At 41.2% G+C, this 260,096-nt stretch overlaps 24 protein-coding genes across 37 annotated transcripts in view; 11 read left to right on the plus strand and 13 right to left on the minus strand.

The window, feature by feature from the left end:
- The first annotated feature begins 13,180 nt into the window (after positions 1–13,180).
- On the plus strand, positions 13,181–28,768 carry LOC111230118 (protein kinase C gamma type-like). Its single transcript, XM_022756706.1, has 17 exons — positions 13,181–13,202; positions 14,262–14,508; positions 17,809–17,840; positions 17,954–18,036; positions 18,969–19,080; positions 19,474–19,602; positions 19,709–19,865; positions 20,307–20,508; positions 21,088–21,285; positions 23,255–23,428; positions 23,733–23,824; positions 24,320–24,382; positions 24,560–24,698; positions 26,531–26,611; positions 26,804–26,911; positions 27,275–27,415; positions 28,266–28,768. The coding sequence occupies exons 2-17, from the start codon at positions 14,267–14,269 to the stop codon at positions 28,425–28,427; spliced, it is 2,115 nt and encodes a 704-aa protein (XP_022612427.1). The 5' UTR covers positions 13,181–13,202; positions 14,262–14,266; the 3' UTR covers positions 28,428–28,768.
- A 3,897-nt stretch (positions 28,769–32,665) lies between these two features.
- LOC111230120 (voltage-dependent calcium channel gamma-7 subunit-like) lies at positions 32,666–46,096 on the plus strand. The gene is made up of 6 exons (XM_022756707.1): positions 32,666–32,839; positions 36,975–37,170; positions 37,568–37,654; positions 38,849–38,989; positions 41,561–41,706; positions 42,438–46,096. The coding sequence occupies exons 2-6, from the start codon at positions 36,975–36,977 to the stop codon at positions 42,891–42,893; spliced, it is 1,026 nt and encodes a 341-aa protein (XP_022612428.1). The 5' UTR covers positions 32,666–32,839; the 3' UTR covers positions 42,894–46,096.
- Positions 46,097–48,442: 2,346 nt separating this feature from the next.
- LOC111230128 (voltage-dependent calcium channel gamma-4 subunit-like) lies at positions 48,443–66,514 on the plus strand. Its single transcript, XM_022756725.1, has 6 exons — positions 48,443–48,728; positions 57,429–57,731; positions 58,593–58,817; positions 62,877–62,960; positions 64,179–64,319; positions 64,635–66,514. Exons 3-6 carry the CDS (start codon positions 58,595–58,597, stop codon positions 65,429–65,431), a joined length of 1,245 nt encoding a protein of 414 aa, XP_022612446.1. The 5' UTR covers positions 48,443–48,728; positions 57,429–57,731; positions 58,593–58,594; the 3' UTR covers positions 65,432–66,514.
- Positions 66,515–69,367: 2,853 nt separating this feature from the next.
- Positions 69,368–88,173, minus strand: LOC111230163 (voltage-dependent calcium channel gamma-6 subunit-like). Of its 3 annotated transcripts, XM_022756771.1 has the most exons (5): positions 87,784–88,173; positions 87,583–87,615; positions 85,060–85,134; positions 71,884–72,021; positions 69,368–71,665 (listed from the first exon to the last, which is right to left on the minus strand). In XM_022756771.1, the coding sequence occupies exons 1-5, from the start codon at positions 88,145–88,147 to the stop codon at positions 71,445–71,447; spliced, it is 831 nt and encodes a 276-aa protein (XP_022612492.1). In that variant the 5' UTR covers positions 88,148–88,173; the 3' UTR covers positions 69,368–71,444. The 3 variants fall into 3 exon arrangements, with proteins under 3 accessions (XP_022612492.1, XP_022612493.1, XP_022612494.1); XM_022756772.1 differs by lacking the exon at positions 87,583–87,615; XM_022756773.1 differs by lacking the exons at positions 85,060–85,134; positions 87,583–87,615.
- Positions 88,174–96,233: 8,060 nt separating this feature from the next.
- Positions 96,234–104,097, minus strand: LOC111230140 (splicing factor U2AF 65 kDa subunit). Of its 2 annotated transcripts, none has more exons than XM_022756742.1 (12): positions 103,517–104,097; positions 102,474–102,615; positions 100,212–100,247; positions 99,776–99,879; positions 99,469–99,620; positions 99,179–99,295; positions 98,930–99,068; positions 98,710–98,789; positions 98,369–98,491; positions 97,759–97,845; positions 96,527–96,775; positions 96,234–96,388 (listed from the first exon to the last, which is right to left on the minus strand). In XM_022756742.1, exons 1-12 carry the CDS (start codon positions 103,563–103,565, stop codon positions 96,254–96,256), a joined length of 1,413 nt encoding a protein of 470 aa, XP_022612463.1. In that variant the 5' UTR covers positions 103,566–104,097; the 3' UTR covers positions 96,234–96,253. The 2 variants fall into 2 exon arrangements, with proteins under 2 accessions (XP_022612463.1, XP_022612462.1); XM_022756741.1 differs by having other exon boundaries at positions 98,912–99,068.
- Positions 104,098–104,814: 717 nt separating this feature from the next.
- Positions 104,815–109,326, minus strand: LOC111230185 (coiled-coil domain-containing protein 106-like). 2 transcript variants are annotated; one of them, XM_022756808.1, is made up of 8 exons: positions 109,240–109,326; positions 108,671–108,740; positions 108,480–108,578; positions 108,167–108,388; positions 107,969–108,025; positions 107,536–107,817; positions 107,244–107,411; positions 104,815–107,148 (listed from the first exon to the last, which is right to left on the minus strand). In XM_022756808.1, exons 2-8 carry the CDS (start codon positions 108,738–108,740, stop codon positions 106,832–106,834), a joined length of 1,215 nt encoding a protein of 404 aa, XP_022612529.1. In that variant the 5' UTR covers positions 109,240–109,326; the 3' UTR covers positions 104,815–106,831. The 2 variants fall into 2 exon arrangements, with proteins under 2 accessions (XP_022612529.1, XP_022612530.1); XM_022756809.1 differs by lacking the exon at positions 108,671–108,740 and having other exon boundaries at positions 109,240–109,306.
- A 1,653-nt stretch (positions 109,327–110,979) lies between these two features.
- LOC111230181 (C-Jun-amino-terminal kinase-interacting protein 4-like) lies at positions 110,980–122,071 on the minus strand. Its single transcript, XM_022756803.1, has 28 exons — positions 121,985–122,071; positions 120,246–120,629; positions 119,907–120,101; positions 119,628–119,748; positions 119,297–119,367; positions 119,105–119,169; positions 118,470–118,542; positions 118,178–118,347; positions 117,719–117,981; positions 117,144–117,201; positions 116,782–116,934; positions 116,613–116,655; positions 116,335–116,462; positions 116,131–116,184; positions 115,307–115,447; positions 115,049–115,181; positions 114,723–114,809; positions 114,583–114,630; positions 114,287–114,428; positions 114,076–114,118; positions 113,854–113,934; positions 113,642–113,709; positions 113,371–113,519; positions 113,108–113,279; positions 112,711–112,824; positions 112,512–112,610; positions 112,311–112,400; positions 110,980–112,170 (listed from the first exon to the last, which is right to left on the minus strand). The coding sequence occupies exons 2-28, from the start codon at positions 120,342–120,344 to the stop codon at positions 112,052–112,054; spliced, it is 2,979 nt and encodes a 992-aa protein (XP_022612524.1). The 5' UTR covers positions 120,345–120,629; positions 121,985–122,071; the 3' UTR covers positions 110,980–112,051.
- Positions 122,072–128,455: 6,384 nt separating this feature from the next.
- Positions 128,456–132,307, plus strand: LOC111230143 (visinin-like). Its single transcript, XM_022756746.1, has 4 exons — positions 128,456–128,484; positions 128,607–129,129; positions 131,168–131,279; positions 131,741–132,307. Exons 2-4 carry the CDS (start codon positions 128,749–128,751, stop codon positions 131,827–131,829), a joined length of 582 nt encoding a protein of 193 aa, XP_022612467.1. The 5' UTR covers positions 128,456–128,484; positions 128,607–128,748; the 3' UTR covers positions 131,830–132,307.
- A 1,180-nt stretch (positions 132,308–133,487) lies between these two features.
- LOC111230142 (germ cell-specific gene 1-like protein) lies at positions 133,488–137,593 on the minus strand. The gene is made up of 6 exons (XM_022756745.1): positions 137,398–137,593; positions 134,900–135,082; positions 134,671–134,718; positions 134,359–134,511; positions 134,078–134,189; positions 133,488–133,979 (listed from the first exon to the last, which is right to left on the minus strand). Exons 1-6 carry the CDS (start codon positions 137,591–137,593, stop codon positions 133,607–133,609), a joined length of 1,065 nt encoding a protein of 354 aa, XP_022612466.1. The 3' UTR covers positions 133,488–133,606.
- Positions 137,594–140,642: 3,049 nt separating this feature from the next.
- Positions 140,643–143,970, minus strand: atg12 (autophagy related 12). Its single transcript, XM_022756733.1, has 4 exons — positions 143,858–143,970; positions 142,075–142,211; positions 141,893–141,955; positions 140,643–140,855 (listed from the first exon to the last, which is right to left on the minus strand). The coding sequence occupies exons 1-4, from the start codon at positions 143,949–143,951 to the stop codon at positions 140,796–140,798; spliced, it is 354 nt and encodes a 117-aa protein (XP_022612454.1). The 5' UTR covers positions 143,952–143,970; the 3' UTR covers positions 140,643–140,795.
- Positions 143,807–146,710, plus strand: isoc2 (isochorismatase domain containing 2). Of its 2 annotated transcripts, none has more exons than XM_022756732.1 (7): positions 143,807–143,825; positions 144,310–144,390; positions 145,027–145,151; positions 145,277–145,489; positions 145,821–145,891; positions 146,010–146,127; positions 146,549–146,710. In XM_022756732.1, coding segments are annotated over exons 2-7 (594 nt in total). In that variant the 5' UTR covers positions 143,807–143,825; positions 144,310–144,389; the 3' UTR covers positions 146,615–146,710. The 2 variants fall into 2 exon arrangements, with proteins under 2 accessions (XP_022612453.1, XP_022612452.1); XM_022756731.1 differs by lacking the exon at positions 143,807–143,825 and adding an exon at positions 144,030–144,121.
- Positions 146,711–146,994: 284 nt separating this feature from the next.
- On the plus strand, positions 146,995–152,750 carry LOC111230124 (forkhead box protein J2-like). Of its 3 annotated transcripts, none has more exons than XM_022756716.1 (11): positions 146,995–147,223; positions 147,537–147,881; positions 148,058–148,132; positions 148,255–148,347; positions 148,932–149,096; positions 149,203–149,665; positions 149,757–149,906; positions 150,016–150,117; positions 151,156–151,299; positions 151,399–151,497; positions 152,272–152,750. In XM_022756716.1, the coding sequence occupies exons 2-11, from the start codon at positions 147,561–147,563 to the stop codon at positions 152,382–152,384; spliced, it is 1,725 nt and encodes a 574-aa protein (XP_022612437.1). In that variant the 5' UTR covers positions 146,995–147,223; positions 147,537–147,560; the 3' UTR covers positions 152,385–152,750. The 3 variants fall into 3 exon arrangements, with proteins under 3 accessions (XP_022612437.1, XP_022612438.1, XP_022612436.1); XM_022756717.1 differs by having other exon boundaries at positions 151,156–151,260; XM_022756715.1 differs by having other exon boundaries at positions 151,156–151,497.
- A 17-nt stretch (positions 152,751–152,767) lies between these two features.
- On the minus strand, positions 152,768–168,351 carry LOC111230123 (epsin-1-like). Of its 3 annotated transcripts, XM_022756713.1 has the most exons (15): positions 168,295–168,351; positions 167,214–167,305; positions 166,969–167,107; positions 163,766–163,927; positions 163,359–163,460; positions 162,825–162,983; positions 161,948–162,076; positions 161,536–161,656; positions 161,183–161,340; positions 160,972–161,043; positions 159,587–159,670; positions 157,424–157,727; positions 156,602–156,766; positions 156,143–156,385; positions 152,768–154,819 (listed from the first exon to the last, which is right to left on the minus strand). In XM_022756713.1, exons 5-15 carry the CDS (start codon positions 163,425–163,427, stop codon positions 154,353–154,355), a joined length of 1,971 nt encoding a protein of 656 aa, XP_022612434.1. In that variant the 5' UTR covers positions 163,428–163,460; positions 163,766–163,927; positions 166,969–167,107; positions 167,214–167,305; positions 168,295–168,351; the 3' UTR covers positions 152,768–154,352. The 3 variants fall into 3 exon arrangements, with proteins under 3 accessions (XP_022612434.1, XP_022612433.1, XP_022612435.1); XM_022756712.1 differs by lacking the exon at positions 166,969–167,107; XM_022756714.1 differs by lacking the exons at positions 160,972–161,043; positions 166,969–167,107 and having other exon boundaries at positions 152,769–154,819; positions 168,295–168,349.
- A 2,710-nt stretch (positions 168,352–171,061) lies between these two features.
- Positions 171,062–176,535, plus strand: LOC111230164 (serine/threonine-protein kinase SBK2-like). The gene is made up of 4 exons (XM_022756774.1): positions 171,062–171,401; positions 173,555–173,702; positions 174,244–174,446; positions 175,452–176,535. The coding sequence occupies exons 1-4, from the start codon at positions 171,396–171,398 to the stop codon at positions 176,217–176,219; spliced, it is 1,125 nt and encodes a 374-aa protein (XP_022612495.1). The 5' UTR covers positions 171,062–171,395; the 3' UTR covers positions 176,220–176,535.
- A 5,236-nt stretch (positions 176,536–181,771) lies between these two features.
- On the plus strand, positions 181,772–184,811 carry LOC111230182 (microfibrillar-associated protein 2-like). The gene is made up of 7 exons (XM_022756804.1): positions 181,772–181,854; positions 182,886–182,960; positions 183,072–183,104; positions 183,242–183,277; positions 183,441–183,528; positions 184,119–184,192; positions 184,285–184,811. The coding sequence occupies exons 2-7, from the start codon at positions 182,918–182,920 to the stop codon at positions 184,395–184,397; spliced, it is 387 nt and encodes a 128-aa protein (XP_022612525.1). The 5' UTR covers positions 181,772–181,854; positions 182,886–182,917; the 3' UTR covers positions 184,398–184,811.
- A 63-nt stretch (positions 184,812–184,874) lies between these two features.
- LOC111230183 (adaptin ear-binding coat-associated protein 1-like) lies at positions 184,875–190,741 on the minus strand. Its single transcript, XM_022756806.1, has 7 exons — positions 190,617–190,741; positions 189,391–189,491; positions 188,866–188,970; positions 188,536–188,617; positions 188,311–188,419; positions 187,826–187,973; positions 184,875–186,598 (listed from the first exon to the last, which is right to left on the minus strand). The coding sequence occupies exons 1-7, from the start codon at positions 190,715–190,717 to the stop codon at positions 186,486–186,488; spliced, it is 759 nt and encodes a 252-aa protein (XP_022612527.1). The 5' UTR covers positions 190,718–190,741; the 3' UTR covers positions 184,875–186,485.
- A 670-nt stretch (positions 190,742–191,411) lies between these two features.
- On the minus strand, positions 191,412–193,357 carry aicda (activation induced cytidine deaminase). The gene is made up of 5 exons (XM_022756801.1): positions 193,272–193,357; positions 192,408–192,573; positions 191,991–192,273; positions 191,717–191,832; positions 191,412–191,601 (listed from the first exon to the last, which is right to left on the minus strand). The coding sequence occupies exons 1-5, from the start codon at positions 193,289–193,291 to the stop codon at positions 191,551–191,553; spliced, it is 636 nt and encodes a 211-aa protein (XP_022612522.1). The 5' UTR covers positions 193,292–193,357; the 3' UTR covers positions 191,412–191,550.
- Positions 193,358–196,488: 3,131 nt separating this feature from the next.
- On the minus strand, positions 196,489–198,661 carry nat14 (N-acetyltransferase 14 (putative)). 2 transcript variants are annotated; one of them, XM_022756784.1, is made up of 4 exons: positions 198,488–198,661; positions 197,828–197,997; positions 197,394–197,699; positions 196,489–197,300 (listed from the first exon to the last, which is right to left on the minus strand). In XM_022756784.1, exons 2-4 carry the CDS (start codon positions 197,906–197,908, stop codon positions 196,854–196,856), a joined length of 834 nt encoding a protein of 277 aa, XP_022612505.1. In that variant the 5' UTR covers positions 197,909–197,997; positions 198,488–198,661; the 3' UTR covers positions 196,489–196,853. The 2 variants fall into 2 exon arrangements, with proteins under 2 accessions (XP_022612505.1, XP_022612506.1); XM_022756785.1 differs by lacking the exon at positions 198,488–198,661 and adding an exon at positions 198,331–198,451.
- znf628 (zinc finger protein 628) lies at positions 197,937–206,674 on the minus strand. Its single transcript, XM_022756547.1, has 10 exons — positions 206,562–206,674; positions 205,549–206,124; positions 204,623–204,695; positions 203,605–204,543; positions 203,221–203,391; positions 202,786–203,119; positions 202,257–202,411; positions 201,403–201,645; positions 199,517–201,269; positions 197,937–197,980 (listed from the first exon to the last, which is right to left on the minus strand). Exons 2-10 carry the CDS (start codon positions 205,932–205,934, stop codon positions 197,937–197,939), a joined length of 4,098 nt encoding a protein of 1,365 aa, XP_022612268.1. The 5' UTR covers positions 205,935–206,124; positions 206,562–206,674.
- A 1,407-nt stretch (positions 206,675–208,081) lies between these two features.
- LOC111230103 lies at positions 208,082–213,675 on the minus strand. Its single transcript, XM_022756686.1, has 5 exons — positions 213,288–213,675; positions 212,330–212,487; positions 209,282–209,377; positions 209,001–209,162; positions 208,082–208,836 (listed from the first exon to the last, which is right to left on the minus strand). Exons 1-5 carry the CDS (start codon positions 213,292–213,294, stop codon positions 208,657–208,659), a joined length of 603 nt encoding a protein of 200 aa, XP_022612407.1. The 5' UTR covers positions 213,295–213,675; the 3' UTR covers positions 208,082–208,656.
- A 12,355-nt stretch (positions 213,676–226,030) lies between these two features.
- On the minus strand, positions 226,031–235,108 carry LOC111230040 (ras-interacting protein 1-like). Its single transcript, XM_022756584.1, has 16 exons — positions 234,854–235,108; positions 233,995–234,116; positions 233,227–233,678; positions 232,804–233,064; positions 232,474–232,715; positions 232,224–232,388; positions 231,429–231,633; positions 231,021–231,319; positions 230,731–230,892; positions 229,551–229,591; positions 229,093–229,247; positions 228,827–228,939; positions 227,440–227,734; positions 226,893–227,056; positions 226,664–226,805; positions 226,031–226,563 (listed from the first exon to the last, which is right to left on the minus strand). Exons 2-16 carry the CDS (start codon positions 234,114–234,116, stop codon positions 226,385–226,387), a joined length of 2,997 nt encoding a protein of 998 aa, XP_022612305.1. The 5' UTR covers positions 234,854–235,108; the 3' UTR covers positions 226,031–226,384.
- A 2,623-nt stretch (positions 235,109–237,731) lies between these two features.
- Positions 237,732–239,912, plus strand: LOC111230110 (cytochrome c oxidase subunit 6B1-like). Its single transcript, XM_022756694.1, has 4 exons — positions 237,732–237,800; positions 238,284–238,423; positions 239,112–239,212; positions 239,585–239,912. The coding sequence occupies exons 2-4, from the start codon at positions 238,318–238,320 to the stop codon at positions 239,636–239,638; spliced, it is 261 nt and encodes an 86-aa protein (XP_022612415.1). The 5' UTR covers positions 237,732–237,800; positions 238,284–238,317; the 3' UTR covers positions 239,639–239,912.
- Positions 239,913–246,430: 6,518 nt separating this feature from the next.
- On the plus strand, positions 246,431–257,224 carry LOC111230062 (solute carrier family 2, facilitated glucose transporter member 1-like). 4 transcript variants are annotated; one of them, XM_022756626.1, is made up of 11 exons: positions 246,957–247,014; positions 247,209–247,363; positions 250,916–251,020; positions 251,389–251,549; positions 251,934–252,174; positions 252,330–252,492; positions 252,757–252,944; positions 254,016–254,120; positions 254,214–254,315; positions 254,418–254,621; positions 254,724–257,224. In XM_022756626.1, exons 2-11 carry the CDS (start codon positions 247,340–247,342, stop codon positions 254,982–254,984), a joined length of 1,554 nt encoding a protein of 517 aa, XP_022612347.1. In that variant the 5' UTR covers positions 246,957–247,014; positions 247,209–247,339; the 3' UTR covers positions 254,985–257,224. The 4 variants fall into 4 exon arrangements, with proteins under 4 accessions (XP_022612345.1, XP_022612347.1, XP_022612344.1 ...); XM_022756624.1 differs by lacking the exon at positions 246,957–247,014 and adding an exon at positions 246,431–246,543 and having other exon boundaries at positions 254,214–254,621; XM_022756623.1 differs by having other exon boundaries at positions 254,214–254,621.
- Positions 257,225–259,136: 1,912 nt separating this feature from the next.
- Positions 259,137–260,096, plus strand: part of LOC111230113 (ephrin type-B receptor 5-like) — a 41,101-nt gene continuing 40,141 nt past the window's right edge. The window contains exon 1 of the mRNA XM_022756696.1: positions 259,137–259,205. Coding sequence (XP_022612417.1) covers positions 259,148–259,205 — 58 coding nt within the window. The 5' untranslated portion in view covers positions 259,137–259,147. The remainder of the gene's footprint in view (positions 259,206–260,096) is intronic.

The following is a 260,096-nucleotide window of genomic DNA, read 5'->3' on the forward strand; positions in this document are numbered from 1 at the left end:
CATGTCACCTCTGGTCCGACCAGAACTCGAACACAGTTGAGTATCAAAGTATTTGAACAACAAACTGAACTTTAAAAAGAGAAATAACAATAAGAACAAAAAAGACATGTAGCAGATTTTCTTTTATGTCTGTCTTTTCTTTTCTTTCTTACTCAGACCTTTCTCCCCATCCCCTCTTTTTTATTCTATCAATATATTTCTCTCACTGTGTTAGTGTTTTAATAAGGAGGAAGCTGGATGTGGCTAGTGTTGGAAGTGGGAATGATTCAACAGCAGTGCCAAATTTCCACTCAAGAGCTTTTAAGCAAGATTGGTTTTCAAGTAATTTGTTTTCATAGATAAAGCCCCATCTTTTCTTTCTACATGTGAGCTACGCATAAATCACCATCATGTAAGTGGATCAAGGGGATGATTGGTGCAATATCTGTAATTGGCACTAGATGGCTGCATAATATTCAAATAAGCTTTGGAGACAATTGTGCAAGAGGCTGCGGGTGACTTTAATAATTGTAGCTATATGATACAGAGGAAGGGGTGTGAAGCTATGAACTATTACTTCTATGAAAGTGGCCAGTCAGGATTTATTCAGAGGAAGTAGGGGGAATTGAATAGCTCTCTTAGGATATTATTGTATTACGCTACTATATTGTACCTTGGCAGAGTTTGTAGATGATGGATTATATGAAGCACAATTCCTCATTGTATTTCTCAGACATATGTGCCACAGTTGTAACTGCACAATCTACAGGTAACATATTTTTGCTGATATGTGAAAAACAGTTGATGTTAACTCATGTTACTGTCGTGGACAATAAAAATTCACCGTAACCAAGGTTAAAGTCTCAAAGTGCCACAGACACTTGTGCTGAGGAAATGATACTTTGACGATTTCCTTTCGGCAAAAAAGACTGAACAATATACTGTGAATGTTTCCGATTTGAGGTGCACATTCAATAGCTGAGACTTCACTGAATGCAGTCAGTAATAACTCCTGTTATCACGATTATCAGATGACTGTTTGACTTTGAGCAATATTCCCACCTTCAATGTGATGCAATGGCACATCTGTTTGCATCTGAGACATTGTAATTGTTGTTCCTCTATTTCATCATTTGTTTCAGCCAGAGTCAGATGTTCCACATGTTCAATGCTTTTCTTATAGGTGAATAGATTTCATCTAATTTGGTCCGATGTGATTGTAATAAATAAGTTAAAGGTCCTCTGCACCTGGCTCCGGCTGACCAATATGAATACAAAATGCTATGTGTTCAAGAGAGAGTAGTGAACTGTAGCATTGTACCGTCTGTGAGCTGTGCCAAAAGCCATCTACTGTGTGAACTGTGCCAATGTTGCCAACATTGCAATGCATACACCTTCCATTTTCATAAGGTCAACATACACACCTCATCTCTCACACTAAGACCAGCCACAGCCCAGCTCTTCTTCTATTGTAGTTGAATGTAGCTTTGACATGATGTAGCAAAAGACCTACACCTACTTTTAGACTTTGTAGCTTTTTGGATGCTGTTGATAATGGCTAGAAGGAGGGGGGGAGGGGGGGGGGTTGACCTGCAATGTGAGGGACTGTGCGTTGTGTTTGTGCATGTCGTCACAGATCGAAGGGTTAGTCGACCTTCTCAATTCCCCTTTTAACTCCTTTGCCTTTCAATGAGGGCAGACTGTACCTTTTATCTGCACATGGATTGCTTTTTTTCTAGGTCTGTGTGGGGCAATTTTTAAAACGATCTGTCTTTGTTTTTAGAGAAATGCTTTTTGCCGTTACCCATCCTTTGGAAAACTCCAGAATCATTGCATGTTTAGCTGAATGAAATCTCAAAGATTTGTGGTGGTGGTGGGTGGGTGGGGTGGGGGGTTGGGTGGGTTGTGTAGTTCAATTGTAGCAAATGCTTAGGACCCAGGGCAGCCACCTTTCAGTGAGGTAGTAAGCTTGCTCTACTCTGCACCCCAACAGTGGAAACCACGGCAACAGTTCGACTGCTTCCTGTGTAGTAGAACACAGTCATTTTCAACCAATCAACAGGGCTTAAACCTGGTATGTCATTGAGCATTATTAATTTCTATTGAGGCGCTAATACTTAAGTCTGTGACTGCATGAACAGAAGTGACTCTTAAAAACCCTCTGGCTTATTTTGTTTTATTTATTTTACTTTATGCTGAGAAAAAAGAATATATTAAAATATACTATGTTTTTGAGAATGTACCATGTTATACTGTGATTTAACTGAGATATTTTATTGTATTCAATTATCATTTGAATTCTATCATTTATCTATAAAGAAATATATATGTACAAATAAATATATACATATATATACATACAGGTATATATATATTAGTTAAGTTTGGTATATTTGGAGGAAGTGTTAGATGAAATAGTTTTAAATGTTTTAGCTTTGTAGCGATTCTAGACACTGAAATCATTTTTGAATTTCGATTCCTCCTATATGACTGTGAAGACATTAGTGCCTGTGACAAAAAAGACAAGTAAAAGTCTAAACTCTCTATTCATCTATATCTACTATAGCTATCAGTCTGTCACTCCTCTCGTACTACCTAACATTACTTTTTATCTCGCTGCTCTTACACATCAGTATGTTTCTCTCACACAGTCTGCTGTCTCTTTTGCTTTCTCCTGCTCTCCTCTGCACTTCTTTCTCTTGTGTTTTTGTTTTCATTTGCAAGCGATAAACATTCTCCACCTCTCCTCTTTTAAAGTTTTATCATATGGTGATCACATCACTTTGTTAATTAACCCGTCCATTGACCTTTGCATTTTTTCCTTTGATCACTCTCTTTTTAAATCAGCTCATTCTTCTTTCTGTCTTCACTTCACTTAGCAAAAAACAGAGACCAGTAGATACTGTGTTCTTGCTCCTTTTGACTGATTGTTGATAATGATGATCAATTAATTGATTGATGAAATAATTAATGAACAATGTTACTATTACTGATGTGACTGAAGTGTGTATCTGACGACCACGCCACTGTAGCAAGTCTGGGCTGTACCACACCACCAGCGAGCAAATGAGGCCACAGTTGCTATGGTGTTGCCATGGCATTTTCATGGCGTTGCCATGGTGTCCTCTGCACCGCCACCACCTGGTGCCTGCTGGGTAATATAGCATAATGTCCTTCACTTTCCCCAAAGCACTGGTCAAAGATCTGCTATGCGCCCGTCTGCTCAGTCCTGACCTTAATCAATGGGAGGTGAAATATTTAAAAGCTGAGGGGCAGCATGGTGGTGACGTGTCTGCTGTCTATGCTGATCTAGACTGGACTGGTTTGGCTTGAAGTGACTATGATAAAGTGTTGCTATCGTGTCGATCACCTAATCTTTAAATCATCAGTTTGCGCTGCCCTGCATGTAATCCCAAAAGCTCCATATCACTGATAGCCCGAAACCAGCCAGAACAGTTGTGTGCTTCTCTCTCTATACTGCACATTTCCAACACTGTAATGTGTGTGTTTCATGCTGAGAGGGGACATGCAATGTCTGTGTATTGCATGTGTACTAATCATGTGTAAGTCCACTGCAGCATGATTCTGTAGTGCTCTCCTTCGCTCTCCCTCCGTTTTTCCCTCTCCTGCTATTTCTGAAAAACACATAGACACATTTTGCTGTGCATGCATATTTAACACACAATGCGTACATCACTCAGCCAATGATCCTCATCTTCCTCTAGCCCTCACTAAGCTGCAATCTAAAGCATCGCCTCAAGTAGTCTGATTATCCCACACAGGCACACGTGTGGCTTCACAACACTCACACAATGTACAAGTCACACACACACACACACACACTGTAGATAGTACTCTCATTGCTGGAAAATTCAGAGTCTTTTGTGTAAAACTTGGTTCAGAGATTTTGTTACCAGAGGAAGTGAAGTACATTCACAATGACTGTTCTGCTTGTTTTGAGCTATCTGTCTCGTGAGTTTGCTGTATAGCCCTGCACTCTGCTTTGCACTGTCTTGCCTGTTCTGATCCATCAGTTCCTGTTTAGAGTAGTCAGGTTCAATTTGTTTTACTTTACTGAGATGCTCCTCTTTTGATTTACCTCGTTCTCCTAATCTGCTTTGATTCATCAGATTTACTGTTTGGTCAAATTTTATGCATTCAGCAGTCCAGTCCAGCCTAGTGCAGTGTGCGCCAGGCTAGTCTAGTACCTGAGTTTGTAAGAGATCCTGGTGCAGCCTCAAGCTCAAATCCCTCTCTCTATTGGCCCGTGACCTGGGAAGCGATACGTGTGGTGCTCCAGAATTCAAACAGGGTCCTCATTGGCTGAAACAGCCATGAATTATATCAAGGAAATACAGGAGTGCCACACGTTGTACTCACCAGCTCTAGGGTCTGCATGTTGCACCATGAAAAGCTTATCCAACCACAGTGACAGGGCACATATACCCACAGAAACCAGTGTGTGTGTTTTCAGCGTTGTACACGGCCCAGTTCTGCTCTAGTAACCTCGCTAACACTACAGGCCTACTTACGGGTTGCTAAGGCGGGTTGCTAGTAGGGTGATGTCGCTCCTAGCCCAGACTGGTCTGGTCTATGCCCTAATTTAAATGTGTTAGTTTATTTGACATTGTCTGTCTGGGGTGGGGCTGGAGGGTCAGTGCTGCACTTACTTCCTGAGAATTGCTTCATAAAATATGATTCTCTTTAATTAATGCCAGTGGTGCTGTGTTTCCTTCCAATTCTTTTGTCACGAATGCGATTATAAATAAGGGGCTTTGAGATTGTGTTTGTGCAACGTTGTCATGTGTATGTGTGTGTGTGTGTGTGTGTGTGTGTGTCAGCGTGTGTGTGTGTTTTCTCTTGTGACAGTATTTTCCATACAAGCTATTACCCAGTCAGAACTCCTTCAAAGTAAATTTATGGAGAGCTCAAAGAGTAATTCCTTTGGCATTCTGACAGGCCGTTCTCTGCCAAAATGTGCGTGTTTGTGTGTGTGTGTGCACGCGCATGCTTGTTTGCACATATTTCTCCGAGGTTTCTCGGTTCTTGTCAGACTTTTTGCTTTGATCTGGCCAGAGCTGACCTAACATAATCCACTTCTTTCACCCTCAAAGACCAACACACCTAACACTCTGCATCAACTCTCGACTTCAGCCAACAGCAGCCAAGTCCGAGTGACCTGAGCAGCTCCATTTCTACTACAGTAAACACATGTGTTTTTGCTGATCACAACAGAATTTTAAACAGACCTGACCCTGATGCGGCTCTCTGGGAAGTCATCCATAGACCTGTGTGGAATGATATTGTATTGATAGCCCGCTGTTTTTTTTTTTTTGTTTGTTTTTTTGTTTTGTTTTTGTTTTGATTGTTTTGGGGTTTATTATCCTTCATGGTTTGGAAGTCATTATATTGGGAATAGATGGAGTCAAATAGAGACTCAAACAGAGAAAGATTTATGAAACTGAATTCGAGATAGTTTTAACTTTCATCATCCTTTGTGGAAAATCTTTTATCTGGTTCTCAAAGCTCCTTTAAATTTATTTGCAAATACAAAAATTGTGCTCGACCAAGCATGAAAAAAACATCTAAACAGTACCTGACACATGATATTCCGCGAGAGTGTTGATGGGGATATTAAATATGTTTTGTTCTGCTCCCTGTGCGCCTGCGATCTGCTAATTAGCCATGCTTTGTCAGTGTGATGGGCTAATGGCTAATTGCATTGTGAGGCCTCTGTGTGTACATGCAGTAATGACTTAACGCTCTAATAAGATTGAGTTACAGGCAGTTGGATCATGGTGTCCCCAAACACTGATCTGAGGTCAGTGTTATGCTTTTCGCTCTAATGGCTATGATGGGAGAGTTGAGGATATAAACTGATCCTTGATCTCCCATGTGGGATTTCTATCACTCGCATTGTGTCCTGTCATTTATCTTAGAGCTGGCTGCAGTCAGATGCCAGCAGTGATGCAGTTTCATGGACATCAAATACAGGAATACAAATTTTATTTGATTAAATATACATTACATAGTGTATGCTGCTCAACTATGCTTTTATCTTGAAATTGTAAAATACATACGGTCTGGACTGGTCTGTTGATGAATATCTGAACCCAACATAGTTATCTATCTCTGAACTCCTGCCTTTCCCCACTGGCTTCATCATCTTTCCTCCATCTCCCCTCTCCTCCCTCCTTCCGTCCAGTCACTTCTGCTCCAACTCCATGGACACACACAGGCATCCACACACATGCATTACAATGACACACACACACACTCATGAACGGTGTGTGGGAATTGAAGGAGTGCGTCCCTGCTGAGGTGCAGCAGATTGATCCTGTACTGATCTGCCACCAGCTCCCTGGGGATTTGTAACACATGTCTGCGGTGCAGGGTCTTAACACTTTCTCTCACTCTCTTTCCGTCTTTGTCTCTCTCCCGTTCTGTCTCTCTCTAGTGACACTAATGTCGTCTCTTGCTATGCAGTGCAATGGCCTCATGCTCCCGCAACATCTCATCCTTCATCTGTCTCAGTATTCTGCCAATAACAGGTTCTCTTCGTCTTTCTGTTTTGATTTTCTTTCAAATCTATTTCCTCTGACTGACTCTGTCATTTCATTTATGCTCTGCCTTTCTCTATATCTGGTTATCCCTTCCTTAAAATCATTCTGTCCTCCAGTGGATTTCTCTTTCTACTGCATTTACTGATAATTTTACTGTTGTTTCTTCCACTGACACTGTTACGTTTCTTACACACGATACATGAATGTTTGTACAAATATCTAAGTATCAATATATTTTTATACATCTACATGTATATCTCTGCAGACACTATACTCACACATATATAGTACATGTGGAAAGAGAGTGCTCTTTCTTTTTCATCATATGTGCAGCACCGCAGGGTTCTACAACTCGTCGGCTTGATCTCTGAAGTTGAGAAAAAAAAACGCCCGAGCATCCTTTCATCTTATGCTTTCTTTTTTCCCCCCAGCTACACAGCCGATCTCTCCTGTTTCCTCCATTTTCACATGAGCCACACATGGGCCACGACCAGGGACAAATGAGCTAACTGACCCACAGCTGATACCACACTGTGCGCTGGTGTGTTTATGTGTATGTGAGACAGAGACGTACGGGAGAATATGTGCACCAACGTGTGCCTTCTGTCACATTTGCATTTATGTCTGTGTGTTCGTATGTCAGCTTGTATGTGGACTTTTTCGTCATTCCAACAATGAATGCACATTCGTCCCCTTATTTTGATTCAGCAGGATCTGTGTGGATGTTTAAACCTAAGCTATTAGACACTGAAGCAGCTATTGTATTATCTGTTGTTCTAAAACTGGTCCATACCATATCTCGCCCCGGTGATACCCAAGAGGAAACAGGAAGTTTACATGATGACAGTGACACACACTTAAATACTGCTTGTCAGTTAAACTCCAGATCAAATATTTTTTTGATTATCCCAAACAAAAACAAAAAAATACTAATGATTATTTTCATTATCGATGAATCCAATGATTATTTTCTCAATTACAAGTAATCTTAAAAGTGCTTCTTTATTTTGGTGAGCAATCTCAAACTCATGGATATTTGCAATAATATAAATCAGTGGAAAGAAGCAAATCCTCTCATTTCAGAGGCAGGATCCAGATATTTTTTGGCATTTTTGGATGGAAAATGATATAAATAATTACTTGTTTGTATTGAAAGCATCAACCAATCATTTCAGCTCTACTGTAGATATCTGTTGTGTTTATTTGCATGTCATATTTGTATTGACCTTTTGTCAGAATATAAACGGGAAATAATTGATAACTTTCTCTGCTAACAGTCCTTAAGATAGCATCAGCACGAGCATGGATTGCTGTATGCTATAGTCTGAGCAACATTACCACCACATCTAGGACACAATAATTATTCATACTACATTCTTGTTTGCCTTTGTGTGTGTGTGTGTGTGTGTGTGTGTGTGTGTGTGTGTGTGTGTGTGTGTGTGTGTGTGTGTGTGTGTGTGTGTGTGTTATGTGGTGTGTGAGAGAGAGAGAGAGAGAGTGAGAGTGCATGTGTGTGTGCATGTGTAAAGCCACCACCTGCCCAAAGGGAATTCATCCTAGAAAACCGGGATAAAGATTAAGATATCCTCAGACTTTACCTTGTTCTCCCCTTGCCTCATTATCCAATCACCCCTCTTACCCTGAATCTCCTGCCCTCCTGCTTTCATCTGTCCCCTTGAGCACATTTTGTTCACAACCTTCTCTTCCTCCCTGCAGCAGTAAGAAAGGTTTTGCAGCCCACAGCCGAGGCTTTGAGTTCTTGTTAGTATTTTGCACATACTGTGAATAGTAATATGCTTGGGCTCGCATGCCTGTTTTGCTCATGTTAGTAGATGATCTATCGGCTTGGCAACGCTCCCAAACCCATTATACTGAGCGCCACAAACTCAACCTCCACCCAGTGAAGACATCATCTGCCAAACACATGTTTTAAATTTATTAAATAAAAAATATGAAAGGATAGATAACACTAAATTCTGTTGTTATTTGATTAGGAAAATATATGAAAGAAGGAAGTATGGATGCAGTACTTGTCTTTTTTTAAAATAATTCTAATCAACATTTTTATGTTAATAAAAATATTGCAAAAAAATTACATGACTCCATACTGTAGGTGAAAGGAGTTGAATGTACAGAGAACTAGAAGGGCACTCAGAGAGCACAGACCTCTGCCAAGGCCAATGTCAAACAGCATCCACCAGACTTCAGAGAAAAAAAATTTAATTCATAGTGAATGATCTGGATCTGCCCCAAAATTTAATGGGTTCTTCTCTGGCCCGTGTCCCATCCCTGCACCAACTTTGGTGCAAATCGGTTCAGTACTTGTTTGTGTAATCCTGCTGACAAACAAACAAACAAACAGACGAGGGTGAAAACATAACCTCCTTGGCAGAGGTCACTATCACCTGACTCTCCCTCAGATCACTGGAGTGCTTTAGTGTCTCTGCCCTAAAAACTTGTAAAGTTAACAACTAACTGGTGAACATAGTGGAGCATTTAGATGATAACAGAAAACATTTCCATATTATAATATTGGACTTAAATTCATTAGGTGACCAGAAACATGGCTCCAAATAAATGCCAATTGTCCTCTGTTTATGTTGGATGTCTAAATAAGCATCTATTTGCTCAAACAAGTTCATCATAGTTAGAGATAAAAGGTGATAATATGTTAGTGTTGTGTTCACAGCTCGTTTACGCTGCACATAGACTGAAAACATTTTCTGAGTCATATCCTTTCACGTAATATTGCCAGGTTGTACAAGGAACAGGATGTACAATTCTTATTTCTTCCACATACTGTACAGTATATAAATAAATACAGTTTGAAACCATAGTGAGAGTGTACCAGAGCAACATACTGGATGACAGTGGTAATAAAGAAAAGACATCATATCCAGTTAGTAAGTTATATGACATCTAGTCTTCCGATTCTCAGGCCTCAGCCCCCCCCCCCCCGAGATGTTTGTGGTGCAAGCCATCCGCAAGCCAAAATCCATGACTTAATCCTATAAATGTGATTTAATTTACACAATGGTCTCTCGTCTGTCTGCATGGCTTTCCGTTTTAGCTCTATTTGTTGTTGCAATGAGACGCAGGTCAGCAGTAAAATAAATATGGAGAGCAGATTTATTTGCTTCAGCACTGAGAGTTTGTAGGCCATGTTGACGGGCCCTAATCGCCTGCCAAATGTCTCATCTGACTGGCGTGGAGGTTTGTTGCACTCTTCCAAAAACACAGCGGACCACTCTTCATTAAAAAAGCAAATAGAAGCATACCCCAACAGAAATCCAATGCAAGCAAACAGAGCCAACTGGTTCTGAAGAGACAAATTTAACAGGCAGATATGATTACCTCAGACACCACTTCTCCCCTGATTCCACAAACAACAGTTAGGCAAGTCAATTTACCTTAATTTCATTGGAAGAAAAAGCCAGCCAGCCAGCCAGCCGACCAACCAGCCAGCCAGCCAGGTTGAAGCCGGTGCTTGATGCAAGTGAGCACTCGTTAGACGATAATGGATGCGTGTAATTGGTGAAGTGCTGATTGCTCCCCCAAAAAAGATTCCATCAGAGGAGAATTTTCTGTTTCATTAAGCCATGGTCAGAAATAATAAGATAGCCATCTGTAGACTGAGAGAGGAAGAGAAGGGGGGCTGGTGTATGGAAAGTGCTCATGATCTCAAATGGTAGCAACAGCTCCCAGTGCTGTTATATAATAATGATTTTTGTAAAGATGGCAATAAGTGAGAGACAGGTTGTGGTTTTGGGGATGTCCTCTTCATTGATCAATCCTCATTTTTCTCTTGTCAAATGTCATCTGTACATTAAGTTTTATCTTCACCTCTGTTCGTGTTTTATGGCATTTTCCCTCAGTTGTTAATCATCCAAACCGTATCGGTGTGTTTTTCATACCGCTGTGTGTGTGTGTGTGTGTGTGTGTGTGTGTGTGTGTGTGTGTGTGTGTGTGTGCGTGTGTGTGTGTGTGTGTGTGTGTGTGTGTGTGTGTGTACACGTCTTCTTGGTTTATAGCCTTAATGTATCACTGGCTGGCTGCACACCAGCCCACTTTTATGGCCCGGGATCAAACACTGTAAAGCATGCTCCGATAGGCATGCAAACGCACTCTGATACAGACGCGTTAGAGCCACAAGTGCTTACTCATCACACTGCATGGAGGGCAAGCATTGTGAGCCATTTATGTGCTTTGGTTTTCAATGCACTGATTACTGTGGAGTGCATGTCTACAGCTCGTATTTTTTAACACCTCCCTCCCTCTCTCTCTCTTTCTGTTTCTTTCACTATGCGAGGGCATCTTCTTCATTTATTTGTGACAACAGAACAAGAACATGACTCATCTGAGATAAGACCGATGAAGAGCGAGTCTTATGGGCCATAAAATGAAGACATTAATGGCAGTTCTATAGAGAAAGGTCTAGCGATGGTTGGTGGGAGAGAAAGCCCCCTATCATTTCCAATCAGCTGCTGGTTCTGCATGACTAATGCTGAAATGACATATATCATTGTCAGATAGGGCTTGTTCACACAGCTTTTTTTTTTTTTCTTAAATGAAGACACACACACACACGCACACACAATGATGACAGCTTCAGTCAAACACACACACACACACACTTATGCACGCTAGCTCACTCTTATCTTGCAGGCTGACACCATTTTGCTCTCTAACAATCTTGCTAATTATAATTGTTAATTAATTCTCTGCCAGTGTCCTCATCAGGAGACTAATAACCTACATTTCCATTAATTAGACCTTCAACCCTTCGCTCCCTCTCTCAGTCTCTCCGTCCCACTCCAATCCACCCCTTCGTCCCCTGCCTGCTTGCATCTCTGCTCCTGCCTGATGCGCTCTCTCCCAGGGTTGTCCAGAGACTACATGCACACATGGAGTGTGATTAATTGTGCGTGTGTGTGTGTGTATGAACACTTGTATTAGTCACATTGCGAGGACAAACATTTGTTAACGCATTCACTTAATAAGGATTACATTTGGGAACAAAAAGATGGATTAAAGGAATAATTTGACATTTTGGGGAAATTCTTGCCGAGAGTGAGATGAGATTGACGACAGTGTCATGTCTGTACGCTCAATATGAAGCTGGAGCCAGAATCTTGTTAGCTTAATTTAGCATAAAGCCTGTAAACAAGGAGAAACAGCTACTCTTGCTAACTGAAGGCAAAAAAATCCACCTGCCAGCATCTCTAAAGATCACTAATTAACACATTACAGTAGCCCAGGTGTGTTAATCTGTGGGGGTAGGGGGGCTTCTAGGTGGATCTGTTACCTTTGGACTGAGCCAGGCTAGCTGTCACACCCTGTGTCCAGTCGTAATGCTAAGCTTGGCTAACCAGCTGCTAGCACTAGCTACATATTCACTGTACAGACATAAGAGTGGTGTCAATTTTTGGTTTGCAGTTCAGTGCAGAGTGTAAGTCAATGCAATGTCCTCCTGGGTGACAAAACAAGTGTGTATATATATATGTATATGTATATATATATATGTATATGTATATGTGTGTGTCTGTGTGTGTGTGTCTGTGTCTGTGTGTGTGTGTGTGTGTGTGTGTGTGACGGTATGTGGGCAATAAATGGACAAACAGCCCCTCTCTCTTCAAAACTATACTCTTCCCATCAGACTGAGATGACCTGGTTTCAGTGCACAGTGGAGCAATGTTATCATACCACCACTGGCTCTGATCTCTGAGCAAATGTTAAACGCAGTGAACATCCTGTAACTGCTCTGTTGCAAAATAGATTAACGGGGGTTGTTTATTCCCCGGGCCTGTTGATCCTTCAGTCATCTTGATCTGCTGCAGACTCCGTGACTTTTAACAGTTTGTTTCCACTTGTAGCTGTGCTTAACTAGCCATCTCTTGGAGCCTCCGCCACTGAAGGTCTCTGCTCTTTTCTTCCAGACTGGACCCTCTCTCTCCTCTCCCTTTCCTCACTCTGTCTGGCACGAGAGGAAGTGAGAGACAGTTGGCTCTTGCTTGTCTGTACTGTATTGGTGGTGGCAAAATGGCAGCTTCTGTCTCATCCGTCCTCCTTCCTGTACCTCCCTCACCCTCTCCTCTGAGAGAAGTAACCCAGATTTCAAAATGAATCGCCGCCTATTCCCCTCAATCTTTTTCCTCTCTCTCTCTCTCTCTCTCTCTCTCTCTCTCTCTCTCTCTCTCTCTCTCTCTCTCTCTCTCTCTCCTTCTCTTGTCCTCTTCTTAGTAAAAACAGAATCAATCAATCTTGGAAAGAGAATACCATCTCTCTATCTCGTCCTCCTCCTCACCCTGCCTCTGGGTTAACGGATACATACCACCTCACTCTTCTATCTTTGGTTCCTAGAAAGCTTGAGTCTCTCGAAACGCTTGTTGCTTTCTCTTCTTATTTTACTTGATTTTTCTTTATTTTTTATTTTTTTTATTTTGGCTGATTCTTGTCCACTTCCCACAGCACAGCCTCTCTGGGTTTTTCTGTCTTTTCTATCTATCTTCCCCCCCCCCTTTTTTTTGAGGTTACAAGCTACAGGTGTGACACCTTAGCCTTTCCTTTGAAGTGAGCCAGACGAAGAGACGAAAGGGGGAGAGGAAGAGAAGAAAGCTGTCCTTCAGTCGAGCCTTTCCTCCAAAATCACCACAAATTCAGGTATTGTGTCTTTTTCTGTCTTCGCTGTGGAGGTCTCCGCACATTTTTAGAATGTATTTTTCTTCTTGTCATTATTTTGCTAATTTCTAAGCACTGTGCCATTTTCTCCAACATTCTTCTCTTTCACCCTTTTGATTGATTTGCTCCTGCTTCTTTGCTGAGACACCATCATTTCATCACATTTTTTTTTCTGGCATGGGTTTTTGCTTTGGGCTTATTTATTTATTCATTAAATCTCTGTTGGTGTTTCATTTATCATTTAGTGGTGTGCAACTCTTGCACCGGAATCTTAGCAGCTAATATTTGTCGTTTTGCACTTTTCTCCAGCACATTGTGTTCCCTGTAGACGTATACATTTTATTCTGGTCCAAACTTTTCTTCAGAAATGGGACTAATTGCTAATAAGGGCAGGCAGGAAGTCGGGAGAGGATACGGGCTCTAATATTGGAGCAGGTGGTGGGGGCATTGTTGACATGGCAAAAGGAGGTCCAGTTGACATGACGACGAGGGGCTGGGGAGTTGGGGTGGGTGGTGGGGGGTTAGTCATAGCTGCCAGGGAGATAGCGATATAGGGGGTGCAGAGAGAGGGAGATGTCGGTAGAATGGACAGGCGGTATGTGGGACACAGTGAGTTGCACTAATCGTTCAGCGACTCAGAGTCTCTTAGGAGAGTTTTGCCTCCGTATGTGAATTAACCTCCCTGTCTCCTTCATTACACCTCTCTTTCCTCTTTCACTCTCATACCTGCTCGCTCCATCCTCCTCTGTACTTCCGGGCCGTTCTTCTGTTCTCGATCTTTCTCTCCATCACGTCACTCCTTCACTGCTCCCTACCCTACATCCCATGTGCCATTAATACAACTCCTGTCTCTGCCGTGACCCATTACACTTTCCATCCCTCCTCCCCCTGCTCCTCCTCCCTGTCCTTGCTATATCTCCTCCTCCCTCTCCCATGTTCAAGGTCTTTTGCCTGCACAACTCTGTACCTCCTTACTGACACTCATCATCCATTCCCTTCCTCTCTACCTCCCTCCTCCCCTCTTTCGACCATATCCTCCAGGCATCATGTCTACCCCGGTCTCCCCTACCCCATCTCTCTCCCCGTTGACACTGGCCTCCCCTACATCAGCAACCTCCCCCGGTGCCTCCCCTTTGCCCTCGCCCCTCTCCCCTCCACCCAGGGTGCCCGTGTTCCAGAGGAAGGGAGCGCTCAAACACAAGAGGATTGTCGAGGTCAAAGATCATCAGTTCACGGCCCGCTTCTTCAAACAGCCCACCTTCTGCAGCCACTGCACCGACTTCATCTGGTAACACACACACACACACACACACACACACACACACACACATACACACACACACGTTTACACAGAAACCACCCCGGCAGTTCATAAGCCGCCTCCTCAGGCATCCCACTACTCCATCTGACTCTGACTTTCTCTGCACTTCTTTCTCTCTTTCACCAGATCCAGCTGCCTGCTGGAGAAACAGCCCACACTCTGTAGCCACCACACTGACCTGATCTGTTCACATAACCTCACCTCCACACTCACTGCAGCCCACACAATACAGGAATCACTTTAGGAGCTCCATGGCTCGCACACATGCAGACACACACTAGCAAGAATTTAATTAGGAGATACTGAGATACTGTTCACACAGAGTTAGAGCACATGCAAACACACACACACACACACACACACACACAGGCAGCCATGGTGGAGTAATTATTCAGACCTTAAAGGGGAACTCCTCCAATTTAGCATGTCACTTACAGGGGACAGATTAGATTAAAGCAAAGAATGGTCAAACTCAATGTAGCGGAGGCTGAGATATTCTGACGTTAAGTCTCTAGTATTGTCTACCAACAGCCACTTCTTTCAAACCCCAAGCCAAGTGTTTATAATGCAGACTCTCTGTTAAAAATCTTAAGTCATTGAGGTAATTTTTCTCAGACTTGGGTGAACTCCTCCAGAGCAACAAAATACATCACAGAACTGTTTTTACAGGTTGAGCAGAAGCTTTTCCTCGTAAACAGGAAACTGAACTTCATGTGTAAAATCTGTTTTGCAGTGTTACATTTTTAATGCCTGTGCCAGTGAAAGACATGTATCTCCCAATGAACTGATAGAGTTGCAATGATTAGTCTATTAATTGAGTGAAAAAAAAGAACTATTTTCATAATTGATTGTTGAAGTAATTTTTTATGCAAAAATCCCAAACATTTGGGGTTGTGTTTACATTATAGTAAATTTGGTTGGCCAAAACAAGACATCTGCTAATGTCATCTAGTGATGGGCACTTTTGACTGTTTTCTCCTACCTCTTAACCTGCGTAAACCATTTTAAGAATCCATTGGATTACATAAAAAATGCAGTGTCATTAAGCCGAAGACAGCAGTGTTTTCATAGCTCATGAAAAGTTGATGTTTTGGAGATGCATTGTTTTTTACAGGACAGCATTAATATGTTTTCTTTGCAAATCCTAATCTGATTCACAGGTGAATTTCCACTAAAACATGACGGGAGGGAGTGTAAACCTTAGCTAAAACCGAAAAAATTAAAAATACTGTAATCATGTAAGATACTACTGTCTCAAAAATATACTGAGGTCCAGTAGTTGAGTGATTCATTTTCTTATTTCCTACCTCTGGCATGCAGGCACATCAATGGTTGTTTAGAAACGTGTCTTCCATACAGACAACCATGCAGTTAGCTTGTTCAGCGCAGTGGAGCCATGGCAGTGTATGTGAGTCAGTGTGTGTGTGTGTGTGTGTGTGTGTGTGTGTGTGTGTGTGTGTGTGTGTGTGTGTGTGTGTGTGTGTGTGTGTGTGTGTGTGTGTTTGGACATATGGTGAGGGTGTAGGTCGGATGCAGGGCGGTGCATGTGCCAGCAGCCTCTGGGTAGCTTTCAGGACATTTCTCCAACTGGCTGCTGTCTTGGCCGCAGTTGCAGCACTTAGTTCAGGGTGAAAACTCTTTTCCTTCACACAGGATGTCTGAGCAGCAGCTCTCAGCCTGGGTGTCAAAGACCCTGCAGGGATCGGTAGATTAATTAAAGACTATGAAACGACTGTTCTAATTTTGAAATATAAATATCTTGTTTATTAAGTCAGGATCTAAAAGATAACAGGTTGTACCTTGTATGGTTCCTTCAGTATCAACTGAGTGAAATAGTTTAGGCAAATTGCCTCGTGTCACAGTTTTATTTTATGTGTGGTTGGACATAATGACCTGCTGCGTTAAAGGGTAATTAGTTCAAAACTCACTGAATAAGATTATACAGTGATGCAATTCAAACAGATCTGAGGACAGATCCAACAGGCCTCTTTCACAGCAGACATGTCCTATAACAACAGTAATGACGGCTCCGTTATACTCAAGTGTCCCACTAAGTCATGACAGTGTGACAGTGAGCCGGCACAGACAACACCAGGGCCCTGAAACTGAAGCAGCGAAGTGTAACTCAGCCATCATTCATTTTATAATTTGCACCTATGATGTTCCCACTGTGACATGTCAACATGTCCTCAGTTAAAAAGGCCTATCACAAAAGCAAGGTCCAGCTTTTCTTTTTTTTATACACATGTATTATTTCATATGCAATTTATGATTTGTAATTTGTCACTAAAATAGATCATCCAGAATGTTCTTGGGGTTTTCTGGTCATTTTTACAGCCATATTCTGATGTTTTTTTATGGCGACCCCTTTGTATAATTACATGTATCAGAGAGGTTTTTCAAAGCATCATTAAATTTAAAATGCAGTTATCCGCTTCACTGAATTCCCTGTGATATCCGGCCAGCAAGCAACACTGTCAGTTCTCTCCAAACCCATACCTGGCTCTCTAATGCTCTCTGCTGGTCAAAAACCAGAACTGACCTCCTACGCTCAGTGCTGCAGACAGAGACTTGAATGCTGATCAGGGATCAGATTATCCTCGCCAACCTCATCTTTAATTATTACTCAGCCAGATGGTAAACTGATTGTAGATCAGTGATTATGGTCAGTTTCCTATGAACCCCTGGGCCTCTCCAGTATGATTGTGGAGGAGCTCTCGACAGTGTCTTGTTCATCTGCCTTTCTAAACCTCCTAATCAAAACTTGATTCACAGCAAGCAAGCCGCTGAGTGGACTCTTTAGTCAATCAATGACTTTAATTATTCAATTAAAGCTCTAAGGAGACACTGGAAACTAGCCAACACCGCAGTTCTAGAAACAGGAGAATTGTGTTTATGGGTATGTGTGTGTGTGTGTGTGTGTGTATCTGTGACAATAATTGAAACTGCTCTACTTGACCTAGTCAGCAGCGTGGCTTAGAAAGGAAAGACACTCAGAGTTCGCACATAATGACTTTGTTTATCAAGGTGGCAGTCGCTAACACAGCCAGTGGTGTTTTGATGAGATAGAGTTTGTTCTCAACTTGTGCCTGCATGTCTGTTGGTCTTAATACAGCATGGAATAATGCAAGAGCACTATCTCTGTCTTGGCAGCATTATCTGTCCTCTCCTGGCTGTGAAACAGTCTCAGAAGCAAAAATATTTCACCTCAAAGTGCAGTAGAGAAGATTGTTTTTGTGTCTTAATACATGTGCCTTTCTCACTCAGGGGCATCGGCAAACAGGGATTCCAATGTCAAGGTAGAGATAAACCTGGTGTTGTTGTCTTTTTTTTCTGTATTTAATCTTCTCAGATTAGTTTTTCAGTGTGACAGATTCATTCTTCAGGATGCTTTTCTTTATGTTTTCTTTAGTGTGCAGTTTTGTGGTCCACAAAAGATGTCACGAGTTTGTGACCTTCACTTGTCCTGGTTCTGTGGCGGCCCCCAGACCAGATGTGAGCAGATTTTTTCAGCATATATGTCACAGAGCTTTCACTTTTACTTTCTTGTTTTCCATTTTAGTCAAGATTTACACCGCCATCATCATATTTAGCCATCCGCTTGTCACCAGTGACACGTGTGCGTGACTCATCTGTCGATCCATACATCCTTCACATCACGCAGCCTTGTCCCATCTGTGACGTCAGTACTCATGTCATGTCATCCTACAAGGCCTCAGAGATGCAGGGAGTTGGAGATAGAGAGTGGGGGAGATGCAGGTGGAGGGTGGGAGGGACTGATAAGAGGGGGAATTAGAGGGGGGAGAGAGCAGCAGACTGCTCAGTCTTCTTCTGTGTGGCATTTTGAGGATTTCAGGGAGATTTGTCTTTTCTTCACGTTTTTTTTCTTTCCTGCCAGCCAAATAAACTGCCTCAGAAATGAGGTCAAGGGGAACATGTGTGTGACTGTTTGTGCATGTGTGTGTGCATGTGTGTGTGCATGTGTGTGTTTGAGTGAAAAAGGATGAGAGAGTGAAAGGAACACACACAGAGGGAAAGAGGAGAAACAGGGTGACGGTGTTTTTAAATAGCGCCTCAGAGCGACAAGGGAGGGAAAACAGTTTGGGATAGGATGGTGCACTGAGAGTGGTGGTTGGAGGGGGAGGGGGGGNGGGGGGGGGTCTGATGAGCAGAAGAGAGATAAAAATGATTCATCCCTCTCTACACAGCATATACACAGTCAAACACACTCACACACACGCAGCCTTGCCGAGATGCACTCTCATTTATATGTCCTCTCCCAGTGGAGAAATCTAATTGGCTTGTCCATGAATACCCCACTCAACATCTCTCCACTAATCATACTCTGTATGGGTGTGTGTAAGTGTGTGTGTGTGTGTGTGTGTGTGTGTGGTTTCTCAGTGCAGATTGTTTCTGTTGTATTTCAGGACCTGAAGAGTCGACACACATTTAAGGTCCACACTTACTCCAGTCCGACCTTCTGCGACCACTGTGGCTCGCTGCTGTATGGCCTCATACACCAGGGCATGAAATGTGCCTGTGAGTTTCACCACATATAAAAGTGTAACATGTAAATCTTGGTAAATCTTGTTAGCATCGGACAGAGCTAGGCTAATAGCTATACTAACTGCTGGCTGTATAGTAATTACTGAAGGAACATGACAGTGGTGTCAATCTTCTTATCAAACCCTGGACAAGGAAGAAATGTTGAACTGTTCCTTTAAGATTAGGATTAGTTTCGGGGTTAGGTATGTAGTGGGTTAATTGTCCTGGGAGTCAAAGCGTGTGTACAGATTTTTTTTTTTTTTTTTTTTTACAGCACAAATTTTTGAATTTGCTCTTTTTACTTTACATTTAAAGTTTGAGTTCTAATTTCTGTTTTTGGCATATATGCATGTGTTTGTTGCTTTTCGTGTGTTGTCGTTCGGTGAGGTTGTGACATGAACGTCCATCGACGGTGTGAGACCAGTGTTCCCAGTCTCTGCGGCCAGGACCACACAGAAAAGAGAGGAAGAATCCACCTGACTGTCAGAGGAGAGAAGGAGGACGTCTACGTCACAGGTGGGAGGACCTGCTGGATTCAAGAAAGTTTCAAACAAAAAGAAGGATTACACTTACAAATGAAGCGTCTGTGTTTACACTTCCTATTACCCCACTTTCTCTCCAGTGGGGGAGGCTCGTAACCTGATGCCCATGGATCCTAACGGCCTGTCAGACCCGTACGTTAAACTGAAATTGATTCCAGACCCGAAGAGCCACAGCAAACAGAAGACCAAGACCATCCGCTCCACACTGAATCCCATCTGGAACGAGAGTTTCACCTTGTGAGTCAATGTGATTTTTGATCCAAGGTGGAAAATTTGGGCAAATCTGAGCAAAGGGGTCTGGAAAAAAAATGTGCTTTAGGTAAAAGGAAATGTCCCAGAAACTGAGATTGCTGGATCCAAAATTACCCCAAAGGATGAAGATCAGAGGATGAAATATAAGAGCAGAGTGCAGATTATAAGGCTGATGACACCTGGATTTATGCAGTTTATTGTACATCAAGTTTTCTCTTCTTTATTACCTTTCTGTTTACATTTTCCTGATATTCAGTAGAATTAAAATATTTTTAAAAAGCCTTTAAAATCTGGAAAATGTCATAAAGAAGAACACACTCTACAAGGCAAACAGTCATTTTCTGTTTGTGGCACTGTGTATTGTTGTGTGCCCACACTGAGCAAACCCTCCCCATTGATCTTTAGTTTTTATGTTTGTCTCTCCAGCTCAGTGCGTGGTCACCAGTGGGACAGACGTCTGTCTGTGGAGGTATGGGACTGGGACCGCACGTCCAGGAACGATTTCATGGGCGCGCTATCATTCGGAGTGAGCGAGATCTTCAGGCGTCCGATCTGTGGCTGGTTCAAACTGCTGGCCCAGGATGAGGGAGAGTACTACAACATCCCCGTGCCAGACCCAGACCTTCAGGTAGGAAGCAATACGCTCCACTTCAGACATCAGTTGATCCTCATGGGGAACAAAGAGCAACAGTGGGGGATATTTATACCTGTATTCTCCAGAGACTGGAGTAGCCCTTCATTTTTTATCATGCTAATGATCATTTACCTGAAGGCCTTGGCATTGCCTTTATCAGCTTATAATTACTTTCATCTAATAAACAACAGCTGCCACTGCTCTCACTGGGTCAGGATCTTGAACTGTCCCTCTGCTTACAATTCTGTCTGAGAAAAAACCTTGGAGGATTTATGCCCAGTGTTGTAGGTCAATAATTAGATAATAAATTATATTGAATTACTCCTTTCTCCTTTACACCGTGTCTCCACCAGGGTGCAGGATTGTTCTGCCTGACTGTATTCCCAATCTAGGGGTAGAAAGGAGTTTGGTTTGTCTGATGTTTATGTTTCCTGTGTGTGTGTGTGTGTGTGTGTGTGTGTGTGTGTGTGTGTGTGTGTGTGTGTGTGAGTGTGAGTGCGTGTGTGTGTGTGCGCGAGCTCTGGACGGCATGCCAACCATTCAATTTTCTACCCTCCCACTATCATTCTCTAGGAGCCTCAGCCAGACGATGCAACACCCTCTCTGCCTCCAGCAATACCTGCGCCACTGTCTGAACCGTTTCCTGCTGTTCTCTCCCCGACCCCTGTCCCACCCTGTCCACCGGTCCACACCCCAGGCCCCAGCAAAGTCAAAGTGGGCATCCTCGACTTCAACTTCCTCATGGTGCTTGGCAAAGGCAGCTTTGGCAAGGTAAAACCAGCTGAGACGAAATGTCATCTTTTCTACACACAATCGGCACCTCTGATCCAACAGCTGTAAGTGATATCAAAGAGGCCATTCATACCGAAAACAACAAAGATTATTCCTGGCTTTAAATCATTTCTTCTATCGATGGACTTGACCTTCAAGTGGCATTTCATACAGCAGCTCCTGGGCAAAGCAAAGCAGAAAAAAAAAAATCTCCTCTCTTAGTAACATGCTCATTGTCTCTACTCCTACTGCCAAATGATTCATTTAACCCTTAGCTTCTTTTGTGCCGTCAGCAGTCGTGAGCTCGGGCTGGCTGCCTTCCTACATGCCACACAGACAGACAGTCCTCCTGGAGGTGTTCATTTCAAGGGAGCCTCTGCTCTCCATTTTCTCTTTAATTCCCCAGTAGATGAGCCATAATGAAGAGAGTGGAGTTTTGAGTCCTTCTTCCTCCTCTGAAATCCCCCTGTGCTGTTTCATAACTGTCAGAGGAGAGTCTACAGAGGACAGGAGAAATAGACTCGACTTACGTAAGATGTGAGAAAAAAAAAAAAAAAGCGACCCAAGAAAGGAGAGACAGACCCCGGGGCTGCTGGGTGAGGGAAAGTGAGAAAGAGACAGAGAGATAGAGTGTTACTGTGATGCAGAAAGTGACAAAATGACCAAAAGGAAACAGGATATCGAGAGGGGGAAAAGAGAAGAAGCGCATGTGACTGTATTAGTGAGGTTTGTGATATTCTGGATGGAGGATGATGAGTCCCATTTTTATGTGAGTCGGTGCTCACAACAACAGAGAGGAGCAGAGCAGACGTGATCACAGAGGATGGCAGAGTTTCTCTCAGTGACTGGCAGTTCATCAATAGCCCTGCACACACACACACACACACACACACACACACACACACACACTGCTTCTTCACAAACACCTTCATGTAGACCACATTGATTTCTGAAAAAAGAAACCGTGTAGTTTTCTGTACTATTCACCACTATTTGAAAGTAAAATGAGATCTTAAATCCCCACCAGCCAGTGACCATTACGGCAAAGACCTGCAGGTTGGCCAGACAATATAAAACAACGTTGTTGTCAGCACTTTCCAGTGCTCTTGACCACATCTTCTCCACTAAAACGTGGGTCATGAGGCTCTCATTGTGGAAAATTATAGCATCATTAGCTCTCAGAGCAACCCCAGCCAGAAGCCAATTTCACAGGAGTGTGAAAATTGCAGATGAATGTGTTTTTAATGTCTGATTAAAAAACACGTGAGCTGCTTCGCTTTTTCACTTATGACATAAACATGTCGTGAAATTTTCAGGCACAGAGCAGCTTTAATTAAACATAACATTCAGTTATCTCACCGCGTTGGCGTAAATGTGCACAATACTGAACTTGCTGAAGCATCTGTCAATTATAATGTGATAACTTTTCTCTTTTTTTTTCTCAGGCACTATTTTAGCTAGTTAGTTAGGAACTTCACTGTCTGTGGAAAATGATCACACACTTAACTTCATGCACAAAATAGCGAAAGTATTGCAAGTGTGCTTTAAAAGCAGATTGTTTTATTAAACGGCACCTTGTAATTCAAAACACAATGACCTGCAGAACACTCAGACCTGGCAGCGTTACAGGACAGTACATGTATAAAGCTTGAATGAGGGAAGATGCATTCAAGAGTTTTGAACACTGTTGAGTTTGAATACATTTTGTGTGAATGCAATTAAAGAAAAAAACAAAAACAAAAAAAAAAACACAGCAGGCCCAATTTGATGCTCACTGCAGCTGTGTAAACCTTAAGAGGAATTTTGGAAAAAATCAATTTTGCTTTTCTTGGTGCCAGACAGTTGGTGCAGTGTCTATAAATAAAAATTTTGTTTATTTATGGATGGCGGCAGTTGAAAGACATACAGTAGCCCCCTTTAAAATTCTTATCGCAGTCGCTTCGTCTCTCCTCTCTGTGTTGCTGCACAGGTGCTGCTGGCGGAGGAGCGAGGCAGCGAGCGTCTGTTCGCGGTGAAAGTGCTGAAGAAAGACGTTCTCTTCCAGGACGAGGACACGGAGAGCGCCCTGGTGGAGAGGAGGGTCCTGGGGCTCTCCTCTCGCCCGCACTTCCTCACATCGCTCTACTGCGCCTTCCAGACTGAGGTGTGTGCACATCTGTGTGTGTGTGTCTGTGTGTAGAAGGTGTGCAGGGTCAGTCTCAAATGAACCACACACAACTTTCATTAAATTGTCCATAAACTCGCCTGACATTCTGTCTGCACAGTCCTCCCAGGAGTTGTTTCAGTCCAGGTTGGCTGTGAATTTCGATTAATAAATGAAATAATTAGCTTGCTTTCTTTAACAAGGTCCTTGGTCCTGGAGGAGGGGTTTTAACAGATTGCTTTTTAATTTGGACAAGAGGTCATTATGTATAGAGAGTGTGTATATATGTGTGTGTGTGTTGCAGGACCGTCTGTATTATGTGATGGAATACGTCAACGGAGGAGACCTGATGTTTCACATTCAGATAGTTGGCAAGTTCAAAGAGCCTCACGCAGCGTATGTAGTTAAAAAGCTCCTTTCTTTTACCTTTAATCACAGTCCTCATCTACAGCGTCTCATTTCCTGTCTTTTTTTCTTCTCTGTTCCTTCACATACATACTCATCTCTTAGCTTTGTTCATTACACCTGGTGACTCCTAAAAACTCATCAACTCAAGTACCACCCCCCCTCCACCGCCGAGTTTCTCCTCCCACTAATCTGATCTTTTCATCTACATTTTCCCTCCCCCTGGCTGTTCATCTTATCAATAATCTTTGATCAATCATCTAAAACTAATTTTTACCCTGTTGCTCATTTCCAGCTCTCTTTCTTCATCTCTCTGCCTTTCATCTATTTGGTTGCTCTCCCTTTCATCACCCTCTCAAGCTCCATTCGCTCTCTCCTCTCTCCTCTCTTCTTGTCATCAACCTCTTTTGAATTAGCTGAAAACCCTAAAGCAACCAGTAGTGAGTCCCCCCTCCCCTCCACCCCCCACCCCTCCTCTCCCACCAGGTTTTATGCAGCAGAAATAGCGGTCGGCCTCTTCTTCCTCCACAGCAAAGGCATCATCTACAGGTAAAGCAGTGGGCTGCTCCTCTAGCATGGCCTGGTTTGGTGCTGTCACTGGCACTCTGCAGTGCAGCACGCAGACATGACACAGATTCATCATGTCTTTTGTAGATAATGACTGGTATAAAGATGTTATCTATCAAGATGATTCATACCAGTGTGATCTATCTACTTCTCTCCCAGGGATCTAAAGCTGGATAATGTGCTGCTTGACAGTGAGGGCCACATAAAAATAGCCGACTTCGGGATGTGCAGGGAGGGCATGTTCGAGGGCGACACCACTCGCACCTTCTGTGGCACCCCCGACTACATCGCCCCTGAGGTACACTGCCCCCCCCCCCACAATCTCACCTGAAACTTCCCTCATTTGTTCCTTAGATCCCTCATTTCCTCTTGTTTCACCCCTCGTTGTTTGCTTGACCTGTTTTTCGCAGCGTTGTGAGACGGCAAGTTGCTTCGCCGCAGCTCCTCTCATCTCCACCGTCCTCTCTGACCTTGTCAGCATTTTTGAATAATTAACTTCTCATGATTCAATTAGCAGCAGTGTGTGCTCGTGCTATCAGAGCATTGCACGGTAATCGTGGTTGTCCTTCAGAGACCTTGTATTACCAGTTTTGCCTTTCTCTTACTGCAACTGACAAATGTAACTTAACACTTTTTGTCAAGTCTGTGATTAAATAATATTCAGGTACCCTCGGGTGCACTGAAAGAGTTTTTGTTTGCTGTAATCATTCCTCCTGTTCATGCATGCCATTAAGAGATCCTTCTCTAAAATGCTTCCAGTGTAGTGGGAACATGATGAGGACAAAACCCCCAGTCCCAAAGTTTATTTGACACTAATATGAGGCTTCAACAGTCAGTTCGTCACCTCAAGTGGGTATCAATCAAAGTTACGACCCATTTTGTACAAAATCCCCTCTTTGTGTTTCCCCTGGCTTTGTGTCTGTGCTGAGCTGTGGAGGAGGGATGGAAAAAGAGGGAACTTTGTATTAACAGGACTGTAACTTTGGATGATACCCACTTGATTTGTTGAACTCAGACCGCTGATACCTCTTTGAAAGTTTGCAATGTATTTTTACACAGACAGAGGACTGTGGATGGAGTCTGCCATTACATACATTGGAAGCATATATGTAATGTGTAATGTGTATGGAAAATATCTCTTAATGGCCAGTACGATCGTTCTGTAGCAATCAAAACCTGTTTCAGTGTTCATATGGACACCTAGCTATTGTTTTGAGACAGAATTGAAAATGTAATGTTTACATCGTCCTCTGTGAGCGAGGCAAACCCCTGAAAACTAAGTTAAGTGTCTGAAAAGGATGTAATCGATGTCAGTGCAAGTATCTGCTCTTATGAAATGCTGAAAACATTCGAGGTGGTTTTGCATGACACCCTTTTGATATGTAAAATTTCAATTTCCTGTATAATGTTTACCTTACAAATTTTCTGAAATATGTTTGTGAGTATGTTTCTGTGTGAAGCGATCATAAACAAATTAATTCAGAGAAAGTGTGAAGGAGATTGTTGGGTTTGTTGACTTGTAGTAGACAGATGCAGTAGAGAGAGAAAGAGCGGATGTGACTGTTGTGCACGTCTTTGATATTGTAAACCTTGCTATGGGACCCCTGGGTATTGACTCTCTTATGTAAACACCCATTGATTCTCCTGCATCTGCCATTTTGGAAGAGATACAATATATTTCCCCAGGGGCAGGGGATTGTTCCCTCATAATTACCCCCCCTCCCTGCACACACGCACGCATACACACACACACACACACGTGCACCTACACACACACACACACACACACACATGTGCACCGACACACACACACACACACACACACGCGCGCACCCACACACACACACACACACACACACACACAGACAAGCAGGCTAACACAAACACAAATCCAAAGTCATGTGTTGATTATTTCTGAGCTTATTCATACGTTTACCCTCCCTAATGCCATACTTTCTCTTTTCCTTTCTCTCTCTCTCTCAGCGTTTCACTCCGGCTGTGCACCGTCGCAGCAGCCGACTGTTACAACTCTGCTTTCTCCCACTCTCCCTGTCTTCTTTTTACTTCCTTATCTCTGCGCTGCCATTCTTCTCCTTTTATCGCCTCTTCTTTTCTCTCCGTCCTTTGCAGATTGTGGCATATCAGCCTTATAATAAAGCAGTGGACTGGTGGTCTTACGGAGTACTGCTGTATGAAATGCTGGCAGGACAGGTAACACTCAGCTTAATCCTAACAATAGAGCCGTGTGCGCAGATACTTAAGCCTCCAGTGCTTGTCCTTTGTAATCACTTCAAAAGACGTTCAAGAGAACTTTAATTTCAATATATTTGCTTTCAGTTTGCCCACAGATCCTCATGGCTACTCTTCTTTTTTTTAACTTCTCTCTCTTTTTTTTCCTTCTAGCCACCATTTGATGGTATTGATGAGGAGGAGCTGTTTCAGTCCATCATGGAGCAGTGTGTCTCATACCCAAAAAGTCTCTCCCGTGAAGCTGTCGCTATCTGCAAGGGAGTGAGTCACTTTTCATTTTCTCTTTACTCATATAACCTTTAGCACGCAGACGGTGAATATAAATACATATCTAAGTCAGAAAAATTACGTGAAATTACATCATATTACATCTATAAAAATACCTTCAAACATACAGAAAAACTTCAGTTCAACATTTTAGAAAATTTGCACATTTCCTTTCTTGTTAAGAGTTATATGAGAAGACTCTAATATCTGTCTGTCGAGATAAACGTGTATTTAAATAACAAAAATTACACAATATTACATTTAAAACACTTTTGAAAAAAATAGAAAAAAAAATACAGCAAAGCTTTATCCCCTGACTATAGTCATGTTTCCCTCCCTTTCCTCACTCTTATGCAGCTCCTGACGAAGCACCCGGCCAAGCGTCTGGGTGGAGGAGAGGAAGCAGAGAGAGAGATCAGGGAGCATCCGTTCTTCCGCTGGATTGACTGGGATCGTCTGGAGAGACTGGAGATCCAGGCGCCCTTCAAACCCAGAACTGTCAGTTTCCTTCTTTCTTTCTTTCTTTCTTTCTTTCTTTCTTTCTTTCTGCTCTCCTCTCTCCTCCTCCTCTCTTACTTTCTTTCTTTCTCCGTCTCTCTGAGGACATTTTTAGGGAATTGAAGCTGTCACTTTCTTCCATCTGTCTCCTCTCTCTCTCTCTCCGACTCCCACGCTTTCCCTCACTTCCCTGCGCGTTTCCTCTCTCAGCCATCCACTTTGTGTGGGCCATTTCATCCCCTCTTCTCCTCCTTGTCCCTCCCTCCCTATCTCTCCCCCATTCCCCTCCGATTTCTCTCTTCCATCACCTCTGCTGGTTCCTAGAGATGGGCAACAGCAGACAGTCCAGTCATAACAGACAGGACCCTCTGACCTTGGGGTCCTGCCTCCCCCTCCCATATGCAAATGTGTGTCATCATTAGCCTGCCACACACCAGTTTGTGGGCCTGCTGGCCAATGGTGTGGGGTGCCTTGAGTGAGCTGGGTATGCTCAGGGGTTAGAGGCCAGGCCCATTAGCTAAATGAGATTCATATCATCCAGCAGAACGGCTGTCATACGCTGTTAAGGAGGAGGAGAAGAGACGTGAGCAGCTTTCCTCCTACATTAGGTGTGGTAGAGCTCCTTCGAGAGAAAGTGAGGCTGTGGGTGAGAAATAGAGATGCGGAGGTGGATTCTTTTTATAATTTAACTTTTCTTATTTTGTGTCTCTTTTTCAGGAGGAAAAGCTTCATGTGGATACATTCACGTGTGCATATGCATCCTTATCTTAATCTCGTGTGTACATGCTTCTTTCTCCTTCTTCTTCTTCTTCTTCTTCTTCTTCTTCTTCTTCTTCTTCTTCTTCTTCAGGGTGGAAAAAAAGGGGAAAACTTTGACAAGTTCTTCACAGCAGCTCCGTCAGCACTCACTCCCTCTGACCCGGAGATACTAGCAGCCATGAACCAGGAAGACTTTGAGGGCTTCTCCTTCCTCAACCCAGACTTTGCCCCCTCGCCTCTCACTGCTGTTTGAAAATAGCTCCCACCACCCCTCCAAGTGCACCCAAACTGCCCTGTTATCCCCTTACAAGTAGTTTTATTACAGAGAATTTGAACATCTGACACCTCTCATTACCAAATTCTGACGTTTACATGAAAATGCCAAGACACCTTTATACCCATGCAATCTCTTCGATGTATGTATTTCATCTTGATAGTCACAGAATATGTTGCAACAATGCAAACAATACCGATATCCTAGATTGCCATCTTAGAGTTTTTTGTAAGACCTCCCTTAACTTGATATAAGAATACTGTAGTATGATTACTTCATCTGTATGCATGCAGTGTTTTTAGAATGAATTACGTTCAGACACTAGTATAGATTATCCAAGAATGATATATAACGTTACACCCAATTTATTTAAACCATTTTTGATTGCTTTGATTAGAATCATCTTGTGTTGTGAGAAACCAAACAATTACATTTTTCCAGTCAGGTCTTTTCTCATTCAGCTCTGGTAAAGAAATCCAGGTAGTAGGCAAAAAACAAGTCTGTCACTTTTGAATCCCTTTGCAGTTCATGACTAAAGAAGTTTCCTAGGTACACACACATTACAGTAACTCAGCATCAGAAGCACTGTAATCCTAAATATCTATCTCATTGTGTGTCTGACTGTTGACACTTTGACTATGATGCAAACTGAGTGGTAGCCATTTTTAATCTTTTGGCATCCTGTGGAAGCGCTCAGTCAGGTTCCTCTGGCCTGGCAGGACCTCCCAGTTTAACGTCACACCAGTGACCTCGGAGGACCCGCTGAGACGCTGCAACAGTGCAGCGGGCACAATGTGACAGTTAATGTAGGCTGCAGCGCTGCCCCCACTCCTCCCACCCCCCAGCTCAGGCCCACTCTGCCTGACTCTTTTATCACCAGGAGGAGGTCCTCACATTGCCGCCACAGTTTGGCTCACATCATTTTTTATTTACAAATTGATGTGTTTTTTTCTATTATTCCTGCGCAAACTGTGGAATTAGGCCTTGCAAATTACAGTATATGCACTCTTATTGACAGCTGACATTTGCACTGAATTATCTGTTTGCAGTTTTAGAAAATATGCCTTTTAGTAAAGTTTTCTGCAGCTAAAACAAGAGCCTTGTTAGTTTGCACAGGTATAGATACTATATTATTTTAGTGGTGTATACCATAAAGCGTTTTGCTGTGTAATGACGTATTCACAGCATTGATTAGGACGTAATTAAAAGCGAGGCTCACTGGGACTGTTCAATACATGGAAAAATAATAGCAGCACTGTCATTAAACACTATCTGAGCAGGGCAGGTGGCTGCAAACACACAGTTTAATAATCCCATTTCAGAGCTCTTATCTCACAAACCAGCTGCTCATTTCACACAGAAATCTGTTTGAGTTCCCTTAATGCATTTCTATTATTATTATTATTATTATTATTATTACTGTTTTTTTTTTTGACTACATTCTGTGTCAGCATAATGATAACTACAATCATTTCTCATCTGGAGGAGCAAAATCTTACAGTTTTGTTTTCAGTGCAGATGTTTGTGCCCCTGTAATTGTGGCCAAATGTAAAAGGTCAGAGCAGTCAATCTCTCAGTTTATCTTAAGGTCAAATGTCACAACACACAATACTTCAATACGGTATATACGTTAGATAATACAATCAGTTATAGATAATGCAGTAGATAATTTATGTATTTGTTAGTTGAGTCAATTTCTGTTTTCATGTGCTGGAAAAACGACATTGAAATAAAGTCAGTAAAAAAGTCATTAAACAAGAACAAGTGTTTCATTCTGTGATGTTTGTGTGAAGCTGCTGAGAAACAAACAGGCTCAGCCTCTCGCTTTGTCTTCTCCACACGCCTCTCTGTCACGCTCACTCCCTTCTCCCTCGCCTTTCACACATACTCACACTCAAAAGTGCAACCTCAAGCATGTGCACACGCTCGCATGCTTTTACACACACGCACAGAAGATGCTGACCCCTCTATTTACTGTGGTACTCTAGTTGTCGAACCAGCAAAACCACCTCTCGGGCATCCCTCCTCCTCCGAAGCAGCTTCTCCTCCTCCTCCTCCAACCCCCCCCCCCCCATCTGCCCCCCCCCCCCCCCCCCAGCATCATGATGGGACTAATATCCCCGTAGAGATCTGAGTTATAACAAGTTGACCTTCACATTAAAATCTCATCAGCTTCCCATCTCCCTCTCTACCTCCCTCTCTTCCTCTTTATCTGCCCTTCATCTCTCTTCTTCTCTGCTTGACTTTTCTGCCAGTGCTGCACTGTAAATGCTTTACTGTGTTGTTTAATGTCATTCTCTATAAATTATGGTGGCAGAATTTATTGTCGTTGCTATTATCTCCTTGAAGTACTTCCCGCTGGGTGTCTGTTGATACAAGTATCTCGTTTTGTCGTGTCTTGTCTTCTCTCGGCCTCTACATCAATATTATGATCTGTTTTACACTTTATATTCTCAACTAATGGCGTACGAGGCAGTGAAAGTGTGAGAGGGATGGAGACCCAGCTAAACCAAGTTTGCACCATTATGTAATCTGAGAAACAAACTAATGTAAAAGTGTATTTTTTCTGTCAAACATCCCACTTTTGGAGAGAAAATGTGTCCTGATGTCCTTTGTGTGTCTATAATTCATGTCGAGATGTGTGACTCTTATATGCTGACTTTCATACTGATGAGGAAATGAATGTAGATATCTTTTATAGTGGCAGATGAGGTTCTTTAGTAGCCTGTGATGTGTTTCTAACCTACAATATAGCAATGAATAGAATCAAATTGATGCATTTCACACTTAAATGTGGCATCTTTAAAAAATAAAAATAAAACATTTCACACTTAGAGATAAAGAGATAAGAGATAAATCCTACTTTTGTCTTTTTGTACACCTGACATTTAAAAACTCCTCACAACAACCTTTACTCCAACCTTGACAGTATCTGCCTTTGTGTAACTGAACCTCCAGCGCTCACTTGTGTGTGTGCAGTCCATCACTCACTGTCACTGTGACATGATATCATCCCTCTTCTTCACTGCTGCCTCCTCTTCTTCTATCTCCATCCCTCCTCTATCTCGCCTTAATCTCTCATTCTCACCCCCCACCCTCTCTCTCTCTCTCTCTCTCTCTCTCTCTCTCTCTCTCTCTCACTCTCACGCTCATGCCCTGAGGTCAGAGTGTGCTGTAGACTATTGATATCGTTACTAAAAATATAGGATTCCTCCACCAGCCGGCTAAAAATAGAGCAAGGGACATGGACCACAGGAGACTAAGGAGGTGGGGGCAAGAAGGAGAAGAAGAGAGAGATGAAGAGAGACAGGAAAAGAGGGAGAGAGAGGCTATAAGCTGTGCTACTTTGCTGCTGTTCACCTGTATTCAATGTGGGGTTAAATGAAAGTGTTTGACCATGACTTGAATGAACTACAGCTACTTAGTGTTTTCCACTTCCACCTGATACTCACTTCTGTAAACCTGTGTAATTTGGACTAAAGTTTGCAGCCTGCATCCCCCCTCTCCACTCCAAATCCAACTCCCTGCCCCTTCTCCCCATAACTCTCTGCCTCTCGAACTGACTTTTTCTAATTGAATTTTACTTTATGGGCAGGATGAGCGCTGCCAAAGCAGGTTGTAGGCATTAGGTTTATAAAACAAGAGACATAACTTATAAATGTAAGAAATCAAACGTTTTGTGTAGCTCTTTTTGTACTGGATAATGCAGTTGTAATAGTTTTAATAAAGACTGATGAGCTGCGATCATAAGGCAGAACAAATGGTAAAAGAATTTAATGTTCACAAGAAATAAAAGTGACTTAGGCCTATTAATAAAACCAATAACATAGATAAAGAAAGACAGGACTCTATACACACCATGCAACAAATACTACAGTATTCAACACTATACAACTAGAATACTGCAAAGTATACTTTAATGAAAGAAAAACATTATTTAAAAAGGATTTGTGTGATAGGAAGAGATGTAGTAGTTTGACCCCCCCTCTCTTTCTCTCTCTCTCTCACTCTCTCTCTCTCCCCCTCCCTCCCTCCCTCCCTCTCTCTCCCTCTCTCTCCCTCTCTCCCTCTCTCTCTCCCTCTCTCCAACACTTCTCCCTCCTGCTCTCGCTACAGTATGTCTCTCTTGTAGCCAAAGTAGCTCGCTGAACCGATCCACCGCAGTGCCTGGGACAGATTGAGTGAAAGAGAGAGTGAGGGATTTAGAGGATGGGTAAGGGGGCTTAAGGGTAAACACACAGAAGAGAGAGAGAGGACGAGAGAGGTGGGGGGAAAGAGAGAGAGAAAGAGAGAGAGAGGGGGGAAAAGAGAGAGAAAGACTAAAATCCACCAAGCCTCCCTGGTGTGAGGTTTCTTGGCTACTGACGTGTGCGCACGACTCTCGTGGCAGGGTGAGTATTTTTCCTTTTGAATAACACTTCTCTCTGTGTGTGTATGTGTGTGTTTTCTGGCAGTAATTGTGATGACGACGCCTTTTCAGCCTGACTTAGTCATTTTAGATGTATATACATATACGTGTGTGTGTGTGTGTGTGATGACAGCTTTGAGAAGAGCAGCATTCCTAACGTGTCCTCATGTCGTGTTCGCGTCTCATCTTCAGCTGAGACCACAGATTAAAAAAAATCAGTCAAATGTTGCCTGAAATCAAACCGTTAAACAGCTTTTATTGTTATTATTTGTTCTTAATTTCATCCCAATTGTACGTCTGAGTCGCTCACATGTTCCCTGCTCTGTTTATCATCTCCAAACTCCGCGTGTGAGTGTGTGTGAGGGGGGTGGGGAGTGGGGGGGTTGGTGGGGGTGCAAACAATCCTATGCGCACATCACTGCTTCATTCAGACCTCCGCCAGGATGCTGATGCTGTTTTACATACATGTGATGAACAGGAAACTGTGCATGTTGTAACTATCCGCTCGGCTCCGTGAAAACGCTGCGAGTTTTGTGAGTGTGTGCAGGCAGCGCAGAAATCATGAGCAAACCAAACCCACCCACTGAGTCACGATATCAGCCGTTTAGTCGTTATGAAGTCATTTATTTATTTTCTGCTGAGTGAATCCATCGTCCCTTTCAAGCAGCAGTCCCTTTTTTTTTTTTTTTGATACGCTGCACAATCAAGGCTGGTTAGTTTTAGCCCAGGTGTAGGCGCGTTCCCGTTCGTGCATGCGCGTCCATGTTGGGTACTCCCTCCATTTTTTGGGCCAAGGTCTTTCTGTTCCCGCCTTAAAGACTGTGCAAACATAGTTTTCATCCCCCCCTCTCTGCTTCCTTCACATCTCCATATCCTCTCCTCTCCTCCGTCACTCCCTCTTTCTCTGGGTGTCTCTCTTTCCTGACAGGCTGAGAGGTGATGTCAGTCTGTAGATTGTGACAGATTAGAGAGAATTAAACCTTTTGTCCCCCTCATGGCTCCTATCTAACCAATTCAATTGGCTCATTACTTTCTGGGTGAGGGAACTGTGGAGCCAATCTCACAGCGCTAAAATGGGATTGTTATCACAAATCTAACAGGGAAACTGATTTTTTTTTTTCACTCAATCTCAATCCCAAGTCTACAATGGCTATTTCTCCAAAAGCTGCAGCAGTTCTGTAGAGGATTTTTTTAGGGGGGGGGTGGGGTGGGGGGGTGATGTGAGTAGAAAGGAGGCGAATTTGTTCCCCTCACGTTGGTCCAAATCCACGATAAACCAGCTGATGTGTTTGGTCTGTGGGGTGGTTGTTGTGTTTGCTGTTTGACTGGCAGTCTGTGAGAGAGATGAGGGAGCTGTCCGCGGTGCTGAACAAGTCTGGAGGAGCCACTCAGGCACATCCACTCATTTCTGCAGTGTTGCAACTCCAATTGATTCACATTCGCTCCTGACCACTTTGGCACATCCTCCAACTGCTGGAAGGTGTGATTGTTCATCCCTGAGTCCCACTCCTCTCTGCTCCCTGCTCTTTACCCCCCCACCCCTCTGTGCCTTCACTTATGTGTCATTTCAGTGAGTTGTTTTTGATTTAACAGCGACTCTACTTCAGACTCTCTCATTCACACTGGCTCAAACTCTTCCCCACCGCTTCTTGAGCCAACCTCTGGTCTCACCCCTGTCTTCTCTTCTTGTCCTCCAGTCCCTGTGTCAGCAACAGTAATGGCCACTTCTGGGGCTGCTGCACGATTCACAACCGCTGATTAAAGAAGACAAAAGATGGAAAATTAATGGAACTGGTGTGACACATATAAAAATCAATGCAATCTTCAGAGAACAAATAGCAACTTACCATACATATGTGACCTTTGCATGACTCGTGAGTGACTCTTCTGCAACCCCTGTCTCGCACCTTGTCAGTGTCTAACACTTCTTGTCCAATAATAGTCACTTCTTAGAATCGGGTGTTATTGTGAACAGATGTACTTTCTCTTCTTAGAAATAGACTTTTCCAGTTTTCATTCCATACCTGACGACACACACATGTCACCTACACAAGAAACATACATGTGATGATAGCATGAAAAGGTCAAAATGGATTACATCAGTTACATAGGTACTAAAGTGCTTTAGCTCTGTCATTTCAGTTCTCTGATTTTACAGCTTTCATTTGCTCTGTTTGTCCATCTGTCCATCTGCTTCGCCGTGCTTCATCTGCTTCTTTCAGCCTTAACAAGCGCAAACTTGTCATATCTCTGAGGATTTCTTGTACGCATACCCTTTACCACCAGCCAGCTCTGTTCTTACACATCATTCTTGTGCCGTGCTCACAAAAGAAGCTCTATTCATCCCCGCAGCTGCATAGAAACTCGACTTACTTCTATAGCGGTCACGTCTCGCGCAGTGGCTGTCCAGATAAGATGAGGCCAGGCTTAATCTTTAAGAGTTTATTCCCCGCTAGAATTAATGTTTCTATTATAACCCGGCTCTTCAAAGACTCAAAGGTTTGTCATACAAAGAAAGAACAGAAGAAGAGTAAAGTGGTTCTCATGTTTTAGTCATTCATTTGGCATTTTCTGTTGTTAAAGCTTTCTTAAGTGCCTGATAAATGGTTGGTGTTAAATTAATTGGTAACCCTATAAATGATGTATTTTATCTTTATGCAAAGATGGTACAGAAGGTCAGGGTCTATCAGGTTCCGTGTTAGTGAATTATGTGCTTTTGAATATTTGACCTGTGAATCTGGTCAGCTGCAGCACTGTGAAGCTTTTATGAATGACAAGTCAAATAGGCAGGCCACAAGTATGCAAATGAGCAGCTCAGCACAACAGCGATATGCAGTGGCAAAGCTCAAACACACATCTTTTCAAACCTTGATGCAGCTGCGGTACATCAGCAGAAGAACATGTCTGATTTGACTCGTGTCAGCTTCTGTGTGAACAGGAGGATGAAGCTGCAGCTGTTAGGTGATCACCCAAACTGGACAACTTAGAGGTGAAAAACATTTCCTGCTGCAACAAATATCAGTGCCTCTTGTCTCCAGTTCAGGTTGTAGACAGTGCAGTGTGTGTATCTGTTGCTAAGCAGGTTCATTCATTGCTTCATGGCCATAACTGGGTTCTTCCAGCCAGTTATTACTGTGTCACATTTCATATGTGGTGACTTTAATGAACTTTAATGACCAGCACAGTCTATGAGATACAATGTGAAAGTCACAGCATGTATGTAACAACAACAAAGTCTGCAGCTAGCGAGAGTTAACATGTGAAACACAGAGTAAAACACTTGGTTAGCCCTCATACTCAGACTCCAACATCTGAAAATATACAAAGTGAAAGCGAAACCAACTTCTCACAATGGAAGATATGAGGTGAAATGACAGGTCAGCTCCATTACAGTAATGATCCTCCTTTAGTGACACATAATGTGCTATATAACGCAACAAAATGAGGGTGATTACAGTAAACAGCAACCCGGCTCTGTGTTTCCCATATGCATTTACTCTCCATTACTTGTCAAGCTGATGATACTGAACAGAGGTCCAAATTAAGCAGAGCCTATAGTAGCTGAACAATCACACACACACATGCACACACACACATGCACACACAAACACGTGCACAGAAACTCACAAATTCATACAGACAGCGTGCTCAAAGGATCTGCAGTGAAGTCTTTCCCAGTCAACCGGAACTAAGTCACAGAAAGACCATGTGTGAGTCACACAGGACCTCTACCCCCCTCCCTGATCTTTGTGTGTATGTGTATGTTTTTTTTTTTTTTTACTATCTATCTTTCAGTTTTTCAAGTCTTTGCCTAACTTCAGTGGTTTACCGTGAAGTCATCATCTGTTGCAGTGGCTCCTCTCTGACCTTTAACAGGATTGGTTGCCAGTGGATGTGTCACTAACTCATCTTTAGCAATAACAAGGCAAGACAGGAAAATAGCCAGTAGCTGTTTGCATGAGTGCACATCACATGTCTCTCTCTCAGTGTGTCCCTGCTCCTAATGACCTCCCATCCATGACCCCTTCCGATTTTACCTACATTTTTGACTCTTCAGTTTTTGACGTGCATTTCCTCTCCTCCTCTAACACCCCTCGCTCCCTCGCTCTGCCCCCCAGATGAGTTCGTGCAGCAGCCGTGCGTTGACCATCCTGTCCACAGTGTTCGGAGCCTGCGGGCTGCTGCTGGTGGGGGTGGCCGTGTCCACAGACTACTGGCTGATCATGGTGGAGGGCATCATCCTGCAGCAGAACCAGAGCATGGAGGTGAAGATGGCGCTGCATTCAGGCCTCTGGAGAGTATGCTTCGTGGCTGGTAGGACGATACAACGGCATGTTTGAATCTTCAAAAATTAAAGGATGACTATAGAAGATAGATACGTGTGCACATTCTGAGACACAAACACACAAAGCAGTCCAAACAGCGCTGCTATGTGTGTGTGCATATGTACACATCGTTACAGGAGCAAAACACCCAGAGAGAGGTAGACAGAGTGAGAGAGCAGGAAGGGGAGAAAAGAGGGCGAGCGAGCTTCTGGCCTCTGAAATCATAGCTGTCACAAAACATGATCGTTACCTGTGAGCAGGACTGCAGAGACCCACATGCTTTATTCTGGTTTTGTTTTGTTTCTTCACGCATCACTGACTTTGATCCTAAAAGCAAACCCTAATATTTTTATTTATTTATTCATTTTCTGTGTGTTTCCTCACAGGATCAGAAAATGGGAGATGTGTTGCATCAGAGTACTTCACCGAACCCGACATAGAGATCACCACTGAAAACACTGCAAACATCCTAAGTGAGTAAAACATACAACAACATACTCAGTGATATCACACATCTTCTGCTGTAGCTGTGAGTAACCGCAGAGTCCCCCTGCTGATTGATCGTGGGTACTAACATTGGATCATAATTTCAGAGGAAAGGTGATTCATTAATCAACAGAAAATTAACCTGCAGCTCTTTTGATAATTGATCAATTGTCTCCAGTCATTTTTCTTTTTAAAGAAACCGTGCCAGCATTCCTGGTTGCAGTTTCTTCAGTGGGAGAATTTGCTGCTGTTCTCTGTTTCATATTATCGTAAACTGAATGTATTTGGGTTTTGGACAGTTGCTTGGACAAAACAAGATATTTGAAGACGTCACCTTAAATTCTGGGAAAACCGAAAGGACATTTGACGGCACACATCACAGTTTTTCTGATGTTTCTCAGAATAAACAATTAATTAATTAATTGTGAAAATTATTGACACAATAATAAATTGTGAAACTAATCATTAGCTGCTGCGCTAATATTACTTTTTCCTCCCAAAAGTAATTGGATGAACTGCTTTAAGAAAGTGAGTTAGAAAAGCCAGGAGATTCTTATAGACAAAATACTGTCTTGAAGTTATTGGCCTGGGTAAACAAGAGTTCAATTTAAATGGCAAATAAAAAATGAATTAGATTGTGTGTAAGTAATAATAATTTGAACAAGAGATTTTATCATTACTTTTTCAAACAGTAAATAATATGCAGGGTTGCAAGGTTGTAGGTTATATTTCACTTTATAGCTTCAGGCACTACTGAATATCCTTTGCTACAGAACTGAAATAGAGAAAAAATAATAAGGAATAAAGGAAAAGCTGGAATTCTTTAATGTTTCTCTGTAATTCAGCTGGCACAGCTACTTTTCAATGTTTTTCTTTGTAGCCTCTTCGTAACATTTTACATCATCACTCTGTTTCCAGTGGCTACAAAGCATTTGGAGTCTTCGCTCTAAATGAATCCCGTTGAGATTTGGTCGAACACTGAGAAATAAAGACTATTGTAAGAAAGAAAATGTAGTTTCCCATCCCCTATTTCAGAGGTGCATCACTGCATGACTGTGGATACCTTATATAAAGGTTTTATGGTTATTAATGTCCTGACACATTATCATTCACCCTCCCGGCAGTTAAAGGACACGTCCCATCAGCTTTGTTTAACACTGTGACCTCTCTGTTCCCCACAGAGATGGTGCGTACAGCCACACCCTTTCCGATGGTGTCGCTGCTCTTTGTCTTCACGGCCTTCGTCATCAGTAACATCGGACACATCCGGCCTCAGCGCACCATCCTGGCCTTTGTGTCCGGCATCTTCTTTATCCTCTCAGGTGGGACCCCATTACTCATGTCTGGCTGTCACCACTCCCTCACTCTGTGATTGATTACCACTGCCTGGTGTGTCCTGTGTCACACATGGAGACACTCCATCATGGCTCTATTTTTAGTGTATGATGCAGGTGTGTGGACTGTCATCAGGAAAGGTGATGAGATTAGTCTTCATGACTCCTGCAAGGTGAGTTTTCTGCTCCTCTGACTTTGCCTCACTCTGGAATAAAATTGACGTCACTGGTACGAACAGGCTTTCCTCAGATTTCCATGAAATATAATGGAAAAAATGTGGAAAAAAACATGAAATTTTCCTTCAGCAGTTTTTCAGCAGGAATTTCTGCATTAGTGTAGTTAACCCTCTTGAACAGCAGGTGGCTGTAATGCTCCCATTTCTTGTGCTCAGTGTGCGGAGTAAAGACTGTCAGGAGCCAAATTGGAGCTCATGTTCTCTGAAGGCTGTTTCACTCGACACGTTTGAGAAGGAAGCAGAGCCGCAGAGCTCAGAGGAGCATCAAACACAGTCTGATACGACAGCTCCCACTCTGCATAGCAGGGACTTGCTGATAAAGGGTGTTGCAGAATAATAGGTGTTATGTAATGGGGGTTATGTAATGTTTATAGCCTGTGCTGGAAGTGTCGCAGTCTTTTACTTTATGAGGTATTTTGATAATAGGATGATAATAAAGGGGCAAGTGTATCAAATTGCTTCTCAGCAGTTGGATATTCTGCTGCACTAAGCCTCTCTCTTGAAACACTGCTCACCCACTCCCCTCCTCCCTCTGCCTCCCCCCTCTCTTGTTCATGCAGCCTCTCAGATTTCTTTGCTTTTTCCGTTCCCCCCCCTCTCAGTCACTCTCCTTCCTCTCACTTCCTACTCACTCCTTCATTCAGAGTATATTCTTTCAGTGTTCTGAGTCACTGTGGACCACTGTGGTGGTTTTTTGTGGACTATAGAGTGATATGAGCCCATTCTGCTGGCATCACTGACACAGTGGTCTGATAAATATTGTAGTTTGGGTCGGCTGTGTTCTGGTTAATATTACACAATTCAGAGCAGCAGCAGAAAGACACAGTAGGAGCCACAGCTGTTGAAGCTCAGACAGAGTTTCTCTCTTCTCTTCCTCTGGCAAACACACCACAGACATCTTGCAAAAGCATTTGTACTTGCAGACACTTCATTTATTTCCAAATTTTTCTCCCTTTTGTCTCACACTTTCTCTTCTTTCATTTGCTCTCAGTGTACTCGTGCAAGTGTGTTTCCCTCAGTTTTGAGCTGTTACTTATTTAGATAAAGATGTACTTCCACCACAGGATTGACAGCAGCATGGTTTCTGCATTTCCCATGCTTTTCAATTTTAAATCGACAACACAACCTCTTAAACCGACCATTCATGTAAAGGACATAACCGCTTGACAGCCCTGTGGTACATTTGAATATTGCAGCGAAAGCTAAAAATACTCATATTCGCTGCTTACAGCATGCAGCTTTCTTTGAATATTGATTCTTCAATGTTGGCCATATGTTGTATCTCATGCATTTAACATTTCTGAGGCAGCGTATAGAGCATGTCAATGTTCCTGGAAGAAGAGGGGGGTTTAATGTTGTATGTGTTGCTTCTGGGTGAAAAGCCTATTCTGGTGGAAGCTGCATGTAGCTTCTTACTAAATGGTCTTTAAAACTGCGTCAAGCCACTTCCACATTTGTACTTCCTTTTAATCCTCTTTAATCTCTTTTTAAACATATCTTTATTGCTAAAGAAAAAAATTATAAATGTACAAATTCACAAATACAATGAGACAGTTAACTTAAAGGCACAAAATATCGTTTAGTTATGTTTAAATGGATATCCAAATTTCATTTGTTTTACCTTGGAATACCCTGCAATACAACATCTGCTTAAAACTTATTTATGGAAATGCTCAGACATTCAAAGCGCTTAGTTAAGGTAAAGATGGTGGTGTGGTGTTGGGGTTAAATTCTGAAGAAGCTGAAAGTGATTTAAACATGAGACACGGTGTGTTTACTTTTCTACATTTAACTGAAACCACAATCTTTCCTTAACCAAAGTGATTTGTCTCCTAAACTTAACCACTCGTTAACCTATGATTAAAAAGGCAGAGCTTCCTACACTTGAACATAATCCAGGTGGAAATTGTTTCCCTCAAAATGTATTTTGGTGAAGTGAAGGGCAGCAACACACTTATACAAAGTATTTATTTATTTATTTTAATAAAATAACTGCTCTCTTCTATAAAACAAGTCTTCCCTTTAACCTATTTTCATTAATAACCTATACATTGTTTTTCATTTGTGGAAGTAATCCATCGTTATCTCTATCTGTCATTATCATACATACGTAAACGCTGTCTCTCTTCTCCTTCTCCAGTCTCTTTATTAATGTTAGCATTTTGGAGGCTAATTGCTTGGTGTGATCACTCCACATCATATCTCTCCCTCTCTGTCTCTTAAACCCTCACCACACTGGTGCAGCTGTCTGGATTGCCATATAATGACCTCCTTGCTCTCCCTTGTATCTGACTCTCTGTCATTGTTAATGTGCTGTGTGCAGGCCTCAGTCTGGTGGTGGGACTTGTGCTCTACATCTCCAGCATTAATGACGAGGTGATGAACCGGCCCAGGGAGCCCGAGCAGTTCTTCAACTACTACTACGGCTGGTCCTTCGCCTTCGCTGCCTCTTCCTTCTTACTCAAAGAGGTCAGTCTGTGCTCTGTGCATGTGTGTGTGTGTGTGTGTGTGTGTTAGAGAGAAAAATATGGGAAAGAAAAAAGACATAGTGTGTGGTTATGTGGCTGTTTTCACACACATACTACACACCGGGAATGGAGTACTGCTGCTGAGTGTGCAGCCAGGTAAGATGATTAGTATTCTGGAGATAATGTGAGGTATCGGTGGTTATGATGCAAAGCTGCAGGGTTAGTGTGCGTCTGTGTGTGTCCTCATGTGTGCATCCATGCATGATGCAGTTTCATGTGAATCCTCTGCTCATCTTCCCCTCCCTCCCTTCCTCCCTCCCCACTTCTCCTTCTGCTTCTTTCCCGTCATCAGCTGCATTGCTCTTAATGTGGTGCAGTGGACAGTTCAGCATGAACTAACGTCCTCCCCTCCTCTGCACTCCTCCCATCTTTCCTCCACACTGTTGTTTTCCTCTTCTGCCTTTAAATCTATTTTAGCTTAAACAACTCATTCCACCTTGAATCCTTTGCAGATGAAAGTACGCACACCTTTCTACTTTGTACATCCCTTTTCACTTCGCTGTTATCAGTCACTTTTAATCTAATTTCCCCAGACAACACTTGTAACAGTTATTTTGAAGTTTTATTTTGTCTCTGAAATCAGTTTATTTATGTAACTAAAAGCCTCTCTCCCTGCCGCATCTTATCTCCCCTCATCTCTCACTGCCATCTTTTTTCACTCACTCTTCTCAGGGGGCCGGGGTGATGTCAGTCTATCTGTTTATGAAGCGTTACGCCGAGGAGGAGATGTACCGCCCTCACCCTGCTCTCTACCACCCCCGCCTGTCCGAGAGCAGTGACTACAGCGGCCAGTTCCTTCACCCAGAATCCTCCTGGCCCCCGCCGAAGCGAGGCCGAAGCACCTCCGAGGCCTCCAGTGACATCTCCATCCAGCTCAACCAGGCGCCGCCAGCGCCGACCAAGAGCAACCTCCAAGCAGGCATCCAGGGAAGCCCACCCTCTGGTTCCTCCTCTGCAGGGAGCTACCAAATGCCCCCTCAGTCCGCTGGCTACCCCTCCACACACACCCTGCCCAGGTCGCACTCTTCACATCCTCAAGGCCAGGCTCTTCCCATGGCCATGCCTCCATCACCTGTTCCTCCCCCTCACTATCACACACACATGCAAATGAGCGCCTCCCCCTGTTAGGAAGAGGGAGCATCGGGGAGGGAAGGAGGGACAGACTCCTCATAATCATGTAAAATGTACATTTAGATGTGGATGAGAGTTAATGCTGATGGAGGAGGGAAAGAAAATATAGCTTTGGAGCAGTATGAAGCAAGAACAAAAGAAGTTTGGGAGATTATAAAGGAATATTTTACATCACTGCTGTGATTTTACAGAAACGGTGATGGACAGTGAGAAACAGAAAAAGACAAATATGGGGGAAGAAATCAAGGAGTTCAGTTTGTCATGAAGGAAAAAGGGACAAAAGTGTTTCCTAAAAAGACTTTAGAGGTTAGGCTGAGTGACAGAGGAAATACAGGGGAGAGAGAGTGAGGCAGGGAGAGAGAGAGAGAGCAGGAGCTGCGGTATAATACGAAGACACTGCAGTGCTGCGGGAAATTTGTATGCACTTGGAAATGTACAATGCAAAACACTGATCACAAAGACTGAGGATACACATAGTTTTATACATACATAATTCATGAAGTACATGGATGATGTACCTTTTTACTAAAAGGTAAATGTGGTTAAATATTCTTGTCTTCTCTGAATTTCTTACATCATCAATCCAGTTTCATGGCTCACAATGTCAAAGTAAGATTATAATATTATGAATTAAAATGTATTAGTTAATGATAAGAGTAATTCTGAAATGAGAGCGCTTTGTGTGAATGTTGTTTAACATTCGTGAAACAAAATGCAGAGAGAAGTGGATGATGTTCTGAAATATCATGAGGAGAAATCAACTTTATGTTTTACATATTTCTTTAAGAAACAAATTTCTAACTTCTTGTACATAAAATTGCACATGAGGACTTCGATATAGCTGTTGTAGTTTATGAATGAAACTTTGGCACAAGTCACATCAAGACGATATCTGACTCATTCTGCTTTGGATGAAGACGCTGCAACGGGCACACTACAACCAACAACACACCCCCTGGGTGCAGTGCATGCTGGTTTGAAGGAGGAACCACACGACACTGATACAGAGGTCTGATGCCCTCTACTGGCCACTGTTTTGCACCGACCCTGGACCAGCCCTGGGTCTAGTTCACTACTTTTTCACGCACCCTTCCCTCCTCACTGACCTGCACTGTGTGTCAATAGATGGTGCAGCACAGAGGGGACGGACTGAAGCTGTGGTCTGTCCAGAGGTGGAGTTGCAGTGAATGTCAGGAGCGACAATATATTTTGAGCTGTACATGGATCTTTAAATGCTTTACAGAGTTATTAGAAGTATTTTTTAAAGCTCAAATGCTGTTTATATATCTGGAAATCTCACATGATGAAAGTATTAATTACATTTGCACTTAAGGCTCAACGAATACCACTGTTTGTGAAATGCAGGTCCTCTAGTTTTGAAATTATATATCATTATCAGAGGCCACGACTTTATTCCAACATATTTGGCGGCCACTTGTGAGAGTGCATCATGCCATATACTTTTTATAGGGTATGAAAAAAATATGTTTTGAAAATGTGATCTGAACCATCTTGTGTTTAGGGCTGCAAGTGTTGATTGTTTCCATCAAGGGCTAATTATTTTTCGTGATTTATTGCTCTCTTTTTGTCATTTATAAGCAGGATATAAACATTTCATGAATAGTTCATAACACACCATAATGTAGTTATAAGCAGAAGTGTTTATTCCTATATTTGTCAACAACTATAACTCTTCCTGTCGGCATCCAACATTTATTAAATGTTGTTATGCTGCTTTTAAATAAGGGGGAAACCTCTAAAAACCCAAAAGTCTTCAGTTTAACATCATATATGATAAATAAAAGCGTGGAATCTTCACATCTGAGAAACTGGAACCAGGGGCTGTTTGGCATTTTGCTCGAAAACTGAGAGTGAAATTTGTTTTTCCATTCGTGTTCTCATATATCGTTGCAGCTCTGAATGTGTGACTTGAAGAGGTTTCTCCATGTACAAACTTTCTGTGTCGTAGCATTTCCTTCAGGCATCGCAGTGTAGCAGGTTGTATCATAGGGAACTGCAGGAGGTTCTGAGCCAATGTTATAAATGCATTTTAGCCAGAGACGGCTATATTGTGGTGTTGTTTAGAAAGTAATGTATAATTTCAGATGCTCTTGTAATGTAGTGTCCCGGTTAAGCTGCTCAAATACTGTGCAGTGTGTCAAAGGTGCGGAATAATAATTATCAAGAAAAGAAGGACCTGCGTGTCAAAAAACAGTGGTATTTTAATTTAGAATATTTATATTGTGTTTGCTTGTTTTTAAAGGCACAACATGCATAGGGATATGTTGATAAGATGTATCTCTGTAATGAGAATCAAACCACCGTGTCATTGTGTAATGGCTGGTTTTCATTATCACTGTGATGCTGGAGAGAGGGAAACACAGTGATGTTCTACAGATGACGTGTGGTGTGGAAATTGTAAAGACTTACAGGGGAACATGTGAAGTAAGATCACTGAGATATCATCTTTTTTTTTTCTTTTTGGCAGGGCTTTGTTCATCATGCATGCGGTTTTTCAACACCGCCCTGCTTTTTGTTTATGCAGCTGCAAAAAATTCATATTGAGGTGAAGCCCAGTGTGACTGCAGCCTTCTGCTGTGGGTTCAGCTGTTACAGTTAGGGGGTTAAGTGCCTTGCTCAAGGGCACCTCAGCAGTAGCTGTTGAAGAAGATCAAAGTATTTCCCTGTCCAGATTTTACCTGCCATTAGGCATTCTGCTTAAAAGTCCACCTCTAACCTTTAGACTACTGCCGACCCCGTCGTGACCTTTGTGACTGTGGACAGCTGTGAAGCATTTCTGTTCTGTTCTTTTATCCTTTTACATATAACTTTGCTTTGTAATAATGGAACCATTCGATAATCATTTGGTGCCTCTTAAACTGCAGCCGTTCTTTTCTTTTTCATCTCTGTACCTCTTTGTTTTTCCCTCTCTACCCGCAGCCTTTTTCTTTGCCGCTACATGATTATATAAAAGGGTGTAGCTGTGCTTGCTTCTGCAGAAAGCCTAGTCTTCTTGCACATGTCCATCTTTGTTAAGAAAAAAAAGGGATAAAACAAATGCTTTTCAATGCTTCAATGGAACCAATGCTGTATAATCTGGAGTTACATAATTCAATAGAAATTGTAATAAGATCACTGTTCTTGAAAGTGTTGACGTCTGTCACTCACTTTCCTCTGATATACATGAATTAAACTTTTAACATGGATTAATTTCATGGATGTTTCAAATATGCTCGATACATTTTTTATTTAAATTTTCCATAAAAATGTTTGTATAACAAGGTAAGAACTGAAAAATAAGCCCTAATTTTGAGCCCACCGTGCACTTACATTAATATAATATATAAAGAGTATTTTCTGGCTAGTCTCTGTGATGGAGGGAATCATTGTAAGTGAGTGCACACTACACTGCAGTGAACCACTGGGTGTTAACCAGGCTCCCTCCTCAGTCACGGCAAGCCACCACAGCCTGAGGGCAACCATTGATCAGAGTGTTTTATGGGTGTGTGCGCTTGTGCGGGGCTGCGTTTGTTGGCATATGTGTTTATGTATGTGTGAAGGTTAAAAATTGTTTATCATGAGCAGCCTGAAACTAAAACACAGCATTAGAACAAATTGTAATATTAAGTATCCTCACTTAAGGAAAGTGAAAAATCTTTAACTCAAACTTATTTCTTTCTCAAAAACAGGGACGTCTATGTTGAATGAATATCTCTTTCGAAGTATTACGCAGGATGAAGGAATTTATTTTGGTCAAGGTCAAAAACAGAATAGAAAAAAGGAGAGAGCCATGAAGGTGAACTAATAATACATACGGAGCAACAGCCTGTCTCAGTTTCTGACCAACTGGAACAGAAAGTAAATTAATGTCATATTAAACATTTTAAAACTATAATTATTATCGGTAATTTTACAGTGTGTGTGTGTGTGTGTGTGTGTGTGTGTATTTGTGTGTGAGATAGAGAGTGAGACTGAGAGGTGTTACATTAGGAAGTCAAACATCAAACATCCACAAGTCAATAAAACTAAAAAGCATGAGCACTCTGCTGTCTGACTTCCAGGACTGTGAGCTGTGTGCACGTGTGCGTGTGCGTGTGTGTGAGCGTCTCTCCTGATGAATGAAGCCTGACTGCTGGTGTAAACAATTGAGATTAAATTGTGACTTGTGGTTGTTGTGCGGCCACTTTTCTGTGCTTTTCACTGAGAGTGTGTGTGTGTGTGTATGTGTGTGTGTGCAGGCCAGTGTGTGAATTTGTGTCTGTCTCTTTCTTTTGTTTGTCTGTGTATTTGCGTGTTAGTGTGTGTTTGACTTTATGCGTGTGTGTGCGTGTGTGTGTGTGTGGTAGTGTGGGTTGAGTGGATCTCTCTTTTCACCATCACCATTACTGCATGAAAGACCTGTCACTCTGTATTAGCTCTCTCCAGCTCTTCCTCTCCCCTTCCTGTGTATGTGTTTGTATGTATGTATGTGTGTGTGTGTGTTTGTGTGTGTGTGAGAGAGAGAGAGAGGAAGGGGTGAACTGGACAGCAAAGCCATTTTAAAGCTATTGAAGGTCATTGTCTGCTCAGTTTTGTGCATCCTAACTGCTGTGTGACCAGCAGCTCAGCCACTGGCTGTATTTTTATAGATCTGTGGATGACATTATCTAGTCCATATCATAAACAGAGAGATCCATCATCATCAAAGTCACGTGACAAAATAATTATGGCAATGATGGTCAATTATCACAATTACTATACAGCTCCTGCTGAATTTCTGTCTATATTAATACACAGATATTGACCTGTAGATATTTGACTTCAGTTTTTAACATCTCTCTCTCTCTCTCTCTCTCTCTCTCTCCCTCTCTCTCTCTCTCTCTCTCTCTGCAGGGCTGCGCTCGTGCTGCATTTCCCAGAACTACCAGCGCGGCCCTCATCATCATCATCACCACAGAGGAAAAGTGTCCCACTGGCGCTCCATCGAGTCGCTCTCCAGCAAAAAATATCGACATCAATAGCACAGACACCACACACACACACACACACACACACACACACACACACACACACACACACACACACACACACACACACACACACACATATATAACCTGGTCATGGCTAATAGGCTACTTACAAACACACAGCCCCGCGCGCCCTGCACACGCTCCAATAAGCACATCCAGACCAGTTTCCTCAATATGAGAGAGAAGAGAGGGGGAGGGGTGAGGTGGGGGGTGAGGGGGTGGGGGTGTGAAACCTTCGCCGTGGTCTTGTAGCGCACCATACTGTAGTAGGAAATCGTCTTGTGTCGATTCAGACATTATCCGTCATCATTCACATCACTGAGGACTTTTGGTGGGATGCGACAAGTTGCTTGCGTCGGGCTCAGTGTGGGAGAAATAGATAGCGGAGCAGACAGGCAGGCAGGCGAGCGCTCGTCCAAACGGAGGGGAGGGGAGGGGAGAGGGGGAGAGGGGGAAGGAGAGGAGGTGGGGGGGGGGGGCGCATTCTCCCCGAGTAGGCTACACACAAGCAGCGGCCACATCCACTGTAGACAAATCCGTGTTCAGTGACGTGTTTTGTATCAGCCTTTTTTTTTTTAAATGCACGTTCAACCCTTTTCCAACACTGGCTGATTTAAATTTTATCAGGAATTGAACCTTCAGTCCCTTGCGAGCTTCTTGTTTTTCATCAATCCCACTCACCCCCTTCTATTTATTTATTTTTTGCCTCGATAGACCCGTTATTCAGCCCATCCACCGTCCACCCCCTCTCTTCTTTTTCCCTCCATCTCCTTCTCTTTGGGAGTGCGACGCGCTGCGAATCTCAGAAATAAAAAGCCTGCAGGTAAGACCTCCACACGCTTCTTTTAATGATTATAATTACACCGTGTCACTGTTGTTTTCACTTTGCAGCCTAATGGATCACAGTTCATCCGGTGAAATTTACACGCCACATTGATTTGTTTCACGTTGCCTGCAACTTAGCCCACTACTACGGAATTCAGGGAAAAAATAATTATAATAATTCTCAGACTTGTGCCACATCTCTGATTAAATACAGAATCATCATTTTCCCACCTATTTGCGCGGGCCTATAATTAGCGACGGCAACGTCTATTATGCAAATGAAACCCTTATAATAGCTCGTTTGAAGCTCTGCTTGCATCCGCACCGCAGGTGTTGGGACTAAAATATCTGTTGTGTGTGCTGAGATGTTACTTTATCCCACAATCAGGAGTTATGTGTGTGAATGTGGATATGTGTCCTAATGTGTGATTAATGTCCCAGTCCACTGAGTTTTCTCTGAACCGGCCGCTTGATGCTAGGCGTCCATTTTCCACCGTGTAGCCTATGCAGGCAGGGTGATATGTGTAGCTTACTCTGTTAATGAATGCACCGCAGTCCGCATCACTATACTTGAGCTTTGCACGCTCTCAGCCCCGTAGCTCTGCGCTTGTATGTGTCTGATCACTGGTCTGCACAGCATCTGCTGCTGGACTCCTCACAGTGCAGGGCCAGCATCTTAGCTTCACGTTGGACCCGGGCCACATCATGTTATCTGATGCGTTATGAGATTCATTTTCTATTCAGCCCACCGTCTCCTCTCACTGGCCGACCTGCGCTCTGTGTTCTGACAGATCCAGAGGCAAAGGGCGCCAAACATCTGGCAGCCCCATCAATCATTCACTTTTCATCACAGCTCAGATCACATCTGGGCTTGAAGGTGGAATGAAATGTCTTGAATTGTAAATGCTATAGGAGTGTTCACTGCAGCACTCAGGAGTTACTGTGTACTGTCAAAAAACAAGGTAGTGAGTTATACCTGTCATCAGTGGGGCTGCAGACCATGACAGGTACAACTCTGAATCTTTTCTCAGAGATGAATTATCTCTGTTGTGGTCATTTGCAGTCTTGGTGACTATAGCACACGTATTTCCCCACTGAGCTGAGCTTTTGATTCAGGTGCTGCATCTCTTTATTACAGGAGAACAGTCTTTCCTTTTCAGTCAGCATAAATGGCCATGAGCACCTGCCCCTTTATGGTTTTGATGCAGATCCACTCGGCTCTCACTTGGTGTGGGCAGTGTCACAGGCTTACCGTTGAACCTCTGAATATTTAGATAATCTCACTAATGTGTGAAGTGCCCGTGTCAGAACATGGGCGCTGACTGCCAGCTTAATAGTAATTTTTGCACATTCTACTATGATTGAATGCAATTAGTAAACAGCTGATTGTGGATGACAAACTTAATTAATTGCCACTCCATGCAACTCTGTAGATGCACAGTTTGCACAATAACTAAAGTGTTATGACTTTTCATGACTGCATAAATGAAAAGTTTAATGCTACACATTCTTGTACTTTAAAGGACATGTGCAGCTATGTTATGTGCACTGACAAATCAAATATTTTCCAAACAGTGATGAAAAAGTTTAATTCCTGGAGTCACAGTGCTGCCATTAACTGCTCACCTCTCAGTGAATCTTTCACTGAGGTGTGGTTGCCCCCCCCCCCCCCCGCCATCTGTTGGTCACACCCCCTCAGCCCCTCCGCCTCCCACGTACTAAACATCGTCCTTACTATGTGTGTGATGTGTGTGTGTGGCTTTGATGATCGTTTCCTGTGGATGTTGGAATACTTTCAAAACTCAGCCGGCTCTCAGATCTGCTGTTTACGCTGTAAGGTGACTCATTGCAGTCAATACTGGTGCGTAGCCCACACAGGCTCTAGTTGTGTTTAAGCGCTGGCCAAATCATAATCATCTAATGCACGCGCGGTCCAGAACAATTGGAAAGAATCTATGTAACTTGTTAATGTTTCCACTTGTTTTGGCTCACTGTTTCGCTCTCCTTTCATACTGTATTTTGGTTTGGTGGTCAGGTCTCCTCTCACTCTCTGCAATGATCATCACATCTGTCATGTAGCTATTGTTCAATGCTTTTGCTGCAATTTTCTTGATGGTACCAGATATCTCAAGATAATCTCAGGGTCCCATAACAAATGTAATCATCAAAATACCTCTGTTCAATCACATTACTGTGTAACTTATGACCTATGCACCAAAACAAACTCCTGCTTATTTATTTACTTGGTGATAAAGTCTGAACCTGCAATTTTACCTAATTGAATTCAAATTAAACACAGGCTTGCTGCATTTGCAGATTCAGTACACTACATTGTTTATAATTCTAGTGAGCAGAGGCTTTTATCCACAGATTTCTAACTGACTCTTGTCTCAATGGCTGTGACCCGTGCAGCAATTAACCCCCAGCTTTGGTGTTTTAAGTGCTTTGTGCAAGTTAGCGCACCCTCTGTGATCAGGGCTGTAAGAGTCTGTGACTGAACCGTATCGTTACAGTGATGTATTGTACACTGGCCTGCCTGTGTGCAGAGGCATGCAGCGTAAACATAAAGCAGACACAGCGTTAGCATGTCTGACAGGCAAGCACACTTACTGGACTGGAGATACACAACATGAGACCTGTGATCACTAAATACAACAGAGTGTAGGTGTGTGTGAGTCTCAGTTATGTAAAATATTGAAGTTCATCAGACCAAACTTCATCAAGATTTTTACCATTTCCAGGATTTAGGTCAAATAGATTTATGTGGCTGAGATTGCTCATATCTAAGTTGCAATCTTCTAGTTAAGGTGTCGCTCTGTAATATTATGCTAATGGTTAAATAAATGAGTGACACGTCTGTTAACCGGTCTGCTTGTTATGAGAAGAATAGTTTATTGATGGAAAACTGAAGATTGATTTCACAAAAAATCACAAGACTTTGCACATTTATTATTTATCATCCACTCTATTTGCTTATGAAAACCATGAGATGTGATTGAAGGCTCTTGAAAAAGCTAGCAAGTCGACCATGAGTGGAAAGATTCTATAGACCTATTTGAAAACATGGTTATGAGTATCACTTTCTTGGTGAGAGATGGATGAGAAGATAGATATCATTGTCAGACATGTACAGAAAATACAAAGCTGGTTAGGTTAGCTTAGCATAAAGACTGGAAATGGGGAAAGTGTAAGCCTGGGTCTGTCCAAAGGTAGAAAAATCTTAGTATTTATATATTTTATTTAGCCTGTACAAAATCAACAGTGTAAAAATGACAATTTGTGGTTTTACATGGAGTTAGGTGCTAGAACTACTTTTCTTGGCTGGCGTTAGTGACTCCCTGGGGTTACTTTTGGTGATGACAGGACTCCCATGAAGTTACCATGCCCAGCCAAGGAATACAAAGCCAGAGCCAACTGGCAGTTGATGTAGCTTAGCATAAAGACTGAGTGGTAGCAATTTTCTCATCTTTTCTCAGCAGGGAAGCAAATAATTGCATAAAGACAAAATTAAGATTTCCTGGTAAACTGTTGTTTCAATGGTTAAAAATTAACTTCCAAAGCTCAACAATTTTGATAATCGATTAATAATTTAAGTTGTTTTTCATCAAAAGCACCAAATATTCTCCTGATTGACTTTCTCATTTGAGAAGATTTGCTGCTTTTCTGTTCTATGTGATAGTAAATTGAAAAGGGTCTTTAGGATTTTAAATTTTGGTCTTAAGACGTCAACCTATGAAACTGTAACAGGCATTTTTCACTGTATATTTACGTTCTATAGACCAAACGATTAATTGACTAATCAAGAAATAATGCAAATTGTCAGTTGCAGTCCTTATTGAACTGTTGGAATTTGCAGTGGGCATGTTTTTTCAACCTTCAATTAATTTTCTGACATATTGTAGATTAAACTATTAATTAATAATGATGATCATTATTAGTGTCAGCCCTACAGTCTGTATTAAGGGTTACTGTCTTTTTTCCCCTATGTGAATTTCTTCCTCCTCTGCTGCACTTACTGTAAATGGCAGGAGAATGAATTAACAACATCTTTCTTTCTGTACAAAAAACATTAATTTCAGGGGCCATGTTGTATTAGGGCTGCTGCCGGAGAGTACATTCCCAGTGAATATGGGTGTTTTTATGCATGTGCATGGTTGCACGTGCGCATGTGTTTAAGCATATGTTCATGAGTTCATGAGCGTCAGGTCATCCAGAGACACTTTATTTTTGGAGCCTCTTAGACCAAGGTGTTACTGTCACTGCCTCCTCAGGCTGTTCTGCTCAGACAGGCAGAGACTTGGTCACATGCAGTCTGAGGATCTTGGTGGACTCTTCACATGAGCTTAATGGCAGTTTTGCTCTGCTTTGAAGTGCCTTTTAAAGATGACCTATTTTATGATTTTATTGTCATCATTTTGACAGTTGTGGGGGTTTGAGGCTGCATATGTGCTTGCATGCCAAAGGTTTGTTTGCGTGTTGATCTTTTTCTGTGCACCTGTGTGTGTGTGTGTTTGTGCCGGCATGTGAGTGTGTACAAATGTAAATGTGTCTGTGCCTGCCAGCTGCGGGATCTCAGCAATAAGCTCAGGTGTGTGGCTTTTTTCTCATGATTAAGGAGAGAAATCATCTCGGTCACTGCTCTGAATATTTAGGCATGTTTTCTTAATGTTCACTGCTGGCATCAAGCACTCAGAATAGAATACGCTGCTTGTATTTTTAGAGCTGTCATCACAAGTAGGCCTAGTGCGTTTTTTTTCTCTTGGTCAAGCAATCAGCATTAGCTTATGTCATTTCCACTAACTGCAATCCTGATTTTGGTCATTTGTAAACGAGACATATCTCCTCTCCTGGAAATGCAATGCTCAATGTAGTGTGACTTTGTTGTGTATCTACACTGAAAACATTCCCACATGCCCACACAGGACCATTGCCTTTCACATGTGTGGAAAAATTTATTACAAATGTCATCATTTATTCAACAAGCAGTTTGGTAGTTGATTTATGCAATGAATAGCTAATGGAGCAGCTGCTACAAAATTCAAATCTCCTGTGTGATTTATGACTGCATTATTGGAGCCACAACTCAATGGGTGTGCTTATATTTTATACAAGCAAGGTTTTCTGTCATGCTGGGGATGAGTCACGCAGGTAGATCTGATTACAACTGAAGTTTTCTGACAAGTGAGAGCCTGGTCCTGTAATGGTTCCTGCAGCAGCTAGCTCCCAACGTTATGCTCTTGGCCTTTGTTACTGCAGTACATCCTGCTGCAGCTAATTGGCCCAGAGTCCTCTGAGTGTTGCAAACATACTATAAGGGTAAATTCTCTCTTGGAAGCTTGGCATTATGGGAAAAGGAATCATATAGCCTACTTATATGTTTAATCCAGCTATGATCTAAATCTGAAATTACCCAGAATGTCTCACCACTCTAGGCAAATCTATTGTTATTAGGGATTATATGGAAATTACAGGGGTGGTGAAGAAGTCTGAACCTTTATTTTAAAAAAAAAAAGCAAGGCCATTCCCAGGGTTGTTGAAGAAACACTCTGCAGATTTAGCATTGCACTCTTACAACATTGTTGGACTCATGATGAACATTTAAAAAAAAGAATGAAAATCGATGAAGCACAACCAGAGATAACGTCATTTTTATTCCACACATTCTTCGTTATTGTTAAAATCTGGTACCAACAGTACCTACAACTCTCCTGTTAGAGATTGTGCTGTGTTATGCTAGTAGCGGCTAATGTAGCCTTGAGCTAGCCTTATGCAGAGATGAGGAGTGGGCTACAGAGGTTTGGTGAGCTCACTTGGATTTTCAAAATTATAGTCTTCAGATGCAGCTGACACTTACTGAGCTGCGGCAGACCAGACTGTTCTCGTTTGTGGTTCCCCGATGGTGGAACAAGCTACCAAATGCTATCAGACCAGAATCTCTTGAAGACTCACCTCTTCCAAGAGCACCTCCTCTCCTAACACCTCCAACACCCAAACATGCCTAATGAGCACTTACTGTGCACTGCTTTACCTGATCTCTTTTCACTTATTGAATAGATGTAGTACTTAGTACTTACATCAAGGTCTCCTACTGCACTGAAGCTTTAGTGTTGTACTTTCTTTTCTCACATATGCAGAAGTGCTCCTCAAGACCTGTAAACAGGTGTAAATGTGTAAATTAATAATAAATGTAATGCAAACTCTCTCTTGCACTCCAACAGTTAAAAGTGAAATTACAATACCATCGCTATTTCTCCACCTCACTAATAATTTTCATACAGTCCCCTAGTCTAACCAGTTTATTTAAACTCTCACACTTTCTGTCTTTTTCTTGCCCTCTTGTTCTTTCACGCTCTCTTGGTCCCGTTCCTCCTTGTTCCCTCTTTCTTAATTATTGGTGGAAAATAGAAATTACAGATAATTAAATGACAATTATGATCTCCTACACAGGGGAGTTTCTGCTACGGGGAATAACTTAGTAGGTTACTCTTAAGGTCATTCATTAAATACTGGAGTCAAAGACCGCACACACACACACACACACACACACACACACACACACACACACACACACACACACACACACTAGATACTGCATTTTTAGGCCTTGGAGATAGTGTAATCCCCTTCTGGACAAGTATTTTCCTCAGGGAGAGGCAGTATGTTGATAGGGTTGGAAGGTCATACAACACACACAAATATATACACACACACACAAAAACACACATGCATAATCACATTCACTTGTTTACTTGCACATATGAACCCACAATGTATAAATAAGCTGCACTGTGGTGGTGTCATTTGACAGTTTACATAATAAGGAGCCTGAACGCAGAGATACGAGGCTAACTGTCTAACTGAGGGGAGCTGAGGGGAACATTACTGGGATTCAATAAGATTGGACTAGACCCATCCTCAGATGCACTGGAGAGGAAATGCACACACACACACACACACACACGCACATAAAAACACACACACACACCACACACCGTCTCTCCTTCCATCTCTCCTTCTGTCTCTGAGGCAGCTCTGTTTTGGGTCTCACAATGCAAACAGGATGTAACCTATTTTGATCACGGTGCCATATTGCATCATAAAATATTAACAGACTTGACTGCACTGCATTATGTCTGCTAAATAATGTTTGCTGAATAATGGGTGTTGCTTCATCTGCACATTTTTTTTAATTTATCAAGAAAAGACACTGTGTATTCATGTGTGTTTTTAAGTGCACGTGTATGTGTGTGTGTCTGGGAGCATCTGTGTCGCAGTGGTCACACACAAATCTATTGATAGAGCATTAGCGCACTGGTCTGTCTGTCTGTCTGTCTGGGGTTTCAGAGTCAACACTCATACTAGTGACTTGAAATATTCCCCCTCATTTCTGCCTCTTTCTCTCCATTCTCTCTTCTCTGTCCTCTCTCTGCTTTGCTCTCTCCATTTCTTTCTCCCTCTATCTCTTGCCTGCCCCTCTCCTTTTCCCCCCTCGCTCTATGCTGATCCAGACTTTGGAATTCAATGTTGCTATGGTAACAATGTCGGGTTGGTCCTCTCTGCCTCCCCCTCTTGCTCCTCTTATTCAGACTAGATGCAGTACAACTCGCTCTGGAGTCATTCAGTCTTCAGCCAGTAACACTGTCACTACTGTAATTACTATCTGTTTTAACACAGTAACAATGTGGTTCTACAAAATGAAAGTAAAGCATCTGTAGTATTGAATGTACAGCTGAGAGAATAACTCATTGAACCGATTGAAAGAAAATGAATTGGTAAAGTCTGTTCGGTGAAGCCTACGTGATTGAAGTCATTTTCAAGCAACAACAATTAGAGTCTACAGTTTTGCTAGCAGCTCTGTGTAGCTATAGTTAGACACGGTGGTGCTTTGAGCTAAATGCTAATGTCAGCATGCCAATATGCTTACAGTGACAATGCTAACATGCTGATATTAAGCAGGCAAAATGTTCACAATCTAATTTAGCACGTTAGCATTTGTTAATTACTACCAAACGCAATGTGCAGCTGGAGCATTTGGCTGTAAATCAAGTATTCGACAGATCATAATTTTTAACTTTTGATGGTGCGAGAGAAAAAGCCACAGGAGATCACCAAAGTGATTAGCCTTCAATTCTTCCTGAGGGGAACATGACTGTGTGTACCAAATTTCACGGCAATCTAGCCAATAGTTATTGAGATGTCTAAGTCCGACATTGTCATCCCTGGAGCCATGTCACTAGCATGTCTAAAAATGCCAAAAAATATCTCAGTAACAGCATCTCAGTTATGAGTATTTGCTGCTTTCTTTCATTTTATGGGATATTAAATTGAATATCTTCAGGTTATGAACTTTTGCTTGGACAAAATGAGAACTTTTAATATCGTCTTAGGTGTCAGAGAAGTGTAAAAGGCAATATTCATTATTTTTAGACCAAACAGTTTGTTGATTAATTGTGAATTGTGAATGAATTCCTTCAACCTTTATTTAAACAGGATGGTTCAATGAGAGGAGGTCACTCTCTTCTGTGTGTGAACAGAGTGCAGTAAAAGAAAAGGCAAAAAGCCAGCGTTTAGACAAGCATGAAAATTTACAAAACTGCAAATAAAGAGTAAGGTTATTTGCATCTGGCCTGATAATACTTCTGTAAATAAACTAATAAAATGTAATATATCCCTGTCTTTTGCTCTCTCTTATGTGCAGCAGCAGAGCAGTGACCATGGGTTCTCTGGTTCAAGCTTTCTGCTAACAGCAGACGGACGGAGAGCGGGACAACCGTTCAAGCCACAACCTCCACTGACACCACCTTTCCAGTGAGGAAGAAAAAGAGAGGGAGAGAGAAAAAGAGAAAGAGGCAAAAGAGAGATAACAAGTGCAAGAAGGAGAGAGGGGAGCGGGTGAGAACAGTCGATGGATGCTGTCCGGATTGAGGGGACAGCACGTTCTTCACTGACGAGGAAAAGAAAGATTTCAAAATTGAGTCGAAGGATAGAAACTCGCCGTCAGGTAAAGTCTCACTTTATCACACTTTGCACCTTCAGATGTTGCTTTACCCTGTTAAAAACTCTGACAGTATCAGTTCATTCAGTGTGAAAGGGAAACTTTGAGGTTTAACACAAGTAGTAAATATCTACTGTAGCAATTTTAGACAAGTGAGGTAAATTTATAGCAACTTAGACATACATGGGTCAGGGTGACGAGCTGTCAGTGAACTGTGTGATGTGATTTGTGTGAGAGTGTACATTCATGTTTGTATGTAAAAGGTGCACCCACATTGCCTTCCCAATAAAGACTTTAACAGGTACAAGCTGATCCCATGTTACAGCTGCTTTGTATGTATATGTATATGTGTGTGTGTGTGTGTGTGTGTGTGTGTGTGTGTGTGTGTGTGTGTGTATTCATCTCTAGCCCTTATGATTCTGAGGGGGAGAGCGGTGTCAGGGTCATGAATATGGAACAGACCGAGATTGGGAGGGTGTGATCTGTTGTGTTTCACATCAATTCTGTCTTGTTAAGCGAAGTCAGCAGAGTCATCCAACTCTCCTCCAAGGACACATCACAGACCCACTTATGCACCTCCCACATCCGCCTCCTTCTTTCTCTCGTCTTTTCTCTTCAACTCCCTCACCTCTTCCTGCCCCTCATCATCTCACCTGCGTGTTGGCTTTCTTTTTTCTTTTTTTTAAATAAACTGCACTTTGTGTATGAATGCAAACACACTCCTGCTTGGTTATCCCAATCTTTCTCATTCTCTGTTTCCACAGTTAACACCTGTTTATTCTCACTCTTTCTCTTATGCACTCCTAAACATTCACCCTTTTCCTCCTCTCCCTTCTGTCCTTCTGCCTCTATCTTTTCTCTCTGAAGGCATGGTGTGTGAGAAGGGGATCCAGATCCTTCTCACCACCGTGGGGGCATTCGCTGCCTTCGGCCTGATGACGGTGGCAATAGGGACGGACTACTGGCTGTACTCCCGCGCCCTCATCTGCAACAGCACAGCCAACATCACCCAGGATGATCCCCACAACAAGGACAAGAAGGACCCTGGGGCGCTCACCCACTCTGGACTGTGGAGGATATGCTGCCTGGAAGGTAGAAAAGAGGCTGTGGGAAACATCTTGGGTCTGTTGTTGGGATTTGGACTATTGGGGATGCACGTTGGAACAAGTTTGCTTTGGTTGATGTTGCTAATTTCAGTTTAGTGTGTGAAGTAAAGTTTGGCATAGGGCAATAAGGCTCTGTCAACATTCTAGCCATTTCGCCCTTAAAGTAGATCCAAATGTTGTCAGACTAGATCTTCTTGCCTTCAGGACAGAGAGTAGAGATTGAAGTTAAGAGGGAGAAACTGGATATTGGATAAGTGTTCTTTCAAATCGTATTCATCTTATTTCAGGCAACAGAGAATAGAGTTGTGGAGTGGGAGGGCATTTCACATGAAATTACACAACTCACAGTTGGAGCATTTCCATGCCCCAGATGGGCTCCAAAGGCCCACATCAGTGAGAAACATCATTCACATCATCACAGTCGGACTGGGAAAGAAATTCAGCCTTGGACTTATCTGCTGAGACCGGCCTCACGAATGACACTGACGGAGCTGGTAAAAACTTTATGGATGTTTTGACAGTCCACCAGCCTACCAGGGATTTGAGCCGGTAGTCCCCACGACCGGTTCTGCCTGTGCTCTGGTCTTATCTCTTTCTTTGTCTGAGGCGTGCACAAGAACTAACATGCACACGTACAGACCAGATACCAAAACAAAGAACAGAGAAACTCAGATTACAACACATACACAGGGGGTGTAACTTCGTTCCCTGCTCAGGATGCCATTACTCCACTATACCTTTGCATAGAAAATGAATGTTTACTGCTTGAAGTTTCTATGATAAGTAAAACTGAGGAAATCAAGAAATTTTTGGAATGGGAAATCAGAGTGGTGAAAAATACTTACAGAGCCAACAGCTCCTCCCACTTCTCAACTAGATGGACTGTATTTCCCTTGGAGAGTAATTCAGACTGAGCTGTGAGGGTTTGGATGTGTGTGATTTGAAGTGATGCTCAGAGGAGGACGAGAGCAGCTGGACCCTTTATCTACTGCTATGTAGACAGCAGATGTATTTATTAAATCACTGTATACAGATCATTGAAACATGAAGGCGTTCATTACAGTGCAATATATAATATAAAGGTTTCTGTACTTAGACTTTGTTATCATTACAAACGCTTGTCTTTCTGAATCTGCTGTGAAAAGTATTCGACCAGTTAATCGGGTTGGTGGAGATAGTGATGAATCTAACTTAACGTATCGGCTCCAACTGAACTGAAGTCATTGCTGTAAAAACCTTGTATCTCGTTTTTCATTGTTTGCTCAGCCAAGCAGGATCAGTGTAAATAGTTAGAACACAAATGCTGAAGTTCAGTAGTGTCAGTCTTTCACTTGACTTTAGGAAACTGCAGCACTGCTGTAAAACCAGTAATCATTATTTGCATCAACATATGCACATTCCTTTTGGTATCTGTTAGACCGTACCATAGTGGCAAAAAAAAAAACAGTTTTGCATAATTGCAGTAAAATTAGATAATACTGGAGCGTAACGTTCACTCAAAATAATCATTAATCATTGTCTTCGGTTCAGGCTGCAGTAATTTCATTAAAGTGCTGAAACTAAAGGCCCACATTAACCCATCAACTTCTCATTCCAAGTGGCAGAAGATACAGAAACTGGCAGTGGCCATCTCTCGATCTTCAGTTTTGTCACTGCAACACAAGCTGCTAATTCATTATACATTACACTGACTGGCTGACACTCAACGGTAAAGGCTGGGCTGGAGTGAAGCAGCTACAGCCAAAGGGGTGGTGTGAGTTAGCGAGCTGAGCCTTTGCTCACATAGAAACTGAGGTAGAGGGTCTTCTGTCTCCAGGAAAAACTCCTGGCTCTCCTTATACAGCATCCGCGGCCCATCCTGTGCTTGGTCATTGTACAAAGCTAATTTGTCCTCATCTCTAAGCTTCCTGATAGCAAAGCAGCCAATTAGAGATAAGCTCTAGCCCTTGCAGCTCTTCTGCAGTGCACCCCCACCCACTCCCTCCATTGCCTCACTCTTTCAGTTTCTCCACTTGCTATCCCTCTGTATCACTCCCCCAAACATTTCATTTCATCTTTCACTGGTTTCTCCTCTTCTTCCCCTCCTCGTCGTTTTCTTTCTTTCTCTTTCAGTCTTTTCTCTCACATTGTGGTGCAGTAAAGCAGACAGTGTCTTGGCATGGCTTAGAGGTCAAGTATCCTTGATGTCTGTGGAGTGTTCAGCCAAGATAGATGCTCAGTAGTCGTGCAGTGATGCAGTGAGGTGTAGCTGGAGTGGAAATGCAGGACATGCTAGCTCTAAAAGATTTATGCCCGCGGGTGGGTGGCACATTATGCTGTGGATAGAGATGTGTCCTGTTGTCCTCTCCAGAGCATCTGCAGGTTTATTGAAGGTGGGGTTACCCTGACTTTCATGCCAATAATTATTTTTATTTTATTTTTAGGATTTTTGTTCATGTAGCACAGAAATTTGTGAGATGATGTTAGAGCTTTCATTCAAGTCATTCAGGGAATAAGGAATCAGTCCTCCAGTGTACTGTACTCACCTGCTGTTCTTAAGCACAATTTTGAGGTGCTTGCAATTTGCTTGAGTTTTTCCATTTTATGCTCCTTGACCACATTTTAGAGCAAAATATTATATTTTCTACTCCACTGTATTTATCTAACAGTTAAATTAGTATTTTCCATATAAAATATTGACGGACTTTATAGAACATTTTTATATATTAAACCAGTGTTTTCCAGTCTTTTTGGCTTTGGTGTTTGGTGGGGGCCCATTGCTGTTTGACCAAAGAGTGATTTAACTGTTAAACTTCTTGGATAATATCATCTAATTGTTGTGTAATTGTCTGAGGTTCAAAGACGTAAAACGGTCCAATTTTTCACAAAAAACACAAATATTAGAAAAATATTTTAAAAAATGAATTTAAATTTGCATAGATAAACTTTGTTTTGTTTTCTTTCCAACTCCAATAAACATCTCAAGAACCTTAGATTTATACTGTGACCCTTTGGGGGGGCATGACCCCTAGGTTAAATTACCTGATTGTATATAAAGTAAAATGCACTTTATGCATTGGTGCATCACACTAACAATCTAACAATGTCAGATATAATTATATATCAGTCACAGGGGCCAGAAAGAAATACCAAAGAAATATGGTATTTTTTTCTGCAGAACTAATACTTTTACTTGATAATTTAGCTGATAGTACATCTGGTCTTTCATTTGAGTAGGATTAGGAATGCAGAACCTTTACTTATACAGCAGAGTGTTTTTACATTGTTGCATTGGTAATTTTACTTAAATACCTCTTTCACCACTGGGGTCCTGCATTTAACATATGCTTTTAGAAACTTGAAGAAATCTGTCAAAAATGCTAACTTACACTAATGTTTTTAAACAAGTTCCTTGAAGCAGCATTCACTTCGGGGCACGTTTCACCTGAAACAGTCTGAAGTACGTTGAGCTCTGTCTGAGGCTGCTAACACTGATCTGTGTGGCTCAACTGATGTCCCGCACCTTTGTACCTCCATCTGTTTCTTTACAGACCAACCTGTGGAAATATAAGAGCTGTGAGAAAGAGACCAGCTCATCCCACATCTGTCAGTTTCTCCCTCCGTCTGTGTCTCTTCATTCCATCACTCCATCTTTCTCACAATCCATCCATCAGCAACAGTGGTGTGCTGTCATCATCGTGCGTGCATCCCTCCGTTCGTCTGTCTGTCTACATGCAAGACCCCAGCGGGTACTTATCTGTCTGCCTGTGTGTCTGCATACTTGTATGTATTTACATGTGTGTATGTGATGTTACTAACTTCCATTTCCTAGAAGAACCATTAACTCGTGTGATGTTCTTTATCAGTATGTTGAAGTTTATCATCAGGCACATACTGTACGCTTGGAGTAAAAGAAGGATTTTCTAGCACAGATATGACTGTGTTGAGGTGTCAATCAGTTTGTCTCTCAGGAGGATATTTGCTGTTCTCTTTTCTTAAGGCTGCAGTTATGAGTTCTTGTCTTTTGTTGTGTCTGGTCACCGCTGTTTCTCCTCTTATATCCCAGGAGTGAAGAGAGGAGTGTGTTCTCAGATCAACCACTTCCCAGAGGATGCAGACTTTGACCATGATGGGGCAGAGTACGTCCTACGTAAGTCGATAGCAGCATTACAAGGCGTGGATGATGAGAGAGAGGGGAGCTTTGCTAAGAAGCAGAGAAATGAAGAGAAAATAAGCCTAAACCTGCTCTCCATAACCTGTTAAGCTTGGTGTTTTTATTGCTCATTCCTCAGACGATAATCTCAGCAAGAAATAAACATGTGAGCGTGTGCACAGAAAGTGATGGGAGATGGGGGTGCCCTAGTTCACACTCAGTGCCCTGCAGTGGTATCTTTCTGCTCCATGATATGCTACACGTGTGCCCGTGCATACATAAGGAAAAGCTTGTGTTCTGTTTACAATGTTGCAGAGACATTTTGCTGGCATTTAGGTGGCATTTTCTCTCCCGTGGCCTAGTTGTCCTAGATGAGAGAGGAGTGTTAATGTGTGTTTGTGTGTGTGTGTGTTCACTTGTGCATGTGTGTGCATGGTTGGCAGACTTCCTGAAAGCACTGAAGGCCACATGGGAAGGGTTTGATTCAATCGTGTGCCTAGAACTAAGTAATTAATTTCCTCACCAAGTATTATGTGAATGGAGCAGCTTTAACTATTTTTATTCTCTTTGTGGCTATTATTCAGACTCTTGCCTCCTTGCCTAGGTTCAAAACCTGGGTTAGATAGTATAAGTTAGCTGTTTTGTGATTGTTGTGCAGTTTAATACTACAGTTAACATTCCTTGAGCAGCTGTGTTTTCAAAAATACAACAGAGAAACAACTGGTGTATGTTTTTTTAAAGTGTAGCCAAACCAATTTTAATAGAGAAGACAGTCAAAAATATTTGCAACCACAATCTGATGCTGCAGCGGCCACAGTAGTTTCCAGACAGCAGCAGCGGTAATAGCAGTTGTTGAAGAAAAAGATTGTTGTCTTGTTTGTCGGTGCATTTTTGATAAATATATTTTGTTTCCTGTGACTGCCTCACAATAAAAGCCACCCTATTTTGCAAGTTGAATCCTCCAGCAGTAGGAATCAGTAGTAGTCTGCATTAGAAGTAACTCACAGCTCTGACAGGGTGAGCGAGTGAAGGAGAGAGAACAGTGACAAGATAAAATGAGAAACAATAACACTGCATTACTTCCAAGAATAATTGACTTATAACTCTAAGACAAGTCAGATATTGTCACAGAGTTCCCATGACATTTTACACACATTTATACTCCTTTTTCTTTCTAGTTTTTGCTGTTTACCGTTTACTCTGTCCTCTGTTTAGGGGTAGTCAGGGCTTCCAACATCTTCCCGATCCTCAGTGCCATCCTGCTGCTGATGGGAGGGGTGTGCATTGCTGCTAGTCGTTTCTATAAGAGCAAAAGGAACATCATCCTTGGGGCAGGAATCCTCTTTGTGGCTGCAGGTATGTGCATCTTGTGTATAAATACATGTGCTTGCTTGTGTGCAGGTTTGTCTGCATGTGTGAGTGGTGGTCTGGAGAACATCATGTGCCATAACAGTTTTTATGCTTTGTTTTGGAGTGTCCAGTTATGTTTAGACTGTTCTGTCAATTTAATAGAGGTTTTTACATTCGCCATCCCGTCCATATCGTGCCAGTTGTCTTTACGGAGAATGTCACAAATCATTCTGTCAAACAAATGTTTCATTAGCACTGTAAGCTGGTCTTTCTGGTTCTGTTTAGCTCCTTTGTAAATACCATTTTTCTTTGCTCTCCCAGGTCTGAGTAACATAATTGGTGTGATCGTGTACATCTCGGCCGCACTGGGGGACATCTCTCCTAAGAAGGACGAGGATAAGAAGTGGCAGTACTCCTACGGTTGGTCCTTTTACTTTGGAGGCCTGTCGTTCATCATGGCCGAGATGGTTGGGGTGCTGGCCGTCAACATCTACATCGAGAAGAACAAGGAGCTGCGCTGTCGCTCGCGCACCGACATTTTCAAGAGCACCACACACGCCATGCTCCGCCTGCCCAGCTACCGTTTCCGCCGCAGATCCCGCTCCTCATCCCGTTCCACTGACCCCTCCCGCTCCCGAGACCCCTCACCTGTAGGGGGAGGTGGGGGCAAGAACTTTGGCCTGCCCCCTTCTGCGCTGCTTTCCCAGGGCCCCATCTCAGTGTCCACTTTACCTAACCCCCACTCTCGCTCCCACACGGCCCTGGCTGGAGGCGACATCTCCCTCTACACCTTGTCCCGTGACCCCAAACTGGGGGGTTTGCCGCCCATGTATGGAACGGTGGACAGGGCCACGCTCTACCAGCTCCACAACTGCTTCCCAAAGGATGGGGGTGGAGGGGGAGTGATGATGAGCGGTACACTTCCGTCGCTTAAGTCCCACAATCCTTCAAATTCTTCCAACTCAAATGCGCCGATGCCCAACTCTGTGGGCTCCGGCCCTCCACCCTTCACCTCATCCACAGTAGACAGGGAGCGAGGGATGGGGACTCTGGACAGGCTGAAGGGAGACAGGGAGAGCAACTCTAACACCCTCAATAGGAAGACAACACCTGTGTAGAAAGAGGGTATGATAGGGGGAGGCGAGGAGTAAGGGAGAGAAGAGAGAGGATGGGTAGTGGTGAAAGAGGACAGATAGAGAGGAGCACTGTGTTTGTGTGGCTCAACAGGAAATAGACAGACAGACAAACGAAACGGTATATCTCTCCCTCCATGTTCACTGTTATTTAGTCTACTCAATCTCACTGAGAACAAAAAGAAGAAGAGTAATAACAGAGTGATAATAACAACAACAATGAACTTTCACAATAAAACTATTTTGATATTTTAATGTGCTAGAAATGATTTATTTTGTTAATGATCAAACGCAATTAACCTTGGGCTATTATGAAAATGTTTCACATATTTTTTTGTGCAATATTACTGCTAATTTAACCAGATCATTATTAATGTAAAATTGTTGTTGTGATTATTCTTAGCGTTATTACAGGCTAGCTATATTTGCAAACACTATAGTTTGGAATGAAATCTTAATTTTCGTGTTTTGTTTTTTGTTTTTTTTTTCACTTTAATTTCAGATCTTGACAACTTTTACTGTGAATTTCTTCCATGCACAGCCACTGTGACTGTCAGTGAGCTGTGTGTAACTGTGTCAAGCATGAGTGTGCACAATATGTGGGAGAATGAGAGCCTGTATTATTTTTTTTAACCCTCATATTATATAATTTTCATTTATAACATGAAGTCAGATGTGAATACTGTAAATTGTCTTCCAATATTGATACAGAAAGAAATGCAACAATAATGTGAGTGACTGAGATGACTGACCAACTTCATTGTTATTATGAGTCTGAGTTTTCTATGGGCCTCTGTTAGTCTTATTTCCATTCTAATCAGTGTTAACAGTAGTACTTGTAGCTATAGTCGTGTTGAAGATGTTTGTTCTTGGGCATTAACAGAAACCTCTGGCTGGAGGAAGCAGAAAAAAGAGACATAGAATAATACATTTGTACAGAATCAGGTAAAGATTGCTGCCTGAGCAGAAAAACAAAAAACCTAATCATTTTTTTCTATGAAGAGTCCCAAAGTGACACATGCAACTCATCATTTTCAGTGGCAAAAAATACAATATGTATATGTGGGTTGAGAGGGTTCAAAAAAAAAAAAAAAAAAAACACTATAGAGAAAACCTTTTGAAAAGATACCTGTATATTGTAATTTACGCATACATATATTTGTAAAGTCTATAGATACGTTTTCGGGACCACTGTTCAGACTGGGTATGCATTCTGGGCAGGGCGGGGTTGGCTCAAGTGTTTCGTTCCTGGTGCCCTCCCTGGACTCTTGCTGGGTGGTTTCATCCGCCCATCTTACGGCACCCCTCTTGGCCGCTCCCTTGCCCTTATTTGGTCACATGAGCAGTGTTTCCCCATACTTTGTCACATGACCAATAACAGATTCACCGCACAGACGATCCCTTAACCTCCCCAAAGATTCTTTTCACTGTGCTTCCCCTGTGACTGCTGACTGCTGAGTCTGAACTCTGACCTGTTCTGTTTATATTGATGAGAATGTAAAGACATGTAATCCCACTACCCACCCCACCCAACACCCCCTTTCCCAACTCTCACTTCTAAACTGTCCCGGGTGACTGCAGATCTGGGTTGAAACCATGAACACACCTGCTACATGACATAATGAAGAAACAAAAACAACAACCAGACGCTTCCAGATTCTATACGTTTTCATTTCTTTGATTTCATTTCAGAAAAAGAAAAATGTGATAAAACTGCACACAGATAGCATTTATGTGGGCAATATGAATAGTATGTAGTTGAGAATAGATATATCTAGACAAATGATTATGGTTTATCTAAATGTGTGATAAACTTAAACACTGTACTGCACGAAATTTATAAAAAAAAAACAATAACAGACATATTCACAGACTGCTGTCTTTTGTTTCTTTTTTGCTTTTTTGGTATGAAGTACAGCCTGAGCCTATAGCTGTGTTTTGAGTATCCCTCAAGATTATCTGTTGACAGACTACAACAGCTGTGGTAGAAGTATTTAGATCCTTTACTAAGTCAATGTAGCAATGACACACTTACAAATACTCCAGTACAAGTAGAAATCCTGCACTGAAAAAGTTAAACCAAAGTCTTCCTTCATTCAAAAATGGGTTTTGCTTATTACCTCCTTCACTTGGATGTTTGAGCTTCACTGTGCAGGATGATGTATGGTCAGAGTTTGACACTACAAGGCTATTTTCATATTCATCTGCTGAAGGGGGGAAATGTTCTCTTTGCTCAGTTTTAGAGTTAAATCTCAGTTTAACATGTGCACATACGCACAAGATGATAGTAATTAGTGTAAATAGCTGCCAAATAAGTGTCAAATAAGTACAATATTTGCCACAGAAATGTAGTGGAGTGGAAGTATAAAGTAGGCTGTATTGAAAATACTCAAATGTCATGAACTTCAAAATAGTATGGAAGTACAGTACCTGAGTAAATGTACTTAGTTACTCTCCACCACTGAGCTATAAAACACACACACACACTGGTGAGCAAACATTTCTCTAAGTAATTACTCAAGTTCAAGGTCCCTTGGCTAATCTTTGGCATGCTGTGATCCTAAACAGACTTCAACCTTCTCTGTCACACCTGAGGCTCATAAAACTTGCTAATATATGGATAGTGGCAGATGGGTGGTGTTTGCCAAACAGGATAATGAGAAAAGCAACTGAAAGTTAATTCAGTGTGCTTTTCTGTGACCACTGCCCTTCCTGAGTACAGTTTGTTTTTTTCTCTGATGGGCCCATCTGGTACCTCATGCATGATTTTGCATGAACAATTATAAAGTACAGTCATGCTTTGGTCACTTCATCCCACTGGGCAGGTTTTGCTTGACCTTAGAGGGATCATCACTGGCAGGACGAGTGGGGAATGTGGGAATCTTTCCAGAGAGGATCGAACGGAAAGAGTACCCTCAGAGACAAGAGATGATACAGATGCATAAGGGCAACAGGAAGGCGGTGTCACATCCTTGACAAGGAGCCTGAGATTCCTAGCAGTGCTCCTGGACCTTGAAGATTAGTTATCTGGAGTGCCCTTCCCTGCTATTATCATACCTTCTGCAATCTAGTTACATTCACAGTGATGCAGCGATGAGAGGTTCAAGGAGGAACGATGAGAGGCTGCCAAAGCAAACTCATGTCATTCACTACCCAGGCACCATTCCTTATCACAGCTATGGGTTATACATCTTAAAATATATCGTCATTAATATTTTTGGCAACATATCAATCATAACAACTTCGGTTTTTCTGTTTTGTGAGCTTCAACTTTCAATCTACAGGTCCTCTGTCAAGAATTCTTGGAAGCCCATTTCCATTTACAAACATGCAACTAGTGTCTGCACACCACTTGTCACACAGTCTCAGTAGAACTATTAACAGCTATATATACAACCAGGATAGTGTGTCATGTGGATTCAGTTTCTGCCCACTGGGAGTTAGCAGCCTGTTTGTGTGTGTAAAGGTGATCATGTGAGTGAATGTGACTGTCCGGATGCCTCTCAACTCTCCAGTGGGCCGGCTGTGAGGACAGTGATTGGGACATTTCTGATTTGATCAATTGTCTGTGTGTGGGACTGAGGGGCGGAGGAGTAGTGACCCTGGCTTCCCCTGGAGACAACAGGGAAAGTGGCACTCTGAGGTCAAGGGTGGAGAAGGGGGAGGGGGGGGGCACAGAGGTATGAGGATAGGCCAGCGGGGGGTCCATCGTTGAAATTCAAGGGTAAGGTTTCCTAACCTCTGCGGTGAAATGCATTGCGATGAGCTGTGGCCTAATTATAGAGGAGGGGGAGAGGGGAGGGGCAGGTTTGGCAGAGAGGTTAGGAGTCACACTGTGAAGGGGTGAAAATGGGTGAAAGTTTGAGGACAGACAGGGTGTGTCACGCCAACAAACAAAAGGGAGGCAATAATTGTATGTCAAATCCCTTTAATGAAAAGCAGAACTAATGCCACGTACTGTAGATACATATGATTAGAAATGTGCACATACAATTTCCTGGTAGATAGAAAAGGTGAGCATCCTATGACACTAATAAAGTGTATTTACTGCATACATATTCCAAATAAAGTGACTGACACAAAACAACAAACAGTGACCATTCACAAAATATAAACACATTCATTTTATGTACAGAGTTGAGTTTAAAAAGTGAGTCCATAGAATTCTCTGATATACAAAAGGGTATTTTAATCATCTCCTCTCACAGTTGATTTCATTCATCTTACATTGATATAATGAAGCAGCATTCACCCAATAGTTGTAAAACACAGACAAGTAATAAATAATGACAACTAAAGTCTCCTGTTTATCAAGTATGAAGTGTAAAAAAAGATGCGTCATAGGACTTACTGCTAGAATATTAATGACTTACTGACTTCATAAGGCAACATGTTGTAGATATGATAAACAACTTCAGGACATCCTTCATACTAATTGTTAACATGATCAAAAACATAGTATTTGTCACTGCACTGATAGTGATACATTCTGATGGTGCTTTAGGAATTTCAAACTATGGAAGACCATTTCTGCCAGAAGAAAAAAATGATTAAAATTTATTTGTGATAAAAATAAAACATATTCAGAAAGTAAGTATTATGAGATAGTAATTCAAAAATTTTGACTTACTGACTGACTGTTTTGACTTACAAATGTTTGACTTACCAACTCATAATTTTGTAAAACGACATGTTTGCATTCAGGTTACAGCCCTCTAGCAGCCGTAAGTTAGCTGAGATTGTTATAGCACAACAAAGGCAAGAGATCAGAGTGGATGGATGGGTCAACAAAATGTCAGACTTTATCACAGGAGGCCTCTGTCTGTCCCATTTCCAAGCAACAGTGGACATGTTTTTTTTTGTTTGTTTGATTTTGTGTGACCAAATTATTGTCTGTTTACCTTTTTCCGTATTTACATTAATTATGGAGGAGACATTACATATGAAAATCAAGTAATTGAAGTATTGTGTTGACATTGCAGAACACATCCTACATCTGTTCACTAAGGTAATCACATGTACATTATAAATGTATGGAAATTTACATTTGCATAGTGACATGGAATGAAATAAAAAAATTAATGGTATGAATAGGCTATAGAAAAAGAATGTATACCTATCAGAACCCAAGATGAGCACATTGGTGCGCTATGCCTCAGTCAAAATATAATCAATCGTAATTTATTATAAATAATTTTCCACCCTCCATTTTAACCTCCTATGATCCCCTATTATAACTTAACCCACCACTTATCCCTGCCCTCCCCTCTGTCGGGTCACATACAGAGTAATAGATAAAATTGTATGAGCCTATATGAATATAAGTTCACAGTTTTTTTTAACCAAGACTATGATCATCGCTTGTATTTCTTCTTGTAGCCATGGTGATGAAGGTCATTTTAGCCCAAACCCCAATGTACCACTCACCTTAACAAGGTACATATTTTAACCCAAACCATGATCTTTCCCTAAACCTAACAAAGTCAGTCTGGTGCCTAAACATCCTGTTGATAGATCCAAAAATGCTGCTATGTGTCATTATAGAGGACATGGGCAAACATTGTTGTTTTATTTCAAGAACTTGCCACTAACTTTCTATGTTTTGTTCTTTTCTAGTTTTCTTGGCAGAAATGGGCTTTCATATTAAAGAGACTACAAAAAGTTTTATAATATAAAATGTATTCACTCTACTTTTGCAAGCAGAAAAGATTTTGTGTGATTTATGTGTGCTTGTACGGCTATGGGTAGGCCAGAAGCCTTCATCTATTTTCTACAAAAAAAAAAAACACCCAAACAAATTTTAGCCTAACTCTGGAGGGATTCCTTGTGTGCTGACTTTTCTTCATATGTTTAATTAAGACCTTTTCTGACCTCTCTTGACAAATTAAATGCCAAGAGCAAGCTCAAGGTTGTAGCCCTCAGGAAATGAGCTTTTGTAGATTACTTGCCCTCAAGCAATTTATCAAAAACACTTTCTGTATATTTCAGCGTTCAAGTGCTAGGTGGCGCTATTCTTGTGTGGCAAGCATTTCTGCCAAGGGCTGAAAGGAAGAGAGAGGATGACGAAGAGGAAACCTCCAATAATAAGAGTGGCTCCCGCTGAGCCTACACAGGCCACTGACCAAGACAGCTCGTGGTGTAATGGTATGGCGTGGTTACTGGACAGCAAGGCCAACACAGATTGGTGGAATATCAGGATAGAGAGAAGGACCAATACACCTAAACAGAGGGAAAAAAGAATAGAAAGTGTGAAAGAGATTTAACAAAATAAAACCACATCAGATCAGATCAGATCATTTAATACAATGCGCCCTCTAAGCTGTGAAAGACATATCTATATAAAGACCAAATGATCATCATCTTGCCACATATTAATCTGTTAGTCATGCTTCACTGCAAAAAGCTATCCCTGATTCCACTCTAGGGTGAAGTCCCACCTGATAGGATGAAACAGAAGGAGGCTGGCTTGAGAAAGAACTGCACTCCTTTGCTCAGGGACATGGCGATACAGATGGAGCCCATGACCATCATCGTCAGACTCAAAAGGGCCATGATAGCTGCTGCTAGATTCAAATCTGCGAAAGAGAACAGAGAGACATGGATAGATGAGAGGGCATAGAGCATAGAAGTGTATACAAGATTTTCTGAAAATAGGTGAAGTTAAAGTTGGTATATAAACTTTATGCCGCAAGAAATCTGCAGCAAAGACGGTAGCGCTATTGTGAAACGCTGTGGGAAAACTGGTCATTTAACAGAATCAAGCATTGCAACACTTGCACCACCTCACAAAGTTTGATTCTACTGGGCTTATACTTGATTGCGCTTGATACTTGAAACAAAAAAATACAAAAATGGAGTGAAATGTGCCACTTCCTGTGCTGGCTCTGTTTAAAACAGATTTTATTGGCAATGTATACCTGAACAGGTGCAACCCAAAAAGCAGACCGACATTTCACAACAGCCGGTGCCGGTTTTTGACACACCACCATACATAATAGATAAAAGCTTTAGGGATAACACTTGTTGGTGAAAAGGAAAAAAAGCCAAAAAAGAAGCTGATAAACAACAACAAAAGCAATAGGCTATAAAAAGACCATTTTATTTGTGGCTTTGTTTTTGGCTCTTAGAACGGCACGTTGGTTGTCATTTGGTCAGCCACTTGAGTCCAGACTATAAAATAAGGTGGATTTACATGATGTTTTGTACAGACATTCATACTCCCCAGGGGATGATTTGACGATCCTCTGACTTTTCATTTAGCGCACCACTATGACGTCTGCATTTGTGATTTTGAGTGAAATGCAAGGACGTAGGTTTGCATATGGATGGTAGGGACATGTCCCTACCAAAATTTTGGGAGGACAGAATTGTCCCGCCAAATATTTGAGTGAACTCGTTGCACTATGTTTGGAGTGAAGTCAAATTAGATCATTCCAATGTGCCCTCCAAGAGGCTACGTCTCCAAGACAACGGATCTAGGCATGCTAGCATTTGATTGACTAAAAGGGAGGGGGCTATCTGAATGCTCATGTCATGTGAGAATATCACAGTGGTACCTTACGTCACCAGAAAAATGTCAACTGATGTTATTTAACCATGTTAGCTACGGTTAAATAGCAAGCTAACCCTGGCTTCTGTCTTCTGTAGGCTAGGAGTCAGGTTGTGAACAGGAATAAACATAAAATGGTGGATATATCAAAGTATGAGTTTAATCTCTATTGAAAAATCCCATGAAAATATAACCATGAATACTAAGACTTTTTTTATACCATACTATACTGTGTCATTTTTATTACTTTTCATGCCTTACTATGCTATGACATTTTTATAGATACATAGATAGATAGATACATACTTTATTTATCCCCTAGCGGAAATTAATGTGTCCATTACCTCATTGTTAATAAAAGTAATAATAATTATAATAACAATAATAAAAACAGTGAACAATAATAATTAGATAAGTCAACTTCCTTTGGCTGAGGTGTTGTATAGCCTGATGGCAGTGGGAACAAAGGATCTCCTGAACCTCTCTGTTCTGCAGTGCAGTGAGATGAGACGTTTGCTGCACTTGTAGCTGCTTCTCTGTCCTACCAGAATGTTGTGGAGAGGATGGTTGGTATTGTCCAAGATGGCCTCCATCTTACATTGCATGCGTCTCTCCACAACAGTCCTTAGTGAGTCCAGACTCCTGCCAAGCACAGACCCAGGCTTTTTGACCAGCTTATCCAGTCTCCTTGCATTCATGTCTGACATGCTGTTGAGCTTCCTGAGGAAAAAGAGCCGACTCTGCCCCTTCCGGTAGATGGCGTCCGTGTTCAGGGACCAGTCCAGTTTACTGTCCAGGTGCACACCTAGGTATTTGTCTTTAAGAATGGGGGGTTGGATGGTGTTAAATGCACTTGAGAAATCAAAGAACATAATCCTCATGGGCCCGGTGGAGCATGTAAAGGACGGCATCATCCNCTACCAGAATGTTGTGGAGAGGATGGTTGGTATTGTCCAAGATGGCCTCCATCTTACATTGCATGCGTCTCTCCACAACAGTCCTTAGTGAGTCCAGACTCCTGCCAAGCACAGACCCAGGCTTTTTGACCAGCTTATCCAGTCTCCTTGCATTCATGTCTGACATGCTGTTGAGCTTCCTGAGGAAAAAGAGCCGACTCTGCCCCTTCCCGTAGATGGCGTCCGTGTTCAGGGACCAGTCCAGTTTACTGTCCAGGTGCACACCTAGGTATTTGTCTTTAAGAATGGGGGGTTGGATGGTGTTAAATGCACTTGAGAAATCAAAGAACATAATCCTCATGGGCCCGGTGGAGCATGTAAAGGACGGCATCATCCACTCCAATATGTTCTTTGTAGGCAAACTGTAGGGGGTCTCGTGCATGTTCAACTTGTGGCTTAAGAAGGTGGAGAAGCAGCTGCTCCAGGGTCTTCATGATATGTGATGTGAGGGCCACCAGTCTGTAGTCATTTATTTCATCCGGTTGTCCTACTTTAGGTACCAGAACAAGACATGCTGTTTTCCACAGGAAAGTTAAAGATCCTCTGGAGAGGCTCAGCCAGCTGGGCTGCACAGTCCTTTAACAGCCTTGGACATACACCATCCGGGCCTGTTGCCTTTCCAGGGCGTAGCCTTTTGAGCTCCGCCCTCACCTCCTCTGCTTTAAAGGACAGGAGACTTGACCCCAGTGTGGAGGGAGTTGCAGCTGCAGTGTCAGGTTGTGGAGGAGATGCCATAGGAGAAGCTGCAGTTGAAGCAGTGGGAGAGAGAACAGGTGAGGCTGTGTCAGACCTGTTGTAGAACAGGTTGAACTCATTGGCTTTGTCCATATCACCTGATGTTGCCTGGCTGTTCTTCTCTTTATAGCCAGTGATGGTCCTCATCCCCTTCCACACCTCTCTGTTGTGGTGCTGCAGCTTCCTCTCCACTTTCTTTTAGTCTTCCTTCGCCTGCTTTAATCTCCTCTTCAGCTCATGTTGTAGCTTCTCCCTGTCTCCATTGCTGAAGGCCTCCTTTTTCTGGTTGAGGAGGATCTTGATGTTACTGGTGATCCAGGGTTTGTTGTTTGGAAAGCAGTGTGCAGTCCTTGCTGGTATTACAGTATCCATACAGAAGTTAATATATTCTGTGGTACTTTCAACCATTCCATCAAGGTCAGGGTCCTTGCTTTTATCATTTTCCTGTGACTCTAACAGTACATTCCGGGCTGTGCACTCAAAACAGTGTTTTAGACACTCACTGGCCTCCGGGGTCCAGTTCCTGAATGAGCGGGTGGTTGCAGCCTGCCTCAGTAAGCAGGGCTTATAAGAAAAGCTGAAGAAAAAACAGATTATGATCTGATCTGCCAAGTGGTGAAACTGTGTAGGCCTCCTTGACATTTGCATACAACAGATCCAGTATGACATTGTACGTTACTATTGTTACGATACTATACTAGGACTTTTTATGCCTGACTATACTAAGACTTCTTACGCCTTACTATACTATGACTTCTTATGTCTTAATATACTTAACATTCTTAGGACTTTTCATGCCTTACTATACTATGACGTTTTATGCCGTAGTATAATATGGCGTTTTTATGAGGTACTATATTATGACGTTTTTATGACTTTTTATGACTTATGAAATTGTTACGTTTTTATGACTTTTTATGACTTATTATACTATGATATTATATGGCATTTTATTACATAATAAACTATGAATTTTTTATGACTGTTTATGAATTTGTATAATATGCCTTAATATACTATGAAGTTCTTATGACTTTTCATACCTTACTATACTATAAATTTTATGACATTTTATTACTCATTATACTATGATGTTTTCATGACTTTTGATGACTTATTTTACTACTTCATTTTTGTGACTTTTTGTGACTAATTATGCCAAACTATAGTACACAATGATGTTTTTTTATGACTTTTTATGCCTTACTTTACTATGACATTTTTATGACTTTTTATGCCTTATTATACTATGACTTTTTATGCCTTACTATACAATGACATTTTTATGACTTTTTATGCCTTAAAATACTATGATGTTTTATGACTTTTTATACCTTACTATACTATGACATTTTTACAATTTTTTTATGCCTTACTATACTATGACTTTTTATGCTTTCATATACTGACATTCTTATGACTTTTCATGCCTTACTATAGTATGATATTTTTATGACTCTTTGTGCCTTACTATACTATAACAATTAATGCGTTACTATACTATGATGTTTTTATTATTTCTTATGCCTGACTATACTATGACTTTTAATGCCTTAATTTACTATGACGTTTTCATGACTTTTTATGCCTTACTATTCTATGTCATTTTTATGACTTTTTGGACCTTACAATACTATAATGTTTTTAGAATTTTTTATGCCTTAAAATTCTATAATGTTTTTATGATTTTTTATGACTATGACGTTTTATCCCATACTTGGAATGCAATGACATTTTTATGATTTGTATACCTTATTATACTGACATTTTTATTACGTTTCATGCCTTACTATACTATGACCTTTTCATGACTTTTAATGCCTTAATATACTATGATGATGCATGCGTTACTATACTATGACGTTTTTTATGCATTACTATACTATGACATTTTTATGACTTTTTATGCCTTACTATACTATCACTTTTTCTGGCTTAGTATACTATAGCGTTTTTATAACTTTTTAGACCTTACAATACTATGATCTTTGTATGGCTTTTTATGACCAAATATGATGTATTATGCCATACTATAGTGTACTATGATGCCTTTATGACTTTTTATGCCTTAGTATACTATGGCGTTTTTATGACTTTTTATGCCTTACTATACTATGACGTTCTTATGACTTTTCATACCTTACTATACTATGACGTTTTATGCCCTATTATACTATTACATTTTTATGACTTGTTATGTATTACTATACTATGACTTTTCATGCCTTACTATACTATGACATTTCTGTGACTTGTTGTGTATTACTATACTATGACTTTTCATGCCTTACTATACAATGACATTTCTATGATGTTTTATGCCTTAAAATACTATGACTTTTTATGCATTAATATACTATGATGTTTTTTGATGTTTTTATACCTTATTGTACTATGTCGTATTTTCACTCTTTTTGCCATACTATACTATGTTGTTTTTTCACTTTTTTTGCCATACTATACTATGTATTTTTTTCACTATTTAGCCCTTAATATACCATGACACCTTTATACCGTACTACAACGTTACATTTTTTAGTGAGTTTATGCCTTATTGTACTATGTCGTTTTTTCACTTTTTTTGCCATACTATACTATGGCGTTTTTTCATTTTTTTTGCCATACTATGCTATGTTTTTTTAACACTATTTTGCCCTTAATATACCATGACGCCTTTATATCGTACTACAACATTACATTTTTTAGTGATTTTATGCCTTATTGTACTATGTCGTTTTTTCACTTTTTTTGCCATACTATACTATGTCGTTTTTTTCAGTATTTAGGCCTCACTATACTATGATATCTTTATACCTTATTATACTATGACATTTTTTGATGCTTTTATGCCTTTTTGTACTATGTCGTTTTTTCACTTTTTTTGCCATACTATACTATGTCGTTTTTTCACTTTTTTGCCATACTATACTATGTATTTTTTTCACTATTTAGCCCTTAATATACCATGACGCCTTTATACCGTACTACAACATTACATTTTTTAGTGATTTTATGCCTTATTGTACTATGGCGTTTTTTCACTTTTTTTGCCATACTATACTATGTCGTTTTTTTCAGTATTTAGGCCTCACTATACTATGATATCTTTATACCTTATTATACTATGACAGTTTTTGATGCTTTTATGCCTTTTTGTACTGTATCGTTTTTTCACTTTTTTTGCCATACTATACTATAGCGTTTTTTCACTTTTTTGCCATACTATACTATGTTGTTTTTTAAAAACTTTTTAGGCCTTAATATTATTATGATTTCTCTATACCTTACTATCCTCTGATGTTTTTGATGTTTTTATGTCTTATTGTACTATCTTATTTTTTCACTTTTTTTGCCATACTATACTATGTCGTTTTTTCACTTTTTTTGCCTTACTATACTATGTCATTTTTTAAAACTTTTTAGGCCTTAATATGTTATGATTTCTTTAAACCTTACTATCCTATGACGTTTTTTGATGTTTTTATTTCTTAGTGTACTATGTCGTTTTTTCACTTTTTTTGCCATACTATACTATGTCATTTTTTCATTTTTTTTGCCTTACTATACTATGTCGTTTTTTCACTTTTTTTGCCATACTATACTATGTCATTTTTTCACTTTTTTTTCCTTACTATACTATGTCGTTTTTTCACTCTTTTTGCCATACTATACTATGTATTTTTTTTCACTATTTAGCCCTTAATGTACCATGACGCCTTTACACCTTACTACAACATTACATTTTATAGTGATTTTATGCTTTATTGTACAATGTGATTTTTTCAGTTTTTTTGCCATACTATACTATGTTGTTTTTTCACTTTTTTTGCCATACTATACTATGGCGTTTTTTCACTTTTTTTGCCATACTATACTATGGCGTTTTTTCACTTTTTTTGCCATACTATACTATGGCGTTTTTTCACTTTTTTTGCCATACTATACTATGGCGTTTTTTCACTTTTTGCCATACTATACTATGTATTTTTTTTCACTATTTAGCCCTTAATATACAATGACGCCTTGACACCTTACTACAACATTAGATTTTATAGTGATTTTATGCTTTATTGTACTATGTGATTTTTTCAGTTTTTTTGCCATACTATACTATGGCGTTTTTTCACTTTTTTTGCCATACTATACTATGTCGTTTTTTCTTCAGTATTTAGGCCTCGCTATACTATGATATCTTTATACCTTATTATACTATGACATTTTTTGATGCTTTTATGCCTTTTTGTACTGTATCGTTTTTTCACTTTTTTTGCCATACTATACTATGTCGTTTTTTCACTTTTTTGCCATACTATACTATGTATTTTTTTCACTATTTAGCACTTAATATACCATGACGCCTTAATACCGTACTACAACATTACATTTTTTAGTGATTTTATGCCTTATTGTACTATGGCGTTTTTTCACTTTTTTGCCATACTATACTATGTTGTTTTTTAAAAACTTTTTTGCCATACTATATTATGATTTCTTTATACCTTACTATACTATGACGTTTTTTGATGTTTTTAGGCCTTATTGTACTATGTCGTTTTTCCATTTTTTTGCCATACTATACTATGTCGTTTTTTCACTTTTTTTGCCTTACTATACTATGTTGTTTTTTAAAACTTTTTAGGCCTTAATATATTATGATTTCTTTATACCTTACTATCCTATGATGTTTTTTGATGTTTTTATGCCTTATTGTACTATGTCGTTTTTTCACTTTTTTTGCCATACTATACTATGTTGTTTTTTTCACTTTTTTTGCCATACTATACTACGATGTATTTTATGCCTTACTATACTATGTCGTTTTTTTCACTTTTTAGGCCTTACTATACTATGATGTATTTTATGCCTTACTATACTATGTCGTTTTTTTTTTAATATTTAGACCTTAATATACTATGACGTCTTTATACCTTACTACAACATTAAATTTTTTTCATGTTTTTATGCTTTATTGTACTGTGGTTTTTTCACTTTTTTGCCATAATATATTATGATTTCTTTATACCTTACTATCCTATGACGTCTTTTGATGTTTTTATGCCTTATTATAAATTGTCATTTTTTACCTTTTTTTGCCATACTATACTATGTCGTTTTTTCACTTTTTTTTGCCATACTATCCTATGTCGTTTTTTCACTTTTTTTTGCCATACTATCCTATGTCGTTTTTTCACTTTTTTTTGCCATACTATCCTATGTCGTTTTTTCACTTTTTTTTGCCATACTATCCTATGTCGTTTTTTCACTTTTTTTTGCCATACTATCCTATGTCGTTTTTTCACTTTTTTTTGCCATACTATCCTATGTCGTTTTTTCACTTTTTTTTGCCATACTATCCTATGTCGTTTTTTCACTTTTTTTTGCCATACTATCCTATGTCGTTTTTTCACTTTTTTTTGCCATACTATCCTATGTCGTTTTTTCACTTTTTTTTGCCATACTATACTATGTCGTTTTTTCACTTTTTTTTGACATACTATATTATGTATTTTTTTTTTAACTATTTAGCCCTTAATATACCATGACGCCTTTATACATTACTACGACATTACATTTTTTAGTGATTTTATGCCTTATTGTACTATGTTGTTTTTTCAATTTTTTTTGCCATACTATACTATGTCGTTTTTTTCACTGTTTAGCCCTTAATATACCATGATGCCTTTATACCGTACTACAACATTACATTTTTTAGTAATTTCATGCCTTATTGTACTATGTTGTTTTTTCACTTTTTTTGCGTTACTGTACTATGTATTTTTTCACTATTTAGCCCTTACGATACCATGACTCCTTTATACCTTACTACAACATTACATTTTTTTGTGATTTTATGCTTTATCGTGCTATGTCGTTTTTTCACTTTTTTTGCCATACTATACTATGGTGTTTTTTCACTTTTTGCCATACTATACTATGTTGTTTTTTAAAAACTTTTTAGGCCTTAATATATTATGATTTCTCTATACCTTACTATCCTATGATGTTTTTTGATGTTTTTATGTCTTATTCTACTATCTTATTTTTTCACTTTTTTTTTGCCATACTATACTATGTCGTTTTTTCACTTTTTTTGCCTTACTATACTATGTCTTTTTTTTAAAACTTTTTAGGCCTTAATATATCATGATTTCTTTATACCTTACTATACCATGACTCCTTTATACCTTAGTACAACATTACATTTTTTAGTAATTTTATGCCTTATTGTACTATGTTGTTCTTTCCCTTTTTTTGTGTTGCTATACTATGTAATTTTTCACTATTTAGCCCTTGATATACCATGATGCCTTTATACCGTACTACAACATTACATTTTTTAGTAATTTTATGCCTTATTGTACTATGTTGTTCTTTCCCTTTTTTTGTGTTGCTATACTATGTAATTTTTCACTATTTAGCCCTTGATATACCATGATGCCTTTATACCGTACTACAACATTACATTTTTTAGTAATTTTATGCCTTATTGTACTATGTTGTTCTTTCCCTTTTTTTGTGTTGCTATACTATGTAATTTTTCACTATTTAGCCCTTGATATACCATGATGCCTTTATACCGTACTACAACATTACATTTTTTAGTAATTTTATGCCTTATTGTACTATGTTGTTCTTTCCCTTTTTTTGTGTTGCTATACTATGTAATTTTTCACTATTTAGCCCTTGATATACCATGATGCCTTTATACCGTACTACAACATTACATTTTTTAGTAATTTTATGCCTTATTGTACTATGTTGTTCTTTCCCTTTTTTTGTGTTGCTATACTATGTAATTTTTCACTATTTAGCCCTTGATATACCATGATGCCTTTATACCGTACTACAACATTACATTTTTTAGTAATTTTATGCCTTATTGTACTATGTTGTTCTTTCCCTTTTTTTGTGTTGCTATACTATGTAATTTTTCACTATTTAGCCCTTGATATACCATGATGCCTTTATACCGTACTACAACATTACATTTTTTAGTAATTTTATGCCTTATTGTACTATGTTGTTCTTTCCCTTTTTTTGTGTTGCTATACTATGTAATTTTTCACTATTTAGCCCTTGATATACCATGATGCCTTTATACCGTACTACAACATTACATTTTTTAGTAATTTTATGCCTTATTGTACTATGTTGTTCTTTCCCTTTTTTTGTGTTGCTATACTATGTAATTTTTCACTATTTAGCCCTTGATATACCATGATGCCTTTATACCGTACTACAACATTACATTTTTTAGTAATTTTATGCCTTATTGTACTATGTTGTTCTTTCCCTTTTTTTGTGTTACTATACTATGTATTTTTTCACTATTTAGCCCTTACTATACCATGACTCCTTTATACCTTACTACAACATTATATTTTTTTGTGATTTTATGCTTTATTGTACTATGTCGTTTTTTCACTTTTTTTGCCATACTATACTGTGTTGTTTTTTCACTTTTTGCCATACTATACTATGTTGTTTTTTAAAAACTTTTTAGGCCTTAATATATTATGATTTCTCTATACCTTACTATCCTATGACGTTTTTTGATGTTTTTATGTCTTATTGTACTATCTTATTTTTTCACTTTTTTTGCCATACTATACTATGTCGTTTTTTCACTTTTTTTGCCTTACTATACTATGTCGTTTTTTAAAACTTTTTAGGCCATAATATGTCATGATTTCTTTAAACCTTACTATCCTATGATGTTTTTTAGTGATTTTATGCCTTATTGTACTATGTCGTTTTTTTACTTTTTTTGCCATACTATACTATGGCGTTTTTTCCCTTTTTTGCCATACTATAATATGTATTTTTTTTCTCTATTTAGCCCTTAATATACCATGACGCCTTTATACCTTACTAAAACATTACATTTTTTAGTGATTTTATGCCTTATTGTACTATGTCATTTTTTCACTTTTTTTTGCCATACTATACTATGTCGTTTTTTCACTTTTTTTGCCATACTATACTATGTATTTTTTTTCACTATTTAGCCCTTAATATACCATGACGCCTTTATACCTTACTAAAACATTACATTTTTTAGTGATTTTATGCCTTATTGTACTATGTCATTTTTTCACTTTTTTTTGCCATACTATACTATGTCGTTTTTTCACTTTTTTTGCCATACTATACTATGTCGTTTTTTAAAACTTTTTAGGCCATAATATATTATGATTTCTCTATACCTTACTATCCTATGACGTTTTTTGAGGTTTTTATGTCTTATTGTACTATCTTATTTTTTCACATCTTTTGCCATACTATACTATGTCGTTTTTTCACTTTTTTTGCCTTACTATACTATGTCGATTTTTAAAACTTTTTAGGCTTTAAAATGTTATGATTTCTTTATACCTTACTATCCTATGACGTTTTTTGATGTTTTTATGCCTTATTGTACGATGTCATTTTTTCACTTTTTTTGCCACACTATACTATGTCGTTTTTTCACTTTTTTTGCCATAGTATACTATGTCGTTTTTTCACTTTTTTTGCCATAATATCGTATGTATTTTTTTTCACTATTTAGCCCTTAATATACCATGATGCCTTCATACCGTACTACAACATTACATTTTTTAGTGATTTTATGCCTTATTGTACTATGTCGTTTTTTCACTTTTTTTTGCCATACTATACTATAGCGTTTTTACACTTTTTTGCCATACTATACTATGTTGTTTTTTAAAAACTTTTTAGGCCTTAATATATTGTGATTTCTTTATACCTTACTATCCTATGACGATTTTTGATGTTTTTATTTCTTATTGTACGATGTCATTTTTTCACTTTTTTTGCCATAGTATACCATGTCGTTTTTTCACTTTTTTTGCCTTACTATACTATGTAATTTTTTAAAACTTTTTAGGCCTTAATATATTATGATTTCTTTATAACTTACTATCCTATGACGTTTTTTGATGTTTTTATTTCTTATTGTACTATGTCGTTTTTTCACTTTTTTTGCCATACTATACTATGTTGTTTTTTAAAAAATTTTTAGGCTTGAATATATTATGATTTTTCTATACCTTACTATCCTGTGACGTTTTTTGATGTTTTTATGTCTTATTGTACTATCTTATTTTTTCACTTTTTTGCCATACTATACTATATCGTTTTTTCACTTTTTTTGCCATACTATACTATGTTGTTTTGTTTTTTTTTACTTTTTATGCCTTACTTTATTATGATTTCTTTATACCTTACTATACTATGATGGTATTTAGTGATATTATGCCTTATTGTACTTGTATTTCACGATTTAGCCCTTAATTATTACTAATTATACAATGACGTTTTTATGACATCATGAGTTTTTATGTCTTTTTATGATTTACTATGACGTTTTATTCCATACTATACTATGATGTTTTCATGACTCTTTTTTTCCTACTATACTATGACGTTCTCATGACTTTTAATGCTTTACTATAGCATGACGTTTTTTTATGTTTTGTCTCATTATAGAAGGTTTTTTATGCCTTACCACAGTATAAAATTTTAAGTCTCATAATACTATGATGTTTTTATGCCTTAGTATACTATGACTTATGACACATATATGACATGTCCCTATATCAAGAGTGATGTTACCATATACAGTATGTCACCTATAAGAGGATATATTATTATGACATATATACATCCTATGGATACATGAAGATATAAGTTCATAATATATATGAAATATTCATAGTAAAATGCAGCTTCATTAAACCCATTTAGTATCAGCATGTTAACAATGTAAGTTTGAGCATGTTATCATGTTAATGTTGAATCATTTCCTTCAACTGCTAGCATGACTATAGACCAACTACAGCAGCCATTGTTTTAAGTTTATGCTTGTATGATTTATGGTCATTTTGGAGCCTCCAAAATAAAAATAAATCAAGACACTTAAATCTTCATGAAGGTGAGATTTATTGCTTTTATTATTCCTGCTATTGCATGAGCCTGTTAGTTAGTTTTAGCTGGGTCTACCTAATAAACTGGTCACTGAGTGTGTATCAAATGTCAGCTGGTCCTTGAATGTATCAATAAGAAAGTTTTCAAAAGAGATAGAGATTACTTTATGTTCACTGTGTTGTAAGTATAAAGTCTTCAAACTGTGCTGAAACCAGTGGCTCCCTGGATGGTAAGGTAAACACATTAATCAGTCTGATAGCTTATGGGTTTGCTCTGGAAAATGGGTGGCAGCAGAAGTTAATGGGCTAAAACATGCAAAAATCACCAGTATGGTCCTGTGAGCACAGTACTGAACATCTTTATATTGATAGTAGCTGCTGTTTAACTGTTAGTGTGTATCTGTGTGTATATCAAAAATTGCAGAGGAAGATGTAATGTCTCACTCTTGTTAGTTGTCTTCTTGAATATGACTGCATTCTCCCCAGAGGTGAAGAATTTAAAGTAGGTGCAGTTGGATTCTGTAGGAAAAAAGAAAAGATCAAACAAAGAGATCAGACCCCCCCCCCCCCCCCCACACACACACACACACACACACACACACACACTCCTATGTATGACTGCTGGTCTTCTGTGATGTGCATCCTATGCATCCATGCACTGTCCTTCCAGGCATCATTCCTATTTATATCCAAGTGTCGAGCATTAGCTGGAATATCCAGAGACACACACCGCTACACACACACCGCTACACACACACACACACACACACACACACACACACACACACACACACTGCCCAGCACTGCACATATGGTGCCGCCAGAGAGGGTGAGAGACAGCAAAACACTAAGGGTGGATGGCAGAGGGGGGAGAAGGAGTGGTAGACAGAGAGAAGGGGCAGATGGAGGACAGAAATGGAGAGGCGCAGTGAGTGAGGGCAAGAGGATGTGTAGGGTAAGCCAAAGATGGAGGGGGATGCAAGAAATATGCAAAGAAGCTCAGAGGGTGAGATAGCGGGGAAAAGGAGGAGGGAGTTGGGGGGGCAGATGGAGGGGTGGTGAGTGAAGGGAAAGAGAGAGGGGAGCCACAGATGGAGAAGGAGGTGAAGGGAGCAGGAGATGTCAAGAGGGGGAGGAAGCACAGAGGGGTTGGTTAATACTGCATTAGACATACTCTCTCCCTCAGTCCCTGTCTGTCCCTCTTCCTCGTTTCCCCCTCTCTATATTTAGACAAAAACTGTGAAGTAGTCAGATTCCACTTGGCTTCACAAGCACATAGTGATGACTTTCACCCGCTGAATATTATGTGGTCCAAGATGACCACATGCTTCTACACACACACATTTCTCTAACACACAAATATGTGTGTGCCTGAGCACACTTGTAAACATTTTTATTGAAGCAGATACTCCATTTATCAGCCTACTGATTTTTTTAACACATTATGCTATCAGAGTCAACTGATTTCGCTCTCACTACCCCTGCTGAGGCTATAATTATTGAGCCGTCATGTTCCTCTCCAGCAGGCAGCAAAGACGGATAGCTGGTCTTGAGATGACAGGCGCAGCATCAGCGGGCTGCACTTTGCTTGGGACAGGAGCCAGAGGCATGTAAACAGGGATGTGATACAGAGAAGCAGAGATGGCAAAAACAGTTGTTTTCCTCCAAACATGGGGAGCCCACGGCCATCTGCAACAGGCGGCGTGGGCCAACAGTGTGAGAAAGATTGTCAGAAGCATACTGGCTGCATTCACACACTAACAGACCATCTTGGAAGCATAGAGATATATATCCGGTAGCGGGAAGCAGCCAGAGATGCAGGACATTTTGACAGGAAAGATGAATTAGTCCTTGAAAACTGGATATAAATCAATCCAGTGACACATCATTGAAGGTGATGTATGTGAATAGTCTTTATGTAAGCTATATATGTGATCCCATGTATCTGTGCTGGATGAGGAGATTTTTTTTGGTCTCTTCAGTGCTCTGTTGCATCTCAGCAGATTCCCTGAGACAGGGAGTGATTCCAGGAGCAGCTCCTCCTAAAGCCTGCCGTGCCGTGCCTATCTCTATCTTCCAATACCTGCCTCTCTCTCCAGCTCTTTTCCGACAGAAATAGGTCATTGTGCAGATAATCGACGCACTCTGGAGAACATAACCACGGTCAAGTTGAATAAAGTGCTTTTAGAACGGAGCTGTCACAACTCTAAACATGGATGTTCATCAACACAGTAAACCTGTGGTCTGCTCCTTTATCACCTGTCTGCACTGTGTGCTCAACAGGAGATGATTAGGTACCCAGTGAAGAGAAAGCCTTAAAATGAATAATGCTTCATTACACTGACAATGTTATGAATCACAAGGATAGTGTTGTATAATGCGAGATGTACCTGCATGCTGCGTTGTGTGGTTACAATAGAAGAAGAATTGAAAACAGCTTCACTGTGGTCCTCTGCGTGCAGCTTCACTCCACCAGATCTGTTTCCAAGTATCGTATTTCTTTAATGATTCAATTTGCACATTATCTGTAGGATGACCTAGATACATATGTATGCAGGCAGCTTCACATACACAACTATCCTCTGTCTATCCCTTTGCAAGGTTTTAGTGGATGTACATATACAGCATGCAGGGAAAAAAGACTTTAAATACAGTATATATCAAAAATTCACAAATTTGTAGATTACAATTCTTGATTGTGTTAAGGGAATTCAAATTATTTTTATTTCAACCTAAAGTGATGGCATGGTTTTGCTTGGTCCCTCATGGGTTCAGATGAAAGACCTACAGATGTAAGCATATTCCCAGAGGCAATACACCATATTAGTTATGCCTGCTCCCTCTGTTTTCATATCAGTGATGACGGCAACAAAGTTTTTTTCCTCAATGATGTCAACAATTTACAGCCCCTCAGAAACATATTTTTGACCCTTTTCTATCAATTCACTTTCACACTGATGCACGTACTGTAGCATGGAGGGAGCCTCGAGGTAGACTTGCCTGGCTGGGCAATTCAGTTTGGAGAAAAGCAGACGTAAGCAGACAGTCAGAGAAACAAAACAGACACAGTCCCTGCAGAAACCTCACCTGCTCACCTCACAGACAGTACAGAGAACAGACAGACAGATGAACGCAAACTCACACAGACACACCGGCCAGAGGTCTCACCTCCAGGTAGTTCAGCAGGGCCGCAGCTTGTCCTCTCCGGGTCTATGTCAGCCACCCATAGGGTGCGGATGCAGCCCTTCCACAGGCCGTAGTGGGCCAACTGGCAAGTCTGGTTGCCGCTGAAATTCTTTGGTTGAGCCAGCTCCACCCAAAACTCTGTCCCCACGCCCAAAACCGTCAGGGTCACACCAATGATAGACACGAAGAAGGCCAGCTTGATCTTCCCCTCCTGGCTGTCACTCATCTTGTGGGTTCGCCTCTGTCCCCTTCCGCCTTTCATTCCACCCAGCCCCCCACCTTGTCCGGCCCCTGCCACCCCGATGCGACCTTCCTCATCCTGCTGTACAAAGAAGTTGGACCACATACTGTTCTCAGGGCAGGGCCGACCAGGAAGACCAGGGGATGGGACAACAGACTTAGGCTAAAGATTAGGGGAGTAAATAATAGATGAAAAGATGTAAGGAAGGAAAGTTAAGAGAGAGGAAAATGGGGAGATGCTCAGGTTGGATAGGGTGTAGCTTTGGAAGTGATAGCAGTATACTGAAAAAGAGGAGACACAGCTATCAACTATCCTATGATGGGTAAATTGAGCAAAAGCAGTCAGAATGAACAGAGGAAGCGCGTTGAACTCTGAAATTAGACAGAAAGAGATATGAATAGAGGTACAATGAAGTAGGGGGCGGATGAAGTAAGGTAATGATAAAATGGGAAGAGATGGAGGCAGGACCAGGAGAGCCAGTGTCTGTTTTCCGTCCAGTCCACTGAAATAGAGAGATGAAACAGAAAGATGAAAGAGCAGCCGGCATATGCTTCACAAGAGCAAAATCCTTTCATCACCAGCGTAATATTTAATTTCCAACAGCTTTATCAGCATCTACAGTATTCCCTCCCCTAAAAGCCATATGACGTGCTCTCAGCCAACAATAGATAAGCCATATGGCGTTTCCCTGAAAGGCAGATTTTGCTTCAGATGAAGAAACAATTGGGCTGGATGAGCTAGTGGAGTTGTTTGGTATGGGGTCAAGGTGAGAGATAACACCACAGCGCCAGACTGGACCACCCATCTTCTATTTTCCCAGAGGAGTTGACAGCAGACCTCATCCCTGAGCAGGTAAACTATCTCTGGCTTAGACACAGATCCCCTTTGATCTGAGGGGATAATAGGTTGCCACAAATACCTCCCATCCTGCATTATGTGTACCGGCAAACACTGGGAATCTGGAGCCATGAGTGTCTTCCTCAGCACCGTGCATGTGAGTGTGTGTGTGTGTGTGTGTGTGTGTGGCATATGCACTGAAGATGGGTCCTGGCTTATAAAGCTGTTTCAGTTATTCCAAACTGTGAGTGACTTTAAACAACGTGAGTGACAGGGTGCAATGGTGTCGCCACTCTGCGCAGGGTGCGTGAGAGGTGATAATTCAAGCCTGAACCCTCTGACAGAGTGGGGGCTGCAATAATTAACTCAGTCCAACAGGTCACATAGTGGAGGCAAGAGGCCTGGCCAGTTAGGAAGGCAGCACCAGCAGGCCACACACAGTTGGTAGATCACTTAATTCAGAGCTTTGTGCTGACAGCATCAGAGTTTTTATATAGGCAAGGCACCACATGAACCCACTTAGAGTAAGTATAAACACAAAGAGCAGCATGGTGCACTTAAATTAAAATGACAGTTTTGCAGTATATAGATTCTGGGTAATATTACCAAAATGGTCAACAGTAAGACATTTATAAACAACCAAGCAAATAAATAGATAAAAAACTATGGTCACTGACATTGGACCTGGGAAAAAACTAAAATCTATCTATCTATCTATCTATCTATCTATCTATCTATCTATCTATCTATCTATCTATCTATCTACTTTAAAATCTTCATATGTGTAAAATTAAAACTTAAATAACTATGTCTTAGTTGAGATGGAAGAATTTCATCTGAAAGAGCAAACTCCATTTGCTCAGGAAGGTCATGTGACACGATTTAAAGCTCCAAAACAGCTACAAATGGATTTTGTGGTGAGACTGTTTCGACCACTAATGGTGTCGTCAGTAACTGTGACTTTTACTACAAAGTGCTTGGAATCATTAGTGGACAACAGAAATTTGTAGAACAATAACGTGATAAGACTTCTGCCAAAAGTTGCCAAACAATAATGTTGATACTGACAGTAACCGTTGTAAAGGGATATAATCTTCTTATCTGACAAGCTAATAAAAGGCAGATCCCTGCACGTCCCTAATCAACCAAAGCTTTGGAATAGCAGCTGTGCATTAGAATACTCCTCCAACATTAACTGTAATAAAGAACATCAAGACTGAAGCTGCTGACAGCCAAGTTAGTGATCACAGAATTACAAACCCACATCACATTACATCCATATTAACCAGGATGATCGGAGGGGTTAGAGCATGCCAGGCTACTCTAAGAGGGGGGGGGGGGGGGGGGGGGGGGGTAACTCAGACAAATGCTTACTTTGTAATAAAGGATTACCCAAAGCAGAGTACTTGGTACTTGTACATGTTTTTGTGGTTTATGATGAATCAAAAACTATGGTGCAATGTTTTCAGCTCTATAGCAGCTGAGCAGAGGGTAAGCTTGTACACACGGGCACATTTTATGTTGTGAAAATAAGGAACTCTCTCTATCATCTCACCAACAACAGCCCCCGCCACCTGTGTAACACGTGGGCATAGGAAAGCAACAACTTGCTAATGCACTGAAAAGAAGAATAAGTCTGACCTGTTTGGTGTGTGTTGCTCAGTTCAGGAGGAAGAGACGCTTGAAACTTAATAGAGGGGGAGAGTGGTGATGGGAGAGTTAGTGACAGAGAGAGAGAGGGAAAAGGGGGTGGGAAGGAGGTACGTAAGAGTTATGGAAAGTGAGTGTAACAGGGGAGGGGGCTGCAGCCTGGTTGGTTAACACTGTTGATGATTAAATGCGTGTCTGTGTTGTCTGTGTGTGTGTTTGTGTTTGTGTGTGTCCCTCACACCCGCCCCTGCAACTCATGTTCAGTCTCAACAGCAGCACCCCGTTCATGCCATGTGCATGTTTGAAATCTTAAATCAGTGAGCCAAGGTGCTGCAGGGTGGTCCGCTCACATGACGACAGGCCTGCCAGCATGATTAAAAACATGTCTGTATCTGTGACAGCCTTGCTGTTTGTGTATGTGTTTGTGTCTATTTTAGAAAGCCACCTGTTAATGACATTAAGTGAGGCTGAAGGAGGAGCCTGTGTTCATATGAGAGGGGACAGGACAGCATTTTACAGCAACACAATACACTGTGAGGAAAGTGAAAATCTGACATAGAGACAGAGAGCGAAAGTGAAACGGGGAGGCGGAAAGAGCAGCAGACAGGGACACATGTGGAGAAAGGAAAACAAAGATGGGGATAGAAGATGAAAGGAGTAAAAAGGTAATGTGGAGGTAGATGCAGAAATGGACTACACAGGCTGAAAATGAAGCGGTTCAGAGAGAAAATGAAAATGTGCAGCCCCATTTCATTCCTCACTGAACAAGGTCCAGAGAGACTTAAGACTCAGCCTGGTTTTGTGGAAAGCTTTTCTCGTGGCCCAGCCCCGCTTGGCTCTTCCACAGTTTAGGTTACATACGTGGCACAGCGAGAGAGAGGCCAACCCCAGCAGCCAGCTACGCTCAGGGGAGGAGGGGGTGGGATACAAACTGAGAGTGAGTCGAGGACGGAGAGACAGAACAGGAGAGAATCAGACAAAAGGGACAAAACAGGCTGCAGGCTGTGACAGGAAAATAAACACCTACAATGTCCAAAACAGTCAAGCCCTGTTCCCTTGCTTCTTTTTTTGGAGAGATTGCAGTGAAGTCACGGTGCTGAATTTGGTGCAGTTTGCAGATGGACTTTCTCACAGAGGAAGGAGCAATGTTGGTCACATGACAGCTGTGATTAACAGATTCATCTGGGGGACAGCTATCTTTTCTTAATGCACATATGTGTGTCTACTCATTAAACTGACTTTGCCTCTAATTATGCAGCCGATCTCTGCTCCTCCATCATGTGAGATTGATAGAAAGTGTCCGCACACAGTCTGAGGCCATCAATAATCTACAGTATGCTGATGTGAATCTTGTCTCCACATCACTCAAGTGCCCCTGTCAGCAGTACTGATTTATGCTTGAACACGCTGAACTGCACACATGTATGCAGCCATGCGCATACTGGCCATACTTGTGCACATCACAGCTGTATCGTTTCCTTACTATGATGCTGCTAAGTAATGTTGACTGAGAATATGAGTAAGTTAAAGGATAAGTCTAGTGGTTTCTTATATTATGCTTATTGTTTTACAAATCCCATGGAAGGACCAACAATTAACTTATAGATCCTATAGTAACATGTATTGCCTGTGGAGCTAAAGCAGAATACACTGTAGCGATTCCTCTGGGTGGAAGTTCTCCATCCTCAAGCGGAAACTATTAAAAACACACCAATGAGCCACACTGGACAACATGGGCACAGTGGTTTATTTTCACTTGACCCCAATTGCTCCATTCTGCCGCTGTAAATACTAGTTAGAGTGGATTTTTCCCACACTTTGAAGGATGTTTGAATGATGTTACTTTGAATTAGGTTTTTTATTTTTTTATTTTAGCTATTTAACATAAAATATTTCACATATCGCCAGTATTTAAAGATTTAAGGGTTTGGGCCGAGAGCCACAGACAAACAAACAAACAAAGTACTGAGAGGAGGACTAACATTGTTGGTTTGGTTTTTTCATTGGATTTGTTGATTTTAACAAAAACATAAAATATCTCTAGTCTTTAATAGTGTCAGACAAACAGGAAATGAGAAAGTATATACAGGTATACACACTATGCACAGGTCTCCATGTTTGAGCGCTGTTCTTCATTGCAGGTGCAGTTTGTCTGTGTTTGACATCACTACTCCTATATGCTCAATGTATACCGGGACATGTACACAGTGTACTGCATCCGTCCGACAATGTTGCGCTCTCCCACTGCTGCAGTGTTGTATCTTTCTGAATGAAGATCAATGGGGAGGCACTGCCCAGAATGACAATGACGATTGCCAGAGTCTTACATTCACCACTAGAGGGAGATGAGGTATTTACAGTCTTCACTGCAGCATCGGGCCGGGGAGGCCTGCTAATGACATTCAATAGGTCTCATGTTAAGCAGCCTTAATGTCCTGATCTATAAGGGAGGCAGGGTCAGTTTTTCATGTTTCCTCTGGTGGATGTGGCTTCAGCTGCCTGGGAGAGCTGCTGCTGTTTTATCTGTACCCTCGGGGAACGACAGAGCAGAGAGTGCTGCATGAGTGGCCCTACTGCTGGGTTTTGTGCAGTGGGGTGCAGCGATGCAGATGGAGATGGGCAGTATAGAGCTGACACAGGACATTGTTTCATGTCAGAGATTTGTTGTTTTCTTGTAACTGTTTTACAGGAACTCCCTGTTGAATAGGTCCCAGGTGGTTCCAGCCTTTATGGCATTTATTGATGCTGAGCAAGACATATGTATGTACTCATGGGGACTAAGTGAAATATGAAAGAAACAGACAACATACCCTCACTTGATTTCTGTGTGGATTTTAACACAGGCAGCATAGATGCTGCTGCAACCAAGAGAAAGAAACACTTCCCAAGCAATTCATAATTAGATAAATTTGCCTGCTAAATAATGTAAACATGAGTTTTATTCAATTGCACAAGTTAGAATGAAGCACATGACAAATATATACTGAAATTGAATGTGCATTGCTTGGAAAAAGAACAAAGGGTTCTACTGATTACCTTAAAACCAAATCCACAGTTATGATATGAATAAAAGAAATATAAAAAAGACATGTCTTTTTTTTTAAATATGCTCAGTCTGATTTTGGCACACATTTACCCAAATGAGAAAGTTCAATAAGTTTGGACTCCTGTATCTGACTGAGAATGTTCTTTTGCTTGTCAGATGTTTGGGAAGGTAAAGATTAGATGGCGGTCTGGTTGAGTGGGAGGAAATCTGTGCCTTAGTCTTAAAATTAAACCTGAAAAGATTTCCCTCTTTGAACTGTATAACTGAAAGTACATATTTGTGTGTCATCAATATCATAAACTGTGAGTTGACTTTCCAGATATAAAGGAGCCACTGGGATGCCAAGAAGAAAATATTTAGTTGTGAAAAAGGTATTCTTCATTCTGTGTTGCAGAGCATTTTTGTGACTGTAAAATAGCTCCATCGTTTGGACGTTACCATTAACTACAGGACTTGATAAATTATGCCATTGACTGAATGAAAATGCCTGGACATGGCTCCAGTCTATCTCTATCTCTATAATTAACTGTGAATGTCATCACTTGCTGGTTGAATAAATCTGTGCTGCACTCTGGTGGTTGTGAATACAAAAAGGAAGCCAAAGGAAAAAAAATAGACATCATGTAAATTCAGTTTTTAATCAACATTTGAAAACAAATTGGACAAATGAAAGACTGTTTCTGCTTTTATAAACTAGATGTGGTTTTTAGGTTTTAAATCATTTAAGAAATCACATTTTTTTCAGAGAAAAAAAAAAGAAATTAAATGACAGTGACACTGAAAAAGCAGATTTTCAGAAAGTAAGGAGTAACATTTCAAAAGTGTTATCACTGACACAACCTCTCTTCATCGCTGTCTTAAGCAACCCAAAGTATCAAATGAAAGCAGAGTCTCAAGCCCATACAGAGTGAACATGTGGTCCTCAGAGAAACAAGGGCAGAAGATGAGGGAGATTAGAGAAAAGCAGATTTTAAGTTCACGCGGACAGTTTCGAACATCCCGACAGCTACCCCTTAGATTTAGTGAATATCCCCACAGGCTAACAATAAAATAATAAAATCATAACATCTGAACAGGAAAATGTGAAATTTGTTGAAATTTAGTCAGGTGCATGATAGGAATTCTTTTGTCTGCAGGCTTCCATTAAATTTCTGAAAAAAGCCACTGCAGGTTTACTGTACTTTAACTCTTAAATTAATTAAAGCCATTGCCTATTAATTTATGTTTTGTTTTTTGTTTTGTTTTTTTAAAACAAGTCAGGCTGGGAGTAGTTGTGTTGTTGCGTAGTTTTGGTTTCACTCTGTAGCACAACATGAGTCGTGGGTATCAGTAACATGTTTATTTGGTCTTGTCAAAGAGATGAGATGTCGCACAAAAAAACCCACATGTATCCAACACATCTTGCATCCCAAATCTGCAGGGAAACAAGGAAGAATGAGAACTGGTAATGCAAGGCTTAAGCACGAGATAGTGACATTTATGAACATAGAGACATCATTGAGAGAGGGGCAAGCCAAATTTTTTTCCTCAGCAAATTGACGTGTAATAACATTAAGGCTTTTTGGTAAGGAAGAGATAAATCCCCATTAGTAACCAATCTCTTTGCTTCTCCTAGTCTTTCTTTGTTTATTTCCTCTTGAATTAAATCAGGACTGAACTGCCGAGACAAAACAATCTCACCTGTTAAAAAGCTGTGCACAAAAGATGGGCGTGAAAAAGTTACAGTAAATAAAAAAAAAAAAAAAAAGAGAGAGAAAAAAAGAAAAACAATTGAATAGGTATAATTGAAAATGTTCTTTTCTGCAGTTCATGTTATTCTATAGCCTGAATACAAGGCGATATTACAGCTCAAATCAGAGAAGCTACACACAGTATCGGAACAATTACAGTTGACATTCAGATAGAGTCCAATCAGACAACAGATTCTCTAACAATCGTCCTGAGGGGGGCAGTAGTCTGGTGAAAATGAAGGAACATGAGGAAATGTCCAAACAGAAAAAAAAAATCCAATAATGAAGAGTCTCCCCTTGGCTTTCTCATGATGATGGCAAAACTGAAGAGGATGTTACAGCTACCATATATCTACATTAGATGGTCAAACAAATTGCCCTCATCTTCCTCTCTATCTCCCCCACATCTCCCTTTCACAAATAAACACTCCTGTTTTCTCCATCCAATCACAATAGTCCAGTTAGTTCCCTACTGCAACTCCTTCCTAATGTACTTAAAACAGGCTACCTCCATTTAAATACAAACCTTAAAGTGTGGCACCCCCCTCCCACCCAAAATGACATCCCTGTCTCACAAAGTATAAAAATTGTTGACCCCACCCTGGACCTATTATTACACACATTTCTCAAAAATCTTTGACACCCCACCCACCCACCCAGCTACACCCTTACCACCCAAACCTAGCCCCCTCTCTTACGGACTGAATACAAACCCTCCCCAGTCTTCTCCTGTCCAAATTCCAAATATCCATTTTAACTGCTGGAGATTTCATGTAGATCTCAAACGAAAAAATTGGAAGTCACCAAAGCCATTCGTCAAATGCTTAATATTCTCAGATCTACCTGAAATGTAGCTCTACCAAATCAATCGGGGGGCTGATTTGGAAATAGGCAGTACACATCCCCTCCCTCCCTCCCTCCCCTCCCTCTCTTCTCTTCATGCCTCCTCTACCAGAAGTCCCGGCGGTGATAAGCGTCTGGGTCGCAGTATTTGGTCACCACCACCCTGTTGGCAAACTTCCTTCCTGTCAGCCCCTGCATGGCCTTCTGGGAGTCAAAAACTGATGTGAACTCCACAAAGATCTAGAGTGGTTAAAAAAAAAAAAAGAGAGAGATTATAACCATATTAGAATAATGTTTTGAAATATCAGAATATTGTTTATCATATCATTTACATTTAGACAGATCAAATTTTTCATAACTGAATCAGATATGCTATACCTTGCCAGTCCCAGGAACTTCCAGGCCGTCCACAGGTCGAGGTATCTCAATGCTCTTGACCTGGCCGTACTTGCTGCACTCGTCCCTGACGTCCTCCACAATCTCTTCATACTCCTCATCATCCAGCAGCTCCTCGGGGGCCACCATGTTCATCAGACACAGCACCTCAGTGGGCAGGCCTCCCATCTGAGTCACAGAGCTGTTCAGACCTGGCACCTGCAGCGTCACTGGGGTCTGGTTCATGCTTGTCTGAAAAGACAGTTTGCTTTAAGTTTTATGACCAACAGGAGATCTACAATGCCAATCTGTGTAGACCACATTAGCCAAAACAGATGTTAAAAAGAAGACATGTCATGTTTATCATTTTCATACACTGCAGTAGACTGCTGAGAAAGTGCTAGACTACAAATAGACTACAAAACATTTTCTCACTTACTTCTACATGCTTTTCTATTTTTTTTTTTTTACCTATTGGAACTACAACCTTGTTTTTTTGTAATTTAGCTGAACGAAACATTTAAAATTCACCTTTCCAAAAACGGTTTTTAATAACTGATTTTATATTGAGCTCTTGGCCGCTTTAATTTCTGGATATAATTTGTTATTTAGCGTGTATCATTGTTGGTTCAGATATAATGTACCATATCTGTCTGAATCAGAAAAACACATATATGGAAGCTATAAATAACATTAAGCTTACACGGTAAAGAGAACACATAGCAGGCTTTCTGTAAAGTCAGAAAAACAATTAAAGTTTTTCCCTATTATTACTTATTAAACTAAGGTGAACAGGAGATTTACTGCATTATGGAAATCACCAAGACTACAAAATTAGTGTGTGGCCCAATTTGGCTCTTGTTGCTTATTTAAAGCGAGTGGATACAAATTTAAATGTCCGTCAGACTGGTGGGTATAAAATCGAATGAATTTTAGTGTAGTGCTGTGCATACTGCTCAGGCCATGGAACCACACACAACTCTGGCACAGACTGTTTACATAATAGTCAATACCTGATGTGTTTGTCAAATCTTTTCTTGCACTAAAATGTACAATTAACCTTACTTCAGAGTTGTACACTTGTTATCAGGGTGTTTGAAGACTAGAATAGAAATTGCTACAGTAGATCTGATCAGCAGTTCATCTTTATCCATCTTTATCCATTTCAGGAAATCTAAAAGAGCATCTAGCCTCCCACGACCCTGCTGTCATTTGTCCAGCCCCTGGATACTCACCAGAGTGGCGTTCTTGGATCCCACACTGGCTCTTTGCACCAGGAGCTTCTTGTCTCCGAGCTGCATGCCGTTCAGCCCAGCAATAGCCTGTAATGATATCAAGGTTTTAAATCATACTCTCAAAATGTATTAAAGCTGTGGAAGTTTGACAATTTTGTGAAATTAGGTCATAATCTCCCCCTTCTGTTCCTGAATTGCATTGAATAATGGCCGGAACTGTTTTTGCAGAACGTTATGTTGCCAAAGTGAAGTTGACCTTTGACCTTGTGAATATAAAATGGCATCACTTCATTATTTTATCCATTTGTCTTAAGTTTCATAATAATTAGCATATGAATTCTTGAATTATGGCCAAAAACATGTTTTGTGAGGTCACAGTGACCTTGACCTTTGATCACCAAAATCTAATCGGTTCATCCTTGAGTCCAAGTAAATGTTTGTGCCAAATTTGAAGAAATTCCCTCAAGGCGTTACTGAGATATCACATTCATGTGAATGGGAAAGACAGACGGACGGACAACTCCATAACATAATGCCCCCGGCTTGGCTGTCACCGGCAGGGAGGCATAAAAATATCCTGTTGACATGTTTTTTCGGTTGCACTGCTTACCTGGTCATTAAGGTTGACATCAACATATTCACAGAAGGCATATCCTTTAGATAAGCCTGTGGCACTGTCCTTCACCAGGTTGAAGGCCTTCAGGGGGCCAAATGACGTCAACAGCTCCTTCACCTGAGATACAGGATACGGAAAAGTCACTGAAAGTTCGGTGGTTTCCAAAAACTTCCACTAACTCAAAACATTCCCATCATGTGAATAACACAGTTCAAAGTGTAGTATTGACACAACTTTATGACTGCAAGATTTAAAGACCTTTCTATCTTATTATGTCCCTTTTAATGTTTTACTGTCACTTTTCCTAAATAGTGCACGTGTGGATCAATACTGACCTGGTCGTCATTCAGGTAGTTGGGCAAGCCGCCAATGAAGAGCTTGTGAGCCGAGTCGGGCACCACTGTGGACACCACACCTACATGAGACACAAGGACAACAGGCAGAAACGTAAGCAGAGAAGAACAGAGAGCAAGCTCCTGTAAAGAATGAATTACTGATTACTTATGAATTATGCAACAAGTACTTAGGGTTAAAAACCATTAATTGTCTGTGTACCAGGCACATATACACTGGGGTTCTCGCTCATGCCCGGCAGGGGCTGGTAATCATGGGGACGGCGAATCTTGAGACTCTGGCCTTGAAAGATGATGCCATCAAAGGCCATGGCCTGTGTTGTTTCATCCACAGAACGGAACTACACAGAAAAAAATATATATAGGTGATTCATTTCAAAACTGTTCTTTGAAACAGAGATCGATACACCTAGGGAGAACAAATGACATGTTTATGAGGGGATTCTCTAACCTCAAGGAAGGCAAAATTCTTATCCTGGTTGATCTGTACTGCAAGGACAGGGTTTCCAGGGGCCTGAGTAAGACCACCCAAACGCATCTGGGCATTGAAGAAGTCCATCATGGACTCCTACAGAGAAGAGAGAGAGGAAATTAAGAAAACAATTTTAATTAATGGTGAAATTATAAAAAAAAAAAAACAAAACAAAACAAAAAAAACAAACAATGATGAAAGACACACAAGGTACTATGATGTCTTCATAACCTTGGATTCAAAAGCCAAAATACTGTCTTGTTTCTCACCTCTGTGATACCAAAGGGGATATTGCCCACGTAGAGCCTGCGGGCCTGCCGGGTCATCTGGCTGCCCACTACAGGTACAGGGGTGGGAGTGACAGCCAGGCCATCCGGAGTCATGGTCGGCAGGAGGGCTGTGGCTGGGATCTGGCCTGCAGCTGGAGAGCAAAGCCAAAGACAGGAAACATTCAACAATGTAATTATATGTACATATTTTACACTAACCGTGTACTTCAGTAGGGTAGGCTGCAGTACAAGACAGGAAGCATATTAAAAATGGATCAAATAAGCAAAAGACATGGGATTTTTTTACCTTGCATGGCTTTGTACTGCATGGGAGTGATGTGCTCAAAACCAGGTGGAGGGACATCCCAGTACTTCTTCACCTTCTTCTTCTTCTCACGGTGTGGAGAGCGGCTGTTGGAGGAAGAGAGGACAGGTAAAATGAAAAAAAGTAGAATGATCAATGCAAAAACAGATATCTGTCATTAGCTCTGCAGTAAAATACTAGATTTGATGATGGGTCATGTCTTCAAAAATATATACTGCAAAATCTAGCAACTTTTGTGGGGACTTGCATCAATCAAAACATTGTAAAGGTGATGGTAAAGGGAAAAAAGGGATAGAAAACCCAATCCAGGTAGATATCTACACAATGAGTCAATAGCACTTAGAATCAGAGGAAGACCATTAATTTGCAGTTGTTGCAATAATGCACAAACCAGCTTTGTGTTAGTTTGCTGTATTACCTTCCAGCATTGTCCTGGGGGTAGCTGGATGGTGAGCTGAAATGACATTGGAAGGGTTTCACATTTCTCTCAAATCATGACATTCACCAACATTTCCACTTCAAAAAAATAGAATCCAAATTCCTACGACCCTCACCAAATCGAAAAGCTACCAGGAGCCTTGGCAATCCTTGTTTTTCTCAAAGCACAAAGTCCTTTCAAGTTCAGATGACAACCCAGCACATTCAGTGAGACTCACTGCTGACATGCAATACCATTATACCATTTGAGAACAACTAATGATGCAATGAAAGCAGAAATGACAATTTCACAAACACTCAGCAGCTGCAAAGGGGGGGGGGTCGAATTTTACATCCTCTGGCCAAGGGCTCACACTGGGTGACCCACGGGAACTTTTTTAAATTAGCACTGAGAGACAAGGAGCAACAGTATTCACATTCATTCACAGCCAACAAGCAGCAGAGTGTTGACAAGCTTCACAACATTATGTATTGGAAATAATGTACTGAAGCAGTCGTTAAAGGGATGTGTGGCTTTGACTGTTGAAAGTCAATCTTGTATAAATTGAATCCATAGATTTCACCATCAACACCTATTGTATTGATAAGCACATATTTCAAAAGCTATCCAACATTTCTAATCATATCCACAAAGACCCACAGGTGTTACATGTCCAAAAGTGAGCACCTTTCCCTGACAACAGTCAGGCTTGTCAGGGAGTTGGTAGGCACTTATCACTGATGTTGGCGGAGTTCTGGGAAGAACTCGCACCTGTATGAAAATTTTCTCACAGCACAACCCTTAAAGAGATTCTATCTAACAATGGAGCTCAGGCTCATCATGAGACAATCACAGACATACTGTATGGCTGCATGTGTCACACCTGACGTTGTGCGACACAAGAATGAAAATGTAAAGAATCTAAAATGACAAACCAATTCTTCTCGAAGGGGTGCTATTATACAGTGCAGCTCGGGCCGCATATTTCTCTTTGAACCCAACCTGAGTCCAAGGGAGCAGTAACTGAGCCCAACTCGAACCGGACGGGGATTCTGTTTTTATGTCTGAACCCAGCCCAAACCTGGCGCAGATAGTGTGAGCTAAAGCACTGAGTTTGTGTTTGTGTTGTCATGCAGTTGTTACCATGGTCACAGCTTGCCTATTTACCCTGATGACACATGCATGGCCACTTTAAAATGACCAACATGACTGAACCAGGCACCGAAACATCATTTCAAAATTTTTGGTCATGTATCCACCCCCTATTCTATTAATACCAATCAGTGGGATTTATAATTCTACAATGGGTCTGAAATTCTTCAAAAAACCATTAAGTATTAATATTCTCTGTTAAACTATCAAGGATGTAGAAAAAGTTGCAGCAGCTGTCAATGTGTGTATTCAAAACTATGTCCCAATGTTATGCTTGAGGCGTGATTAGTACAATGTCATTAGCACAAGTGACAGAGGGCTTGGGAACAGAGAACATAAATAACATTATCCAAATTAGGCTATATCAAAGTCAAACTGCTAGTGAAATAATATTCAAGGGAATAATATTTCATTAGCTAAGGGGAAGTCAGTTTTCAGTAGCTATATTCTAGGGGCCCAACTAGCTCACCTGAAGTCATTCAAAATATGTCAATGTGATCAATAGATAGACTTTAGAGTCACAATTTTTTAACTTCATGCAGACAGCTCTCAAGTTTTGTGAAATTGCTCTATTGCCCAAAATGAATAGATGATGGCAGTTGCCTTAGAAGTAGAGTGCTTAAGTTTGTCTTTTTTTTTTTTTTTTTTTAATCAATGCTAATGGATTTCAATGTCATTTCCTGTGTGCATTTTCTTGAGTTTGGAATTTGCAGCCACCTACAGTACAGTAGGCGAACAGTTAGATGCCAAGATCAAGTCGAGGGTGTAGCGAAGACATGCTGGTGTGGCAAAAAGCATGTATGCGTGCACACTCAGAGCAACACCAAACTCCAACAATGTGTTCATACTCGTGTATATCTCTGTGGCCCATGGTTGCTCTGAGTCATATAATGCACTGCTAAACAGCCTCTGAACCAAAAAAAATAGCTTTCTTAAATTAATGTGGTCAAAATGTGGTCTTATCAGTCTCTTGTGCTCGAGTGAAACACTTCCTATTAACCCAGTGGTAATGACATGAACTGCAAGGCCAGCAGAGAGGGATACATGATGATGTGACATAGGAATTTTCAAAGGTTGCTGGTCCGGGTGTAGTTGTACAAAGGTACTAACCTGCGTCTGTGCCTGCGCTCCTTACTGTCCCCACGGCGGTCCCTGCTGCGTCTATCCCTGTCTCTGCTCCTCCTTTTCCTCTCTCTGCTACGGCTGCGGGAGGAGGACCGACGGTGGTGGCGGTTCTCTTTGTCCCGTTCAGCTGCAGGAAAAGTGTTAAATGACATTACAAAATGGTATACACATTGGTATACAATGACACACACAACTTGCTAAATGAACAATAAAAAAAAATTAAGGGATATGCATTAGTGAAATATCCTCATAGCTTTAACTCAAAAGATTAATGACCTTGGATGGAAATTCGAAAGGAAATGAGCGACTGTCCAACATACTTTACAGCACATGGTAATACTAAAGCTAGTATATGGTAGCAATGCATTAACAAGCCCACAGCATTTGACCTTACCAATCAATGCAATGTGACCATACGGATTAATATAGAGAACTAGAGACAAAACACAACTAGTGCATGTAGTTTGAAATATTGGTTCAAAATATAACAACGTGTAATTTAACCATCTCCAACACGAAGTGCAAAGTATTGCGTGTAAACGCAAATCTAGGTTAAAGAGAGATTAATGTGGGATAAGGGTAATAGCCATGGTTGGTGGCGTTACCAGATCTAGTGTCAGAAAGCTGGAGACAATAGTAAATAACACTGGAAATGTTCACTGGACCCAACAGCTGCAAAGAATGAATGCTAGCTGCCTCAACTATTCAGTCAGCTGGTACTGGCAGAAGCTCTACCATGTTATAGACTGCCCCTGCCTTCAGGAAACAATGCGAGTTACCTTTACGTAGTTAAATAACGTAAAGACATTCAGATACAAAAAATGCATTATATTACAGCTTTTACATCCACCGTTACAGCTTTAAGAGCCAGATCGCATATCAAAAGGTTCAATGCTGAGGGCTAATTATCGTGCTTACAATGATCCAGTAAATAGACATATCCATGTCTCGCTAAACCGATAGCGGCGATTGCAATCATAAGCACAACTTCACATTTTCAATTGCTGGCGTGCAAGTGGTCCGCATACCTTGTTTGTTTTCAGAGAGCTGTCTTTCGAATTCGTCGAAGTCCGACATCTCTGTGAGCAAAAGGCTGCTGCGCTTTCAGTGACTGCGTTGTTCAGTTGGCGGTGGCTAGCTTAAGCTAGCAACAAAGTGAACAACACTTTTAAAAACAAGCGCCTCGCTGATGCAGCTCAAGTAAGTTAGCTTCAACTAGCAGCCTACTTAACAACGGAATTACCGAAAATTGTTAACCAGCACTCACATTCGCGGCGTGGTATTATATTACAAGGTAACTGGCGGAATCATTGAGAAAGAAAACGTGTTCGCATGGGTTAGCCTGCTAACGTTAGCTAACTAGGTTGTAGCAAAGTCCAGAAGAACAGGCCTGCTGGTGTGGAGCCTCGTTAGCCAGCTAGCGAGTACGAAAACCGAATGAATGAGAGTCTTTTCCAAGCCAAATGCAAATCCCAGGGGATCACTGGCCCACAAGGCGCAGTCGTTTGACTTTATAAGCCAAATATATTCGCTTTCAAATGTTTCAAGACTGACGAAAACAATAAAGATTTCAGTATGCCCGCTTTTTTGCTCCGTCTCCCCGGTACCCCGTGACACCGGAAGTTGATGAATGACACGTTTCCGGTGAGTAGAAACGCTTCATAGCCGAGGAGAAGGAAAAAATATATTTGTGCGCATTCCTTATTCTTTATCCCACTAAGTTATGTTTCATTAACGTCTGTTAAAGATACGGCGCCTGAAGTGGGATCAAAGTTTTATCTATTAGGTCGACAGTGAGGTTTTCGAGACAAGACAGGGAATAAATGTTTTAAAAAAGAAAATAAATCAATAACGTAAACACAAGCAGAAAAAAATTAACTAAAATTGTTAACATCCACTTTATATCATAAATGTCCCATTCAATGTTCCTCCAAGGATACAGTTCTTTTAGTTGAAAGACATCTGCTGCATAATATAGTTTCTGATGTTTGGAAGAAAAAAATGTCTGCCACACTTCTCCACAGGAGGTTAAAACATACTACAACAAGGGGCAGTTAAATTGCATTAAAGCCATGATCTCCATTTAAAAAAAATAAATTTTACCTGATAATTATGCAAATTCATACAGAAATGCACACCAAAATCTCATCAGATTACCAACTCCATATGATGAATGTCCATTGTTGTTCTTCACCTTGCACCTTGATCAAAGCAGGACTGATTTTGGCAAAGTGAAAATAGCCACTGTGGTATCATAATGGATAGAACAGAATAAGAAATGAACAATATTTGTAAGAAATCAAATGTTTTAATTACATTTCTGTGTTAACAGTACTGTCTGTGAATCATACACATTTGTTTTCAGTGAGTGGTGATATTGGATTTTACAGATTAATAAATCTCCATTTTTGTAAGAAATCAAATGCATTCATGACATTTGGGTTTCACTATAATTGGCATGTAGTGAGATACACATTTCCCTCAATATACATATAAATGAGACATAAAAATGAGACAAACAGATTATTTTTTAAAACACTGCACCCTGGTATGATTTTGCAAGGTCTGTTTAGCAGTTGCACTGCACCTTACATACAAATTGGAGTACCCGTCTGTTTACTTTTAGGAAAATTGTCTATTAAGGTATGAAAATTGAAGTGATTTTATTCCATTGTAACCTCATCTGTTTTGATATATGAGATCTTATCATTTCACTGTACTGGCGTAAACACCACACATTATCATACAATATAATCAACTTGTCTGCCACTTTGAAAATTATGAATTTTGACAAGACCTCTATAAGCTATGGATCATCAAAGAGCTCTTTTCACATGCACTTTTGGTGAGACACTGGGAAGCAATAATAGATCCTCTGTGTGCACAAGCTAGCTGCTTTAGCTGTTACTCACACAATAAAACTGTTTGTATGATTAATATCCACAATTTTTCTGCAAGGAACCAAAAGTTACACAAATAGTCATTTTAGTAATAATAAGTGTAAATTCTCTGTACCGTATTTTACAAAAAGGTTTTACTGTCACAAAAGCATTTCAAGAGCCTCAGTACCAGAAGCATAAGAAGTGACATTTAGTGTATTTAGTGCAGATAATTACAAAACAGGTTGGTACAATGTCTAGTGGAACAACAGAGTAATGCAGCAGTACTGTTGTTAAAACTGAGCCCAAGACCAACAGGTGGCCTTATTATTAAGACGCAAACACATACAATATCACCAACATTTGTGTCTGTTTTTGACTCTTAAATACAATTTAGTGGCTCCTGTTGCCAGAAGTGTGGTACTTTCAAAAATGCATTTGTCTCAGACTAGTCTTTACTATAGTCAGTTAAAGATCACACCTATTTTAAGACTGGAGAAATGGAAAGAAAATGAGAACTCAAAAAACTCCCAGATTCTAATGTAGTGGGTGTTCAGATAGTGAAAGTGACACAGAACAGTTGAAGACATCTCTAACGCAAGGAAATCACAAAAATTGCATTAAGGCAAGTGAAAAAGATTGATAAAATAATGGAAATGCCAAAAAATGACAGAAAAAAGACACATTGAGCAATATAAAGATAAAGAATTGGTGACAAAGTCTTAAAACTATGGCAAAATCTATGGAGTGCAGCATCATTTTAACATACACAGACACTGTGATTACCATGTTTTTAGGACTGTGTCAAAATTGCACACAAGTAAAGTGATAAAAAACTGCTTTGCTTATAAATCACTTAGGCTGCCAAGAGCTGAAATGATCTAGACAATCAGTTTATGAACTCCAGGCCTCAAACTGATTCAGTTCTACAGTAAAGAAAATGTCTGTGTGTCTCTGCAAACCTAAACGCTGAAATGTGTAAGAGCAATGTTGGTTGCACTCATTTATGTAGCGCAGAAAAGCAATCTCCTCTATAACAGTGAAGACACATTCTTGTTCACAAAGTCTGAATCACACAGACATGCTATTTTGATCTTTGAGAAATAAAAACCATGTTTCTTTCCCTTTCGGGCTGCAGCAGGCACTCCCACATCCTCAAAATCACTGGAACAATGGTGAGGATTTGTCAAAGAAACGAGATACACCTGTTCAGTATTTATAATAAAAGTGAGACGTGAAAAGTTTGTTTGTCTGAAAAGTAAAGATCTCAGCTGCAGCCTACATGGTCATATCCACGATGCTGAGTTGGTAAAATAATTCCTCTTCCCTCTGGAGATCTCTGTTCCTCGGAGGTGAGCTGGCCTGCTGCAGCAGAACCCAGTTGCTTCTCCTCTCCTTTCCTCTATCAACCACCAACTCCATCTGTTTTCTAGAGACACTTCCTATCCCTTGCTCTTTCTCCCCTCAGTGTCTGAACCTGTAGGAGATGGGCAAGAGCAGGTTATTCTTCTTTAGCGCCTGCACCCTGCTGAGTGTCTCCTCATCGAGGGCAGTGTAGCAGCGCCGGGCGTAGTCCAGCAGCTTCTCTTTGGATGGGTCAAACTCACCCACCTCCGCCACCTTCTCTGGGGCAACTAGCAGCAATTCAGCAATGGGTGTGGTGGAAGCCACTGTGTTGCGGTCCACACCATGGATTTGGAAGGCTTTGGACATATTTTTCAGACGCTGGTATGTAAGCAGGATTTTCTTGTAGCGAAACAGCACTCCAGCAGCATCTTTTACTGAAGAATAAGTGTGAGCAAGAGACTTAGCTACAGCAGCCTCATAACAGATTATGGTAAATAATGACACTGAAATGTTGAATTATGTCACATACCTCTCTGCCGCTCTCTAGGGACTCGGAAGACTCGCCTTCTCTTTAACTGGTGTCTATTGCTGTTAATGGTGTCTGACATTACATCTTCCCCTGATATCATTTCTTCCTCCTCAAGGTAGCCGTCCTGCTCCAAGTAGTCGTCAGATTCTCCCAGGAGTGAAAGGGAATCTGATAAAACAAAAAAATTATCTCCATAACCAAAACCAGTCAGTAAAAGCCACATGTATAAAACATTGATTTTATTAGATTAATTAGGGTGATACAGAGCTTTATGCCATTTGATTCATATTACCTGGACCTATGTTGGCATGTCCACTCATTTCATTCATGGATGACCTTGTAGCACTGTTGCTGTTGCCACTGCTGCCGCTGGCTGTGGTACTGGGAGTACTATGACTATGGCCTTGCAATAGGGCCTGGGATTGTGTAGAGTTGAACAAAGCATTCATAGAGGCAAGCTGATTGGTTAGTGGACTGGACACATGGTTTTTGGAAGGCACCATAGTTGGAGGACCAGGCCTTCGCTGGATAAACTGACGTGACGGGAAATGCTGTGCATCTGACTTCTGTTGCTCTGTAAAGAGAAGGCAGCCATAAAAATTGAGACTCTGCAATGAGCTTCATAGACTTAATAAACAATAAATAGGCCATACTAGAGTACAACCATATCTAACCATGGCCGGGAAGCTTGATTTAACAGTAAGTGCACGAATATTTGTTTTTACCAGCAGAACGATCTTCCTCTCTTCTTGCCCTCCAGTTGAAGCGTCTGGACTCATAACCTAGAGAGAGCCAAATGCCAAAAGGTAAAAATTTGTTTTCCATTCTGAAAGACTTGCCTTGCAAGAGTTCTGTTTCGAATCAGCCACCTCTCAAATTTTTGTTGGATAGGTTATCATCTCACACCTGTCCCCTGTCCTCACCGTTACTATACTGGCTCTGACTCTGCTCCTGTCCCTGGCTCTTTGTGGAAAAGATGAAGCGGTCGAGCTGGCATCGGAGGAAGTCCCTCTCCTCTTCCAGGTCCTCAATTCTTTTCTGCAGCCAAGAGTTTTTCTCCAGAGAGATCTGTAGCTGGGTCCGCAGGTTGGTGATCACCATGTATGAGTTGTTGACTGGAGACGGGCCAGCTGATGGGGGTGAATCTAAGGACAAATAGGATAGTTTGGGAAATCAGAGCTATTATTAAGAAACTTTGTGTGAACCAGATGTAAATACATTGATCCTGTCACTCACCATCAAAATTCTGATCACTCTGGTTGAAAAAGCCTTGCTGCTCAAAGTTGCTCTCCTCATAGGGGATGGCAATTTCATAAGCATCCTCGTTTTTTGGAGCTGAGAAGAGAAAATATGCATAGCAAGGAATTGTTGAGCTTGACCTAAAGGCAGGACAATAATACCATTACTCGGAGCTTTTAAAATCTTACTCTGCAGGTGGAGTGAGCCTGCGTGGCTCTTGGATGTGGAAGCAGCATCAGTCCTGTTTCCGTCCTCCATCTCATAGCCCAGACAAATGTTAGATTAGTTTACGGTTTTAAAGAAATGTCATCAGGCTACGCATGTGAACCAACAGGGACATTTCACACTAATGCACTGTAGAGACTTCGTCACACAAATATATTATGCTTATGTAGGCACAGGCACAGGTCATCGGTAGGCTTTCATAACGTGGACTGTCGTACTTTAGGCATCCACAGACAGCCAGCAAACCAAAGCTAATTTTATTATGTGACGCTCCGGTCATGCACGTATAAACTGAAGCAGTTAAACGGGATGTGTTACTGAAATACAAGTTTGTAGCGGCCTGGTAATGTCCTCAGTAGAATGCGAGATTAGCTCCACACTATGTTAGCCTCATGTAATGTTAGCAAAAATGTAGCTGCGAATATAAAATTACAATCCCCTTCTTTCTATACACTCCATTGTTTAATACCGTCACTCAGACATTACCAGAATCTCTATGCTACAAATATATTCTGCAGAAATTGGTACATACCACTTTACGTTTGTAATAACTTAATCGTGTACATGTAATAAGTCGTTATTACTCTGTCATATCTCCATTTCTCGAGTTCATCTGCTAGCTAACAAGCTAACAATAACAATTATCGCTCTTTTATTTTTTTAACACTCTCTTGCGTCATTTCCGGATGTAATAAAATTAATGAACGTCCTTGGTAAACGGTACTGATTGAAAAATAAGTACTGCAGAGGCTTTCATTGTGAAGTTTTTCCGTAGCTTGTGACAGTATTTTGAGCGACGAGGCTTTTTAAAGTGCATGTATGATAATATATATTTAAAAATCATTTTGGGAGGAGTAAACTTACATATTCAGGGACAGTTTTCAAATATTTGATAAATAACATTAGCATTAAACTAATCTGCTAAGACAAAATATGCACTGAGGCAACAATGAAACATTGTCCACTATCAGCTGTGACATCAGGACACCAGTAAAACTGCAGGACAGGTAGAACAGGTGACGAGGTGTCAGGTTTCAGTGCCGACTGCTGGCTTCTCATAGAGCAGATCCGGAAGACTCAAAACACACGGTTTCCATTGTAAACACCTTTAAATTTTGTATATTCAGCAAACTGGTGACGTAAAGGTAAGTATTTTTGGCGATTTTGTTCTCACTAAAAATGAATTCGTAAATATGTAAACTTTGCTGCCTTGTTTTTAGTCTGCATAGAGAAAAGGTTTAGCACGCGACAGGTGTGGCACCTGTTTTTACTGTTGACTGTGTAAGAAAACAGAAACCAGTATTGAAAATAGTTTCAAGTTATTTTAAAAATCACTTTATGTGTGCTTTGGGTGTAGAAAGAAAATGCTATTGGCCTATATAACTTTTTATTTGATAATTTCCATTTATTAGTTTATAATGTTTTTTCTTTTTATTGTGGAGTCTGAAGATATTTGATACGAATTGAAACGTCCTAAACTCAAGGTGACATTTCCATATAACATCTTCCCCTTTCTTCTTCAGTGCAGCCATGGCACCCAAGTATGATGGCGTGTCCCACTGTAAACTGGCGCTGGTGTTTGCTGTTCTGATGGACCTGCTGGGTGTGATATCCCTGCTGCTGGGGGTGTTTGCTCCACTGGAGATCCAAGGGCAAGACTTTGGGGATCTGCTAGTTTACTCAGGAGCTTTGCTGGTGCTTATGTCCCTGGCAGGCTGGGTCATGTGGTATAGTGGCAACATTGAGGGTCTGACCTCCAAAAAGGAATTGGGGGGAACTGTGGGTGGAGCTGTGGACCGCCTTGCCCGCTCCCTGAGCCGCAGAATACGGCTCCCTAGGACTCACAGCAGCCCAACATAAGAGGTGGCGCCAAAACATCCCCAAAACTGACTATGACTGCTGTTACATGAAGCGATGTGCCTAACAGGCAATACTGCCTGAGGCAAAGGAGTGTCATTGTTGTTATTTCTCTTGTGGAGTTAACCAACACCTGATGACTCAACAGATGAGACATGTTTTCATAAAGAAAACTGGAAGAATTTGTATCTCTGCTTAATAACTTATGTGGACTACATTCCAGATTATAATGTAATGTGCACTGATATACATTCCTTGTATATGAAAATTAAAAAGATTAATCTGCAGTGTTATATTTCAGTCAATTTTGTCATGAGTCATTCATTCATCTATGGACTGTTCTGTTTGCGTTGTGCTGCTGCACCAGATTGTGGCAATACTACTCAGAACGAAAGTTACTACAGTAACCATGAAAGACATTTTTAATGATAATAATGTTTGGACACAGTTGGAGTCAACACCAATACTCAAGTCACAGTCCAAGAAGGATAAGGAGCTGTTATGACATCAGCAAGTGTGTGCAAACTTGTAATTGCACATACTGTAAATACTGCAAATGAAAGAATTTCTCTCCCTTATTTTACAAAACAGACTGAAATCAAATGAAAACATAAAACAAATGAAGACACCAAAAGCATTTCATGCCATTCAAAAAAAGACATCAAGCAAAGAGCTGATGGAGAAAATAAATAATTTCTAAGGACAGGCACTGACATTGTTCATTTAGGAGATGGGATATCAGACACACATATGTACAAACATTTATAATGTGCAGTTATTTGTTATTACTCCACATGCAATGTGGAAGGGTAGAGTTTGAGTAAATGCGTCAGAAATTGCAAAAATACACATCACAAAAGTTATCACCAGTCTCAATGCAGCATCAGAAGATGAGATCAAAAGGGTCTGATTGACTTTTCACTGAGAGAAGAGTAATAGAAGACTAATACCAGTTTCCAGTTCACAGTTTACAACAAGGTCTGTACACAGCAGCTTCAAGAACAGACACATAATTAAGTTAAACTTTATGATGAAAATATGAAATATCTGGTGCTCTTGGTGGAATAACGATGTGAACGACAACTCTGCATGTTCTTTAAGAAGCAGTAGAACAATGTATCAGAAAGCTATATGCCAGTGAAACTAAATGCATTGTTAGTGCAAAGGTAAAATTGATCTGAATTACTGACCCATTATACAGTATTGATATAAAATCAGGTGAAGGAACAGAGTAAGGCATCATCATCCATTAGGATGATCCAGTCAAAGGATAGATGTACAAAATGAATGAGGTAAACAAAGAGGAAACCGTGTGAATCCTATATTTCTCTTAAAGGATACTTTTAATGCTGCCACACTGAGACGATGGTTCATTCAGTTCCATGAAAGCACCATTTCCAATGTTGTCTCTAGCTTTGCTTGTGAACAGTATTCCTCTGCTTCATCTTGATCCTATTCCAAAGCGCAGAACTAGGAGATGAATAATATCAGAGGGCAGGGCTGGGCACAGCAGGGGTGGGATTCTGCCAAATGATCATGTGACTGCGTTCAGACCGTTGAGGTGTAGCTTGGGACAACTCAACTGATTCGTCACTTGCATCATCTCCTGGGGAAGTAAATGGCTCATTTAGGCATTTAATAAACTAAGCACTGACTAAAAAGTAAAATCAATTCAACACGCGATACAAAACTGACAGATTCAAATAAGTTGACAAAACAATGGGATTTTCCAGTTCTTAAACTCACCAATTCTGAAGTTGATGTAGCCCTCTCCTCCGCTGAGGATAAGCTGAGAGGTAGTAACAGTGTTGCTGCCAGGAGAGGTCATCAAACAACCTATAAGACACAGACAAATACAGCATTCGCCTGCTTTCTGAAGGATCTCTCTGAATTAACAAGTTATTGAAAATGTTTAGCATATTTCAGTTACTGCTATAATATTCTTACCAGGTGCAGCAATGATGAATCTGACAGCTTGTCTGTGTCCATGGTAACACAGCTGGGCAGATGCAAAGGAGCAATATGGGATGGAAACAGCTTCTGAGGCTGTGGACAGTTATGGGTACAGGTCATACTTGTTAGAGCACATTTTGGGCCAAATGAAATTCAAGCATCAATCAATACTCTCAGTCTAAATAAAACTCACTTATGGATAATGGGATGGAGAAAATGGCACCACCTCCAGTACCCACCCACAGACGGCCAGAAATGACTGTGAGAGACGAGATCTGGAGTGGTGAGAGTGTCAGGAAGGGTTGGCCTGCAGAAGGTGACAGAAATGTGTTTTAAAGCTGTTTAGCGGGAAAGAGCTCTAAGCAGTCTGACACAAATAAGAAAAATAAAAATTTATTTTCAATTCAAACTGGGTATAAACACAGCAAATAATAAATGTTCATCACAACCAGTCAACAGTATCGTTTTGAGCTAAAACATGATGCTTTTTCTTTAGATGCTGTAAATTGCAGAGGCCCACTGTACATGTCCAACTGTATATACATTTAAAATTGATTAGTAATAAAAATAAAAAGTTACAGCTTCAGCACCTAATGTTTTAGTGACCAAAGCAGTAAAATCAACTTCCTGCAGTGGCCGTCCAGTGGACCAGTCAAACAGTCTGAGGATTGGGTCAAGTCGACAAGATGTCCAGACACCACTTCCACCAGCACACAGGAAACGAACCTGCTGCTCATTGCGTTCAGAGACTGAGAATGTTTGCTGTAAAGTAAGATCAGGGATAATGTTGGTGAGTTCAAAGATGATGTGAGCATGAGACATGAACAATGTTGGTAATTCCTCTGTTTCTTACCTCAACCTTCTTGCTGTCAATGTCAACCACATGGACTCGGTTCCAATATCCCACCCACAAGCGGCCACCTTTTGCGAGGCAGCAGCGAATGGGCTGCAAAGGGTTTGATCCAAGTGGCATCACTGAGTGTGACTGCAGATTCCACCCACCTGTCAATCACAGCACTTATTACTTGTAAGTCACAAAACACTGACTATGTGAATCACGCAAAATGGAGACAGATTCCCCTTGACAGTCAGATATAACTATAAAGAAACAGAAAAACCATTACCTGAGCTGTGTGAGAAAAAGGCTAATGTCCCATCAGCTAACCCAGCTACCACTTGACCCTGGGAACATCTGTGAGATTGAGTCAACATAGAGTATATCGTTTTCATTTCTGGATTAAATTACTCAGTGGCACATTATGACACGGGCAATAATTAAATGCTAATACTTAAATACTAATTCACATGTGGTTGAAGCACAGAGCAGACAACTCACGTGAGTGAATGAACACCCTCTGAGAGGGAAACAGACTGCAGACAGCGCCTCCTGCCAGCGGAGGCCGAGTGTACCAGTATACTGTGTGAGAGAGAAGCAGTGGGAGAAAGAAGAGGATGGAAAAAAAGAGAGAGAGGGAGTCAGTCAGAATGCTTTGCCAACAAGTATTTTACTCACAGACAGTGTTTTTTTTAAGTGAGCTGCTTATTCAGCAGGCACTACCTTCCTTCCTGAGTTCCAATCCACACAGTTCCAGCAGTGTCACCTGACAAAACAAGACAAGAAAGATTGCTTCAAAGAAAAAGCTAAGCAAGCAGTGTTGACCTTTCACTGTTTCCAGTAAAATATCAGTATGGTATGAAGGGATAATAAAAGTACACATTAGACATGTTGCCTGTAGGCAGCTGCTGTAGCCCATTGTACTGGCACTGACCTATGGGAGGCACAGCACAGATGCAGAGTGCAGGAGCTGTGGGAGGGAGGCTGAACTGATCCAGTACTGTGTTGGACCGTGCTGGATCAATCACTGTAATATCACTGCTGGAGGCAGGACCAGAAACTACCCACACAGAACACTGGCAGAGAAGGACGGATATGGAGTTTGGAAAGATGAGTGGCATGAAACTTGTTCCTGGGCTGTGTTAGTTATGGTTGGATGGCACTGAACATGTACATGGTGATTAGAGTGCGACTACGGTCGCTATTTAACCAGGATAATGACAGACTTACTGTGGCCTCTCCTGAGATCTCAGGTGCGACTGCAACTGCACAGTTCAGCTGAAAAAAAGTTAGGAACCATGTTGAACTGTACCACGGGTATCACGTGAAGTCTTATGGGTTTATATGAATATTTCAGTGGCAAGATTTACCTTTGCAGTGGAGTCTCTTTGATCCAACAGTCTGAGCTGCACTAGAACAGGCACATCTTTAGACTCTGGAACAGGTTTATGGGACTCCTGCAACAATGACATTTAATCACCAGTATATTAAGAGGATTGTGGATATGTATATATGTCTGTGTATGTTAAATTCTCTGTAGTACGTCCCTGGTATAGCTTGCTTAATGTTAACAGTGGATTAAAGACAAACCATTTTCCTTGGTTTGGTTAAAAAGAAAAATAAAGGCTAATATCAAAACCAGGAAAGTTTTCAGCCCATTTGTCTTATATACTCTTCTACATTCTGTTCTACATACCTGTGTATTTGCCAGTGGTGTGCTCCAGCCATGCATCTGCTGTTTTCCCAGGGTTTCCCAAATGTGGGAGCGAATTTCTCTGTAGAGCTCCCTCCTCCTGACACGAGGTGAGAGAGCAGCAGGAGAAGCAGACCTATAGAGGGTGGTCCAAGTGTTTATCAGCTTTACTGATTTTCAAAATCATTCAATTTTGTTGCAAATAATAATGTAAACGGAAGCGCATATGCAGGAGTGAAATGGCCAGAGACAGTTGCTTACTCAGCCTGAGTCTGACTGACAGCCGGTAGCTGTGGAGATCCCAGAGGGGAGCGAGTCAGTGATGGGGAATGTGGCAGGGCGAATGCAGAAGCAGGAGGTGGGATTAAGGGTTCCTTGGATAGGCCAAACAAGCGGTTGAACCTTTAATAAAGAAACAATTATCAATATTTTATACAGACCATAAAACCACTGTCTGACTACTAACATGTTACCAAACTTTCAATTACATTGCACACTTGTTTATTTCAATCCCACGGTCTTGTCCACCTACTGCCAAGTGGTTTTACTGACAGATATAGTATGAATCCAAACACATGAATGATTCTTCTTTCTGAGAAATGTATTGCTCAGCTGACACTGTTTACCTTTTCAAACACTCAAAACACTCACTTTGCCTTACAGCACTCTTAAAGAGCAGTTTGCTTTTTTTGCCCTTGTTTTCTGCATTTTCAAGTAAGTGAAAGTTACTTTTATAGTCGTTACTTTGGTGACTCTGGAGACCATGGTTCCCACTAGTTTTGTAATTGATATTTTAATGTCTGACAACAGGTTGCTGTATCAACAGAAGGTCAAGGCAACTTAGCGAATTTCACATCTTGATATTGTGGAAATCATGCAAAATTCAACTTCCCTATTAGTTTTTCTGTACGTCATATTGTTTCCGGGTTGTTTTAAGGAACCTGTTCTGTTTTATCCTCTGGCACAGAGCAGCACAGGCCCAGGTCAGGCCACCACTGTCATTTTGGGGAGCAAAGCTGCACCTGTGAACGTTTAGTGTGTAATGAGGACAATGAGATGAGATGAGAGATAATAAAAACACCTACTTTCTCCAAACACTTGATCTTTTGTCCTCTGTTAACCTCTCTTCCTTTGTTGCTCTGTAAAAAAAAAAAACACTAAATGAGATTGGATGTAAAAACCTGATGCAAGCTGTGTTGGCCCAAATGTTAAACTCTCTTGGAAAAGACTTTAAAATTGAATGAAACAACAGAGCAAAAAAAGTATATGCTACTATTTAGATTAGTTACCTGATTGTCTGACTACGTCTCACTGCCTCCTGCAGCTCAAACAGACGCTGCTTGTACTGGTTCTTCTCCATAACAACACGAGCCATTTCAGAACGAGAGAAGTGCCGCGTGGATGCGAGAAGAGAAGCCTGAATACAGAGAGGCCATTTAATGGAGAACATGTATCAGTCTCACACATCATTATATAATGAGCAGTTAATGGATTTACAAAAAAGCTTCACCAATGCAGTGTTACAGCAGATTGTTACAACAGTTTGACAATGACAATATCTCCTTACATCAGGATCCTCTGATTGGCATCTTTCCAGTTCTTTGCGAAGTCTATGAAAAACAGTGGAACATCAGTATGCTATAATAAATGCAATAATTTTTCCACAAAGTCAAACAATTTCATTAATTGTTTGATGATTTTAAAACATGGAGAATATCAAAAACAATCTTCTGCACCTCTTAGTTTCCTCCTCCTTCTCCTTCATCCGCCCCTCTAATCGTGAGACCGTTTCCTGAAGAGAGGTCACCTCCAGTTTAAGAGCTGAACGGTCATCAGTCAGCTCCACTACCCGAGATATCAAAGTTTTGCGGGCAACTTCTACTAACTCACTGAAAAACAAAGAAACAGAGCTAGAGTTGAATATTTCATTATGAAGAAACTGACAATCCCTTTGGTAAACAGATTAAACATTTCAAACAAATTAGTGACTGTAATATTTTCCCCTTTGACTTCATTTGTTTCAAGCGTTTGGAAAACCCCTGTGCTCGAAAATCACACAGAACTCAACAGGATCATAGAAATTAAACATAGTACTCACTGTGTGACTTTCAGTTCCTCATGATGAGAAAGAATCTCCTCAAACTGGTCTGCACTGCCTACACAGAAAAAAAGGATCAAACAAATGATTGAATACAGATGCACACCCTTTACAAAACTGAAAAGCAATATACACTTGGTCTAAATGTTAGTATTTTCTCTGCATTCATACCCAAGAAGAAGTTACTCTACATGGGATGATGCTAAACAAGTAAAGCTGCATGAAACCTCAAGCAAGAAAACCCTTTTCACTTATGTACTTGCACTACATGTTAGCAGAGCTGAAATTGTTTCACAGCGTTGCCAGATTTTTTTTTTTTTTTTTTTTTTACAAACCAGCCTACTTTGTGTCTATGATCATTTAGTTTGAAGCTTTATAAAACAACATGGGCATTGTTACTGAGATTTTTGTTTTTATCTGCAGCCATGAGGGGTCACAAAATCATAACGAGGTAATTCCTGAGCAGTTAGTATTTTGTAACTGTTAATGAAACCTCTGGTTAAGATGAAGAGAAAGTACATCAACCAGTTTGTGACAAATGTCTAGAAATGTGTCTTTATATGAATTTAATTTACCTCTGACACTGGCCCCTCGGTCTACACTCTCCACATAATCCCGACTCAGCTCAGACAGTTCAGAAAACACAGAGTCAGTGTTGCGTAGCTCCCACTCCATACTATCTTCTTCCACCTCCTCCTCCTCCTCAACTTTTTCATGCGTGTTTCCCTCTTCTACTTTGTGTTCCTTCTCTTCCTCCTTCTCCTCCCTCATCTCATCCTCCAAACTGGCCTCCAACTCATCTCTCAGCGGCTCCTCAGTGTCAGGTCTAACTGGGGTGCTGATGACGATAACGATGATGTTGACGGCAAAGAATAAGAAATATGAGAAAATACAAGAATGCTCGATGTGCCGTGTGTGCACATGTTGATCACCTAAAGAGAGCTTTTTTTAGTTAATGATTACATCATTGATTGACATATTTCCTACCCAGAGCTTCAACTGACACAAATTAGTTTATGTTTTCAGATTATTACCTTGCATCCACACAGCCATGAAACTGTGCCAGCTCAGGAGTGGAGCTTATGATATCACTGACAAAATGATCCGGGTCGGACTTCACTGCAATGTCAATCGTCTTTTTTTCTTTGGCTACTAGATCTTCCAGACATGGGGGGCCAGAGTGTGAATGTGGTCTTTGAATCATCTGTTAAAAAAAAACAAACAAAAAAAACAAAAAACACTACAGCTACTTATCTGCCAAAGTCTTGATCTATTAAAATTGAATTGAATTGAAATATAGATGTGAAAAAGTGAGACTCTGTTTACCTTTTCATTAATACTGGATTCTGACAAAACTTCGTTGGACGGAAATTCAGCATTCTTGGGACGCACATGATTCCTGAATGTAACACGCAGTGTGACACACAAACAAAAAGTCACCTGAATAAACAGTATCATTGTGTGTTTTTCTTACACTTTGTACCACTTTGTTGCAGCACTTTTACCATTACTGAATTACACCCTGTGACTTATGATCAGCACATACCAACAAGCTTAAAAAGGTGAAATTGCAGAGTTCTGGCTAATGAGCTAATCATTTCCATAAATACCTGATTTAAAATCAATGAAGCATAGAAAAAATATGACTGAGAACTAAACTTTTACATTTACGAAATGGTCTCAAACTGCCATTTTAAGTTGATATACTTTTCTTTGTATAAGGCAAACAGAGATATTGCTACAGTACTGTTATATATGCAGTAGTTAAATATTAGATAGCATGTAGCAATGAGGACAAACTTAGAGTGGAATTTCTTGAATTTGTTGTTGGCTACAGCCCAAAGTAGCTCAGATATGGTTCACGATATAGCTGCTGTCATGGAATACCTATAGCTTTCCTATGAGAGGCATTATATACAGTATAAAAATTAGTTTTACATAAAAAAAGTAGTATGAACAACCTTAAAGGAGAATCTCTTTCAGAATCCTTTCTCCTTTCCAAAAGTTCCCGATAAGTGTGAGCCAACTAAAGGAGATAAGTGATAAGTGATATATAAGAAATAGAATAATGACAAAAAACAGCTAAATTTTGTATCACGCTGTCTGGGGATTCAACAGCACACAGGTTTGTAGACTAAACAGCAGTATCTGACCTTGTTGTGAGTATGCCTCAGTGTGCTCAGTTCTCTACTCAGATTTGCTTTCTGCTCCTCCAAGGCCACCACTGTGAGAAAACATAACAAATATAGCTTTACTTGTTAGCATCACTCGCGATAAAACAAGACACAGTCCTGATGTGTCTGATTAAGTATCATTGGAAACTTTGTAGACCCTAGCTTCTTCAGCAGCATTTAAAATGTATCTAGTCATGATATGCACAAGAAGGATGAATGACATCGAAAGGAGAAAAAAACAAAGATGAAAAGAAATGATTACGAGTTTGGCTAATATGCCATTTGACACAGTTAATATTCAAATGCTCACACTGATCAGCTTGCTCTCTTGCTTTCTTCTCTAGCTCTCTCCCTCGTCGTTCTATTTCCTTTTCCCTCCCCTTCATGGCTCTCCTCTCTTGTTCAATTTGGTCATCGAGCTCCAGATACCTCTAAAAAAATACAAAACAAAATGATTTAACAGCGTTGAGCACAGTTAAAAAGCTTTTTTTTTTTTTTTTTTTTAATTTTTAAAAACATGTAACCAAAATCATGCTATACCACACACACCGACCAACATCAGCATTTTCAAAATTCTATCAATCCTCACCTCTTGGCTATCTTTCCTCAGTGCTTTCTCTGCTTGGTATCTCTCCAGCAGCTCTTCTCGCTCAGCTCTCTCCCTCTCTGCCTCCTCCTCCCTGTCTCTCAGCTGGGCTTTGCAGCTGGCCAGCCCCTCCAGCACCCACACAAATATGGGTACCAGCGACTCCACCACACCTTCACCATAGGTCTCAATAACTGTCTGTGATGGTGCAGAGCAGGATAGTGAGAAACTCGGTATGTACAACCACATTTAAACAACCATTTCATTCAGAAAAACATGGCATTTTTTTCATGAAAACAATAATGGTATTTAAAAGAAAAATAACGTGACAAGATGCCTCACCTGTAGTTCTGAATACAGTTTTCCTGCCTCTTCACTCACAATGTTGGGGTCCAGCTCCACCTCCCCTGTCCCACACAAAACTCTCTCATTGCACTCCATCAGCCTATTATTTTTATCTGCTGTATTAACTGTCAAAATCGACTCAATGATCTTACAATTCTGTGGCAAAAAGTTCTCCTGACTACACTTCCTCACCAACTAATACGCTAGTGGAACCGGTTTTATATGGCTTTCTAACATTTTTGCTAACACCAGCACCACCCATCCTTAGCAACTTTATGTTCCATTTGTCCTTGACAAGGGAAGCATCCTCTTAGACTGCAGCCAGCTTGCTGTTTCTGTACTGTTGTTTATCTGTTCTCAGGGGGTGTCTTAGAGTCCATCCTGAAAAATAAAATAAAATATAATGATACGTAATGATAATCAATCTCTTCTGTACTGCTGCTAAGTTTAATAGCAAAAGGACAGACGAATGCTTTGTGCAATAATCAAGCTGAGACATGCATTTTTTCCCTGTCTAATTACAGTAGGATGATAATTGGTTGAACATGGTCATGTGGTTTTCTGCTGTTATAATCTCTGACTAAATGGTTTGTTTAACAGCAAACAAAAAACAAAGTATCTGCGCAGTAAGGATGAAATTTAAATTCCAATGGCTGATCTTCAGACAGGGTAAACACTAACAAAAAATTAATTAAAAGATCAGTAACTTGTTAGTGTTTAGGCTCATAGAGCAATGTAAACATACACTTTAGATTGTGCTCAGTCACGCATTCATGCCTGGATTTAGTTCCGGTTAAAGCCATATAAGCATTATCATGAGGAGTTGAAATGATTAGCTGATTAATTGATTAATCAATATGATCAATTCTCGATTGATAAATTCATCATTTTGTCTACAAAATAACAAAACACAGTGATAAAGTGCCAGAGGTAACAGATTGAATTTGTTTTTTCCAACCAAAAGATATTTTCTGTCAGTCAAATAATCGATCAATCAACCAATCCTTTCAGCCATACCTCAGACAAGCAATCTCAAAATGTCACATTGAGTGTCAGGAAACGGGATATTTTACAATTTTCTGACACCTCAAAGACAAAATTACTAATCTAGAAAATACACAGCAGGTTGTTGTTGAAAATAATAATTACTTTCAGCCTTAATTACAGTAACTACAGTACATATTTGGCAAGGTGTATCATGAAAGCTCAAAGTTGTGTTGGTTCTTACAATGGTTTTGTTTTTGATTTTAAGGTCTTGCCAGGGTGCTTTAAAGACCCCTTGACCTTTAACCTACATATGAAAGAAACATCTTCATGTTAAATATTTATGTATTTCCCGATCTCCTAAAACAATTACATAATGTACAGGGAGCAAACGAGGCGCGCGCGATAATGTATAGTGTGCTGTGTCGTGTGTGTGTGTGTGTGTGTGTGTGTGTCGTGTGTGTGTAACAGCACCACAAATAGCACACAGACATTCAAACAGTTACATGTAAACACACAAACATGACAGCGTAAAGACAGGGACAGGTTTTATAGGTCCATAATTAGCCTAATTAGCCTTCTCGGTTCGCTAAGAAGATGAGACTCTTGTATAGACATACTGTATGAATTAGTAACACGACTGACAGTGGACACCTTGAGAGATCTTTGGTAGCAAGTTTACAAAGCTGTGACTGTGCGCCAAGAAAACCGCCGAGTCGTCGCGCTGTTCGACTGCGGTTTGACAAACTTACCTTAACAGCGGACTCCTTGGTAACTTTAATTCCTCTGCCTCAAACTACAGAAAGTCCTACCGTTTTTCTTCTTGGACGGTCGATATCAATTGCACATAAACGAGTTTAAAGTAGGGGGTGTTGTTTGATTCTGACGGGCACATACAAGTTCTCAGGCTGGCCAATCAAAGCGCTGTTGTTGTAAACCGTAACCAATAGGCGACAAGCAGAGGCGGGACATGAATAGTTTTGCTTTCAAAAAGAAAAAAAAAGTTTCCTGAAACTTGAACTATGACATGTGACCAGAGGGCTGTCAGGTGATCTGAATAAAGCACGGCTCAGTATGTTACCTGTCCAAACGCCTTACATACCTGAGAGCTAGCTGGTTTCTTCACCTTTGCAACCCTAACTGATTACAATAGTTTGAGAAAGTTAACAATGTTTGTAGTATGTGGTTGAAGAGGTATTCAGATCCTTACTTAAATATACTAATAAACTTAAAAAATACTCCATTACAAGTAGAAGTCCTCCATTGATAAGGTTACTGAAGTAAGAGTACGTAAGTCTTATCAAGAAAATGTACTGGAAATATTGCATACCCAAAATGGTCTGTGTAACTATTACACTATTATATAATGATAACATTAGATCTGACAAAAGTGAGAAATGCCCATTGCACAAGTGACTTCTTCACAATGACTTTTTTTGTGCAACCAATAGTCCAAACCAATAAAAAATTATTAAAAACAAACTGAAATTATTTATTTAAAGAAAAAAATGAAAAGAGAGAGTGAGAGAGAAAATCTTACATTTGAGAAGCTGAAACAATTTGGCATCTGTTTATGAAAAATGGCTTGGTTGATTATTTGCCTGCCAGTCGACTTAAACATTGACCGGCTTTAAACATTGACCAGTTTTTGTTACAGGCCTACTGTTGGGCAATTTAACTTAATTCATAACTCTGTCATGTGTTTTGTATGCAAAAATTTTAACCTGCAACCAAAGCTTTCAAAGAAATGTAGTTGAGTAAAAAGTACACTATTTCCTTCTGAAATGTAGTGGAGTAGTAGTATAAAGTGGCATGAAAAGAAAATACTGAAGTAAAGTACTGTAAAAGTACTTCAAGTTTGTAATCGTACAGCGCTTGAGTGAAAGTAGGCTACTCAGGTCCACCACTTATGAACCATGCTAGCAGATAAAGTTATTGAGGTTTCAAGTGTAACCAAAAGGTAAAAGACTTTTCGTGGGATAATCAATTTCAAAACAGCGTACAAGATGAAGTTACAATTTCACACAGTGAGGCATAGAAGGAATCAATAACATTTACTGTATATCACAGTGAGGAAGTACAGTTTGTTTTTCTTCCAGCAGATGGAGGTACTCTCCTGTTGATTTCTGTTGATGTTGTTGGTTTCTGTTGGCCTGCACTCAGTAGCTATTTAAAAAACAATCCTGCCCGGCCTTTAGAGCAAGAGACCGTTTTACATTTCAAGTTATAGGCTGTAACTTAAAATGTAAATGAGTCAGACTCGAGTCAGTGGTGTCAGTTATGGGTTCAGAGTTTCTTCCATCAGTGTGCCAACAGTTGGTTTCACTTGAACATTTTGTTGCTATAGCAACCACTACTGGCACAGTTCTATGGCAGTTATAATATAACTGACATTGTTACATCCACCATTTTCTCTGATCTACAATTAAGTAAATTGACAATCAAACCCTCTGAATGGACACATAGGAACAGGTGTAAATACTAATAAAATGAATGTTGGCTGAATATCGATTAGGATTTCACTGTCACACTGTCATGACTTGGGAGTGGGGCACTTCAATGAAACAGAGCCATTGTAAATGTTATTAATAGGTCAAAATGTCTGCTATTGATGTCTGTATTTTTATGAATCCTGTTTCACTCAACTGATTGATTTTTGGTGTACCTTTGGCCTAACCTTGCATTGTGGTTTTTTAAAGTTTCATACAATAAAAACTTTAAAGACCAATACCTGTCTTCTGCCTTCATTGAAAAGATGTGTAGCTCACCTCATGTTCCTATGCACTTACAGGCATACAGAGGGCAGAGGAGAGATTTTGAGAAACAAAACAAATGACATTTGTGAAACTCAAGAACTAAACGTCTTGGTTAGCCCAAAAAAATTAATATCTCCATGTCAACAGTGTTTATTCTGACTATTTATTCTCTTGGTCCAATAAAAACTCTTGACAGTAAGGTATGTGAATTATCCTCATTAACCAGACAGACAGTTTCTGTAAAGAATGCTGGCGAGTTTTTCCAAATTTCATTTTTCTGTGAATATAAAAATTAATTCCCCTCCATTGTTTTTGGGGTTGCAGCAGCTAACACCTATCTCAAAACCTCTGCAAATAAAACAAAAAGCATTTTTGATTTGATACAAGGAATAAATGAGAAAGGAATAAACGTTTTTTGTATGCTCTTTGAGTGAACGAACCTCACAGCAGATTTCTGTATTCTGTAATAACGCAACCTTTTATAATCTGCATTCTCGTCCTTTTTCCAGGTATTAATCTTTTTGTCTTTCTCTAGCTCCCTTTCTCTTACACTTCCTGTCTCTTTCTCACGTTCACACACACGCAAACATACACATTTCACATATAATCTGTTTATTGCATAATTTACATGATCTGTTTTGCATCAAAAATTCTCTTTAAATGTAGTGGAGCAGAAGTAGAGCATAAAATGGAGGGAATGTGTTATTGTTGTTGTGTTTCCCTGGAGCACAGATGCTGCATTTCTTCGTAATTTCGATTGAATGATAAAGCAGAGAACAGGAGGTAGAGTGGTACTGACATGGAGTGAGCACAACAGGAATGTTTTTTCCTGCCCATTAAGACTGTGTGTTATGTACAGAAGAGTCATATTTTTCATCATCTTATTTTATATCCTGTCAGTGACGTCTTTTTTATACAGTGACTTTTTTGATAACCCTCTCACTCTCCACAAGCACTTCTTTTCCATCCTCCCTCCACTCTCGTGTCATCTCTCTCTCCTTCTTTGTCAGGAGATCATACACCACTACACTGCCCCCCATCACAAAACTAATCGCCAGGATTACAAGTCCCAGTCCCAGTAAGTGAGAAGTTCCTTCTTTGGACTGGTTCAGTTGGTCCCACAGGCCCACAGCTACACAGCTGAAGCCGATGAGAGTTTTCCAAAAGCAAAAGGCCATCATGCAGGATCCACAGGACAGCTCAGCACCCCCGGTCACCACTGTGATGCCCGCCACCGAGGTGAGCCCTCCTGGTAAGGTCACTATCTCAGATTTTGGCTTGCAGGTGACAGTAGAAGTGATGTCTGATAGAGCTGAAGGATCAAGCATTTCCATCTTGGTCGTCTTGGTTGATATTATTTCCCTTGTGAGATGGCCAAATGTGATTCTGCAGGCACTGCAGCCTCTTCCTCTTTGTTACACCTACAACAAGACACGATACAAAGTGTTGATTAAGGAAATACAGACTAATAATGATATTTTAACAATTTAATTTAAGTGGAAAAATAGACAATTCTTTTTTTTAATTTTTAGATAGTATGACAGGTGAAATGTTTTTTTTTTCATTCTTCTCGTCATTGGAACCAGCAAAGATTGGAGCCTGCACGGTGTCTATGATGTGTTATTTAGCAAATAGCAAAACATAAGCCTTAATGTTTCCGACCTCATGGGTCCTTAACAAGTCCGTCATCATAAACTCATATGATCAAAATTGCTCCAACCCAGAAAACCTTAAACTAAAATCAAGATCCCAAGATTTTCAAAGATAGTCAGTATTTTAAGCAGCATATTTTTATTTTTCCATCAGGTGAATAGAATAGAATATGAAAGACCAGGATTTACACTGCTTACACTAGAAATTTGGATGGATTGACAAGTACCTCAAAAATCAAGACAATGCAACAACAACAAAAAAACTAAAGAAAACAAAAAAACAAAAATGCGTTTTACTTAAAAAGCAAAGCATTACTTACCTCAGTGTTGAAACAGGAGCTTAGATGTCAGTAGAAATCAACTGATGGTCCTATAAATTCATAAATGTGATTTTTTTTTTTCTGAGTGAAACCTAAAGGTGCTGCTGACTTTCTCTCTGGACAGTGGGTGTAGAAATGGGGGCTGGGGGCCCGTGCGTTACCTTTATCAAATACGTCACAACTTGAGGCCTTGCAAGATGGCAGACACAATTGTCAAGATTGTTGTCATTTGTTTGTTCCTCTTTTTCCTTGTGTTGAGAAGGAAGTTCTCGTCTGTCATTAAGCTTCATTACAACCCATTACCAGATATTTATCTAGGGACAACTCCCTTCCTCTTTTCCTCTCTCTTTCAGTCTTAAGATTCCAGTGTTGTGCCACCAAGGCATTGTTTTGGCTGTGAAAGGTATTTTCTTTTCTAATACTTTTTCCTGTTAAGCGTTCCCATTTCTCATGTCATTAATAGAGGGGAGCATATTATTGCATCAGTGCTCTATAAAACTTTCTGACATAATTTGGGAAATATGCTTCTTGAACTGTCTATTTAAAAAAAAAAAATTCCCCTACTGTCACATTCACTCAGAAAACAACCATTAATGATTACACATCAAGAAGTACATGAATGAATGGGCCTAACCTGGTGTGTTGACACCGAGTGAGGCAGATTTGCAGTATATATGTCAGTGCTGACGTTTCACAAGTCAGTGCTGTAACACAGGTGAAGCCTGATACTGTCACTTAATAGGCTATAATGCTACTCAGCCAACTGGGTTGTTGCCAGTGTTGAGTCACTGGCTGAATTGCAGATATTTTTAGATGTGTTGACTCCTACTATTGATAAACTTTCTCCTGTTACAATTCAGTTATTTTATGTGTAGTATACATTACTGGCTGCAAAAGAAATATATATGAAATATACAGTAAATCCTATTTAGTGTTGCAAAGTAATGCAATAGCTACTATAGAGATATTAATATCATTTATCATTTATTGTTTTATTAAATCTCTGACACTCTTAGAGTGTCATTAATATGCTTAGATGCCAGACATCCACATTACATGAATCGTCACCCTCTCCACAATTAGAAAAACATTTCATAAGAGACCACAAATCCTTGCTTGCTCCAGCTCTTGTAATTAGTCCAGCCTAGGGTATAGGTCACGTCAGGGATTGTTTTGTGGAGAGCAGGGGGTAATTCTATTGGCCATGGCACTCACAGGATGAAGATGATGATAATTGGCTAAGTGTTGAAATGGGTGGGAGGGGGCAGGGCATGAGTAATCCAATATATGGACTCAGTGAGCATATTTATGGAGCAAAGAAAAACCTGTTGGAAAAAAGAGACATGAATATGTATCACATTAACTCTGCCATAGACCCTCATGGCCATACTAAGTTAGTCAGAAGCAACAGTTAGTATAGTGACAATCAAGATAATTCTTTCAGTCTAATCAAAGCAGACACAGACAAAAGAGACTGATGATGTTAACGCATCAAACAAAGTATCATGAAGTGTTAGATGTGCTGATTACTCTGACCCCTGCCGTAAGGTGATGGCCGCTGACAACAATATAAAGAGATACAGGGAACTGGGTAGAAAGGTCCTGCCAGTGAAAAATGAAAGCGAAATACATTGGTGTGTAAAATAGGACGCCTTTAGTGCACACGTACAATACTTTGTGGAGAGAAAAGAGAAAGAGTAAGAGAAGCAAGCCACTCTACAGACAACAAGAGAAAGGAAAGAGGGGCAACACTGCTGAACATTCAGCTCAGTAAAACAAACCCAGGCTAGTGATGGAGAAGTCAGTCAGAGGAGGGCAACATCGTAGCTCATGTAGGACAGGAAGGAGGTCATGCACAAAGAAGGTGATGATGATGTGAGGGGTGTAGGTGGGATTGGTGGTAAAGGTGGGAAGGAGAGGGAGTTAAACAGCCTGCACAGATGGTAGTCTGGAATTAGATGTCAGTGGTCAACTAAACCCATTGAAAGGCCACTACTGAAATAGCAAACCCACCTTAAAAACCCACCTGAGACCATGTTCACAGCATTTGCCTGAACATGTCTGCTAATCTGTTAACCAGTTTAACAGACTAATGTTGATGTTTTTAGGATTTATGGCACTCAAATACCTCTCAATTTCACAAATTATGAAGATATAGTGAAATGCCCCTGACCCTCTGGTAAATGATTAGTATTTCGTTATTAAATAAGATTATTAAATTCTTGGATAAAACACCACAACACTACATACCAATGACTCAGTCTGTATAAATAAATGAACAGAAGAATGAACCCAGTGTGGTCATATACAATAGATATTTCTAGACTTCCAGACCCATAGAGAAAATTAGGATGTGGGGGTTCATTTCAGTCAAAGCTCAGCCACTTTAAATCCCGCATTAACAGAATTAACCCAGTCATCCACCGTAGGAGTGAGTTTCCCCCTGCCCTCCTTATCTCTCACTGTCTTACTGTCAAGACAGACACTCTATTCTCCTGCCATTGCCTGCCCACTCAGCACACAGGTAAGATTTCTCCACGGTTTTGACCATCCTGACAGTGTTATTTACTGAGTAGTGCAACTAATCTCAAGTTGTCATGAGCAGATTGTGTCACATTTCTAAATCATATTGCTTTTTTTTGCCAGTTGTGAAGAATATATTTTGGACTAAGGAGACAGTCAGGTGGAACAGGAGAGGAAAGCCTGTGAAGAAAGTGAAAAAGTGGCAAATACTTGCCAGGGAGTTTGACAGAACTGACACATTACTAAGACACTGTGAGCAACTACCATGGGAAATACTACCAGTAGCGCATTATCAAAAGAGATCCTGGAGGACCTCAAGCTCAGCACCAAATTCACTGAAAATGAGATCTGCCAGTGGTATGAAAACTTTCAGAAGCAGTGCCCGACGGGACGCATAACTCCAGAGGAGTTTGAGGAGATCTACACCCGCTTCTTCCCTGAGAGCGACGCCAAGAGCTACGCACGGCATGTGTTTCGCTCCTTTGACACCAATGACGACGGCACTTTGGACTTCAAGGAGTACATCATTGCTCTGCACATGACCTCCACTGGCAAGACGACCCGGAAACTGGAGTGGGCCTTCTCGCTGTTTGATGTAGACAAGAACGGATACATCAACAAGACAGAGGTGACAGAGATCTGCCAGGTGAGAGCGCTGCACGAGGTGGTGTTTGAGGCATGAGTGATGGTCAGTGGCTGAGTGACTCAGATCAGATGGTTCTAGTGTAACAAGCAGCAGTTAGTGTTATCCACAGTTTCTACCGCGTGATGATCTTGATCCAAACATTTTATCTTTTCTGACAGATCAATTTCTAAACATGTATCTCATTTTGGATTTTTAATATTCTCCCAAAAGTTATCAGAGATAGTTGTGGACTGACTTGAGAGTGCTTGATACAGAAGATTAATTTTGTTTCACCATAATAATTATCTATGCGAGTGGATAATATCAGAAGTCCAAGCCATTCTCTTGCTCATGCTCCTCAGGAAAGGGTTTTATTCTAAATTGTGGAAGGAAAATATTACAGGAAAAAATGACATAATGCAATCTAACATTAAAGCTTACAAGGTTCAATTTTCCTGAATGTTCTATGTCAGTGAAGTGTTGGTTTGATTCTGTGGCATCAACATTGAGGTTGGTAGCTGTATTATTATTGGACTGCAGTGCATTGCCAGGTTTTGCTGTTATTTTGTCCACCTCATTTAAGCTCCATCCAAGATGTGTTGCTATTTGTTGGAAAGTGGCCATGTAGGTCCCCGTCCTAATTGCCAGCCCAATTAGCCATCTTATTTGAGCCTCAAACTCCTGATAATCTCTGTGATAACAGGTTTAGCTCTCAGACAATATAGGCAGTCCTACTCTTAAACAAGGCTACTCTAGAACTGCACCGCCAGCAGAAAGTCTCACCATCCCTGAGTCTAATCCAAACTGCTGTCAAGGCTGTCACTTTTGATTGTATGCCATAATATAGAATAATTGTAACTTATTGTTTTCAAATAATCAAAACTGAGTGTGATGGAGGATGTGAAGTTTTTTATCTTCTGTTTTCAAGACAAATGATATAGAATTGTAAGAGGTTTAGACAGATCAGCCAAGAATCCAGCTGGCATTGTAATGGGATTTAATTCCTGGCCAACTGGCCCGAGTCCATATGCATCATGTTTACAACCACAAAGCAAAATGGCTGCATTTTAAAGCCCTGCTAGAAGTTTAAAAACCGACAACAAAATTAGATTGTTCCTAATCTGCAAAACACCCTAGAGGTAGTTAAAGACAGATCAGCTGCAGTGGGGTCCAAAAGTCTGAGATCACTTTCCCGTTAGTGACTAGCTGAACCCCCCTGTATATACACAGTAACAATTACACTGCAGAACAATCATGAAAGATCTGGTCTGTTCTAGATGTAAGAAATTAGAGGCTAAATGAGTTCAGTATAGTATACTACACAGGCTGGCCAGACAACGGTGTAAATAGGGTCAAGTTTACTTCATTAGAGAGTAAGCAGCTGTTTCACGCTGCTTGGTTTTATTTTTATAACAAACTACAACCTCACAACCTGGTTATCGACAAGCTCACAGTTTGTTTCTGTACAGACCACAAGATCTGAGGGGCAAGATGGAGGGAGAGTCCAGAGAGAAAAGAGATGACATCTTGGTGTTTGGCCTGTGGCCTGAGTCTTGGCACTAATCCATGTTAATCTAGGTGTCTTAAATGTGGGAGATGAGTTCTTCCTCTCTAAGTGGGACACACACTTAAAGTCCTGAACCTAAAGTGCACAGTCATTTAGTCATTTAACAATCTGCTGGATTCTAAGTGGCCCATTGCAGATTAAGTATCTCTGAATAATGACACACAGGCCTGAATGTTTCTGCCGTGGGCTGATTGCATTGACATAACTAGTGGACTGAATTGTAGGCACCTTGATTTGTTTGTGTTCAGCCAAATTGCAAAGAGTTCACAGTGAGTAACAACAGAAACATAAGGAGAAAATGCAGGCTTGTAGCTTTTCTGTAAATATCAAATTGTTTTACATCAGAGGCTTGATAAAACTCATATGTCCACATGTTTCTTGGCTTCCACACATTTGTTTTTTTGTGCTGTGTTGACGTTCTGTACATATTTGTGTGAGAGAAAAGATGCAGCATTATCATGATACCCATTTTATACCCAACCCCCCTCTCAGGCCATATTTAAGCTGATCCCCAAGGAGGAGCAGAGCAAGCTACCAGAGGATGAGAACACACCCGAGAAGAGAGCCAACAAGCTGTGGGCTTACTTTGAAAAGAAAGACAACGGTGAGGGAAATACCACACATGCAACACGTGTACGGTGCATGATAGGCCTTTGTGTCCTCACCACTACGTACTTATAATAGAGAGATAAAATCAGTGTAAGCTCTTACTACCTTTCCTTCTGCAGCTGTTCCCACATCCTGTGGCGAAGATTACATTTTACAATCAGCTGTTTGGCTTAACAATAACACAAGCAATAAATCCACCTGGGGGCACACCCCCAGTTACAGCATCACTTGTGTAATGCGAGCTTTATTATGTATGTACCAGCCATGGACCATGAAACCTTAAGTGACTCCAGTGCATTGCATGCTACTGTCACACACCCACTCAGAGATAAGACCAGATTTCTCAACTGAGATACAGAGTCATTACGGAGCCTCATGTTTACCCCACATTCCTCGCTGTGTGCCTGGTTTGTTACCTACTATAACCTCTCCTTTTTCTCTCCTTTTTCCTTATAGAGCGACTGGCTGAGGGAGAGTTCATCAAAGGAGTGATTGAAAATGAGAATGCAATGCGTCTTATCCACTATGAACCGATCAAACAGTAAAGTCAGTCTCACTTATCCCCTCTTCTTCTTTCTTTAATTAGGCTCTTTCTATACTTTCAAAACTTTTGTTTTCCTTCTTCCCTTAAAAGCCTCGTACTTTTTCTCTCCCCTCTGCTTTAATCCACCCAACTCCTCTGTGTAAATACTCTTTTCTGCAGTGTCTTGGTTGCAACTAACTTTTTAGTCACTCTCCATTATGTGACATTGATTTACTTCTGTTTTTGTCCATGAATTTATATCAAATAGAGAATAGTAGAGGCAAAATAGTGTTTCAAAATGTGTACAGACAAAAAGATACGTTTATGATGACCATATTGAGCCGATACATATCATATTGTTAACCTCTAAATGCTTTAAGTGACATTTTGGCTCTGGAGAAACTGATTGTTAATGACAAGTATCATACCAGATATTAGCTTGTTAGCTTTTTTACAGACTTTGAGATGTCTTAATATAGAGTTGTAGTTTACAAGTGTTGTACTCTATTCACTGTACAATAAATTAAAGGTTTTCTCATACATCTGTGCTTTGAAAATCAATTTATTTATCTTCCCCAGAAAACAATAAATTCCTCTTTGACCTAGAAACATACTGTGTAATATAATGCTGGTGGTTGACAAAAATGGAGCTTTAGGTTTTAAGTTTCAGTTTTTTTATTTATTTATCCCAGACACTAAATCCAAGATTATCCCAAATGTATAACCTATTGACATTTGAGGTAAATTAAGGTCCATTTATTTAACCTTAGAAATAATTTCCTGTATAATATGAAGAGTAACATATTAAGTAAAATCCATTTGTAAACCATTATTTCCCTGAAAGTGTGATGTTCTCATGATGCGTGGTGCGTGTGTGTGTGTGTGTGTGTATGTGTATGTGTGTGTGTGTGTGTATGTGTGTGTGTTTGCAGTTCATGGGTGAGCGTGCCTGCATTTCTTTCCAACTTCATTTCTGACCCCCCACAACCTGCCCCTCCCCTGCCCCTCCACCCCCGCCTCCCTCTCCATCTCCATCCTTTCACATGCCTCCCATCTCTTCACTCTGTTCCTCCTTCTTTCCATCCAACTCGGGATTACTGGTTTACACATAATCTTCTGTTCAACATCAGAGAGCAGACTTTTTAAAATCTCTGTAATCTTTCTATCTCTATGTGTCTGTCTTATGGGTTTGTCTGTGTGTCTGTGGAGAGACTGCGTTTGTTGTGGCCTCTGGTATTTTATGCATTGAATCGAAATTTTGCAACCGTCAAAAGTTTGTCATAGAGGGAGAAGACTTTGAAAAAGGAAACATGTTGAGTGTCCCGCTCAGATTAATGAGTATATATTGTATATTTAGTCTTAAAGGACAGGCTGCTCTGTTGGGTATCACCGGGAAAAGAAACATCCATCCTGTGTATATAATGAAATGATCATTGGGATGACTGTCATCCTGATATATTGCAAGTTAATATATAAACATTAAAATAATATAAACATTTATATACATTTACATATGGAGACAAATTTACTTTCCTACCATGAGGCACTGAGAAATACCCAGAAAACATGCACTCTTGCATGTTAGTGTGACCTATACATACAATGTAGTCTTTATATTTTGATATGTTTTGATTTCATTGGCCTTCCAGCCTGGTTGGTTCGTCCCCAAGTTCACTGAAAGTCAAAGTGGAAGAAAAGAAATCTGTTTGCTCACACTGATCCGTCTCCAGCACGGTGACAGTGTCTTTTCCTCTTTTAAAGTTTTTCAACCCTTTTAGTTGATGGATATATGTGACTCCCTAACAAGGTGAATCAACTCGGTCCATGGCCTCCTCCATCTCATCCATCTCTCTCTCACAGTCTTCACACCCCTCTGGCCCACAGCCTCCTACCAAAACCAGCGTTGGTACATCCCCATTCCCCATTCCAACCATGCTGCCGTTCGGGGCCCACGACACATCAATCATGCCGTCTGGACACTGCAGTAGGCCGCTGACAGAGTAGAGCCCGCCCCCTGGAACGACCTCATCATAGGCTGGGGCGTGACTGGCAGCTCTCGCTTCCTCCAATCGTAGCCTCTGTCTGCGACGAAGCTCGATGATGGTCTTTGTGTAGGAGTTGAGCGTGACCACGGCTGCCCCCATGCAGCAACTGAAGGACACCCACGCAAGACTAGGAACAGAGAATATGTAGAATAGTTAGGAGAGAAGAGAAACTGCAATCATGAAAATAACATTTAATACACACGTTTGAATAATACAGACACTTACGCAAATGACCAGCCGTAGTCCCAGGACTGAGGCCTCCAGTCTTTGGGGCCCACAATGACTGTCATCTGAAATACTGTGGTGTACATCATATGGGCTACCATCCCGAGAAGACCTGCATGGGAGGTGAAACCAACAATAAAACAGACAGAGAAAAACTGTTAGCCATGCCCAGGAACACTGCGGATGAGCGGAGAGATCCAGGATTACTGTGCATATACGGAGGAGGAGGTGATTGTGAAAGAATAAAACGATGACAAATTGAGAGATACACTACGTCTCACCTGATAGCACGGTACAGATAGCTGCATAGGCGTTGATTTTCAGCGAGTGCATCTCTTTATGAGAGCACAAAACTTCCAGCCACATTAGTAAGAAGCCCATCCCCAGCAGGCCGATGTACGTGAACTCTGAAATCACTGACAGCCAGAGCACACCTGCGACATGTGCAAACACATACACAACGGACACACGCATCCATTCAGAAAACTCAAATAGTACTGTAACAAAAATAACTCATTTAATCACAGTATTTACAGGGTTACAGAGAAATGTACATATTACGGTAGAAAACTGTTAATTGATACACAACTTACCTTGTGTTTCCCCTGGAGTTAACTCTATAAAGCTGCGACATTTCTCCCCTGAAGACAAAGGTTTGAAGAGGACGATGGAAAGCATTTCATCACTCTGAATAAATGGTATTTATTTGTGTGTATGTGAAGCTAAAACATAAAATAACATCCCTGAAAGCTTAACCAATATTCTGACCAGGTTCAAGTAAGCGAGGTTATGTATGACTGGACGTGCGCTTTGCGGTCTCACCATCGCTGTGTTTCTCACAGCTTTCCCAGAAGCCGGTGTGAAAGTATCTGAAAGCAAACTTGTCTTCCCCCGTCTCCCAGATGTAGTGCACAGCGTTGGCCAGCTGCCTCTGTCTGATTCTGGCCAGCTCCTCCCTTCTGGCTGGAGACAGTGTGCGGTTGAAGGGGTTCTGAGTGGGACTCTCTGTGTGACAACACAAGAAGGCAACGCTGAGAAGAACACTTGCTTATATCTGTTATGGATAGTTAAGTTAGTGGCTCTTCAAAGCTCTTTGGAACTATAAAGACAAATACAGTCATACTCACACTCACACATGGGAAATCTATATTCTCCAAACCTATCCAGACTTGCGTTTTCTTAGAACCCACATGCACAGGCGCACAACCATGCAAACATCAAACAAACATCAAACAAACACAGGTCCCTCTTCCTCTGAGATATGAGCTCTAACAACTGATCCATTATGAGAAAAAAACACAGGCATGTGTAGGCAAGCAGATACACAAACACACACACAGGTGCGTACTGCAAATGCACTCCTACTTCACAATTATCTTAATAGGTTTGCTGACTCTGTGTTTTCCTTTGCCAAAAACTTAATGCACTAAAAGTCAGAGAGACAATTAAATGTCAAACACATGCAGGTGTGTGTTGCTGGGGATATTCTGGAGGTCCGTTTGAAAATGAAAAAGAGTATGTACTTCATAGTGAGAGAGGGAAGCAAAACTGGTGAACACAAAACATCTGCAAGTCTGTTAATCACACCCTGGCCGTAAAAAAAAATAACATGCCTCTGTGTAATCATATGCAGCTTTGTCAACCAGCAGCCAGTGTGTATTTGTAAACCAGATTTAGAAGCACTGGTGCATTGGTAAAGGTAGATCTTCTTTTTGTGCAAATACACAAAGTACGTGTAGTGATAAAAGTTGATTCCTTTATGCAGTAAGAGCTGTTAATCTCAGAGTGGATTAAGCATATCTACTGAGAAAATAAAGACCAGGGAGCACACAGAGTAAACCTCTGCTCCATGGGCGAATGAACCTTTGGGAGACACCCTGACACCCCACAGATTAATACTAAGCCATAATTAAATTCTCTCTCAAACTACAGTATGGGAAAAAGGAGATTAAAATACATCAAAACCGAGGACAATCACTTTCAGGGAGGGAAGCCTGTCAGTTCATCCAGCCGGATTAGTCCCAGGTACTGGTTGTTATGCAGAGTGCAAAGATCAAGTTCCATACTTGTAATCAGGTTCAAAAGTCAAGGCCAAAATTTTGGTAAAGTCAACATCAGAAAGCTGCATTTTGCAAGACTTGTGCAATAATAAACAATAACAAACACACACATGTGACATAATACAAACTGTGTATACACAGTTTGTAGTATCCACTATATCTGGTACTCCAGTATCAAGTACTGTAAGCAACCTCAGTTTGCCTAAAGGAAGGTTTGAATTCTCAGTAATTTAACACTGGATAGAAATGTTTAAGTCCACGATGCCTCAACAGGCATTGTGATTATTGAGCAGGAGGGTTAATTCTTAAACTAGGGAAAAAGTCACACTTGTTAGCTTCTTCCAGAGCTTTTTCATGGGCTTCATCAGCAGATTAAGTTTGGACTGTGAGGAAACTCCATCTGTTTTTCATGAAAAAGTCCATGATGAACACCAAGAGCCAGCTGACAACCTGCTAAAACAATGATCCTGCTCAGACTATCTGTCTGAAAACCTGTGGCTGACTGTTACAAAAGCCGAATGCCGAGAGAACGTCACATGACTGTTGACGCAAGGTAGGATGAATCCATGAACTCATGCTGCCGATAACAAACTGTTACATGCCCGTGAATGTGTTGCAGCAGAATTTGGGATTAGTCGCCAGGAAACTTTTCCCCACTCGTCACAGATCTAGTTCGACTGTAGTCAGGTCCTGTATGTTGTAGCTGTATCCACTTGTTCCTGCCTGACAGGAGGTGAAAGCTTCACGCTCTGACTGTTCCTGCTCACCATACTAACTAAGTACATTTACTCAAGTACTTAAGAACAGTTTGAGGTTGTGTCTGCATTATGACTTGGTATTGCTGCTTTTACTAAAACAAAGGATGCAAATACTTCTCGCGATGCTGTCATTAACATATTTGTTGTTATTTGAATACTCTGAATACTTGTTAGTTAGTCCTAAGTAGAACAATCCTTGCAGCATGGCTATGCATTACATGCTAAAAATAGTTAAATAAATTGATAAATAATTGCACCTCTGCACCCTGCCTGCATACGTGAATGCTATGTTGAGACACAAATAATTAAAAATCAGAGGGGAGCTGCTTGCATAAATAGATGTATGTGTACAAATTTGTGTCCAAGGCCCAATAACAATAGTATAAGAGCAATCTAAGTTACAGTATACTTAACAGAATAAAGAGAAACAGTAAAGCATTGGAAAGCAATCTGCAGAAAACACTTGTTGATGTGTAGAGGGGACAGTGTGACATCTCAGTACCTGTGGTGTAAGGCTCGCTGTTGTTCTGACCGCAGTTCTTCATTTTGACGGGCGACAGGCAGAGGGGCTTGACCACCTTGTGAGTGCCCTCACACCAGTAGGAGGTGCAGAGAGCCAGGATGGAGAGGGCCAGAGCCAGAGTGGTCAAGGTCAGGGAGAGCAGGGAGCGAGAGCGACGGGACATACGCTCCAGCATGGCCACACAAGAGAAGGGGGAAGCAAGGGGGATGGTTAGAGAGAGGGAGTGGGGGGAAAAAGTGATGTAAAGAGGGAGCAGAAGGGGGAGACTGGATGCGGAAATAAGACAAACCGGACAGAGGGTATGAATATAGTCACAGATGGAGCCGAGAGGGAGGGACAGATGCTTTGGGGTGGTTTTAAGATGTGATGAGCTGCCAGGTTTAAATGGAAAGCAAAGATAAATGTGACGTAACAGTACTGACAGAAGATAACAAAACAAAGCTGACAAAGAGATACTGTACAGCCTGAGTGATTAAAAGAGAGGACAATAAACAGAGCGAGACGAGAGGAAGCAGGATAAGATGCTCTGAAGTTGATACACGTGGGAAAGGACAGATGGAAGAAAAAAGTGAACAAGAGAGGATTTAGGTAGACGATGGTTCACGTTAGGAGAAGAGTGGGATGCAAGGACATAACAGCATGCTGCGAAGACAGCTTTAACGTGATATCCTGCTGGGGTGAATGGTGTGGCCTTACGTACATCCCCTGACCTCAACACTTGCAGACCCTTTGTGTGCACGTATTAGATCAGTGGGACTATACCATCATTTAAAAATATTACAGATTATCATTAAAAGTTGGGAAACTAAAGAGGAGATGGAGGACATCCTTAAATGTAATTCATCACCTGGGGAGAAAGTAAACGGTTCAATGGAGCACACAAAGACTAAAACCAAGGTGTCCATATGGTGACATTCAATTTTGTTGAATGTTCCTTGAGTCCGTACGAGTCATTAGACTGCCTGAGGTCACATAAGTCCCCCAGCTGTTTGTATGGAGGGGTTATGGAAGAATAAGTAATGTCCTGTGCCCGAAACTAAAGTCTTCCTGCCTCCTGATTAACACACTCCGGCCTGACCCTGCCACTCATTATCAACTCCACTGCTGGACCCTAAGAAGACAAGACAAAGGGGAGGAAAAACAAGAGATTACTTTTTTTGATGAAATTATGGATAAACCACAGATTTAAATGAAAATTTTGCAAGTAATCCCTGATAATCTGCTTTAATCTGTTTGTGTTAGGTGCATTTTAGTGTGAAGTGCACTCTGACCATGTCTGCTGTCTTCCTCTCTCCCTCATGCAGTGTCTCCCTGTCGGCCCACAGCACCTGAAATACAACAGAACACAGATTAAACCAGTTGAATGAATCACTGGTCTACACAAGAACGTAATCACAGTGGTTTCTGATATCTGAATATTGGTGACAATGAAAAATACACACATTAGCTAAAAGTCAGACATTTTCAATGTATACATCTGCATTTAATTTTTCCTGTATTAGTAAAGAGATCTGGACAATCTGCCGAATGTTCAGATGCTAAGGCCTTCTTAAATGTCTGCAATATGTGCTTTCTGACATGTACAGTTTGTACTCTAATTAACATATATATATATATATATATATATGGGCAATATATAATAATGATACTGTAACTCTGGTGACTCTTTGTATTAACTATAAACTTGATAAATACTGAATTGCTTCTTCTTCTTTCTGGTTGTGGACAAAATAAAAACTCAGGGACAGTATCAGAACATCCTCACCAGCATTTTCTCTCGTGTTAAAAAGTGGTCAAGACATTACTCTTTAGTCTTGGTTTCGCTATCAGATTGGTAACATATTGAACATAAAGTGTAAAAGTTGAGGACAGCATCAGCAAGTTGGAACTAAGCCACTCAAGATTTTGCTCGAATTACCAACATCAAGCATGAAGACCTTAAGGCCAATATTAGTTATTTTAATCTTACTAAATCTTGGAAATTCATTCTTCGACATAGACTTAATTCTGTCATAAACACAAGTTTTTTGCTTTTTGTTTGCATTGACAGGTTTGTCAGATAGATAATTGGACACACACCACTTGCCTCATTTAACCTGCATCTCAACTATCAATAGATCTAAAACTCAGTCTAAAAAAGCAACATACAGTTCAGTTATTTTCAGGGCTGTAAGTAGCAATTATTTTTTCAGCCTATTTATGTCAGAAAATATTGAAAAATTCTCTTTATTCCAGAGCCTGAAGTGAAATCTTACTTGTTTTATCTGTACATCACTCCAAAACCTGAAGCTATTCAGTTAATCAGAAATGGCAAAGAAAAACATCAAACCCTCATATTTGAGAAGCTGGAAAAAACAACTAGTATTTTTCCTTGTTGTAGACTGAATTGATTATTAAAACAGTTCTTGATTTTCTGTTAACTGACTATCAATTTCAGCTCTAATAAAATTAAAATAATCAGTGACAAGTACCTACCAAAGTGTTGCAGTTCAGGTCAAACATGAAGCAACTACCACAGTAAAACAACAGTCAGTTCTCGCAGTCCTCTGAACCCACAATCCTCGGTTATCTCCGCCTCGTTCAAGAGCCCTTAAATCAAAAAGCTCCTTAAGAACTTGCTTTTAGTTGCTCCATCTTCAACTGATTCTCCGTGTCACTGCCCTCTTCGTGTTTTCCCTCTGAATGTGTCACCACTTTTCCTCCTCCAGGATGAGCATCAGTGACCCTTACCTCTCCAGCTGCACTTCCCCCTTTAATCCTCCTGGCCAATAGACGAATGGAGATGCAAGACTGGTGGAGCAACTGTCTGTCTCCACGCCACTCTACTCTCTTTTCTGTCTTTCTTGGGAATTTATGTCACAAACCCATCCTGAATCATGTAATCCCTCTAAGTCCATCTGTTACTGCAGTGCCCCCTCTCATCCTATGTCTGTCCCTGCTCAGAGGTGATTCCATCTCAACCTCCTGAAACCTTTATGACTGGTTCAAGTTCCACTACATTACAACTTTATCTTTATGCTGGTATTTAATTATCACAAAAAGAGGGTGGATGAAACGGTGAGCCAACATCCATATGAATGGACTCTCTCTTGTGCTTTTCCTCTAATCAGCACCAGCAATGTGCAAAGCCAAATCCTGTGCCCACGAGTTAAGTGTTTATTTTTGGGTGCTAAATATGGCGCCTAAAAAGAAAAGGAGAAAAAAAAAAAAACAGTGGAAAGAGCTTTGCATTGTCACAATAATTTATTTACAGTTTGTATATACATAAAACCTGAAAGAAAACAAATGGAAAAGAAGCAAAGATAATGTTATGTGCATGTTTGGAGGATGAATTAAAAAAAGGAGAGTTCAAAAAAATTGAGTTGTGGAAAAGGAGTTTAACCCCAGGCTTGAGATTTACAGTAATGTAGAACCAGCTTGCCATCGCTACCAAAACACTGAAAGAGAGACAAAGAGAGAGAAGACATAAAGGTAAATATTAAATAAAACAACCCTGAAGTGATTTTTCATTATAGCTCCAAAATTACTTAACTGATAAACACTTTCAGATGTTAACTGACTTGATTTTTCAGCCTTAAGAAAACACACATTTTATCAGATTTTGAGCTGTCAAGTAGTGAGAGCAGAGGGATGACCAAATGGCCACTGTGAATTCTGGACTTTGAGGTCTTTGCGGTTACTTATCTAGACATTAATCAGTGGCAGAGGATTTTAGTAAGTGTTCCCATGGTGCTTCCAAATTATTGCCCCCTCTGCTGGTCAGTGCACCACATGACCCATTCACCTCTATGGGCTGGACCCAATTCTAATATTTCAATAAAGAGACTATATCAATGGTAAAGATAATTTATGCTGTGGTTAAGTATCCAAAATCTCTTCCCAGATGAAGCCTGACAAGACTTACATTTATCGTTAGAACATGTCTGTACTTCATGTCTACTGTAAATTAGATTGTTAAGAAGATTAATATCCTGAAAAAATGTCTCATCTGTAATCACTGATAAAGCCCCGTACCTTTGCTTCACTTACAGAATACATCAAACAAACCAAAAAAGACTTAAATTTATGTTGTTGGAAAATAGTCTAGTGAGCGTGAATAAACTCATCTCTTGTGTGTACATGTGCATGTTGCAGTTGTATGTAGAGACATGGTTTACATTTGTTTAACAACTCAAATGTCCAGTTATTAGCTTCTCTAAGCTTTCAACCGCATCTCATGTTCTTCATCAATGAATGGAACTGGAATGGAGCATCTATTTGTCGATTGTGTGGTTAAAAGCTGAGAAAAAGCTAATAAGTGGACTTTGGAGTTGAGATTATTTAGTTACACATAGTGTTCCCAAGGTCAAAAATGAGCATATTTACACACATACACATTGTGACTATTGTTTAGGTTAAGGAAAATAGGGTGTAAGTCCATAACACACTACAATCACAGGGAATTAAAAGTTGTATGGTGCTTGTATGTACTCACATCAAAGAGGACCCCTACTTCTTGATCCGGTGAGGGGGCAAAAGATTGGTTAACATAGATGAACTGAAAGAAAAAAGAGATGACATCATGTGTAAAGACTTGAAAGAGCTGAAGCATGGAAGCCTCCGTCCAAGTCATGATTTTGGGGCATGAACAAGTCAGGGAACAAATGTATCTCTTACTAGTTGTTCGTTGGCATCAAGCTTGAGGAAACGAGAGATGAACTGAGCCAGGGACTGTACCGTCCTCCCCCGATCTACTGCCCACTTCTTTGTTTTCATTATAGGAGTGTCTCCAACTGCCTTCAACAACACATCAACTATAAAAATGGAAAAAATAAAAGTGAAAGTGCTGCTGTCACTCAGACAAGTCCAGGCAAATCTAAACTTGAACTGTTAAGGGAGATTTCTCATGAAGTGCTTGTTAAATTCATGGACGTGTTGTCAAATCTACAGTGAAAACAAGAACTATGACAGCCGTCTTCCTTTAAGGCATATGAGAAATTACAGCAGAATTGCATGCCTCTATAATGGGCAGTTCTTTTTGTGTAATATTTCCTTCTGATATTCATTTAAATTATTTTAATTCCCTGATTGTTTTCTGTATTGATTTATTAAAATGTTTTGTAATGTGTTTGTATCTGTGGAGAATCTTAAATAATTGCATGTGGTGTGTTCAAAATGTCCTATCTTATGCTCCACAGATCTCGTTCAAGTTATAGCTCAGGTTTCGAACATTGTACACAAACAACATAACTGAGCCCTATTTACAAAATGAATGTACATACAAGCTAGTTAAATCGGCATTTACCTGTATCTGATTCTTATATACTATACATGATGAATGACAGTCATTTTGCAGGTGTCCTTTATTTACTGGTATCCATTTTTACTTACTGTAATATGATTTTTTTTTTTCAAAATCTTAACACCTAGTAATATTAATAGGTCAGAATAAAAATTTTGGTGATATAACTGAATGAAGATGAATGAAGATGCTGTCTTGCTGACCCTGATGTGACTCTGAAATGGTTTCATTGAAGGTTGATAATAACATATAAGTTTTTGCATGTATGTATAAAGTATAGGCAAAGACGCCAATATTGTTTTCTCAAATAACTGAGAGTGAAAGACAACCTTGAATAGAAATGTGGTAATTAACTTTAAAACCCCATAGTTAGCATTTATAATTGATATATAAACATTTATTAATTGTTTGCAACACATTACAATGTTTATTAGTGTATCTGACAAATTAGTGACCTGACGATTAGTGGAGCTGCTGCCTAAACAGATAATCAGCATAGTAAAACACAGTTGTAATAATACAAACATATCTTCATAGGGGAAGTTATAACTGCTGACGAATATTGTTCATTAGTAAACACTTAAAATGTCCTTAATCTTCTTACAACTACATTATAGTGCGTTATAACCTACTTGTTAAATGTGTATGTACTGCTTGTAAATGCTACAGACAGGGACTTGCAGTAAAGATGAAAATGTAAAAAGAGTATTTCTAGCGATTCTTGAACAAACTGAAGAAAGCCCAAAACGCGAGGCTAGAAATTTTCAGTAAACTGACAGTTTGACAGTTTCAAGCTAACTTAGCTTTATTAACTTATCCTTAGGCACAAGATATGAAGTTGCTATTGGCATAAGCGTAAAAGATAATTGATAAATTAGGGACCAAACAGTCTCTCTGTAACAATATGTGACCTATCAGTGAAAAAGATGATATATTGCCTTAATAAATATTAGCATTAGCTTTAGCCATGCCCCAAACCGGTAGTACCACATGTTAGAAAGCTTAATGTTTACTGGTTGAGCTGAAACAAACCAGCACCCTATTGGCCAAAATCTCTGTCAATCGTTTGTCACGTCACACGAACTGGTTTGTTTTCTTCAGTATCAGCAACCGTAATAGTAAACAGGTGATTGCTTTTGATATGTAACACTTTCTTACTTTTTATCTTCTCTTCGTTCGCCTTCGAGTCGTCTGACGGTGGCTGTGACTCCTCTTTTTGCGTTTCTGTTGGGGATTCTGCATTGTCAGACATCTTCAGGGGAGCACTTCTGGTTTGCTTGCGGTTCCTTCCGAGGCGAATGGCGACGTACTCTGGCTGTTATTGGTTCAGAGAAACATCAATCTCAACAACACGCAATCCTATTGGTCAATACGATTCTAGGAGGACAGTGCTTGAACTTGTTCTTCTTAGCTAAATGCTAGGTTAGTTATTATTTTGACTTTGGAATATATTTGATAATAACGTAGTTGTTTCATGACGAATTCAGTTGCTGTTAGTATATTTGATTAATCTCGTGATATGCTGTTTTTGTTTAATATTTAATTCATTTTTTTTCTTTGTCACTTTCAAGTAAAACTACTACATTTTGTGTTGGTTTCCAATGACACAGGGGGCGTTACATGGGAAATAATACTTTAACCTAACAGTTGAACTTCTGTCGCCACACATTTGGACCATTCAAGCAACAACAGTAAGTCAGCTTTCTCATGTTAAAACTCTTTGAAATGATGTGACATTTTCGCAGCTTTCTCCAGTTCATTTGTGTTTAGCTATGAAACTGTTTGGTTTCATTGTTAACAACACAATGCAACACCACGAAGGAAACATTTCTTACAAGGAAGAAATCCCTTTTCCTCCTTAGTTACACACAAAATGCACCACATACGTAGAAGTTCGTTAGTCAAATAATACTTAAATAGAAGAATAAATAGACCCTAACTTGCAAATATGACATTTTAGGCTTATTTCTTCAAGTGTTATTCTTCCCCTCAGTGCCATTATGATGTTTACTGGCCCATCATCCTCAACAAATGATCCTTGCATTTATCCAGTGATGGTGCGAACAAAACATCTTATATCAATTCATGTAACTTTTGAACACAATTTGGTATTTTCTGTGACTTTGCTCTTGCTCAGCTATGAATCTGTTTGGTCTCTTTGTGAACAACACAGTGCAACACCATGGAGGAAATATTTCTAACAAGGAAGAAAATCTCCTTCCTCCTTAAGAGTACACAAAATACTTAGAACAAAACATGTTAATGTAATGTAAATTCACCTATCTTCTGAACACCCTTTCTTCTTTTCTGTGTCCTTGCTCTTTCAGTGGCAAACATTGGCAGGCTCTCCACCAAGGATGCAGTACTCTTCCTGTGTGACATGCAAGAGAAGTTCAGACCCAACATCTTTCAGTTCACCAACATTGTCAGTAATGCAGCCAGATTGCTCCAGGTTGGTTACACTCACCTTCACCCAACTACCTCAGTGTCCTACAGTTGACCCAATTATCAGCCTATAAATATTTATTATTTTAATGGATTGGATTAAATCTGCCTGCTCTCTCCTCTGACTCACAGGCCAGTCGCGTTCTGGGCATCCCCCCCATCTTGACAGAGCAGTACCCTAAAGGTTTGGGTCCCACGGTACCAGAGCTGGGGGCAGCAGACCTGACAGCTCATGCTAAAACATCATTCACCATGATGATAGAGGAGGTGGAGAAGGAGTTGCAGGCCCTTGGAAACCCCAAACAGGCTATACTGTGTGGAATAGAGGCACATGCATGTATCGCAGTAAGTTTTTTCCCAGAAACCCTTTTTTTTTATCCAGTGTCCTTTAAGATATTTAAAGGATTAGTGAAACAACCTCTTAACATTTTAAAGATAATTTTAAAGTGAATATGAACCCTTGTGTGTATATTTATGCTGCATAAACTATTACCCTTAAAAATGATTTGAGAATGAGGGAGGGGTTGAGGTGACAGATCGATCATCAAGTAATGTAACTATGCTTTTTTCTGATTATGTTGGTTTTTCTAGGTTAGTGTGCCACAGAGTTTCCACAGTTTTAGTTAATGAATGATGAGTTTGGTGGGAAAACCTCTGCTCCCTGTCTTTTCCATAGTGCACAACCTTTGACCTGCTTGAAAAGGGAATGGAGGTTCATATTGTGGCTGATGCCGTCTCATCCAGAAGGTATCTGTGTTGTATTGTTATACAACATTGTCATCACCTACATCATATAGTTTTTTGTCCTTTATGTGCGAACGGTAGTTATGTATGTAACTACAGACTTTTGTGTCTCCCTCCACAGCCAGACGGACCGTTTGTTTGCTCTGTCCCGACTGAAGCAGAGCGGAGCTTACCTCACCACCACAGAGGCCGTCCTGCTGCAGCTGGTCCAAGACGCCAAACACCCCAACTTCAAGGAGGTGCTCACTGCAGCTGCTCTGTGCTGCACTCATGAATTATTTTTGTTTGTTTAGATGTGTCATAAAGATATTCTTGAGAGTATGCGCCAAAGGAAAACATATTTGGCGGTTCCTCAGACTCCTGTCCCAAACAGTTATGCAAATAAATTTCCAGTCTGCAGCTGCAACTTCAGGGCTGCCAAAAATAAACTGCCTACAACCTTTATCACTGACACTGTTAACCAGTTACAGGTGACTGTATACTAGGGTGCAGTGAGACTTCACTCTGCAGTGATCAAACCCAAATGTAGTGCATTTTCGTGGTTGTAAAACTGCCATCTTGCCTTTGCAAACATGCCAAAATTGATTTCATTCTGAGCATACTGACAGTCTAAGTAATGAAAGTGACTAATACATATATTTTTATCAACTTTATTGGCAGATCCAGAAGCTCTTGGCTCACCCGTCTCCTGACACCGGCCTCCTTGCCTTCTTCAGTGCTCTGTAGCGACATCATCACCTGTCATTCTGTTTCATAAACACTGTTTCACTGCTTCCAACATACTGATGAATTACTTCAATAAAGTGATGCTGCTACTTTGAATTAGTGCTGCTGCTGTGCTTCTCTATTTATGTCTCTGAATCAAACCCTCATGCCTTGAGTGGCAGGTTGAAGGTTTGGACCTTCTTTTGTTGGATATTTAAGTGAAACTTACAGGTGGTTTCTCTGTATTGATAACCTGACAGACCCACAGAAAAATGCCGGTGAAAGGCCGAAGAGGTGGGACCAGCTCCCAGAGGCGGGGCGCAAAGAGTGATGTCACACAGGGGGAGGAGTGAGTTACGTCATTCTGCTAAAGTCAGAAAGGGAGGGTAGGGAGACAGGGAGGGAGAGAAAAAGGAAGCTGTCCGATAAGTTTTTGTGTATATTTCTTCAAAGTTACACAAACTTTCTCAAGCCAAAGGTGTGATTGGAGGCCTTGTTGAGATCAGCGTGCTGAAGAGAAAGATCTGAAGAGGAGGACGGACACCAGTTTGTCTGCAGTTGTGCACAACTGATGACAACATCAAATATTAACACTTTCTAAGGCCTTGGGCCTCGAGTGAGTACAGAGAGGTAAGAAAGTCATTCTCCTTTCTCAGTAAACAGAGAATGTAGGTGGAACTGGCACATTTATATGTAGTCACATTCATGCAATGTGTTTCCTTGTAAATGGATAGTTTCCAGAGAAGCACAACGTGTCTTGTGTCTGAACTTGTTTGCTTTGTAATTGCAACTGGCTGGAAGTACAGGAACATTACGGTTGACAGTGTTACATTACAGGCAGAGAGGGATCCACTGTGGCATTTCTCAGTGTTTTGTCAGCTTCCACACTAAACAAAAAGTAAAAAGACATGTTGATCACGTAGCTCCTCTTCTGACCCCTCAGACCCTGGACAGAGAAAAAGGGACAATGTCCTCTGACTTGGACTCCAGTCTCACCAGTATTGACTGGCTGCCTCAGCTGGGAATCAGTAGCCTGCGCTCGGGGAAAGAGAGAGGAGGAGGGGAGAGGGACAAGAAGAAAGACAGAGGGAGGGAGAGAGGAGACTTCTTACCATCTATCCAGGACCCTTCTGCTTCTAACTCTAAAGGGAAACCCCCTCACAGCTACGCCACTCTCATCGCCATGGCGATAGCAGCTGCACCTGAGAGGAAGTTGAGTTTGAATGACATCTACACCTGGATCAGTGACACTTTCCCTTACTACAGCCGAGCAGGCCGTGGATGGAAGGTATTGTGAAATAACAGCATATTGTCAGTGTGCTAGAATAGTCTTAAGTTTGTTACTTAAGTATAAGCATGTTTAAAGTTGCTGGTCTGGTGACTGGTAACTAATTTTAATATTATTTGCATGACCAGCTGGTACAGGACTGACTTCTTTTATCATGTACTGTGTGTCATTAACAGAACTCCATTCGACACAATCTGTCTCTAAATAAATGCTTCAGGAAAGTTCCTCGGCCCCGGAACGACCCTGGCAAGGTGAATTACTTTTTATATTTTGATGTTGTTAGCATATATGTACTTCTGTTAGAATTTGCATCACGTGAGACGGAGAAATGAATGATTAAAAGAGCGGAAAGCTACTTGTGCTGTATCTGTAGGGTTCCTATTGGACGATGGATGGACCTGCAGAGGCAAATCAACTGAGGGCACCTAAACGTCCCTATCCAAAGGAAGAAGAGGAGAGGCAGGATGTAAGATCAGTCATTCAATTGTTAACCATCAAATTGCCATAAGTGTAAAGAAATTACAATTTACTCAATTAATGTTTGGCTTTCTGGCATTGTAGTTTTGTATTTCCACTTTGAGAAACATCAGATTTTAACTTCACCACATTTCAGAGGGAGATATTGTATTTTTTTTTATTTTTTTATGCAAAACATTCATCTGAAAGCTGTGATTACTAGTTACTTTGCAGAGTAGGATTTTATATGCAGAACATCTTATAATGCTTTATTTGACCCTAAGCAATGAGTGGAAGTGGTTTTGTGGTGGTCACGGCCTTGAAAATGTGTCTCCAGTTATAATGTCGTAGTTACTCTGGATCATCCACAGAACATGCAGTCAAAGGTTCTCATAGGAACTACTTTCCTTGACAGAAATCTTCCCTACGAAAACAGCTGACAGTGGGTTCTGTGGATTATCTACTCTCCACCTGCACTGTAATGGGGTGGAGGCAGATGTCAGTTGTAAATGTTTCACAGCTGTGTTTCTACATTCTTGTATTGCTACTTCTACTTCACCGGCATTGTAACATTTCTCCCACAACCTTTTCCAGTTACAGGTTCCCGAAACACCAGGGACACAGGCGGACAGAGGACCCTCCCCTCATCAACCACAACCGACCTCCCACACAGACCATCAGCTTCTTAACACCGACTCACTGGGAGCCATCAAGCGACAATCACCCCAGTCTGCCTCCCTCTCTCCTCCTCCGTGCATGGTGGAGCCACTTCCCGTATCATTTCCCATCACTAAGTTTGCTGAATGTTTTTTTTTTTTTGAATAAACAGCATACCAATATATTATCTTGTCTTTTATCTTCACAGCAACCGTCACCCTACATGCCGAGCCCTGTCTCCAGTCTCTCCGTCCCTCATCCATCCGTCTCTCCTTCAGCTGGGCTCCCACCTGCTGCCCCCGTGTCCTCCATTAATTCTCTTTCACCTCCCCATCCACCTGGCCCCACTCTTTCCATCCCCACAGCTTCTGCTGCCAATATGTCTACAGCTTCTCCCGCTGCTCCCTCTTTCTCTGCCACTCTGTCCTTTCCCGCTAATTCAGGACCTGTATCTGTTTCCACTTTCTCCTGCGCTCCCAACACGACGCCTGTTTGCACGGTGTCGGGCCCCGCTCACTCTTCTGCATCTGTTGTCGCCCTTCCTGTTGTTTCTTTAAACTCCTCTACTGATCCTCCGCTGCGTTTCACCTTTGATGAGATGAATTTACCAGACTTGTATGCATCTTTCAAGTCGCTCTTCAAGACTATGCGAGAGAGGGGAGGCTCACAGTGTGAGTACGATGTGTGCGTAGGTGTGTTTTGTGTGCGTTATACAGTACACACACAAATGGCCTGGATGAATGACTTTTCTTTTCTTTCCAGCGGATGTTGCTCCCCTGATTCTCCCAAACAATGACACTACCCCACTGCACACTCCAACTCTGCTACCAATGTCTCCGTACCCTGCACCACCTGTACCAGCCGCTCCAGCTGCACCAACTGCTCCAGCTGCACACCCTCCTTCACAATACAGTGAGTCCTACACTTCTTATCACACAGAAATGCTTGAATTGCATTTAAACCAGCAAGATAACATAAAGTGAATTGCTTTCTAAAGTTACGTTCCTCCCTTCCCCTCTAGCGGTGCCACCCGACTGGTTCAGTAACCCAGATTCTCTGAAGGAGAGCTTCCGCATTGCCAGCAATCTAGACTGGGCAAACATAGACCTCTCTGGTCACCCAGGTCTGTGCTGTTTACCACAATCTTGTTTAAAGGGTCACTTCACCAAAATTACAAAATAACATTTTTTTTCTCACTTCCTTCCGGAGTTGGTTTGGATTTTATCTGCTGAGATATCTGTCTCTGAACGTTACTCTGGTTAACCCTTTCGGTCCCACACTTTCATTTATGTATGACCCTCAAACTTTCTTACTAGCTTCAAATATGGATATATGTTGCATGTTCAGATATATTTGATGTGAATAGTTACAAGGTTTGTAATAGATCATATGCACATTTTTTACAGTAACAATAACACCACTAATCAGTTTAATCTGTGAAGTTTTTGGTGAAACTGACAACTGTAACTCTTAAGCTTACAACAGACTCATAACTGAAAGTAAACAAAGGTTTACTCAAATTTAACTCAAAGCAAACCATGTGACTTCCTAGAGTGTGTGGCTCAAAACCTACGTATGTGAGTTTACTAAAGCATCATAACCAATGAATAACAAAGGCAACTATTTTGTCAACTCTGTACAGACTAATTTCCTCTCAAAGAGAATGGGACATAGCCAGAGGTGATGCTCAAAGGTTGCTTGTATTGCTATAACAACACACAAATAGTGGTTACATTTAAGTGGGATAGTTCATTTTGCAATGCATCACATGGGGTTGGAGGGAGTGCTCTCAACAGATAAAAACCAAGGCTCTCTTCATGGCTACTGTAAATACCACCAAGTAATAGTAAATGTTTTTTTTGTTTTAGTTTTTTTTCTCGGTGAACTGACCCTTTAAGATGTTTTTCTTTTGGAGCTAATGCAACAACTTTTACAAACATTTCACTAGACAGAATTTATAGTTAGTGGCCGCTAATGAAGCAATGAATAGGATGATTATTGAGACCTTTGCAAGATGATAGAAATTTTGAGTAAATGCATGATCTGTATTTTTGAAAATTTATGAAGGGCTTTGGCTCTCTTGATAAGAGCATTTAAGACTCAAAACCTTCGTGCTTTGATCAGCCTGTCTGTAAACATTTCTCTCATTTTGTGTTTCCAGACCTGCTGGAAAGCATGCGGCAGGCGGAGCTCTGTGACTGGGCCCTGGACCCGGCGCTCTTCACCTCTCTCTGTGACTCTCTGAACCGCTTCTTCACTCAGAAAGGCATGATCACCTCTGGGAATAATTCCCCACTAGCCCTTGGTGCACCTCACTCCTTACAAGCCCCACCTTTCACCTCCAATCCGCCTCCAACCCTCGCCAGCCTTACTCACCCATCCCCCCTCCCCTACTGTCCCCTAGTTCCCCCTGCCAACGGACCACAGCCGCCCCGGAGGGCTCTTCCCATGCAGGGACCAGGCTTTCAAAGACCACAGCTAACGCAGCCTGCAAACACACCCGGTGAGACCCGGAAATTATTTTTAAAGCATTGTTCTCTTTCAACCTGTTATGGCAACTGAATCCAGAAGGGCGTGAGGAGGAGTCTTAAAGGATGGTTTTACCTTTTTCAAGTCTGCCTTATAACAACACTCACATGTTCATATGTACTCTGGAAGAGTTAGCAGTCACTGTAATCACTCCTATCTGAAGAGATGAAGTAATAAAGGACAGAAAGATGCAGTCCTTGTTTGGGGTTAAAATGCATACAAAGGCTTTGCTGACACTAATATGAGGTTTCAGATGTCTGAATTAGTTAATCAGTGTTTTTAGTACCAAATTTACTCTTTTTCATACTGTCCTCCACTACAGCTCTGTGAGGAACCGCTGTCCAGGGAGTCTCAAATAGAGAATTTGGTACTAGATTAACTCTGACCAGCTCAAGCTGTTGAAGTCTCATATTAGCTTTAGCTGAACTGAACGCATTTTTAGACAGAACACAGGCGGTTGACTTTGTTCCCTAATATTTACATTATAATCATAATAGGAAGGGAGCTCTTCACAGTATGCACAGCAGGTTATTACAGTGAGCAAAGACTCGTTATGTACGTTTATGTACATATGGACATAAACTTGAAAAAATGTGAACGTAACCTCTAACATGATCAGTTGTTGCTGAAAATGGTAGCCATGGTCAGACTGTTGTAAAGGAGAAGTTACTTAAATAGAAAAAAAAAAAAAGTTAAATATAGTTTCACTTCCTCTTGTATACTGACGTCCATATTTCTCTCGTTTCAGCTGGGATGCAGCCTCAGTCTATGACACCACGACAGCGTCCTCCATTAAAGAATCTGCACAGCAACAGCGAGGAGATCCAGGATGACTTTGACTGGGATTCTCTGCTCGTTTGACCCTCACTGCCTGCGAGGAGAAACAATTCAAACAGAACTTTTCAGAGATATGGGACTCTTTACAGCCATGTAAACTAAATGGCTCACTGGTAACAGAACATCTTGAAGATTCTCTGGAAACAAGTTTGGGATCAAGTTGTGTCACATCAGACTGAATGCTGTATTTCAAGGTTACAATAGTTGTACGTTTTTTCACCTGTATTCAAATTCATATGCTGTAATAACTTCTGTTTTATGTATCTTGTGCAGGTAGTTTGAAGGGTGTTGTTTTCTAATGGACTGTAGTTTTATAAACATGTTCAACAAAGAAAATAAAGTATAAATTTATTCTTGTCACATTATTGTACTCTGCAGCAGTAAAAAAAATAAAAAAACAACAGAAAGCATATTTGGGATATAGACATAAGCATAAACTACAGCGCAAGCATGAAACAAGCCAAACACACATCCTGTGTTTTTGTTTTATTCATAAATTTCTTCTGATTTTTTTCCATTTTACTTTTCAAATGTGAATGTTCACAGTCAACACCACACAAAATTCAACCTTACCCGATAAAAGATATTTTTCTTGTTGATATAAAATAACAATAAATTCATCAAACTAAATTAAAAGAACAGCATGGAGCATGTTGTCAAGTCCCTGTTTTCTTTTTCCTTCATTCATTCATTGAAATAATTGTCTTTTTTTCTTTTTTTTTTTTTTTTTTTTTTTTTAAAAGAAGCATCAGTAGCTCTCCCTCCCCAAAGGAAAGAGGGATGAAACACAAGGACAGTGGTGACCTAGGACACCTGTGCACCAGGGATCCCATGTGAAATGTGTGATTGGAAAAAACAAACAAACAAATGTTTCTGATCAACGGAGGAAAATAAAAAGAAAAAAAAGCGTGACAAGATTGGCAGAGAAATGTGTGACCCTTATAATACCTCATTTGAAATCCCAACATTACATAGTATTGATACAAGTGACAATTTTTAAAAACAAAAATAATGGATGTCATTTCTTTCTTTCTGAGTCACTGAAATAAGATTGGACAGATATTGATACATATACACAGAAACAGGCATCTGCACTATTGCATACTTGCACACTCACAGATGAGCATTCATGTTCTCATTCACACATTTCTGCGCGCACACACACGCACACACATTCAACAAACATCCCATCATTTTCCCCATCAGACCACAGATGTCAGAGCTTTCTTTAGTTTTCTACAATAATCAGGAAGAAAAAACAAAAAGAAAATAAGCATTTGATTTAAATGGCATCATCATGTTTGATTTTCCTTGTTTATTTGTTTCCATGAACTGGAAAAAAATAAATTACATTTAACATTAAATTAAATTAAAAATGAAATAGTTGAAACAATTTGACCACATTGTGCCTGAAATGTTAATGCAGGTTTTTCAGTCCATATCTCAGTCTGGAGTTCATTAAAAATCATCCTTTATGCACTCGATTCACCTCAGTGATTCAGTGTTTTCATTCTTGAGGGAGAAAAGTGGAAGAGGCAGGTGCAACAGTTTCTCTGTTCAGTTTGTTAGTGGCTATGTCCCCTCTCCCTCCGTCTCTCTCTCAGTGCAGTAATATTAGAATAGAGTGACACTACTGAAAAAACCTCCTGCTCTCACAGACTTACCTTCATCTCAGACAGGACTGAAAAAAAACACAACATGAAGAACGATACAGAACAGAACAGGATTAAAACAAAATAAATAGATCTCTATTTCCCACCCAAAAATAACCCATACTGAAAAAGGTAACTAAATGTGGAAAATTATTCTGAAATGAAATAATGCTTTTTAAGGAAAAGATAAACTGAATTTTACATTTTTTTTCTTTAAATATAGAGATGTAGACATTTTTCTTTTTGGACACAAATTGTGTTGAAGGGGGGATGAATGAAGGGGGCAGCAGGTACGACAGAGGAGGTTGAAACAGCTGAGTGAACGAGCAGTGACACTTCCTCAAAGAAGAAAAGGGTTGGTGCTTGCTCCCGTTGTTCCTCCGCCTCCCACTGATCCTCCTGCCCCCATCACTCCTCCTGTTCCAGTGGGCCCACCCAAAATCAGCTGAGGAGGTGCTGCACCTCCAGGCCCCAACAGAGCCGAGCCGGGGGGTGCCATAGGGGAGAGCCCGCTGTAGGGCATGCCCATGGGGCTGGCCTGCATCATGCCCAGGCCCATTCCTGGAGCCCCCATGCCCACACTCATTGGCCCTATGCCCATTCCTGGTTGCACCATGCCCAGCATGGGATTGGGAGGCACAGGACTGGTGCGGAGGCCACTCAGACCAAGTGATGAGGGTTGAGGCGATATAGAGGTCATGGGCGGGGCCACGCCGAACGGGTTGGAGGAGGCAGGTGTTGGGGAAACGCCCCTACTTGAGATGGTGCTACCTGGAGTCACTGCCATGCCAGGAGCAGGAGAAGAGCCTGAGGGTCAGAGGTCACGGTTAGACAACACAGAAAAAAAACAAAACAAACCTCAACATGAGTCACATGAGAATATCTCTTTTCGCAAATATACTTTCAAGACATTTTTTATAAACATGAAGACCCCCTCCACTCTAAAATGTATTTTGCTTATTGTGGTTCACTTGGATGTTTGAGCTTGTTGACACTAGAATTCATCTAGAATTCAAAAGGGGAAAGTTTATCTGAGCTCTCCCTAAATCATGATGTATCATAATGTGGCATCACAACTTGTTGGACCACAACCGGGTCAAGTATGGACAAGTGTGATGTAGTGTGCACACATACAGTGAGAATGGAGTTCAGTAGACTTTTCATAGATTATGCATCATTTGATTAGGGAGAAAGAGTAAGTGTAATTTTGAGATTTCTTTGCTAAGTAATTTAACGTTCTTGCAAAAAAACAAAACATATCAGACAAAAAATTATTATTCCAAGCACTATAAATTATCATGTCTTAAAAACTTGTCTTTTCATTTTCTTTAAATTTCATTGAGTTTTCAGATCTCAAAACAGCAAGTGACAGTTGCACAAAACAACATAACATACATCAAATATTTCATCGGGTACTTAAGAGATATAGAGACATTCTCAGTTCCAAGTATTCCATATTTTAAGAGTAATGTTACTTGTTTGGCATCTCATATAATATAAATGAACCACCACATTTCCAAATTCATGTTAAAAACTGTTCTTTTAAACTGTTGCTGTGATTCAGTTCCCGTAAATCTTTAGACTTTTCAGTTTTTTCCAGTGAACAACCGACTAAAGCCTTTCAAGCTTTTTTGTTCTAGCTACAAGCAAATTTTTGTCATGCAGCTTTATTTTATGGTTGCATTCACATTATCCCAGAAAGCCTTTACTTTAGTGCAACTTCAGAAACATGAGTATGGTTTGCCTCCAGGTCACACAGTTGTTGGGTGCTTAACTGCTTTTGATTTTGGGGTGTTCAGAGGAACCAATTTTTTTCCCAGCAAAATTCTCCATTTGCGTGAGTTAATTGTAGTACACTGTGGTTTGTGACATTTAATTTGATCTTTTTATAAAGTGATTTAATCAAATGGTCTTTTTCTGCCAGCTGCATTTCATTGAATTTAATTGTGAATATGAACATGTTGATGATGGCATCTTAACCAGCATAGTTTATGTGGACCTGCATGGGTCTACCAAATAATTCAAACTACTTTCCAGGAATAGGGAAAGGCTTATCTCTTTCATCATCTTTCAGTGTAAAAAAAGTTGTTTCTCTGGTTACACACAGTTTACACGATAGCTGTAACTAACCTGTGTTCTGGAGGAAGGGGTTGTGCGCTGAAGAGGAAGAGATGGAGGGAGGTGGCGGCTGTTTGGGTTTGGGTTTAGATGACACCAGGGAATCGAGATCCACCAGCGATGCATTAGGGCCGAGGAAGGACTCAGGAGTCTTACGAACAGGAAGTGAGGAACCAAGAGACGACATATCAAAGGGCACCGGTGAGCCTGTGCTGTCACAGGCTGTTGCTGAGGACCCTCGTCGCTCCGGTTCCCCTGAGGAATAGAAAAGGAAAGTCAGGCACTGAAAGAAAATTCTTAATAAGCCACAATATAAAACATCATTACAACACATACTAGAGGAGGATGGAATGTAGGACAAGACAACTGTTCTGTGTGCATGCACCTGACAAGTCTGTAGCTTTATGTGGTATGAAAATGTACCAGTACCTTGGTGTTTGTGAGTCCATGTAGCTTTAAGTGTGAATGTACCTGTGCCGTTAGTGTGTTTGGCGGTGCCACTCCAGATGTCGGAGGTGATAGGGTCAGAGGCAGGGACAGGCCCGTCCCTTGCCCAGGGGTCTACTGGCCCCCCCGAGGAGGAAGTGCTGGGAGGCACTGGGGGGCCCCAGGGGTCGGCACTTGGGGGTGTCACAGCTACAGGGGAGGGGAGGAGACGCAGGGGAGGGGAGGGTTAACACAACACCTTACAGATACATTCCACAACAAGGAGGGAGCAGGAAGCTGGGCTGGGTTCCAACAGTGATGTTTCTCTCCTTAACCTCTTCAATACTGCTGACTGGACAAATAAGGACAGATGAAGGTAGATTTTCTGTCTGTCCGCCAACTTACTTTAACCTATTTAATATCTGAAGCTCAGTGGAGGTAAAGGAGAGATAATAAGAAGCTACCCCATACATTAAAAAGGCAAAAAAGGGCAAGAGAAGAGAGAGCTCTGGTTGAGACACAGCCACAGTCAGTCCTGAGTAGAAACAAGAGGATAAAAATCCCTGGTTTAGACACAGAGGGAGAATGGATTCAGCATGCGTGCTTTCCTCATTACAAAATGAAAGCATGTGAGCGAATGAGAAGTTGACCATCATGACAGGTGACATGACAGAAAATGTAACAGGGCTGTTATGTAGACAGGAAATGGAACGGTTGAGTGAAAAGGAGTAAAAGTCAAGAGGTCTTCAGATCCTCTTTCATCCACAGAGCAGGACACGGTTCTCTATAGATACTCAGTCATGAGGACTTTGCCACTAACCTTACTGGCTACAGAAGCAATACGTGACCAGCGTTGTAGCTGCGTACCTGAACTTCCCCAGGGGTCGACATTGTTAACTTTGTTGGACGTTTCTCCCCAGGGGTCTGGAGGTGGGGCTATAGTGGGTGGGGCTCCCCCACTCCAGGGGTCAGAGCTTGTAGGAGATGTGGGTGATGCCACCCCCCATGGGTCTGAGGGGGCTGCACCCCATGGGCCTGAAGCAGCAGGGGCAGAAACCGTGGGTGGAGGTGAGGGGCCGGCAGACCCCACAGTGGCAGTGGTGGCAGCGGCGGCAGCAGCAGCAGCAGGGGCCCCCCAGGGGTCCACAGCACTCAGCTCCATCAGAGCACCCTGAAAAAGAGAATATATTATGGATTACAAAATACAGTTGAAAAATCGGAGGAAATAATCACATCAAATGCTGAGATTCGTTAAGCGTGTTTAAAGAGGAAATGCGCAAAACTGAGAAGTAGAGTGAAACTTAGAGAAGTACAAACCAATGGACAGTCACATCAAATAGATGGTGAAAAATTCAGAATGAATTTCTGACAAATTCTCAGTTCCTTGTCTGTGCAGTGTTATTAAGCTTCCTAAAACTGACAAAATTTCTATCCTAAAGCCCATAGATTTAAACAGAAAAAAAGTTATTATTCATCATTGATAAATGACAATTGTGAGTTGCTGTGATATACACTCACCGAGCTCTTCATTATGAAGCACCTGTACACCTGCTTATTCATGACAATCATGCAGCAGCAGTGCAATGCATAAAATCATAGACAAGTCAGGAGCTTCAGTCCAGGTTCACATCAAACATCAGAATGTGATAAGTGACTTTGACTGTGGCATCATTGTTGGTGCCAGGTGGCCTGGTTTGAGTATTTCTGAAACTGTTGATCTCCTGGGACACAAGAGTCTCTAGAGTTTACTCAGAATGGTGCTAAAAACAGACAAATGAAAAAAAAACATCCAGTGAGTGGCAGTTCTGTGGATGAAGATGCCTTGTTGATGAGAGCGGTCATAGTAGAACCACATGCCTTGTGTCAACAGTCCAGGCTGGTGGTGGTGTAATGGTGTGGGGGAATGTTTTTGGGCCCTTTAACACCAATCAGTCATTGTTTGAACACCACAGCCTATCTGAGTATTGTTGCTGACCATGTGCATCCCCTCATGGCCACAATTAACCATCTTCTATGGCTACTTCCAACAGGATAATGTATCATGTCACAAAGCAAAAGTTGTTTCAAACTGGTTTCAAGAACATGAAAATGAGTTCAGTGTACTTCAGTGGCCTCCGCAGTCACTAAATCTGAGTCCAATAAAACACCTTTGGGATGTGGTATAACTGGAGATTGGTAACATGAATGTGCAGCTGACAAATCTACAGAAATCATGTGATGCAGTCATGTCAACATCTAGCAGAATCTCAAAGCAATGTTTCCAACATCATGTGGAAAACAGATCCAGAACAAAGGGAAGCACTCACTAGTATTAGTATGGTGTTCCTAATGATGTGCTTGTTGAGTGTACACACACTATACACCACCATGCAGAACATAGCTCTGTGCACAGCTATTTAGTGTTTAGTGACGTATACATGTTTGGTGGGTTGAGAGACACCGTTCCTGCAGATATTTTAGGCCCTGGGCTGAACAAAGCTACCAAGTTTATAATACTAATTACCACCTTCAAACATTTGACAGTATAAAATGCTTGTTAACCCTGCAATCGAAAGAAAGTGAGCACAGCAGCATCTCCTGGTTTTGAGTATGATCAATATATTCTAAATAAAATTCAAATTTTCACACTGACCTATATCAAATGGATATTTGACTTGACTGGGTTTTAAATATTGTGGCTTTGGATACAAATATAGAATATGTAACCCTGTTTGGATGGGATTGTTACCTTGGGACAGGTTTTACATATAGAGGATTTGATCTCTTCTAATGCAAGTCATTTGTACAATTGCCACACTAGTAAAGATTCAGTATCGGATTTATTTAACTGAACATGCTATTGCTGCAGATGTATCATTACTACCATTTGAAATGATTTATGATTAAACAGATTTAACTAACTGCTAACACAGTGCTCAAGTGCACATTTCCACAGAGTTGGGAAAACTAAGAGAGAGAGACAGCGAGAGACACCGCTTCAGGAGATAATGCCAAGAGAGTGAGAGATATACAGATACATTTTACACAGACCTCCTCTGGCTTCGGTTTCTCCCTCTTGCTCTCCTCAATGGCCATCTGCAGTCTCAGGTCATCACCTCTGCGCAGTCGTTCCTCCTGCCAATCACACACACCGTGATGTCAGCAACCTGAGACACACAACCTCATAAAGCACACCACAGATACAGATTTAGGACCAGTTTACCATTCCACAATTTAAGTCTGAATCTGTGGGAGTGGAATCTGAAAACCTGTAATTGTTATATACTTTCAACAGATAAGTAACTCAAATGGACCAAATCCTAAATCCCAAAATACTTCTGCAAAACATGGTTAAATCAAAAGATTGTACATGTGCAGTTTTACACAGAAAATAAGCTCAATGGGAACTGCTGTCAAGGCAACCTAAAATAAAATTCAGAACTCCCGAGCATAAACAAAAGTTTAAATCCAATACTTAAGCTGCATGTAGTGGACTATCTTCAGCATCTAGCCTACCTGGAGCATAAAGCGTTGCAGTAAAAGTGGAAATGAACCAGACTTTACAAAAGCAATACTAGCCAATAAAAAATCCCACCTTGATCAGCACTGATAGAAATCTTGGAGATTGACTCGGGACATCCCAACCTAATGCTACTTTTTATCCTACCTCATTATAGGGAAGACTGACTATCAAACAGAAGCACACTGACTAATCCATGAGGAAACAAGCTTTCTCTGCAAAAGCCCTGAACAAGTCTGATGCTTGATGTCTCTGAGTAACATTAACAATGGCATTATCCTTTAAAGCCCCTGCATTAGTTTATAGACTAAAACCAGTCAAGTGCTGCGGGGGGGCAGGACTGTAACCATTTGCATACATCAGACACTCAGTAAACACAGCACATGAAAGTTACAACAACAGGAGATAGGTTTAACAGGTAAGGAAATGAGTGTGTTTCATATCAAGACTACAGATGAACGCATGCTATCAGAGAGGGTAAGAAGGAGGAAAGAATCATCAATGCTTAGAAACCACTCAATGTTTAATTTAGTCAATTATGACAAATATTTGCCAATGGCATGCAAATTCAACAATCAAATTAGAGTTAATCAATTTATTCAAGGGCTCACTTTTGTGCAGTTTTAATACATCTTGACTAGGATTTGAAAAGCACCTACTTAGCACACTTTTTTATGAGCGCAAGCACTACAAAAGAACATGACACTGTACAGCAAACTAAATTATTGCAACAGTATAGCTGCAGTCTGATGCAAATTTGTATCTTGAGGAAAATGACACATGACAAATATGAGCATAAATTCATTTTTCTTGATTGATCAATGCTTGATATGTGTTTGAGAAATTCCAAATGACAGAAACACGGATAGCTGATGACTGGCTGGCCAGTCACCTGGGCACACTCTCTGCCCCTGACCTTTTGGTGCATCTCTTTGCTGAGTGTCATTGCATAGCGGAGCTCTGCGTCCTCCAGAGGGTCCTTGCTAGTCTGGGGGAGGTCAGGGGGTTACATGGTGAGAGCAAATCTAGGTGTATGTAGTGAATAACATCAGTGATATCCCTCTGTGTACACAGGTGCTGCAACAGAACATAGCTCTGTGTGCCTCCAGTGGTCTGCTTTGTGTTACCTGCTCTGCTTCTTCTTTACTCATCGCCAAAGCCAACTGGAGCTGCAGGTCTTCCTCTCCAGAGCTCTGTGGCCAGGCCTGCTCAGGATCTGCCCCTCCAGAGTGGGATCCCAATGAAAGGCTGCCCCCCAGACTGGGTGCTGAGGGAGCTGAGGAAGCTAGAGCAGAAACAAAAATGCATATACACAGAAGAGAACTTGTTGTAGATTATCAAATACTAAACTAGTGAACTACTACTACTAAACTAGAGGCCCTTTATGCTTTTGTAAGGCAACTCCTCTTTCAAGGTGTAATATTGTAACACTGAGCACTGGTTGAATCTATGTAAACAGTGGTGAAAGTAGCCATCTCACCACTGGAGGTCTGTGCCATCTTCTCTTTGGTTTTGAGGGCGTGGATCCTCTCCTCTCTTAGTCGCTCCTCGTCTTTCAGCAGTGTCACCAGCTGTTTGGCTTTCTCTCGCACATTAACCCCCTGGAAAAATATAGGTATAAGCAAATTACCATTTTTTTATGTTAAATATAACACTCACACTATTAATAACTAATAGAGTTAGTTACATTGCAAATCTTATTGTTCAACAGCTTGTTAACTTACCACAGTTTCAGTTATCAACAACCCATAAAAACTTTTATAGCTGGCATTGTACGTTTGCACAAGAGCTCAGAAACTCATTGTAATATGTCCTTGAATGAATGGCAAAGTGAGACTGTATTCCATGAAGGTGAAGCCTTACTCTTTGTGGACATGGGTGTGTTTGTGTACCTGGTCTTTGCCGTCCCTGTCTATGTACTGGAAATCCTTGAGGGTCTGGACTGCGTATATGTTCTCTCGGCACTGTTGGGCAACACGTTCTGAACCAGTCTTGATCAGGTACTCCATAAGAGTCATAGCCTGGTGAAAATACAAATCACAAACACTCAGCAACTGTAGAAAAGGTCTGTATACTGAGGTAATAAAAATGCAAACATTTAAGCTGTTGATATGTCCCCTTATTAGATTCTAATCCATTCAAACGGAGTCAGCTGGTGCAGAACTGGGAATCACAAAATAACTTTATGTGAAAAGTCAAAAAGACTACTCCTAAAATCTATAACCCATACATTTAATAAATCCATTCGTGTCTGAAATCACTCCTTCACTTACTCTTTGACTACTCTTACAAAAAACAGACACTCAATAGTTTACCATATAGTGGGCAGTAATATGAGATTTTGGACAATTCTGAACCAATGTCATTCTGCATCACCACAGTGTTTAATGACTAGAATTTTTGCATCTATAAAATGGGACACATTGGATTGTGGGATTGTTTACAGAGATGGACATAGAGTGGAAGGCACCTAAGAAACATACCTTCATTCCACTGTGGTCATTTTTGAAGGAACTATGTGGTACAAATTTCACATTCACAGTGCAATATATAGTAATTAGGGAGTGAATATGGACACACTCTGGTGTCAGGATATCATAATGCTGCATAATACTGTAAACCCAATACTGTAATATTAGTACCTGTGCATCAAAACTGTATAGTTAGAGAATGCATTGCAATATTAGTACACTACATTGATTATGTATCAAGAATATGTATGCTGAAATACTGCCACAGCAGTTATTCCCAACTTCAACATACACACACCTTGTACACATGTCTCCAGTTCTTGCCGTGGTCATTGAGGCGCTTCCACACCATGCTCATGATTTCTGAGAAGGCCACAACATTGTAGGTCAGATCAGCAATCTCTGACATCAGAGAGCTGCTGGGGCCCCATGGGTCATTGGATGTCGCCTCTCTCACCTGGACAACAACATAGCAGGGGAAACACTTTAAATTACCTTCCATTAAAACTGCCTGTGATAAGAATAATTTTGAACCATTACTTTGTGACAATTTAATGGGCCACACTGTTCTCAGTAGCAATGAAAACTTAATCACGACACAAGCTCAAGAGAGGCAAAAGAATGAATGGATAATATGATTAGATTAGCTCATACTGCATATAACAAGGGGAAAGACTGAGGAGGTTGCTTCCAAGAAGTATTAGATTATCAGCAGCTACATAATGTAATTTGTGCTGCTGAGATATATGGGCTACAATTTAGTTGTGAACATATGGGGGGATGCAGGTGTAAAAGAGAGAAGAAAAGACATAAGCACAAAGGGACACTCAACCTTGATTTCAGCCTCTGAATAGTTGTGGACGATGTTCTTTACTTGTCGCCGTAGCGATGAGGTCGACATGGCAACGGTCTGACCGCTGAGTTCTGCTGCAATCTGAAGAGCAGACGGAGAAGAAGGTTGTAAAGTTTAGTTAATATAATACAAACAGTCATGGGGCAAAGAACATTTGTCTAAACAACAGATTAATCTGTAAGACTTAGTTTGTAGAACAGAGCAAGAAGATTAAGAGTTAAAAAGACTGAGAAGATGTATCCAAGTACAAGACTCTGAACAAAAGAGTGGGAGACCTTGAGAAGAACAATCAGTGTGAAGTGAAGGATGGCATTTATACCAAAAACCAATCTTAAACTATATGACTGCTGGTATCAACAGAGGGAGAAAAACAACATTAAGCACACCTGTTACACAAGAATGATGCAGAATAAGGGTCTCTCCTCTAGCTGTCTTATTCGTTTCTCTATCTTGTGCACCACTCATTCAGGGAGTGTTTTGTCTCGGTTTGTCTGGTTCTTCCCGTGGCAACATTGGGTCTCAAAACCGTAGGCGTAGGGAGATGGAAACTATGGAGCAAGATTGAGATTAACATTAAAAATAAATGCATAGTTACTTGCAGATTAAATCACAACAAACAGTCAAGATAAAACTTAGGCAAGGACTAATTCCAAAGGAACCATTATAGAATAAGGACAAAGGAGATATTCAGCAACAACGTCACATGACTTTTTGCTGATCCACATGCTTCATAGTCAGAAATACAACATATTAGTTATATGCTTTGTCTTACTCAACCTTACTTACTTAAACTAAAGGTTCATAAACCCAGAAAATAAATGGCTTGAGAACAAAATGCAATTTTATAAAACAAAAAAAACAAAACACACACAAAAAAAACATGCTTTTCCTCAAACTTAAAAAAAATAACCTCAATTGACAAAAATTGGAGCAGTGGTTTAGCTGAGCTGGAAGCCAAGTGTTTTGGAATAAGACACATGGTTCACATGCTCAAGTAAACATTTTATCTCAAACTCATTATAAGTCAGTATATTCACATTTCAAAAACATTCAAGCAACTTCTGTTTCCTGCAGGATAAAGCTATGCAACCGAAATACTAAATAAAATATTGTTTTTCTGAACAGAAAATAATTTTTCAATTCCGCTGCCTCCTACATAATAACATGTATCTATGTACTTAATTCCAGGTAATAATATTCTTATCATTACAGTGATTACACAATTAATTTTTATCTTCAATTCATATTACCAGGCTGCAAAATCTAGTAGCCCTCTGAGAGACCGAGAGTTTACCCAACTGTTTATTACCGACTGTGAGGGTAATAATGAGAGACAGAGGTTTAAGCTAACCAAAAGTGTGCAAATATCAACTTAATAAAATGCTATGTACAAGGGCATCTCAGAACATACAGTTGTCAAGCCTTGAAACAGCCAGTCTATGGTTAAAAAAAAATACAAAGTTTTAATCCTGTCAGTTATTAACAAGAGGTTGAACATAAAGTGAGCATGTTATCAGCAAAACTACATTAATGACAAATGGTAGAAGCATTGTCTGCTACGCTGGTGTCGGCATGCGAATTTGACAGAAACACCATGGACTCATTCTGTCTGCTGTTGGTGGTGTAATGACATGTGGAGAATGATTATGTGGTACAGTACAGAATCCCTCAGGACCTATAAAGCCTTGTTTGTATTTAATTGTTTACACAGTAGGCTGAAATGTTGTTTCTGACCAGATGCATCCATCCATGCATCCATTCACAACTACAGCCTGCATTTTCAAACCAAATGTTCATCTCTTCAACTGCATTAAACAGAAAAGAGGAGGATGTTGGAGGAATTTAATATAATCTTAAAACATAGTGCTCTGCCAATCCGTTAACTGCTATCTCTCAAGAAACAAATTCAATATGGCACAATTTCTTTGCTGGAGAAGAAGATGATGAACCCATCCTACCCACTGCATGAGCATCTCCCTCTAACCAGGGAAATTAGGAAAGACTGGCAACTGATTTACAGTGTTGCTCTTTCCATTCCCCCAGTAGTCCTTCCTGAACAAAGCACTCATACTCCACAGTGACAGGGAAACACACAGACTGACCTCTGCATCATGAACTGTTATAGGCATAAAAAAAAAATCTACATGGGTATAAACTACAAACAAAACACATTTGAGGAGATGGGAACAATGCATTTATGCATTCTTTCTTAAAAAATGACTCACAACGATTAACCAACTATAAAAATAGATCTGGAGATCAGCTCAATGATTAATCGACTAATTGTTGCAGCTCTATGTGTGTGTTCTTTTTATTTATTTATTTTTAGCAGTGTAAAGACGAATAGAATAAACTGTAACTTTCTCAATTTTTGAGGACTGTTTTCAACAATCAGTATGAAACAAACTTATTTATTGATAAACTATACAAATAATTTGTTCAGGTATCAAATCTACTTTGGCAAACCAGTAACATGACAAACATAATATGTATACATAATAAGGACACAACTGTCTTGTGTACTTTTAAAGTGATGTAAATTAACCTGACACATATAGCTGGCATAGATTTGTAGGTCAGACAATTATGAGATCATGTTGCATAACTTAAGGCAAGCATTGCAAAAGTCAGTTCAGCGACTCCTGAAGCTCTGTATCAAAGTTCAGACACGCCAACAAATCTTTGATAAGGGACATAACATGCCTCTTGTATCTCACGCTTCCCGTTCATTCATATCTCCACAATCTCTGACATCATGAGTGAAAAAATAAGTTTAATTGACGACATTTAACAAGCGGGAAAGAAAATAAAAAATCGTTGTATTGTCTTTCATGACAGCAAGATACCTTACTTAGATCAGCTCACAGCTAGCTAAGGTCGAGCTTAATGACCTGCTGTAGCGAATGATTGAATATCAGTAAATAAGTTACACCCACGCTATGATATGCAGGCGCTATTAGGTCGCACTACATAGATTAATAACTATGCAAATAGTTGGCATTAAACCCAAGCTAACTTATTCCTCCTATCACCTGCATGCAGTTGACGTTGCACAGACAAATGAAAAAGTTACCCCCACCCAGTCAGCCTGCACATAGATAACGTTAACAATCGTTGCAGAGGCACACAACTGCACTTTTCCCTGTCACATCAACCAAGTTAGCTAGCCAACGTAATGCCAGCAGTCTAACAGTCCACCGTTAGTTATGCTAGCTGACCACCTGATAACTGACGCTGGTAAAGTGAGTTAACGGGTACCCTCACATTATACAACAGTGTTCACACGGGCATACCTGTGTCACAAAGTCTGTGTGCGAAAGACAAGTTTAAGAGAATTTAATGAAGACAGGCAGCCAACTAACGTTAGCTGTCATTTTGGTGCTGTTAGCTTACATTAGTCAATTAGCAAGCAACTCTTCCATTCTCACCTAAGCTAATCGAAACAGTTGACTAGCACTTTGCCACCGGGGTCTGGGTAAAGTTTAAACACCGATACGGAATGGTGCTGCTGGGTACCAATAAGTGGATAAACAAAAGTCCCCGTCACAGCAGTGAATCCCACCGGACCAAAAACAAAGGTTAAGGTTACCTGCCAGTTTGACTGATGGAAGAAATCACTTGCTGCTGCTAGGAAAGATTAGCCAGCTAGCAGTTAGCCGGCTAGCTGCTGCTAGTTCGCAACTGGCAACAGGACTGCTACACTGTACAAGTTTTACCGAGGACACGTCCTGCTTCAGGGCAATGCGGAATATGCACGTTTAAATTTCAGGCCAAAATGTCAAAAAAATGTTGACAACACACCACAATAAATATCCAAATAAAGTGTGTACTGACCCTGTTGTAGCTTGACTGTACGAGGAGATGGCCGAATTTCCGCTTCCGTTCTCGGCTACAGGAAAGACCGCACCCCCCGTAGCTTTGTTTCCCTGGGATGGTAGTAGGAAACTCATGAATAATTAATTGAAATTTTTAACAGCCAGAATTAAAGTCCCAAATAAAAAAGATATATAAAACGGTGCTCTATTAATGTGCAAAGCCTTCAAAAGAGAGATAGGGGCGTAACTTTTTGAGTGGTTCGTTAATTTTCAAATTATGTCTTGTAAGAGGAAGAAATCACATCATCTTTCAAAGCTCATGTGAACATTTTTAAAGGTTTGTTGTGCTTTCTTTCTTTCTTTCTTTCTTTCTTTCTTTCTTTCTTTCTTTCTTTCTTTCTTTCTTTCTTTCTTTCTTTTGGTTTGTTTGTTTTTAGGCTACGTTTTGCATGCAAAATGATAACCTTGATTATACACCATACACCAATGCAGAGAACAGAATGGTGCTGTTTAAGGCACTTATGAAAAATATCTAAGTATTGGAAAATATCAAAGTTTGTTTACCATAGTAGGCTACTCCCCTTAAGAACAATTTTCTGTTGGCTTCGTGTACTTTCCTTGAGTATTTTCAATTTATGCTACTTTATACTTCTACTCCAGTTAGTTTCCCGAGGGAAATATTGTAATTCTTACCTCACTACATTTATCTGTCAACTATAGTTTCTAGTAATCAGAGTACTTTTTCCACCGGTGCAGAGACATCATTAAGATGATGATGGTGATGGACAGTGTTTAAAATCGATCGTAAATAGAAACTGCCACATTTTCTGTCTCCTAATAAAAGAATTATCTATGATTTAATTAATTTGTAATAATCTTAAAAAGCTTAAAAATTTGCTTAACCTATTTTTGTGTTTACTGGACAACCTAACCCAATGCATATAGCTCATTGTGACTTTAAACTGTAAACTTTATCTGCTGTTTAAATGATGCCCAAAATCAAAAAGAGACATTATCATAGTCACCATCATAATCGTGATCATTATGAAAAGTTTTCTTCTTAGTGTCTCAATAGGGAAGCAAAGTGAGAAAAATCATACCTTAAACTTCACTGATAAATCATGTCATGTAATGCACTACATCATTTGTGGTTTATCCTCAGTAGTGCTATACCCCACACTGTCCACAAAGAGGCATCCTCGAACCACCTCCAGCATCAAGTGAAACCAGAACAGCTTCGTTCAGAGTCAACTGTCCGTTGAACCATAAATAACACGGTAAGCCCCTTAGATCAGAACAACACAGTAACAGCTGGTATGCATGTGTGTTACAAGCTCCCCCTTTTATCCTACATCCCTTTATCCTTTTATCTTTGCCTCCTCTCCAGGGAGGTGGGGACTGAAGAAAGCATTGCAGCATGACTCAAACAAACTATATAACTGTAATGGGCTGTTGCACTACTTTGGAAACACTAATCTCATGAAGATAAACAAAAAATGCCGGCGATTACAATAAGCATAAAAGCTATTTTGACAGGTGTTGTTCTACTGTTATGTCACAGAGAAACTTTACACGTTGTTTCCTTTATGGTCAGTGCTAATCTGTTTGAAGAGCTTAGTTTGAGACACCATGACTCTCTTTTGAAACAAAGAAAAGTATTGAAACCAAGCTGAGTAATTTAATTTGCAAAAACTATTTAAATCCTTCACACTCAATCATGGATTATTGATATTTGACTTCACAGAATCATGAAATTAATGTTTGTTTTGCAGTCTATAACCTAAATTAACCTTCTAAATCTCAAGGTAACTCAATAAATGTCTGTTGTTTTAACAATTTAGAACAAATTCTGGCACAATGACAGTTAGACTTTTAGATCGCTTTGTCTCTGTCGGCCCAGGTTTACTTTACTGTCTTAAAACTAAAGTTACACCCACCATATCCTAGTTTTCTTTTGTTTATTTGTGATACATACATATATATATATCATATATTTTTATATACTGTATATATTTGTGATGTCATGCTGTCAGATTGTGCGTTGTATGTATTGTCTTTCTTTACATCTTTCTTTGCATCCTGCACTATTTACCCTGAAGCTGTAATGTGTAGAAAATCTCTAGAACACCAATTCCCTTGGTATAAACTCTCTGAGACTCACTGAGGCTTTTTTCATCATTCCCAAACTGTTGGAGTTCTGAAGAGCTTCATCCTCAAATCTGTGGCCTTTCTTTCATTGCACCATTCCCACTGCACATACCAGGAAATGGAAACCTAATGTGATCTGTACAACTTTTGTGCTAATATATCTAATTAAGGACAAACAAATATGACTCTCTGGAATAAAATATTACTTAAATACTTATGCCATGTTTCTTTTTTAGAAGAAAGAGGCTAAAGGTCTTGGGGTCTTCTCTTTCAGTTAATATCATGTTAAATTATAATGTACAGTTAAAGAGAGCTGGAAGAGAAGACCTTCTCTTGTGTAAGAAGAATTTCCTTTTTTAGTTGTGAAAAGCCCAAAGTAACCAAATAGCAAAGACACATGTTGTGTAACTTGCCAGTAACTGTCAGCAAAGATGTCCTGAGTGTGTTCTCTTCTCCAAATGTTCAAGAACTATCAGAATTCATGTATGCATAGTGACTACATTTTGTACAAGTGTGTGTGTGTTACACACTTGTGCAGTATTTGTGAATGAAAGTGACTCTTTCTTGGCATCAAGTCATGCAAAGCGATGAAAGTTGAACTTTGCTGGTGGAGTGGCGAAGCTGGTTGTCACAGCAGGGGCCGACGGACCCTATGGTGCAAGCACAAACATGGAAATACATATTGGTTATTGGCGGCCTCAGCATGGCAGTGGTAGTAACCTGAGAGGCGACCAGCCGTTGTGATAGCAGCCAGTGTTTGTGTTACATAACGCACAGCCACCAAGCCAGTGGCAATAATAGTACTGTAGTATGTAGTAGCAGGAGAAATCTATCTGAGCGGACAGAAAGAGGAGGAGAGTGTCAAAGCCATGGGAGCTGGAGAAGTGGTCTGACCTGCAGCTGGTGCTAAGAAGGAAACAGAGCTGGCATGAAGACAGTACAGAATGAAGCTGTTTTGTAGGGCAAGCTTTCAGCTGTTAGCTATGTCAGTGTGTGATGATAGGCAATAATATGCATTTGGAAGGAGACAAGGGGAGATTTTAGAGTGGAGGAGTAAGACGAAGGGGAAAAATTGGTCTGCTGGTGATAAAAAGTGACAGATGAAAATCTGGAAGAAGTTCTTCATTGTAGAGTCAAGAGACAGGATGGTGTCATGGGGAAATGAGATGGATTTAATATATTTCAAATTATATTACTTTTGCCTCCTACAGAGTCAGACAAGAATGAAAGACAGACAAGAAGAAAGGACAATGATATTGGGCAATAAAAGGATCCACATGTGGCACACTTATGTGTACCCCATAATCCCAACAAGATTCAGGGATCATGGGTGCAGCTTGTTGGCCTATTCCGATCATTCCAGCATACCTGTTGATTAAACGAGGAATCCTACACTGTGGGGGGAATTCACTGACTCAGACTGACTGAGAGGGTGAGAAAGAGAGAGAGACATGGAAAGAGAAAGAGGAGGAGAGGGGTAGAGTGGGGGGGGGTGTTTGGGCACAAAGTGAGTGACAGCTGAGGAAAGGGGAGGCAAGAGAGCGATGGGTTAATGTGGTCAGTCTGACTGACAGATTGGAAACGGTGGGATGGTAACACTGCTGTGTATACGAGGAGAGAGAGAGGGAGGAGTGGAGGAGCACAGGGTGGGGTGGGGGGTTGAAATACCTTGTAGCTGGTTCATGCGTATTTGCCAGCATAACAGGCCAGAGGCTGGGAGAGAGGGTTGGCACAAGAATAGGAAAAGAGAGGGAGAGAGTTCAGTGTGTGTCTCCTGGGGAGAAGCACACAGTCAATATTCAGGTCTCCAGTAAACATTTATGACCCTCCTCTATAAAGCTGCTGTGCTACTGCATGGACCCACGGAGCAGAGGCAAAAATATCAACTTCAATTCCACTTTAATTATCGCCTAGTCAAGGACACACAGTAGATCTCCAGCATAAACCAGTAGCTAGTTACACTGACAGCAGCTTGCAAGGCGTTGAAAGTCTTTCTTTAGATGCTGAAAAGAGTCCAGACAAAGTGACCAGAGATCAACCAACTGAACAGAAAATGACAGTAAGTATTGCACTTTATTCCTGTGAAGCTAAATGCAGCATCAAACTTTTACATACACACTTAAGCAACAGCTTTATGGGTTAGCTCATGCTCAAAAAAGTCATCACATTGTTCTGCAAAACAAACAAACAAACAAACAAACAAAAACAATGGCAACAAAGACATAAATGTAATAATTTTCTGTATGTGCAAACGGTTGGGGGTTTTAAGTATGATATTACAAATGTGTTTTTGCAACTAGGCTATATGATGAGGTGACATGCAGGCACGGCACAAATGCATCAGTGGCTTTTTATTGTAAAACTGCTCTGAGGCTGCAAAGGTTTGATAAACAATGTTGTTGAAGGGATTTTCAGCTTGTAACGTTGAGCACCTCTACTGGACTTCAAATCTGTTAATGATGTTAGCTCCAGCAGAGCTCTTATTAAAATCTCAGATCACTTTTTGCTCCATGCCAAAGGCCATTTACTAGTAAGGGTTTAATTAATAATCACCTCAGCTTTCAAGGACACGTAAAATGTCAGGGTGCTTGCGATGCAATGAATGTTTTAGATGCATACGCGATAATTTATGTCTCAGAGCCATTAAATCAAACTTAAACTGTGACATGGATAAAACTCCAGCTGCAAGCAATTCTCAAAATGTAATAAATTATATTCATTTCATTTGGCATGAGTGGAATGTAGAGCAGCTGAAGAATGTGATACACATAACCCGTGTTAACAACTCTGTGAAAGAAACCCAATTGAGATTTGAATTCAGGATTTACACACTGTGCTTTGAGCTCAAAACTGTGAAAAGACGTACATGAATATACATAGACAACATAGCTCGGTGTCTATTACATTCTCGTTTCCTATAATATCACTTTTATCAATGTGCACATACAGTAAGTTGATTAATATGAGGATTCCTGTTGAAACATCATGTCCTCAATTTTACCTTCTGTGCATTTGGTAACCGTCCCAAATGCAGTGTTTTTGTTTGTCTGTGAGTTCTCTCAGTGACTGAAAAGGTGACCTCTTGGACACATAAACCGAAGCCTATTGGTGCACCTATAGAGCAACATCAGTTAATACGCCATTGATCTTTAAGCAGCCCACTATTGGCTCTGTTTAAAATAGCGCTGTCTTGGTAATATCTGTGCCAAGCAGCACTCGGACTGGCTGAAACCTGCAGTCTTATTTTTGGCTGCACATCAGATCCATTTATTTGTCAGGCAGGAACTCATAACTGAGATCCATCCATTTTCTAAACTTCTGGCATGGCATTGCTCAGATTACGTTCATGAATAAATCTTAAGTGTCATATGGCACCGTTTGATATGTTACCACCAACAGAGATTTATTAGTGATTGGAAAATGTCGAACCAGAAAATTACATTGATATTAGTGCAATAACCATGAGGAGTGTTACAGGTGTTTACAAGAACATAACAGAAGTAATCAGATCAAAATTAAAATCAGTTTCCCACCAAGCTCAGTTACACAACATGTGGAAGGTCAAAATTAAAAATATGTTATCCTCCTGCAATCACAACATCTTTTGTGTTAAGCTGTGTGTCGTAACTGTTCACACCCTTCCTAAGAGGGGGGGATCTACTTCAAAGGAAGCCATCGTGGATGTGACTTCACAAAACGGAGAATGACAGTGGAAACTGAATGACAGCGCCAAATGTTCTGATCACGCTGATAAGACATCACCTTGACGTCTGAAGTTTATCCTGTCTATGGGACAATGGAGATCAAGGCAGATCAGCAGAAAGCAATAACGCAACGCAATATGTTCCACTGGCTTCTGCTGAGATGGCACAAGCTTCTTCGACTCAGAGTCGGAGTGTGTAAATGAATGCACTCTCGGAAAACAACAAAATCCTCTTGAGTCTCATGATGTAACACGTCACTATTGCAACTAATGAGGTATATGAGATTTAAAGTTGCCAGGTCCTCATTGCGCAACGAGCCATGTCACAGGTTCAGGTGACACATCAGTATGTGGACCCTTAAAATCAGATTCAGATTCTGTGGTGCTATTTATCATCAGCATCAACACGCCACTCAAGCAGTAGATCTCCTTTCTCTTGACGCCACCAAACCAATCATCGTAAGTAGACACTGAATATGGATTTGTGTGTGTGTGCGTGTGCTCTTTAGGCGGCAGCAGCTCAGGAACTTGATGAGCTATGTTTCCTGTCGGCGCAGTCCATGCCCACTCTGAAAGTGTCCGAACACTTCCAGATGGTAAAGCTCCTGGGAGAGGGATCCTACGGAAAGGTCATGTTGGCTGTTCACAGAAAGCGAGGTTAGTGCAAGACTCAAGGTGAAAGGTCATGGCAGCTTTTTTATGTCTCAATTCGAGCAGTCTGTAAGATTGTGTGAAATGTCCATCAAACTTCCTAATGCTTGTCTATTTAATTAAGAGTTTTGATTACACCTTTGAGCTCCCACTGTCTAATCTGAAGTAGATGAAATGACATAACTCCACTGCAGCACATTTATCTCAGGCTCATGTTTCTTTCTAATGAAGAAACTACCCATGTTGTGTGGGGTCAGTGCCGCAGTAAGGTGAGGACAGATCTGTCTTTTGATAGTGTTCACTTAACCTTTTGCGCCTCTGTTGCTGTAATGAAGTGCTTTGGTACATTCTCTGGGATAGAGTTGCTGCAACTGGGGTACAGCCGTGAAACAGAGTCTCCCCAAAGGGGAAGTTAAATTTGTTTGCAGTGTCATTGATGGATAACACTCACATTGCATCAATGATGGCAGTTTGTTATTGAAATCTGACTAAAGCTCATTAGATATTGTAATATTCAACACGTCTCATCTTGCTTCATTCCTCTCAGGAACTCCTATGGCTCTGAAGTTCTTCCCTCGTCAGTCAACTTCCCTCTCCTCTTTCCTGCGTGAATACAATCTCTCCCTGTCTTACTGCACCCATCCTTCTCTCACTCGGGCTCTTGGCATCTTCTTTTCCACACCAACCTACTATGTGTTTGCCCAGCAAGCCGGCCTGTATGGTGACCTCTACAGTGTAATAGTGTCAGAGGTCAGTTTTGCTGATTTGTGGCATGAAATGTGTTTTTGATGCCCTCTATTTCCTCTAATTTCAGCAGAACAAAAGCTTGCATGAATGTGCAATTGGCTTGCAGCTCTGTCACCTAGAAATAACATTCGTATCCTACTAATATACAACAGCAGATATGTTTATAAAGAACCGTTACTGCCACCCACATTACTGTTTCTATCAACATAATGTGGAAATGTTGTCAGACTGTTTCTTGCAATCTGACATGAATGTTGCTAATGAACGCTTCTGCAAAAGGTTTAATGAGAATGTATTTCATTTGGTTTCCCTGTAATTTCTGCTATTGCAACACAATGCTGCTTGAGGCAACTAAAGCTAAAATGCTTTCTGTGTGTGTCACAGCACTTTGATATGGAAAAAGTCAGCTGTGACTTAAAGCCTGAGAAAGAACCTTTTTACTTTATCATCATTTAACCAAAACCACAATCTTTCCCTGACCTAAACCAAAGTACTTTTATCATGTATAGAACGTATCACTTCCTTCTCTAGAACAACATGTTCCCTGTGAACATAATCGAAGCTGCAAAATGCAACGCTGCAACAGTCTGAAAGTCTTAGTGTGTGTCTGCAGTGAGACTTTCTTAAAGGGGATTTTGCGGAAAGTGTAACTGCTGATCCACTCTTTTTGAGCTTTCATTTCTGTCAGCAAAAACTTGGGACGTGCTTGCTAATGGATTCCAGGTCACCCTCTTCTTTGTTAGTGTCACTGCCAGTAACATAATAGAGTGCTGATAAGAGTAAGGGCACCCTGCTCTCACCCTGCTCTCAGTGAATGAAGAGGGAGTACATGAGGCAAAGCAGGGATTTCCAAGAGCATCATCAACCATTTTGATGACGCAGAGTTTGTTTGACTTTGCGCCAACGATGTAGTGTTCTGACCAGACTCCATCTAATCTTCATCGTTTTGTCTAAACTGAAAGCTAAGTTATAAGTAAGTGTCTGATCCAGACTATCTCTCTGTTTTAGGTTGGGGTGGATGAAGAGTGTGTTCAGAGGGTGATGGCCCAGCTGAGTGGTGCTGTTTCACACCTCCACTCCCTGGGCTTCGTCCACCGTGACATCAAACCTGAGAATATCTTCCTGTGTGACAGTTCCTGTCGCTGGGTCAAACTGGGAGACTTCGGCCTTGCCCGAGCCATCGGCTCCACCGTTCGAGCTGTCTGGTACGATTCGCCCTTCTGTACTCCTGAGGTGGAGCCAGCTAAGGAGGCTGAGAAGGAGATGAAGAGGAGGTTGTGCGAGGGGACTGAAGATGAGATGGAGGACATTTGGATAACAGTGGAGCCCTGTATTGACAGCTGGGCCCTTGGTGTACTCGTCTACTGCCTACTGACTGGATGCTTCCCCTGGGAGGAGAGCACCCACGATGACCGTGGTTACCATAGATACCACGAGTGGTTTAACCGTGAGGCGGAAAAGGAGGAGAAGATCAGTGAGGAGGACACTGACAGTTACATAATCATGGCGGAAAACCAAAGGGACAACCCTCCTCCATCACAGTTTGAGGGCCTCAGCCCACTTGTGATGACTCTTTTCAAGGAGCTGCTCCACCCTGAGCCCAGACAGCGAGGAAGCCCGGAGGAGCTCCTGAGCTACCTGGGAGGGCCGTGGCTGATGGAGACAGAGAGAGTGGAGAAGAGGAAAGCAGAAGAGGCAGAGAAGGAGGCCAGAAAAATAAGAGAGGGAGGAGGGGTGGAGGAAGAGCTGGTCAGGGAGGGAAGAGGGGAGAGATAAACTTTGTCTTTATAAAATTGTTTCAAGACAAATTTTTAATGAATGTAACATTGTTGCAATTTATTTTTGAGTGTAAATATAGATTTTACTCCTGTGCAAATGTATACACTATAAGGTGCTGTATATTTCATATTTTTTATAAATATCCTTACTAAAGTTACCGCTTCCATTGTTGCATATATTTCAGTGTGTGCGTATTTGTATGTATGTGTGTCTTAATGAGAAGAGACTTTAGTTAATACAAGAAACATTTGTTGCCTGAAACCTTGAGATATATTATAATGGCTATAAAATATGTTTTGGAATTGTTGTCTCAATAAAGTCTGAACTCTTTGTGTTAACATGAATCTCTCATGAAATTTACACACGCATATTAAATCAAGCCAAGTGGGGTTTTTTTTATGTAGCACAAAACTTATGTTACAGTCTTGTGATGTAAAGGATTCTTGAATGGCACTTCTAGATGAGACAGCTTGTTGTCTATTTTAAGTACAGCCATGCACTAGAACACTGTACTGCCCCCCCCCCACCCCCACCCCCCCCCACTTCTGCAGTGTTGCTGCTGCAAACCCCTACCCAACCTGAGACAGTCACTCAGGCACCTGATGTTTCTTGACTAAAACATCAGTATTTCTGATGCAGGACGGGAAGCGATCAGGAGACATTTAAAGCCACAAAATTGGAAAAAAAAAAAAACCCTAACCCACTGATTTCATTTAAGAATACATAAAATAATAATAACTTAACAATTAACTTAATAAACTAGTAAACACATCATTCATTAGTATTGTAAACAAAAAGCCATACATATTGAATAATGGGTTTGAAAAGCCACATATAAATGAGACAGTTGTTGTATGGTATGTTCTCTTCTAACATAGCTTGATTAGTGTTTTTATTCAACATTTTAATTAATATGGAAGGACACCCACAAATGTCTGGCACCCTTCCTGGAAGAACAGCATGCTGCCAAGAAACATTTGTGAAAAACTGTGAGGCAAAAAACCAATGACCTTTTATTGAGGATACATCAACATGTATAACTTCAATATGAGCTCTAAACCGGACCGTTTTTTTAGACTTAATTACTGGTTAGTTTTATGTAAATAATTCAATAAAAAAAATCAATTATGTATAAATAATAACTAAAATCCTTATGAGGCCTTAGAAAAGTACACCTATGGAAAGGAGTGACATCTTTGACGTGGGGAAGCAACAGGTGCTGCAGAACAGAAGAAGCACATCTAAAATTGGACTGAACAATACAAGCTGATAGTGATACCAGCGTGATCCTCGTCCAAGTGTGCCTGATGCAAACCCCAGGCATACTACCTGCAGCAGGAGAGACATCATATTCATCCTCAACTCCTGCCTAAATGATTCAGACGCTAAAGAAACTTTATTTTAAAATATTATACTGTACTTATACATGATTGATTGATGTGTTGACAGTAGAACAAACCTCACGTGAAATCTGCACACATCGCAGGTTGACCTCCATACTGTCCGTGTGGACACTTGTCCTACATCTGTCGCAGAGGACGATTACTGGTTGAAAAATCACCTGCATTCCTGGCACGGTGCCCCCAAAACAACACAGTGGTATTCCCGACTTTGCATACGTTTGCTCCTACTGAATCGTGCTATGTTAGCAACTGTTTGTTAGGGTAAACGCAAAGAACTTGACACCGCTTGAATTGCAAAAATTAACTTTACTACACATGAGATTCAGGCTCAGTTCCACCATTATAGATAAATGCAAAAAAAAAAGGCATGACACAAAAATAAAATAAAAAAACTTTCACATTGCAGCATGCACAATATTTCAGTTTCAGTTTGGAGTGGATCCCTGTTGGTAGCAAGCTGCTAATGTGCAGTACGAGTGTATAAGTCAGTAGGGCCTGTGCTAACCCCTGCTAAGGGCCACTCCAGATGGATTTAAAAATAGACCCCAAGTCCATCTATTTACACGCCATGGACATCATCACCTCTCTTTGACTATCTGCAGTCCACAGCCCTCCAAATGCAAAAGCCAGGCTGCCTTGGCGCCCACAGGCCTGTAACAGCACAATCTGATGGAACACTGTGACCCATCTTGCCTGTTAACTCCCTCGTCTCTGCTCTTTTTTTTTTTTTTTTTTTTTTAATCTCCGGCCCCTCTTGCTGATAACTTTTCCCTGTCTCCTGTCATGCCACTTGGGTCTTGTCGTTTCCTTTCATCTTTGCTTTTGTTGTCACATCTACTATCTGCACCCTTTGATTCCCTCACTCTCTGGATCTGTTTTCTTCTCAGGTCACTGCTACCATGAACCAAGGACTACCAGCCTTCATTAGCTGTGTCCCATTAAAATATCTCCTTTAGAAACGGCCATTTGGGATTTGCTGTTTTCTGGGAAACAGAGGCACAAAGGTCATGTGACATTCAGGTGGGGAGTTAATGGAGGCGCACAGCCTGACAAATGGAAACACATGGTGTGGCCCACAGAGACAATAGAGTGCCAACACAAAGATGCTGGTCGAGGTGCAAATCTGCTGGAGGTCCATGAGGACAGATAGCAGGGATGATGAAAACAGGAGAAACAAGGACAGATATACAGACTGCTTGTCCTTACAAATATCCAAATGTGTGTAATGTCAGGGAGATGCAGCTTGTTTTACTTTAAGTCAAGAAAGTACTTCCAAGTTAGGATAGGCCTTTAAATCGCTTGTGAAGACGACGGACACCTGTTCTAATCTAGAAACTCAAGACGTTCAGACTTAGATTTATAATGTCAGCCAGATTCAAATTTCATGCTACCAAGTTTAATAAAGCTCCCTTTGGCATAAAAGTTCAAACCTTTTTATTTGCTCCAATTTAGTGTCTTTAAAGAGTCTTCTGATTTTACATCTTATAACTTACATCACAGTCTTTAGGAGACAGTTCGCAATGTTCTGTAAAATGAACGTTCAGCGCAGGTAGACAGAGGATACAGGGACAACCGGCTGGAAAGCAATATTTGTTGTAACAGATATTTAGACAGATATCTGATAAAAAACATCACATGTCATGAGAATGATAACTGCAAAAGCAGACACCGATATGAGAGCCAGATTGATGGCCCGAGTGGAGCATATATGGCCAAATGTCTGAAATGTATCCCCAGAAGGAAGCCAACCACTTGGGACATCATGGCCTAAATTTCCCCTACGCCCTCGACTTCCTGCGTTGCATTGCTGCTTGTTGAGGTTCAGCTACTTTAACTGCTTAAACAGGTTCACTGGAAGAGCCTTGAATGAATGCGTGTGCACAGCGAGAACCACTGATGACCAACCCTGGATCTAGTTTACAATGTATAGCCTATATGTGAAGACCGAGCATTTGCTGAGCTTTGCAATGTGCTAATTAGCGAATTCAGAATTCGGTGTGTGTATGTTTTCATGCATAGGGAACACAGCAGCACTACATGAAAAATATATCAGCTGCCTGAAATGCGGAGAGGTAGAATGAGGGAGGGAGGGGTGCGATGGGTGAAAAGGAGGTCGCAGAGACAGACAGTATGCACTGCAGAGTTGGCATGCCTCAGGCAGTGCCTTCCATCTAATAAACAAGTTGCGAGATTATCATGTGTTTACTATCTGGCATGATTGCCTTAACCGTTCTGCGTTGCTTTCGGTCTCCCCTAACACCTGCCTCCTTTACTCCTCTCTTGTCTTTCTTCTCTGTCTTCATCTCTGCTCCTCTCGGCTCTACTTTCCCCTCATGCCGGAACGGCGTGGGCAGAGTGGCAGGTTGATGTGTTCACAGGATTGATCGTCCCTCTTGGCTCCTCTCCACTTCTCTTTTGCTTACACTGCCTCCATCTGTCAAGCTGTCATCAGCCTCGCCTGGTCGACCTTGTTAGGGCCACCCCACAGACACTCACTTGGGAGTCCATGTAGCCCCGATATGTCAGGGGGATGATGAGTGTCTCCCTCTTGGACTGACTAGGCCTGTGGTGGCCTAGTCAGTCCAAGAGCTTGAAGACTCTCTGACTTCAAGGGTATGTGCAGCAATATTTATATTAGTCAAGTCCATGGAAGCCGATGCGGAGTCAAGTTTCTTCCCCAATGCAGCTATAACGGTCCCAATGAAAAGCGTCTTTTCAACACAAAGAGCCTCTGAGACAAAGGGTCAGGAACTGCGGCCTTGATAGTCACTTTCATCTTTGCAGAGATTACCACTTGGGATATTTTGAAGGATAACCTGTGTTAAGTGAATTGCGGGTAACAGATGATAAATATTCAGCTGTATATATTTGTGTGACTATTACAGGTTAAAGTTCTTATGTTGCAAGTAATTGTGCCACGTCCATTTTCGAGGAACTAGACACTTTTGCATTTATCAAACAACTAAGGAGAACAGACTGAGTAGGTGATGAAGTTAGGTTTATTATAGATAGCAAACCCTCTTCATGGTTTGCTTAGTTTTGTGTTTATTTTAATATCTCTCTGAAGGCATCACCTGTTCTTGTCCAGTATACCAAAACCACTCATAGAAATAAATAAAAGATAAATAAAGATATAAGATGCTATCACACAATTATAGTCTTTTCAGTGGTGTCTGTGAAGGCAGGCTCCTCAAATACACTTCATGTTCTTTAACCAGTGTTTTACACACTTCCCTCAATGATATACATCCTCAAAATCAGAATAAACTGAGCAAAATGTGTCAATAAATCAGACTAGTGCTGCAACTAATATGTCATTCTGAAATTTCATTATGAATTAAATTACTATTTACTGATTAATAGTTTACTCTATGAGATGTGAAATAGTAAAACATGCCCATCACAATTTTCTGGAGCCCAAGGTGACCTGTTCAAACGTCTCGGTTATATATGTTATATTTTATATAATATAATATATGTATATATATTAGTTATATATTTACAGCATATACTGTACATGTTGGTTCGTGTCTAAGCTGTTGCATACTGTCCCTCTCTCTGTGTGCACTGCTCCATCTGCTGGTTACATTAAGTAGTGCAAAAGTCAAATTTGAGGCCCACTGTTAAATGATTGGATGCCGTTTATGTGCTTTAGCTGCAAACTTAATTTTTTTTTATTGAAAATTAAATGGGTGAGTTTTGAAACAAAGGTAAACATTGTCATAACAATGGGAGGAAATTCATCCAAACAAAAAGACCTGCTCCTCTGATCTTTTTTTTTATCATGTGAACATACTGTTACTGTCATCTGAATGTATGAAACTGAATATTTACTTACTTATATTTTACATATTAGTCCTCATCACACTGATGTAACATAGCCTATTTAATGAACAAGAAGAACTGCGCTACTTTTTTGTGGATGATGACAGTCTGAATGTTTTGTTTTGTGTGATGAGACACTGAGAGACACATAGATACAGGACACTGGAACAGTGTATGTGTCTGCTCAAGGAGACCATAAAAAGGTGTGTGTGACGTCAGATTGCATTTGCATGCTAAATTTTTACCAGATTGGAACAGAAAAAAAAAGTGAAAATCCAAAAAACGATGATCGGAAGGAAGACTGAGGGAGGAGGAGGAGGAGGGAGGAGGAGAGGGAAGGAGGAGAAAGAGGAGAAGACAAAAGATTCATAAAAGTAAAGCAGTTGTGGACGACAGCAAAAGTTGTGAGTACAAGTTAATTATGCTTCTTTTTTCACCTGATTTTGACACATACTGTTGGAAATAAACACAGGAACATTTGCAGATGAAAGATAGCTCACATCCAAAGATATTGATGGAAGGAATTTCTCCTATAGATTGAATGTAAACATAAAATGTTGAGAGTGAATGCTTGGCTGATTAACTGATTCACTTCAGACGTTTTAGTTAGGTGATGTGTGGTTGCATGCAGAGTTCAGAAAGTACAAGCAGTGGAAAACATGTCACTCTCACAAACAAATCAACAGAGGCATGCATGGAGCTAAACCATGACAATCCAGAGTTTCATTTTCAGTGGGTGCATATGTATGACTCTGGGATTATCGCTGCAGAAAAGACACAGCTTGTGACAAAACCGTCACGCTCAGACTGGCCGGTGGTGATCGTACACTTGGAAAGCTGCAATATTTGCCATGAAAAGAAAGCTGGAAAAGAATGTGCGACTGTAACAGAGGAGGGGTGGAGGGGTGCTCAAATAGGGCACAAAAAAACACATTCTTTTGAGAGAACTCACAACTTGGACTCCAAAGTTACACTGACACATCACAAGAGGAATGATGCTGGGCGGGAGAGGGAAGGAGAGAGAGAAAGAAGGGACTCAGGGAAAGAGGAAAAACATTTTCAGAAGAAGAAAGTAAAATGTTTTTAAAGCGAACTTTTCTTTAGTTGCTCCATTGATACTTCATGCGGCTGTTTACATGCACCCCAGTAATTACCAGCATGTACTGCAGAACATATTACTCCACAGCAAAATGACATCAGGCTCTCTTCTATAACGATGACAACTTGTCTGTTACCCAAAACATAGCACTACTCTCTGTGTTTTTAGCTGGTGCAAAACTGTAGGGAAAACATTACAGTGACCTGGAATGTTGGGAGCATTTATATGCAGGGGGATTAAAGGAAACATAAACAGCACAAAAATCTTGAGAGAGGATATTGAACAGTTCCACTCTGTGAAATCATCCTGACTCTTTTCCTCTTCGGTTTCCTCCAGCTCGTAAAGCATACCCCTTGCAAGTTGAAGGAATGGGCAGCCTTCCAGTGGTCCTGCTCCTCTGCAGTTTCCGCGGTAACGCTGCCAAACAGAACACACAAATCATCTTGTTTAATTACGGTTGAGTCGCTGTGTGTTTGTTTTTATGCTGCGAAACACTCCCCTCATGTGGTTTCTGTTCCACAGTGCTCACAGCTGTAGCCCAAGCCCAGGAGTCTGGTAATGCTCCTCTCCTTATAAGTCACACTTTAGATCAGGAACGAGTTATGTTGCATGACATCTGTCAGTCTGTGGGTCACTGATGTGGGTCGCCGGTAAGATGTTTTTCTGATCGTGATTTCTTTCCTTGTTTCTAGAGGCCACTGTAGGACCTGCAAGCCCCTTGCCAGCCAGTGAGTGACAGCAGTTTGGAGACGCTGTACCTCTGCACGGCCTCTCAGGAGGCCCCTTGAGCTCTTGGCACAAACACTCACCCTTATGCAAGTTCTGGTGTGCTTCATCTTTTCGTTGTGACTGATACAGTTTCATTGTGACATGTATCTCCTGTCTCTGCAGACTGTAGGGAAGAGATGTATCCTTGCACCAGGATGTACTCGGTTCACAAGCCCATCAAGAGATGTATTGGTGGTCTTTGTTTCTACAGGTGATCTGCAGATTTTTTCAGTTTACAGAAATACAGTTTTAATTCAGCAATTTGCCAGTAGAACAGCTGACTTTTATAAGTGAGCACTAAAGATCTTGGTGTCCCTCTGTGAGGGCACTTACATAGTACTGAGGACTGTTACTTAAGTAATTGTAGCAATACAGTACCACAGTGTGAACATACTCCATTCCATACATTAAAATTGCATTCAAGTATAATAGTATTAATGTATCGAAACAGATGTTATTATTGCATTAATTATTGTGCATAAATGTATAAGCAGGAGTTTAATCTTAAAAATTCAGATTTTATAAAAGGATCCTGTTTTGTATAGAAAATCTTAATTTGCAAATTAACTACAGACATCATACAAATCTAGTGTGTTAATAGTATAATGTACAGAAAAATGGAAATATTTCAGTACAAGTACCTCAAAATTGCAATTGTTTAAAGAGCTTGTATAAATGTACTTAATTACATTCAACTGCTGGCAAAGCTCAGTCATATAAGGTTTTAGATACAGCAAGTCACTGTGCCCCCACAGCTCTAACACAACAGACTGCTCATGTTATATCCTGTTTCTCACACAGCGTCCCTCGTGTCTACGTGATCAACAAAGAGATCTGCATGAGGACTGTGTGCCAACAGGATGAGTATCTGAAAGGTGAGACAGTCTACACGTGCTAACAAGCACGTTGATGTCAGGGTTTATGATCATGCACTTGAGGAAATCTGTCTGTCTTTTGCACACTGCAGCTGAGCTGTGCAGAGAGTTGTCTGGGTGGCCCAGACGTTTTGAGAGGTCATCTAATAGGAAACCCTGTCGCAGTCGCCGTAGCAACCCCAAAACCTGGGCAAACAAGGCCTGATGGGCGCAGAATGGCGATGTGACCACCGGTGAGGATGGAGCCCCTTAGAGACACAGAACTAGGGGCGTTGTCATAAAAACAGCCCATAACACCATAAATCCACTGCTCAACACCTGGGGGTCTTTTTCTTTCTCTTACACACACACAAACACACAAGTGTGCTGAGTCATATCTATGTTTATGTATTAGTCTTTTAATTGTGTGTGAATATTGAAGGTGTGCTCATTTCATCTGTGTGTTGTTGGACACAGATCATGTCTTCCATGGTTTACGATCCATTTAAGGTACTGTAGTAATGGGCCTATAGCAGCACTGAGTCATTTCATTGTACAAAGAAAGACCCACTCTTGTGGATTGTAAGGTACTCATTGACAATCCAGTATTATGTGCACTATTGTATCCAATAAAATATAACTACATTTATTCGTGAGTTAATTTGTTTATTTATTTATTTTAACCATTTTATTTCAAGAGGAAAAACAACAAAGTAAAGTTATGGTCATTAAGTGATATATTTGTTTTTCTTTGCATATTCAATTCCATATACATTTCAATACACATATACAGTTTGAATAACAAGTAACATTTGGGAAAAATGCATATAATTTGAACAGTAAACAAACACTGACAAACATTGTTAGGGCTTTACACTCACACACTCTCTGTGTGTCCCAATCGACATCCATCATCACACCACTTGTCACTGCTCACCTGTCACGACGCATGTGCATGTGATATCACTGTAACATGATCCATCTCTCGGTACATAACAATATCACCACAAAACACTGCATCAAACACAGACGAACTTGGTCCCACATTGCATTTGTCTGCATCAGAATACCATTTATAACATTACAGCTTAACATGGAATTGAAGTTCACAGTTAAAACTTGTTCTTACAGTACAACATGCTGTGATTGAGGTCTACAACCTGCTGACCTTCTCATGAAGAATTAAGGAGACGAAGCCCCTCCCAGACATGTCCAGAAACACAGACCTATTCATTGAGGAGGAAAGAGGTCATGACCTAAATGACTCACCAGTCGCAGCATTAACAGCTGTGCTGAGTAGAGATGACATAACATGGACTAAATCATCTCCATTTCCCCTTGAGTCAAAGATAAAAGCACTTGATGCCTCACTTTCCTTTGCTAAGACCCTATTGCATCAAGCATTCTTACTTCCCTGTCTATTTGTACTGATATACAGTTATACGCAATGCCCGGGACCAATCCCCTAAATATGTGATCAACAACTGCATCTAAATTTGATATCTCCTCTCGTAAAATGATGCTGTAGAGCCACACGAGCCCACTAGAGAGTGCTAGAGAGCACATCTGCTCTGTAAATCAGTTACAGCTTAACAGGTTTCTTTCAAGTAAAATCATTTTGTGATAAACTTCGCAATAATCTAAATCTATTATTAAACAATCCCTGCGTTTAATGCAGACTATGCATTACTAACTACAAAGACAGACTAGACTGTCAGTCAGTGCATATAGTCAGTCCCACTGCTGGAGACTTGAAGAAAAATGAGCTACAGTACATACAGGTGACGACACCAATGGCAATACTTACAAACTACTGACAATATATACATTTAAAATAAATATTCTCTGTACATAAAATTCATTCATTATTATATTTTATCAGTTTTCATCAACATCATCAGATGATTCTGATTATGTCTCCCTTGATCATATTTCTATTTTTTCTACTAGAAATGAGCAAATACAACATCGTAAGCAGGAGAAAAGGGGCAAAGGAAAATGGAAACCAGAGAGCTAGATTGGATACACAGAAGGAGAGAGGACAGACAAGCCCCAAGAAGGACAATGAAAGGTGATGGCCAATAGCTTTAAATCTTTGTAATTGAGTCTGTGCTTTGAGGTGTGGGTGCATCTCAGGCTAAAATCAGAACAAAGGCCATGAGAAACTCAGCTAAAGCAAAAACAAACTAGTACAGGGGGTTACCCTGCTTGGCAGGGAGAGATACGGGACCCCTTGATGGGGAAAACAAAGTTGCAAAAAGTGGTGCATAAATTTACAGAGAGATAAGAGGGAGAAAGCAGAGTGAACCTCTCCTCACTTTGGGGATACAGAGTCAAAGTCTCCCCACAGGTCCGAGGTGGCTGTGGTGGTGGGGTTGGATGGAGCCACTGAGTTGGAGTTACTGGAGTCCAGGTCTAGCAAACAACCTGATGATTAAAAAATAAAACAAAACAGAAAGAGAATGAACCTCTGAAAAAGTAATTAAAAAAATCAGTCTAAGTATGCAGCAATTTCAGGCAGGATTTCAAGAAATGTAAATTCCATTGCTAAAAATCTTTAACTTACAAGTAATGTCACCTATTTGGAAACCTGAAAATTGTATTTTGTTGAAGTGTCGATTCACCCAAATACTGTACTCAAATGTACTCAGGTGGCTGCAGAGATCTCACAGATAGGCATCTCCAAACCTCAGCACATGAAACTGAAACGGTGTGCACAGCTAGATAAAACTAAGGGTACGTATAAAAATTACAACACTTTTCTACTTTGGAAGATAAATCAACGTGATTAGCAGTGTACAACCGTCTATAGTATACCAGAGAGGGCCAGGGAGGATAGGAGCAACATTTTTTTTTAAAGGGGATTTAACAAGTCTTTTACAACTGGAGTCTATCTGTCATAGTTTTGGCTGGTATTCCTATAGGTCAGCATAACATTGCACTCACCACCTTCATTGTAAAAACTGTGGATACAAGTGCTCTACTGGAAACAGCTTTACAACAGACCCCAATGGGGCCAAGGAAATAAAAGCTTTCACCAATGAAATAACTTTTTATTTACATGAACTTCAATTCTGTCAGATTCCTGAGGTGCCACTGTCAGGTCATATTTCCTGCTCCACTGTAAAAGAAACAGCTGTGCCTATCTAGAACAACCTGCAGGTTGGACATAGAAGTAAAGCAATGGCCAAAAGTCTATTAATTATCTTGTGATTTCAGGAAAATACAATTGATAACGAGCAAAAGCTATCCTTTATTATTGTTTCTATTTTATTTTATTGTGTTTATCATTGAGTTTTTAGGAGAGGTCTTTGCGTAAGTTTTTAGCTTCTTACCTCACATGCACAAGCTTTTATTTACTTATTGGATTCATTATATCTTTGTATATGTAGAAAAACATGCAAGACAGACTTAAAGACAGAATGTAACTGGGTGCTTGACCTCTCCAGCTTTCCGTACTCTATGGTTATAGACATTTGTAGACATTATATTAGTAGGATAAACCCCTTGCCGCAGGCCTAGCTGCGCCCACATCCATTGGTTCCCCTATGATGCCAGATACATACAGTACATGTACACATACCTATACAAAGCTATATAAATATATTACCACGCACCTCCACATTATAAATAATTTATATTACAACCACCTACCAGTGTCACTTCCTCCGGCAGGTGGTTGTGTATTATGATTAGTAGATCTGGATGAAGGGGGTGGGGCTAGCTTGCCCCCAGGAGGAGGTGGGAGGAGCCCAAAGCCACCAGAACTCTGCGGACGAGACCTGTCTTTCTTCTTTGATTGCTAGAGAAGGTGGAAACAGGATAAACAAAACAGGGTGAGTGTGTGTGGGTTTGCACTTACACACCACATTAAGACGGACAGGTTTAAATTCAAAGTCAGAACCTAATCTTGAATTCATTCTCAACTGTCACTTAATGTGGTTTCATTTGTTAAAGCAGGAGTATACCTTTGGTGGTTCAGTCTTCAAAAGCAACACGGTTCGACATAGACACATTTCTACAGTATCGTAATCTTTTGAAAAGATTTGGCACCAAAGTGAAACACCATTCAACACCAATTTTGCTGTTCCTCTAACCTCAAACCTGACAACCATTCAATTTTAAGAAAATCAGGTCACCCCAATATTGAGAGTAATGGTCTGTCCTTCTTTGAAGCCTAGGTCCAGTTTTGGAGTGGAGTCTGGAGCCTGCGCCTGCTTGGTAAATTCATTTTCCTGTTTTACCCATCTGGAGAAAACCAGAGAAGACATGTAAAAAGATTAAAGATTGCAGAAAAACTAGATAAAATCCATTCACTACTGAATGAGCTATGATTCATGACACACTATGGAGCAGCTGCATACTTAAAGTGGTCCTGAAGTGCAACATTGAAGTCAAAGGCATCGCCTCGGTCTCCAAATCCTATCCCTATGAATGCACTGCGGCCTATGAGAGAAATGAAGCAAGGGTAAGAGTTTATTAAGGGATCTGCGTGGTAGTATAAACAAAAACATACTAAACCTGACAGTTTCTCACAATAATCTCCACACCACAATAAAAATTTCCCAAGATTTAGTTTACAGATAAATACTGGTGTATCCCTGCCCTGGACCACCCTATTCAAACATGTTATCCTCTCAATTATGAGCACATTTACAAAATATTTATTGCTTAGCAACAAACAGTTCACCCACCGTTGTCATCCTGGATGCGGAGCACAAAGTAACGGCTTGAGTCACTGACTGTTTCCACTGCAATGCCAGGGTACTCATCCACTGGTGCCTGGGCAAACAATTCCCCTGTAGAATAGAGCAAAAGAAACATGTTTATTATCTATTTGTAAAATGGTCTAGAGGCAATTTGGATCATGAAGAAACATTTACATTTGCTATTCCAAATCTCCACAAAGAAAGGTAATTCCATGGGGTTTTTTTCTATGTAGGATACATTATGCAAAATGGATTCAACCTTCTGTATTCAAATGTGTAATATGAGGAAAACAAGCACACCAAGTCCCTAAAATACTCCAATGGAAACAGACAGAGATTATCAGCCTGTTTGCTTCAAAATAAACTGCATGCTTGGACGTGGGCTGGGTCACCTTGGAAGAGATGAGTAACAGAGAGGGAGATGGCGAACAGGAGACTGCACAGTGAAATGATTTATAACAGCAGCAGTGCCAGTAAACAATGGCGCTGTCCTGTCTGCTTCTCTCTCACCAGAGATTTTGTCTTCCAATTTCACATAGGCCACTTTGCCCCGGGCCGTCACACGCATGCGTCCCGTCCAGTCAGGAGCATCCAACTTCCAGTCGGCAGCCCTGGGACACATACAAGCACGCACGCGCACACAGACAAACAGACACGCACACACACAAACACACACATAGGTAGGCAGTTGAGGAGGCAGTCGGGGAGACGGTGTGATGTACGTGAGTTGGTGACAGCAGTTTATTAAGACTGATGTTGACATAGAGGGCAAGAATAGACAAGAAAAAATGAGACAGGAAAGGAAATTTGTGTTTTGTGTGCATGTGTCTGTTAGTGTGTGTCATTGTTATGATTTGTCCTACACTCAGACACATTGTTAGCTATTTTCTATGTGAATGAAACGTGACTAAAAAAATCACACAGGCATTTCACTGAGACCTTAGGCTGAAATATTACATCACCCTTACTCACTGTACATATGGTCACTGGTTAACCAATCATGTGTCTCATGGGACTGAGGCCTATGCTACTGTTTGGTTGGAGTAATGTCCACTCGGATGCAGCTGCAGCAGGTCAGGCTGAAGGACCAGCCAATGAAAAATTGAGTCAACATACAATGTGAGCCTCTTAAAGAACAAATCTCCTGTATGGTCACTTAAAAGCATAAAGGCAGGTAACAGCCCAGGCAACATTTTCTTTCAATTGGAGCATTCATATTCATTAGCATTAAACAGCATCAGCCCTGCTGAAGAGTCCTTGAACAAGGCTTCTTTTCAGCTGCGATCCTAGTCTACTTACTACCTAAAAGGTCAAACAGGCAAAATGTGAATCTCTAGAGCAAAATTACGTATGATTCCCTACGAAATCACTTGGACTTTAAGCAGTGTAAGCACTATTTCTCCTCTGACGTGCCATTGGAGGAAAGCATATAAACACACGGACACTGACAGGGATGTAGCCAATCCCCAGTGTCTGTAGTGCAGGTACAACCCCAAATGTCAGTAGCGTATTTTCCATCATGACCTTGCAAATGCACCGCAAAAACATCTAGCACACAAACTAGAGCTAGGGTTAGGCCATTGCGTGAGGCTGCGTGACTAGAGGATGTGCTCGGTAGGTAGGTCGCCGAGGCAACGACTCCACACGGGCGCAGCTCGCGGATGCTGGGTCAGAAAGCTCGCTATCAGGCCGCTGCCCCTCGCCTCCTCCCCCGGCCTGCTATCGCCCCACCTCACCTGATAGCCCGGTTGGATGCTCTCGGTGGGATTCGGTAAACATTGACTTCAGGTTTGACACAGAGGACCGACTCGTACTCGGACTGACCCTCGGTCGCCATCTTGACTTTTACTCAGTCGGTGTACGCCGGTGGTGGTGACGGTGAATGGCGTGTCCGTGCGGCGTTAACGGCTACGTGACCGTAATAGACGGTGTATTTGCGCACACACTGGTATCAGTGATGCCCTTAAAGGGGTATTCCACCTATTTTACACATAAAGGTCAGCTTACTTATCTTGGAGAATGCCTCTGTCAATTCAAAGAAAATTACTCAAGTAAGTAAGTAGATTGGCTTGGGATCAGAGACAACATATAAAACTTACACTACAAACTGTGGCGTACAGTTTGAAAAAGTGAGCATTTGAAGGCAACACTTTGTGACTCTCATGTGTTAGCATACATTCAGGTTACAGAGGTGTTTTCTCTAAAAGATATTTAACCCTGATGTTTGAACAATCCCCAAAGACTCATCTAACCATCTGGATGAAAGAAAAATCAGTCAGCTGAATTGTCCTAAAGATTTTAAACTTGTTCCCCAAGTTTCCCCTTTACTGCTTGCAGTTAGCTGAATAGTTTTTGAATAACCTTGGAAAAGGTTGTATTAGCTAGTTCTTACTGCTCGCAAGCTATCATCACTTCAAGTCCATAACATACGTTAACATCAGTTACACAAGACAATATCTCATTGTATATTATTTTATTTCACATTATCATATTGCAACATTGGAAAGCAGCAAAGTTGTAAGTACCTAAAGTTAAAGCCTTGCCGCAACTTGAAAGCTATTTTTTCTCAGTTTTTTTTCATTCTCAGTTAAGCAATTGTAGTGATGGACCAACATGTCTTTACTCTGACATAGTAATAGACTTATGGTAACAGGATGTCACAAGTATTGTTCACAGTCCAAGAAGTTTGAAGGCATCTCTCAAATCCTCTGTTTCAAATGGCTGAGAAAGAAAAAAAGAAAGAAGACATGGCATTATTAGATATTGAACATATCTTTATGGGTTTGACCAAAGCCTGGTGGTTGGAGAAAAATCTGTGGTATGGTCAATCTTCTACCTGGAGGATGCGGTGAAGTTTTCTGGCAAGACGAACAGAGTTTTGGTGCAGCTCATCCCAGGCTTTGAAGTTGCTCTGCTTACGAGCCACAAAGGTCTGCCAGCAATAAAAGAAGTCTGAAGAGAAAGTTAAAAGTAATCATTGTTGTTGACATCTAGAGAGTGGTCATAATAAGGAAAACAACTGCTTTTTAGATGGGATTTGTTTGGCTCAACCTTCCATACGTTTCTGGCTCTAGAGTTATATACATGTTTGCTTTATATTTCTACCACACCTTTGTAAGTCATGACTGTGATCTGCACCCCAGCTTTTTTCAGCATCCTCAGGCCATCTCTCTCTCGGCTGTCCTCCATGTCACAGAAATAAAGGCGTGAGACAAAGATCCTGAGGCGAAGGTTGGGCATCTGGCTGAGGAACTGGGCCAGTCTGATGGAGCAGTTGGCACAGGGAGACCAGGAGCAGAACCAGGTGATGGAGTAACTGAGCCTCCTCTCTCCAGCAGCTCCATACCCCCACAGACCAGGGCACAAGGCTCCCAAGTAGCGCAGGAACAGCATCTATGGAGAAATAGGAGAATGGAGAAGATAATAAGGATATAATAATCCTATACTTTCATATGTTATTCATTTGTTATTTTCTGCCTGAACAGGCCCACCTTATATGCTCCCCTATTTTCACCCACATTTCTTACCTCTACATGGCAGCCATTGCGATTGCGGAGGTGTCCAAAGTCAAAGGTCAAGGAGTCTGGGCCAACTCGTCTCTTTACTACAAAGCAGAGGTATGTCTCATTCCGGCCCCTTGCCCAGCGCACATTCTTGTAATGGAAGATAAACTTTTTTCGGGGCAAAAGCACGCTGAGGGAGAAAAGGAGCACTTTTTTATTAGTTAGTGACATATGATGCAGGAAGAACAATGGACATAGTATATCTTACATAAAGAATATTTAAAGATTTTTTTAAAGACCAGATGCATTAACAAAAATCACAAGCATCATAAAAATACCGTCATCATTAGTGGCAGATCATTTCAGTGGTAGGCAGCATAGACGTGTCATTTTATGCCAGGAAAGTCTGAGACAAATTCTATTAAGGAACTCATTAAACTACCATTCTAACGTATTACTATTCAGATGACTCACACATTATTTCAAGCTTTAATCCAGTAAGTTAGCACAATAAACGCATGTAAAACTTGTGGTTAACCAAATGTGAGCGATGGACAGTCAAACGACAGCTAACATTGACTGCTTTCTCTCACTCTCACTTTCAGAACTTTTAGCAAAACCAGGACAGTTGTTAAACACTCATTAATACTGAAACTTTAGTTAATAATACTCAGGAACATAGTATCATAATTACTCAAACAGATTTTCATTGAAGAATATCTGATATTACTATTACAGTATAGTAGTATGGTAAGTATTTATAAAAACTTGATAAATTCATATAAAAACATTTTTTTTCCATGAATAGTATACATGTGCTAGCTGTATAAATATGTGTCAAACAAAGACATATACAACATACAGATTAAATGCATCAATTTTGCTCACCTGTCTAGCTTTGTAATCATTTTGAAAGACGCGCTTTGCTTTGTCACTCAGCAGGCATGGGTAATAAATGGAGGTATATGAGAAAGAGTGAAAGTGTGCGTGCATGTGTGTGCATGTGTGTGCATGTGTGTGCGTGTGTGTGTGTGTGTGTGTGTGTGTGTGTGTGTGTGTGTGTGTGTGTTTTTGTGATGGGGGGTTAAAGGGAGGGAACTGAGAGCATATACCTCTAAACATAAACATCCTGCATACAACAGGCCGCTTCTGGTTGGACAGAAAGATTTTTCAAAGTACGTTTAGGGGGCGTGTTAGAAAAGAAATGGAGAGATTGTATTGTCTTTCTACAAAACAATTAAATCTATAAATAATCACTCATCTGCCAATGTTTTTTAAGGACATAATGTTTTTTTTTTTAAATACAACATTAGTTTACAGAATGGTTAAAGTGAAAGCATTCTTTTGGTAAGGGCATTCAATGAATTTTATTGGGAAGACATATTACACAACACAGATTTTACGAAATAATCTGAGTGACCACACATGAAAGGAGTGTTTGACGTGATTTGTAACCTTTGGAGTTTTTCACAGACGTCAGTATACTTTGCCAGCTGGCTGGAACTTTCCAAACACTTAAGACTCACACAGTCACCGGTCCCTCCACTTTTTTTTCCCACATCATTTAGTAAGAACTTCCAGATACCTTCTCACCTTGATTTTCAGAGGGACTGCCACTGACCCCTCTCGCATTTCACCCTTTCCCCCTCTCTAGCCCCCCCACCCCTCTAGGCCCAAAAATTTGGTGGAGTCATAGGCGTTCCCAGACCTTGGAGGCCCTGACACCTACTTTGTCCTCTGATCTGGGTTTTCCCAAACTGTGTCAGGCTGGGAGCAGAACTGTAATCGACCTCCTTCACCCTACGTGTCTGCTAGACTGGCCGGCCAGCTGACCGACCACAGTGTGTGGATAAATCTCACTCATAAGCCTTTGAACCATCAGATGCTGTCATCCGCCCTTGCCAAATCAGGATGTGTATTATTTTGCTCTCGTCTTTTCTTTGCTCTGTCTGTTTTAGCTCTGGCTGCTCGCTCAGTGGTACTACATGCAGGCATCCTGCTTTCCCATGACTCCCCTCACCCTCTCATGCACTCTGTGGTTTGGGGAATTCACCGTTTCCCAGGGTGGCTGTTTTTGGAGCTCATCTGCACGTGTATGTGCGCATGTGTGTGTGTGTGTGTGTTAACCATCTGTAGGACCATGTCATTAACACAGTCTATATGTTATACATCATCTGGAACAAATTCATCTAATTTATCCTGTGATTGTGTGGTGCCTCAAAATTTAGAGTGATTCATGTGTATGTGTGTCTTTATGCCCAGAGCAACCTCACATCATATTGCATTACTCTGACGGTGCACTAAGCCTAATGTCTCTGCTCATTTGATCTTGTGTGCATGTGTCTTTTCCTGACTTCAAGAGGCTGATCAAATGCCAAACTATATGAAACCACTTCCCACCCAGCTCTCTGGGCTTGACCACAGCTGACCAAGGTCATCTCACAGTCACACATGGACACTCGCGTGCACTACCAACCCTCTTGTGCACTGTCTGTGTGTGTGTGTGTGTGTGTGTGTGGTGGAGTAGTTCAGTATGGCCAGACATGGCTGTGCATTTAGCCCATAGTCAGGGGCAGAAACCGGGTGTAGGAAATGCCAAGTCATACTTTCCGAAACCCACCCGCCCACACCCTGCACACGCGCGTACGCACACACACTTAGACACAGCCATACCGTGCAGACGCACACGACCACAGTCACAAACAGACTTTCTTTCCAGTGTGTGAACTCACATCTGTTTCCTGACAACAATAATAGCTACAGATCGGGCGGGTAGAGGCCCAGCTAACAGGTGTCAGCTTTTTGACAGTCATGAAGAAACAACCTGATGACCAAGAAGTGTCACAAGTAAAAATACAGCTTTTACAAGGTGGAATTGGCCTGACCACACACTTAGTTGCACATGTAACAACACTGTTGGGTTACTGCTCAGCTTTCTCATCAGAGTTAATTAAAGGACAGTGATTTTCCACAACAGCTTGCATGATTAAGAGTTTGCAGAAAAGTATAAGCTTATATCTGTCTTCACATCAGGTGAGATATGCTTCCTTCCCTCACACATTAACATTGTACAAACATCCTGTGGTGTTTATCTGTGGCATGTTGATGCTATACTGACATCGTCTGTGGTTAGCAGTAGGGTAGATTCGCAATGCAAACGTAAGGGCTGCTAACCATATTAAGGTTAGCCTCAGAGAGGGGCTGTGTGCATTTCCCCTCTTAGATACATAAACTGCCATTCACCTGCAAACCACATGCACATTCTTGAGTCAGAATAACCTCTGCATATATTTAATGTGCTGTGCTAAAATATGCAATGCAAATGAGTTTTGAAACACTAATATCAAAGTGGATTTAAGTAAGTGACTTTGTAATATGTTAGGGCTGCAACAGTTACTGTCATTTCAAGATTATCTATATTTGTTATTTTTCAGTTAATCTAATATCTATTGAAGTTACCACAGCCCAAAGTGATGCTCTATATTTTGTGTGACAAGTAGCATCAACTTTACAATGATATAAAAAAGTATGCAAATCCTTAAGAGGTTGTTACCAGAAAATGTTTCATTTTTTTAGACAAATTATATAAATGAATAAAAATAATGATACTGTCACTATTTAATTAATTTTCTATCAACCAATTATTCAACTAACAGTTTCAGCACTAAAGTATTGGGTTAATGAGTGACACATACCACCGTTATCAACATGAATGAATGCAGAATTTGGATTTCTCAGTCGGTGGTGTTTCTGCCAAGTTGTAAAATATAACAAAGGAAACCAAAAACAAAGAGAGCGTGCATGCTGAAGAAAAGGGAGGGTGCACTGTTTTTGCAGACTCATAAACCTACATACTGTAAATGAGGGTGAGCAGTCGCAGCCAGGGAGCACAAGCAGATAAAAGCAGATTCATATAAACCACATGTACTTCCTATACAGCAACTGTATGTCCTCCTACACATTTGTATGGCTTCACACACAGACACACACACACACACACACACACACACACACACACACACACAAATTACTGTGTTGAGTTAAAAAAACAAAACAAAAAAAACATTTTCTCTGCAGACATTTAACATAAATATTTTTACTTCATTACAAATGATAGAGAACAGCAGGCCTGAGGCATCATGATATAATTTTTGAATTTTTAAATAATAAACAACCATTTGCTTTGGGGAAAAAGAAGAGATGGTGCTTTGAATAATAAAAAGGTAAAAGTATACTTATAACCAAACTCACACGTAGAACAGCAACACATACAGTAAATAAATATTGGCATAAATAACAAAAATATTCAATAAATTATTAACTTAACAAGAAATCAAACGTGTTGCAGCAATGACACTGTCACCCTGCAGAGATCCACATTGTGCACTTATGTTATCTCTTCTTTAACTTTAGCCAATCCTGGGCTCACTGCCACTTTTTTTTTCACTCCATGAGTCATTCATCACTCAATCACAGGTCTTTGTAAAACACCTTGGTGAGGGGGTGTCCCAGAAAGCCTCTCTCTGGAGTCTCCAGCTTTATCTCTTCATCATCTTCTTCTTCATCAGTCCCCTCCCCCAGCTGCTGATAGCCCAGTTTCCTGAAGAAGGCCTCCCCCACCTTGGAGGGGTAGGGGACATGTGCATACACTCTGTGTGCCCCAGCCTCCCTCTCTCTCTGCTCCACACTCTGGACAAGCAGCCGAGCCAGGCCCTCCCTGCGGTACCAGCAGCCTGTCACCACCCTGCAGATCCTCCTGATGCCCGCTCGCGTCTCACTCTCCCGGAAGATGCAGCCCACGATCTCCCCGTCGCAGTCTGCCACCCATACCTGTCCCGCTGCCTGTTCCCTCTCTGGGGTGATCTTCTCTGTTGACATCTCCTTGTCCTTGTCTTTGGACCCGATTCTGCATCTTGGCTGAAGAAAAGAAATTAAGATTATATTGCTGCAATATTTGGTCACTAAAATTGCAAAAAAAATTAAGAATTTCCAGCAAACCAGCAGCCTCACCTTTTTTGTCAGTGGTGTCTTGCCACTAATCCTACAATAGGGATTCTGCAGTGTCTCAGCCTGTGTCCCCCGGTAGCTGCTGCCCACATAGTCCCAGTAGGGACGACTGCTGCCTAGAACCCCTGTGGACCGCGGCATGGTGATCTTGAGAAAGATTATTAGCAGGAAGACAGGAATGGCGAGGGCAAGGATAAAGGAGTGGACAAGGCAGCGCAGGATTGAGGAGAAAACAGCCAAGATGAAGAGGCAGAGCGGACGAGTGAGGATGTGGAGGATGAGACGGTTTTCTGTGCCCTCGCAGCCCTCCTGGAATGAAATCCATGCAAGTTAAAAATAAAATCAAGCACAAGTCTCAGAAGGACAGGAGTACAGTTCCACATTAACCCAGATGAAAGAAGCCTGTCCAAAACTTTATCTGAGTATGTCGTACAAACCTTGATGAGGGCTTTGATCATCTCTATGTCCTCCTCTTTCATCCTCCTCATCACCACTTGATCCAGCTCCAGCCTCACCATGTTTAGGCTTTATGCTCAAACAGCAGGCCTACTGTTTCAACACACAGTATGTTGCAAACTCCAACATCCACACTGTGTGCACAGGGAACCTAGAGAGACACATTTAAAGAAGGGCACATGGACAGGAGGATGTTTCTATATTGTCAAGACAGGGGACAGTGAAAAGTAGCTTTGGGCTGTTTGATACCAAATCATGCAGATCAGTGATACTGTTCGACTTCTTGTGTTATATGACACGCGTGTTGTAGTTGAAATGGATCAATGTATCTCCAACATTCATATTATGCAATCCACTAGACTTCGCAATCAGCGATCCAGTAGTTGCAATGAAACATCACGCCCACGCTAGCTCCAAACAACAAAGACAGATGGGGATTATGGAGGATTTGTAGCATGCATGCACCCTTCTGTACCATACACACCATTCTAGCTGTCATCTTCACGTTAAACCGTGATCATCAAAGGTAAAGTCGAAAGCGAAAAGACCTTGTTGAAGCCTTATATGGTTACTACTTAGGGCTGCGGTCTCCTGACACACGTAGACCCCCTGCTTCTGCTCTAAAACACGATCCCGCTTACCTTCTGCACAACGCCGCTCAAATTCAGCGGAGAGATGGGAAATACACGCTGCGTGTGTCTCTGTTTGTTGTCGTGCAGCTATGGCACTTTCACTGAATGACCACAAAGTCGTTTCTTGCTTTAAAAAAAGGAGGAATTCTGAGTACAGACGTACTCTGCTTTGCGTCCTCTTACAGGTTTTCAATGCTACGACCTACGCCATATGCGTACGTACAATCCGCGCTGCGTAAACTTTACGTGAATGACAAACCCAACTTAACAAACGAACACGGGGCTCCAACTGCGGCGAGCTTTCTATGCTTAAGTTTTTTAAACGGGGGGAAAAAAATTAAACTGAGACTAAAAAAAAAATAAAAACACACGAAAAATGCAAATGATAACAAGTGAACCAAAACAGATTTATTAATAATTACTACAATTTATTATTACCGTTGTGAAGAAAGTAGGCCATTTACAACATTTATTCACAAACTTATTTACTTAATAAACAAACTGCCAATGACAGTATCATTTAAACTAATATATTTAGGAATATTCTGAGGTCCATGTACAGCCTATTTGAATGTATAACATTTCTAGTATGTGGCACCATGGCATTACAACACAGTACTCATCTAACTGCATGTTCCTTTTCAGTTCCAGGAGAACTCAAACTGACTAAAGTGCAAACACACTTAGCTCACAAACTGTGAGGCATTCATTCACACACACTTTTTTTCCTCTAACATGCACACTGGTTTTAGTTAGAGAACTGCATGTCTTTAGAGTTAGATATAGGTCCATTTCTTATTGTGTCCTCAGTGGATGTCTGTACCTCTGTATTGGCTGCAGAGTTGTGTTCCTTTACAGACTTTTCATTCGCCTCTGCAGTTGTACTCTCATATTTTACCTCACTATTTTGTGAGATCTCCCCTTCCCCTCCTCTCTCCATTCTCCCTTCCCTCAAGCTACTGGTGCTGACCTCAATTATGACAATTTCCTCTCCGCTTTCTAGCTGAAATATACTCCCCCCACCCTCAGTAACCCTACCACTTGCAGCATTGCAACCTGTCCCTTCTTCTCCCATCATTCCCCCTTCACCTTCTATCAGGGCGATCATCTGCATACCCTCCTCAGTTTCCTGCTCCATTTTGGTCTCACCCCCCAGCTCAAACACCACCTCTTGCCCATCAAGGGGAACCAAACCTTGGGTTGAGGTGCAGGAAAGTTGCAGGCTGTTGTCTTGCCCTTGGCTGAAGGTGGCACTGGATGGACCACTGTCCTGTGCCTCCGTATGGAAATGGAGGACGTAAGATTCCCCCTGGCTGCTCTCCTCTCCTGCATGTCTCTCACCCTTCTCTCCACCCCAGTTGTGCAGAAGTGACATCATCCCTCCCTTATCCCCCCCTTTTTCTCCTTCACCTTGCCCATCTGTCTTGAACTGAAGCACAAGTGACTTTCCCTCCCCACCCATTCCCCCATCAACCGCCTCTGCTGATGCATCCCCTTCAAACTGTAACACATATGACTCCCCACCCTCCTCAATATTCATCCCCTCCTTTGTCTGTTCTTCATTATCAAAACACAACACAAACTGTTTCCCTGTCATGGTGTCCCCTGTCCTCATTTGCTCAACAGTGTTCTGAGTTTTCCTGCCCGGATTAGCAGGGATAGGACTTGAAACTGAAGCAGTGGCTACTGTGGTGGCTGGTGTAACCATGGTAACAGTTGATGTGGGTCCTGAGCTGTCCACTGTGGGGACTACAGAGGTGGAAGATGAAAATATTGGGACAGTAGTGCAAGATGTTGACAAGGAACGGTGGGAAACAGTCGATACAGATGATGGCGATGACTCTGTGGTAGTGTCAGCTGCAGCAATAGTCTGTGTGACACTTAGGGTCACATTACAATTTGTTACGGACAAAGCTCCACCTGCAGTCTGACTGACAGGAGCTGTTGCAGACTTCTGAAGAACAGCTTTTGGTTTGCGGCCCCGCCTGCCCCGTGCTGTCCGTGTGCTTTTCCCTAATATGGGCTTAGTCAGTAGGGAGTTAGCTGACAGGGTATGCGTTGGTGTGGCAACAGGAGTGTTTGCATTGTTATTGTTGTTGGTGATTATGATCCTGGTCTGCTGTTGTTGCTGTGATAGAGTTGGAAACTGGGGTATCTGAGTCTGTGTTTGGTTTAGGACGGGCTGGAGTGCTTGGATAGTCTGGAGTACAGGCAGAGTCTGTGGCTCCAGAGCTGGTGGAGGGTTGTTTGTTGTGGGAACAAGAATCAAGCTGGACTGGCTGCCGTTGTTGGAGGGGCACTGCAGGAGGAAGAAGTTTTGGGGCTGGGACGGAGGTGGTGGAGGAGGAGGAGGAGGGGTAGGTGTAGGGGATGACAGAGGAATGAGCTGCAGGCCGCTGGCTGTCTGAATCATAAAGTAGTTCTGGGAGGTGTTGGGGGGAATATTAAGTGCTGGCTGGGACACAATCAGGCTGCCACTGTTTCCTGAGGCTTCCAGGGTGATGGGGTTGAGCAAGGTTGTGGTGGTTGTTACTCCTCCAACACTGGCTTTCACAGCCACACCGTCTTTACCTCCACCACCAGGGCAGGGCAGGGGAACACCGCTGCCATGGGTACGGATGTGCCTCTGCAAGTAGGAGTGCATAACAAACTCCTTAGAGCAGTACGGGCATTTGAAGTCCTTGCGTGAGGAGTGTGTGCGAAGGTGGAGCTGAAGGTTGGAGGAGTGTGTAAAGCTTTTATTGCAGTGTGTGCACTGAAAGGGTCTCTCACCAGAATGGGTGCGTTCATGCTGCTCTCAGAGGAACAAAACAACAAGAGGGAAGAGAAATGGAGAAAACTGTTAATAAGATAGAAAACGATTCAATCCAAAAGGCTCAGAATCTACGCGAGTTCACAGCTGAATCTTTACAGGCTGCACTGACCTGTTTAAGGTTTGATGTCTGGGAGAAAGACTTGGAGCAGATGGAGCAGGTATGAGGCCGCAGCCCAGAGTGCATCTGACTGTGTCGACGCAGACAGCTGGTGTTTTTGAAGGACTTGCCACACTCCTTACACACATATGGCCTCTCACCTGTGTGCTGCCGCAAATGGTACTGGTAGTGAGAGCTCCATTTGAAAGTGAGAGGGCAGTGAGGGCACTGGAATGCCCGTACACCTGTGTGTACCTGGGTAAAGTGTAAAAAAAAAAAAAGAAAAAAGAACTTGATTACTTATTATTTTTTGGCATTATGTTTCAAGTTTGTAGCAAAAGCAGTATCCAATATATATATATATATATATATATATATATTTCTTTTATTATATTCTAAGTTGTAGTTACACTATCAACTATACTTACAGCACATAACCTAGACATCTCTGCTGCACTTTGTGGTGTGGTTGCTGTGAGTGTTGTTAATACAAATGATTTTGGGTGTGTGTTGTAATGAGTACAACCCATAAAGAATGCTTTGAAACCAAAGAACTCATGAAGTTACATGAAGAATACATGAAGAATGCTAAAGAAAGGACTGTTACAGCTCAAGCATTGTGTGATAATAACTACGTAACCACAAGAGTGCTGTAACTCCAGTGTGTTATTGCAGAGGAAGGAGTTTTTATTGCTGTTTGGATTTGTCTGTTGTAGACTGCATTCATCTGCAGGGGTGTGTACTATACTGGAGAGCCACAACCCCTGTAAATTTGAGGAATGTGGAGTTCCACAATGAAATAAATCATGAAATTCAGCTCCCAAATCATGGATCTCGGAAACTTGCAACAGGAGAGTGAGCCTTACCCTCTGATGGATTGAAAGCAGCGACGACCTTTTAAAACTCTTTCCACACTCAGTGCAGCGGTAGGGCCTTTCCCCAGTGTGATCCCTCATGTGGTACTTTAGCCCCGATGAACCTTTGAAGGCTTTTCCACACTCGGAGCAGCGGTATGGCCTCTCTGCATGACAGTGTGTGAAACAGTGTCACATTTGTGTAAACATTTTTAATTAAAATTTCCATTTTAATACCGTAAAGACGGAATAAAATGTGGCTTTTCTAGCAACCACTGCAATTATAACAATAAAAAGCAACCTCTTAACTCATCTTGAGGACAAAGAAAGATCAAGTTCCCTGCTTGCTGCTCATGTCTTATGAGACCCACTTTGAATCTGAATGCAGCATGGCTAGCTTTGCAATCACAGACCTGCCAGTGCAGGTGGAAAGTAAATACCATAACACACGAGCCTACTGCCCTGGTTAAATTTCCATGTGTATAGTCAAATATTGAAATATGAAAGTTTTGCATCTGTTCTGATATGAAAATGCCATTACCTCCAGCAGGAGTGCTCTTGCTGGCTCCTGTCTTTTTGGGGGCTTTGGTCGGTTTGGCTGGCTGCTCCTCTTGCTCCTCTCCGACGGTAATGATGTTGACATGGATCTCCCTCTGGCCTTCCTGCTGCTTGTCAGCCTGGCTGGGAGAGGAGGGCAGGGGGAGAGACAGAGAGAGGGACGGAGGGCACACTATCTCAGCCTCTGCCTCAGCCAGGAGACGCTGCTCAGGGGTGTGGGAGTGCTGGTGGGTGAGGAGTGAGGAGAGAAGGGGAAAGGAGCGGTCGCAGGCGGAGCAGCTGAACTGGGAGCGGGACTGTGATGAAAGAGAGTGCATCTGGACAAACAAAAGGGGGGCACAGGAGATAAAGGTTATTTTAAGATGGATAATCTGTATAGCAGTGTAAGTAGTAGAGCAATTACAACAGGCATTCTCACCAGTGACATGTGTCTATTGAGGCCTCCACTGGTCTTGAAGGTCTTATTGCAGTAGCCACATGACAGCCCTGCCCATGTGGTTCTGGCCTCTGGCTGAACGGTCTCAGAGCTCTGAGTCACCTCGGTGAAGCTCTGCAGCAGGTCAAACTGGGCCTGGGTGGTGCCCACATTCTGAGGACAAACCAAAGGAAGTAATACATATCAAAAAAACATAACTTCAATTTGAACTCGTTAACTTCATAGCGTGGGATTTTTCCTAGATTAATTACATTTATATTACATAGACTGATGTGTCTAATGTTATTCTTTTCCATTCCACATCACAAATGTGGAAGGGTTTTATTTTTCTCTTCTTGCGTTTATCCGTTTGATCCCATCACTTACTGCATTGTTGCTATCTGCTCCCTCCGTCAGTCCAAGGAGAACCTCTGTCGTGTGTCCATTTTCAGCCACTGTGGTGGTCTCCACCACCTCCTCAAAGTCAGCCAGCAGGTGTCCAGCTCCAACGAGCCCATCCCCAACCTCCATCCCTGCCCCAGGCCCCGCCTCCCCACTGGCCCCGTGCCCCTCTGGAGCCATGTGGATGGCCTGGTGCTCCTCCAGCTCTGTTTGCGTGCCAAAGGTATGGCTGCAGCTGCCACAGCTGTAAAGCAGCACACTGGCCCCAGTGTCAGTGCTCAGGTGAACCTCTGTCCCGATAGCCCTAGATGCACACACATCCTCCCCGGACGGGGTGAGAGTGAGCTGGGGGAGAAGGCTCGGATTCTGGCCAGATGAGGTGGTTGACAGGAACACTTCTTCCATCCCCACCCCCACTCCATCAGTTCCTTCCTGGCTCACAAACCCCACCATGTCCGTCAACATGGATGATGTCACTTCCTCTGCCCCTACCACCACCTCCACTACCTCATTCCCCTTCCTTCCGTCCTCTCCCCTCTTCCCCTCCTTCCCTCCTGTATTGAGGTTGGAGTGAGAGTTCTTGTGCAGAGCCAGGTTTGATGAATGTGTGAAGCTGCGTCCACACTCACCACAGATGTATGGCCTCTCGCCTGTATGTATCCTCATGTGCTGCCTAAGGTTGGTGGACTGAGTGAAGGACTTGTTACAAACCGAGCAGGTGTAAGGCTTGAGACCAAGATGGACATTCTTGTGTCGCCGCAGACTGCTTGAGTTCTTGAAGGCCTTGGGGCAAGTGTCACAGGGGTATGGGCATTCTCCAGTGTGCTGGCGCAGGTGATACTGGTAGTGAGAACTCCATTTAAAGGTCAGGGGGCAATAGGGGCACAAGAAGGTTCGCACTCCAGTGTGAACACTCTGATGGACCTGGAGACAGACAGACAGAGATGTAAAACCTGTCTCATAACTCAGCATGACTTCTCCTTGTTTCTAAATCTGATCTCACCTGGAGCAGAGAGGAGCGCTTGAAGGCTTTGCCACAGTCCTGACATTTGTAAGGCTTCTCCCCTGAGTGAGACCTACAAAAAAACACAACTATTTAGGAGGACGGCACAATTAATAATGTAGAGTCATTAAAGCTGTGACACGTAATTAGAATAGAAATACATGGAAATACTTTCTCTTTTATACACTGGCAGTCAAGTACCTGCATTAATTAAAAGGTATGAATCATGGATTTCGAATAGTAATCTGCTACCTTAAGTTTCCTCTTAACATGAATTTGGACTGAACACAGAATGAGTAAGGAAGAGGTGGATCCAGACTTTGGTTCAGATTTTCTTTTGAAAGTATACTGTTCTCTGAAATCTCCAAGCCGGCTCTGGTGGACTCACAGAGCACCTTGTTCAAATCTGATCTTCAAAATTGCCTGATTGGCCAATAGAAATGCTGATGTGCTGTGTTTGGAAATGGAGAAGTCATTATTCTATTTATGTGCAATCACCATGTTTTGTCAAATATTGCACTGCCAGACTACAAACTGCAGCATCGCTCTAATACACTATTAACAGTTTATGATCACCCTCCTAAATATTTATTCACTGATCTAATTGGTACATTGACATCACATCCTTTATCAACGCTGAATGCTGGGAGGATTTGTTAAAAGCTAATGAGACTGGCTCTTAAAACTTTGGCCTGTGGCACACACTGTATGTACATGTTAATGTGTGTTAAAACGCTCTGACTGTAAGCACCACTGGTACTCATTGCTACATTTCAGATGTCTATTAACATGATCACATCAGTGTAGACGAGGGAGGTCCAATTCACAACACTATTATAACAAGGTTACAATATGTGGATAGTAAAGAGCTATGTTTCTATTACAAAAATACTCTAATAGTGCATTACTGTATTGTTAAGGTATACCGTTGGTGGTACAGCAGAGCAGAGGAGCCCTTGAAGGCCTTGGGGCAGAGGTTGCAACGGTAGGGTCTCTCATTGTTGTGGCTCCGCTGGTGGTGAGTCAGCCTGGACGACCACCTGAAGCTCTTGCCACAGTCCAGACACTGAAAGGGATGGTCCGTCTGCTTGGGCTGCTGGGCTGGGCCTGACACAGACGACGTCACCATGTCCAGAACCACTTCCTCTCCACCTTCTACTACTCCCTTGTCTCCCTCCACCAGCTCCCCTCTCTCCCTGTCGTCCTCCCCATCCTCTCCTGAGCCCAGCAGAGATGGGAACGGAGAGAGCGAGGCAGTGGACTGAGGTGGTAAGAGTTCTGCTTGGACCACCAAGGCCACTGAATTAGCCATTACCAGGGCAAGCTGGTGGCAGATGAGGGTATTCCTAAGAAACAGGTGTGGATCAGTTCTAGTGCAGTATCATGGTTCTTTCTTTCACTTTTCCTTCATTCATGTTTTCTTCTCTGTGTTTGGTAAATTCCTTCCCTGTCAGCCACTGGAAACACCAGCTGTCATTCCAAGTAGACAGCTCAGGACAGTTCTGACATAAAGTGAAATGGAAATAAATACAGCATTATAACTTGGTAACTCCTGCTAAGAATGTCCCCTTTAAATTCCTCCCCCTGCCTCCCCCCACACACACACTCTCCTGTCTATGAAGCTAGTCCCCCCTGCCTCCTGTCCTTCCTCTGGCCGTCAGTCCCTTTCTGTCAGTCCCCGCAGTGCGGTGCCTACTGGAAATACACACACAGAGGCTACAGCTAAGTTACACATTAAGGTGCTTTATAAGTGTGCTATGATGTATCCGGTCAGATGTGCAAGCCAAGAAGCAACAACCACAAATATCAGTTTTAACAGTATAAACAAAAACAGTTACTGGCCTGCATTTAAAGCTAATCTAGCCCTCGTCAATGCGGAATAGCCTCGTTAAATTGTTCGATACGGATGTGCATGAACGCAGACTTAAGCAGTACTCACCGCGCATCTTTAACTCATCTTAAAGCTATATTGTTGATATTATGAAAATGAAGTGGGTACCGCAGTGCTAATCCACACAACCTTAACAATAAACACAGCACAAACTAACAGCAGTTCTCCGCCCGATGCCGCCTCCTAAGAACAGCGACGGCGATTGGCTGTTTGCTACAATAGATGAGATACTACCATTGGCCCGGAGCTTCAACGGACAGATTGACGTTTTTAAAATTCATTTTAAAATATTTGTAACTTACAAATTTTACGAAAAGCACTTGTCATTGATGTATCTACATTTCCAAATCTTCAACAATAATATATAAAGCCTTATTCGATTTGATTATTTCTCCGTTATATTCTGACAATGGCGCACAGACTTCTGGGTAGTGAAGTATCTTTATGTGTCTGCCTTAAGTGGACCATGCAGATCAAAGATACTCAAATCCACGGTGCACATTCTTTAGTATTTATTTCACCAAGGCACATATTTCACATTGAGGCCAATCAGTGTGTGGAAGAGGCAACTTGATGTTACAACAATAATTTAAACATGATGGTATAATAATAGTAAATAGGAATAAAAACTGTATAAAAGTACAAAAAGATAGGAGACTTGCTCCGCTGCAGCACAAAATAAATAGTTCCACCAAGTTACTTAAATAAATAGTCAATACTGTAACAAATACTAGAATAGGAATGAACAAAAATTATAGTGATAAAATTGGTAAGGTATTCTACATTATATTGTAGAAAACAACATAATACACAAAGCACTGTATACAACAATTTACATTCTTGTATATTTATGTACACCTGTACAGAACTTAGTGTCATAATACATAGTATTTTAAGGCTTTGGGTGTTTAACTTAAAAAAAAAAAAAAAAACTTTTCTACCCCAAAGCACAAGTTCAAAATCAGCCATCTCACTCTTCCAAGAGGCTAATCCTAACAAGTTTGTGCAAAGAATCTAATCAGGTCCATCAGTGCTCAGCAACAGGGCACATTCATACAACTTTACCACAACATTAAATATGCCTCCTTGTGCAGAATGCAAAAAACAGGCATCAAAAATAGAAATTCTGCCCATGGTACAAAAGAAAGTATTCACTTCTCTTTGACTACCATCCTGGCATTTACAAATTAAAACAATTAATTTCATAGGCCATCAATTGATACGTTAATACGTGACACGTTTAACATGGTTAGAAGATGAAATTTACATCTTCCAAAATTTTTTATTTTACGGGCACTGTAAGTGAGAGATAGTGAAAACCTCGGCTATCCAAAATTTATGCTACATCTACTGGAAGAATTATTGGCTGAAGAAATACACAAACGTAAAGTTAATTAAGTTACTTAAAACAAAAGTCATTAGGGGCGTCAAGTGGCACAGTGGGTTGAGCAGGCGTCCCATATGTAGAGGCTACAGTCCTCGCTGCAGTCGGCCCCAGTTAGAGTCCCGCATTGGACGGCCCTTTGCTGCATGTCATTCCCTCTCTCTCTGCCTCCCCATTTCCTGTCTCTCTCTACTGTGCTATCAAATAAAGGCATAAAAAGCCCCCAAAAAATATATTAAAAAAAAACAAAAGTCATTATCAGAGCTATAGGTTCAGGAAGTGCTACTGTGTTTTTCTTGAGGATCAGTGAGACACAAGACAATAAGAAAGATTACAAAGACTTGGGCAAATAAATTCACGTTGATACAGAAATAAAGATGAGAGTGACACATTTCAACTTCAAATAAATAAAATTAAATAAATTACTAACAGTCAATAAATAAATAAATACATAAATAACATGGTCATGAACAAGGCCTTTGGGAGAAAGTTTGGGGAATTATGACATGATCATCATAGTTAAACTGGCTGTTTGCTTTAACGGGAATCTTGATGGTCGTAACTGGTTGCAGTATAGTGCATCCTCAATGGCTCTGATGGAAAGACACATTCTTCAACACGCATGTCATTGGTTGATGATTTGGCCTCTTAAGGGATGCTATTGACTACACTGCACACTGACATGGTCCTAATTCCCCTTTGGCTGAGGCGGGACTCCATGTATGCACATGGCTCTGCAGCCAAGTAGTTCATGGGTCATCATTGTACTGCAGTAACTTTGGGCTTGAGGCTAATGAATGCTCTGTATGCCCAATCACAGAAGAGCTTGAAGTGTTGGAGAAGCTCGTGGCTGGACTGCAGGACATCAAACTGATAGGGGAGGTGAGGGGGGAGAGAAGGGGTCGCCGGAGTCAGCCTCGGTGCTTCAACTCTTAGCATCTGTGGAGGAGACAAGCAGACAAACAGATCAGAAAAAAATAATTGAAATTGTTGCAGGTTAATTTGAAAATGACATTTCATTTACTGCTCAAACTCACATGGAGCAATTTAAGATTAAACACTGAGCACAGCTGAGGATGAAGTGAGGAAACTGAGCTCTGTACCTGACGGTGCAGCAGGTTGATGAGAGATTTCATTTCTCTGATCATCTCCACCAGCTTGGGCACTGCTGGGTGGTGGTGCTTCTTTGAAACCTTGTTCAGCCACTCAAAGTGGTGCTCATACAGCTTCAGGTCAGCATGCAGCTGAGAGAGTGTGGGCTTCAGCTGGAAACAACACAGACATACTTTAGAGACTTAACATGGGTGTGGCAAGATGTAACTGTTTGGAGAGAAACAGACCAGCAACTCTCCCTTCACACACAAATACATTATCAGAGCATTACCTCAAGATTGTTGAGGTCATTGGCTGATCTGTTGCTCATTTCTGGCAGAGACCTGAATCTGTGGGGCTCCACGTCTGAGTCAAATGCATGCTCCCTCTGAAAGAGAAAACGAGACACAGAGCAGCCCATTAGTAATTTGCATCAGCGCAATTTTACTCATCCTGAGACAAGTCACGGCAACATGAGGAAAGTATTAGTCTAGCACCTCGATTGGATGACTGTTTTCTGTGCTTAGAGACAGTAGCTCTCACTGAGGGGAGTGTGGTTGATGGGGTCAGTGTGAGTTCACCCACATTCAGCCTCCCCAAATGTCAACAATAAGAGCAAATGACCTGAACCCACAGGATGTTTTCTACAGGGAGCGAGGATAACAACATATGCAGTGACTAAGAAAGCTCCAAGTGGGACAGACAACACAGGACTGTAGGGAAACTCCAGGGTCACAGCTATAAAAAGATGTAATGACGCAGTGCTCCTGCCCAGCTTGACTTGTGTTGTAAACTACGGCCAGACAGCAGGTGTAGCTCCCATTGTGACCAGCAGAGGGGGATAAACAACCTGAGGTACAGGTTTATGGATTTCTACTTTACAAAGGCAGCCGTGCTCATAGGTAGCACAATTTGGTATTAAAGATATTGGCCTGATGCCGTAATGAAAGGGCATAGATGGAGATGACTGATGTGGCATGCGTCATTTCCAATCAGGAGGGGAACATAACAACATTAGGGTGATGAGTGCTGAGAAATGTTTTGTATAAACAGGTTGCGTGTGCTTAAAGCTTCCTTAACCTGTTATGCTGTTTTCCTTGCTCTACTGTTTGCTTCCAGTTGTTTGTGTTGATGTTTTTTAGTGATGAATGTGCAGCATTGTCTCTCATGTCTCTCCATCAGCATTTCATAATAGCTCACTTATGTTTGTGGTCCAATGTTTTGTCTCTGTTGCTTTTGTCCTCTTCCATCTCCTGCTTCCCTCTCTCTCCCCCTCTCCTCTCTCTCGCTCTCTCTCTCTCTCTCTCTCTCTCTCTCCCTCTCCCTCTGTCTCATACCAGGTGCACAAGCACATGCAACCTCACGTGCACATGTGCATGCATGCACACACATACACCACTGGCTTGTCATCTAGTTGGCTCTCTGATCTCTTCATCTCTTGTGGTTTTCGCTCCATCTTTCTCAGCCTTTAATTCTCCCTCTTATCCTCCTTTTTCTTGCTCTCTCCATCGTAGATCATGACCTCACCCGACAGCCTAGCATCCAGCCTTTTTCTTCCTGAATGCAAATACTGGAATGTGATAAATCTTTTTGATTTTTATCAAGTCACTTTGCTGTGGCGACCGAAAGCAAAACACTAAACACCGCACCTACACAACCATAGCTATTTACAGAACCCTCGGCGCGCGCACACACAGCCACAAAAATGCATACACACAAATGTATGCAGACATATCTACATTCGAACCCATACGCTGTGCATGCAAACACACACAGACTCACTCACAGATACATGGTCACGTTGGAAAACTTATACAGACCTATGTGTATACGCACACGCACTTTTCTCTCTTTAAAGCATCAGTTTCATTGCTATTTTGCAGGGACTTTCCATGGATTCCCATTCTATTTATCTTTCCTAACTTTCTCCTCTCTTTAGTGGAATTCGTCACAATAAGGAAAAAAAATTAAAAATAAATCCTCCATATTACTGAACACTGTCTAATACTGTCCCCAACACCCTTTTGATAATGCTGGTTCTTCACATCTGGACCCCAGCTTATACAACTGTTACACAATGTCCTGTTACATTGTTTTAAAGCAAGAAACACACACACATACAGAACACACACACACACACACACACACACACACACACACACACACACACACTTTCTGAACAGTATCTGCTGGCCAAGACTAGAGAGAGTATTCGGCTATTTTTGATTTTATCCCGTGAACAAAAGAACTTAAAGATTTGCATAATGCAAAAATAGAATCTAGATCAGTCATGTGTAACCAGAGATCCAGAGATATGATGCAGCTTTTTTTTTCACCTGTTATAACACAGTGTTGATATACAATCACCAGCTGGAGCCAAATCTTGGCCAAGTTCTCAAATCTGATTTTCCTTCCCACTTGACTGTCAACAAAATAAGATTCGGGGCAGAATTGTCAGTACGGTACGTGCAAGTGATTCACATTTCATAGAAAAAAGAACTTCTCCAACTCTATCCACACTTCCACAGACTAGCCACAGAACATAAACATGTTTCTATGTAAACAGGCATGTCATATACTTTGCTGTCATTTCACAGATGCTATGCTTGGCAGTTCGGCCTTAGTTGGATGTAGGTAGGTACGGTGTTAATATGTAGTTTTCTAAGTTTGTCTTCATTGGAGACATAAAACTGATTCCTTGAACTTTGTTTTGTTTCTCTATAACCCTTTGATCACATTATATTCCTTGCTAGACCATCGCTGTAAATGGGTGTTTATTCTCCTTAATTCCATGAGACTTGATATGAATTTCATTGCACACTCACTAGACCGCATAAAGGCGCTGGCCTGGCCACCAATCTTCGTGCTACTGCCACCAGTCAGGTGACCAGATAGACCAGGAGGTTGCTGAGTCAGACCTCCCCTCCCTTTGGAGTCCAGTGTGGATTAAAAGTGAGATCACTCAGTCAAATCTCCCCTGAGGCTTTTGCTGCCCTGATCTAAGCATGCAGATGGACTCCAGCCAGTCTGTCATCAATGAAAGCAGCTTAAGTCAGACTGAAGTCCTGAGCAAACCTAGCATAGCACAGTGTTTCCACTACAGTGCATGATGCAAAGTTAGGGTAGTTTGAAGTGTGAGGTTACCTAAACTGCAAGGTAACATTAGCCCCAAAATCCAATTAGGGAAAGATCAATCAAAGCAGGTTGTGGCGCAACGACCAGCATCCTTCTCCACCCTCACACTGACAATTCAATTAGCATAGAGTGGCCAGGGCCTCATTAGCTTCCCCTCCAATGAGTGGCTGAGCCTGGTTATCATCATGACGACATCTTCACTTACCAGCAGTTCTTGCGTGAGCTTCATTAGATTCTTGGTCTGATTGGACAGTTTATCCATGTCACTGGGCCGCCGCTGCGGTACTGGAGAGGCAGACGTGAACACAGGCAGCTGAGCCAATAGCAGCGAGAAGAGGAGTGATGAGGAGGAGTCGAGCAGCACTGCAGGGGTAGAACAAAACGGAAGCAATTAGTGGAGAGGCGCTGTCATCTCGCCATAATGATAATGACCTCAGGCCACGGCTGTCAGTCCTAGGAGAAGATATTGCACCATAATATAAACAATAGCTCCAGACTTGGCAGAGGAATCCTGAAGAGCTTCAATGTCAGAGTCATGTTTTCACAGGCTGAATGCAAATCATTAAATCATTAAAAGCCAGGCTTTGACACTGAATATCACCATCACTCCTTTACCTTAAGCAACGCAATGAATGCTGCTGATTGTCACACCTGCAACTGGATAGGTACGTGAGTTGGTGGTATAAATTATATAGACCAAGCCAAGTCAACTCCCTAACAGTAAGCTCATTCATTCTTTTCCTTTCAAGTTCAAATACAAGGTAGACTAAGTATTAAAAGGGAACCGCAGCGGTGTTGAAATGATGAATGCTTGATAATTACAGGTGAACCACAAGAATCGCAGCCAAAACAACACTGCAGGAGCATCTGAGCTCCCTGTCCTGGGGTAACTTGAACAGTAGAGGGAATAAAGTTGTCCATACTTCAAGCATTAGCAGCATTATCAGTAAAATCATCAAGTTAAGTCAGTTGTTTAGAATTTAACTTATAAATAAATCATTCAGTGTCTGTATAAGGACGATAACATGGCTGTTAACAGTCACATAAACGTCATACAACCCACCATTTCAAAAATGTAAAATAATAAAGACAAAGCTGAAAAAGAAGTGATAATTAACGCACTGTGCAATCACAAATGAAAACACACTCATACAATCACTTACATTTCATATTGGTTTCGGATCCAAGAGATTGGAAAACCAGCAGACAAACGTAGATAAATAAATAAATAAGAAAATTAATAAATAAATTGAACTCCGGAAATTGTCACGTGCTCCGGTTTCTTCTTCGCACTCTTCAGTCAGAGTGAGGAGGAAAGTTGTCAGGACAGAATGAATGAGAGAGCAGAGTGGTGACTGGAGCCACTCAGAGAGAAAGTGAGGAAAAGAAAGGTAAAAGTCAATCTCAGTCAAACTTTCTGTCTTTAGCAAAAGTTTGAGATGAGCCCCTGTGTTCTTTATGGAGTGCTGAAGGCAGACAGGCACTTAGACAGTTTGGAGAGAGAGAGGCAACAGAAATGCAGAGAGAGGGATGCGAGTGTGGTAAGTCCAATTTTTGCGCGCAGTGAAGTGTTTAGGCTTGTTTAAAACTTCCTTTATAAAGACGTCGGGCCTATGACACATCGGCAGTGACTCACTTCATTCATAAAAACACACACACACACACAGACACACGCTCTCTCCCTCCTCTCTCTCTCTCTCTCCCTCTCTCTCCCTCCTCTCTCTCTCTTTCCTCCTCCCCTCCCTGCTGCCTGTCTCCCTTTGCGAAACTTTAAAAAAAATGTTCCGTTGTTTTTTTTCTTTTTTTTCTTTCCTCTATCACTTTCTCCCGTCCTGTCCTGTCCCTATCTCCAGCACTTCCTCCGTCGCATCCCGCTACCTGCGCCAATCAGTCCCATCTACCTCTTTTTATCTTTCCATCTCCAAATCTCTTCCCCCCTCTCTCTCTATCACTGCAGACGTTTTAAAAAGCCCATTGTTTTCATGTGTATCAGCCTATCTCATGTAACCATGTATCTTTTAGAGCTCTAGTTTTACCTGTGCTTTCCTTTTCTTGTGCTTGCTGCTGTTTTGTGCTGTGTGTTCAAGGATGAAATGTCACTGAAAGTGTGTTTCCGCTTGTTTTATTCAATTTATGGCAGGGCTCTTTTAGGCTACACATGCCACATTCCCTGTATTATAGCTAATACGCACAGCAAACACCTTTTCTCTCCCATATTTCTCTCCCCCCTTTTCTCACCCCTTGCTCTTTTTTTTCAGAGCCCCTCCTGAGACAGCAGCCTGTTATTTCCCACTGGCCCCCCCCCCCCCCCCGCCCCTCACCCACCCACCTCCTTCTATTTTTTTTCACTCCTTCTCTCTCCCTCTCCAGGGTGAAGGAAAGAGTGAGGAGTGAGAGACGGATAGGAGCAGGAGTGAGGTGTTGTCCAGACCAGAAGGGGCCTCTGAAAGTGTTGCATAGGAACAGTGAGCGGACACACGCACACACATACACACACATACACACACACATACTGTACACACCACATGACATTAACATAGACACATGTTTGAGGGGTATTAGGGGTGGTGGCATGGGCGATGGGGTCAACACAGTAGACACACACACACAAAACATGCACATGGATGCACACACACACTGTGTCGCAGAAAAACATGCTGCTCAAATAAACCAAAACAAGCTTTCTAGCACAGAAACACACACACTCGGATACATGCAGGAACACACACACACACACCCAGCATGATTTCTCACATTCTCTGTATGTTTCTCTCTCTCTCTTTCGCGCACACACGCGCGCGCACACGTAGAGCATGGCAGCCTGGAAACACTCAGTCAGGTGCAGTAAAGCATGGCCTACTGTTGCAAAGGGCAAAAATGAGTTTCCAGTCATCACAGTTCATCACAGAGGGACAGCTCGTGCATCATACTGTACACATACTGCATATCAGAGGGGAGTCAGACACACACACACACACACACACACACACACAAAAGGAGGAGAGAGAGAAACCAGGGAAAAGGAAGAAAGCGTTTTTGAGTCTGGGTGTGAGATTAGGAGACCCTCATTCACAGACATACACTCATGGTGTGGTTAGAAAATAATTAGTGGCGGGCCTTGTATGCGCACATTCGCACACTCATACACATATACACACAGAGTTGCCAGTCCGGTGGTGGGCCTACACAGACAAACAAACACCCTCCAAATGATGAGGGCCTGGTGGCAGTGAGTGGGTGGCAGAGTTGTTGTGGTAAAAAAGGGTCATGCTCTGTTTTCTCGGGTCAACAGTAGAGAAGAAAAGCAGGGAAAAGGAGGAGAACAGGAGAAGAAGGAGAGGAAATAGATGAGTGCGGTTGGACGTAGGGAGATATTGACACACTCGCTCTTTTTAATTTCCCACATCAAAGGGCCGTTTGAAGACACAGCTGGGGAGAGAAGAAAAGAAAGAGTGAAGTTAGTCACTCTCCCTCATTCCCTCTCTGGGCTGCCTCTCATGATGGGGGTCTCCTGGGTGGTTCTGAAGCACACAGTCTTCTGTTAGGCCGTCCGCCAGCGCTGATCACTCACACACTACGACACTGGGTGGGTGCCCTTTAAGTGTGTGTGTCTGTGTGTGTGTGTGTGTGTGTGTATATCTGCGAGAGTGTGTGTCCACGTGCACAGATAGATGTCAGCGCGCAAAGTAAAAGAGGTTGTGTATCTTTGTTTAGACTTTTGTTTTCGTGTGTGTGAGAGCGAGCACACATTGGCGCATGCCTGTTGGAAAAGGGGGAATCCAGGGTTTGTGTAAATGGGTGTGCGTACAGTATATGTGTGTAATTATGGGTATGTGGTGGTATAAGTGCGGTGTCTGTATAACGTGCATGAAACATCAGTGTTTGTGTGTGCGTCTGTGTGTGTGTGTTTGTGTGTGGCCTTCATATGCTACCCATTACATCACCAATCTGTGTAAACCACCATAGGAGGAGAAACAGAGTGAGACACTCAGACTACGACCTCAAAGACATCAGAGAGGAAGGGGAACCTGTGACAGGGCCTGCCAGCCGTCCTCGCTGCCAGACAAACTTTACTCACACAAGCTTCACTCAAATTCAGTCATGCTTTACACTAGGTTTCCTGTGCGCCATGGCATGTATTCACACATTATTACGCAGGCATCAAATCTTTTGAATGCCTCACACTCTTCGCTCACCTTTTGCCAGGTTGTTAATCCACACAGTTGCTCAATTCATTCACCATTTGCCAAAGTCTCTTTCAAAACTTTGTGTTTGAGTGTAATATTCTTCATAATTTATTTAACTGACAAGGAAGAGCTTGAGGAAGAGTAGGTTTTTTTTTTTTTTATGTTGGGGACTTTTGTTCACTGTTTACTTTAGTGTGATTAGGGTTATGGTCTGATTATGAGAACAAATACCAAATCTGCCCATTCTGATAATGTTGGTTTTCCCATAAATGTTTATTGCGGTGGGTTAATTTCCAGGTCCAGGTGGATGATAAAGCAGTCTTGTGGATTTTAGGGTTAAGTCTCATGTTCTGCTTACCTCAGAGTGTCATATGTAAACAGTGAGAACGCTGGCCGTGACGCAACACTGCTACGATGGTAAAAGGGATTACGGGAGAAGGAGTAGTAATAAATTCATCATTTTTATGTTGCACCCTCATTTCCTCCAGGGAATTCCAGCACGGCCCAAGTAAATAAACTCTGAGATTACGTTCAAAAGGAAAACCAAAGGTCCGACCTATTACTGTTAATATTTACTCTCCTATAACAGAACACTTTCAAATTTCCCCATGACCTCCTCCACCTCCCGTCTTCTTCCTCTCTACTCCGTCATTCTGTCCCCCATTCATCCTCCTTACCCTGCTGCCAAGCGCGTGACTCTGGCAGAGTATGCTATCTGGGGAATTGTCATGGTAACCTTACCCTAACTCGCTACCCACTGCCATCATTTCCCCATCCCCCTCCTCCCCTCCGCTTGCCCCCTTATACTTCAACCTACGTCAGAGAGCAAGTGAGTGTGTTAATAGTTCAGGGGGGGGAAAGGGAGAAATACTGACACACAGGAGGGGGCTGCAGTCATTGGGCAATAAAATGACGTCTCTGACTTTCTCTTTCTCACCGCCAGAGATCTGTGTTAATGCGCTGTTGTCCTCTTTGAAATGGATATACGACACGAGACCCCCCACCCCCCCCAGACCCCCCTCAGTCTCCCTCCACTTGCGAGTCTGGAGTTGAAAAAACTCCCCATGGATGTGATTTACAAATTATGCGTGTCAATTGCTTTCTTCCTTTTCCATGCAAGCGGCCCACTCAAGACAGCTATGGCTGTTGTGCATCTGTTGCTTTGCCTTTTTTTATTAGACCATTAAAGGAGGACATTAACCAGCATCATTATTGCAGGTTTCCTTCACTGGCTCAGCTCACAGAGCCGCGCAAAGGGCAGGATGCAGCTGATGAAAGGGAGAGCATTAGTCTCTCCCAGCAGAAACTAGGGGAGCGAAATGTTTAAATCAGCTCTCTATTAAACACACATTTACAAGGCTTATTTTGTTTGGAAACCAGAGTCTGTGGTATGTGACAAAACACAGTGTGCGTACATGCATGTGTAACAGTGAGAGTCAGCTGAAACCCTCTCCCTCTCTGACTCTGCGTCGCTCACCTGCTCACTCTCCCCGCGCACTCTCACTGCGTCCAAGCAGTTGCATCTGCCAGTGAGGAAATCTCTGAATGAACTTGTTGAAGCAATAGGTCACAGACAGAGTGTGAGAGGGAGAAGGAAGGAAGGGGGGGGGAGGGGGGGGGGGTGTCAGGAGTTGCAGTGGGGGAGTACAGCGGGAAGTAAGCTACCCACGCAAAAGGAACTTTTTACTGTGCAAACACTCTTTCCATGCTCCCTCCATCTCAGACTGGTGTTAATACACTGGAGAGCCCAGGCCTGTCTCAGAGCTCCCTCCCGCTCCTCTCTCTGCCATTCTCAGTCGCCCTAAACATTCTTTCCTCCCCTGTCATTGCGTGTCCTGTCTGCATCCCTCTCTCTCCCCATCTCGTCCTCCTTTCAAAGTGCTTCCCCTCGGCTCCCTCTTACTTTCTCTTTCACACACTCACTCGCTTCCACTTCACATCCCTGTCTCCTCCTGGTCTCTCTGTTTTCTCTGGTGCTGTCTGGTGTGCAGAAGGATCAATGAAATACAAACATTACAAGCTTTAAACAGTCAAAGCATGTGTAATCAAACATGATGTGCATGTAAAGAGTGAACCCTTTTTTATCACCTGGCTGTGATATCTCTGCCCCAGTGACCCTCCACGAAACTTTTTTTTTTTTTTTTTTTTTTTTTTTTTAAAGAAAGAGAGAAAAAAGAGGAGAGAGAAAGTGAAGTTCCTATTTTTGGTGCATTCCTCAGCGAGCAGAATAGTTACCTCGGAGACATTACTCGAGCATTCTCTGTGCCTTTCAGACTTTCACCATTATTTGTGGTGAGTTACTACATCTGTGTGTTTGTATCAGAGCTGACCATTACTTGCCAGCGCACCATGCGTCTGCGTCAGCCACACACTGAGCCCGTTTGTCGTGTTATTCTACGGAAGCTGGGAGCTGCTGACAAACACTCAGGGGAAACGGGGAGGGGTGTGTGTGTGTGTGTGTGTGTGTAAGGGGGCAGCGGGGCCTGGAGAGACGACGGGAAAGAGTGAAGGGAGCGGGAAGACAAAAGGAAGAGGACTTGTGTGACGTCGCTTTTTGCCCTAAAGAGTGAGTTTGTCAACGTGACGTGACTTCAGTCACATGGAGGGGTGGGAGGATGCCCTTTTGCAGACGGATGGACACAGATACACACAGACACACAAACAAACTTGCACAAACACACGTATGCTTACGTCTGTCAGACAGTTCATCCCCAGCATTCAAAACAATTTATAACCCACTACCCCCTTTAACTAGACATGGCCTGGCTGTTTCTGTGAATGCTGACGCACTTCAGGCCTCTTCATCGCTGGCCATTCATTAAATTAACGCTCATTACACGCTGACAATCATAAATCAACCTCCCACAACAATGATAGCAGATAACACAACTTATAACAGAGCACATGGGCAGCTGTATTGATTCTACCATCGTTCCACTGACCACTTCCTGTGCGTCAGCCTTGCAGAGTGTGTAAATTTCACCATAACTAAGAGCAAACACAGGAAAGGAAATTTCATATCCGCGTGTTGTCACTGTTTATGTTTTGAAGAAGAGCACGGACGGGGATCGGGGAGCTGAGCACAACAGTTGGGAGGCAGAGCACATTTGAAAATGTTTAGAAATCAAAAAGACTTCTCTCCACATTCAGTAGGCTGTGCTTTGACCGCACAGGGAGGGGAGGTGGACCTCGAGTTCACTGAAATGTCAACTTTGGTTTGAAGTGAAAAGCGGTGCAAACACGGCACAGAAGATACACTGTCTTCCTTTTTTAGATTGAAATTTCTGCAGTTGTTGTCCTATTGCTGTTTGGTTTTTTGCATTCTCTTGTGGAAAGAAAGCATTTACTGTAAATGTTTATATAAACTGAACTATCTGTCCCTCATACTTCTTGTGCACCTTATCTCCGGAGTAGTGAGAGTAAGATATGGAAGTAATGTGTTTGCGTGCATTCTTCTTAACCACCATTATCATTATCTCCGCGTCTGAGTCTGATGGCCATCATTTACTTGTGCGTCTGCACGACCTGTCACAACCTCGCTTTCTGTTCAGCTTTATTTTCTTGACCTTTGTTCACTGTGGGAACTCACAAAAGCTTTGTCTAGTGTGCATTTACAGAACCACCTTTATCATTGGACGGCTGTGACTAAGAGGAATGAAATGGAAGTTATTCTAATCTCGCTATTCTTGTTCCCAATGTTTATATGCACTTTGACCCCCTGCTGTTCCCAATTAGCCATAAATTGCTCTGTCGGGAGATGTTTAAATGCCTTACATGTCTTCTTCTATCAATAACAGTCTGTGAGTCAAGGACTCAGAAAGGAAAGCTATCCAGAATTTTCTATTTTTGGCACTGAGTTCACACACATTATCAATACGCCCCCGCCGCCACTGTCTTTTTATGTCTCCACCTCCCTTTTCTCCCTGGCTCCTCAAACTCTTTCTGTTCATCAATCATAATGCCCATCCTCATCAGATGGGTCAGCGCTGGATGTATGAATGGTGTCGCTGGCCTTCGCGTCTGCCTTGTATTACAGACGCCCTCGCATCTGGCTGGACCCCCGGTAGTGCCAGGAAGCATGCCAGGAATGCAAGGAATGGCCCAGTGAACGATAAGAAGGATATTTCCCGCAGCAGACTGGACTAAAGGCCCAGAAACAACAGGCACACAGAGAATCACAAGGGAGAAATGAAAGGGATGACGACAAAGCGTGGGGTGGGAGGGGACGGGACAGGATGCCTGGACAGACATAGGTCGAGGTTTGACACTAAAACAATCAACACAGTGACAGTGGCTATCCTAGGAAACTGAGAGCAGTGATGCGGATGGAGTGGTGACACATGAAAACAAGGGAACGGGATGGGTTGAGATGACTGGATGGAGATAGGTGAGAGTGTCAGGGAGAAAAGAACTAATGAGCTGCGATATAGGTGGGGATTAGAAAAAACAAAGTGATGCCACGGAAAGGAATGACTGAACAAAGATAGCGACTGCAAAGACGTAAAACAGACTATCATCCATCTAGAGGGTGTTGGGCGAGGGCAAAGGACAACTGTGGGACAGGAAGACAGTGCAGAGATAGAGGCGCGCCACAGGAAAGGTGAACCCCTGTTAATCAGCCCATGATTGGGTGACAGTGAGTGGGAAGAGGAGAACACACACACACACACACACACACACACACACACACATACCTCACAGGCAGATTTCGTGCTGGTGAATCCTTGGGTTTGACTGACAGCACCTCTTTATGACTCACCGACCTGGCTTTTCTACTGTCTCCCACACTATGCCATCTGCAGAGGCTTTCAAGCTCAGTTTGAACAGCGAACACAACATTGCCAAACGCTGATCCAGATTAGCTACCCCTCTGTAGTGACCTATTAAATCTGACTTTACATCAGTGTCTAATAAGAAGTCTACATCCGTTTTGTCTGGCTGCTGGTGCTGATTTTCAGGGCGGCCAGTTGGTAATAGTTTTGAGCTGCTAAATTGCACAGGGAGGGATTGGATTAACTACCACCAGGGTACCCCCCCTTCCCTCCCACCCCCTTCTTCTCGTTTCCTTGTTTCTCCTGGATTACATCAGAGGGTAGGCTCCTGCATCTGTGAGTAAGCACATACCTTGTAGTCACAGGGGAGGTCAGAAACATGTCTAATGTGTTAGAACAGAAAGGGGATAATGGGATATATGGAGGAGGGCAGGAAGTATAAACAATCCTTTCTATGCATGGTTTTCTATCCCTCTTCAATGAAAAGATAAGATATATAGAGGCCGGTTGATGAGGATCTAGTTTCAGTTTATGCATGCTGGTGTGTGTGTGTGTGTGTGTGTGTGTGTGTGTGTGTGTGTGTGTGTGTGTGTGCTTATTGTTCCTATCTGGCCAAAACCCAGTCTTTTCTGTATTCAGATCATAAATAATGAGCAATCTGGAAGGAAATGAAACATTATCCATATAACTCCCCAGGGTGTATCTTGTATGACAATGATTCATTCCTGTAATATGACAGCATAGACCATGGCCAATTACAATAACAAAATCGAGATAGATAAACAATATTCCCGGCCACAATCTGGGCTTCTTCTCTCAAAAGCTACGTACTAATTAATCTTCAAAGTAAAAAGCATTCTTGCATGACAAAGCAAGTCCTGTAAGTCGCCACACGCATCAAATCAGAACACTTTCCCGGGTCAGATCAACATTGTAAAGCTTAATAGAGATACAGTAAGTGCAGAACAATGTGATGAGGGGCAATACATGAGTCTTTATACATACTTTACGGTGTGGTTGTACAGAAGAAATTGGGGTCAGAATTTGATCCAGAGAACGTGAACTACTCTGCCTCTCGCTCGTACGTTTAGGTCAAAACCTCACATAATGACTTAGTGTGGTTCCCTGGCTTTTCGACCCATCTGAAACAGCTGACACAAGGCAGAAATGTGGGTGTGTGAGTTTTGAAGTAAGGAAGTGAAAGGCACAGACAGACAAGAAGGAGAGGTAGCCTAATGTTTTTTTTTTTTTTTTTTTGGTAACTCCATTAAAAAGAACCCCTGGGAAGTTTGGACGACTGACAGCTGAGGTGGAGTCTGGGGCAGCCAAGCAGGAGGGAGAGTGTTTTCATGTGTTTATGTGTGTGTTTCCCTACACTAATGGGACTTATATATATGGCTGCAGGGCTGTCTCTCGGGCCCTCATTCAGTGTGACGGGGGTTCACTCAGGGGTATAGCAGCAGGCCTTGGGGACGACCTGTGGAACACCCCCCGTTATCCTCCAGGGAGCGATGCTTTTGAGGTGCAGTCCCCCACCGCCCCTCACCTCCAATGTGCCGAATCAGTGGAAGGCAGAAACTCAGAGAGTATCCCTGACACTAATATGGAAAAAAGCCTGTTTGGAGCGAATATAAGGGCAAATATTATTCTTCCTGAGCGTAACCACGGCGAGCACCTCTGACCTGGCAGTGAAAGTGCTGAAACAAAAAGCCCAAAGACTTTTTCTGCTCCATCAAAGGAGAGCTACATAAAATAAACATGGCCATCAGATTACCACGCTGAACACGGGGCCGCGTTAGCCCGCGCCGGCCTCCCTGCCGCCCAACCCCATAGCTCTATGGGAGTTAAGTGTGGGGTCTGCTCAGTCAACACCATGACGCAAAATGGAACAAGCCTCTGACAGAAGCCCCAGGCTGATGGAATAAGGCCCCTACCCACAGGCCCACAGGCCCCCCGGCCCGAGAGAAACATACTGAGCGAGAGCGAGAGACAGGAAAACAGGAGGAAAGAGAAGGAAAGGAGGGAAAAGGTAGATGAGGACATTTTGGGAAAAAAAGAGGAAAAGACCACCAGTCCCATATTGGTGGAATGGGCCTTGTCCCAAATTGAGAAGCACACACATAAATGCACCGCTGCCCTGCACAGCCAGCAGCAGCAGGCCAGGACAGACAGCCGCCAGTGGAGAGAGAGCCGGGGCAGGGCAGGGCAGGGCAAGGCAGGGTACGGCGGTTGGTGGTGGTGGTTGTAGCTGCCAGTGAGACTGTGAGGCTTAGCTGGCTGGTCCCACTAACAGTGGACACCCTCAGCCCAGAGGATCTGACCTCACAGGGGTTCTTTATATCCCTGCGTGTGCCTGTGTGCATTTGTGTGTAGGGGCATGCATGTGCACCAAAAAAAAAAAAAAAAAAAAAAAAAAAGAAAAGAGAAAGAGAAAAGTTTGTTTGTTTATGTGTGCATTTCACATTCGGGTGACGTAACCAGGAGAGAACAGATCTGTCCCTTGAGGAAGACCTAGGTTTCTCTCTTGGCCTTTTAGTCACCTCACTGAGCCTCTGCTGTCCATTTCATCCATGAGTCTCCCCATCTCCAACCTCACCCACAGTCTGTCGTCTGTCTGCATCTGACTGATTTCCCTCCCGGCACCTCTGACCTTCTCTCCAGTTGTCTCAAACCTCATGCAGATTCCTACACCCCCAGTCTGTCTTTTTGCCTGTCTGTGACCTAACAGAGATTTCCTTGCTCCCTTCTTTCCTTCCTGGCCTTAACACTCGACTTAGCCCGGAGCCATGCACGATGTTTCAATCCAGAGCTGACTCTCTGGTGACTGCGTCTCATACAACCAGGTTCTTAAATATTTTCAGTCTGAGACCCAAAATGAGAAATCTATCTTTGGTTCTTCTGAGCCAGATTCATAAAAGCAATATTGCTCCCTTTGCCCATGTGGGATCAGGATATAAAAAAAAGAAAAAAGAGACAGGTCCCCACTGTTATAAGAAACCAGATCCCCAGTTTTTTGGCATGATGACTACTCTGGACTTAAACCCTCACACTTTCCCCTCCGATTTCCTGATAAATCATGCCTCACAACCTCCATCAGTGGCCCTACAGTCATCGTACTCTGTCCTTCCCTGACGTATGAGTTGAAAAACCTCCTTATACTGCGGGCATTACGGTGACGCAAGGCTAAGCTTAAGTATTGCCAGATAACAAATAGATACTGAGGCCATGCCAGGTTGTAGCTGTTAGTGTTAAGTGTGAGAGCCACAGGCTTTTTCTGGTGCCTGAAAATGACTCCTCCTGTGCAACAACAATGAACACAATCACTGTGGTCCACTGGGCCTCACACCAGCAGCATTGCATTACCGCTCCTGCCTCCCTACTGTTCTCCTTTTCTTTTCATCCTCCTCTCTTTTCTCCTCTGACTCAGCTGTTTTGTAGGAAACTCCATCTCTTTGAAGAAGGGAAGAATCTTTCATTACTCGACAGCAGGGAGAGAGAAGGAGATGATAGGGAGAGAATAACTGCCCCATTGTCTTCACCCCACCCTCCCTCCGTCCACCAGTGATAATTGTGTTGAGCTAATTACAGAGAGCTGCTACAACAGGTGTGGGAATCTGCACCTGGGTAAAGAAGCCTACTTAGTGCGTGTGTGTGAGACAGAGAAAAGGGTTTTGTGTGTGAGTATGACCACGCAGTGCTGGGTGAAAGTGTGTCTGTGTCAGTGATTGAGATCACAGAAAACTGTGTGTGTGTCACATGCTTACTAAACCTTACATGTTACTTAATAGTACTCAGACATTGGTCACTGTGTTGTATCACAGACTACTGTAATATCACACAATCAGCGTGGACCTATACCAGTCTGTGCCCCATCTGTGTTTCATTATAAAGCTACAGACTACATCTGTATGACATTACTGGAAAGTTGAAATTAGCACACAAACACAGTCTCACTCTCACTCATACACCGCATTGAATTTCAAATGAGAGTGATTACAATCACTTAATTGATAAATGTAACCACAGGGAGCCTCTTCTCATGATTCATAATCTATAAGCGGTCTTTCTCAATGGCATGTTTTTTGATGTCAGCACAGTAAGAAATTGGGTAGACAGAACCGGAGGCTACGATGATGATGTAAGCAGGGGGTCTCTCATGGGATTTATGTTTTTTTGAGCTTTTTACCGTAAAGGAATTCATCTGAGAAGCTGACCGGAAGAAAGGAAGCCATTTGGCCGGACGCCAAAGGAGGAGCATGTTAACTTGTGTTTGCCGAGACGTCACAGAGCTTCACTCTCAAAACAAAGAAAGCGGTCAACTGACGTCTGGCTGACTAGACAGTGAAATTGACTGGATATTACAAAATTGTGACAGTTCAAGCTAAGCTGTTACTCACTCCAAATAATGATATCACCTGTCTGCTGTCTGTTCATGACAACCACTTTCTAATTCATGCTTAATCAGATGGACTTTTTTTTTTTAAAAGGGCCAGGGCATTATACCACGTTAATGAAATGGGAAACCCTACCAATCAATCCACTTGAGTGTGTCACATCAACCAAAGGGAAATTAAAATCTCCCCTGCTCTTAAGTCACCAGCTTTGACCTTTACGACAGCATACCTAGGTAAAGGTAATCTTTGTGTGTGGTCGACACGGTCTCATTTGCTTGCTTGAGTCATGACCCTGTCTAAAATGCTACTGTTATTACAGGAAATGAGAATGTGTCTTTGGAACAGATGATAATGTAGTTGTATGATCACCTCCTTAGTCAAGCAATACTACCTGCACACTCATCATTTAATGTCAAAGGGGAATGAGTCCTGCATTGCCACCTTGTGGAACATTTCTTTGGTGTGGAAGCTGAGACAAGTGCCAAGCCCCAGGGGCCCTGCTGTGGGCAACAAACTTGTCAAAGAGTATACGGAAAGTGTAGGTCTTTTAGACTAGAATTCAGAGTTTTATTAAAAACAAGGACTTTAAAAACATACATGGAAGCCAAGTAAAACAGTCACGTAAAGCATAACACTTCGTGGCCCAACAGACATGGGGTTTTACTCCCTGCTTTAAAATAAATCCTATAAAGACATACCAAAGCCAATACATTTCTTACTTGAAAATATCTAAGTGAATAAATGAACTGATATGGAAATGTCATGAAAGAACAACCACCTAAGCACCAAAATGCAGAAAACATGTCCAGTTTGCATTTTTTCTTTTTATATGGTTTGCAGTTTGCATTTCTGGTGAGATCCTTTTTACTTCTCTGAGACGTCCACACGGAGACAAATATGGGCTTCCTCAAAGCCGAGTCCTCTGATTGGCAGGGAGCTCATCCTGGTCGAGTCCCCACAAGAAGGTGCGGAGACGTGTCACTTCCTTTTGGAGCTCAGGGCTTGGGATTGGCTGGGAGAGGTCAAGGCGTGGCGTCTCATTTGGCAGGATAAGAGGGGGATGATCCAGGAAGCTCTCAAAGATGTCTGAAAGAGGAGGGGATTACAAACAACTGACCTGTCAGACAAGTTATATTATTATATTATTGTTACTATTAGTAGTTGTGGTAATAGTAGTTTGTTTCACCTCCACTCAGCTCTGTGCCTGGTGGAGGGGCCCAGGATGCTGGTGGGGCTCTGGCTGGTCCCAGCTTGTAATGATTGAGCAGGTGGTGCAGCTGGGCAGGGCTTAACAAGACATGGTCCTCCTGTAGACTGGTCCAGGATGACTGGAGGACAAGAGGTTAATGGAGCAAATGTTAGCTGATATTCCAGCAAAGGCCCGAGTTGGCACACTGCATGTGTGGCTGTATTACCTGGATAAGTCGAGTCTTCGGAATGCACAGGAAGTTGACTGTGATTGACAGTTTCTTCATAAATTCAGAGGCAATGTCTCCTAATCCCGCCCCCTGTAGCCAGTCCAGGACTAGGTCCAAGTTTGTTCTGATCTGAACAGCTCTGGACCATGAAAATAGTCCATCTGACAAAAAGGACGTGGAAGGGAACACAAAGAGTCAGTTTTTGAAAAACATGAACAGAAAGAATTCTGTTAAACAAGACTGATCTGTTATCTAGGAGAACACAGACTCTACAACTTTGAAAGAAAGAAAATAACACAATCTTCTTTTTACAAATGAAAACTTAAACTCAAACAATAAAAAGGACCCCTGTTCAATTCAATACATGCAGGTGTTTTGCCACTACAGCCATATTTGGTTTGGTATGACCTAAGCAAACTTAGGGCCAACTTAGTCCCTGTTTCTGTTACACTACATTTTAGCATTACCATTATCTCATAATCATCCCCTGTGGTCACAGTGGTCAGAAAAAGTGACACAGTGACTGTAAGCCTTGTCCTCTCACCTCTCTCCAGCAGAGTATTGAGCAGGGAGGTGTTGGTGAAGAAGAAGAGGTAGCCAAAGGTTTGGGAGGTAAGAGGCGGGGACAGACACGCTTCCCGCGACAGCATGAGGGAACAGCGATACACTTCCACCAGCCCGGCAACCTTGGGCGGTAAAGCAGACACGTCGTCCACCTCCCCGTCATCTCCTCCTTTTTCTTCTCTCTCTGCACCACCAGCTCCATCCTTCTCTTTCTCTTTCTCCTCACTGGAGAATGGGTTGGTGTCCAGGAGAGCTGGAAGTAGTGAGTACAGGGTCTTTGTGGACAGACGGGACAGAAACGTGAGTTATTTCATTTCAAAAAACTAAACAAAAACAAAACATACACTGCTGGACTATATTGCTGGAATGATGGTTTGGGAGGAGTCAGATTAAGATGGGATGGATGGGAGTTAGGAGTGTTGGCTCGTAGGTTTTCTAGGGATGGCAATGTCAATTTGTCTGTGGCCCGATTCCACCATTTTGGTCCAGACTGAAATATTTCAACAAATATTATTTAGGCTGCCATGAAATTTTCTGCAGAAATTCATGTTCTCCAGAGAATAAATCCTACTCAAGTTGGTGATCCTCTGACTCTTCCTCTAGCACCACCATGAGGTCGACATTTTGTAGTTAAGATTGAAATATCTCGATAACTGCTGGATGGATTACCATTAAAATACATGTCCACGTGTCAATTTAAGGATAAATTGCAACAACTTTACCGATCCCTTAACTTTTTTTTTTCCAGTGGCACCATCAAGGCAAAATACCTGTGACACTAATGCCCTCCCACCAGCCTCAGCTGTGCTGTGTGTAGTGGTAATTAGCAAATGTTACGATGTTAACGCGCGTAAGATGGTGGACAGGAACATTATACATGTATGCAAAGCATTACATATCAGCTTGTTAGCATTGTCACTGTGAACATATTGGCCTCTAGCATGACTGTAGACAAGTCCCAAATCCATAATACATGCTCATTCTGAATACAGTCAATTTCTGAGTGTGCTGTTGATGCACACTGTTCTTCCACAATGCAAAGCACAAAGGAAATGGAGGACATGCCCACAGCTGGAAAAAGTTAAAATAAATTATGGGTGGTGGTGAGACAGCTCCAGAGAGATCTTGGTAAACAACAAAAATAAGTGTTAAGTCTATGTCAAAGTTATTTTGCTGTCTCTTTGTGAAGTTGAAGTGGTAGAGGCTTTCCAGAATCGCAGCTTGGTCAGAATCACACGTATGGTATCATTGCAGTGCGTTGAGTTTTTTTGTATGCAACTTGCTCACACAGTATACAGTGACAATTAGTGTACTGCATAGAATTATCATTTCATATGACTTTGGGCTTTTGTTTTGTCTTGTTATACCTTGGTGAGGTGATACACACACTGCTGGAAAGTGTGCATAATGACGTCATCCAGCTGTGCCAGAGCTTCTGAGCAGGTGTCCATGTCAGCTGTCAAAACTGGGTCCCCAGGGGCTTTAAATAAAATGATCATTAAGATAATCATGAATGAATGAATGAAAGAGGTTGGGTCTGCTTTAATTTCAATGTCCAACATTACAACGTAACGAGTTCTCTGGTTAATTAATTAAACCGTCATGGCTTTTATTGTTTTCAAATCACCCTCACCTTCAAACTCCCACTCTTTCTCCATGGTTTCAACCTTGACTTGGAAGAAGTTAAGGAGCTCTGTGGCATTTGACATCCAGAACATCAGGGGTCGAAGGTCAGATGACAGTTTCTGAACATTCGGTGTGGTTATCTCACCCTCTTGCTCTGTGGAGCTGGACATAACGTTTATGTAGCGTCAGTGTTATGTTAGCTGTAAAATGATTGTGAACATTCTCCTGTCAGTGTTTTGTTTGTGCTTTAAAAGAGAGACACACCATACTGTGAATAAAAATAGACTAAGTTATTATTACTCAACAGTGTTTGAGCCATTTTTCAACATCACATTGTTACAATGTTTTCATCATACCACAAAAATTTACCAAAGACATAACATTACAAGCACAAATGTATCATGAATCACTCAGCAGGAGATCTCTAAACAGAGGAAACATGACGTAGAACAAAAATGCTCTTACTTTTGCGTGGGATGCTTATCCCCAAATTCCTTAATGTTATCCTGTAAAGAGAGTTGGAGACAGAAAAGAGGAGAGACATTTCGGCTTAGTGTGGGGGTGGAGGGGGGAGCAGAGTCTAGCCCTGCAGCCAGGACAATTACAGCACATTTTCCAACAGGAGGGAAGTGACATCAGCTCATCCTCGCTCATGTCCACAACCTAGCAGGCCACAGTGAAGGGCATATGTCTGTCTGCTGGTTTTTCTGTCTGACTGAATGTGGCAATCTCAGTCTGCCTACCTGATGTTTTCCTGCCAAGCTTGTTTAAGTCTGGTCATGGCCATGCAATACTGTCCCAAAAAGGTCCACAGATGACTTGTTCTATAGATGAACTAGTCTTGGACCTCTGAGATATTTTATCAATTTATTTAACATATCATAATAAATATCATATTTTATGTGCTGAGCTGTTGATTTTTAGCCATGCTAGTAGCATGGCACTTTGGATGGCTAAAGTCTGTCTGTTCATTCGTCCAAGACTTTGGTCAAGAGTGAAATATCTCAAAAACTATTGAATGGATTGCTATGAAATTTGGTACAGATATTCATTGTTCCCAGAAAACGAGTCCAACTGACTTTGGTGATCCCCTGGCATTTCCTCTAGCGCCACCAGCAGGTTGACAGTTTTGGTTTTTGGTGAAATATCTCCACAAGTATTGGATGGATTGCCATGAAATATAGTACAGACATTTATATCCCCCTCAGGCTGAACTGGAATGGCTTTGCTTATTAGCAAATGTTGCTTAATCTCACATTAAAATCAGCATGCTATCACGTTAAGCTAAGATTAGCGATGTGAACATTATGCCTGCTCAACAGCATGCTGGCATTGTCATTGTCCACACAGAATGCTGATGTTAGCTTTTAGTTCAAAGCACCGCTGTGCTTGAGGAGTAAATAAATGCGGGCTCAGAGAGCTGTTAGCATGGCTGTAGACTTAGTTTTGTTTAAAGATGTTTTTTTAATAAAGGCATAAAAATGTTTTATTACAGAGCTAACAGTAAAGAGATGACAGGAAATGAGAGAGAGGGAGCAGAGATGACATACAACAGAAGTCTATGGCTTGATTTATTACGCCTCATGGTTGGCCGCCAATATATAATTTTTCAAAGTTTTATATATTGAGCTTTTTTTGTACTTACCCAGACAATTTCTTTAATTAGATTGGCTGACTTGAGTAATAGGTGTGGTGTGAGAGCAGGGTCCAGGTGTTTAGAGGCGTGATCTATCATGATTGACAGGAGATAAGCTGGAGCTAAAGGCCCCCCACCGGAGTCTGGAGAGGAATTTTTGGAGATGATCTCCTAGAAGAAAAGTGAGGGATAAAGATAACATATGGTGTCAAGGCTGTTTTTTTTTCAGTGACACTAGATAACACAGTTATTATGATTTATTCATTTGTTTATACAAGTAAATTTTCTACCAGTCTTACCTGTAACAAGGAATCTGCATGGCGGGGATGGAATTTCAAAACTGCTTCAGTTGATCCCAGGTACTGCCTCAGAGCTTCCTGTCTGTCCACCAGCCCTGAGGGACAGCAGGTAGTGGAGGCGTCAGCTTGCCATGGCAGGGTCAGCGCCAGCGGTGGAGCTGGGGTGACACGGGGGTCACGGTACAGGAAAAGGAAGTGGTTCCCAACACCAATCACATCCCCAGGCTTTAGGACAGTCTCCCTGTAAAGGGCCACTCCGTTGTGTGTGACTGCACCTCCCCTGAAGGGCCGCATCAGAGCTGGGATGAAAGGAGATTAGTTCAAGATAGAATATATCAAACACTGCAATAATGATCTTCATTTTAAGTTGCATAAAGATTACGGATGCATAGAACACGTTGTTAGTACCTTGTCCGTCGGGCGTGTCGGGAACAGCTGAGTCTCTCCTCACCAATAAATGTCTAGCCAAAAGGTCAGGAGCAGAGAGGAACGTGTCCACCTTCAGAGGCCTCTTCCCCTTCCTCTCCCTCTCTCTATCCTTCTCTCTCTCTCTCATTGTGGGCTTTCTTCCAAACACATGCGTATGTCCCGCCATGATGTACAAAACAAAATCCTAAACAAAACACACAGTGTAGAGTAGCAGAAAGTCAGGGAGGTCTGTTATCTTTTAAGTGGTACGGTTTATATCAATCTTCCATCAGATGTTAAGTTGAGCAGAGGTCGGTCGATAAGGTATGAAGTGTGTCACAGTTTGCTACAATGGAGACCTGTGTGAGGTCATTGTGTGAGATGGAGTGATGCACACAGACGGGTTTTGTACTTTCGATAGAGAATTTGTTGTGGCATTGTGCTGCTCTGAAGCTGTTTTGTGCTGGATGCTGAATGGGAGAGACTTGTAGAAGGATGGAAACCCCGATGGTATGTGGCGATTACAGACATGCAGGTATGATGTCAAGTTCAGGGTGTGTGCACATGTGTAGCCCTGCATAAATCCTCTGTATAAATCTTCAACAACATGCCTGTGAGTTTGCATTTGAGCACATTAGAGTGTTCACACCTTGCTGTTGGGCATGTGTGCACAACAACTTGTGTTTGTTTGTGTGTGTCAGTGTGTGTTCATGTGTTTACATAGCATACGTGTGTGTGGGTGTTGTTTGTGAGCATCTGTGTGTGTCCGTGATATCATCTGTCAACATGTCTTGCCTTGCTCTGATCGTAACCCTGAAGCAACAGGAAGTAGGGTCGGTCTGTGGGTGGAAGGATCAAACTTTGTGACATCACTTCCAGGTCGCAGCTGGAGTAATCCCTCTCATCCTCTGTTGGCTGGTTCGTCCATCCAACCTTTGCTTCAGCTTTTGACGCCCTAATCTGAAATAGCAGGTCAAGACATGATGATTAGAAGGAAAAAAAGGACTGTTAATGCTGTTATTCCTCAGCACATCATCTCCTTTACCTCTCCTGGCTGCGGGCTGATCATGCTCACAATGTTCTTTCTGTCCTGCACTCCTCCATTATTATTAGGCCGGTTGCCAGAACCACGTGGGTCATTGCTGACGTGGTTGCCTTGACGACGTCGAAGGCTGAGGTTCATGTCGCTGATGCTCCTCCTGAGTTCTGTGTTCCTTCCACGGTGACCACGCTCGCTCTCCTCTGGTCCGCCCCCTGATGACATCCTGCTCCGCCGCCAGCGCACACCTGTTGCCCAGGCAGATAATCAGTGCATCTGTCACTTTGACCCTGTGTCTTCATAAACTGCAAAATAGAGTCGGAGTCTTACACATACCTTGGTAGTTCTCTCCCTCCCTCTCCCGCTCCCTTTCTCTCTCTCTCTCCTCTCTCTCATAGTCTTCCTTCCTTTGGATTTCAAAGCGCCGCTCAAACCCGTCCTTAGGCCTCCACATGTCCACTAACAACAAGGGACATTCCCATGGGGCAACACCTCTCCGGCACTCTGTCTCCCACTTGATAGCTCCATCTGGCTGCTGGATGGGCTTTCCAATGACATCACACAACAGGAAGTCCTCTGGGCTGTGTTTCTGGAGGACTAGAAGGTAATGAAGGAAGGGAAGAAGAGGGGAGGGGTAGTTATTTTTCCATAACACTGCTGTTTATGTTTATATTAAGTCATTCCCAATTGGTTAAAAAAATTTGAGCAAATAATTCTACAGCAGAGGTCCAAATGAGAGAAAATTTCCCCCTCTCATACCTGCGTCATCTGTTTCCTCTCTCTCTCTCTCAGTGTAGCGAGTGATGACCTGGGCGATGAGCTGCCTGGCTGTAGAGTGGATGTTGGCCAGCAGGGAGCGATAGTTGGCTCCACTGGACAGGGCATCTCCATAGATCTTAATCAGGCCTGGGGCAGAGGAAGAGGCAGGGGGCAAGTAGTGGTGGGAGGAGGGGGTAGCTGAATGAGCCCAAACCTCTCTCTCCCTCTCCCCCACCGCCCGGTCCCGGTCGCTGTTGGAGCGCCCCCGCAGAAATAGATGGGAAAGGCGCTTTGTTCGAGACTGGGGCCCAGCAGGCCGTGGCCTGAGGAAGGCTGGGGAGGGAGATGGGGATGGGGTAGGGGAAGCCAGCGAGGGGGTGGAGTTAGAAAGGGAAGAGGAAGGAGCAGAGGGGGCCTCGTGTAGGGAGGCTGCGTCAGAGCTGGTGGTCGACCTGGTAACAACAGAGGAGGGGAAGACAGATGGAGGAGAGAGGAAGGAGAAAGGAAGGGACCAGTCAGCTGTGAATTATGACTGACAAACAACAAGGACTAAAATAAAACAAGGAAAGGTTACAAGGTTTAAAGGATCTTAATGACAGTGGAAGTAAGATAAGATGACATCAATACACAAACTGTTCATTCAACAATACTTATCAGGAACTGAACTCTAACTAAACAATAAGTGCCACGAGAGTTGCTTAACCTGAGACAGAATATTCTTGATATAGAAGCAAAACAGGAATAAAAATGTGAGAACTTCAGACTAACTTGACAGAGATAGCGCTGGGCCAGCGACCTCCTAGCTTGGCAAAGTGTTTCCTGGGCGAGTTGATCCACAGACCCACTGGGAAATGGAGCTTTCTGAAGCGAGGACTGCCAGACCCCTCCATCTGACAGAAAGAAATTAAGGAGAAATTTGGCTTTTCAATTCAATTACATTTAGTATGTCAACACACTGTAAATGTCATGTTTCCTCCAATCTGCCTCCCCACTGTAGTGAGGAATGTGTTGCAGTAATGCCAGGATTGAAACAATATAACAATAGAATGATGTCACCTTCAAAATAGATCAACAGGATACCTACAGCAGGTTGTCAACATGGTGAAAACAGACAAAAAATGAACCCAAACCCCCCCAATCAGCCCTCTGAAAATCATAGCGTGTAATGCCCATTCTCAAACAGGAAGCATGTTTTGTGGGACTCAAGTCCAGCTGTCGTAGTGACAGGGAAAAACCCACTACAAAGGTCACTGCCTGTCTATTTCTCAGTGTAACTTCTATGTAAATAAACCACCAAAATCTGAGAATCACGCTTGTTTTTTTCTCCTTAGCAGGTGGAATTTGGATCTAAAGATAATCATTGTACTCCATTGGAAAACTATCAAAGTTTTTTTATGCGCTTTTTCAAGCATAATCTCTGACAAGACTGAAAATCTTGTCATATCTTGACATGTGTGTCCACAGCTAAAAAATCTGTTGTTGTCATTCTAGACAGAAAAGACTGAGGTTTTAAATAATCATCCTGTCCTCGATATTGTGGTGGAATGTTTTGAAAAAACATCATATCAAAATGAAACAAGAAAATAAATCAAGTGTTTTTAGAATATTAGAATATGAATAAACTTACCCACAGATACTTCTGATCCTTCTATAGTGTGTTATGATTATCCTTTGCCAGCTGAATGCTAACACGCAGCTCAAAGTAATCTAACAACCTTATATGTCTCCTTCTCCTCACAACAAAATTCCATTTTTCAAAGGCCTAAACCTTTCACACATCTATATACACATGTCTAATTCTAATCATCCATTTCTCTGAACTGAAATACCCTTTTCTTTAGTTTTTCTCTCTAACTGGACAAGCTCTGCTCCCTCTCTTCCCCTGGCTCTCAGCCTCTCTGGGTCTATAGATAGAGAAACAGGCCCATTGTTCTAAGTGACAGAATTTCCTTCCTTTGCAGTGGACAACACCTATATCCTGACTGAGTGAGAGAGAGAGAGAGAGAGAGAGAGAGAGAGAGAGAGAGAGAGGGAGAGAGAGAGAGAGAGATTGGTAGAAAGCAAGAGAAGGGTGAATTTACACACACATATGGGACCTTGTTGGGAATATTATATACGATGTTGTACACCACAAAGCTATCTGTCTATTTTTTGTCTGTGTGTATAAACGGAAATGTGGTGTCACCCTTTAATCCTAATAGATTTTAATTACATCAATCTAAGCACCGGGACACGTTCTCATTTAAATCCTGTACTATGTTGTTGTTGTGATTTCATGATCATGCTGCATCACACAACACAGAGAAAATGACCCAGTTTGTAGTTTTTGCTGGAAAGAGGATGAAGGAAATGCACACAGTGAGACAGGAAACTAGAGGGAGCAAGAGAGACACCTGTGATCTTTGACCTGGTCTACAACAGGAAAATGGTGATGGAAAGAGAAAGGAGACTATCACTGTGTCCCAGTTAAGGGGCTCAATCCTCTGAAGTCCACATTGCTAGACCGAATACGTCATAACTCACAAATAGGTTTGTTCCATTTCAAAGGCTCCTCCACTTTGTGTGTCCGTACTGAAAGAGAGGAGAACAGCTTACTTCCATTTAAATGTGGACAATATGAACAGTAACTGTAACAGTAACTGCCAATCATATTTATAAGCAATAGACTGACTGACAGATCTAGCAAAACTAATAAAATACTGTTGTATGACTATTTAACGTGTGTGGTCACTTCAAAAGACAAATACAGATTGTAAGCCTACTGCGTTATGTTGTCAAACATTTTAAAAAAATGTTTAATCAAAGGAATTTAAAAGTAACAGGCTACTATAATCATTACAGTTCAAGTGGTTATATCATAAAAATGGTATTTTTCTGTATCCTGACGGGCAGCGACCTTCACTTGAATCAAGAATCTCATGACTTTAAATGGCAATTGACAAGTTAAGAAAGACTTGCATTTTGACTTTGACACTAACAATGATTTGTGACTGAAATACCCATGCCAAGCACAGAGATTAAAACTTAAATTGTTATTATGTGGGCTATTTAAAAATGGTGTCTGTGTTTGTCATGGCAAACAGAAGCAGAGTATTTGGCCATATTTGGCAAAAAAAATATGAGTGTGGAACACATTGAGAATACAGATGGACGTCAGAGGAAGGGATCATGTCAGTTTGAAATGTTGCAAAGCATATTTGGTATTTTTTTAAACCAACACAAATTCAAGCTGACCACAGTTGCAGTCTTCTGAGGAAAAGAGGAAACATAACTAAACTTGAATTTTACCAGCCACCGTTCCAGCCTAGAAGCTTATTTGATACTAAAAGGAGGAGTATTGCTTTAAGTTGATCTTAACTTGTAATTGGATAGTCCAGTATTTAGTGAGATGACAGTCTTTGTATCCAAGATCAGGCAACCTAATGTTATTTAGCAAAATCAATAACTTAATATGTGTTAGATGTAAGTCTTTCTAACCCCAATCCAAACCCTAACCCAATACAGCAATTGATCTATTTTGTCTCTTTTGCACTAGATTTTAAAGCAGAACTGATCTCGCAATTACAGGTGCCTTCAGTAGGATACCTTCTCTGTACCATGCTACATTTACACTCCATGACACACCCATTGCTAAGCAACCAAATCTCATCTAATGAGAGATGTGAATTTCTTCTCTCATAAAGCTGTAATTCTTGTTCCCAACAATTATGATAAGTTTGATTGATACATTTTTTCACTATTTCTGACATTTTATACATTAAAAATAATATTCACACTTATTGATAATGAAACGAACTGTTGGTTGAAGACTTACCGTTCTCCTTTGATGGAATAATACGACCTTGTCCGACATGTGTCTTAATTACAAATTACAAAAAAATCAAAGCAATTTCATAAAACAAAACTTTACAATAAATGACTGCAATACAAACTAAAACAAGTTACATCTTAAAAATAGAGTTTTACAAGTAACAAATGTGTGATTAACCAATGTGGACAGAAATTATAAGTAAGTAAATCTGGGGCTTTTGATAATCCAGCCTTGTTATTTACACTTCTTACAAGATATTTGCTTTTACTGTGATTATTTCACTTCTGCCACACAACTACCATTTTGACACAAATACATGATTACAAGAGAAGATAGGCAAGTGATAATTATTACAGGTTTTAAAACTCAACAAAACTCAGTAGAAATGTTTTTTGGAACATGAAAACTGAACTTGAGTACAGGGAGAAAAAACTTTATAACAGTTTATGTTTTACTGTCTAAATATGATGCTGAGAAGAAGGAGCTGATACTCGACCTTTGAGATGTAATGATAGCGTTTTCAGTTTCAACATCTTAGGAGAACAAATTTTCTTTTTCATTTTAATTTTCTTTCATTTATTTACCATTATTATTAGCTAAATGCTAGTTAGAAGAAGAAGTAGAAGCAGCAGAAGAAGAAGAGGAGGAGGAGGAGGAGGAGGGGGAGGAGGGGAGGAGGGGAGGAGCATATATCCCAGCATCCTGTGCGCGTCGACGAAGAAGGACATCTCTCTAAAGAGGACACAGCAAGAAGCGTCCCAAGGTTAGCTGTCGGCAACTGATATTTGGTGTTATTTTTTTCTGCACGACCTTCAACTTCTTCGACTTTATCTGCCAGGCTTTCTCGTGTTTTAATCTACCAAAACTGTTGGAACAAGCAGGCGTTTTCAAGCGTGTTACTTATCGATCAAGTGTAGATACGTGTTAGCTAGTGAGCTAACATGCTAACGGGTAATCAAAGCTAACTGTGGTTTTAACGCGGTTCTATTCTTTGTTTCTGTCAGCACAAATTTATATTTATACTTACGGCTGATAACAATTAAAGATTCAGTAGCGTAAAACGCGTAAAAGATCGTATCACAAAGCTAATGTTAACATTTGATTATAACGCTATATGTAGCTTAGCCAGATGACGTCGAGCCTTGTGTGTTTGTGTGTTGAGGTTAAACTGATTGCTGCCTTCATCTGACATTTGTATAAACCTATTGGCAGCTATAAATTAATCCACCCTATGCCCTTTTCCCAGAATCGTTTGGACGTGTATCTGAAGCTGATTAAAAATGTCTGAGACTATTGAGGAGAAGCTGAAGAACTACAGGACGGCTCCCTTTGACGCCCGATTCCCCAACACCAACCAGACCCGCAACTGTTACCAGAATTACCTGGGTTGGGACAATAAAGACTTTTAATTAAACTAATCACACAACGTATAAAAGGACATTGTATACATCTTAACATATAGTCTTTTCTTAACCCAACCTTCAGATTTACATTGTGCACCATACCAAAGATGGCTGACAGTTAACACAGGCTTACAAATCTGTCATCATTCATTCACATGAAAAAGCTTTTAGGATATGATCTCTGCACAACATTAGTAGTATTGAATTGCAAATTGTTGACAAATTCCTCTTGCAGCCTGCAACTAATGATTATTACTGCTGATTAATCTGCTAATTACATTCTCGATTGGAAACTAATTAATCCATTGGTCATAAAAAACAAAACAAAAACACATAAAACAGCACAATGTAATTTGCTCTTTTTTGAATGTTGCAATAGAAATGTTGGCCAATTTCCTTGTGATAATTAAACAAATGATAATAGTAATAGTTCAAAGTATTATGATGAAGCTAGCTAACTTCCTCACAACTTCCTAACAGGGGTATGATTAATCACTTACCACTTCACATTTAGACAATTAGGATAAGCTCTGTGTTACACTTTTTCTGTCCAGACTTGGATGTTGTCATGCTGCTATTCTTAGATATTTGTAGCTTTGTTTTGCAGTGTTATTGGTGTGAACGTTGTATAATTGACATCTTGAGCCCTTTTTGTTATTTTTATGTTCCAGACTACCATAGGTGCAACAAGGCCCTGACAGCCAAAGACCAGGATCTGACTCCCTGTCAGTGGTACATGAGGGTTTATAAGAGCCTGTGTCCCATGAGCTGGGTAAGTTGGAGGGCTTCAGCTCTGATAGTTCACTCTTAACATATGTTCACGTGTCCTTTGGGGAATATACCACAATGGTCGTTTGGAAGTGAATATAGTCAGTGCTCGATAGCCAAGGCTAGCGTTTGTAGCCCAGACAGTCTTGTTACTTTACTGCTTCTTGCCATATTGTACTTTGTTCTCTTTTGCTTTCATCATTTTTAATGTTGAGGCATCAAGTGCCACTTATTTTTGTTCTGCGACTGTCAATAATTTAACTTTAGGTAGTGTCTGAGTTTGAGGTTCTGAGACCTACATTAAATTAAAAGAAAGGACTGGCAGATAAATACATTGCCAGAATATATGGCTGATATTTTGCTCTGTCTCTTGCAGGTTGCTAAATGGGATGAGCAGATCGAAAATGGATCTTTCCCGGGCAGGATCTGAAATCTCCAACCATTATGGCTCAGGACAGTCAATTGTTACTTACACCTTTACCTCTGTACTGTAGTGGACCTTACAACATACATGAATTCCTTACAGCTATCACATCTTCGTCATCACTAATGTTACTTAAACTATAAACCTAAACTATAAACACGCACAAGTTTTTACGCTGCATGTCATGGTCTGAAGTTTGTTTCCAATCTTTACTCTTCGGCAGTGTTTAATCAATAAATTTAATGCAGATTTAATTAAAGGGGCGTTGTTTATTACTTAAGCTTTAATGTTTTGTTGTACTTAATTGAACTCTGGGGTATTTCTCTAAGCTGGGCATGGATAATGTTTTCCTTAAATCAGTAACTTAATTTTACAAAACAGGCCTGGTTGCCTGTCACTGGATTTGATATTGTTAAGTACTGTACCTATTTAGGGGTAGATGAAATGGAAATGTTTTCTTCTCTGGTAGTTAATCACAACCATATTTAAGGCAGGGCAAGGTAACACTATGAATTAAGTTCATCTGACGACTGACACTGGGATTGTCCAATAAATACATCATTTTATATATATATATATATATATATATACATATACATATACACACAATATACAGCGCGTTCCAAATTATTATGCAAATGTTATTTTTCTCAGATTTTCCTAAACAGTCGATGCAAATGATAGTCAGTATAATTTTCAAGTCAACCGTTAGAGTATAATTAAAATTTTATTGAACAAACCTCCCAATGATAACAGTATTTTTTTCAAAAATAAAGTCAAAATGCACTCTTCCAAATTATTATGCACAATAGAGTTTCAAAACATTTTATAGGTTGTAAAGAGCCAAAAATGGTAATTTGTTGAATTTGCAGCATTAGGAGGTCATATTTACTGAAATCAAAAGCTATTTAATTCAAAAACATCTTAACAGGCCAAGTTACATGTTAACATAGGACCCCTTCTTTGATATCACCTTCACAATTCTTGCATCCATTGAACTTGTGAGTTTTTGGAGAGTTTCTGCTTGAATTTCTCTGCAGGATGTCGGAATAGCCTCCCAGAGCTGCTGTTTTGATGTGAACTGCCTCCCACCCTCATAGATCTTTTGCTTGAGGATGCTCCAAAGGTTATCAATAGGGGTGAGGTCAGGGGAAGATGGGGGCCACACAATGAGTTTCTCTCCTTTTATGCCCATAGCAGCCAATGACACAGAGGTATTCTTTGCAGCACGAGATGGTGCATTGTATTGCATGAAGATGATTTTACTACGGAAGGCACGGTTCTTCTTTTTAATACCACAGAAGAAAGTGGTCAGTCAGAAACTCTACATACTTTGCCGAGGTCATTTCCACACCTCCAGGGACCCTAAAGGGGCCTACCAGCTCTCTCCCAATGATTCCAGCCCAAAACATGACTCCGCCACCTCCTTGCTGACGTCGCAGCCTTGTTGGGACATGGTGGCCATCCACCAACCATCCACTACTCCATCCATCTGGATCATCCAGGGTTGCACGGCACTCATCAGTAAACAAGACTTTGAAAATTAGTCTTCATGTATTTCTGAGCCCTCTGCAACCATTTCTGCTTGTGAGCATGGTTTAGGGGTGGCCGAATAACAGGTTTATGCACAACTGCAAATCTCTGGAGGATCCTACACCTTGAGGTTCGCGGGACTCCAGAGGCACAAGCGGCTTCAAATACCTGTTTGCTGCTTTGTAATGGCATTTTAGCAGCTGCTCTCCTAATCCGATGAATTTGTCTGGCAGAAACCTTCCTCATTATGCCTTTATCTGCACGAACCCGTCTGTGCTCTGAATCAGCCACAAATCTCATTACAGTACGACGATCACGCTTAAGTTTTAGTTATATATCTAATGTTTTCATACCTTGTCCAAGGTATTGCACTATTCGACGCTTTTCGGCAGCAGAGAGATCCTTTTTCTTTCCCATATTGCTTGAAACCCGTGGCCTGCTTAATAATGTGGAACGTCCTTCTTAAGTAGTTTTCCTTTGATTGGGCTCACCTGGCAAACTAATTATCGCAGGTGTCTGAGATTGATTTCAATGATCCAAAGAGCCCTGAGACACAATACTATCCATGAGTTTAATTGAAAAACAAAAAATTAAATGTTTATGACACTTAAATCCAATTTGCATAATAATTTGGAAAGCGGTGTATATATATGTATGTATATATATATAAAATGTATAAGTACAGTCAAGCTGTACGGTCTCATCTCTTTCATTTACTAACAACAAGAAACATTTTAAAAACTGGAAAATCTAATAGACTTCTGTTAATGGCAGCTTTACTGATTTTGTATCATAATCGATTGTACTATAATTTGGGCTGGAAATCTTTCTGTATGTATCTTTCTGTAATGAACAGGTATTATGTCACTGGGTATATGCAGGTCCAATGGAAATCCTGAAAAATCACAGTGATGTATTACCTTAATAACATTCTCAATAGTAACCCAATTTTTCATGATGTACAGATACTGCTTTAGTCATCAGGTTTATTTTGGAGTGGAGATATTGCCAATAACAAATTTTCATACTCTAGATTGAACTGTAGTCGTCCTGGATTACGCAATATAGTCTTCATCCGTCTTGATTTTTTTGAATGCTCATGTTGCCTTCACCAAGATACTTTAAATCATACTTTCACCAGAAATGATTTTTCCCACAGGGTGGCAGTGTTTTGAAATCAAATGCTTATTTTGTTGTCATTCCCAATTTTAACCACACTGTGGCGCCCATAGACAGAGACTAGCATGTCACTGGCCAAACAACTTTCTAACTTGTTCATTTTAAACTCAAAGGCCTTGAGGCTGTTGTTTGTTAATGTTGATGTAACTCTGGAGATGGGAAATATTTGGATTAATTTAATGCTCTGAGGCAAAGCACGTTTACCTTCACACACTGCGATCTGTCAGTAAAGTAGTTTTGAAACCAGCTGACTGCCTGCTGAGACAGGCCAACATATAAAAGGCAAAGTTTTAATTAAATGAATAGCATTGTGTTACAGTTCAGCGCTAGCACTTCTGTTCCCAGAGCACAGCTGTAATCTTCCTTTGATTATCATCAGCTCACCACAACTTCTACTCGCACCCGTTCACCTCAGCTATGCTACAATATGTTCTGACATGCCTGAATGGGTGGGTGTCCCTCCTCTGTGCTCATTTGTAGACCAAATAAACTTCTCCCCTTGGGATTTTTGTTTTTATTGATACCGCCCTCATAGCTGTGCTTGTGAATTTCTGAAAAAGTCACTAAAAGTGAGTGGGACATTACTAGAAACTATTTCCATGGAGTTGTGACTTCCAGGGAACTGTGGACAGCATTGTATGATGGCATATTTGGTCAGTGTTGGAAGTCAACGAGAGTCAATGTAAAAAAAAAACACAAGGTGGCACTGTGGAACAAAATTTAAATCAGTAAAAACTGTCCACATATTTCTCCATCCCTCTGTAGCAACAAGCAACAGATTAACCTAATAAATTAGGTTGTAATCCTGGTGAACCTGCACCAACAGATTAGGTTCATGTTTTTCATTTTCAAACGTATGAATTTATGCAAACGATATTTAGAATATTTCTATTTGATGCAACAAGGCAGCCATTTTAAACATGACTGTTTAAATAATTGTCTCAATGTACGGAAGGCCTTTTGGAATAGGTTAAGTTAAGTGCCGAAGTAATCTAGATATATGTAATGAAGTGTGGCGGAATAGAGTGTTTTCTTCCCTTAACCTTTGAGCTATATGGGAAATCTTTGGTTATAGAAGTTCATTACTTGTGTTTATCAATGCTTTTTGTTGTTCCAAATCCAAACATTGTTAAAGCAAGACATAAATTGGCTGCTTTGGTGTGGTGCAATACTATGGTCACAGTAAGCAAGCAAAGGAAGGAACAGGCTCTACTTGTTGACTTTATCTTACTTTTTTTTTTTTTAAATCTTACAGGGTGCTTCCAGCTAGATTGTAAAATCTGACTTTCAGTTTTAAAATGTGAGTGAAAGGCCTGCCTTAACATTTTAGGTTAAGTCAAAAAGTATCATTTGTTCTTCTAACACCACCATGTTATCTTGATTAAATATGGCATGTTGTGTAAACCCTAGTTTGGTTAATTTATATATATTTTTAAGGTATTGAACTGTTGTGGTAGTTGTTTGAACTTGCACAAACTTTATCTTGTTTACTTGATTTAAGTTTAATTTTCTCTGTTTGTGCAGTGGCTGCTTCTGTTGGAGCCTAACAGCCATGATTTATCTTCACACTCCAGGGTGCCATCATGTCTTTAAAAACTTAATTTAATGAACTGAGTGAACTAGCAGCAGTTCATTCATTTGTTCATCATTTCATGTTTATAAGTGCTTTAGTGGTCTGAACCAAAACTACAAATTTTGACTTGAATTAAGTTGAAATTAACAAAAGTTGTATATCTATATCAAGTTAATGAGAAACAATCAGTTGATTCCACTAAATAACTGTATGGTGTTTTACAGGGTAGCAGCACATACAGAAGTGTAACATTTTCACTTTCATGAAAACATTGGCAACAGTTCACTACACAGACGTTTCGGGCCCAGCCTACAGGATGTGGTTGGCAATGCTCGCTCTCTCTCTCTCTCTCTCTCTCTCTCTCTCTCTCTGTTTTCTGTTTGCTCTTTGCAGGTGTCTTATAATTTAATTTGCTCACTCAGGCCGGGTCACTGGAGGAGATGCTGCAGTATCAGTTTCCATGGCAACGGCTCAGGGGATGCTGGGACAGAGAGGTGTAGTTTCTAAATGAAAAAAAAGTCAAGTACAAGCACTTAGGGCACTGCAAAAATTGAACCTGAAATTCTGCACGTCCTCTCTCCTTCACTCTGTTACTTCCGTTTATTTTCAGGGCATTGTGTGATGATTGGTGATTTCAAGACTGACTGTAATTCCAACTAAGTGAATTACACATAGAAACCACATGAACAGGACATGTTTTTTTTAGGGCACTACCACCACAGGATGTCCGGTAACTTTCTTTTTGTAAAAAAAAAAAAGAATCATCTCACTATTGAATTGAATCAAATGCATTATTGATGAATTACCTCTGCTTTGCAGGCCTCAGGAATTGTGTAGTTTATCTGTGTGGTTTATCTTAATTTAGAAAAACAGACACAGAGGCTCTAACATTCATCACTGCATCACTTGTAATGTGAGTGGACCTGTCCAAAAGTAGGCTTGTATGTTTTGAGGTGTTCAAAAGTATATCAGTACAGTATATACATATATAACCTGTTGTCATTGTTTGATATTCAAAGTCATATGTCAGGGTTATCATGGTTTGGGTTTGGTTTTCTATGCGGTTTGAACATCTGCTGGAAACACATGTTTACTCCTTCCTGTTTTCATAGTGACATAGTGACTCTCCTCTCATGGATGAGGGAGTCATCTCTAAATTCTGATACAGTGTGTGATGACCGCTTTATAAGTCATATGAAGGATGACCACAGAGATGAGTTCTCACCAGTTCAAACAGGCATGACCTGTGTGTACTGTTAGAAATAATCTGCCTTTCATGAAGTTAGATGCTGTTTTAAAACTAAAACTGTAACGAAGGAGAGCATTAAAATAGGAATATAAATAATTGACATATATTTAGTTTTGATGGCAACACCAAATATCCTATTTCCGTTCATTTGGTTCAGACTGAAAGCAGATATTAGCTGTGTTTACAGTATGTCTAACATTGCTCGAATTGGACTGTTATGTACAATTTATACGATCAAATGTCAGATGAAAAGAGCTCAGAATGCTGGGCCCAGACCGTCCGAAACCAGCTGAAACAGAGCAGGCTGGTATTTGAGGCCAAGTTAAGACAGTGATTTTGATTGGTGAGGACCAAAACTCATAATTACTCCATTATCTATTTTTGCATAATTAGAAGCTGTCCTTGTATAATACTGACCAGGCTGCTGAAGGACATAGAGGTCATGTCCTGGGTATTTGTTGGTTTTAACAACCTGGGAACTAAATCCAGGCTTCATTAGGCCTAATGGGCTGCCTAAGATCTCAATATATATATAATATATATAATTTAATACGTAATTGAATGAATAAAATCAGAAAAGTTCAAACAGACAGACTTATTTACAGACTTATTTTTGTTGTCTGGTTGTTGCTGTATTCACCAGTTGCCTCAGTATTTCTTAAAATCCTTCCTTTAAGGCTCTGGGCTGATAATCTTTCATATCTTTGAGTTGTTTCTTGAAGCTGGGCATATTTGTGAGAGTCTTTGTTTAATACACTTCCAGACCATTACCAGAACAGTAAAAATAGGAACCTACCCTGCTCACTTACTGGATTTACAACCTCGCATTTTTCTGGAGAACTTGTCAAATTCCAGACTGAGATTTAGGTGGGCTGTGAAAGATTAGACATAGCTGATGAAGAATTATGAGGGCTCCCCATTTGTTTGCCACCCACTGAGCCGGTCTTATGATTTTTGCATGATCGGGCTTTGTATCTGAGCTCCGCGCTCATTGCCTTTTGTTCTCGCGCCCCCGGTGGGCAGCCGACGGGGGCAGCAGCAGCACAGAGCCTCCTTTCACCGGCTGCCGTTTGTTCTCCATCTCTGCTTCGTACGCTCGCCCGAGCACGTCCCCAATTTCTTCGCAAACGCATCTGCGCCGCTGCCACCGGCATTACGACACAGCGGATACACTGGAAATTCAAGCCTACGTGTTTTGCGCACGGCGGACCGCTCGTGAATGTATGAGTAAGAGAGGATGAATAAAACGTGCCTGAGAAGTTTACCGCTTTCTATAAAAGCACAGACAGACAGAAAGTAGGATTGATCATCTGTCATAGCCAACAGGTCAGAACAAGACGGGTTTACTGGATATATCAGGGCTGGCACCACATACCGGTAAACAAACATTTATTTTTATTCATCACTCCGACTCATTCATGCGGTTTGTCACTAGGAAAAAATGTCGTCGGTAGTTAATTTTAGATTTCAGTTTATCATTTTATTATATTAAAACTAACTCAGAGCGTGTTATGAAATATTTTCAACTTAATTTCTTTTTAAATTCCAGTCGAGTAGCGCAGCATCACCTGCAGCTCCATCGCACCATGTGGATTGTTAAAGTCTCTGCAGGCCACTGAGATGCTGTTTTATCTCTGTATTGTTAAGAATAAACAAAGCGACAATAATTACATTTGAAGACCTCGAGTTACATCACTTTCCTCTTCACATTTCATAATTAGAGAGAGCAGAGGAGGAGGGTGAAGAGGGAAGCAGAGGGAGGGGTTTACTCACTGACTCCTGTTGAATTCGGAGAGTGCAGCAAAGTGCTTCATCTGTCTGGGCCGGGTTGCGCACTGAGTTCTTTAGGTCTGTAGTCCACAGTCTTTACTGGTATAAGATGTAGGGAATAGTAGTAGTTTCAGTCCGAAGCCACGGGATCTATTTTAATATTGTAATGCTGAAGATGTTTTTTGTCTCTTTAAATGTTTATTTAAGAATAAGTATAATGAATGTTTGCTACAAAGTTATCATATCTGCTTCCTGTGTTTGTTTCTTTTCAGGTATTTATACTGCTTGTCCCAGAGGGGTGTGTTCATAAGGAGTAAAAAGCAGCTCAGTGCAAGAAGCCTCAGTGTGTGATCTGAAGCGTTCCCGTGGTTTTCCTCTGATTATCTTCTAACAAGCACCAAAGATGGAGCGGATGGAGGATGAGAAGGTGAATATAACAGTTTACTGGTTTACTGCTGTGCTGGGTAGCTGCTTCTGCAACGCTGTCATTTTTTCTACACTTACAATCATTTTCACATTTCTGTAATTTCTTCTTGAACGTAAACACATATTTTATCGTCTGTTAAAATTCCCAGTGCTTCCCTGAGGAAGAGTGTCAGCCTGGCTGTTGCCCATTTGTTTGTTTTACTGAGCCTGTTTTGTCCCTGTTTTGTCCCAGCACCTCCCAGTGACTTAGAGTGTCTTATATAGGCTGGTAATTCTGTATTTTTCCTCTCTGGCAAGAGCAGGAACTGGTGATGTGAGATGTGTACTTCAGGATGTGACTAATAGGGAAAGACAGGGAGACTGGGCTGTTGGGGGCAAGTTTGAACTTGAATGTGCAAGTTAGTTTCTTGCTTTTATTTGTATGCTTGCGTAGAGAGGTGGGTTGAGGGAATAGCAATGGTGAAGAGAGATCTGGAACAAGGGGAGGGTTGACAACTTGGTACTGGTGAAAACACCAAGTGTTTGTCAACTAAAAAAAAAAAAAAATTAAAATCAACATGAATTTGCTGCTGTCTCTGAACTCGCTGTGCCTTTGCTAACCTTTCCTGTGGTTTCTGTTTTGAAACATGTTGCATGCAGTTACTTCATTTTCGTGGCGGTTACTTAAGATTTTCACATCCACTGTGTTGGTGTAGCTACCCAACATACTACTCTCAATACTGGCATGCCCTGCAAAATGCACAAAATGAGTGCACGGTAATATGCATTTGCTCGGTTAATATTAATCAGATATGCTGTGCTGAAGAGAAAATTGTGTAATAGGGTGGCTGCAAAGCTAAGGTTCATGAAGAGACACAAGAAAGGGTAAATGCAATATAGTTAAAAATAAGAGAAGTAACTATGTATTAAATATGGGAATGAGAAATAGTGATTAAGATGATATGAATGTGGAAGTTGAGTGTTGAAGAGAGGAGGCAGGCGTTAGTCCAGCATCACTCTTCTGACTATTGCGAGGGATGATGAAATGCTGAAATCATAACGCTGTTGAAACACAGTGTCACGTGGTTTGGAATAATTTCTTAATTTTTCTAAAAAAAAAAAAAAAATGTAATGTTAGGGGTTAAAAAAAGAACTAAACGTAAGCACAAGAAAAGACCAAATGAAGAGAGTAAAGTTCATTCTTGACCTCGAAAACAGCAGTTAAGAAAACAATGTCGCCACAAGGTCCATTTAGTACTTGTTCTGGAGCTTTCAGTCATATCACATGATCTTCATGCGCAGACAGTTTGAAGTGCAAAAGTTCAACAAGTTCATATTTTCTGAGCACTAGTCTCAGCTCAGTGAGTTCATTTTGTCAGTATTCACATTACTGTTTACATTTCTTGGCATGTAATCAATTTTGTGACAGTGTGCGGAATGGCAATGACGAATGTGAACAGGTATATGTTGTATCTACAGCTGCAGAGGTTGGTCAAATGAAATGAATACATGACAGCGCAGCCACATGCCTAACAACATGTTGATACAACGTCAGCTGCATCATGGTCATAACATACACAATGCTTCTCACTCAGTGGGACGCTCCCCAGTTAGAGACACTGTTGTAACAAGAGGGTGATTAAAAGGTGGAGTCATCTTGTCTAAATCTTACTCAACAGCAGCGTGTTCCTGCAGATCTATCTGACATATCTGTTTCACACACACACACAAACACACACACACATGTACACACACAACCACACACACACACACACAGACACACACACACACACACACACGTACACACACAACCACACACACACACACACACATGTACACACACAACCACACACACACACACACAGACACACACACACACACATGTACACACACAACCACACACTTGCATGCAGTTGCTCCTCATCTAAAAATCCTCTAGAAAGATAAGACTGTGCTGCACCCTTTATTTCCTTTTTAGGTTATCTGAGGTCATCTTGTTTGACTTCAATGTATTGATTGTAAAATAACAGATGTAACATTATTTGATTATTATTATCAACCATTAGATCACTTTTTATTTTTTCCCTCCTCAACTTTATCATGCATTTGTTTTACCAGCGTGTTGTATTTCCTTCCCCCTACTCCCTGTCACTTTATCACATATGCAGCATTTCCTATTTTCAAGACATTCAAGATACTCTCTGTCCGTCACAGACGTAACGCCAGTACGTTCGGCTTGTGTTGGACCATCATATCACTCTTAGAAACACAGTGTAGCTTGATTACAACTATACCACTATCTGACTGTGGTGAAATATTTTCTGACATCATTCCACTGTCATCATTTCAAGTAATTCTTCACTTCCTCTTGTGCTGTTTCACTGTGTCGAGTGGTGGTTTATGGTAACTTAACAGGCACCTGATACAAGCAGCCATGAATATCATGTGCTTCAAATACATTTCTAATGCTTTTGTTGTCAATAAGGAACCTGAAGTTCTCAGTTGAAACTCAGTAGATCAGAAGAGGGAGACTCTTTTAAGTTCCCTTTTGATTTTTGTATTAAGGCATTTTTTCCAAATGAACACACAGTTTCATGATGTTTGGAGGAATTTGGCATTTTATCTGTGCAGATAGTGATATCATGTACGGTAAATGCGTGGGACAAAACTCGCTGTGCCTGGCTTTGAACATGTTTGTTGCTACATGAGGTTATTTTTTGACTTGACTGTGATTACAAATTGTACAAAACAGTGTATTCATTTGCTGGTGGACATCATGAATGTTTCAGTGATGTTGCAAAGTCGAGTTAGTGCTGAAACAGCAGCAGGTTTTGAGAATGGATGGATTAAACGAGATGATGAAAATGGATTTTCTTTCTTTATTGAGCCTTTTTGGACTTTAACCATTAGACTCTGGATATGATTAATAACTTTTACAAAACTTTTTAGAAAGTTTAAGCATCATAGTAAATGCATAAGAGATTGGGTTAGTTCTTAAGTCAAAGTGAAACTTTGATTGGGGATGTTCATCTTTGACATCTCTACATAGTAGACTGGGAACTGGCGACTTTATTCAAACTAATGACTACCTTCAGTTCTGCTTGCTTTGATACTTTAACATATTGTAAGTTTCACTCCCCTGCCATGCAAGGGATTAATGTCAGGTGTATTAGCTTGTTATTATGAGCTAAATCCACTTTAATTCTGAAACCAGCGGGGAAAAAACACTTACAATAGGATTCAGTCTTATTCTCTTGGGGTGTATTTAGCTACTTAGCTGAGAAATACCTCAGAGCTGCGAGTCATGGAGCCCGCGCCGTGTTGTAATACCTGTCTCTCACAGCGGTGCGGCGAGCCCTGCAGTTTCTAATGCAGCGGGCTGAAAACAGGGAAGGAGAGCAGATGTAGAAAGGCTCATTGTTGTAATTACCAGTGTCACTATAAACAACGAGAGCTTTGTAGAGCCAGGGACAGGCCTTGTCCACCACGCAGACTGAGGGGATGATTGTACTTGAGATGCACCCACTCATTGTTTTAATCCGTCACATTTCTCTGTCTGTTTCTCCATCAACAGCCGAAGAAGAAGCTGACAGTCTACCTTCTCTACTGTGTTTCAACAGCAGTCATCGGTTCACTACAGTTTGGCTACAACACTGGGGTCATCAATGCGCCAGAGCAGGTGTGTGTGTTGCTCTGGATGTGTGAGTGTTTGCAATATGCTAGATATAATACCACATCTTCTCTCATTTTCTGGTATTAAGATTGTAGTAATCTTCTACAGTGACACACAGTTAAAGACTCTGTCTTTTGTATCAGGTATCTGGTTTGGTTTGGTTTTATAAGTAGGTCTGCTCTGAACTAAATTAAGTTAAGGTGCCAGACATGAGGTTTGGCAGAGCAATAAACCAATGCTAAAAGCTTTACTGCCCCCATGTGGATATGTCAAATCCTCCCTAATATACATTAAGCACAGTCTCCTACATAAGACAAATGCTCTCTTAGAAGCAGCCACCTCTAACCTTGCCATTCTTTTCTGTGGTGTGACAGAAACTGCGCAGGTTTTTCCAGAATGTGTCTATGGAGCGGTACGGGGAGCCTTTCAGCCAAGGAACAAACACCATGGTGTGGAGTTTTTCTGTGGCCATCTTCAGTGTGGGAGGCATGATCGGATCCTTCTCTGTTGGAGCCATGGTCAACAAATTTGGCAGGTGAGCACAAAAGGACTAAACACAGAGGTGCAGAAAATGCTTTAATACAAGATACTAGATAGTAAATTGATGATAGATCAAGAAATTCCCTCACTTAGCAAGCAAAAATGGCAAACAATTGCTGGTATCAGCCTCTCAAATGTGAAGATTTGATACTTTTCTTTTTCATAAATTCATAAATTCACTATCTTTGTGTTTGGACTGATCAGTTTGAACCCTGGGAAATCACAGTTAGTCAATGAATTGAGAAAATAAACTGCAAATTTTGTAAGAAAAAAAATAGTTGCAGCCTCTTTTTCAGACTTTGTACAGTTGCTTTTTTTTTTTTAGTTTTTCTCTTTACTCTCACTAACTATGTCCTTCCTTCTTCCTTGTCATCACCAGGCGCAAGTCCATGTTGCTAAATAATATCCTCGCTCTTATTGGCGGTGGTCTGATGGGCTTGTCGACCCTGAGTCGATCTTTTGAGATGGTCATTGCCGGCCGCTTGGTCATCGGTGTGTTCTGCGGTCTGTGCACGGGACTGACTCCCATGTACGTGGGCGAGATCGCTCCCACCGCTCTCCGAGGAGCTTTCGGCACTCTGCACCAGCTGGGTGTAGTGATTGGTATCCTGGTGGCACAGGTACGGGGGGTGTGATATGGTGATTATAGAACATATAGCATTTTCAGGTACCCTGCCCTCATGAGGGTATTTTTCTGAGACTGTTCCATTTCACTTAAACAGATTTAAATACATCCATTACAAATACTTCATTCCCTGTTGTCTCTTTATTTTAGGTCTTTGGTCTCGAGTTTCTGCTGGGCTCAGACACTTTGTGGCCTCTGCTGCTGGCTCTGACCGCCCTGCCCGCCGTGTTGCAGAGCATCATGTTGCCCTTCTGCCCTGAAAGCCCCCGCTACCTGCTCATTGTCCTCAACCAGGAAGAGGAGGCAAGAAAAGGTCAGTCTGGAAACAGTTGAGACGCTGCCAACAAGATGGCAGCGTCAGGTTTTAATAAGACTGAATCTAGAATGACTCATGGATTTTTAATGATCCGTGGATTGAAGCATGTCATGAAGATGAGGTGGCCTTGTGATTTATTAAAATTTTATCATGTTACGTGATGTTCCAAGACCTTTGCAGCCTCTCTTTTCTTTGACATTATATTTGCATAATAATGTACTGACTTCCTCTCTGTTCATCCATCCCGTCTTCTCCTTGCAGCACTGGTGCGCCTGCGGGGCTGTGAAGATGTGAGCGACGATATTGAAGAGATGAAGGAAGAAGGGATGAAGATGGCCATGGAAAAGAAAGTGACCATCCCTGAACTCTTCCGCTCCCCAAAATATCGTCAACCAATCATTATCGCTATCGTCCTCCAGCTCTCTCAGCAGCTGTCTGGCATCAACGCTGTGAGTAGACATCATAGTTATAGAGTTATAATGTTGTAATTATCAGATGTCAGTCTACATGAAGTGGGCGGGCAGTCTTTAAACTCAAACTTGAATCTTTAAAGGAGCATTCATTGAATTGATACAACTGTTTCAGACAAGCACATGACAGGAGAAGCCTCTTGGCTCCAGGCAATGTTAGATTGAGTGGAATAATGTAATCCTCTGAGGGTCAATGGGAATAGGTATTTTGTTAATAAGGTCATGTAACCAGGCTGACTGAACGTGTTGACAGTTCAAGCATCTGACCCGACAATCACAGTGAAACTGCTGCAGCCCGCAGCTAAAGGCTACAACATCGATTGACCACTGACAGACACATTAACACCCACGACCTACATCACCCACTAGCTAGTACAATTCTACACAATGCAGCTCGTTCCGACTGTGTCACTGTTCAAAAGAGTTAAAGCTTTAGTAATCAATATTTTTTACATTATGTATTTTTACACAAAGAATTATCACCTAACTCTGCTGTTCAGCTCACCTCCACACAGCATTTTAGCTTCTATTAGCTCATCGTTTTGCCTTTACAGCATAAAATTTATTGTTTTAGCTCCCTATCTAATAATCTCACTGTACACCACCTGCCCAGTGCCAAACAGCAGACAAAGTTAGCAACTTGCTGGTGTACATAGTGGAGCATTTAGCAGCTAAGGAAGAAGATATTTCCCTCAGAAGTTGGTAGAGACCAAAACGAAGCTAAAAGAGAGTGAATATTAGACTCAGATTCATCAGGTTGCCGGACGAAAAAACTCCAAATGTATGCAAATTTGCTTCATGTTTGCAAATTTGCTTCATGTTTGCTAATTTGCTTCATGTTTGCTATATGTGTAAACTAGCAGTTTTGCCTTATCAACTTTAAAAGGTGGTAATATGTCAGTGTGTGATTAGAGCTTGGTGCTCTGCCAAAAGTTGCCAAAAAAATCAATTAATACCGATCAGTGTGATGTTATTTAAAGACTGAACTTATGTTAATATGAGATCAATAGCAGCCCCAAATAGTAACTCTTCCTCTTTCTCCCCTCTCAGGTCTTTTACTACTCCACAGGCCTATTTGACACTGCCGGTGTAACTCAACCCATCTACGCTACTATCGGAGCTGGAGTCGTCAACACTGTGTTTACTGTTGTCTCTGTAAGTGTCTGACTACCTGGTTTGTGTCTCCGATGTAGTGTGTTTTATATTTTCTGGATTATTTATCAATCCCTTTTTTTTCCCCCGAACCAGCTCTTCCTAGTTGAAAGGGCGGGGCGAAGGACGCTGCACCTGATTGGACTGGCTGGAATGGCCATTTGTGCCCTCGTTATGACAATCTCGCTCTCTTTAGTGGTAAGTTCATGTTCTTTGAGCTTTTTGCCTGCGAAAATAAAACGTCTCCCTAATGTTCCCTCATTACAATACTCTTTTCTCTCTGTTTCTCTCTCCGAGCAGCAGACCACACCGTCTCTAAGCTACCTGGCCATTGTGGCTGTGTTAGGCTTTGTTGCCAGTTTTGAGATGGGTCCAGGTCCCATTCCTTGGTTCATCGTGGCTGAGCTCTTCTCCCAGGGGCCCCGACCTGCTGCCATGGCCGTGTCTGGTTTCTCCAACTGGACCGCCAACTTCCTGGTGGGGCTTGGTTTCCCTAAACTGGAGGTATGATTACATGTACTACACCCAAATGCTGTTCATGAACGAGTAGTTTGAACTTGCCTTGCAGTTTATCCCACAACAAACACATCTCTCCTCTTCTCTCAGGAAATCTGTGGCCCGTACGTCTTTATCATTTTCACAGTCCTCCTCATTTTGTTCTTCATCTTCACCTTCCTGCGAGTGCCTGAAACCAAAGGAAGAACCTTTGACGACATTGCTCAGGGATTCGCTGCCAGTACAGGGAAACCCACCCTCTCCCCGGTGCCTGAGTCGGTGGTTGTCGGCCTGCCAGACAGCAAAGAACCTGCACCAATGTCTCCCACAGAAAAGGTTCCCATGGTGGATCTTCCCTCAGGGAAACCATGAGCATCTTTAGAAAAAAGAATGAAGCCTTAGGGTATAATGCAGACAAACAGGTTCCAAGCACATAGATACTGTAAGGAGTTATATTTCATAACTCACACAAGAGCAGCGAGGATGTGTTTAGAAAAAGCCAACTCAGTGTATTAATGCAGAAATGAGATTTTAGTTTTTTATTGTATGTTTTTAATGTGCCTTTTTTCAATTAAATTGTGTTTTTAATGATTCCCCACTTACAAATGCTAAAATAATTGACAGAAATCCCTGTAATCCTGCTTTAAACATGGGCCAAACTTAACAGAATTATCATTACTTAATATGTGTTGACATTCCCGGCGCCAGCTCCGTGCATATCGATCCATATAAGAGGATAAACATATGTTCAGTGCTAAGTCCCAGGTCTTCAGCTACCCCCCGTGTTAAAAGGTTGCAGGATTTAAGGGGGGTTTATGTATTGAGGTCAAGCCCGAAAAGCCGGTTTTGGAGAGCAGTAGTTTGACCCAAAAAAGACTTGACTTGCTGTCCTGTCTGCCTGCCTGGTGTGCCTCGCTGCCAGGGGAAGGGATCCATGTTTTCTTGAGTAGACAGAATAAACATGGAGGTGCCGCAGCAGTCCCTCTCCTCTCTTGGGTGCATAAAAAGCACTGACTATAGATTTAAATAAGTATATTTAAGCACGTCTAAGCAGAATATGTATGATGCCGTCATCTGAGAGCGGAGGATGTTTGTGTTAATGTATGCTGTTTGAAGTCTGGAGTGTTTGCGCTGATAAAGAAGTAACTCAAGGACAGTTCTGTAAATCGGTGGTGTCTGCTCCACATGTATTGTTTTTTATGAGGTGTAGTTTAGCACTGCCAAGTCTTAACAAAGTCTCAGTTTAATGATTTCACTGCAGGGTACAACCAGGATGACAGAAAAAAGATTGCTGTAGTGCAGTCATTTACGTGGTGCATCACAACAGTCGGATACAAAAACTCAGGTGGCTATTTGTGTTGTTCTATATGGCTTCTAACTGTTAGAGCAGAGAAAATGCATTTATCCATCACTTTACTTGAAACTCTTCTGTCATCAACACGTAACTACAAGCTACTGCATCACAGCTCATGAAATAAAATATCTCATAATCTCTATAACAGTGTTACGTCAAATCAAAAGCGCTCATCAGTGTTAAACAGTCGTTTGAGGGACGTTTTGAAACACATTCAAGTCTCCTGATAATTAAATGATAAAAATCTCAATCCAATACAAGACACTAGCCATGTGAGGCGGTGATACGGAATAACAACTCTAAATTGATTGTATTTATTTCAGTGGTTTACGCACAAAGAAAATGTCTTATCATATGTTTTTGTGTCCAATTGTCTGAAATCATGTGTCTATATCGTAGAATCTCCAGTTACTGCATCATGATCAGCTATCACAGCACAGTACACATACTTATATATGCGGCATCAATGTTTGTACAGCTGCATCTTCTTCATGAGGAAGCACTCTGGAGCTTCGCAGTGTTTCGTTTGCACTTTGGCAGTCTGACTACTTCCTAATGACTGTTTTGTGTGTTTCATGTGTGGATCCCTGCTACATGTAAATACACTTGTATGTGTTAGGAGATCTGTGGTTTTAGTTGTGTTAGTATATTTGTTTTTCACAATCCTCTTACTTCCACTGATTTTCCTTTCCCTCTGGAAATACTGTTACTGCCAGTGAATGCCACGATGTTGCTTTGCAGTTCTCCACAGTATGCACATCTTTAATATGTATATTTTGCTCTTTTGTTATCTGTTTTTTGCGAGAAAACAGAAATGAGAAGTGACGAAGGTTCAGTGTGTGTGGGATGCAGATAAGAGTTGACCTTTACTGTTGTTTTATTATAAAGTCCTCTCTTCTCCTGCTGTAATAACATGAGTGACACTTGCTTTGAGAAACTAAAAAGGAAGTAGAGTTGTCCATCTCGAAATGTGTGAATGTGAAATGTGTGTGTTGAATTATGAGCATAAGCAGTTTTTTTCTTTTCTTTCTATAATGCCATAAGTCAAAGCAAGTTTGTTGTGATGAATGTTTAATGTAACTGCAGTCTTTGTGCTGAGGTGAAAGTGTGAGAGGTTTGTCCGGTATCCATTTCTACATTGTGGCAACTCCATTTCCTCGTCTGCACCACAGCAAAGCCTCGGTTAGCTGCTCAGTCACACACTGTAGAGCTAAGCAACTCTCTGAAACACTGAAATAAAACCATGACTTAAAAACCAGAGCTTAGTTTTTTTTTTTCCTGTGGCTGCCGCTGCTGCTGCTGCTGAACAGTTGCATTTAAATGATATATTCATAGTCGTGTTGAGTTATGAGGTCAGATTTCCTCTTGAGTCACACAGCTTCAAAAGCCAAACCAGAACACATGTAGAGATGCAAGAGAATATTTACCTCAAAGGGATCCCCTTTGAAACTTTACTTTTCACATTGCATTTTTCTAAAGAAAACATTAATCTAAAATTACACACCTTTGCTGTAGTTGCTCTCACATTCAAGTGAAATCAAATATTAACAGCAAGTCCAGAGGGTGACGTGCGATTGTGGGGATTTTTTTAGAACATAAGCTAAAAAAAAAGAGGGCAGCAACTAATGATTGTTTTCATTATCACTTAATTTTCTGATTATTTTTTCAATTAAATGACTTACGATTTGGTCTACAAGTCAGCAAACAGCAAAACATGCCATCACAAGTTCCCAGAGACGATGATGACATCTTAAAATCTCTTGTTTTGCTCAACCAGCAGTCCACATCCAAAGTTATTCAGACTAAGAGGACCAGGAAATATTCTCATTTGAGAAGCTGGAATCAGTTGGCTTTTTTTTTTATCATTATCAAATAACACAGTTAATTTTCTGATGAGTGACTATGAATTCAATTGTCAATTAATTGTTTCAGCTCCAAAAAACACACATTTCAATCATGGTGGCACAGGGAACAAGTTCTTTCAGAACAAAAACAAAATGATGGATTTGAGAAGTTTTAAATACCTGCTTAATGAGTTGAGGAGCATCATCCATTTCCCACTCCACTTTACCTTCTGTACATCAGCCCCTCGGAGCAGAGAGCCGAGGGTAAAGGGCCCCCGGCTGGCTGGGAATGGGGCCATCTAACTGTGTCAAGCCAATAGGCAACATCTCCCTGCAAGAGTCTACTGGAGTCTTATTCATTGCAGTGAACTGGGGCATGAAAGCCCATCAACAAGCTGCAGTGCTGCAGACTGACCAGCGAGTGGCGTGCACGGACCAGAGGGCTGTTCAGCTCTGCGTGTGTCTGCGTGTTTGTGTGTGTGTGTGTGTGTGTGTGTGTGTTTGTGCGTGTCTAGATACTGTCTGGATGAGCAGCCCTGTGAGGCGAGGAGTGTGTCTGAGAGAAAGAGGGGAGGGGGGTGGGTGGTGTTGTCATATGAGGGATGGAGTGCATCCAGAAATGTGTCCAAATTATATTCATTTTCCATTAAAAAAAAAAGTAGAAGTGAGCAAGAAACAAGAAAAAATAGAGGAGGAAAAAAATTGGGTACACTTTCACATGCCACAGCTTGAAAAATGCAAGTTAGCACAGTGTTCAGACGTGTGAGGGATGCCACAGTTTGAGGCTCAGTCTGCCAGGCGGCCTTGCAGAAATTTGTGCAAGGCATTAGAGGAGAGCTGGAACGAACGCCGTCAGACATGTCTAGACATTAGTTTTAGAGACCAGACAAACTTGTTTATTAATTTTTCCACCTCCGTCTTTCTCTGTCACTCTCTCTTGTTGACTCTCTCTTTGTGCCTTTGTTTCTCTCAAATCAAAAAAAAAAAAGAAGTCTCTCCCACTTTCCTCCTTTCTCTCTCTCTGATCTCTTTCTCTCCTCCTGTCTCTCTGACAACAGTGTTTTGTTTACTTCCTCGCTTGGCAGTGTACTTATTGTATGTGCTGCTCTGTAAATATTTTTCTCCTTCCCTCATCCATTCATCTATCCACCCCCTCAACCTCTCCCTCTCTCTCTCTCTCCCTCAGATAAAGGGAGCAAACAGACTCCACCCCCTCTCTCACCCCCCTCTCCCTCTCTCGCTCCCTCTCACACACACTCACTCTATCTCCCTCTTTCTCTCTCTTTCATGCTCTCTCCCTCCCTCTCTCTCTCTGTCAGTGTCATTCTGTAGTGGAGATGTGGAGTGTCTTTCTGTCTCTCTGTCTGTTTTTCCAGCCTAATTCAGCGGAGGAAGGTAAGGGCTAAACTTTCACATGTATCTATTCACATTAAATCTTTGATCTTTGCTGGCGTGTGTGTGTGTGTGTGTGTGTGTGTGTGTGTGTGTGTGTGTGTTGTGTGTGTGTGTGTGTGTGTGTGTGTGTGTGTGTGTGTTTATGGCTATAGCGTGATGGAGAGTTTACACAGCTCTCTCATCATGTGCTTGTAATGAGTCCACAAGTGAAGGATGGACACTTGGTATGCCTCTGTAATAGCTCTCTAAGAATGTGGCTCTCTGGGAATTCTGGGCACTTTGACAACGTGTGAACCAGTGGCACGTAAGGCCGCAGCACCACGAGAAAGTCCAATTCATCCATGGATTCTAGGGGCTCCACCTCCAGCTTGGGACCCCCTGAATAATTACCACCTTTCCCCTTGCTCACACAGCTCTCTGTGTGTTAGTTTTACGTGCTCTGTATTGTGTCTGATTGAGTGAATATGCATGTACACGTTTGTGTGTGTGCCACTGTGGCAGCACATCAGATAGGACTTTGTTGGCATGGAAGTGCCAGGTGCGTGCCGGGGCCTATCAAGCTCCGGCAACAAAAGAATATGGAAATAAGGCATGAGACAAATGAATAATAAGTTGCATAACCCGTTTCTGTTCGATTGTTGCGGACCCCCCCCCCCCCCCCCTCTCCCCTCATGTCACTCATGATCTTATGGATGTGACAGCCAGAGACCCCTGCCCCCCTCCAGTATCGTTATCAGCGCCCCTTTCTTTTCTGTGGATGCATCCTCGCTTCTCTGCTCTTAACTCTCCACGCTTTGTCTACACGAATGGAAATATTATGTCTTGAAAAGTGCATGAGCAAGTGAGCGAGTGTGTGTGTGTGTGTGTGTGTGTGTGTGTGTGTGATGGTGA

The sequence above is a fragment of the Seriola dumerili genome, unplaced genomic scaffold (genome assembly GCF_002260705.1).
Source record: "Seriola dumerili isolate Sdu_G_001 unplaced genomic scaffold, Sdu_1.0 BDQW01000258.1, whole genome shotgun sequence".
Lineage (NCBI taxonomy): Eukaryota > Metazoa > Chordata > Actinopteri > Carangiformes > Carangidae > Seriola > Seriola dumerili.

Bases quoted from the DNA above. Each gene is read 5' to 3' on its own strand.
- LOC111230118 (XM_022756706.1), top strand. From the start codon at position 14,267: ATGTCTACCCCGGTCTCCCCTACCCCATCTCTCTCCCCGTTGACACTG. The intron at 20,509-21,087 runs GTAGGAAGCAAT...ATCATTCTCTAG, and splicing joins TGCCAGACCCAGACCTTCAG to GAGCCTCAGCCAGACGATGC. The intron at 26,612-26,803 runs GTAACACTCAGC...TTTTCCTTCTAG, and splicing joins ATGAAATGCTGGCAGGACAG to CCACCATTTGATGGTATTGA.
- LOC111230120 (XM_022756707.1), top strand. From the start codon at position 36,975: ATGAGTTCGTGCAGCAGCCGTGCGTTGACCATCCTGTCCACAGTGTTC. The intron at 38,990-41,560 runs GTGGGACCCCAT...TGCTGTGTGCAG, and splicing joins CATCTTCTTTATCCTCTCAG to GCCTCAGTCTGGTGGTGGGA. The intron at 41,707-42,437 runs GTCAGTCTGTGC...CACTCTTCTCAG, and splicing joins CTTCCTTCTTACTCAAAGAG to GGGGCCGGGGTGATGTCAGT.
- LOC111230128 (XM_022756725.1), top strand. From the start codon at position 58,595: ATGGTGTGTGAGAAGGGGATCCAGATCCTTCTCACCACCGTGGGGGCA. The intron at 58,818-62,876 runs GTAGAAAAGAGG...CTTATATCCCAG, and splicing joins GAGGATATGCTGCCTGGAAG to GAGTGAAGAGAGGAGTGTGT. The intron at 64,320-64,634 runs GTATGTGCATCT...TTGCTCTCCCAG, and splicing joins AATCCTCTTTGTGGCTGCAG to GTCTGAGTAACATAATTGGT.
- LOC111230163 (XM_022756771.1), bottom strand. From the start codon at position 88,147: ATGTGGTCCAACTTCTTTGTACAGCAGGATGAGGAAGGTCGCATCGGG. The intron at 87,616-87,783 runs GTGAGACCTCTG...TTGCCCAGCCAG, and splicing joins CCCTGCTGAACTACCTGGAG to GCAAGTCTACCTCGAGGCTC. The intron at 85,135-87,582 runs GTACGTGCATCA...TTTTTCCTACAG, and splicing joins GAGGCTCCCTCCATGCTACA to AATCCAACTGCACCTACTTT.
- LOC111230140 (XM_022756741.1), bottom strand. From the start codon at position 103,565: ATGTCGGACTTCGACGAATTCGAAAGACAGCTCTCTGAAAACAAACAA. The intron at 99,880-100,211 runs GTAATACAGCAA...TTCCTCCAACAG, and splicing joins CCCCAGGACAATGCTGGAAG to CCGCTCTCCACACCGTGAGA. The intron at 98,492-98,709 runs GTCAGTATTGAT...CCTGTATCTCAG, and splicing joins ACTACCTGAATGACGACCAG to GTGAAGGAGCTGTTGACGTC.
- LOC111230185 (XM_022756808.1), bottom strand. From the start codon at position 108,740: ATGGAGGACGGAAACAGGACTGATGCTGCTTCCACATCCAAGAGCCAC. The intron at 108,389-108,479 runs GTGAGTGACAGG...ATTTGTCCTTAG, and splicing joins GAGTGATCAGAATTTTGATG to ATTCACCCCCATCAGCTGGC. The intron at 107,818-107,968 runs GTAAAAACAAAT...TTCTCTTTACAG, and splicing joins AGAGGAAGATCGTTCTGCTG to AGCAACAGAAGTCAGATGCA.
- LOC111230181 (XM_022756803.1), bottom strand. From the start codon at position 120,344: ATGGAGTGCAATGAGAGAGTTTTGTGTGGGACAGGGGAGGTGGAGCTG. The intron at 114,810-115,048 runs GTATGTAGAACA...TCATTGTTGCAG, and splicing joins CACCACTGGCAAATACACAG to GAGTCCCATAAACCTGTTCC. The intron at 114,631-114,722 runs GTAAATCTTGCC...ACTTTTTTTCAG, and splicing joins AAAGAGACTCCACTGCAAAG to CTGAACTGTGCAGTTGCAGT.
- LOC111230143 (XM_022756746.1), top strand. From the start codon at position 128,749: ATGGGAAATACTACCAGTAGCGCATTATCAAAAGAGATCCTGGAGGAC. The intron at 129,130-131,167 runs GTGAGAGCGCTG...CCCCCCTCTCAG, and splicing joins AGGTGACAGAGATCTGCCAG to GCCATATTTAAGCTGATCCC. The intron at 131,280-131,740 runs GTGAGGGAAATA...TTTTCCTTATAG, and splicing joins CTTTGAAAAGAAAGACAACG to AGCGACTGGCTGAGGGAGAG.
- LOC111230142 (XM_022756745.1), bottom strand. From the start codon at position 137,593: ATGCTGGAGCGTATGTCCCGTCGCTCTCGCTCCCTGCTCTCCCTGACC. The intron at 135,083-137,397 runs GTACTGAGATGT...GTTGTCACACAG, and splicing joins CAGCGAGCCTTACACCACAG to AGAGTCCCACTCAGAACCCC. The intron at 134,719-134,899 runs GTGAGACCGCAA...CTTTGTCTTCAG, and splicing joins CTGTGAGAAACACAGCGATG to GGGAGAAATGTCGCAGCTTT.
- atg12 (XM_022756733.1), bottom strand. From the start codon at position 143,951: ATGTCTGACAATGCAGAATCCCCAACAGAAACGCAAAAAGAGGAGTCA. The intron at 142,212-143,857 runs GTAAGAAAGTGT...CCATTTTTATAG, and splicing joins GAACGAAGAGAAGATAAAAA to TTGATGTGTTGTTGAAGGCA. The intron at 140,856-141,892 runs GTGAGTACATAC...TCTCTCTTTCAG, and splicing joins AAGTAGGGGTCCTCTTTGAT to TGTTTTGGTAGCGATGGCAA.
- isoc2 (XM_022756732.1), top strand. The intron at 145,490-145,820 runs GTAAGTTTTTTC...TCTTTTCCATAG, and splicing joins AGGCACATGCATGTATCGCA to TGCACAACCTTTGACCTGCT. The intron at 145,892-146,009 runs GTATCTGTGTTG...CTCCCTCCACAG, and splicing joins GATGCCGTCTCATCCAGAAG to CCAGACGGACCGTTTGTTTG.
- LOC111230124 (XM_022756715.1), top strand. From the start codon at position 147,561: ATGTCCTCTGACTTGGACTCCAGTCTCACCAGTATTGACTGGCTGCCT. The intron at 148,348-148,931 runs GTAAGATCAGTC...AACCTTTTCCAG, and splicing joins AAGAAGAGGAGAGGCAGGAT to TTACAGGTTCCCGAAACACC. The intron at 149,666-149,756 runs GTGAGTACGATG...TTTTCTTTCCAG, and splicing joins AGAGAGGGGAGGCTCACAGT to CGGATGTTGCTCCCCTGATT.
- LOC111230123 (XM_022756712.1), bottom strand. From the start codon at position 163,427: ATGTCGACCTCATCGCTACGGCGACAAGTAAAGAACATCGTCCACAAC. The intron at 156,767-157,423 runs GTACGCAGCTAC...CCTCCCCTGTAG, and splicing joins CGACCCCTGGGGAAGTTCAG to CTGTGACACCCCCAAGTGCC. The intron at 156,386-156,601 runs GTACATTCACAC...TCTATTCCTCAG, and splicing joins CAAACACACTAACGGCACAG to GGGAACCGGAGCGACGAGGG.
- LOC111230164 (XM_022756774.1), top strand. The intron at 173,703-174,243 runs GTTAGTGCAAGA...CATTCCTCTCAG, and splicing joins GGCTGTTCACAGAAAGCGAG to GAACTCCTATGGCTCTGAAG. The intron at 174,447-175,451 runs GTCAGTTTTGCT...TCTCTGTTTTAG, and splicing joins ACAGTGTAATAGTGTCAGAG to GTTGGGGTGGATGAAGAGTG.
- LOC111230182 (XM_022756804.1), top strand. From the start codon at position 182,918: ATGGGCAGCCTTCCAGTGGTCCTGCTCCTCTGCAGTTTCCGCG. The intron at 183,529-184,118 runs GTGATCTGCAGA...TTTCTCACACAG, and splicing joins GGTGGTCTTTGTTTCTACAG to CGTCCCTCGTGTCTACGTGA. The intron at 184,193-184,284 runs GTGAGACAGTCT...TGCACACTGCAG, and splicing joins ACAGGATGAGTATCTGAAAG to CTGAGCTGTGCAGAGAGTTG.
- LOC111230183 (XM_022756806.1), bottom strand. From the start codon at position 190,717: ATGGCGACCGAGGGTCAGTCCGAGTACGAGTCGGTCCTCTGTGTCAAA. The intron at 188,618-188,865 runs GTGGGTGAACTG...TTTCTCTCATAG, and splicing joins CCGCATCCAGGATGACAACG to GCCGCAGTGCATTCATAGGG. The intron at 187,974-188,310 runs GTGACCTGATTT...CACCTTCTCTAG, and splicing joins CCATTACTCTCAATATTGGG to CAATCAAAGAAGAAAGACAG.
- aicda (XM_022756801.1), bottom strand. From the start codon at position 193,291: ATGATTACAAAGCTAGACAG. The intron at 192,574-193,271 runs GTGAGCAAAATT...TTTCTCCCTCAG, and splicing joins ATGATTACAAAGCTAGACAG to CGTGCTTTTGCCCCGAAAAA. The intron at 191,602-191,716 runs GTAGAAGATTGA...TTTCTTTCTCAG, and splicing joins AACTTCACCGCATCCTCCAG to CCATTTGAAACAGAGGATTT.
- nat14 (XM_022756784.1), bottom strand. From the start codon at position 197,908: ATGGTGAGGCTGGAGCTGGATCAAGTGGTGATGAGGAGGATGAAAGAG. The intron at 197,700-197,827 runs GTTTGTACGACA...ATTTCATTCCAG, and splicing joins TGATCAAAGCCCTCATCAAG to GAGGGCTGCGAGGGCACAGA. The intron at 197,301-197,393 runs GTGAGGCTGCTG...TCTTTTCTTCAG, and splicing joins AGACACCACTGACAAAAAAG to CCAAGATGCAGAATCGGGTC.
- znf628 (XM_022756547.1), bottom strand. From the start codon at position 205,934: ATGGCTAATTCAGTGGCCTTGGTGGTCCAAGCAGAACTCTTACCACCT. The intron at 203,120-203,220 runs GTGAGAATGCCT...TTGTTTGTCCAG, and splicing joins TCAATAGACACATGTCACTG to ATGCACTCTCTTTCATCACA. The intron at 201,646-202,256 runs GTAAGGCTCACT...CACTTTACCCAG, and splicing joins TGCTTTCAATCCATCAGAGG to GTACACACAGGTGTACGGGC.
- LOC111230103 (XM_022756686.1), bottom strand. The intron at 209,378-212,329 runs GTAAGTGAAGAT...TTTCTCTTTCAG, and splicing joins AGCTCACGCAAGAACTGCTG to AGGGAGCATGCATTTGACTC. The intron at 208,837-209,000 runs GTACAGAGCTCA...TCTCCTCCACAG, and splicing joins TCAACCTGCTGCACCGTCAG to ATGCTAAGAGTTGAAGCACC.
- LOC111230040 (XM_022756584.1), bottom strand. From the start codon at position 234,116: ATGGAGGGGTCTGGCAGTCCTCGCTTCAGAAAGCTCCATTTCCCAGTG. The intron at 232,389-232,473 runs GTAAAGGAGATG...CTGCTATTTCAG, and splicing joins TCAGCCCGCAGCCAGGAGAG to ATTAGGGCGTCAAAAGCTGA. The intron at 231,634-232,223 runs GCAAGACATGTT...TGTTTTGTTTAG, and splicing joins AGGGTTACGATCAGAGCAAG to GATTTTGTTTTGTACATCAT.
- LOC111230110 (XM_022756694.1), top strand. From the start codon at position 238,318: ATGTCTGAGACTATTGAGGAGAAGCTGAAGAACTACAGGACGGCTCCC. The intron at 238,424-239,111 runs GTTGGGACAATA...TTTATGTTCCAG, and splicing joins CTGTTACCAGAATTACCTGG to ACTACCATAGGTGCAACAAG. The intron at 239,213-239,584 runs GTAAGTTGGAGG...TGTCTCTTGCAG, and splicing joins GCCTGTGTCCCATGAGCTGG to GTTGCTAAATGGGATGAGCA.
- LOC111230062 (XM_022756624.1), top strand. From the start codon at position 247,340: ATGGAGCGGATGGAGGATGAGAAG. The intron at 252,945-254,015 runs GTGAGTAGACAT...CTCCCCTCTCAG, and splicing joins AGCTGTCTGGCATCAACGCT to GTCTTTTACTACTCCACAGG. The intron at 254,622-254,723 runs GTATGATTACAT...CTCTTCTCTCAG, and splicing joins TTGGTTTCCCTAAACTGGAG to GAAATCTGTGGCCCGTACGT.